General features: G+C 39.6%; 2 protein-coding genes across 3 annotated transcripts; both read left to right on the plus strand.

Annotated features, from left to right (window-relative positions):
- Nucleotides 1-22,124: 22,124 nt before the first annotated feature.
- Nucleotides 22,125-206,896, plus strand: ACER3 (alkaline ceramidase 3). Of its 2 annotated transcripts, XM_019449899.2 has the most exons (11): nucleotides 22,125-22,316; nucleotides 84,379-84,489; nucleotides 121,471-121,523; nucleotides 153,403-153,455; nucleotides 155,662-155,743; nucleotides 160,395-160,430; nucleotides 173,774-173,832; nucleotides 190,033-190,134; nucleotides 192,272-192,376; nucleotides 199,258-199,303; nucleotides 199,824-206,896. In XM_019449899.2, the coding sequence occupies exons 1-11, from the start codon at nucleotides 22,214-22,216 to the stop codon at nucleotides 199,875-199,877; spliced, it is 804 nt and encodes a 267-aa protein (XP_019305444.1). In that variant the 5' UTR covers nucleotides 22,125-22,213; the 3' UTR covers nucleotides 199,878-206,896. The 2 variants fall into 2 exon arrangements, with proteins under 2 accessions (XP_019305444.1, XP_019305446.1); XM_019449901.2 differs by lacking the exons at nucleotides 22,125-22,316; nucleotides 121,471-121,523.
- A 7,583-nt stretch (nucleotides 206,897-214,479) lies between these two features.
- B3GNT6 (UDP-GlcNAc:betaGal beta-1,3-N-acetylglucosaminyltransferase 6) lies at nucleotides 214,480-220,533 on the plus strand. Its single transcript, XM_019449903.2, is given in 3 exon segments — nucleotides 214,480-214,777; nucleotides 218,813-219,076; nucleotides 219,078-220,533. Coding segments are annotated over 2 exon segments (1,137 nt in total). The 5' UTR covers nucleotides 214,480-214,777; the 3' UTR covers nucleotides 219,951-220,533.
- Nucleotides 220,534-221,245: the final 712 nt, after the last annotated feature.

Genomic DNA, 221,245 nt, shown 5'->3' on the forward strand with positions numbered 1-221,245 from the left:
CACGGTCTACCCCTAGCTGCCCTGGCCATATCCTTTCTCTCTCCTTCTCTAATCATACGCGCGCACACACACACACACACACACACACACACACACACACACGGACACCAGACTGAATCACCGTTCCTTGGGACTTGACATCGCTGCGCCCTCGCTCAGACTCTTCCCTCTGCCTGGAGTGGCCTTTCAAAGCATCACGGGTTCCCCCTGGCTGCCCTTGCCACATCCCAAGGTCCCACTAAAATGCCGCCCCTCCGTCTGGCCTCACAGAGTTCTGCAAGCTAGGATTGTCCCTCTGGCACCTCTGTCTACGGCACTTCATGGGACTGCTCCTGGCACAGTTGGCTTCTGCGGACCTTCTGTTGTGTTCCTCTGTGTGCACGAGCCAAGCAGGCACTCCGTCCACACGGTGAACAGATGTGTGTCGGCCTCCCCCTGTAAGGGTAGGGACGGGTCTCCTCCATCTCTGTACCTCTCCTCTCTCACACGCGTACATGTTTTCTTAAACATGAAGAAGGAGTGTAATACATACTTGACAGATGAGTCACCTAGCCTGGTCCATTCTAGGGCGCAAAGGTGTCTAGAATCAGTCTCTTGTCCTCAACCCTGCCGCTGCCCTAAGTCAGGCTGAACCAGCTCTCACTTGGACCATTAGGACAGCCTCCAGCCCCCTGGCTGTCTCCCTTCTGTCCTTCTCAGCCCCACACAGACTACCAGAGTGACCTTCCTAAAAAGAAAATATCATCATGCCTTTCCCCTGCTGAAAACCTTTGATGAGCTCCCCACTGCCATGGGATAAAGCCGCCTTCCTCTTCAGCCCAATCTCCTGCTCGCGCACCTTGCTTTTCCCCCACCCCATTTCCCCATGTTCCTCCAGACCTGCTTGTAATACCATGGCAACCCTGTGCTGCTTCCGGCCTCCGTGTCTTCGCATATGCTGTTCCCTCTTCTTCAAACGACACCCCACCTCTCCTCCACATCCCCATCATGTGATAACAGCTGCCCATGCATGCCTCAAAACCCAGTTCTGCTGAAAGCTTCATCTGAGAAGAGACAGCCGATGTATGAGCACCCCCACCCCCGCACCCACCATACATTTGCCCTACAAACGCTGGGCATTCTCTGTGTGCCAGACATTCCCTCTACGTTGATGTGAACGGTGCTCGTACCCGCCTTGTTTCCTCACCTGGAGCCCTGAGCTCCAAGCTGCTCCTGGCTCTTTTCTCCAAGTGCCCCTCCTCACTGAGTGCTCACACGGTGTTCACAAATTGAGGGGTGGGGGGCCGTGACTGAGCCACACTGCGGGCACAAATGGTCTACCGGTCCATTTCTGAGGACTGAGGAAGGCAAGTGTGGAATGGAGCGGGACAACTTCCGAGGTCTGACCAAAGGCTGGCAGGGCATCTTATTTTGGAAACTTGCTGATCAATAGCAAAAAGATGCTTCCGCTTTGGCTATCCTGGGGCCCCTGCTCAGGCTTCGGTTGAGTGGTTCCCAGGGGCAAAGTCCTCAGAAAATTTCCCCGCAGCCCCCAAAATGTTGGGCCAGCGAACGGGTCATACAGGCTGTGGACAGCCCAGCACAGCGCGAAGTCAGCTCTGTTATCATAGGGGTGGCAGCTGTTCAGAGCCTCAAAGTATCCATTCTTCTTTTCCCCTTCCCTTCCCTTCCCTTCCCTTCCCTTCCCTTCCCTTCCCTTCCCTTCCCTTCCCTTCCCTTCCCTTCCCTTCCTATCCCTTCCCTTCCCTTTTCTTTTTTCATTCTTTTATTTAACAAGGTTTGCTGATGCTCGCTTTGTGCTTGGCACTGAGGACAGAGAGAGAAATGAAACTGTCCCTGCCCTGGAGAAGCACCTCGTCTGTGGAAGCAGGCAGTGTGTTTCAGGTAAGTCACCGCATGGCTAAGTCTCAAAGAGCTACTTCCTGAAGGAAGAAGGGACATGGTGCATTCGAGGAATGGCTGGAAGACAAGTGAGGAGCACCTGGTGATCAGGGGAAAGATCCCAGGTGAAACTGGACACCTCGTGCAAGGTGGAGGGAGGGGGAGGGGCGCAGCCTCGTAACTGTAGTGAGAGCTAACATCCGTGTGGCACTCACCATGTGCCAGGCGCTCTTCTAGATGTTTTGCACGTGGTAACTCCTTTAATTGTCCCAATAAGCGAGGACATTAATTCTGACTATTATCCTATGGGCCATGAAAAGCCATCGAATGGTGTCAAGCAGGGAGGATAAATCAGATTTATGCATGAGAAATTTCCCTCTGGCTCTGGTGTGGCACACTGAAGGGGGTCAGAGTGGATGCCAGGACACTAGTCAGGAGGCCTCTACAGCAGTGGTCCGGGGCAAGATGCCAGGAGCCTGGACCTGGGAGCTGGCTGTGGGGGTGGAGAGAAGTAGGCATTTCCGAGAGCTGTTAAGGGGCAGAGTTGACAGAACTGGTTAGGGCTTACTCATTCTTCAGGACTCAGCCAGGCCTCAAACAAACCTCCCCTCCTCCTCTAGGCGGGGTTAGGATCCCTCCCCCGGGGCTTGGCCACCTTGCTTCCTTCTAATAGCCCTGATCTTACTCAACACCAGACTCCAGGCCAGTTTTCCAACAAGCACATCACAGAAAGCCAGCTGCCCAAATGAGTAATTCCTCAAACCATCACTTTGCCAAATGGCTAATAAGCCAGAAGCTGATTCACAATAAGCCAAATCGTTCAAAGCTAATTCCCTAAATTTGCTTGTTTCCCTTTTTTTGTTTGTTTGCTTTTCTTGAGAGAGAGAGAGAGAGAGAGAGAGAGAGAACACGCGCGCGCGCGCGCGCACACACACACACACACACACACACACACACACACACACACACACATATTTATGAGTGGGGGAGGGGCAGAGGAAGAGCGGGCTCCATGGTTAGCGCTGAGCCTGATGCGGGCTCCATCTCAGGACCTGAGATCATGACCTGAGCCAAAACCAAGAGTTGGATGCTTAACAGCCTGAGCCACCCAGGCGCCCTGGCTTGTTTCCTTTTAAAACTATTACGTAATTTACAGCAGTTGGTATTAGATGGGGCAGGTTTAGATGGTTAACAGACACATGAAAAAATGCTCAACATCACTCATCATCAGGGAAATACAAATCAAAACCACAATGAGATATCACCTCACACCTGTCAGAATGGCTAACATCAACAACCCACGCAGCAACGGATGTTGGTGAGGATGCAAAGAAAGAGGAATCCTTTTGCACTGCTGGGGGGAATGCAAACTGGGGCAGCCATTCCGGAAAATGGTATGGAGATTTCTCAAAAAATTAAAAGTAGAACTACCCTATGATCCAGCAATTGCACTATTGGGTATTTATCCAAAGGATACAGCAGTGCTGATTTGAAGGAACACATGCACCCCAATGTTTATAGCAGGGCTGTTGACAATAGCCAAAGTATGGAAAGAGCCCACATGTCCACTGACAGATGAATGGATAAAGAAGATGTGGCATATATACACAATGGAATGTTACTCGGCAATCAAAAATAATGAAATCTTGCCATTTGCAAAAACGAGGATGGAACTAGAAGGTATTATGCTAAGCGAAATTAGTCAGAGAAAGACAAATATCATATGACTTCACTCATATGAGGAGTTTAAGATACAAAACAGATGAACATAAGGGAAGGGAAGCAGAAATAATATAAAAACAGAGAGGGAGACAAATCATTAGAGACTCTTAAATACAGAGAACAAACTGAGGGTGGCTGGAAGGGTATTGGGTGGGGGGATGGACATAACAGAGGACACTTGTTGGGATAAACACTGGGTATTCTTTGTAAGCGATGAATCACTAAATTCTATTCCTGAAAGTATTATTACACTAACTTGGATTTAAATTTTAAATTTTTTTTTAAAAGATGGGGCAGGTTTTTAAAATTTTTTGTATTAATATTAAGCAGGTAAAAAAGAATGCTTACAAAATATGCATAAGGCATTAAAAAAACAAAGATACAACAAAACTCCTGCGCCTAAAACCAATTTTTAAAAATGAATATTACTTTTACCTTGGAAACCTTAGCGCTCCTCTCTCATCCCATCACCCTCCTTCTCATGCCAGATATAATACTCCTAAATTTTCTGACTTTCTCTCTCACTTTTCTTTATAGTTATGTATTTGTATCCTCAAAGAGTATTTTCTTTAGTTTTGCATGTTTTTAAATTTTAAATAAAAGGAATTAGAGTATATGTATTTTTCTGTAACTTATGTTTTTCATTCAACATTGTATTCCCGAGATTCATTCTTGTTGACGCGCAAAGTTCTAATTCATTCGTTTTCTTGGCTGTATAGTAATCTGTTTTATGAATACATTATAATTTTATTCATTGAACTGAGGGACACACTTAAGATGGTTCCAGTGTTTTCTACTACACATAGTACTGCTAGAACATTCCTGGATATATCTCCTAGGGCACAGATGCTATAGAATTGGTCTAATTCATTCTTTACAACAATCACATGAAGTACAAATAAATGGCCTCATTTTATAAAGTACTTGAGGTTCAGAAAACTTAAATGACTGAGGATATGAATCTAATAAGAAGTGCAAGATTTTATACATTGAATCTCCCCATGTCATGAAGGGGTCTGTGAGAAGAGAAACTCAGCCTCTGACCCATTCTCTAAGCAAAGAGTTCCTCTTTGGACAATTCCTACCCCCGTTTCCCCCACCCCAATATCCCGCTCTTCCCAGCATACCACTAGCCCCTCCCTCCCAACCTCATTCCTCCCTGTCCCCTCCTCCCTATCCCTGAAACCCACCATTGTCCACTGTTCAAATTAATGTCGACCACCACTGAGTTAGAACAAAGAACTAAGGACCTTAATCTCCCACCCACCCCTTCCCGCCTTCCCTATCCCTCAGCCTCTTGCCCCCAGGCAGGAGTCTTCCCTCCCCCTCTGACCACCCATAGCTGTGCCCTACTCTGATGAACCTGATTACTGGGCCCAGGATGCAGTATGCCTCACCGAGGTAGGAGCTCTTTGAGCAAGGGTCCATCTGGGTCGTTCATGTCTGTTTTCCCAACAGCTCCAGAGAACTTCTCTAGTGGTATTTAGCACTTTCTATCTCATGTTATAAAGGACCTGTTTTATTCTCCTTAATCTCCCCAGATCTCAGCTCTGGGCCTTACACAGAGTGAGTAACAAATATTTAATGAAAGAATCCATTTTCACCCAAACCACTTCCCATGCCGTGCTTGGATTAATTTCAGTTTATGTTCACTGATCTGCTTGAAAGTACCAAATACTGTGCAAAGTCCTCCTGTTCTGGGCAAGCCAAGCCACTCCCTCCATCTCATCTCTCCAAGCTCATGCAGAGGGACGGCCTACTGTGCATCTGGTACCTTCCTGGACATAGTCTCCTTCATAGAGACTTCCTATAAGTCTGGCGCCTAATGACAAGCACTAATATTCACATAGCTCTTTCAAGTTTAAGCAGCACTGTCAGACTCATTTGATCTATCCAACCACTCAGTGAGTGTTACAGGTGTCATGATCACCATTTTGCAGAAAAGAAAACCAGGCTCCAGAGATATCACATGATTTGCCCTGGTCCACACAAAAAGTCTCCTGAATTGAATCCCATTTTTCTGAAGTGAGAGTCCTTGCTTATCCACTACAGTAAGCCATCCCTCCATGAAATCATGGAAGTTGACAAGGCAGTATGATGTAGCAGGAACGGCTGCCAGCTTCATCACTTAGGAATTGTGTGACTTTAATCAAGTCATTAACTTCCCTAATCCTGAATGTTTCATTTGCAAATGAGGCTGTGACATCTAGCTCACAAAGTAATGAATATTCAATGGAAAAAATGCGTATAAGTTGCCTCACAGGGCGCCTGGGTGGCTCAGTCCGTTGAACATCTGACTTCAGCTCAGGTCATGATCTCACGGTTCGTGAGTTCGAGACCCACATCAGTCTCACTGCTGTCACAACAGAGCCCACTTCGGATCCTCTGTCCCCCTCTCTCTCTGCCCTTCCCTCGTTCACACACTCTCTCTCAGAAATGAATAAACATTAAAAAAAATTGCCTTAGGTATGGTCAGGGCTCAATAAACCTCGGTCCCTTACCTGGCCCCACCATGCCCTTACCCCACTCCCAATCTCTGTGTTCTGTGCCCTAAAGTATTAGTCTGTGCATGCAGGGAATTGCTCACTCACAGAAGATGGGGACACTGAGTTCAGCACAAAGGACAAATGCATATTAATTTCCTCACTCCTGCATCTAGTTCTTTATTTTCCTCTGGTTGGTTGCTTGCTTTCTCTGAGACTTTTCAGAGCATACAAATTTGGGTTTGCCCCTAGCCTGATGGGGCCTGTTTTAGCTACAGAGCCTGGTCTCAGCCTTCCTCCCCCCATAGTGAACCCTTTACCCCACCCATCAGCTGCCAAGCTACAAAGGAGTTTGTGGTTCCTTGAAGCCCATGGTCACCTTCAAGGGAAATTTTTTTTACAGCTGTTTTTAATCTCAGACACTATTCCCTGCCAAACAAATGGTCTATCTGTCCGTTTCTGAAGACTTAACTAAGTGCAAATGATGCCGCAGGCCAGGTACCAGGACCCAGAGGGGGGTCCCCGAGGACCAACCAAGAGGATGCCTGGCTGTGCACAGGATAGAAATCAAGCACGAGCCAGCAGGAGGTGAAAGCAGAGTGTATTGTAGGTATAGAGAGAAGGCAGGCACAGACAGTGTCTGGGAGACTCAGAAAGGAAAGGAGGGAGCCTAGTCTTTGTTCCGGGTCTCGGGGTTTTTACTGAGGATGATAGCATGGTGTACCTGTCCTCTCAGGCATCTAGGAACCCGTCCGAACAAAGACCAGGACCCAGGTGTTATACTCCTTGGTGCCCAGGGGTGTTGGCATGGAGATGTCTAGCTCCGGTGGCGGTCTGGAATACACATATGATAGCTTCCTCTGCTCATTTTCACCTGGTCCTTCCTTACATGTTATTTATTTCTTAAAAAAATCATTAACTCCTTGTCCCTTACAAGGAGGACATAACTATTTACCTCCTGAAACATGCGTAAAGTGGGGATGTAGATCCTAGCAAAAATAGAAGCAGAGAAAGGAACAAAAACCAGGTTTTTTATCCACTCTTTCAGTTTCCCTATCTCACAGATTGATGTGGCACATAATTACTATAATGACTGAGGCTGGCAGTTACTGGGCATTTATACCTGTGCAATGGCACCAAGAGCTTTATACATATGATCTCATCTTATCTTTACAATAAAATGGTGGGATGGGATGGGTGGTTATCTTCGTTTCAAAGATGAGAAAGCAGCATTAGAAATGCTTGGTGACTTGCTCAAGAATGCACTGGTCGCAGAGCTGAGGTTCAAGACCCTGTCTGAACGCAAAGCTCGACTTCTTACCCTGCCCTAAGACTCTCCCCAGTCTCTAAATGGGAGCTGCAAACCCAGAAACAAATACTTCATTCGTTCCAAATGGCCCTTTGTTTCTGATTATAAAAATTGGTTCTGAATACAAAAGTCCTGCTGTGGCAGAGGAGGATTAAGGACTGAGATGAGAGAAGGACTTATGTTTTGAGTACTTTTTTGTACTTGGTGAATTTTTGAACCTGGGTAATTTTTTTTTTTTTTTAAATCTAACAAAGCAGTGGTAGATTAGGCCACCCAAAATGGCCACTGTGGCATGTGGATTATTTTACGCTGAAGGCAATCAAGACCCAGCAGACTAAAGAAAAGTTTTTTATCTCCCCTTAACGGCCTAAAAGAATTTAGAAAGGGGGGGCCTCTAAACAGGAACAGGGCTATTACCTGAGATCACATTTTCAACTGAGAGACTTACCTGCAGGGCAGGGCAAACGTTTGTTTACCAAACATTTGCTCTTCTCACCTTCCTGCGAATTGCTTTCCCCCATCCCCCCCTCTCAAATCCCAGATCCCTATCCTTTTCCTTAGATCGGGAAGGTATATATACAAGCCTCAATCGCGGTGGTTGCCTTTGAGTCCCATATCTTTGTGGGAATTTCTTTTTCTCCTGTTAATCTTTTTATTATGGGTGGGGTCTCAACCAAGAACCTAGAAGAATAAGGAAGAACTATTTTCCCACTCTTACATTCGTTTTAAAAGCCAATTAAAACATAGAACATTTAGAAAATAGAGCCAGGAATAAAAAAAATCATTCTTAATCCCACTTTACATAGATACTCATTTCTGGCTTTTTTTTTTTCTAAGCACACGCTAAAAATGAGATTATATTTATACACACCCTTGTGTAACCCGCTCCCCCCGCCCCCCGCCGGCCCATCATCTGCATCTTATGACGTGATACCACGTGGACCTTTTCACGTGCGTGAGTACAGATCTGTGGCACTGGTGGCGTTCAGGTGGTTTACAAGCCCTTACGCTAGGGGAAAGCCGAGTTGAACTTTTTGGAATGGGAATCTGCAGCGGCCTGTGCACACCCCTCTCAGCTCCCGCTGACGCTCCTAACGCGGAGGCGGGGACCGCGGGCTCAGCGCAGGGCATGCTGGGCCCCGACAGGGTTCGCCAGGACCGGGTGCCGCCCCGGACTGGTGTCCGCAAGTGTCCCACCAGAGCTCCCTCGGGTTGGGCTAGAGCTGGGCGGAGCGGAGGTCACGCAGCAGAGGCTCCCGGCTGGGTCCAGCTCCCGGGAGGGGGACCTCCCTCCTACTCGGACTCTAGGCTTGGTGGCACCTGCGGGCAGGCGTTCCCGCCAGCGGGGGAGTGGCAGACCCGGTCATGCCAGTGCCCGGGGCTTGCTGGATTTCAGAGCTGCGGGCGTCCGCAGGCGTGGGTCAGTCCCTGTGACGCTGTGTAAGGGGAGGCCCGCACCCCCCGCCCACCTCCAGGACAGCTAAGAGGCTTGAGGAGGGCGACCACCATCACAGATGGCGGTGAAATGACCCCAGAGATTTAGGGTGCTTCTGGACCCCAAAGTCCCTACTCTATCTGTTCTTATTGAAGCCTTTAAAAAATTATACGGCATACACAAAAATACAATAATATACCTCTATGTACTCTTTACCCATCTTAAGTCATATCTTCCTATTTTCCTGTATTTGCTTCAGCTCTTTTGTTCTTTAAGAAATGAAGTGTTAAGAACACAGTTCAATGTCTCTGTGAAACTCTCTAATTCCATTCCTATCTATGCTTCTAGGTCACTGCCATTTTGAATTTGGGGCTTATCAATTTATTAACTCAATGTGTGTGTTTAATTGCTTCTAGTACATATCTATTTAGCCACACAAAAAAGATGGTTGTTTTGCATGTTTTTTTTTTTTTTTAATGTTTAGAGAGAGAGTGAGAGAGCGTGTGTGAATGGGGGAGGAGCAGAGAGAGAGAGAGAGAGAGAAAATCCCAAGCAGGCTCCATGCTCAACACAGAGCCGGAGGCGGGGCTCAATCTAAGGACCCTGGGATCATGACCTGAGCCCAAATGGAGAGTCATTTGCTCAATTGACTGAGCCACCCAGGCACAGGGGAGGTCAGAGAGAGAGGAGGACAAAGGATCCCAAGCAGGCTTCTTGCTGACAGCAGACAGCTCAATGTGGACCTCGAACTCACAAACCCCAAGATTATGACCTGAGCCGAAGTCAGATGCTCAACTGACTGAGCCCCATTTTAAGCTCAGTATTTCACTTATTCATAAGAGCAACCTCATGAGGTTAGGACACCTATTAGCTTCATTTTTCAGATGAGGAAGCCAAGCAAACTGCTCAAACTCACAGCAGCTCCATTGCTGGATTCAAATCTCTGGTCTGCTAGGGAGCTTAGACTTGAAGCTGCGGACAATGGAGAATCACTGAAGGACAATCACTCTTATTTGTTTGTTTGCCTATCTGAGAATAGTTTTTGCTACCCTATAAATAGTAGTCATTGTTATTATGTGGATGAGGCAGGTAGAGGAGAGGAAGGACAAAGGATTGGAGCTTGAAAGGTGACCTACCTTGTGCCTGGCCCTGTGTTACACACTAGGGACATTCTGGGGACCAAGACACTTTGCTTGCGCTGAAGTTGCCTGGAGTCTGATTCAGTGTTTCTCCAGATCTGGTTCCTACGCCATCTGTCTCACAATGACCCAGGCTGCTTGCTCCACATGCAGATTCCTGGGCCCCCAAAGACTCTGATTCTGCAGGTCTCTGTAGGAACATAACAAGCAGCAATTCTGAAATTCTCATAAGTTTGAGAGTCACTGATCTAGCTGTTGAGGAAGACACATAAACAGATGACTACAATGCAGAACATTAGGAATTACAATGGCAGATCTGGGAAGAGTTTCTGGAGGAAGCCGTGAGTGATCTGACACCTGAAAGATAAGAATTAGCTAAGGGAGGGGGGGCAGCGCCTGAGTGGCTCAGTCAGTTAAGCATCCGACTTTGGCTCAGGTCATGATCTCATGGCTCATGGGTTCTAGTCCCACGTTGGGCTCTGTGCTGATAGCTTGAAGCTGGGAGCCGCTTAGTATTCTGTGTCTCCTCTCTCTCTGCCTCTTTCCTGCTCAGGCTCTGTCTCTGTCTCTGTCTCTCTCTCCAAAATAAATAAACATTAAAAAAAAAAAAAGAGGAAGAAGAATTAGCTAAGGGAACAGGAAGGGAAGGGGAGATTCAAGCTGATGGGAAGATGTCTACAAAGCCCCTCAGTGAGAAAAGTGGCTCTTCTAGGAAAGTATTTAAAAGTATTTTAATGTGACTGGAGTGTGGGAGGCAGCAGTAAGGCCTGAGAGGTGGGCAGGGGCCAGGTCAGAGAGAAACCTGCTGGTCATGTCAAGGAGTTTGGACTTTTTCCCACAGGAAAAAGTGGAAATCATTGAAATATGAGCGATTATTCAGAGGAGGGCATTGACAGTTTTGAATTTAAGAAAGCCTCTGGCAGCTGCAGTGGAAAGAATAGTAGTGGAATTAGAACAGGGCAAGAGTTTCCTCAGGGCTGCGAGGGAGGGCACAGGCAATAGTGACCTGGACAGAAACAATGGCAGTGAGAGAAGGAGAGAGGGGGACAGCCAGAAGAACCCATAGGGTGCTAAGTGATTGGATGCGGCTGGATGGTGATAGGGAGAAGTCAAGGTTTCTTTCTTTAGCAAACTGGGTCAATGGTTGTTAATTTCACGGTAGTAAGAAGCCAGTGCAAGAGGAACCAATTTGGAGGGCAGACAATGAGATCACCTGAATTTGAGACATGCTGAATTTGAGATCCTTCTGAAATATCCAAGTAGAGCTGTCCAGAAGATAGTTGGAAATGGATGCAGGTCTATGGGGTATCCTGCTAATTGCCCACTCAACATCCTCTCCCCATTCTTTTCCTAACAGAAGCCAACTTTGTTTGGGACAGTGATGTGCCTAGTTAAAACATCTGACTCTCTTGCCAGTCTTCCCAGACTCTCTATAGTTGGTCATGAGACCCAGTTCTGACCAATAAGTGGACATCACTGGGTGGAGGTTCCAGAAAAAGCTATTGTTTTCCTGATAACAATGGACAGACCCAGCTGGCCTTTTACCGTTGTCCTTCTACTTTCTTCCTGCCTAAACAGACTTCTGATGCCTAGACAAGATGCAGCCATTTTGTGACCATGAGGATCAGGCCCTTAGCGTTCTAAGGGAAGCAGAGAAGAAAAACAGAAGGAGTCTGGCACTGTGGAGCTGTTGTGTGGCCCTGAGCTGTCTACCATCTGAGGAAAATAAACCCTAATTTAGTTAAGCCCCTGGGATTGGTTTTCTGTCACTGCAGCAAAACATGATCCTAATTGATTCAGGGCTAAAGCTCTGGAGCCAGATCTGGGTTAGATAGAGATTTGGGTCAACATCTAGATGATAACTGACAGCATTTGGGTGGATACAAGAAAACCAGCACCGGAATAGTCACAAATGTAAATGTTTTCAGTTTTATTTATTTAATCTCTACACCCAACATGGGGCTCAACCTCACAACCCCAAGATCACGAGCTGCAGGGTCCTCTGACTGAGCCAGCCAGGTGCCCACTAATGTAAACGATTCTCATGAGTTGAAGGACAGAGAGGGCTCAATTTGCAGGCAATGTTGAAAGGAGAAATTCCTGTTCACAGGGCAAGTGTCTTTAGGTTACTTTTGTTTGTTGATGTTTCCATAACCACTTAACACAAAACAGTCAATTTAGGGCTATTCAGTTAATACTCAACCCCATGAAATTTATTTTGTAGCAAATTTCGAAGGGCTTACCCAAGGGCAGTGACTCGGTTCATATGTGTGGTGACTTACCTCCCAGGGTGTGGCGTGTTTGGGGCTCAGGAGCTGACTGGGTAAACCTCACTTCTCTGTTTTCCGTGAAACAAGAGCCCTTGGAATTCCTTTTGGAAAGACTAGTATGAGGACCACCCAGGACCTGTATTGTGATTTAACCTGACTGTCCTATCTTTTCCCAAGATTATTTGCCACAGCCTCCTCATTAATTAGCAAGCTGATCAGGCTAATTTTCCTGATTCCTCTCTTTTCCCCACCCTGCCTCCTACAAAAAAATCCAAAACCCAAAAATCTACCTGGAAACACGTTTGCCATGTTCCAGAGCTGACACTATTATCCACTATGCCAGATTGCTTCATAAAAGTGGGTGTTTTATTTAACCTGAGATATATCTGTGGGTTTGCTCACATGCTGGGCACTGGGAACATAGAGATACGTATGGGTGATCCTTTGTCTCCAGGAACTCATAGCTGCCTTCTGGGTATATGCTAGTCAACAGGCAATGAGGCCAAGTGAGGGAAATGCACAGGGTGCTAGGGAGCAAGGAAAAGAAAGCACTAACTCTGTCTGAAGGGTGGGGCCTGGTGTCCAGCTACAGACATGACAGTTGAGCCTTAAAGTCTGAGACTGAGAGTCAAGATTATTCTAGTGATGTTTCTGGAAGAGTAAGCTCAGCAGGTACATGCACATTTATTGTTTGATGTTTGTCATGTGTTATAAGTGAAAACAAGAAACTCCAAAATGATTTGTATTTTTAAACTCTATTTTAATAAAACATACATTTGGGGGTACCTGGGTGGCTCAGTCAGTTAGGCGTCCGACTTCAGCCTAGGTCAGAATCTCGCCATTCCTGAGTTTGAGCCTGCGTCGGGCTCTCTCGAAAATAAATAAACATTAAAAAATTAAAAAAAATAAATAAACATTAAAAAATTAAAAAAATAAACAAACATACATCTGCATATGTCTTAATAAAACACACATATGCACACATACACAGAAAAAAATGTTTGGCTCAAAATAATCACTACCGAGTGATAAAATTTCAGATGATTCATTATATATATATTATATATATATATATACACAATATGTATACAATAAAAATATAATCCACACACACACACTATATATATAGTATATAGTATATATATACTATATATAGTATATATATAGTATATATATAGTATATAGTATATGTATAGTATATATAGTATATATATAGTATATATATAGTATATAGTATATATATTATACTATATATATAGTATATACTATATATTATATGTATAGTATATATATATACACTATATATATAGTATATAGTATACACTATATATACTATATACTATATATAAACTATATAGTGTATACTATATACTATATATATAGTATATATATAGTATATATTTACTATATATATAGTATATAGTATATATGCTATATATATAGTAAATATATAGTATATATATATAGCATATATACTATATACTATATATATAGTATATATATACTATATATATAGTATATATAGTATATATAGCATATATACTATATACTATAGTGTATATATATATTGTATATATACTATATACTGTATACTATATATACTATATATACACTATATATAATAGATAGATACTATCTATACATATATATACTATATATACTATATATACTATATATATACTATATATTCTATATATATAGTATATATATAGTATATATATATACTATATAAATATACTATATAGTATATATATATACTATATAAATATACTATATAGTATATATATATACTATATATATACTATACTATGTATACTATATACATTATACTATGTATATAGTATATATATAGTATAGTATATATATACTATACTATATATATACTATATATACTATATATATATACTATATAGCATATATAGTATATAGCATATATATATATAGCATATATAGTATATATAGTGTATATATATATATATAGCATATATAGTATATAGCATATATATATATAGCATATATAGTATATATAGTATATATATATATACTATATATATAGTGTGTGTGTGGATTATATTTTTATTCAATAAAATATATAGTATTTATATATTATATATAAATATAATAAATATATAATAATATATAATATATATATATAGTGTGTGTGTGTGGATTATATTTTTATTGTATAAATACATCTTTTGTTGTGAAATATAGCTTTATTGTGGACATGTAAATTGATACACCCACTTTCAAAAACTATTTGGCATTTTCTAATAAATTTGAAAATATGCAGCCCCTTCCATTCACAGATAGTATGTTGAAGAAAGTCTTGCACATGTGTACCAAATGTGTACAAATGAGTGTTCAGGGTAGCCTTGGTTATAATAACAAAAATGGGAAGCAACATATATCCATCTCATGAAATGGATAAATACAACGTGGCATGGTTGTACAATAGAGGACATTATAAAAGAGTAAAAATGGAAAAAACTATATGCTTTATACAACAGCATAGCTGAATCTTAAAAGTATAATGTTGGGCCAAAAAAAAAAAAAGTCTCAGAAGAATACTTACTATATAAGTCTAATTTTATAAAACAAAGAAACATGCAAAAATCTATGTTCCAGGATATAGTCATGTGATAAAAGCATACAAAGGTAAAAGAATGATAAAAACAAAATACAGGAAAGTGGTTACTTCTGGAGGGAGAGAAGTAATAAGATTGGAGAAGGATACATGGGGCTTAAGGCATTGGTCAGGTTCTAGCTCTCAGGTTCTATCTTAATCAGGTTCTATCTCATTATTATTCTTAATATATTTGGTTATATATTGTTTTTATATACTATGTATTTCATAATAAAACTGTTTTTTCTCATCCATATTTTGAAATTTCCCATAGTGAACAGATACTGTTATATGAAACAGAAAGATAACAAATATAATAACATTTTAAAAATTGTTATTCTCTTGTAGCATTTCTCATCCTTGCCTTTTTATATTTTGTTCACCACATATTAATTGACAACTTACTCTGTGCCAAGCTATATGTTGGGGACACAGTGACGTTACATAGTTCCTACACTTCTGGAGCTTAGCTTACCCTTATGGGGGCTCTCTGTGTTCCCGTATCCTGTAAAATTCTCAGAGTTTGGCTTTGCTAGCAATATTCTACAAACTCATTAGCAATTTTTGTTAATGTAGCTGTTAAGCACCTGTGCTCTGAGCTAGCCACTTACATTCAAATCCTGACTCTGCTACTAACTACTTATACATATTTAGGGAAGTAACTTAACCTCTTTGTACTTTAATGTCGTTAACTATGAAATGGTGAAAGCACAGTATCTACCGCATAGGCTTATTGTAAGATATTTTTTTTGTAATTTTTTAAAACGTTTATTTATTTTTGAGAGAGAGACAGAGCATGAGCAGGGGAGTGGCAGAGAGAGAGGGAGACACAGAATCCGAAGCAGGTTCCAGGCTCTGATCTGTCAGCACAGAGCCCGACGTGGGGTTTGAACCCAGACTGTGAGATCATGACCTGAGCCGTAGTCAGATGCCTAACCCACTGAGCCACCCAGGTGCCCCTTGTTGTAAGATTTAACTCAGTTAATACAATGTAAAGAACCCAGAACAGGATCTGGCTCATTGTAGATGTTTAATAAATATCTATTGTTATTGTTGTGGTTCTTTAAATATTCCCTGAGCACCAACTCTGTTCAGGCCCCATGAGGGACTGAAGATACAGAGAAAAAATGAGACCGAGTTTGGAAGAGAGACTACCATGAAAGGTGAGAGAAACAACAGTGGAGAGAAACCAGGGCTGCAGAGCACAGATGGGCTCCCAGCCAGCCTGGGGGCAGGGGCTCTTCCCAGAAAGGCTAGGGGTTGTATCCCCAGGTTGTAGTGTGTTGCATGTAAGTGACTTTCTAGTATCTCCCACATACGGGAGCCAGGAAGTGTTGATAGGCTATCCTAAATGGGCCTCGGTATTAAGAGAGGCCAAGAGGTAACTTGTAGATCATGAAATCTCTTGATCTGTAGTGATCCTACAGACTTGGTTTCTTCGGTTTCAAATTTTCCTTTGCAGTTATGAAATGGCGCAACATATCTCGTGTGGAAAAAATGGATTAGAGCTTGGATTTCTTTTGTTGTCTTGGGAACTAGTAAAAAGAGTTTTCACTAGGAATCTACGGGTGAAAGCTCCCAAAATTTTGGTTCTCATTTGTTAGCTGAAAAGTAAATTTAGGGATTGGAAACAACCTAAGTACCCAGTAATGAGAGAAAAGTAACATGGATATATGATAATTAAGTATATTGTGGTATGTCTCTAATATTGAATACGATATAACTATTATATGTTTACAAGGATTTTTTGACAGCATGAGAAATGTTTATGGAAGAATGTGAAGTACAAAGGCAATATTAGCTCTATCATGTAAAAAAATCCATAGATAAAATGCTGGAAAGAAACATACTCACACGTTAACAATGGTTAATGCTAGTTGGTGGGATTATGAGTGATTTCCTTATATTGTACACTGTTTTAGGTGTTGTCTCAATTTTCCAAAATAGGAATGTTCTAACTAGAACACTTAGTGTATGTTTTAAAGTATACAATTCTGCAGGGCACCTGGGTGGCTCAGTCGGTTAAGCGTCCGACTTCAGCTCAGGTCATGATCTTACAGTTTGTGGGTTCACGCCCCATGTTGGGCTCTGTGCTGACAGATCAGAGCCTGGAGCCTGCTTCAGATTCTGTGTCTCCCTCTGTCTCTGCCACTCCCCTGCTCATGCTCTGTCTCTCTCTCAAAAATAAATAAACGTTTTAAAAAATTACAAAAAAAAATCTTACAATAAGCCTATGCGGTAGATATTATGCTTTCACCATTTCATAGTTAACGACATTAAAGTACAAAGAGGTTAAGTTACTTGCCTAAATATGTATAAGTAGTTAGTAGCAGAGTCAGGATTTGAATGTAAGCAGCTAGCTCAGAGCACTTTCACACACACTTTCTGTCTCTCTCTCTCTCTAAAATGTAAATAAACATTAAAAAGTTAAAAAAAGGGGCGCCTGGGTGGCTCAGTCGGTTAAGCGTCCGACTTCAGCTCAGGTCATGATCTCGCGGTCCGTCAGTTCAAGCCCCGCGTCGGGCTCTGTGCTGACCGCTCAGAGCCTGGATCCTGTTTTGGATTCTGTGTCTCCCTCTCTCTCTGACCCTCCCCCATTCATGCTCTGTGTCTCTCTGTCTCAAAAATAAATAAACGTTAAAAAAAAAAAGTTAAAAAAAATAAAGTATACAATTTTGGGGTGCCTGGTTGGCTCAGTCAGTGGAGCACACAACTCTTGTTCTTGGGGTTGTCAGTTCGAGCCCCACTTTGGGTATAAAGATTACTTAAAAGGGTAAAAAAATCTTTAAAGAAAAATAAAGTATGCTATTATATTTTAATTTTTGGCATATTCAGAGTTGTACAACCAAGGCCACGCTCTAATTTTAGAACACTTTCATCGTTCCTAAAGAAACCTTGTACCCATTAGAAGTCACTTCCTATTCCCACTCCCTGTTTCAGCCAACCACGAATTTACTTTCTATCTCTAAAGGTTTGCCTCCTCTGGATGTTTTATGCAAATGGAATCATACAATATGTACCCTTTTGGGTTTGGCTTCTTTGATGAGGTATAATGTTTTCAAGGCTCATTCATGTTGTATTATGTATCAGTATTTCATTTCTTCTTATTGCCAGTAATATTCCATGGCATGGATATCTTATATTTTAGTAATCCATTCATCAGCTCCCACTCTTTGGCTATTATGAGTAAAGCTGCTATGAGCATTCTTGTACAGGTTTTTGTGGACGGATGTTTTCAAATTTCTTGGCATATAGCTAAGAGTAGAATTGTTAGGTCATATGGTAACTCTGCTTAATATTCTGAAGAAGTGCCAAACTGTTTCCCAAAGTGCTTGTATCATTTTACATACCATCAATGTATGAGGGTTCCAATTTCTCTGCACCTTTGACAATATTTGTTCTTGTTTTACATTTTGATTACAGTCACCCTAGCATACGTGAAGTGGCAGGCCTCTCATTGTGGTTTTGATTTGTGTGTCTCTAATGGCAAACGTGAACAGCTTTTCTGTTCTGATTATTGACATTTGTTTATCTTCCTTGGAGAAATGTTTATTCATCTGCTTTGCCCATTTTTAATTGTGTTTGTTTTGTGTGTGTTTTTATTGAGTTGTAAAAGTTCTTTATATATTCTGAATACAAGTTTCTTATCCAATATATTGTTTGTAAATATTTCTTCCCATTTTGGGGCTGTCTTTTCACTTTCTTGATGGTATTACTTGCAACCAAAAGTTTTTAATTTTGATGAAGTCCAATTTATCTATTTTTTCTTTTGTTGCTTGTGCTTTTGTGATTTTTTTTAAAGTTTATTTATTTTGAGAGAGGCAGAGTCAGTGCGAGCGGGGGAGGAACTGAGAGAGAGGGAATCCCAAGCAGGCTCTGCGCTGCCAGCGTCGGGCTCAGACCCACGAAATCACAAGATCATGACCTGAGCGGAAACCAAGAGTCTGACACTTAATCGGCGAACCCACCCAGGCGCCCCTGCTTTTGTGATTGTATGTAAGAATCCACCACCTAACCTTAGGTAACAAAAAGTTACTTGTATGTAAACCAAGAGATTTATAGTTTTAACTCTTACATGTAACTCTATGATCCATTTTGAGTTAATTTTATTCAGTGGCAGGAAGGAGTCTAATATCCTTCTTTTGCGTGTGAATATCCAGTAGCCCCAGCACCATTTGTTGAAAAGACTATTCTTTCCCTATTGAATTGTCTTAACATCCTTGTTGAACATGAACTGACCAAAAATGTAAGGGGTTTATTTCTGGAATCTTCATATTATTCCAGTAATCTGCATGTTTTTCCTTATGCCAGTGTTATACTGCCTTGATTAGCATAGCTTTGCAGTGTTGAAATTGGGAGGTGTGAGTCCTCCAACTTTGATCTTTTTCAAGACAGTTTTGGCTTTTCAGGGTCCCTACATTTCCATGCATTTGCTTTTATATTTGGGAAAAACTTGTCAGCTAGACAGAGAGATAGACGTTGCTGAGGGAACTGTGAAATCCATTTTGTTTTTTGAAAGTGATATTACCGCAGTGCTTTCCTGGTCAGGGGAATTTTTCTCTCCTAAATTTTGTCCTGGTCACAGTAGAGGTTTTTTGTTTGTTTTGTTTTGTTTTGTTTTGTTTTCCACTGTTGATGAAAATGTGATGAAATATGCAGGGTATTGATTTAGTCAAGGCTTCATCTCCTGCCTTGAGTCACTTGGCTGGGTCAGTGGTTCTTTCTACATAGGGGTTCCCACAACACCCTACTTTTTGGTTTAGTCCTAGCAAAATATTATCACATTATCACACTCTATTTTTGTGGCCTCTCCCCTGTTTTTGTTGTAATCTCATCAGCGAATCACTGTTTTAAAGATTTTATTTCTAAGTAATCTCTACACCTAAAGTGGGGCTTGAACCCACAATCCCAAGATTAAGAGTCCCATGCTCTACCAACTGAGCCAGCCAGGTACTCCAGCAAATCACTTTTGAGTATGTATTTCTGCATATTCACTTTGAATATACAAATATCTGTATATTTATTCATTTATACATTACATACACATGATTATTATACATATTTAAAAACATACACAAAACAGAAATTTTAGAGGTTGAAATTGAAAAAAAATGCTTAGAAATAGAAGTTTCCCCAGGCCTCAATGGCTTTTATTTCTCTGTAGATTACCCTCTTGGATTCTTCCTATATTTACCTCAGTGTGTTCCCAGCACCCAGCCAAGGGCCAAGCTCAATGTCTGCTGTTCAAAAGAGAATTTTCAGATATCCTGCTATTTCTATTAAAACACACTGCCTCTATTCCTAGGTTCTGCACCCTGCAAGTAGAGATTTTGCATCTATCGTCTGCTACGGTCACTTTGCAGAGAGGCCATAGGCTCATTTCCCCGTTTTCTCTTTTACTTTTGATTATACCTTATCCAACTAGTTCCTTTAGAAAATACCAATTGTTCCATCCTTAACTACAATCTTCATTTCAAACTGCGTGGTCAGGCAGAGTCCTGGGTGGTAGGACCATAAAGAATGGCTAGCAAGTGGGGCACCTGGGTGGCTCAGTCGGTTAAGCACCTGACTCTCGCTTTCAGCTCAGGTCATGATCTCGCAGTTTGTGGGATCAAGCCCCCTGCGCTGACAGTGTAGATAGACCCTGCTAGGGATTCTCTCTTTCCCTGTCTCTCTCTGCCCCTCCCCTGCTTGTTTTCTCTCTCTCTCAAAATAAATAAATAAACTTAAAAAAAAAAGTAAAGAAAAAAAAGAATGGACAGCAAGGTTTCTGATCAGGATGTATCACTGGAGGATGTGGACAAAGGGCAAGGGAGCTCTTGGGGTGAAAATTAGGCAGTGCTTCAGGAAGCTAATTTAATTTAATTTAATTTTTATTTTTTTTAGAGAGAGAGAGAGAGGGAGAGAATGAGAGTAGGGAAGAGAGACAGGAGAGGCTCCATGCTCCCTCCATGCAGGGCTCAAACCCATGACCCTGATATCACAACCTGAGCTGAAATCAAGAGTCAGATACTTAACTGACTGACCCAGTTACCCCAGGAAACTAGATTTTAAAGGGCCAGTGAGAGCCAAATAGAGAAGAGTGGAAGACAGTCCAGCTGAACAGCGGAGCAAAGGCTGAGATGGAATGGACCCAGTACATTCCCAGCTAAGGAAGAGTTTGTATAGCTGAACACAAGGGGCACGGATAGTTGCATTTGTTTTTAAAGATCCCTCCAGGGGCACCTGGGTGGTTCACTGGTTAAGCATCTGACTCTTGATTTTGGCTCAGGTCATGATCTCATGGTTGTGAGATAGAGCCCCTTGTCTGGCTCTACAGTGACAGTATGGAGCCTGCTTGGGATTCTCTCTCCCTCTCCCTCTGCCCCTCCCACGCTTGCACTTGCTCTTTCTCTTTGCAAGAAAACAAAACAAACCCAAACAAACAAACAAAACCACTTAAACGACCCCTCCAGCAACTGTGTGGAGTATTACAGTCTTGAGGCTGGAAGAAGGGGAGGCTGTTGGTTGCCTGGAGGGTAAGGGCACAATTATAGGTAGACAGTAGAAACCTCTGGGTTTGGAAGCCTGAACTGAGGCAGGCAAGCTCTGCTTTAGTTGAATTCTTTTACAGGATCTGAATGCCCTCACCCTCAACCTCCCCGCCCCCGCCTTTTTTTTTTTTTTTTTTGCTCCAGGGTTGTTGCCCTTTCCCTTTGTTCCCAAGAGACACTTACTTATATCTTTATCAGAAAAGCACTGTTTATTTCCTAGGAGTCCCCGGGGCTGGGAGAGTTCTGTTTCTGGGTTCCGTTTGAGGCCTGCGGTCAAAGGAAGACGCTGAGAAAGACGCTGTGCCTCTGCACAGGTTTTATCAAGCCAGGGCTTGCCGATGGCTTCAACCCAACCCGCCTTAGTTTAATCAAACCACACACACAGACACACACATACAAAGAGATAGAGTCTCTGACACGTCCAGACAGAAAACAGCCTCAGGGATATCAGAAACCCCAAGCCTACAGCCAGGGGCGTGTCTGGGCGGGACAGGCAGCCTGGGTAACCGTCGTCCCGGTGACCTGATCACAGCCCTTTCCTGGGAAAAGGACCCCCCCCCCCGCCCCCCCCAGGGGAACCCCTGTGGCCTCGGGGTGGGCGGGGCGCCGCCTGGCGAGGGCGGCCTGGAGGCGCCGGTGGGCGGGGTCTCCCGCCGGGCACTGCCGCTGACGGAGCCGGCCCCTCCCCTAAGGGAGAGAGGGTGGGCGGAGCGTTCGGTGGGCGCGAGAGCAGGGCCCGAGCCGGCCTGGGAGCTTGCCGAGCCGAACGCGGCCAGCGGAGCGCCTGGGCGGCGGCGGCGGCGGCTGCGTGCGCGATGGCTCCGGCCGCGGACCGCGAGGGCTACTGGGGCTCCACGACGTCCACGCTGGACTGGTGCGAGGAGAACTACGCGGTGACCTGGTACATCGCCGAGTTCTGTGAGTGCGGGCGCCCGGGCCTGAGGCGGGAGGCAGGGAGGGAGGGCGCCGGTCCGAGGGGAGACGCCGCGTGAGGAAAGCGGAGGGCGGACCTGGCCGCCCAGGGAGGCACCAGGCCTGGCTGGGGAGGTGGAGTGGGGAGCCCCGGCCTGGGGGCAGGAATGGGAGCTCTGCCGAGGAGGGGAGCGGATGGGGGAATCCAGTGTGTCGGGTGAGGCGTGCGGGTGTCCGAACGGGTTGGGGAGGGTTGAGTTTGGGGATCGGAAGAGAAGTGGGGAGCCCCCCGCTGGACCTGAGGGGAGGCCTGAGGGGCAGGACTGGGGATGGGAATTCCTTTATGACGGGAGCAGTGGGGCAGGCTGGGGCGGCCCTAGAGGAGGTGGGGAGAGTGGAGGATTCTGCTCGTTAGAATGAGGGCCTGGGACACCTGCTCCTACTGTTGCTGCCACCACCTTCGGCCTTAAGGGCACAGGAGAAGGGAACAGGTCCTAACTTAGTCTCACTCCAAACGTGGAAACTCCCAGGTCTTTTCCTTCCTCTTTCTCTGTTTTCGTCGGACCTCTTCGTCACCTCCAGGGAAGGTGTCGGGCTCACAGGAGCCAGGAGCACAGGGGACCAAGTCCCTGTGCCACTCTGCCTGCTTCCTTTCCTACTACCTAAGGGTTAGAGTTCATTTGAGGACACTACTTCCACTGATTGCACCTTCTGAGGACTTGGGGAAAAATCCTTCTCCAACTGCTTGCCCCTGACAGGCACCAATTGCCCCCTAGGTAGGTAGGTAGGTAGGTGTGTGCGTGTGCGTGTGCGTGTGTGTGTGTGTGTGTATTGCCCCAGCTCTTACTCCACTAGGTAGGTAGGTATGTAGGTAGGTAGGTAGGTGTGTGTGCGCGTGTGTGTGTATTTCCCCAGCTCTTACTCCACTAAGTTAGGAGAGCACAGGAAAAATCTGCCATTTCTTTTATGCACTTTACGTGGGTTAAGTTTTGAGAGCACAGTGTTTTTTTTTTTAATTTTTTTTTTTAATGTTTATTTATTTTTGAGACAGAGAGAGACAGAGCATGAACAGGGGAGGGGCAGAGAGAGAGGGAGACACAGGATCGGAAGCAGGCTCCGGGCTCTGAGCCATCAGCCCAGAGCCCGACGCGGGGCTCGAACTCACGAACCGTGAGATCGTGACCTGAGCTGAAGTCGGACGCTCAACCGACTGAGCCACCCAGGCGCCCCGAGAGCACAATGTTTGATCCTTCTTCCGGTACCTACCTGTTTCTGGCAAAGTATAGAGAATATATATATATATTTTTTTTTTCTTTTTTTTTTTTATTATTATTATTTTTTTTTTTGGCTATTACTGCTGCCTTTTAATTGGACCCACTTTCTCAGGGCATGAAGCAACTCTTCTTAGCTAACCTTCCCATTGCTACCGCCTTTTCCCAGACATTTGTTTGGCTTTGTAGGGAAGAGGCAAGAGTTTCGTGCCAGCTGATCCCACTTGATTCTCTTCACAGTAGTTGACTAAATAAAAAAAGAAACCCGAACTCTTGTTAGTGTTCAAGATTTTAAACCATTCCTTTGAAACCATGATTTGGGCTGAGAGTCACGTTTCCTGAACTACTAAAGTAATAATAATGGAAGAATATGGGCAGAGGGATCACTTGTAGTATAATTACTTGGCAGCCCAAATGTTGGCAAGGAAGCGCTTTACCAATTTGTTGTTAGATCATGTTGGCAAGCCCACACCTGGTCCAGAGAAGGTCTGTGAGAGGAAGGGACTTAAAATCATGCTTTCTGAACTGGAAGCGTGTAACATGGAAGAACAACATGAAGACATTGCCATGGTCTTCAAACATTGGATGGGCTGTCATACAGAGCAGTTAAACTTTCTAAATTTCTCTAGAATGTGGAATTAGAGTATATGGATGGAAACTAACAGTAAGGGGAGAGATTTTGCTTCAGCCTAAGGAAACCTTTTAACTGAAGATAAGCATGGAATGGCTTGCCTGGAGGTGGAGGTCACTGGAAGTGTTGAAACAGACATTACTGAACTAACTCACATGAGTATTTCATGAGGAATTATTTAGTAAAGAAAAGGGGTTGGCTTTAGTTGACCTTTAGGCCCTTTGCATATTTATGGGTGGATATAAGTAATAATGGCTCTTAGTTTAGAACCAAAGATTAGAATCAAGAGAAAACTGACGGTTAAGTCATGTGAGCTATGAGGGTGCAAGATAGCTGTTCTGCCAGATAGCTGTGAGAAATGGGAAATGGCTTTTGGTCTTAATGTCCTCAGAGGAGGAAACTGAGAAGACTGCAGGGTGGGTTTTGACATAGGAATCAAGGGTTGCAAGAAGAGAGTAAGTGAATGTTGGCTGCCCTTTGCACATGTGCCTTGGGAGAAAATTATTTGGAGGAAGTTGAGGTCAAGTCTTTTTACCCAGGAAGCAGAGGGTATCCATCATTTTTTGGAGTAAGAGAATTTAATCTTTGAAGAATATGCAGGTTAATAATGATGTGTTTAAAATAAATACAGTCATATCATTATCATGATATTTACATTAATGATAGGAATAGTAAAGATAATGATGATAATAGCCATATGTAAGTGCTTACTGTGTACCACACTTTGCTAAGCACTTCCTCTTCTCCCTTTCAATCTTTACCTAATGTTGCAAAGAGTGGTGTAGAGATGGTGTTTAAGTTGAGGTCTGATTCTAAAGCTAAGTCATACAGAGAAAGACAGATACCATATGTTTTCACTCTTATGTGGATCCTGAGAAACTTTACAGAAGACCATAGGGGAGGGGAAGGAAAAAAAAAAAAGAGAGAGAGGGAGGGAGCCAAACCACAAGAGACTCTTAAAAACTGAGAATAAACTGATGTTTGATGGGGGGTGGGAGGGAGGGGAGGGTGGGCGATGGGCATTGAGGAGGGCATCTGTTGGGATGAGCATTGGGTGTTGTATGGAAACCAATTTGACAATAAATTTCATATTAAAAAAATAAATAAATAAAAATAAATAAAGATTAAATGAGATAAAAAAAAATAAAGCTACTATATCTTGTACTATCACACACTCATTGTTTTGTCCCTGCATGCAAGAGGTAAGGACAGGAGAAATAGAATACTGTCACAAAGGACAAATTGAATAATTATTCATGAACCCCGTCTTTCAGCACTAGGCTGTGTGTATTTGGAGTAATAAAAAGAGGAGTTTGGGGAATTGCATGTTCAGATATGGCAGCAGTTCTTAGTCACTGAAATACCAGAAAATCTTTCTTCTTAACATCACCCAAGATCATTTCAAATTCCTTTTCTGTTTTTTTTTCATTTTTTTTTTCCAAATTCCTTTTTTGTTTGAACAGATTGTAAAAGGTAGAGGTTTTCTCTTTAGTTGTGAAATAATGTGTTCCTTGATGTGCCAGAAGTTATAGGTACAGGCAGTCCTCACTCTTTATAGTTGTGTAGGACAGCACAAAGGACCTTGCAAGTTAAAACCTGGCAAAGTAGTCTTAATAATCAATGGGAAAACTTATGATTGTTTTGTCATCTTTAAAATTTTTTTGTCAAGCACTATAAACTCTCTTATTGTTGGTTATAGATATATAGAGAAATGAAAAAATAGTAAAACTAATGTTTAGTATATTATAATTTAGAACATCATCCTTTTCTCACAACCACTTTCTTCATTTATGTTGGTAAGTTTGTCTTCATTAAGTTCCTCTGGCTGCATATCTAGAGTCTCTGGGATGGCAGCAGTCAACATTGTCAGTGTCGGCGGTTTCTTCAATAATTCCATTTATGTTTGATTGGAATTTCACTTCCAACATTATCACTTTTTGTTTCTTTGCTACACTTTCATCATTATTGGCCATTTCCCTCTTTTGATTATTCATGTTTGTAAAATATCACCTACATTCATCACCAGAGACAAGGAAGCAACTCAGCTACATGCCTTGCTGTCTGTACGTGAACTGATTAACAGATGTGCAATGAATAATCACCAACAGTTTTTGCTTTGATGTCTTATCCATTGTTAGATATTTAGGCAGTTGGGGTGCCTGGGTGGCTCTGTAGTTAAGTGTCCGACTTTGGCTCAGGTCATGATCTCATGGCTCATGAGTTCGATCCCCGTGTCAGGCTGTGTGCTGACAGCTGGGAGCCTGGAGCCTGTTTCAGATATTCATTCTCTCTCTCTCTCTCTCTCTCTCTCTGCCCCTCCCCTGCTCACACTCTCTTTCTCCAGAACAAATAAACATTAAGAAAAAAAAAATTAGGGGCGCCTGGGTGGCTCAGTCGGTTGAGCGTCCGACTTCAGCTCAGGTCACGATCTCACGGTTCGTGAGTTCGAGCCCCACGTCGGGCTCTGGGCTGATGGCTCAGAGCCTGGAGCCTGCTTCCGATTCTGTGTCTCCCTCTCTCTCTGCCCCTCTCCCATTCATGCTCTGTCTCTCTCTGTCTCAAAAATAAATAAACATTAAAAAAAATTAAAAAAAAAAAAAGAAAAAAAATTAAAAAAAAAATTTAGGCAGAGAGATAATTTTCTCTCAACACTTTAAATATGTTATTCATTGTCTCCTGGCTTTTATCGTTGCTGATGAGAGGTCTACCATTAGCTTAATTTTTGTTCCTTCGCAGTTTATTTTGTCAAATCCAGCAACAGACTTTGAAAGAAGTGACTTTTCAAGTCAGTTAGGCGCTGATTGTGTTGTGCTTCCATTATTTACATAGTGATTTGTGGACTGAACACCTAGTCGTGAAGTTTGCACTATATTCAGTCACTCACGGTTAATGTACTGTGGTACCTGAAATTTGAATTGTGTTGTTGGGGAATTGGAATTATTTAACTAAACTGTGTACCTGGAATTTGTGCATATTAGAACTCTTTAAAGTGAAGATTTCCTGTGCATTTCTATTCTTTACAACATTCCTAGTGAGTAGGTATGTGGACTTCCCACTTTATTGATGCAGGAAGTTAAGTAAACTGCTCAGCATCATACAGGTATTAAGTGGCAGAAATGGTATTCAAATATGGGTCTGACAATTCTTTCTACTAACACATAGTTCTGTGGGAAGTGGAATTTCAAGCACTGGTAGTTTCATGGAAGAAATGTTACCTAAAGGGAGGTGGAAAGGAATCCTCTGTTTTAATTATGGTCTCAGAGGAGAATTACCCAGATAAACTATAGTGTATAGAATATGCAACTATATAAAGTCACCTGTTCAAGGTGGCTGATAGGCCAGTGGGGGTATAAATAGGTAAGTACTATTAGGCATTTTCTGTTTTCAAGGGAAACGCATTACTCAAAATGTACTTGAAAGAAGAATGTCCCAAATTGATGTATTATGAAGAAGGGTTTATTGGAAAGCCAAAAAAAATTATAATTTCTAATTATGGGTTTTATAGAGGTTACCTCAGTCTGAGGGGGTAACTTAGTAAGACTTTCATGAATGGGGAGAATGGGTGGTAACTTCTGGTAGGACCATCCAGCCATCTCCCTTTTGTCCTTGGGCTAGAATGATTCAATCTGGGTAGATACCATCCTTCTCGTAGCTTTGTTGTCCCCCTCCCCATCCTATTCATAGGAATTGGACAGAAGCAAAGTAGGACAACCCTCAGTTTTTATACCATTATTATGGGATTTGCTCAGATGAGTTTTTTCTTTGACACTATAGCACAAGACCAGAGAGGCTTCAACCAGCCTCTCTCCCATACACATATGCCACTCAAGGCATCTAGCTGCTAGTGGCTCATTGCTACCTTTCTTTTCCTTTCCTTTTTCCAGGCCCCCTCCCACCCATCTTCTCTGAATTGTAGCCTCAAGTAAGTGAGTGTGTGCTTCAGGCTTCTTTTGGTCCTGGAGTTCTGTGGGCTGGCAGAGGTGATACTCCTGTCACCTAAGGAAGGCAGTCATTTTCCTGAGGGTTATTGACAGGCAAGCAGCACTGCCTCACACATAGCTCAAAGTAATAAGTCAACTGAAGACTGAAGGCCAAGTGAAGGGCCAAATTCAGTGTACAAAAATATTTAGATTTAATATGTACAAGTCAAAGATTGCCAGTAAATTGTTTCCAGTGCTGTGATGGATGTATATATGTGGTGCATTGGAATACAAGGAGAAGTTACTTGTTAAGAGCTTAAGGTATAAAAGCTTTACAGTGTTAACACTCGAGGAACTGCCATACAGTTTATTTATTTATTTAAATTTGTTTAATTGTGCAAAAATGCACATAGAATAAAATTTACCATTTTAACATGTATAGCTTAGTAGTGTTAAGTACCTTCATGTTGTCTTGCAGTGAATCTCTAGAACTCTTCATTTTGCAAAACGGTAACTCTGTATCCATTAAATAACTGCCCATTCCTTCTTCCTCCCAGACCCTGGTGACCACTCTTCTACTTTCTGTCTCTGTCAATCTAGGTGTCTCATATAAAGACAGTGCTGTCTTTGTCTTTTTGTGACTGGCTTGTTTTATATCTAGCATAGTGTCTGTGTAGGTCAATCCATGTTGTAGCATTAGTTAGAATTTCCTTCTTTTTAAAGCCTGAATAAAACTCCATTATGTATATATACTACATTTTGCTTATCCATTCCTCTGTTGATAGACATATGGGTCGTTTCCACCTCTTGGCTATTGTGAATAGTGCTGCCATGAACATGGGTGTACAAATATCTCTTTGTGACCCTAAAGTGGAATTGCTGGATCATATGGTGACATAGCAGCTATTTAAACCTGTTCATTAGAAAGAAATCCTTTTATTATTTTCTTTCTTGGGTCCCATGAATTTATTATTATTATTACTTAAATTGTAATTTATTATTACTTATATGTAAGTTGTTAATGTACTTTATCTCCATCTTAATTAAATAAAGGTGCATGTAACTGCCAGAGGAGTTCTAGTCACTGTTACCACACTGTATTGATCCACGTGAGGTATGTAATGTCTTGATATAATTCTAGTCCAAAATAAAACAGCATAATATTTTCACTAAAGCCTGGTTGTGGATAAATATGATTTTTGAAATATTGAAAATAGTAGAAATAACAATAGCGAACATTATGAGACAGTTAATAGATGCAAAGCTCTATGTGTATAGGATCTCATTAGAATCCCTATTATAATCCTTATAATAGCTCTTTTATTTTTATTTATTTATTTTTTTTAATAATAGCTCTTTTAAGTGAGATTCTTGTTAGTTGTCTTATTTTACAAGTGTGGAAATTGAGGGCTCATAGAGGGGTTAAATAATTTTGTACAAAGTTGTTCACTTTGCAGGTGGCAGAGCCAGGATTTGAACTCACATAATCTGACTCTAGAGCACATTCTCCTTCCTTCCTCTCTTTTTCTTTTTTACTTTTAAAATTAGCTTTTCGTGGGGCGGCTGGGTGGCCCAGTCAGTTAAGTGTCTGATTCTGCTGTCAGCACAGAGCCCACTTCAGATCTTCTGTTCCCCTCTTTCTCTGCCCCTCCCCCCCTCAAAAATAAACATTTTTTAAAAATTAGTTTTTTGAGGCATAATTTACTTAAAATGCATCCATTTTAAGTGTATAGTTTGAAAAATTTTGACAGGTGTATATATCTATGTAACCACCATTGCAGTCAAGACGTAGATTTTCTATCACCCTAAAAAAGTTACCCAGCAGAGCACTTAGTTGTAACCATATAGTATACTGCTTGATCTCTGAGATAGGTACTGTTATAATCCTAATTTGCAGTTGAAGACATTAAAGTTTAGGAAGATTAAATAACTTGCATAACTTGCCCTCGGTCACACACTATTTTTTTTAAATGTTTATTTATTTTTGAGAGATAGAGAGACAGAGAATGAGCAGGGGAGGGACAGAGAGAGAGGGAGACACAGAATCTGAAGCAGGCTCCAGGCCTCGAGCTGTCAGCACAGAGCCCAATGCGGGGCTTGAACTCAAAAATCGTGAGATCATGGCCTGAGCCAAAGTTGGATACTCAGCTGACTGAGCCACCCACGTGCCCCTTGGTCACACACTATTAAGTGGCAGAGCCTCAGTGACCCAGGAGCCTTTTGATTCCAAAGATATGCTCTTAATACCATACTATGTTGCCTCCCTTCATTACTACTTTTTCAGACCTCAGTGGGTCCAGGGACCTCAGATTGGGAACTAGTGGTCTGATGCTTTCATTTTACTTGTAAGAAGAAAGACCTTGAGTATTGAAGTGATTTGCCTAAGATTATGTTACAAATTAGTGGTAAAACCTACGCCAGAATCCATATTCAGTAGTTTTTCAGGGAAATGGTAGCTGCTGAGGAAGATGATGTCAGTGTTGCTGATGTCCTATTGTTAATGAGTTACCAGATCATAGGACTTCCTCAGAAGGAAAAGAGCTCCCAATGGGCTAATTTTTGTGGTGAAGATACCTAACATCTATAGTATGCTTTACAGCAGTGCTTCTCAGAGGTAAATGTGCATGTTAATTACCTTGAGATCTTGTTAAAGTGCATATTCTGATTAAGTAGGTGTGGAATGTGGCCTTAGATTCTGCATTTCTTATAAGTTCTCAAGTGATTCCAGTCCTTCTGGTCTGGAGCTATACTTGGAAGAACAAGGGTTCAGGTTCACAAAGCACGTTTAATTCTTTTTTTCCTGTGGTGTGTAGGTGTTATCCCTGTTTGTATGTAAGGAAACCAAGTTCAAAAGGATAAGTGATTTGTTCAGGATCATAGGGCTGGTACTGGAACCTATGTTTCTAACTTTGAAAACCAAGCTAGGTGTTGAAACCCTCCAGCCCCCCATTCACAGTAACAAGACTGAAAACACTGCATGTGAAGGAGAGCTTGGAAGTGATTGTCCTGGGTAGTAAGCAAAATTGAACTTAAAATTGAACTTACTTTTTCATTTCAAAAAGTTTTCATTCTCATTTGCTCCTAACACTTTTGCCAAGCTCAAACCAAACCACTTTTTAGACTTAAGTCTGTAGTTAGTAGTGTTTAGTAGTACTTGAAGTCTGAGAACATTTTGAAGTCTCATCCTGACTTAGTTTTACCCATGTTGTCAAAGATACTAACTAGGAAGAATTGTCATTTGGTAGCACATGTTGGAAGAAATGATAGATTTTTATTGTTTTAATGGAACAGTAATTGGTGGGTGGGTAAATAAGAAGAACAAATACCTCAAATAGTAAATTGGGGAACTTTACTAAGCCAGAATACATAGAATAGTGAACATTTAAATGAAAATCTTGTCCAGTGCATTATTATCTTAGGTTAAAATTTTAAGTTGTTTCTTTGATTTTGGGTTCACCCTGTTCCTTTGCCAACTGTTTCCCAGTCAGTGGGGGGGAAAAAAAACCCCTGACTTGGAGGGTTTTAGGTAATGCAGAGAGCATTTTAAAAGAAGTAGGGGCATGGAGACACATTTTAGGACCCAGCAAAATGATAGAGCCCAAAAGAGACAGCAAAAGCAGTTAATGGGGACACAAAAGTCCTACATGTTTTACTGTGGGGAAAGTACATAGTATAATGACTTGGAGTCTGAATCAAGATTCCTATTTGTTGCATCGAATGTTGTGACTTTGGGCAGATCCCTTAATCCTTCTTTGTATCAGTGTATTTTCTTTTTTTTTTTTTTTTTAATTTTTTAATGTTTATTTTTGAGAGAGAGAGAGCGAGCGAGCATGAGCAGGGGAGGGGAGGAGAGAGAGAGAGGAAGAAACAGAATCCAAAGCAGGCTCCAGGCTCTGAGCTGTCAGCACAGAGTCCGACGTGGGGCTTGAACTCACAGATCATGACCTGAGCCGAAGTTGGATGCTTAACCTACTGAGCCACCCAGGCACCCCATGTATCAGTTTATTTTCTATAATATGAAAATAATGATATCCAAGAGGGCTATGAGAATTAAATGGCATGATACACTTGAAAGTGTACAGTGAGGTGAAGTGCCTAGAAAATACTAGGTGCGCAAAAAATGTTAGTTGAATTCCCTAATTCAGCTGAGCCTGGGTGGCTCAGTTGATTGACCAGCTCTTGGTTTTGACTCAAGTCATGATCTCATGGTTCATGAAATTGAACCTTGTGTGGGGCTCTGCACTGACAGTATGAAGCCTGGTTGGGATTCTCTTTCCCTCTCTCTCCCTCTCTCTCTGCCCCTTCCCTGTTTATGCTGTGTGCATGTGCTCGTTCTCTCTCAAAATAAACAAATATTAAAAAAAATATTAGTTGAATTGGGATTTAGTGAAAATAAGTTTAAAAAAAAATCATACTGTGTTATAGTTGTGGCCTCCTCATCTGTGATGGTTAATTTTTTCTGTGAACTTGGCTAGGCTTTCGTATCCATTTATTTGATCAAATACTAATCTAAGTGTTGTTATGAAGGTATTTTATAAATGTGATCAACATCGACAATCAGTTGACTTTAAGTAAAGATTACTTTCAGTAATATGGGTGGGCCTCATCCCATACGTTGAAAGGCCTTAAGAGCAAACACTGAGTTTGGGGGAGGTAGAGAAAGGTTAAACTTTTCTGGGGGGACATCTCCTCCTTGACCTAATTGACTCCTTGCTTTAGTGGGCCTTTCCTCTCTTCTCTTTTCCTCCCTTTCATCTTTCTTTCATTTGTTTGAATATATTAAGAATATACCAGAATTTTTAGATGTTTTCAGTGGGATTGCTTTTGCACATGATGTTCCCTTGTCATTTGTAGCTGCATTCTCTCAGTGGATACCTCTCTTCTATTATTATTATTATTATTATTATTGTTGTTGTTATTATTATTATTTAATCTTTATTTTAAGTAGGCTCCATGCCCATCGTGGGGCTTGAACTCACCATCCTGACATCTAGAGTTGCATGCTCTACCGACTGAGCCAGCCAGGAGCCCCAGTGGATACCTCTTTAAACCTTGATTGATTATTCCTTACACTTAGGTGCTTCTGTTTTCCTTAAAGGACTTTCTGTTGACAGAAGGATAGAGACCGAATTCTAACATGGCATGAAAACCCCTTTTTTTAAATGAATATCTTTACAACAAAGTCAGAAGAATTTTGCAGTCACTATCTGTTCAACTATTGTCTAGATTCTACTATTAATGTTTTATTATGCTTTGTTTTGTTGCATGTCTACCCAGTTGTCCATTCTTCTATCAGTTCATTTTAATTTTTGACATTATTAATTTCAAAGTAAATTGCAAACATCTTTATACTTTCCCCTAAATCCTTCAACATACATATCATCAATTAAAGTTCAATTCTTTGTTTTTTTTCTTTGGAGGTAAAACTTATATTTGAAGTAATGCGCAGATCTTAAATGTATATTTGCTGAATTTCAAGAAATTGAGACATTTGTGTAATCAAAACCTCTATTAGAATATGGAACTTTAGCATCAAGTGAGAAGGTTCTTCATGCCCCTTCCCTGTTAATTCTTACCTCCACCTTCCCCTTCTCTTCAGGGCTACCACTATTCTGATTTTTTTCCCCCACCATAGATTAGATGTGCCTGTTCTAGAACTGCATTTAAGTGGAGTCAAACAGTATTTACTGTTTAGTATAAGATTTCTTTCTTTTTTTTTTTTTTTTTTTTAAGTTCCTTTATTTATTTTGAGAGATAGAGCGTGTATGCATGCACATTGGTTGGGGAGGGGCAGAGAGAGAGAGAGAGGGAGAGAGAGGATCTCAAGCAGCCTCAGTGCTGTCAGCGCAGAGCCTGACAGGGGCTCAGTCTCAACAAACCATGAGATCATGACCTGAACCAAAATCAAGAGTCAGATGCTCAACTGATTGAGCCACCCAGGCATTCCTGTGTAAGACTTCTTTCACTCAGCATAATGTTTTTGAGATTTCACCAATGTTGCATGTATTGGTAATTCCTTTTTATTGCTGGGTAATATTCCATTGTATGAATGTACCACAGTTTATTGATTTACCTATTGATGAACACCTCGCTGTTTTAAGGTTTGATAATTATGTATAAAGCTGCTATGAACATTCTTGTACAGGTCGTCTTGTGGATATGTATTTTCATTTCTCATAGGTAAATACTGAGGGTTGGAATAACTGGGTCATAGGTGGTTGTGTGTTCAGTTTTATTAGAAACTACCAGATCTTTTCTCAAAGTGGTTGTAACGTTTTACATTCACAGCATTTCATCCACTTCCTGACTAACATTTGGTTAGTCTTCAATTTTTGCCATTCTGGTGGTTGTGTACTTTTAGCTCATTGTGGTATCCAGCTTATTCTAAACTCTTCAGTCTGTGTTCCTCCTTTTCCCAATAATTCCTGCTTTCCCTACTTACACTGTACTTTTGCCAAAACAGCCTGTTTACGTATTACATTTATACTCCTGTGCACCTTTCATTGTATGTGTTCTTCCCATGAGAGATAATAAATTGTTTTTTCTTATTTATTTATTTATTTATTTAATAAATTGTTTTTTGAAGCCATCAAGTTTGGGGGGTGGTTTGTTATTCAGCAGTAGGTAACTGAAACAGTGTCTAAAGTTGAGTTTTGAGCAATTTTGATTTCCTGTTGTGTAAACTCCGAGTATGCCAAATTACATCATGCTTTTTATTCTTAGAAGATGAAACTTTAAAAAGAATAATAAAGTTTAATATAGGCCCTCTATCTGAAGATTTCAAAGAATTTTTATAAGCATCATTTTATTTATCCCTATAATGTACTCATGAGACTCAAAAGAGGTATTTTGCCCAGTGAAAGTACATAAGTACTTCAAGGTTGAAATAATTCAATTGCAAGACTGGAAAAATCTTTGACTCATAATAGGTGTGGACTCTTTTAAAGTACTTTAACTTTTCAGAGCAAGCTGCAAGAGGAAAGACTGAATGAACTCAGAAAACAAAACAGAACTCTAAAAATTATGCATGTTAAAATCTTGATACTGTTATAAAAATTGTTTTATGATTGGAATTCATTCATTTACTCATTTATACAAAATGATAAGGAGGTATTCTAGATACGATAGTATTCCCGAAATGAAATATATGGTTTTAGGCTATTTTACCTGCTGGGTAGCAATCCCTCCTCCACCCTCCCCACCCCCCTTGTAAAGTAGACATGAGGACAGTCTGGTTTTATTGTCTGAAATCCAGTTGGTCACTGGAGTTCACTCAGTCTTGCCAATCAGATGGATGTTCTCTATTCTTTCACTATTGTAGGAATGTCCAACTTAAAGCTTGACAATTGAAGAGAATTATGACCTTGATAAAGGAGGACTGTTCTTTGGTTAAGAGCATTCATTAAATAAAAATAATAGCTCCCTCTTTGCCTTTCCCTCATTCCATATTCTTCCTTTTTCTCCAGAGGTAACTGCTATCCTTAATTTAGTGTTTATCATTTCCTACCTTTTTACCACTGTGTGTTTCTAAAGAATATACTGTTTAGGTTTGCTTGTTTTAATTTTACATAAGTGGAATTGTACTATATATATATGTATGTGTGTGTTTGTGTGTGTGTGTGTGTGTCTGTGTGTGTGTGTGTATTCTTCAACTTGCTTTTTTCACTCAATTTGTGGTCAAATGTGTATCATCCATATTCCCAAGAATCCTCTCTGTTGATAGGTTTAGCTATAGTTCATTTATTTTTACTGTTTAGAATTCCACTATATGAATATATTGATTTATCCATTCTTCAGTCATTGGATATTTTGTTGTTTTCAGGTTTTCGCTGTTAAAAATGTTATAACATTTTTGTACATCATCTGGTACACACAAATTTGAGAGTTCTTGTGTCTATTGAGTAGTATAATGGTTAGATTGTAGGGCATGCCCATATTCAACTTTTACTAGATCTGAAGTGCTCAAGCTTTTTTTGTCTCATCTCCTTTATACATTTAAAAATTGTTGAGGACCCTGAAGAGCTCTGTGAGTTAAATCCTTTGGTATTTACTGTATTAGAAGTTAAAATAAAAAGATTTAAATTTTTTATTAATGCACTTAAGATTCATGCTTGTGAGAAATGAGATTTCACCATGTTGTATCAGTTTATTCCTTTTTATTTAATTTTTTAAAAATTTTCAAAAGATTATTTTTGTTATCTCCACACCCAGTGAGATTTAACCATGTTGTTGTATCAGTAGTTTATTCCTTTTTTATTTAATTTTTAAAAACATTTTTTAAAGATTATTGTTCGGTTATCTCCACACCCAACGTGAGGCTTAAATCCACAACCCCAAGACCAAGTGTTGCATGCTGCACCAGCTGAGCCAGTCAGGCACCCCAATGGTTTGTTCCTTTTTATTGCTGAGTAGTAGTCTACTGTATGGAATATACTAGTTTGTTTATCCATTGTCCTGTTGATGGACACCAGGACTATTTCCAGTTTTTGGCTATTGTGAATAAAACTGCTGTGAACATTTTTATACAAATCTTTTCATGGATATATATTTTCTTTTCTTTTCCTTTCTTTTTAAGTTTATTTATTTACTTTGAGAGATACAGCGTGATTGAAGGAGGGGCAGAGAGAGAGAGAGAGGCCGACAGAGAATACCAAGCAGGCTCTGCACTGTCAGTAAGGAGCCCAGCCCGATGCAGGGCTTGAACTCACGAAACTATGTGTGGGTCATGACGTGAGCCAAAACCAAGAGTCCAACGCTTAACCAACTGAGCCATCCAGGTGCCCCAGCATAGACATACATTTTCATCTTTCTTGGGTAAATTCATGGGAGTGGAATTGCCAGGTCATAGAGTTGGTTTCCGTTAAAAGACTGCAGGACTTTTTTCCAAAGTGATATCTCATTTTATTATAGAAGTTTTAGGTGTTCCACATCCTCAACAACATTTGGTGTTATTCTTTTTGAAAATTTTATCCACTCTGGACTATATGTAGTGGTCTCTCATCGTGGTTTTAATGATCATTTACCTGATGAATAAAGATGTTGAGCACATTTTCATTGCCTCTTGGACATTCCTGTATCTTCTTCTGTGAAGTGCCTTTTGCCCATTTAAAAATCTGTTGTCTTTAAAATTTTTCTTTTTAAAAAAAATTTTTTTTTTAAACATTTTATTCATTTTTGAGACAGAGAGAGACAGAACATGAATGGGGGAAGGTCAGAGAGAGAGGGAGACACAGAATCCGAAACAGGCTCCAGGCTCTGAGCTGTCAGCACAGAGCCCGACGTGGGGCTCGAACTCACGGACCATGAGATCATGACCTGAGCTGAAGTCGGACGCCCAACTGACTGAGCCACCCAGGCGCCCCTAAAATTTTTCTTAATTGAAGTATAGTTAACATACAAAGTTTATTAGTTTCATGTGTGTAACATAGTGATTTCAACATTTATATATATTATGGAATGCTTGTCATGGTAAGTGTAGTTGCCATTTGTCACCATCCAAAGCTATTAGAGTATTATTCCCTAGGCTGTACTTTTTTTCATCCCCATGATTTATTTATTTTATAACTGAAACCTCTTAATCTTATTGAAATCTGGTACCTCTTAATCTTATTGAAATATTTCATCTATTCCCTCATCCCCTTCCCCTCTGGCAACTACCAGTTTGTTCTTAGTATTTATGAATCTGGTTTTGTCTGTTTTATTTTTTAGATTCCCCATATAAGTAAAATCATATGGTATTTGTATTTGTCTGACTTATTCCACTTAGCATAATACCCTCCCTGTAGGTCCATCCATGTTGTCAAAAATGGCAAGATTTCATTCTTTTTTATGGCTACGTAATATTCATTTGTGTGTGTGTGTGTGTGTGTGTGTGTGTGTGTGTGTGCATCCACATCTGTTTATCCATTCATCTTTCAATGGATACTTGGATTGCTTCCATATCTTGGCTGTTATAAATGTTGCAATAAACAGAGGGGTGCATATATCTTTTTTAATTAGTTTTTTCATTTTCTTTCTCTACCCCGAAGTAGAATTACTGAATTTTATGGCATTTTTTTTTTTTTTTTAATTTTTGGAGGAACCTCCATACTGTTTTCTGTAGTGGCTGCACCAATAGTATACAAGGGTTCTCTTTCCTCTATATCCTCACCAATGCTGTTCTTTCTGGTCTTTCTGATATTAGCGATTCTGACTGGTGTGAGGTGATAATCTCATTGTAGTTTTGATTTGCATTTCCCTTATGATGAGTGATGTTGAGCACCTTTTCATGTGTCTGTTGGCCATCTGGATATCTTCATTGGAGAAATGTCTATTCAGGTACTCTGCCCACTTTTCAATTGGATTTCTTAGAGTTTTTTTGGTGTTGAGTTGTATGAATTCTTTAACATATTTTGGATATTAACCCCTTATCAGGTATATCATTGTAAATATCTTCTCTCATTTAGTATGTTGCCTTTTCATGTTGTTGATGGTTTCCTTTGCTGTACAAAAACTATACATATTTAAAGTGTATGATTCGCCAAATTTTGACAGATGTACTCCCATGAACTCATCACCACAATCAAGATTTGAACATACTCATCCCCCAAAGTTTCCTTGTGCACCTTTGTTGTTTCATTGGTGGTTTCAGGTAGGAGAGTAAATCTGGTCATTGTTATTCTATCTTGGGTGGAAGTGTAATGTGCATTACTTTTAATTCTGTCATTTATATAGCCCATCTTGCTTGTTACTGTTCTCTATTAGAATAATCTTTCTTGCTTATATGGCAAGCTGGCTGCATTAGGCATCTTCATAAAATTGTTCTACCAGCTATGAGACTGGTACAAAGCCATGTGTACCATCAGTAAATGGTTTGCTTCTTTAAGAGATTGGACAGGAGTGCCTGGGCGACTCAGTTGTTAAGCGGCTGCCTCTTGGTTTTAGCTGAGGTCGTGATCTCATGGTTTGTGAGATCAAGCCCTGCGTCAAACTCTGCTCTGAAAATACGAAGTATGCTTGGGATTCTCTCTCTCTCCTTCTTTCTCTACCCCTCCCCTGCTTGCACCCCACCCTCCCCACACTCTCTCTCTCTCTCAAAATAAATAAATAAACTTAAAAAAGAGAGAGATTGGATAAAATATGGCCCTAATTTTTAAAAAATATGAAATTTAAACTATAGAATTTATGCTTTAAAATCTATTTTGTTTCGGGGTGCCTAGGTGGCTCACTTGGTTAAGCATCCAACTTTGGCTCAGGTCATGATCTCATGGTTCATGAGTTCAAGCCCCGAGTCAAGCTCTGTGCTGACAGCTCAGAGCCTGGAGCCTGCTTCAGATTCTATGTCTCCCTATCTCTCTCTCTGCCTCTCCTACCCCTCTCTTTTTCTTTCTCTCTCAAAAATAAATAAACATTAAAACAATTCTTTTAAAATCTATTTTGTTTCTTTTGCGTGGCATTTTTTTTCCAGGCTTTTATTGTCAGCTATTGTGTACTCTTATGTTTAAGGTGTTTATCTTGTAAATAGCAGATAGCTGTCCTCTTATTTTTGTAATTTTTTAAAAATTTTATTTTAGAGAGAGAGAGCATGGGAGAGGGGCAGAGGGAGAGAGAAAGAGAATCTTAAGCAGGATCCATACTCACCATGGAGCCCGACGTGGGGCTCAATCCCACGACCGTGGGATCATGACCTGAGCCGAAATCAAGAGTTGGACTCTCAACCAACTGAGTCACCCAGGCGCCCTTCTCTTATTTTAAAAATTCAGTCTCATTTTCTATCTCTCTGTGATTACTGATTTACCCTGATTACTGATACATTTTTATTTATTTCCACCCTTTTTAATGCTTTTTATTCTATATTCTCCTGTATTTCTTGCCTTCTTTTGGCCGTGATAGGTTTTTTTAAATTCCTTTCTCCTTTCTGCCAGATTGGAAGCTACTGGTTTGTTCTAGTTCTTTTTTACTGGTGCTTACTTAAACATTTTTTGAATACATGTTTGACTTAAAATACAAACTTTTCTTCTCCTTTTGGATAATTCAAATAAGCTACTTTAAGTTTGTATATGCTCCTCCTAAGTTACATGCTATTGTTATTTAGTATGTATTAGTCTTTGATGCATAACAAATTTCCACAAATGTAGTGGTTTAAAGCAACACAAATTTATAATCTCACATTTTCTATAGGGTAGAAGTGTGGGCCTGACTTGGTTCTTTGCTGAGTCTTACAAGGCTGCAATCAAGGTATTGGCTAGGGCTGTGGTCTCATCTGAAGCTTGAATAGAGAGGACTTCATTAGCAGAATTTGGTTCCCTGTGGTTGTAGAATTGAGGCTTCAGTTTCTTGCTGGCTTTTGGTTGGAGGATACTCTTCGCTCCTGGAGGTTGCCCTCAGTTCCTTGCTATATGGAACCTCTAAAATAGGCGAAATAAAATAAAATAGGTGACTTAACAATGTTGTGGCTTGCTTCTTCAATGCCAGCTCACTATGGAACAACTTTCTTACTGTTTTTCTGTACTAGTGGGTGGTTACTTTTCTGTTTCACTTAACTACTGAGGAGGTAGTCCCTCATGCATCTCATATAGATGATCTCAGATCCAGTTCCCATCCTCCCATGGTCCAGTGCCTCATTTCTTATTCCTATGTGAGCGCTGAAACTCTACCTCCTATGGTAATGAGAAAGGCAATTCACTGCCATACCTGTTTCTGTCTGTAGGACAGTCATAACCAGGTATCATATTAATTTTCACATTCTTCTCAATTTTTCCCTCTGGGAATTACCTTTAGTCTTTTGGGAGTTGAGCTGTGCATTGAAAAATATATTATTAAACTTTATCTAGCATATCTAGGTATTTGTAATGAGAGGATTTTTGGGTTATCTGCCATATTGCTCAAGAGCTATGTCTTCATTTTCTTTTAGCTAAAGATTTATACATTTCAAAACTGGAAACAGTATTAACTATATATACATATAAAATATGTATACTTACAGATGTATAAGATAAGAGTTTCTGATAATCAGTTTTGCCCATGTGGAATGTAGAATTGAGAAGTATAATGGAGAAAGACTTTCATAATCCGGCCTTGATGACTTTTCTGATGTAATCTCTTGCCTCTCTAAACACTTGCACTTTATACTTCAGCAGTATAATTCAGCTTTTATTTCCTCCAACACAGACTGCAGCTTCATAGTTTCCTGTGTTTGCATACATTATTCTTTCTGTCCAGAACGTCCTGTTTATCTCTCTCATTTCTCTTTACTTGGTTAATTCAGCCTTTTTTTCTTTACATTCATTTTTTTCTCTTAAGCATTTTTAATTATTATATTTTTCATTTTTAAAGGTTCTGTTGTTTCCTTTTCACATCTGCCTGACAACTTTTGATAATTTTTTTCTTTGGTTATTTTTTATTGCTTTCTTTTATTTCTTTAAACATCAAACATATTTAATGTCCTATATCCTTAAATTTCAGTGTCTTTCATCTTTGCTTGTCTGTTTCTGTTGCTTGTTGTTTCACTGTTCTTCCTTTATGGTTGCATGTTTCCTTATGTTTTCTTGTGATTTTTTTTTTTTTTCCTTTGAGGGAGAGTGCAAGTGAGCGAGGGGCAGAGAGAGAGAGACAGAGAGAGAGAGGGAGAGAGAGAGAAAAAGAGAAAGAGAAGCAGGGCTCACCCAGGGCTCGTGTTTTACCTGAAGCGTGGCCCATGTTCACCTGGAGCAGGGCATGAGCTCACCCAAAATGGGGCTTATGCTCACCTGAAGCGGGCTCGTGCTCACCCAATATGGGACTCGAACTTACAAACTGTGAGAACTCATGAACTGAGCTGAAGTCAGGTGCTTAACGACTGAGCCACCCAGGTGCCCTGTGTTCTTGTGACTTTTGACCATGAGTTCATTTTTTTGCAGACTTGGGAAATCTTTGAGGCCATGTTAGATTGTAAAGTCTATGAAAGGAGGGCCCTTGTTCATTGCTGTATCATAGGGCTTCTTACAATGTTTACTACATGAGTATTTCACTAAATATTGAATGAATGATGTGTGTACATTTCCCATAGTATTGTAATTATTTATATATATGCCTATATTCTCCACTATATTGATAATGCCTTAAGTTAAAAATCTTTTTAGCTTTAACTCCGTATCCATAGCACTTAGCACAGTATCTAATATAGATTAAGTTCTCAGTAAATGTTAAACCAGTGAGAAGTTGCTTGACATAATTCTGACCATTGTAATCTATAAGAATAAAAAAGATTTATTTTTGCCTGGTTATCATTTTGAAGCCATTATCTAGTGGAGGCACTAGAGAAATGATGAATCAATTCAGGTAACCAGTAGTATGCCTTCATCATGATTGATTAAAACAGAACCTTTTTCCAGACTGAACTACAAAGTCAGAACTTTTTTTCTTTTAAGTTTATTTATTTGAGTAATCTCTACCCCTAACATGGGGCTTGAACTCATGACCCCAAGATCAAGGGTTGCATGCTTTTCCAACTGAGCCAGCCTGGTGCCCCTAAAACCAGAACTTTTAAAGTCCGGTGTCACTGAAGGCTGATTGCATCATCATCATTCACTGATTTCAAGGCATTGTGAATATACAAAGTGTTCAACAAATATTTACTAAATACCTACTATAGGTATATTACTTTGCAATGATGTATGTTCCCAATTTATGTGCTAGGTAAGGTATAAATTTTAAAATGCAAAAAGGTGACTAGCACAAAAGATAAATGATTCATTTCAGCAGTGAACAAATTGTCTTAAGACAGTATCCTTTCTTTAACCATATGGATCATGAATGAATAAATTCTATAGAGGTTGAGGTAAGTCTAGTATAGTTGCCAGAATTACATGGTTTGCTTGTCTCTTAAGAATTATTAGTATATGGGAATGCAACTCTGGAAAACAGTTTGGAGGTTCCTCATAAAACTAAAAATAGAACTACCCTACGACCCAGCAACTGCACTACTAGGCATTTATCCATGGGATACAGGTGTGCTGTTTCAAAGGGACACATGCACCCCCATGTTTATAGCAGCACTATCGACGGTAGCCAAAGTATGGAAAGAGCCCAAATGTCCATCAGTGGATGAATGCTAAAGAAGAAGTGGTGTATCTATACAATGGAGTATTACTCAGCAATCAAAAAGAATGAAATTTTACCATTTGCAACTACGTGGATGGAACTGGAGGGTATTATGCTAAGTCAGTCAGAGAAAGACAAAAATCATATGACTTCCCTCATATGAGGACTTTAAGAGACAAAACAGATGAACATAAGGGAAGGGAAACAAAAATATAAAAACAGGGAGGGGGACAAAACAGAAGAGACTCATAAATGTGGGGAACAAACTGAGGGTTGCTGGAGGGGTTGTGGGAGGGGGGTTGGGCTAAATGGGTAAGGGGCACTAAGGAATCTACTCCTGAAATCATTGTTGCACTATATGCTAACTAATTTGGATGTAAATTTTAAAAAATAAAATAAAAAAAAAAGAATTATTAGTATAGACCAACACTCATGATTGTGTCTCTCTCTCTTTTTTTTTAATGTTTATTTTTGAGAGAGACACAGAATGCGAGTGGGTTAGGGGCAGAGAGAGAGGGAGACAGAGAATCGGAAGCAGGCTCCAAGCTGTCAGCACAGGGCCCGACGCGGGGCACGAACTCACAGGCTGTGGGATCATGACCTGAGCTGAAGTTGGACACCCAACAAACTGAGCCACCAAGGTGCCCCAGTTGTATCTCTTTTATTCTCTTTCTTTTTCCATGATGTGGTGGTAGGAATACAGCTTGTTAAAGAGAAATGAGATTGAATCTAGATATTCCCACTTGGGAGCTATATGACACTGGGCAGATTCCTTAATCTTGCTATAGCTCAATTTGCTGATATGTAAAATAAGAATAAGACCTAGATCACAAAGTGATATTTTATTTTAGAAAGATTATGTAAATAATGCCACTAGTAGGTTCCAGGCGTATAAACTCAATAGATGTTAGTACTCTCCTGCTTTATATTTTTTCTTTTATTATCTAATTTGTGTGATTTTTTTTCACAGTTTCATGCTCTTTTTTTAAATAAAATAAAAATCAGCTTTAAAAATAAAAAGTTAGTGTTTAGATTAAAGGTTATGGAAAAGACCGTGGAAATATTCCAGTTATATGTGTGTGTGGGTGTAACAGTTGCTGTTCTAGTTGGATCACAGAGAAACTTTTGTTTGCTACATGGGACACTTGTCTTGGCTGACCTATCTCATTTTCTCTGCTTTTCTTTAAAGCAGTTTTTTTTAGACCTTTTAGGAGCTGACACTTGGGCAGTGAGTATCCTGAAAAAAGTCTTCCAGTGGAACTTGGCCCATAGTTATTTGGATAGAATTAGAACGGTTCATTTGAGAGATTTGGGAATTTAAAAAATGTTTTAAAAACTTGTATTTTATAATCTTTAATTTTTTCCTCACTGCTTAAAAATTTGATTTAAATTAAACACTATGTAAGGCTTTAAGTTAAATGAAATACATTCATAAACTTATATTTTACTTAATATGTTCTATTGGAACAAGTAGTTGCTTATACTGTTAAAGAATGAAATACTGCTAAACATTAACAACTAATTATATATTTTCAAAAACAATTCCACAACTCATAGCTTTTCATGTTTAGAAAATACGTGTCTCAATAATTTGTTTTCATTATTCATATTGATCTGGAAGCTGATTAAAATAAATGAATTTTTTTAAAAGTTTATATATTTTGAGAGAGAGAGAGCATGAACAAGTGTGCAAGCAGGGGAGGGACAGTGAGAGGGAGAGCGAATCCCAAGCAGGCTTGTACTGTCAACGCAAAGCCTGATGCTGGGCTTGATCCCATGCACCGTGAAATCAAGCCAAAATCAAGAGTCGGATGTTGAACTGATTGAGCCATCCAGGCGCCCAAGAAATGGATTATTTTTAATTTCATTTTCCAGAAAACTGCTTGAAATTACCAGGATGTTAAAGATAAGTAATTTAATAAATATTTAAGAAACATATTTATAACCATCAATTAGAAAGAGAATAAAGTTACTAAGATATTTAAATTACTTTATTTTACTTTAAAATTTCAATTGTTAATTATTATGATAAAATGAGAAAACATTTTACTTAATTATTTTTATTTTGTGGATTTTTTTTAAACAAAATGAAATAGGACATTTCTATCCAAATCAGTGTAAGAATAAAAGAAATAGTTTATAAAGTAGAAAAAATCAGGTTATTAGTACCCTTGCATTTGAATCCTATCTGTCTTCTACAGGCTGTGTGATCTTGTATATATTAGGGCAGATTACTTAATTTTGATTTCATTTTATTTAGCTGTGAAGTTTGATTAAAAAAATATCTTACAGATTTGTTTTGAGGATCAAGTTAGACAAAGTAATGACCTTATGCAATCTAAAGTACCATATAAAATATTTGTTAATGACTTCCTTAAGAATTCAGGATATCAGGGGCACCTGGGTGGCTCAGTCGGTTAAGCGTCCAACTTCGGCTCAGGTCATGATCTCACGGTCTGTGAGTTCGAGCCCCGCGTCAGGCTCTGTGCTGACAGCTCAGAGCCTGGAGCCTGTTTCAGATTCTGTGTCTCCCTCTCTCTCTGACCCTCCCCCATTCATACTCTATCTCTGTCTCAAAAATAAATAAACATTAAAAAAAAAAAAGAATTCAGGATATCAGATTAAGCAGTTAAATTCAAACTTTCTTTTCATCTATGAACTGAAAAAGCATTCATTTTTCTCTTTTAAAATGTCTCATTTTTTGCTATAATTAAGCTCCACCTAACACAGTATCTAAGGCCTATAATAGGTGCTCATATAATTGTGGAGTGAAGGAATGAATATGTTCAACCTCTTGTTATCTTGGGAGGCAGCCTATTTTAATTCACAGACCTATACCCTTAGGCTTGAGTCCCGTTCTGCCCCTTACTGGTTGAGCAAATGTGGATAAGTCATTTAGTCTTTTGACTCTGAGTTTCTCTAGTCTACTCCTTAACAGGGTTACTTTGGGAATCTATTGTTAGTGTATGTGAAAGTATTTATAAACTAAAAAGTAGTATAAAATTTAGAAATTTTTATTTTATTAAGATTGACAGGGATATGAGCTGAGTCATATGGCTTATTTTTACATTCATGGAAGTGTACAGAAAATAGTATTGCAAAGATTTCACAAATTTGGGTGTTCAAAAGGACTCATGTCTCCATAGAGCACATTCACCTAAGGTTTTTTATTTAAACGTAAAGGATCTTGTTTAGTAAGAGAAAGAGCGGACAAGCGTTAAGGATGTGGGGGACATTACGGGGAAACTCTAGGATTCTAATTTGTACATAGGTCTATTTCATCCCTGGATGAAACCACCAAGATTTGTGTGATAAATCTTGGGTTGAGGAGAACTCAAGGCTGAAGTTCCCAGTGGGGTATTTTTATGTTGCTCTGGTTGTGTAGTCAAGCCAGGCTGGCTAACCAGTTCTATCGTGTGAAAACCTATTAGTAAACAAACACCAAGGGAGTTTTGGACTTTATTTATTTATTTAGAAATGTTTATTTGTTGAGGGGGAGGAGGGGCAGAGAGAATGGGAGAGAGAGAATCCCAAGCAGGCTCCACACTCAGCGCAGAGCTGGACAAGGGGTTTGATCTCACGACTGCAAGATCATGACTGAAGCTGATATCAAGAGTCAGATGCTCAACCAACTGAGCCACCCAGGCACCCTGAGTTTTGAACTTTAAACAGCACATCATAAGGGTGCCTGGGTGGCTCAGTCGTTGAGTGTCCCATCATGGTCTCGCAGTTCATGAGTTCGAGCCCCGTATAGGGCTCTGTGCTAACAAACAGCTCAGAGCCTGGAGCCTGCTTCAGATTCTGTGTCTCCCTCTCTCTCTCCCTCTCTTTCTCCCCATCCCCTGCTCATGCTCTGTTTCTGTCTGTCTCTCTCAAAAAAAAAAATGTTAAAAAAAATTTTTTTAAACAACAACACATCCTAAATCTAATTGACCTTATCTTGTTCAAGAGCCAGACATTCAGATGTCCCCAGAGATGAAGATCAAGTTTTCTCAGTCTAGCTGTAAATTGACCCTACCCTACACAATTTTATTTATTTATGTATTAAAAAAAATTTTTTTTGTAATGTGTATTTATTTCTGAGGCAGAGAGAGACAGCATGAGTGGGGAAGGGGCAGAGAGAGAGGGAGACACAGAATCCAAAGCAGGCTCCAAGCTCCTAGCTGTCAGCACTGAGCCCGACGTGGGGCTTGAACTCACAAACCGTGAGATCATGACCTGAGCCGAAGTCAGTCGCTCAACCGACTGAGCCACCCAGGCACCCCTACACAATTACATTTAGAGCACCTACTGTGCACAATATATATACTATGCCTTTGAAATACCAAGAGGATTAAGGCATCATCCTTGACAACTAGAAAGATCAGAGATTAGTGAAGAAAAAAATAGAAAGTCAACAAAAGTGATATTGGCAGCTGGAGTAATAAGCCACTAACTCTGTCCAGGTGTCTAGGTGGTTTCCTGCTTGCTTATTTAAGGCTTCACTGAGGAAGTAACAATTTAGATGGCTTTGCATGGTGGGAAGAATTTTGCCAATTTCTAGTGCAAGTGCCTGGCCAAGTAGGCATTCAGAATATTTGATATATTTAATTATAATATTTATGCAACTATAGTAAGGGATAGTATATTCAAATCCATATATGATGAAAGTACAAAGCTTGTCTGGAGAACAGATGATCTAATGTGGCTATGCAAAGAATTCATGGTGATAATAGCAAAGTGATTTAGGAACAAATTATTAAAGCTCTTGGGGTACCTGGCTGGTTCAGTCACAAGAGCATGCAACTCTTGATCTCAGGGTCATGAGTTTGAGCCCCACCTTGGGTGTAGAGATTACTAAAAAAATAAATAAACTTAAAAAAATTAAAAAGCTCTTAGATGACATCTTAGTTTCAATTTTATCAAATAACAGGATATCCTATAGACCAGCAGTTCTTCAACAGTTTGGTTTTGAAACCCCTTACACTCTGCAAACTTAATTGGGGTCATCATAGAACTTTTTCCTTTTTAATTAATTTATTTTTTAATGTTTATTTATTTTTGAGAGAGAGAGAGAGTGCGAGCAGGGGAGGGGCAGAGAGAGAGGGAGACAGAATCTGAAGCAGGCTCCAGGCTCTCAGCTGTCAGCATAGAGCCTGACACGGGGCTCGAACTCATGAACTGTGAGATCATGACCTGAACTGAAGTCAGACGCTTAACCGACTGAGCCACCCAGGCATCCCTAGAACTTTAAAAGAATTTTTTTTTTTTACTGCTTATTTATTTTTGAGGGAGGGAGAGAGAGAGACAGAGAGGGAGAGAGAGAGACAGAGAGGGAGAGAGAATGTGAGCGGGGGGAAGGGCAGAGAGTGAGGGAGACACAGAATCTGAAGCAGTCTCCAGGCTTTGAGCTGTCAACACAGAACCTGATGTGGGACTGGAACTCATGAACCATGAGATCATGACTTGAGCAGAAGTCGGACATTTACCGACTGAGCCACCCAGCTGCCCCTAGAACTTTTTAATATAAGTTATACCTACCAATATTTCCATATTAGAAATAAACATAATTGGTTCACTTTTCTAACCATAGCTGCAAGCTGTTTTTTTTTTAATTAATGAATTAATTAATTTTTAAAATTCTGTGAATGTATAGTTCAGGTATCTGCCAGAGACTTGGATAGAGCTCATACATTGAATATTTGGATTCCTCTTTTCTGGCACCTTCCCATCTGAGTTTTTCCCCTTACCTTCAGGTGGCAGTGGTTGCCCTGGATTCTCTCTCTCTCTCCCTCTCTCTCTGTTCCTACCCTATTTGTGCTCTCTCTCTCTTATACTTAAAAAAAAAAATTGTTAATTGAAACTGGCTTTTTTTTTTAAATATTGTGAATGTATGGTGATGGGGAAGAATATGATGACTGTAGTGTTGTTTGGTTGCTACTGCCTTGATTTGTGCAAAGATGCCAGCATTTGTTCCTGCAATTGCTTTTGTACCATCAGTGTGTGAAAAGTAAGGGAGGTGATTCATTTTCAGAAATAGCAAATAAAAGCTGTGCTGTCTAATTAACAATAGATTGACAGTCTATTGGAAATATGTATGAACCTCCCCCACCCCCAAAGGAGTGCCAAACCCTTAGACACTTCACTTCCTGGTTCTGGTTCTTCTCCTCTCCTTTTCTCAGTCTTATTTCTGCAGGCCTTGCAATGAGCATGCGCCAAAGAACAAAGGGAGGAGGGGCTGAACATCTCTGTGTCACCTCAGGGAATGTACATTTGTTCCACTCAGACTACTTTTTGCCTTACATGGGCATAGGTGAAGTCCTGGTATGGCTGTAACTTCTGTAGTACTCAGCCAATGAGGAATCTGGAGAGGGGCTTGCATGCTAGGAGATAAATTGTCTGCTGTAACTGCCCTGAGTGTGCCTGTCCAGCAGACACATGCTTTTGTAAGAACATTTATTAAAACCTTGCTTCACTGTGCTCCGAGTCTCTGCATCCCTCCTTTGATTGGGTCGGTGGGTTTATTTCTAACAAATTTGGGGGCTCATCTGGGATTCACCTTGACCCACCGGGTCCAGGTCCTCCTGTAGGAGGGGAGATGCATCCCACCTCAGTTTAGGTGGCCTTTCTGTGGAAGGGCCACTGGTCACTGTGTTGTGGGATCCGTGGAGCTCAACGCTTTTTACCTTTGGGGACAAAAGAAGTGAAAAGATAGGCACTCTGGTGACCCTATAACTGTGCACTGACCAAGGTAGGAAAATTGGACTATAAGTACTGCCTTGGCGGTTGGGAAATCCTCAGAGGCTGAGTGTGTGTGACTGAGATGTATCCTAGATATGAAGCGAATGCTGAGTCTCAATCCATGGTTCTCTTCTCCCAAGAGGAAAACAGATGGAGACAGATGAAGTGGGTTCTGGAGAGTGCAAGAAACCTCCATTAAGGGTGGTTGAGTGCCCCAGGGAAACTCAGGAGCAGGAACTAGCCTGGTTGAGGATGGGGAGCAAAAATTCTAGGGGTAAGGGAAGAAACACCCAGAAAGAGGCGGGTTCTCTTCAGATTGTCCCAGATAGTAGGCTGGGGTGAATGTTAGAGTACTGGGAAGATGCTCCTTGTCTACTGGTTTGTATCTGAATCTCAGGAGGGAACTGGAACAATGTAAAAAGGACATGGAGAGCTTCCCTCTTCCTTCTGGGGGCTCAGGAAAGGGTTCTCAGCAATTCCCATTAAGGGAGGTCCCTTTGGGACAGGGAGAAATTGGCTTTGTCAATGCCCCCCTTACCATACAAGGTGGGGAATTTCAAGAAGGAAATAAACCACTGTTGGAAGATCCACTGGGCTTGGCAGATCAGGTTGATCAGTTTTTAGGACCTAATATTCTTGGGCTGAGCTGATGCCTATCATGAATATCTTATTTACTAGAGAGGAAAGAGAAATGATCAGAAGGGCTGCAGTGTCTATTTGGGAGAGAGAGCACCCACCCAGCCAGGGTGTTCAGCTGGCTGAACAAAAGTTTCCCAACATAGACCCTGATTGGGACAATAATGATCCTGGGAGCAGGGTTAGGATGCAGGACTTAAGAGAGCTAATAATCAAAGGGATCAGGGAATCAGCTCCAAGATAACAGAATGTTACCAAGGCTTTTGAGATACAGCAAGAGAAGGAGAAAACCCCAACTGTTTTCTTACAGAGGCTTAGGGATCAGATGAGGAAATATTCAGGCCTACATCCATAGGACCTAGTGGGGTTTTGTCACTAGAAGTTGGCCTGATATTGCCAGAAAGTTACAGAAGATGGATGGATGGAATGAGAAGCAGATAGAAGAATTGCTCAGGGAAGCACAAAAGATATTTGTAAAGAGGGATGAGGAGACACAAAAACAGAAGGAAAAGATTATGGTAACTACTGTGGAGAAGATGATTGAAAGGAAAGGGAGAAATAGAGGAACTGGGGTGGGGGGAAATGGTGAGGAAAACAAAGGCAAGAGAAATGTAGCTGAAATAAATTTCCTTACAGCTTGCAGCCCATGGATAGACACCTGAAACATGCAGAGCTGTGACCTTCCTGGAGAAACTCATGGCTGCCTTAATGCCTTAATGTTTTTGTTTTATTACCTAGGTTTACTAAAGGTCAAATAAGTTCATGTTATCTCTGTTGCAATTTGTTAGCAAAAAGACCCTTAAAATGATGGCTCGTTCTATCTCAAAAGTTTTCGTGGGTGGATAATTGTTAAGATAGCTTACTTTAAAGTTTTGCTTGCACAATAAATGAGATTAAATTCATTGGATACCTAATGAGATAAAATGCTAAAGCATTGATTACTAAATATTGATTTATGCTTTTAACTTCTTATTGCAGAGAAACTAAGGCTATTTGAGTCTGTTTGTAAACATACTTTGTGCTTAATAGATTCATAAATTTGCCATCTAAAGAATAATGATGTAACAGTTCACAATTTGTACCTACTTAGTTTTCACTGGAGAATAAGGTTTTTAAGAGTTAAAATGCTGCTAAATGCAGTTAAGGCTGATGGAAATAAGGAAAACAACTGTGTGTGTAAAAGTAGATATGTAAAAAAATACATTAGAAAACTGGAAATACATTTTTGTTAAAGGTAAAAGAAAATAATTTTGTCCTAAGTGAGACTGGTTGGTTAGAGAGGGATGGCTTAGGGCAAAATCTAAATGTAAAGGCAAGTTGTAGAAAGTTTGTGAAGGGAAATCTATGGAAAGGAATTTTATGTGTGGCCAGATGGACTAAGGTTAAAACGAATGGATTTTGGGGCGCCTGGGTGGCTCAGTCGGTTGAGCATCCGACTTCGGCTCAGGTCACAATCTCGTGGTCCGTGAGTTCGAGCCCCGCGTTGGGCTCTGGGCTGATGGCTCGGAGCCTGGAGCCTGCTTCCGATTCTGTGTCTCCCTCTCTCTCTGCCTCTCCCCCGTTCATGCTCTGTCTCTCTCTGTCTCAAAAATAAATAAACGTTAAAAAAAAAAAAAAAAAGAATGGATTTTAAAAGCAGTGGTATAAGATTAAAATTCTCCTTGATTTTCTGTTAAAAAGACAAAGTTTTCTTGGATTGTTGGTCTGATTTTGATATAAAAAACAAAAGGTAAACAAAGTAATTTTTTTTTTTTGTATTTTTTTTTTTGCCTAAAAAGATGCAAAGAACTATGATTTTAACCAAAAGGGCAGAACGGTGTGCCCTTTTGAGTTGTTTTGCTCAAGCCTTGGTTGAAATTGCCCCTCCTTTGATCCAAAGGCTCGGGATACAATGGCGATGTCCTCGCTACTGTACTGTTTCTACAAGGCGGAGGAATGGATGCCTGTGCCGTAGGAGCGATGGATGACTATGATATATGAAGGGCTTTTACTCGGATACATAGCAACCATTTTGCTACACTTAGCCCAGTGTATGCTGACTTGTACTGATCTAGATACTTTACAATGGTCACCCACATGTCTGGAACATATTTATGTGGGCATTGCTAAAAAAAAAAACTGGGGAATAGACCCCAACTTTGGTCCTTTTAGCTCCCCTCAGCGGCTGAGTTTATCCTTAGAAAAATGGTTTTTGCCAGCCCTTTAAAATACATTTGTAAGAGGAACAGTTTTATTATAATTGATATGTAAATTACCGTTGGGCCAAAATAAAATTAATGCTTCCCTTGACAACCAAAGGAATCTTGCTTGGTCACAGTCAACACCCCCAAAGTCCCGCAGATGGGAAGCGAAGGGGTAGGAGAAACAGGGAAGACCCGTCAGCTCTCAGAGGTAGGGTCAACCCTGAGTAAGAATGACTACTCCCAGCACCTGGAGAAACTGACAAGGAGTTTGGCTTCCAGTTGCATAGCCAGCCAAAACAAGGGACCAGGAGGAGATAAGGTTTCTCCAGGCCAACTATAAAGGATGCCTTTTCCTCTTTTTCCTATAAACGGACATTTCCTCAACCAAGGCCAATACTCCTTTGGGATGTATTCTGAAGAATTGAGATTGTTTTGATCCACAAACCCTAAAGAAAAAGCGACTCATTTTCTTTTGCACTGAGGCTTGGCCCTAATACAAATTGGAGGAGGAAACCAGGCCACCAGAAGGAAATATCAATTATAATACTATCCTACAATTGGACTTGTTTTGCAAATGTGAGGGGAAATGGGAAGAAGTCCCATTCATGGGACAATGTTCAGTGTTTTTGGGCCTTAAGAAAAAATTGACATAGGGGTGCCTGAGTGGCTCAGTCAGTTAAGCATCCAACTTTGCTCAGGTCATGATCTCACAGTTCGTGAGTTTGAGCCCTGCTTCAGGCTGTGTGCTGACAGCTGAGCCTGGAACCTGCTTCAGATTCTGTGTCTTTCTCTGCCCCTCTCCCACTTGTACCCTCCCCCTGCCTCAGAAATAATAAATTAATAAATTTGAATAAACTTAAAAAAAAGAAAAAAATCAAGATATATGTAAGCGCTGTAAGGTTGATCCTAGCTTACTGACAACCCTTTCCAAAGTCTAGCAATCAGGAAGGGAAACAATTCAGGGCCTCTTGCCTGTATCCAAAGCAGACCTAGAGAAGGAGGAAGAGAAGTCTTCCATGTCCACCCCCTCCCCCTTGGGTCCTTGATCTACATATCCAGACTTAAAAAAACGTGCACTTCTGTTCCCTGCTGCCCACCTTATCCAGGCCTGCCCCATAATGTAACACGCAGTTTCCCCTGCAAGAAGCTAGAGTGCTGGAAGGAGAAACACAGGGAGGCACCACCATAATAAGATTACAAGTATCTTTCTCATTGCAAGATTTAAGACAGGTAAAAGAATATCTAGGTAAATTTTCTGATGATCCAGATAAGTACATAGAGGCTTCTCAGAATATTAGGTATGTTTTTGAGTTGACCTGGAAAGATATAATGCTTTTGTTGAATCAGACTCTTAATGAGACAGAGAAGCATGGTGTTCTGTCAGCGGCTGAGAGATATGGGGATGAATAACTCCTTAATTATCATGGGACTGGAGGTCCTATTGGGAACTCCCAGTTCCCTACTGGGGGTTCAGGCAGTTCTGTCCCAAGATCCTATTTGGGACCATGATAATCCCATTGGGGAATGGTATCGGTGCTACTTTCAAGCTGGTGTTTTGGAGAAATTAAGGAGGTCTAAGATTAAACTCTTAAATTATGCTAAATTATCCACTATTTTACAGACACAGGACAAGAGCCTGTTGGCCTTCCTGGAAAGGTTAAGGTTAAATGTACAGCTATGTCCCCTTACACACCTCGAAGCTGAGACAATTCTAAAGGACAAATTTGTCAGTCAGCCCCAGGTATTCGAAGGAAGCCGCAGAAATTTGGCTGTTGGCCTGGAAAGGACCCTGGAGGAACTCTTACAAGCTGCCAAACATGTATATTACAACCAAGATCAAGAGGAGAATAAGGAACAGGAAAGGAGGCTTAAGAAAAAAAATCTTAGGCCTTAGCTGCAGCCTTATGTACTATGTCAGATCAGATTTCCTGACGTCCTGGTACCAAAGTGCCATTTATGTGGCCATTCAGGGCACTGGAAATGAGAATGTCCCCAGAGGGGACAACTGAAGTCGAAACCCCGTAAGCCATGTCCTTTGTGTGGAGACAATCACTGGAAATCTGAATGCCCTTGGGTATCTCTATCTTCGAGGGCTCAGATGACCAGTGTCCCTGAAAGGGACTGATGGGCCTTGGGCTCTTACAATGGCTCCCCTAAACCAACTACCTATATTGGAAACCCAGAGCCTCAGGTAACTCTGGATATAGAAGGAAAACTGATTAATTTCCTTCTTGACATGAGAGCCACCTTTTCTGTCCTCCTTTCCACTCCTAGCCAACTGTCCAAATGCAGCATAACTATTAGAGGCATCTCCAGAAAACTTATGACTGAATTTTTCTCTCAGCCACTAGGGTGCATATGGGGAAACTTGATTTTTTCTTTTTCTTTTTTTGTTAATTCCAGAGAGTCCGACTCCATTGCTAGAAAGAGAGATTATGACTAAATTAGGGACTATAGTGCTACTAGCTTCAGGACAGATAACAATTACCTATTATAGTAATCTGGGTATTGAAGAATAATCTTCCCTTGAGATAAAATTAAATATGCCTCATGGAGTTGTTCCTATGGAAACTGGATGGCCAAAGGAAGATTTGAGGATTCAGAACCAAAAACTAGTTCATGTGCTTCATTATTCTTTTTTTTTTTTTTAAGTATATGAAGTTTATTGTCAAATTGGTTTCCATACAACACCCCGTACTCATCCCAAAAGGTGCCCTCCTCAATACCCATCCCCCACCCTCCCCTCCCTCCCACCCCCCATCAACCCTCAGTTTGTTCTCAGTTTTTAAGAGTCTCTTATGCTTTGGCTCTCTTCCACTCTAACCTCTTTTTTTTTTTTTTTTTTCCTTCCCCTCCCCCATGGGTTTCTGTTAAGTTTCTCAGGATCCACATAAGAGTGAAAACATATGGTATCTGTCTTTCTCTGTATGGCTTATTTCACTTAGCATCACACTCTCCAGTTTCATCCATGTTGTTACAAAGGGCCATATTTCATTCTTTCTCATTGCCACGTAGTACTCCATTGTGTATATAAACCACAATTTCTTTATCCATTCATCAGTTGATGGACATTTAGGTTCTTTCCATACATGTGCTTCATTATTCTAACCAACAATATCACAATATCCAAATAAATATGGAAGAGGGAGGAAAAACTATAGCTAAATTAAAAAAAAAAAAAAAAGTGACCAGACATGTCAGAGACTTTTTGGATGGCTACAAGGTGTTTTTTCTTCCTATGGTATGACCTCCTCCCTAGGAGGCATTGCATTCGGGGTATTTAAAAAAATTTTTTTTTTAAATGTTTTATTTATTTTTGAGAGAGAGAGAGACAACAGGGGAGGGTCAGAGAGAGGGGGAGACACAGAATCTGAAGCAGGCTCCAGGCTCTGAGCTGTCAGCACAGAACTGGACGCGGGGCTTGAACTCAAGAACTGTGAGATCATGACCTGAGCTGAAGTCGTACGCTCAACTGACTGAGCCACCCAGGTGCCCTTGCATTTGGAATATTAATACTTATTGGTCTAATTAGTTCTTTTTGTATGTCATTGTAGAAGGCATTGCATATGCCAGAAAAACAAGACATCCAAGAAAATTTTGCTAGCCCAGATGTTCCAAATGCCCTCCCATTATTTTGGACCTCTGGATTGACCTGTGAACCTGTCCTGACTACCGTTCTCCTGTCATTATCCCCTTTCAGCAGGAAGCAATTAAGATGGGTTGTCATCCCAATTCCTAATGGCAGTTAGGAGTCATGTGTTCAGGGAATATGATAGGAAAATAGGATTCAATAGGCAGAGACGGAAAGGTTAGGACCTGAGGTCCCTGTGTGGGAAAAAAAAAAACACATATTTTGGAACAATTCTGGGAGTGTCTGACCACAGCAAACCCCCTTGCCAAGAGGAACCTTGGGCATAAGTTTCCTCTTAAGAATGTAACAGACACCACCTACTGCCCTTCAGGTGTCCCTCAGGAATTTGACAAAAGACCGAACTAAAAGTAAGTAGTAGACCTTAGAATGTATGACCCACAAGGAATATATGGCCCTCGACCACCCCGCATACAATGGAATCAAGCCAATCAGGAATGGACAGTTCCGCACTGAGAGCTATCAAGCCAATAAGGGTAGGACCTGAGAGGGAACAACGGGGAAGAGAAATGGGGGCTGACCAGAGCCTTATAAAACAAATGTCTGTGCCTTATGCCCCAAATAAACTATTATTATTGGAAGATAAACCTGACTCTGAGGAGGAGAGCCACCACTTGCTGAACATGTTTGAGTGAGACCTCAAAAATAAAGGAAATATAAATGAAAATAGAATCAACTTAAAAAAGAAGAATGATTGTGGGAAGTAAAGGAGATGATTCATTTTCAGAAATAGCAAATAAAAGCTGTGCTGTCTAATTAACAATAGGTTTACAACCTATTGGAAATATATACCATCCCCCCCTCCCCACCCAATGGAGTCCAAAACCTTTAGATACTTCACTTCCTGGTTCTTCTTCCTCTCTCTGTTTCACGGGCTTATTTTCCCAGGCTTTGTAATGAGCATGCTCCAAAGAACAAAGGGAGGAGGGGCTGAAAGTCTGCATCACCTCAGGGAATGTACATTTGTTCCAGTCAAATGTACTGGAAAGTACAGAAATGTACTTTCTGCCTTATATGGGTATAGGTGAGGTCCTGGTAAGGCTGTAATCTCTGTAGTACTCGTCCAGTGAGGAATCAGGGGAGGGGCTTGCATGCTAGGAGATAAATTGTCTGCTGTAACTGCCCTGAGTGTACCTGTCCATCAGACATGCACTTTTGCAAGAATGTTGGTTAAAACTTCACTGTGCTCCAAGTCTCTGCATCACTCCTTTGATTGGGTCAATGGGCTTATTTCTAACAAGTACAAATGTCCATGCAGTTAATAAGGTAATGAATTCTTAGAATTATGAAAATAATTAACCTCCACAAACCACAGTTTGAGAAATGTCGCTCTAGCCTACTAAAAAAGATTTGTCCACTCGTACATAGTCTTTATCATTTCACTTTTTGGAGGCTGCTTCTTTGCAGAGGGGTTTTAATAGAATATATTTTGGCAGGAAGTAAGAAGATATAATTATTTGTTGCAGAAAATGGGCCCTACCCTGTGCACAGACATATTTAAAATCCTCATGGGTAGGGTGTCTGGGTGGCTCAGTCAGTTAAGTGGCTGATTCCGCTCAGGTCGTGATCTCCACAGCTTGTGAGTTTGAGTCCCATCTTGAGCTCTGTACTGACAGCTCGGATCCTGGAGCCTTCTTTAGATTCTATGTCTCCCTGTCTTGCTGTCCCTCCCTCACTCATACTCTGTCTCTCTCAAAAATAATGAATAAACATTAAAAATAAAATAAAATCCTTATGGGTGACCTCCCTACCACTGCTAAATAGTTTTATGTACTTCCTCTTTTATTTATTTTTCAACAATTAAATCTTATGAATTCTTTATGTTCTAGGCAGCAGGGAAGATTTAAATTCTGAGAACTCAGGACAAGATTTCAAGGAGGCATACAGCATAGGGAATATAGTCAATAATATTGTAATATATTTATCATGGTAAGCATTCCATAATGTATAAAACTTTTGAATCACTGTGTTATACACCTGAAACTAACTTAACATCATATATTGACTGTACTTCAAAATTAAAAAAAAAAAAGATTTTAAAGAGGAAGCACTATTTGTTAAAGAATATACAGATTCCTAGGGAAAAATTAGTTCATTTTTTGATCTTCTGGTAATATTAAAAACAACAGTATTAATATAGCAGCTCATTTATTGGCACTTACTATCTGCCAACCACCATCCTGAGCACCTTATTGTAATGAAAAATCTGTTTTGGAAATATTCATGGTAGTGGCCCTGCATATTTAAAGTTATTTTCTTCTTTCTTCTATGGAAAGGAAGTGGGTAACTTTCTTAACACTTTTGACATTTTATTTTTCAGCAAAGTAATAAATACACATTTATATGCTTTTGGTTGCCTTTTGCATAACCAATTGGGAATAACAATTAAGAATATATTCATTCATCATAGAAAACTCTTGAATTAGTCATTCATGCCTTCTCTTCCCTCTTTCCCATTTTGCAGCCATCTTAGTTCAATCCCTCATCATCATTTATTTGGATTATTGCAGTAATATCTTATTTGTCCCCTCCCTAGTACATCTATTCTATCAAGCTTATCTTTAAGTTACTTCAGTTAAGATTACTTACTTAAAGTTACTCGTTTCTATCATTCCTCTTCATCACTTGCTCAACATTTGCTGTCTGGAATAGAGTTCAAACTTTGCGTAATTTGGTGAGGACATCATAGACACGTTATCCATGCTTATCTTAGTTCCAGTTTATCAAAGTAGCTGTGTCTCTTGACACAACTTGCCCCCTAGACATAATAAAAGTTACTTGTCATGGTTTCCTAGGTACACCATGTTCTTTCTTGCTTCTGCACATTTGTGTGTTATCTCTGCCTTGAAAATTGTTCTCTACAGTTGCCTAATTCCTATTCACCCTTTAAGGCACTCTCAGATACTATCTCTTCTGGGAAGTTTTCATCAATTATGCGAAGCTAAGGGTTAATGAATTGATACCATTTTCTGTGAAAGTCCATTCTGGTATGTTGTATATATGTATTTATTATTTTGAGAGAGAGTGAACGTGAGTGGGGGGCTCGCAGAGAGAGAGAGAGGGAGAGAGAGAATCCCAAGCAGGCTCCGTGCTGCTTAACCAACTGAGTCACCCAGACACCCCATGTATTTTTTTTTAATTGATGTTATGTTCATATGGATTTTCTTTGCGGAAACAGCTTTTCATGTTTTTATTAGAAAGTAATTAATTTCTTATTGTAGAACATTTTGAATCAGCCAGCAAACATTGACTGATTGCTTTCCATATGCCAAGCACAATGTTAAGCCTGGGAGAAAGAGTGGTAAAATTTTCATGAAGTGCGTAGTTTAGACTTGGTGAAGTACTTAAATAAATGGTTCAACTCTTTAAAATGTTGTGAAGAGAAATATAGAAAATACACAGAAGCAGAAAAAGAAAATGAAAAGCACCAGTAATCACTCTGCCATAGAACTGTATTACAAAATGAAATGTAAACGTCAGACCTGGCCCATGCAGGCCCATGAGGCACAATCGAACTGCATAGGCGGTGGCTTAGATTCCGTGGTACCAACTCCTGCATCTCGACCTCACCCTCAACACCCACACCTGTGGCCTCGTGGAAAGTTTCTTATAACCAATTAATTTGTTTGCTGTATGTCCTCCACACTTTCTTTTTCCCTCTTTCTATATGCACACACACATATTTTTTTAAGTAAAAATATGACTGTTCCTTATGTAATATTTTGTGGCTTTATTTTTCTCAGTGAATATGATGAATACTTCCATGTCTTTGAAAAGTTATTTAGAAGATAAAATTTATTTTTATTCTCTGAGCCTACTTTAAATTAAAATAAAATATATTGAACCTATGTTTATTTCTCTATCAAAAGTAAAAAAAATATTTGTTGACTCCCCTCATGTAGAAGAATACATTGAATATGCATTGTTCTTTTATTTTTTCTTACTTTACTCTTTTTTTTTTTTAAACCTCATAAAAGTGAAGTGGCCCTGAAATACGGCAGTGATAGTGAGAATGAATATAAGGGAACTCTATTCTAGTAAACATTCCCATCTGTTGCTCATTGCTCTGCTGCCTCCCATGATCACTCAGGACTCTTTTCCGTCTCTTTCCTCTTTTCCTTTTCTTCTTCCCCGACTAGGAAGACTGTTCTATATGCATATAAAGCAATGAGCAAGATGCTTATATAAATGTCTGTAAAGAAAGATGTTCACTGAAATATCGTTTAATAAAAAAACAAAAACCTAGAATGTCCAGTGGTATGGGAATAGATAAATAAAATTTGGTATATTCCAATGAAAGCATACTATATACCAGTTGAAAGAAATGAACTAGTGTAATTATCTAATGGAACTCTCAATTGTAATTTTTATTTATAGAAACTTTTTACAGAATAATATATACACAGTTATCCCATTTAGATAAAAATAAAACAAAACTATGTTTATGGATATACATATATGTAAAATAATTTTTAAGTGAATTACAATTATGCATCCAAATTAACACTAGCCATTATCTCTGGAAATGTGTGAAGAGGAATTGGACTGGAGAGATAGGTGACTTTGATTGTATCGGTAATAGTTCATTTATTTTATTAAAATAAAAGGTGTGGGAGTGCCTGGTTGGCTCAATTGGAAGAGCATCCAACTCTTGATCTGAATTTCTTTTTCTTTCGTTTTTGTCAACTGTTCCTACAGGAGGAGTGGATCAGTGTAATCAGTCAATAACTGGGATGTTAGACAGCCAGTTTAATATCCCAGTTATTTAAAGCTTCTCCGACCACTTTAAAGATACCCTCCTCTCCCACAATGGTGATATATTCTAAGGTACAAATTCAGGAAGTAAACATTCTTTATGACAGATTGGGCCAAATATCAGTTCTTAGGAGAAATACCAATATACTCTGTCTGGCAACTTTTGTATTGTTACATGGTTATTATTTCTGCACTTGAAAGTGTTCTGTAAATTACAACTCATTGGACACCATATCAAAGAGTTTATTGTGAAACCTGTGTTATTTAGCTAATTTTTTTTCTTCCAAATTTTTCTTTAAATTCTAGTTAACATATAGTGTGACACTAGTTTCAGGTATAGAATTTAGTGATTCAGCACTTCGATACGACACCTGGTGCTCATCACAAATGCCCTCCTTAATCCCCATCACCTGTTCCACCCATCTCCCCCCCCACCTCCCCCCCCACCCCCAACCACCTCCTCTCTGGTAACCATCAGTTTGTTCTCTATAATTAAGAGACTGTTTCTTGGTTTTCCCATGTTCATTTGTTTTGCTTCTTAAATTCCACATGTGAGTGAAATCCTATGGTGTTTGTCTTTCTCCAACTGACTTCTTTGACTTAGCATTAGACTCTGTATTTCCACTCCACATCATTGCAAATGGCACGATTTCATTCTTTGTATGGCTGAGTAATGTTCCATTGTATATATATACTACATCTTCTTTCTATATTCATCAATTGATTGACATTTGGGCTCTTTGCATAATTTGGCTATTGTTGATAATGCTGGTATATGAACATTGGGATGCATGTGTCCTTTCAAATTAGTATTTTTGTATCCTTTGGGTAAATACCTAGTAGTACAATTGCTAGGTCTTAGGGTAATTCTGTTTTTGAGCAGCCTCCATGCTGTTTTCCACAGTGGTTGCACCTGTTTGCATTCCCAGCAGCAGTGTAAGAGGGTTCCCTTTTCTCTGCATCCTTACCAACACTTGTTGTTTCCTGTGTTGTTAATAGAGAATTTTTTTTTTGTTTTGTTTTTTAACGTTTATTTATTTTTGAGACAGAGAGAGACAGAGCATGAACAGGGGAGGGGCAGAGAGAGAGGGAGACACAGAATCTGAAACAGGCTCCAGGCTCTGAGCTGTCAGCACAGAGCCTGACGCGGGGCTCGAACTCATGGACTGTGAGATCATGACCTGAGCCGAAGTCAGACACTCAACCGACCAAGCCACCCAGGCGCCCCGCGAATTTGTTTTTAGTGGACATGCTCTTGGTGCATTTATATCTCTGTTTCTTTGTTTGCCTCTTTTATATTTTTGGGAGCAAAGACAACTGTTAAACTCATGTAGACATTGTATAAGGCACATGTAGGTGACTTTCTTGTATGCTTTTGTTTTCACCTTGAATTTTAACTGTTCAGATTTATAAGGCTATTATTTATTTATTTATTTATTTAATTTTATTTTGAGAGAGAGAGAGAGTAGGGTAGGGGCAGAGAGAATCCCAAGCAGATTCCATGCCTGACGTGGGTCTCGATTCCACGACTGTGAAATCATGACCTGAGCTGAAATCAAGAGTCAGGTGTTTAAGTGACTGAGCCACCCGGGCACCGCTGGGCATACACTGTTTTTCTATTCATAAAAAAAAAAAATGGCTATTTTTAGAGCTGGAAGGTCATTTTATAGTTCCTAAGATTACTCTCTACAGTCTCTGCTACCATATGGTGTTTAATATCTGCTACTATCTGCCCATCTGCCTTTTTCTTCTTTCTCTATAAAACAGCTTTCTCTGCTTCATTATATACTTGGCCTAAATACGGATGGCTTGGCTTTAGCTTTACACCACCTTCCGGTATGCGTGCTTAAAAGTGTGTCATTTTTATTTGCATCCTGATTTTCCAGACAATGTCTGGAATTAGTGTGAGATTTGTTGAGGGGGTAAGGGAACGGGGAAGATCTTATAACTTGCCACCTCCTCCAGCAGGAGCTAAGGAGCCAACTCTAAAAGGAAGCTGGGCAATTTCTCTAAGAGGAGATTTCTACTCCTGGAAATTCATCCTGTGAACTTAGTAAAATGAATAAACAAGTATGTTCAAGGATGTTGTATTGGCTTGAATAGTGTCTCCCCAAAATTCATGTCTACCTGGAACCACAGAATGTGACCTATTTCCTTTTGGAAATAGGGTCTTTGTAGATACAATTTAAAGATCTTGAGATGAAGTCATGCTGGATTTAGGGTGGGTCCTAAGTCCAATGACTGATATCTTTATAAGAAGAAGAAAACAGGGGTGCCTGCATTACTCAGTTGCTTAAGCATCTGACTCTTGATCTTGACTCAGGTTGTGATCTCATGGTTCATGAGTTCAAGCCCCGCGTTGAGCTCTGTGCTGATAACACCCCGCCTGCTTGGGATTCTGTCTCTCCTTCTCTCTGCTCCTTAACTGCTTGCACTCTGTTGTTCTCTCAAAATGAGTCAATCAGTCAATCAATCAGTCAATCACATGGAGACACACAGAGAAGGCAGTGTGAAGATGGAGGCTGAGATTGGAGTGATGTGTTTACAAGCCAAGGAACACCAAGGATTGCTAGTAACAACCACAAGGGGAGAGAGGCATGGACAGTTTTTCCCCCAGAGCCTCCAGTCCTACTGATACCTTGATATTCTGACTTCTGTCATCCTGAACGGTGAAAGAATAAATCTTTGTTGTTTTAGGTCATCCAGTTTGTGGTCATGTATTATGGTAGCCCTAGAAAACTACGTTTTTTTTTTTACAGTTTTTTTTTTTTTTTTTTACAGATGTTTACAGTACTTTTTTTCAATGTAAAAACCTAGAAATAACTGTCTACCAATTAGGGATTGATTATGTAAATTATATCCAGACAATGTAATACTATTTGATCATTAAAAAAATGATAGATCTCTATTTCTGGATTAAAGAAAGCAGTGATACATCATTAAAGAAAAAGAAAGTTATGGAATCCAGATCACTCATCTTTGGAGAGGGATCCCTGGGAGTCTTGATCAGAGTAACTGGAGGCAGTAGGGCAGTGAGAAAAAAAAAATTGTTTCCTTTGTGTCTACTATATGAGAGAATGAGCTATTTAAGAAACTTTTTTTTTTTTTTTTGTGGCATGTTTTAGGCAATTTAAGTTTTTTATGCCACTGTAAAAAACATTGAAAATAAATCATAAAAATGTGGGATGATGTCCTTGGTGAGATTTTAATAATAATAAAGTCTGTATTTTTGTTAAAGTTAATTTAGTATAAAATTTTAAATGTGTTTTACAGGACTTGTGTGTTCATGGTTTTTAACTGATGCATTTCAGCTCTAAGTAAGTGAAGAGTGAGTGAAAAATTGTAGTGAGATTAATATTGAGTAAAGGATAAATCTGATACATGAGATTAATTTGTGAGTCAAGAATTACTCCCATTACATCATAATTGAACTACATCTAAAATTATGTCTATTAGTTGTTTTTTTTAATGTTTATTTTTGAGAGAGAAACAGAGTACAAGTGGGGGAAGGACAGAGAGCGAAGGAGACACAGAATCCAAAGCAGGCTCCAGGCTCCGAACTGTCAGCACAGAGCCCGATGCAGGGCTGGAACTCATGAACTGTGAGATCATGACCTGAGCCAAAGTCGGAAGTTTAACTGACTGAGACACCCAGGTCCACCCCCCCCCCCCCCCCCCGTTTTTTAACGTCTGTTAGCCTTTTAATACCTTTACTTTTTTGTAAATTTGGCACTAGTTTAATCTGCATGAGAGCAGAATCTGTTGTTTTCTTTTGTATTCCCTCATAGTGCTTTTCATAATAGATGCTTAGTAAATACTTGTTTTCAAATGAGTGAATGAATGTAAGCCTGCTGCTCTCAAGAAATTTAACTTAAGGAAATAGACATAAATACTTACATTTTGATTTAGTGAAGAGAGAGCTATCTGTGCTAAGTGCCAGATGAAGGGTTAGAACAGTAAGTGCTGGGAGTGATCATTTTCAGTAGGGTGATTAAGCAAAACTTACTTTATTGAATTGAGCCCTGAAAAGAAGGTTTCAGTGAAAATGGAGAGGAAGTAGGAATTATCAAAATAATTATTTTCTGATTTTGTAATTTCAAAATGCTTCTTCATCCTGAACATGGTTAGGAAACTTCCCCTTTTTTGACCTTTTTGTATCAATTTGAAATCTTCATTTAACCAAATACTTCTGCAGGGAGTTCAAGACGGTCTTACTTCCCTTGTTCTTCTTCATGTCTTCTCCATCATTCTTATCTGTTAATTGTTTATTCTCAGCTCTCATCTTTGAGCCTTCTTCAAAGAGGCATTATATATAGATAATATTTTTGCTAGGAGTCTTTCCCCTTCCCTGTAACCTCCATATTATTAGACTATGGCTTATCTGAGCCATAAATGATGTGGAGCTCCCAAGTTCTTCTGTTATCTCTTTACTACTATGTACTTGGCCTTTCTTCCCAAACCTAAAATGTACTTCCTCTTTAACTTATATGAACACCTTCATTGTTATAATAAATGGTTTAAAAATATTTTGGGTATAGGGGCAGCTGGGTGGCTCAGTGGGTAGAGTATCCATCTCTTGATTTTGGCTCAGGTCATGATTTCAGGGTCTTGGGATCAAGCCCTGCATTGGCTTCTGTGCTGAGTATGGAGCCTGCTTAGGATTCTCTCTCTGTCTTTCTCTCCTCCATCCCCTTCTGCTCCTCCCCTGCTCGCACATGTGTATGTACTCTTTTTCAAAAAAATAAAATTAAAAACATACATTTTTGTATAACTTACATGCAGAAAAGTGAAAATAGAAAGTATGTTTTAATTTTTTTAAATGTTTTATTTATTTTTGAGAGAGAGAGTGTGAGAGGGAGAGGGGCAGAGAGAGAGGGAGACACATAATCTGAAGCAGGCTCTAGGCTCTGAGCTGTCAGCACAGAGCGGGATGCAGGGCTTGAACCCACAAACAGTGAGATCATGACCTGAGCTGAAGTCAGAAGCCTAACTGACTCAGCCACCCAGGTACCCCAAGCAAGTATGTCTTAAAACATAATATGTAAAATGAGTTTTCATAAATAATTTTTGGAAGCTACTATATTCACTCTAAAGAAAACAGAATGACTCTTGTATTAGTAGTGATATAAATACTTTCAGGAATTAGCTCAAATGCTAGCTGCATACTGAAGCTCCTCTTGGGTTCCCTCCCTTCCCCTGGGTATGTTGTTGGGTGCTTGTTGGTCCTGCCATTATCCCTTCCTAGTTGTTTCCCTGTCTCTCTTTCCTACTGAATTGTCTACATGCATTCTCAGGACAGGAACCAAGGTTATTCACCTGCTAACCTTTCTTCCCATTTCCCATCTCAGTTGCCTTGCCCATAGGAAATACTTAATAAATGTTTGTCAAGTTGAACTGAATTTGTGCTTATTATTTTTTAAAAAGTAAGACATACCTAAATTGATTTCCTGTTTTTATGCTGATATCTGTCTTAAAAGATACTATACTGAGGAGTACCTAATACTATAATATTTATATGATTTTTTTTTTTTTTTTTTTTTTTTTTTTTTAACTCTGAGTGAACCAGCATATACTGCAACTTTCTTTGTTATTGGTCTGGGTTGGAAGACAGACTTTCTTCCTTGTGACTGCTGTTCTGAGCTCAGATCTAAGTACCAAGACAATTCCCAGGCAGCACTTAATTCTTAACATAGCAAGATTGTGGAAGTTCTGCATAATGTTCAGTGGATCTTTGTCATATGAGAAATGATTTTGGGGGGTCATATTTATTGTTTTCATCATACTTATTTAAATAATTTAAATATTTTGGGGTTTCCCCCTCATTTTACAGGTCAGGAAACTAAGTCTTAAGCATAAATAAGTTTCCTAAGTTAACACAGCTAGAGAGTGGTAGTAGGTATGAATAAAATGTTGCCTGATATAAACTGAGGAAATTAAATTAGGTGATCTTCCTGTCTTCTTTCAGCTCTAGAGTCTCTGAAGTTCTGGGAAACTTTGACATTATTTGAACATTTGGATAAGCAGTAAAATACTTGACAAAATGAACTTGCTTTGGGGAAAGTGCCAGGTTGCTTTCAGGCTCAAACCAGTTACAATTCTCACTCATCTAGTATATTAGCTAACTGTGCAAGAGGGTTCCTCACGGTGGCAGTGAACCAATATAGATAATTTTTTCAGCTTTACCAGGTTTTAATGGTTCTGTTTTTTTATCTTTAGTTCTGGGTGGTGGTTATACACTTATAAATACAACGGAGCTCTCAATTGTTTGCCCAGTTGCCCCAGGGCTCTATGTATTTGGCCAAATTACGGAGAACTGTTGAGACTGTCCTGCACACTGGCTCCACCTACTGTCATCCCGAGGCAAACGTCTTCATACTATTTCTTTACTCAGAGTTGTTTCAAATTTACTTTTGGGGAGAATAAAAAGAAATTGTGTTTGGGGATATAAAAATATCATAGTTTCAGATTTAAAAAAATTCCTTAAGTCTATTTTCAAGCAGGATTCTATGAAAAAAAAATTTTGCTTTAATGTTTCGGTATACTTATTGTGTAGTATGTGAATGAATCTCTGGTTTTTATTCCTGGGAAAAAAAAAAACTTTGAATTTTCTGGGAGCACCCCAAACCCAATTAAACTCTAAGTGGAAGTAATTTAGCTTTTATTTTCTGTTATTCATTTATATTAGTAATAGTTTAATTGAAATTTAAAAAACCAATATAACCACATTGTAGAAAATATAGAAAAAAAAAGAGAGAAAATCATTTTACCATCTTAAAAAAACCATTCTTATCATTTTGGTATTTGGGGAACCCTCACTAACCATAGTTATGCCCAGGCCTGATGGATGAAAACATAGTTTTAATTGTGTTAGTTGTCAGCTTATTACCTGTCAGCCCCAGATTCGTCATTCATTGCATGCTCTGTGAAAATGGAACTGGGCCCTTTCAGTGTTTCTTTTGACAGCTGGCAGAACGTTAAACTTTGTCAGTAGAGGGCACTGGAAAGACAATTGCAAGAGGGAAGGGTTTCCCTTCCTGGTTCTGGTGTGCTGGCTTGGCTTCTCCAGTGCCTAGCTCTTGCAGTGCAAGTGGCTTAACTAGCATCTGTCTCTTACAGTGCATGAAGCTTCCCCTAGTGCCCAGATCCTAAAGCTGGGTCAGTTTTTACTCTAGTCAGTAGCTCCCCCACTCGATGTGATCAGCTTCCCTGGCCTCCTAGAAGGGCATATGAAGAACAAGTTCTGAAGGGTGGATTTTCAGAAAGCTCTGCAGGTGTGGTACCACAGGAAACTTTTCTGCTGTTCTATGAGCTATGGCCATGCCTTCCTTCTCCCACAAGGTCTAGATTTCAGCCCTGGCTGGGACCTCTTCTTTTATTGTTCTATCTCTGTCTTAGGGATAGTGGACTGTTCCTTATATCTGCTATTCCTACAGTCTGTAGACTTCTCTTTACTTGTGGGGGTGGGGGTGGGGAGAGGGACAGAGGGTGAGAGAAAGAGAGAGAATGAATCTCAAGCAGGCTCCATGCCCAGTGTGGAGCCTGACATGGGGTTTGATCCCACAACCATGAGAGCATGACCTAAGCCAAAACCAAGAGTCTGACACTTAACCGACTGAGGTGCCTCCTTTTACTTCTTACTGGCTATCTTTCGTTACTCCATTTCTCTCATAGTTAATGATTCTTTATCATAAACCTTTCTTGTTCAAATTACTCTGAGTTTGGTTAGGGTTCCCTTAAACACCAAAATGATAAAAATGGATGTCTTAAGATGGTAAAATAATGGATTTTTTTCTCTTCTTTTCCTTATATATTTTCTACAATGTGGCTATATTATTTTTAAAATTTTAAATTAAAATGTTAATGTAAATGAATTATAGAAAATAAAGGCTAAATTACTTCTACTTAGAATTTGATTGGTCTTGGACTTACACCATTTTTTAACCAAAAATTTTTCAGTTCATGATCATTTTATGTGCGTTCTTTTTGGTCAGTAAAGTTAAATTAGCTAACATTTATATATCTCTTTATTTACAAAACAATTTCATACCTATTAGTCTTTAAATCAGCTTTTTGAAAACAACCTTTTATTCTTCTTGACTTTATAGTCTTAGCTTGACTTTGTAGCCTTAGCTTCTTGATATTATAGTTTTTTTGCCTTTGAGGTTAATTCTTTTTGTGTCCTGTTTAAAAACTCATTGGCGCTCCAAGGTCATCAAGATGTTTTGCTGTGTTTCCTTCTACAAGTTACATTGTTGTACCTATCATGTTTAGATCAGCAGTACATCTTGAATCTATTTTTGTATAAGAAGTGTGAGTTTGCGGTCCAAGTTTGTTTTCCTCCCATGTGAGTATCTAGTCGATCCAGAAGAGAGCATTTTTTTCTGTTACTACACTGCAGGGCCATGTTTGTCATAATCAGGTGACTATACAAGTTTGCTCTTGGGATCTTTTCTGTTCTATTTGTCTATTCTTGCTAATAGGCCATGATATCTAGTAGTGTAAATACTCTAATTTTGTTGTTACTTAAGATTGTCTGGGTTGTTCTTGGCATTTTAAATTTTCATATAAAGTTTGAAATCAGTTTCTCAATTTGTACCCAGAAAACCTGCCTAGAGTTTTATTAATATTTTGTCTTACACCTTTTTTGTTAGATTTTGTATCTAAGTATGTGACATGTTTTGATGCTATTAAAAATTACAGGTGTAGCACTACAGCCTGCAGTTACAGATTCAAGCTGTCAGTCTGACTCAGGAGTCAATAATGTCTTTATTATGTTTTATTAGCTGTGTAGAGAGAGTGGGTATAGCATTTTTTTCTGATTTCAATACCTATTATCTACCAAAATACATAGATTTAAGTATAATGCAGTAATCCTTCAGGAGTCTAGGCAAGAAAGCAAGTCTTCTACAAGGGAAACATTTAGGCTAGCTTCAAACTTCTCCATAGTAATGTTCAATCTTGAAGACAACAGCACAATACTTAGAAACTTCTGAAGGAAAGAGAGATCCCAACATAGCTAAGTCATCTTTTGAGAATAAACGCAGAGCACAATGTTCTCAAGGACTCAAGATGTCAGGGAGTACAACACGTATAACCCCCTGAAAAACTATGTGAAGATGGGTGATGAAATCTAAACAAGTAGAACTTGTTTAAAAAAAATAAAGGCAAGGGGGGTGTATGCCTGGGTGGCTCAGTCGGTTAAGCGTCCAACTTTAGCTCAGTCACGATCTCACGATTTGTGGGTTTGAGCCCCGCATCGGAGTCTGTGCTGACAGCTCGGAGCCTTGGAGCCTGCTTCAGATTCTGTGTCTACTTTTCTCTCTGCCTCTCCCCTGCTCTGTCTCTCTCTCAAAAAAACAAAAAAATAAATTAAATAAATAAACATTAAAAATAAATAAATAAAGGCAAGGGGTGCCAGGTTGGCTCAGTCGGTTGAGCGTTTGACTTCAGCTCGAGCGTCTGACTTCAGCTCGGGTCGTGATCTCATTGTTCATGGATTTGAGCCCTGCCTCAGGCTCTCTGCTGAAAGTTCAGTCTGGAGGCTGCTTCAGAATCTGTGTCTTCCTCTCTCTCTGCCCCTCCCCCGCTCATGCTCTGTCTCTCTCAAAAATAAAAAAAAAAAAACAACATTAAAAAAAAAAAGGCAAAATGGGAAGAACAGCCATGGGGAAAAAACTAGTAAAGGTACTATATCCATTAAATGGAGAACTGAGGCTAAAAACAAGGATGACCATAGAATTACCATATGATGCAGGAATTCCTCTCCTAGGTATCTATCCAAGAGAATTGAAAACATGTCCACCCAAAAAATTGTATATGAATGTTCATAGCACATTATAATAGCCAAAGAATGGAAATAATCCAAATGACCACTTGATGAATATATAAACAAGATGTGGCATATCCATTCAATGGACTATTTGGCAATAAAAAAGAATGAAGTTATAGACACATGCATGCGACAACATAGATAAGCCTTAAAAACATTATGCTAAGTGAGAGAAGCTAGATACAAAAGACTACATATTGTATAGTTTCATTTATATGAAATGTCCAAAATAGCCAAATCCACAGACCTAGAAAGTGACTAGTGGTTTCCAGGGACTGTGGGAAGGAGAGATGGGGAGTTGACTGCTAATGGGTGTGGGTTTCATTTTGAGCTGATGAAAATGTTCTAAAATTAGTGATGATTGCACAACTCTGTAAATGTATTAAAACTACTGAATTGTACAGAAAAGGGTAAGTTTTGTGATATGTGAATTATATCTTGATAAAGCTGTTATTTAAAAAAGCACAAGAATGGAAAATGTGGCTTACAGAGCTAAACGTAATCCTTGACAATGTGAAATATATGGTCTTTGACAATGTGGAAATGACTAATAAAAGTAAGTAAATAGGGGAAGAGAGGCGGGAGGAAATTTAGGAGTGTAAGTTTCATAGCAAGGATGCATTTGCTATTAAAAACATGTAAAATTCAGTTTCACTTCTTTTGTTACAATATGGTATTTTTATACTTTTAAAAAAGAGTATGTCTAATGCTCTCTTCTTCTTCTTCTTCTTTTTTTAAGTTTATTTATTTATTTTGAGAGAGAGAGCCAGGGGCAGACAGAGAGAGAGGGAGAGAGAATCTCAAGCAGGCTCTGTGCTGACAGAGCAGAGCCCGACATGGGGCTTGAACTCACGAACTGTGAGATCATGACCTGAGCCCAAACCAAAAATCAGATCCTTAACTGACGGAGCCACCCTGGCACCCCTGTCTTTTCTTAATTCATCCATTCTTTCATCTCTCTCCATATGTAAAGCTTAGCAAAACAAGCTGCTGTCTGCTATAACCATTGTTAAATCAAAAGAGAAGAAACATGTACTTTTATGAATAATGCCAGAGGATAAAGGAAAAATTATAGTCTGGTTTCACTGAGCATACATGCATGCATTTATTCATTCTGTCAGATTTTCTGGAGTGCCTGCTCTGTCCTTGGTATTGTGCTAAGGGAGAAGCATACAAGTGTAAGACATGGCCCCTGCCCAAAATAAGGCAGCTTATTACACTTTTTTTTGGACAGCTCTAATTTTAGAATGTTTTGCCTTATATTGAGTGGAAATCTGCTTCTCTGTAACTTCATTGATTTTAATTGTTATATTTTACAACTGCACTACACCTCATTCACCTGTAATTTAGCAGTCCTTCAGGTATTTAAAGACCAGAATCATGCCTTTCTCATATGACATGTTTTATTAATTAAGTAAATGATTCCTTTATTTTAGTTTCTTCTCTCAGTATTTAAGATCTGTTTGTTTAAAGTAGGGTGCCACAAATAGGTAAACAGTCCAAAGAGATGCTGAATTAAAGCAGAGAGAAGGATGACCACTATCCAGCTCTTTCCATTTTTACCTCTAAATCTTGCTTTGAGATAGTATATTCAGATTTTCCCCAAGAATAGTCTACTGTCATTTTTCTGCCTTTGGATCTTTCTCTCACAGTTGTCCTTATTCTGTCTCTCACACTAGCCTATATTTAAGGTTTGTGTTCCTCATTCTAATTTGTGAAACTTTGCGTTGACCTTTAATTGAGTTTCCTATAGTTTGTAGGACTCTCTCCTACCCCCTGCCTTCCAGGTTATTCGAAATGTGTTTCTGACCTCCGTAGTATTGACATCTCAGCAAAATTTAATACTATCTGTACTTTTGGGTGTATTTCAATTCCTTTATCTCAGCCATCAGTAAAGATTCTTGTTAGTTTGAATGCTAGGGCCCTTCTGAATGGCACGGTATTCAACATGTTCTGCAGGTTTACTTAAAGCTATTGGTAACTACTGTTTAAATATGTAACCATCAATTTTTCTGGCTCCCCACCTTATATTTTCCACCTGGCAAATTACTTTGCTATTTGTACAATTGGGAATTTACTTAAAACATTAAAAAAGTTTTTTTTAATGTTTACTTATTTGTTTTGAGAGAGAGCATGAGTGGGGCAGAGAGAGAGGGAGAGAGAATCCCAAGTGGATTCCACACTGCCAGCGCAGAGCCTAATGCAGGGCTTGAACTCACCACTGTGAGATCGTGACCTGAGCCAAAACCAAGAGTTGGACGCTTAACCGACTGAGGCACCCAGGTGTCCCCATTAAAAAAAAAAATTTTTTTAATGTTTATTTTGAGAAAGATAAAGCACAAGCAGGGAGGGGGCATAAAACATTTTTAATAGAATATTCTCTGATATAATTTTTAAAACATCAATAAGGACCTTTGTGCAAACATTGTGCTTGTGCATTTAAAGGGAAGAACATTTAGGGGCAGCAGGGTGGCTCTGTTGGTTGAGCATCCAACTCTTGATTTTGGCTCAGGTCATGATCCCACGGTCACAGCCCTGTGTTGGGGTCTTTGCTGAGCATGAAGCCTGCTTAAGATTCTCTCTGTCTCTGTCTGTCTGTCTCTCTCTGTCTCTCTCTCTCTCTCTCTCTCTGTCTCTCTCTCTCTCTCTCGGCACTTGGATGTCTCAGTGGTTGAGCATCTGACTTCAGCTCAGGTCTTCATCTCGCTGTTTGTGAGTTTGAGCCCCGCATCAGGCTCCCTGCTGTCAGCACAGAGCCTGCTTAAAGATCCTTTGTCCCCCTCTCTCTGCCCCTTCCCTGCTTGCTCTCTCTCTCTCTCTCTCTGTCTCTCTCTGTCTATCTCTCTCAAAAATAAATAAACTTAAAAAAAGATTCTCTCTCTCTCCCTCTGCCTGTCTCCCCTGCTCATGCACTGGAGCTCCCTCTCTCTCTCTCTCTTAAAAAAGAAAAAAGGAGGGGGTGTCTGAGTGGCTCAGTTGGTCAGGCCTCAGACTTCACTCAGCTCAGGGTCATGATCTCACAGTTTGTGAGTTGGAGCCCTGCATTGGACTCTGTGCTGACAGCTCAGAGCCTGGAGCCTCTTTGGATTCTGTGTCTCCCTCTCTCTTGGCCCCTCCCTACTTGTGCTCTCTCTCTTTCTCTCCCTCTCTCAAAAATAAACATTAGAAAAAAGGGGGGTGGGTGGGAACGTTGGCTGTAAGGACAGATAGACCTGGAATAAAATCTTGGTGCTGCCATTTGTTTATTGCGAGAATTTGGGTAAATTGTATAATCTCTTAGCCTGACTTTATTGTTCGTTTAATGAGGTAACAATGTTTCACAAGGTTGTTGTGAGAGGCAAGTTAGCATGTGTGTACTGTGAAGTCCAGTACCTGATACTTTAATAGGCTCAGTAGACTTCAGTTCCTTTCTCTCCTTTCAGGTTCCAGCTCAAATCTTACCACATCTATGAAATTCTCTCCATCTGTTTCATTCCCTTTCCCAAAAGTTTCTTTAATTTTTTAAATAAAGTTTATTTATTTATTTTGAGAGAGACAGAGAGCATGCTTGTGAGCAGGGGAGGGGCAGAAAGAGAGGGAGGCAGAGAATCCCGAGCAGGCTCTGCACTGTCAGCACAGAGCCCACTCTGGGGCTCGAATCCACAGAGCGAGATCATGATCTGAGCTGAAACCAAGAGTCTGGATGTTTAATCGACTGAGCCACCCAGGCACCCTGAATTAGTTTTTATTTTATCAAAATAATAAATTAAAAATATAAAAATACAGTACATTAAAAAATAGATTAAAATCTAGGTCATGCTAAAAAAGGCTTGTAAAAAACCAGAAAGCAGTACCTTTCCCTAACTCTTTTTTCTCTATGCTCTAATTTTACTCCCTAGAGGCAGAACAACAAAAAACAGTTTTATCAGGTATAGTTGACATACAACAGAGTGTGCCTACTTAAGGTGTGCAAACTAAGTTTTGACATATGTATACACATAAGAAACCATCACCACAATCAAGATAATGAACATACCCATCACCTCCAGGTTTTCTCATGTCCCTTTGTAAGTCTTCCCTTTCCCACTGTTCCCTCTACCTCTGCTCTACCACATAACCACTGATCTTCTTTCTAGTTTGTATTTTCTAGACTTTTATATAAACTGTTTTAATTTTTGTTTGCTAATTCTAACATATGTATGAGTTCCGGATTGGTTTCCCTGGATTATTTTTCTCAGTATGAGTTGTGTTTTTTCTTTATATGCTTGGTAATCTTTGATTGGATGCCAGATATTGTGTTTAATTTTACCTTGTTGGGTGCTGGATATTTTTTGTATTATCAGAAATAGTTTTGAATTTTGTTCTAGGATTCAGTTAAGTTACTTGGAAATAGTTAGATTTGGTGGAGGCGGGGTGGGGGGGGGGATTTTCCACCAGTTATATTGAGATATAATTGAAAAGAGTTGACCCTTGAATAATAGTGAGTTAAGGGATTCCAACCCACCCATGCAGTTGAAAAGCTATGTATAACTTTTTACTCCCCCAAATAGAACTACTAATAGCTTACTGTTGACCAGAAGCCTTACCAATAAGATAAGTTGATTAATATATTTTTGTATGTTTTATGTATTATATACTGTATTTTTACAATACAGTAAGCTAGAGAAAAGAAAATGTCATAAGAAAATCATAAGGGGGTGCCTGGGTGGCTCAGTCAGTTGAGCTTCCAACTTCGGCTCAGGTCATGGTTTCACGGTTTGGGAGTTTGAGCCCCACATTGGGCTCTCGTCAGCATGGAGCCTGCTTCAGATCCTCTGTCCCACTCTCTCTCTGCCCCTCCCCCGCTTGCTCTCTCTCTCTCTCTCTCTCTCTCTCTCTCTCTCTCTCTCTCTCTCTTTATAAATAAACATTAAAAAATAATCAAAAAATCATAAGGAAAACAAAATGTATTTACAGTAGTGTGTTATATTTATCGGACCCATACAGTTCTTTTTTTTTTTTTTTTTTAATTTTGTTCTACTCTCAGTGACTCTTTTTTTTTTTTTTTTTTTAATGTTTATTTAGCTTTGAGACAGAGAGAGACACAGCATGAACGGGGGAGGGTCAGAGAGAGAGAGGGAGACACAGAATCGGAAGCAGGCTCCAGGCTCTGAGCTGTCAGCACAGAGCCCGACGCGGGGCTCGAACTCATGGACCATGAGATCATGACCTGAGCCGAAGTCGGACGCTTAACCGACTGAGCCACCCAGGTGCCCCTGGACCCATACAGTTCATATCTGTGTGGTTCAAGGGTTAACTGTGTAATGTTATATAATTTTGATACGTACAGTGGGTTGATTTGATAAGCTTATGTATTGTAAAGTGATTACCACCATAGCATTAGGTAATACCTGCATCTTACCACATAATTACCATTTTTGTGTGTGTGTGGTGAAAACATTTAAGATCTACTTTCTTAGCAACTTTTAAGTGTATAATACAGTATTATTAGCTGTAATCACCATGCTGTACATTAAATCTCCAAAACTTGTCAATCCTATAACTGGAAGTTTGTACTCTGGCTAATTTCTCCACCCTCCATGCACCCCACCCTCAGCCCATGGTAACTACCACACTGTTCTGTTTCTCTGAGTTTGGCTTTTTTAGATTCCACATTTCCATGACATCATATAGTTTGGTATCAGGGTCATGCTGGATTCATGAACACATGATCGGAAGTATTCCTCGCTCTTCTATTTTTTTGGAACAGTTTGAGTTTTGGTGTCAATTCTTTAGATGCTTAGTAGAAGTCACCAATGAAACTACTTGTCCTCAGCTTTTCTGTGTTGGGAAGTTTTTTATTTTTTTATTTTGAAATTTTAATTTAATTTTGTTATTATTTTTTAAAGTCATGTCTACACCCAGTGTGGGGCTCAAACTCATGACCCCAAGATCAAGTCACATGCTCTGCTGACTGAGCCAGCTAGGTACCCCTGGAAGGTTTTTGATTACTGATGCAATATCCTTACTTGTTATTGTTTCATTACGATTTTGTTTCTTCCTGATTTAGTCTTCATGGATTGTATATATCTAGGAGTTTATCTATTTCTTCTAGGTTTTCCAGTTTGTTAGCATACAATTGTTTATAGTTGTCTCTCATGATCCTTTTTATTTTTGTAGTATTAGTTGTAATGTTCTCTTTTACTTCTAATTTTATTTGAATTATCTTTTTTTCCTGAGTTAATCTAGCTTAAAGGTTTGTCCATTTTTATCTTAAAAAAAAAAGCAACAAACAGCTCTTTGTTCCATTAATCTAATTTATTTCCATTCTGATCTTTATTTCTTTTCCTAATTTTGGGCTTAGTTTGTTCTTTTCTAGTTCTTTGAGGTGTAAAGTTAGGTTGATTGAGATCTTTTTTTTTTCCTTAACACAGGCATTTATTGCTGTAAACTTCCCTCTTGGAACTATTTTAGCTGTATTCCATAAGTTTGACCTATTGTGTTTTCATTTTCATTTATTTCAAGATTTATTTATTTATTTATTTATTTATTTATTATGTTTGTTTATTTTTGAGAGAGAGAGAGAGTGTGCGCACGTGCGCAAGAGGGAGAGGGGCAGAGAGAGAGGAAGACACAGAATCTGAAGCAGGCTCCAGGCTGTGAGTTGTCAGCACAAAGCCCAACGTGGGGCTTGAACCCACGAACCGAAAGATCATGACCTGAGCTGAAGTTGGATACCTAACCAACTGAGCCACACAGGCGCCCCTACCTCAAGATATTTTTTAATTTACCTTTTGATTTCTTCTTTGCTCCATTGGTTGTTCAGGGGTCTGTTGTTTAATTTCTACATATTTGTGAATTTATAGTTTTTCTCCATGTTATTGATTTCTAGTTTTAGACCACTGCGGTCAGAAAAGATACTTTGTATTATTTCAGTTTTAAAATTTTTGCTAAAATTTGTTTTGTGACCTATCATATGATCTGTCATAGAGAATGTATGTTCTGCTGCTCTTGGATGGAATGTTCTGTATATATGTCTGTTGGGTCCATTTGGTGTCAGGTGTAGTTTAAGTCCAACTTTCCTGTATTATTTTTCCATCTGGATGAACAATTCATTGTTGAAAGTGGGGTATTGAAGTCCCCTACTATTAATTATATTATTTCTCCCTTAGGATCTGTTAGTGTTTGCTTAATATATTTAGGTGCTCTGATGTTGGCTGTATACATATTTACAATTATTATATCCTCTTGATGAATTAAGCCTCTGTTATTACATAATGATCTTTGTTTTTCGTTACAGTTTTTGGCTTAATATCTATTTTGTCTAAGTTAGCTACCTTTGCTCTCTTTTGGTTTCCCTTGCATGGAATATCTTTTTCCATACCTTTACTTTGAGCATATGCATGTCTTTAAACCTGAAAAGAATGTTTTGTAGCCAGCATATACTTGGGTCTTGATTTTTTTTTTTTAATCCATGCAGCCATTGTATGCCTTTTAATTGCAGAATTGAATCCATTTACATTTAGAGTAATTATTTATTGATAGTCAGGACTTAACTAATGCCGTCTGGTTTTCTGGCTGTTTTGTAGTTTCCCTATTCCTTTGTTCCTCTTTTGCTGCCTTTATGAATTGATGATTTTCAATAGTTGTATGCTTTGATTCCCGTCCCCTTATCTTTTGTGATCTACTGTAGGTTTTTGCTTTATGGTTACCCTGAGGCTTACATAAGACAACTTATAGCAGTCTTTTTTATGTTGATAACAACTTCACTCACTAAACCTCTACCCTTTTATTCCCCTCCATGTAGGTTTTTAATATAATTTACCTGTTTTTTATTGTCTATTCACTAATAAATTGTTGTAGCTAGTTTTTTTTAAATTAAGTTTTTAATTTTAATTCCAGTACTGTTTACATACAGTGTTATATTAGTTTCAGGTGTACCATAATAGTGATTCAACAACTACTCAGTGCTCATTACGATAAGTGTGCTCTTAATCCCCATTCCCTATTTAACCTGGCCCCTACCCACCTTTCCTCTGGTAACCATCAGTTTGTTCTCTACAGTTAGCAGTCTGTTTCTTGGTTTGTCTTTCTCTTTTTTTTCCCCCCTTTGTTCAAATTCCACATATGAGCGAAATCATATGGTATTTTGACTTATTTTGCTTAGCATTATACTTTCTAGATCCAGCCATGTTATTGCACATGGCAAGATTTTATTCTTTTTTATGGCTGAAAAATATCCCATTGTGTGTGGTGTGTATATATATACATATATATATATATATATATATACACACACACACATACATATATATGTATATATATGTATATGTATATATGTATATATATACACACACACACCACACACACCTTCTTTACCCATTCGTCTCTGGGTGGACACTTGAACTGCTTCAATAGTTTGGTAATTGTAAATAATGTTGCAATAAACATAGGGTGCATATTGTCCGTTTGAATTAGTGTTTTCGTATTCTTTGGGAAAATACCCAGTAGTGTGATTACTGGGTTGTAGGGTAGTTTTATTTTTAACTTTTTGAGGAGCCTGCATGCTGTTTTCCACAGTGGCTGTACCAGTTTGCCAGTACACAAGGGTATCTTTTCCTCCACATCCTTGTCAACACCTGTTGTTTCTTGTGTTGATTTTAGCCATTCTGACAGGTGTGAGGCAATCCATCATTGTGGTTTTTATTTGCATTTCCCTGATGATGAGTGATGGTGAGCATCTTTTCATGTGTCTGTTGGCCATCTGTATGTCTTTTTTGGAGAAATGACTGTTTGTATTTTCTGCCCATTTTTTAATTGGATTATTTGTTTTTAGGTGTCAGTTCTTTATATATTTTGGATACTAACTCTATTGTATATGTCATTTGCAGCTTTAGTTCTTTTTAATACTTTTGCCCTTTTAACTTTTTAAGTGATAGGCTTACATGTTTAATATACCATCATATTACAGTATTAGAGTATTCAGAGTTAGACCATATACTTACCTTCACCAGTATGCTGTATATTTATATATATAGTTGTGTTACTAATTACCATTATTTCATTTCAGCTTGAAGATCTTTCTTGATTTTTGATGTTTGAATTTAGCAATGAATTTCCCCTTAGCCCTGTTGTATCCAATTAATTAATTAATTTTGGTATGTTGTGTTTATTTTAATTCATCTCCAAGTATTTTCTACTTTCTCTTGTGATTTCTTCTTTGACCCATTGATTGTTTAAGAATATGGTATTTATGGGGGCGCCTGGGTGGCTCAGTCGGTTAAGTGTCCAACTTTGCCTCAGGTCATGAGCTCATGGTTCATGAGTTGGAGACTGGCATCGTGCTCTCTGGTCAGCGCAAAGCCCACTTCAGATAATCTGCCCTGCCCCTCCCTGCTCACGTTTTCTCTCTCTCTCTCTCAAAAATAAACTTAAAAAAAAAAAAAGAATATGTTTATCAAGAGAGTATGGTACTGGCACAAAAATGGACACATAGGTCAATGGAACAGAATAGAGAACCCAGAAATAAACCCACACTTATATGGTCAATTAATCTCCAACAAAGGAGGCAAGAGTATACAATGGGGAGAACACAGCGTCTTCATGGTGCTGGAAAAACTGTATAGCTACATGCAAAAGAATGAAACTGGAACACTTTTTTTTTTTTTTTTTTTATTTTAGGGAGAGAGAGGGTGCAAGTGAGTGAGGGGCAGAGCAAGAGAGGAAGAGAGAATCCCATGAGGGGTAGAGAGAGGGAGAGAGAGAGAAGCAGGGCTCACCCGAAGTGGGGCTCATACTCACCCATTATGGGGCGTCGTCTTACCCGAAGTGGTGCTTGGGCTCACCTGATGTAGGACTTGAGCTCATGAACCATGAGATCATGAGCTAAGCCGGTGTCAGATGCTTAACTGACTGAGCCGCTCAGACGCGAGAAACCGGAACACTTTCTTACAACATATACAAAAATAAACTGAGAATGGACTAAAGACCTAATGTAAGACCTGAAATCATACAACTCCCAGAAGAAAACATAGTAATCATTTCTTTGACTTTAGCCTTAGCAACATTTTTCTGGATATGTCTCCTCAAGCAAGTGAAACAAAAGGAAAAATAAACTGTTGGGGCTACATCAAAATGAAAAGCTTTTCACAGTGAAGGAAAGAAACCATTAACAAAATGAAAAGGCAAGAGTGACTAGAATTAAAAAGACTAGAAAAAAAGTGTTGGCGAGGATGTGGAGAAAAGGGAATGCTCATGCATTGTTAGTGAAAATGTAAATTGATGCAACCTGGAAAACAATATGGAGATTCCTCGAAAAGTTGGAAATATCGGGGCACCTGGCTGGCTTTGTTGGTAGAGCATGCAACTCTTGATTTCAGAGTTGTGAGTTCAAGTCCCATGTTGGGTGTAAAGATTATACTTAAAAAAATACCCCCAAAGTTCAAAAAATATATTAAATAGGTTAGAAATATCATATGGTCCATTAATTCCACTGCTGGGTATTTATTTACCCAAAGAAAATGAGAACACTAATTTGAAAAGTTATATTCACTTCTTTGTTTATTGCAGCATAGTTACAAAAAGCTGAGATATGGAAGTAGCCCAAGTGTCCATCCATAGATGAATGGATAAAGAAGATATGGCATATATATGGAATATTGCTCAGCCATAAAAAAAAGAATGTGATCTTGCCATTTGTCACAACATGGATAGGCCTAGATGGTATTATGCTAAATGGAATAAATCAAAGAAACACAAACAACATGATTTCACTTGTATATGGTATCTAAAAAACAAACAGCAAAAACAGTTCCATAAATACAGAGAATAAATTATGGTTGCCAGGAAGGATGGGCAAATGGATGAAGTGGGAGATACTGACTTCCAATTTTGGAATGAATAAGTCACAGGGATGAAAATTAGGGCATAGGAAATAGTATCGTAATTAGCATTGTATGGTGACATTGGTAGGTACACTTGTGGTGAGCACAGCATAATATATCGACTAGTCAAGTCACTATGCTATATACCTGCAATTGATGGAGCATTATGTGTCAACTGTAATTTAAAAAGGAGCTGACATGTTAACTTCGTTTTTATATTTATCTTTGCATTTTAACATTTAAAATAAAAAGTGAAAACAGTCCTCATAAAACATTTGGATTAATTTAGGTTTATCATTCATGTAACAGCATTAAATTTAAGAAAGAGGTGTAATGACTCAAAGACAGGCATTTGTCTTTCAGTTTCAGTTTCCACTGTATATTCACAGAGAAAAGGCTGTTAGCATTTTTAATTCAAATGAAATAAGGTGCACTAAGGACATCTTTTGCATCAGTTAGGATTAGGTTTGGCTGTGAGTAACAGATATGTGATAATTAATGCTTTAAACAAGATGTAGATTTATTTCAGTCTGAAAAGCAGTTCGGGGCTGGGGTGGCAGCTCCATGGTATCAGGGGCGCAAGCTTCTCTTATTTTGTTGCTCAGCCATGCTTAGTGTAGGGGGCCGGGGCAGGCTGCCCAAGATGGGCCATTTGGCATAAAGATTATTTTAAGTTAAAATTAATTGAAACCCAGCAGAAGCAGGAAAAGCTCTCTGCCTCCCTGCAACTGCTAAATTTACAATGGAAAGGAGAGCCTGTAACAGGAAGAGAACTATTAACAGAGACTACCTTTTACCTAAGGAATTCACCTGCATAATAGGGCGACCTTGTTTTCCCATACATCTCCTTTCACCTTCTTGCTTATGGTCTTTATCCCCTTTGTATCCTTAACTGATCCCCTTTTCTTAACTGATGTAAGTTTCCTGTTGCCTCATTGTCTTTGGAATTTCATGTCTGTGTGGATTCCCCATACATACACCTACTAAGTTTGATTTCCTCCTGATAATCTGTCTCATGGTCAATTTGACTCCATGTCCAGCCAGAGGACCATAGGGCAGAGGAAGGTCTTCCTCCCCCAAATTGGGTTAGATCCCTACTGTCCCCTCAGAGACCAAGATGGCTTTAGCCATTGCATCCACATTCCCTGTAGCAGAAAAGGGAAGGAGGTGACAAGAAGGGTGTAATCTCCATTTTTCTTGAAAGTACCATACCAGACTTCCACTTACTTAACTTACTTACTTACTTACTTACTTACTTACTTACTTACTTACTGCAAAGAGGTCTTGGAAATGTCGTTTTCTTAGCTAAGTGGCAATGTATCCAGCTTAAAAATTGAGAGAGAGAGCAGGGGAGGGGCAGAGAGAGAAGGTGACCGAGAATCCCAAGCAGGCTCTGCGCTGTCAGTACAGAGCCCAACTCAGGGTTCAAACTCAAGAACCATGAGATCATGACCTGAGCCAAAATCAAGAGTCAGATGCTTTAACTGAGCCACCCATGCATCCTGTCTTTCTGTCTGTTATTTATTTCTAACTTCATTCTGTTGTGGTTGGGAGAGATACATACTTTGTATGTTATCTTTTTCAAGTCTGTTAGAATGTATGGCCTAACATATGCTCTATCTTGGAAAATGTTCCATGTGTACTTGAGAAAAATGTATATGCTATATGGTAGAGTGTTCTATATATGTCGATTTGCAAAAGATACGAACAAAAATCAGATGATGATCCATTGCTTTTCATATTTTACTAGAAACATAGAAACTAGAAGTTAAAAATATTACCATAAAGTGAGATTTTAAAAAGATCTATAAAATGCAAACCTCAATTCATTGCTATTTGATTCAACAGATAAAAGTAACACAATTCTATATTTTACCTTTTCATCGCTCTATCTGTGGACCACTCTCTCAGTTGCAAATGGCTACCTTCAACTCATTTTTTGCTGTATCTTTGAGCAAACTATTTTGAGATAGTTTTCTTTTTTACCTTTAGAATTTAGAAATTCCTTTAGTGGGTGTTCTGATTGAAAAATCTTCGTTTCATTTGTCAAAAATTATCTTTATTTTTTTTTTTAAAGATTTTATGTTATTATAATGTTTTTAAGTTTATTTTTTGAAAGCGAGAGAGAGGGGGAGAGAGAGAATCCCAAGCACACTGTCAGTGCAGACCCGGACATGGGGCTCAAATTCACCAACCGTGAGATCATGACCTGGGCTGAAACCAAAGAGCCAGCCACTTAACTGACTGAGCCACCCAGATGCCCCAAAAGATTTTATTTTTTTAAGTAATCTATACCCAGCGTGGGGCTTAAAGTCACAACCATGGGATCAAGAGTAGTATGCTTTACTGACTGAGCCAGCCAGCTACCCCAAAAGTTATCTTTATTTCACTCAGATTCTTACATAAAATTTTCATTCAATAGATAATTATTTTCCCTTGGTACTTTGTAAATATCTTTCCACCATCTTTCTGAAAAGTCACCTATTTAATTTTTATTAAGGGCCAAGTGCATGAGTTTTTATTTAAAGGGGTATTAACTAATATAATTATTTTCTTGTGTTTTTCTCCTGTAGGGAATACAGTGAGTAACCTGATTATGATTATACCTCCAATTTTTGGTGCAATTCAGAGTGTTAGAGATGGACTGGAAAAGCGGTACATTGCTTCTTATTTAGCACTCACAGGTATGTGTAACACTTCATATAAAAAACGATGTACAGTAATCAGATGGGCTATTTTTCTCATTCATACCTAAATTGGTTCTTAATTTTATGTTATTACACAACTTGAACATAATCTGAAACTTCTGATTTAAAACTCCGGTAAATTGAACTGCATTTTTTATTAAAACCCAACTACATTTTTTTTAAGTTTATTTATTTATTTTGAGAGAGAGACAGAACATGAGCAGGGGAGGGACAAAGAGGGAGACAGAGAATCCTAAGCAGACTCCATGCTGTCAGCACAGAACCTGACACTGGGCTTGAACCTACGAGATCATGACCTGAGCTGATATCAAGAGTTGGACGCTTAACTGAGCCACCCAGGTGCCCCAAATTGAACTGCATTTTGAATAGTTTTTTAAAAATTAAATTATTTCAAGCATACAGAATAGAGATAACAAATATACCCATGATATCTTACCACCCAGCTTTGTCAGGTCTTAGTACTTTGCAGTATTTGTTTCAGATCTTTTTATTTATTAAATAAACTACCATGGATGAAATTGAAGCTATATTTGTATTCCTGCCTGATTTTATTCCCCTCACCCTCCCAGAGTTAACCTCTATACTTAATTTGATTATAATTTTCACACTTGGCTTTGTATTTATACTACATATATATGTACACTTAAAAGTATGTATAGCATGGTTTGCATATTTTCAAACATTTTATAAAGGGTATTGTACTTACTGCAACTTACTCATATTTCTCTACTTGTCTGTGAGTCAGGGACTGTCCCTTAGTTATCTTTGTGTCCCTGTTGACTGGCAGTTTAGTGGTCCTCAATAAGTGTTGAATAGATGGATAAATGAACTTTACCAGAATGTAAGATCAGAAAATCTGTCATGTTCTTGCATTATCATCATAAAGACAAAAATAAGAAAGAAAGTTGATTTCTGGTTTATTTCTTTTATATAACCTTCTAAACACAATTTCGTTTGTTTTAGCCCAAAGTAGGTATTATTTATACATAGGCAGAAAGGACTTCTAATTAGTACAAAACTATAAGATAGAATGTATCCTACCAGATTTTACCATAATTAGATTGAATATGAGAGACTTTAATATCTGAATCTGTTTCTTATATGCTTGATGTTTTAAGAAAGTTACTTGGTTTAAGAAAGTTACTTCAGACGGAAGACTTGTCCACAAACTTAGCTCTTTGCTTTACTTCCTGAGATGTGTTAAGAATGTTTATAAAATATGGGGCTCCTGGTTGGCTCAGTTGGTTAAGCATCTGACTCTTGATTTTGGCTCAGGTCATGATCTCATGGTTATGAGATCAAGCCTGCCTAGGCTGTCAGCACAGAGCCTGTTTGGGATTCTCTGTCTCTGCCCTTCCTCCAATCATGTGCAGGTACTGTCTCTTTCAAAATAAAAAAATAAACTAAAAAGAAAAAAAAGAGAATGTTGAGGCACCTGGGTGGCTCAGTCAGTTAAGCGTCCAACTTCGGCTGAGGTCATGATCTGACGGTTTGTGGATTTGAGCCCCACAGCAGGCTTTGTGCTGACAGCTCAGAGCATGGAGCCTGCTTTGGATTCTGTCTGTCTGTCTGTCTGTCTCTCTCTCTCTCTCTCTCTCTCTCTCTCTCTCTCTGCCCTTCCCCTGCTTGTGCTGTCTCTCTCCAAAATAAATAAACATTTAAAAAATAAAAAATAAATAGAAAATTAAGAAAAGAATGTTTATAAAATACTGACAAATCACAATCAGTAATAACAATAAGAATAAAAAGATTCAAGGGACTTCCAGGTTCCCCTGGGACAATGGTGGCCTCCTAAATTAGAATTTGTCCACTTATCCTCCCAGAAGACCATACAAATTAAAAAGGAAAATAAAACCGCACTTAATCCATACTTTCAGCTCTACTGTGAGAGAACGAATACTATGAACTTCAAATCATTTTTAAATTAAGAAAAAACCTCACCAGATTCCAACAGAAGTATCTTTTGATGTTTTAGACTTGGGGTTTGAAAAACTGCATGGAAAAGAGGAGAGGGGTTGAGAGCCTGAGTCTGCAAAACAAAACAAAACAAAACAAACAGCAAGTGGAAGCTTCACAGTAAATCCAAAATTTCTGAAAGCAGTCTAGGGTCTGGAAATCACAGTACCAGTTAAAGGTAAAGGACTTGAAAGTGTGTAAGACCTAGGGTGGCATTTTTAGAAAGGTACCACTTCTGGTAAAGAGATAAATAGAGAGGGGGAGGGATCAGTGAAGGGAAAGAAGGAAGCTAGAGGGAGGAATTAAGATTCTATAGAAACAAAAGAAATATTAAACCTCAGACCTGCCCCCCTCAACTGCCCTGCCCTCAAATAAGTATATGAAAAAAGACACTGAACCTTACTATTCTGACAGAAGGGGGCAGTCTTGAACTAGGAATTTCTTAAGCCACCCAAACTTTACTCTTTCCACAAAATGGGCCAAAAGAAGCAGTCCATACAAAATTACTGTAAAAAGAAAAGAGAAAATGAGAATCAAAAATTTTTTGGCTTATGTACATTCTTCCCCCACAACTGATTACAAAGCAGAAAGAAACTGTAGCATAAAACTCCAAAATGAATTAAGTAGTCTCAAACAAATGAATCAAAAATTTTAAAAACTAGTAACATTCTCTTCTCCCAAAAGAAATAAAATTAGAATTGATTAAACTTAGGAAAGGAAAGGTATTAAAGCTGACTTACAATGTGTTGAATATTTAATAAGGGCTATTTAAGAAGGCCAAGAAATAAGCAAAATAATGAAAATGAGATAAAGAAAAAGTGTCAGAGAGGGGCACCTGGGTGGCTCAGTTGGTTGAGTGTTCGACTTTGACTCAGGTCATGATCTCATGGTTGACAAGTTTGAGCCCATGTCAGGCTCTGTGCAGACAACTCAGAGCCTGGAGCCTGCTTCCGATTCCATGTCTCCCTCTCTCTCTGCCCCTCCCTGACTCATCCTCTGTCTCTGTGTCAAAAACAAATATAAATATAAACATTCAGAAAAAAAGAAAAAGTGTCAGAGAGAAAGTGATTGAAATGGAATAGACTCAGCAAAGATCTCAAACATATAATTGGATTCCCTGGAGAAGAAAAACAAAACAGTGAAACAACTTATATTTAAAACTATAACTGAAGAAACTTTTTAGAAATAAGAAAGAAATGAACCTGCATATTAAAAGGACCATTTTTACCTCTTAAAACTGACTTGCAATGGTTAATTCTGAAACATAGCCTCAGTAAAACTACTGGATTTTAAAAATAAAAAAAAATTCTTAAAACGCTAGTGAAAAAGACCAGGTTACTGACTTAGGCAAATAAATCAGGCTGGCATTAGACTTCATCAGCAACATACAAAGGCACCAGTGGAACAGCATTTTTAATGTAAGGCATGGATTTTATATTACAATCAAGTTTATTTTTTAGGTATCCAGGTTATAGAAAGATAATTTTAAATATGCAAGTACTCTCACCTCTATACAGGACTCCTTCTTGATGAATCCATGAGCACTGCATGAATTTAGTAGCTATTGTCCACATGTGGCAATTTAAATGTAAATTAATTCAAATTAAATAAAATGTAAAATTCAGTTCCTCTGTCACACCAACCACATTTTGAGTGCTCATTATATGTGGCTTGTGTCTACCCTATTGGGCAATGCAGATATAGAATGTCTCTATCATCACAGAAAGTTCTGCTGACTGCATTGTACTAGAGAATGATGTTCATCCAACTAAGAGAGAACACTGGGAAAATGTTAGCAAAATGTGTAATGATGAGCCTTTTATATATTTAATATATCTGTCAGTGCACAGCTGGATGTGGGGCTCAAACTCACAAACTGTGAGATCATGACCTGAACCAAAAATCAAGAGTCAGACACTTAACCTACTGAGCCACCCAGGTGCCCTGAGAGTGCAGTTTTTTAATGAGAGATGGAAAGGGCAAAGTAGAATAAGTTTGTTGACTATTGCCTAGGTGGCAAGTTGAGTATTAAGGAATATGATTTAAAAGTAACAAATCAGATTGTAAAAGGTCAAGTAAGAAAAGAAAGGGGGACAGAGGGTACTATAAAATATGCATAAGTACAAAAGAAACACTAGAACAACAACAAAAAAAGCTCTTTCCTACATACCGAAATAATTTAATTTTTTAATTTTTTTTATTTTGAGAGAGAGAGAGCGCGCATGCACATGTGTGAGCGGAAGAGGAGCAGAGAGAGCCAGGAGAGAGAGAATCCCAAGCAGACTCCACACTGTCAGAGTAGAGCCTGATTTGGGACTCGAACTCACAAACAGTGAAATCATGACCTGAACTGAAACCAGGAGTTGGATGCTTAATTAACTGAGCCACCCAGGAGCCCCCGAAAGAATTTTTTTTTTTAATTTTTAATTTTATTTATTTATTTATTTATTTTAAATTTACATCCAAATTAGTTACCATATAGTGCAGCAATGATTTCAGGAGTAGACTCCTTAGTGCCCCTTACCCATTTAGCCTGTCCCCCTTCCCACAACCCCTCCAGTAACCCTATTTGTTCTCCATATTTATGAGTCTCTTCTGTTTTGTCCGCCTCCCTGTTTTTATATTATTTTTGTTTCCCTTCACTTATGTTCATCTGTTTTGTCTCTTAAAGTACTCATATGAGTGAAATCATATGATATTTGTCTTTCTCTGACTGACTGATTTCACTTAGCTTAATACCCTCCAGTTCCATCCATGTAGCTGCAAATGGCAAAATTTCATTTTTGTTGATTGCCAAGTAATACTCGATTTTTTATATATACCACATCTTCTTTATCCATTCATCCATCGATGGACATTTGGGCTCTTTCCATACTTTGGCTATTGTTGAGAGTGCTGCTATAGACTTTGGGGTGCATGTGTCCCTTTGAAACAGCACACCTGTATCCTGTGGATAAATACCTAGTATTGCATTGCTGGGTTGTAGGGTAGTTCTGTTTTTAGTTTTTTGAGGAACCTCCATACTGGTTTCCACAGTGTCTGCACCAGCTTGCATTCCCACCAACAATGCAAAAGACATCCTCTTTCTCCGCATCCTCACCAACATCTGTTGTTGCCTGACTTGTTAATGTTAGCCATTCTGACAGGTGTGAGGTGGTATCTCATTGTGGTTTTGATTTGTATTTCCCTGGTGATGAGTGAAGTTGAGCATTTTTTCATGTGTCGGTTTGTCATCTGGATGTCTTTGGAGAAATGTCTATTCATGTCTCTTGCCCATTTCTTCACTGGATTCTTTGTTTTTTGGGAGTTGAGTTTCATAAATTCTTTATAGATTTTGGATACTAACTCTTTATCTTATATGTCATTTGCAAATATCTTCTCCCATTCTGTCAGTTGCCTTTTAGTTTTCCTGATTGTTTCCTTCGCTATGCAGAAGCTTTTTATTTTGATGAGGTTCATTTTTGCTTTTGTTTCCCTTGCCTCCAGAGACATGTTGAGTAAGAAGTTGCTGCAGCCAAGATCAAAGAGGTTTTTGCCTGCTTTCTCCTTGAGGATTTTGATGGCTTCCTGCTTTATGTTTAGGTCTTTCATCCATTTTGAGTTTATTTTGTGTATGGTGTAAGAAAGTGGTCCAGGTTCATTCTTCTGCATTTCGCTGTCCAGTTTTCCCACTTGCTGAAGAGACTGTCTTTATTCCATTGGATATTCTTTCCTGCTTTGTCAAAGATTAGTTGGCCATACGTTTGTGGGTCCATTTCTGGGTTCTCTATTCTGTTCCATTGATCTGAGTGTCTGTTCTTGTGCCAGTACCATACTGTCTTGATGATTACAGCTTTGTAGTATAGCTTGAAGTCTGGGATTGTGATGCCTCCTGCTTTGGTTTCCTTTTTCAAGATCGCTTTGGCTATTAGGGGTCTTTTCTGGTTCCATACAAATTTTAGGATTATTTCTTCTAGCTCTGTGAAGAAGGCTGGTGTTATTTGGATAGAGATTGCATTGAATATGTAGATTGCTTTGGGTAGTATTGACATTTTAACAATATTTGTTCTTCCTATCCAGGAGCATGGAATCTTTTTCCAGTTTTTAATGTCTTCTTCAATTTCTTTCATAAGCTTTCTATAGTTTTCAGTGTATAGATTTTTCACCTCTTTGGTTAGACTTATTCGTAGGTATTTTATGTTTTTTGGTGCAATTGTCAATGGGATCGATTCCTTGATTTCTCTTTCTGTTGCTTCTTTGTGTATAGTAGGCAACTGACTTCTGTGCATTGATTTTATATCCTGTAACTTTGCTGAATTCATGAATCAGTTCTAGCAGTTTTTTGGTGGAATCTTTTGGGTTTTCCATATAGAGTATCATGTCATCTGTGAAGAGCGAGAGTTTGACCTCCTTCTGGCCAATTTGGATGCCTTTTATTTCTTTGTGTTGTCTGATTGCAGAGGCTAAGACTTCCAATACTATGTTGAATAACAGTGGTGAGAGTGGACATCCCTGTCTTGTTCCTGACCTTAGGGGGAAAGCTCTCAGTTTTTCCCCATTGAGGATGATATTAGTGTTGGGTCTTTTGTGTTTGGCTTTTATGATCTGGAGGTCTGAGCCTTCTTATCCCTACTTTCTTGAGGGTTTTTATCAAGAAAGGATGCTGTATTTTGTCAAACACTTCCTCTGCATCTATTGAGAGGATCATGTGGTTCTTGTCCTTTCTTTTATTGATGTGATAAATGACGTTAATTGTTTTGCGGATATTGAACTAGCCCTGCATCCCAGATATAAATCCCACTTGGTTGTGGTGAGTAATTTTTTTAATGTATTGTTGGATCCGGTTGGCTAATATCTTGTTGAGGATTTTTGCATCCACGTTCATCAGGGAAATTGGTCTGTAGCTCTCCCTTTTAGTGGGGTCTCTGGTTTTCGTATCAAGGTAATGCTGGCTTCATAGAATGAGTTTGGAAGTTTTCCTTCCATTTCTGTTTTTTGGAACAGCTTCAAGAGAATAGGTGTTAATTCTTCCTTAAATGTTTGGTAGCATTACCCTGGAAAGCCATCTGGCCCTGGACTCTTGTTTTTTGGCATATTTTTGATTACTAATTCTATTTCCTTACTGGTTATGGGTCTGTTCAAATTTTCTATTTCTTCCTGTTTCAGTTTTGGTAGTGTATATGTTTCTGGAATTTGTCCATTTCTTCCAGATTGCTCATTTTATTGGCGTATAATTGCTCATAATATTCTCTTATTATTGTTTCTATTTCTGCTCTGTTGGTTGTGATCTCTCCTCTGCATTCTTGATTTTATTTATTTGGGTCCTTTTCTTTTTGATCAAAGTGGCTAGTGGTTTATCAATTTTGTTAATTCTTTCGAAGAACTAGCTTCTGGTTTCATTGATCTGTTCTACTGTTTTTTGTTTGTTTCGATAGCATTAATTTCTGCTCTAATCTTTATTATTTCCTGTGTTATTCTCGTTTTGGGTTTTATTTGCTGTTCTTTTTCCAGCTCCTTAAGACGTAAGGTTAGGTTGTGTATCTGAGATCTTTCTTCCTTCTTTAGGAAGGCCTGGATTGCTGTATACTTTCCTCTTATGAACACCTTTGCTGCGTCCCAGAGGTTTTGGGTTGTGTTATCATTTTCACTGGCTTCCATATAGTTTTTAATTTCCTCTTTAACTTCTTGGTTAGCCCATTCTTTCTTTAGTAGGATGTTCTTCAGTCTCCAAGTATTATTTACCTTTCCAAATTTTTTCTTGTGGTTGATTTTTGAGTTTCATAGCGTTGTGGTCTGAAAATATGCACAGTATGATCTCGATCTTTTTTTTTTTTAATTTTTTTCAAACTTTATTTATTTTTGAGACAGAGAGAGACAGAGCATGAACGGGGGAGGGTCAGAGAGAGGGAGACACAGAATCTGAAACAGGCTCCAGGCTCTGAGCTGTCAGCACAGAGCCCGACGCGGGGCTCGAACCCACAGACCACGAGTTCACGACCTGAGCTGAAGTCGGACGCTTAACCGACTGAGCCACCCAGGCGCCCCTGATCTTGATCTTTTTACACTTACTTAGGGCTGATTTGTGTCCCAGTATATGGTTTATTCTGGAGAATGTTCCATGTGCACTGGAGAAGAATGTATATTCTGCTGCTTTAGGATGAAATTGTTCTGAATGTATCTGTTAAGTCCATCTGGTCCAGTGTGTCATTCAAAGCCATTGTTTCCTTGTTGATTTTTTGATTAGATGATCTGTCCATTGTTGTAAGTGGGGTGTTGAAGTCCCCTACTATTGTGGTATTACTATCGATGAGTTTCTTTATGTTTGTGATTAATTGATTTATATATTTGGGTACTCTCACATTTGGCGCATAAATGTTTACAGTTCTTAGATCTTCTTGGTGGATAGACCCCTTAATTATGATATAACGCCCTTCTTCATCTGTTGTTACAATCTTTATTTTAAAGTCTAGATTGTCTGATACAAGTATGGATACTCTGGCTTTCTTTTGGTGACCATTAGCATGATAGATGGTTCTCCATCCCCTCACTTTCAATCTGAAGGTATCTTTAGGTCTAAAGTGGGTCTCTTGTAAACAGCATATAGATGGATCTTTTTTTCTTAACCATTCTTTTACCCTATGTCTTATGATAGGAGCACTGAGTCCATTGATGTTTAGAGTGAATACTGAAAGATATGATATTATTGCCATTATGTTACTTGTAGTGTTGGAGTTTCTGGTGGTGTTCTCTGGTTCTTCCTAATCTTTGTTGCTTTTGGTATTTACATATATATATATATATATATATATATATATATATATATATATACACATATATATACACACACACACACATATATATACAATGTGTATATGTATATACACACACATATATATATATATACGTATGTATGTATGTATGTATGTATTCATCTTTTCTCCCCTCAGAGAGTCCCCCTTAAAATTCTTGCAGGGCTGGTTTAGTGGTCACGAACTCCTTTAATTTTTGTTTGTCTGGGAAACTTTCTGTCTCTCCTCCTATTTTGAATGACAGCCTTGCTGGATAAAGAATTCTTGGCTGCATATTTTTCTGATTCAGCACATTGAATATATCCTGCCACTTCTTTCTGGCCTGCCAAGTTTCTGTGGATAGGTCTGCTGCAAACCTGATCTATCTTCCCTTGTAGGTTAAGGACTTTTTTTCCCTTGCTGCTTTCATGATTCTCTCCTTGCTTTAGTATTTTGTGGATTTGACTATGATATGCCTTGTTGATGGTCGGTTTTTGTTGAATCTAATGGGAGTCCTTTGTGCTTCCTGGATTTTGATGTCTGTGTCTTTCCCCAGCTTAGGAAAGTTTTCTGCTATGATTTGTTCACATAACCCTTCTATCCCTATGTCTCTCTCTTCCTCTTCTGGGACCCCTGTGATTCTGATGATGTTTCTTTTTAATGAGTCACTGATTTCTTTAATTCTTAAATTGTGTTCTTTTGCCTTAATCTCCCACTTTTTTTCTGCTTCATTAGTCTCCATAAGTTTGTCCTCTGAATCACTGATTGTTCTGCCTCATCTGTCCTTGCTGCTGCGGCATCCATCCGTGATTGCAGCTCAGTTATAGCATTTTTTTTGTTCATCCTGACTAGTTTTTACTTCTTTTATCTCTGCAGAAGGGGATTCTAATCTCTTTTTGACTCCAGCTAGTATTCTTATTATCATGATTCTAAATTCTGGTTCAGACATCTTGCTTGTTATCTGTGTTGGTTAAGTCCCCGGCTGTTGTTTCTTCCTGCTCTTTCTTTTGGGGTAAATTCCTTCGTTTCATCATTTTGAAGGGAGAAAAGTTATTAATGAGGTAGAAAAACTTAAAATTAAAAAATATTAAAATTAAAAATTAAACACACACACACAAAATCGAATAAATGATGCTAGATCCTAGGTGTGTTTTGGTCTGCATGTTGAAAGTGGTTTGATAGATTAGAGAGAAAAGAGGGGGAAAAAAAACAAAGGTAATCGTTTGAGAATTTGAAAAAATGAATACACTGAAGTAGACTAAAATGAAATGATGGAAGTAAAATAGAATTTGAAAAAATTTTCACATAATTAAAGAATATAATAGAGAAAAGTAAAGAAAAATATTTTTAATAAAAATTGAAAATAAAAATGAATTTTTTCTTTCTGTATTCAAGAAAAAGAAAAGAAACGAAAAAGAGAAAAAAGAAAAAAAAGGAAATTGTTTGGAAATTTGAAAAAGTGAATACACTGAAGTAGACTGAAAGAAAATGATGGAAGCAAAATAGAATTTGAAAAAATTTACACAAAAGTAAAAAATTAAAAAAAATTAAAACTATTTTTAATAAAAATTGAAAATAAAAATGAATTTTTTCTCTTTCTGTATTGAAGATAAAGAAAAGAAGTTAAAAAGAGAAAAAAAAAGGAAAGGAAGAAAATTGAATAGATTCACTTGCTAATGGATTGAAATACGACTGAAATTACTTAGTTCTCCCCTAGAAGTCAGACTATGAGCACTTTATAGTCCATAAACTAAGCAGGCAGTGAGACTTCTGTTCTTGAAGAGCAAGGTTGGCCCAGTTGGCGGGGCTGTGTAGCGGCTCCATTCTCCACTAGATGGCGCTGCTAGCCTACTGGGGTGGAGTGTTGTGGCGCTTGTAGGTGCATATGTGCACGCGTGGGAGCAATGTAAATGGCATCACACAGCTACCCAGTCTCTAGTATCAGAACTCTGTTCTCCCCGATCAGCAATCGTGCACCCTTCCTTTGTTTTCAGCTTTCGTCCACTCCCTGCATTTTCACTATCCGTGACCAAGTCCCAGGTAGTACCTCTCTCCAGAGTTTTGTCTCAGATGCAGCTGTTTTCCTTGGCTCCTTACTTCTGAGGGACTGCGGCTTTGACCCGTTCCACCCCTCTGTGGAGGGTCTCACCAAGCAATGGCCGAATACCCGCCACACCCAGGAAAGCTTGTGAGACCATGCTGCTGCCGGTGCCGAGAGACTGTGGCCAGTGTAGTGGCAGCATTTCAGGGATTATGGAGAATCACAACACATCTGGCACCAGGCTTCACCCTTAACGACCTTGTTCCAGCACCAGCGAATGTGGCCATTCTCTGGGGTCTGCTGGGACCAGGTGGCCTCAACAGTCTCTACCAAATGTCCTTCCAGTAGTGGAACTGCTTTTCCCTGTGTGGCTCACGAACCTTCCGGACCCCACTCTGCTCCTGGGGGTTCACCCTTCCCACCAGAGCACCACCAAGTATTGAGCAACGGAGTTACAGACTCTGCACTCCCCTTGTTTACAGTGTTAATGGAATTTAAACCCTCTCCTTTCTCCTTTCTCCCTTTTTAGTTTAGTCCCTGTGGCTGTTTCCAATTTTCCACTTTCTGTCCAGCTGCTTTTGGGGAAGGGTGCTTTTCCTGTATTCTCCCCCCACCCCAATCCCGTCTCCATCCTCTCTCTGCCCTCAAAAGCAGCTCCCTGTCCGCCTCAGCTTCTCTCTCCCCAAGTTCAACTCTCCGCACTGTGTATCTGCTGAATTCTGTGGTTCAGGTTGTACAAATTGTTGTGTTAATCTTCAGATCAGTTCTCTAGATGTGCAGGATGGTTTAGTATTGGTGTAGCTGTATTTCATGGAGATGAGACACACAAAAAACTTCTGTGCTGTTCCACCATCTTGGCTCTGTCCTGAAGAATTTTTTTTAAAAGGGGGAGGAAAAAAGAAAAGTGAAATATTAAGATGTCAAAAGGCAAGAAAAAAGACTGCAAAGTAAAGCTGATGAAAGTTCAAGGGAGGAAATTATAAAGACATAAACAGAAATTAACAAGACAGAGAACAGAAAAACATAGTACTAATTAATGTAGGAAAATTTGTGTTTTTTTAAAGAAAAAGTCTGCTAGCTAACTTAAGAATGAAAAAACAAACATAAACATACATAATAAGTGGCAAAGGGAAATAGCCATTGAAACAAAGGAATTAAAATTTAAAACCTCAGTGTAAATAAATTTAGAATTGGATAATGTACTAAGAAAGTAGGTTGCCAACCCAAAAACAAATAATCCAATGAAGAAATGGGCAAATGACATGAATAGGCACTTCGCCAAAGAAGACATCCAGATGGCAAAGCGACACATAAGAAAATGCTCAACATCACTCATCATCAGGGAAATACAAATAAAAACCACAATGAGATACCACCTCACACCTGTCAAAATGGCTAACATTAACAACTCAGGCAACAAAAGATATTGGCAAGGATGCGGAGAAATAGGATCTCTTGTGCGCTGCTGGTGGGAGTGCCAACTTGTACAACCACTCTGGTAAACAGTATGGACTTTCCTCAAAAAATTAAAAATAGAACTACCCTACAACCCAGCAATTGTACTACTAGGTATTTATCCAAAGGATACAGGTATGCTGTTTTGAAGGGGCACGTGCACCCCAATGTTTATAGCAGCACTATCAACAATAGCCAAAGTATGGAAAGACCCCAAATGTCCATCAATGGATGAATGGATAAAGAAAATGTGTTGATATATATATATATATATATATATATATATATATATATATAGTGGATATATATATATATATATATATATAGTGTATGTATATATATATAGTGGATATATATATATATATATATATATATAGTGGATATATATATATATATATATATAGTGGAGTATTACTCAGCAGTCAAAAAGAATGAAATCTTGCCTTTTGCAGCTATGTGGATGGACCTAGAGGGTATTATGCTAAGTGAAATTAGTCAGAGAAAGACAAATATCATATGACTTCACTCATATGAGGACTTTAAGAGACAAAACAGATGAACATAAGGGAAGGGAAGAAAATAGAATATAAAAACAGAGAGGGGGACAAAACATAAGAGACTGTTAAATATAGTGAACAGAGGATTGTTGGAGGGGTTGTGGGAGGTGGGATGGGCTAAATGAGTAAGGGGCATTAAGGAAACTACTCTTGAAATTGTTACACCATATATATGCTAACTAACTTGGATGTAAATTAAAAATAATTAAATTATTAATAATTAAAAAGAAAAGAAAATAGGTAACCAAAATTGACCCCAGGAAAGACAAAGCTTTGAACAGACCAATTTCTATGTAAAAAATAGAGTAAGTTATCAAGGAACTCCTCCACAGAATAATATGACACCCAGGTAATTTCACAGAGTTCTATTAAAACTACAAAGACCTGATAGTTCCAGTATTATGTAAATTTTTCCAAAGCATGCATAATGAAGGAAAATTTCCAAATCCTTTTTATGAAGCAAACAACATTGTTATGTAAACCTGATAAAAATGCCAAAAAAAAAGAACTAATACAAATATCAATGCAGATGTCATAAATTATTAGGAAATAGAAAGGAGTGAACTACTAATGCATGTAACAACATGGAGGAACCTCAGAAACATTTGGCAAGTGAAAGAAACTAAAAAACACAAAAGAACACAGATTATATGCTTCTGTTTATGAAATCATGTGATTTGTAAATTATTATAAATTATATAAATTCTTTATAAATTATATGATTCTATTATGAAATTTCTAGAAAGGACAAAATCATGGAAATACAAAGGAAATCATTAGTTACCTGGGGTTTAGGGTGGGAGTGGATGTTGACTGCAGATGGGCATAACAACTTCTTTGGGTGTTGCAGTTGCCACAAAATTGGATTGTGGTGATGGTTGCACAACTTTTTTTTTTTTTTTTAAGTTTATTTATTTACTTTGAGAGAAAGAGAAAGTACAAGCAGGGGGAGGCCAGGGAAAGGAAGAGAGAATCCTAAGCAGCTCCACACTGACAGCGCAAAGCCCGATGCAGAGCTCCAACTCACAAACTGTGAGATCATGACTTGAGCAGAGACCAAGAGTCAGATGCTTAACTGACTGAGCCACCCAGGTGCCCCCACAACTCTTTAAATTTACAAAAACTCGGGGCGTCTGGGTGGTTCAGTCAGTTAAGCATCCAACTTGGGCTCAATTCATGATCTCTCGGTTCATGTGTTCAAGCCCTGCATTGGCCTCTCTGCTGTCAGCGCGGAGCCTGCTACAGAGCCTTGGTCTGCCTCTCTTTATGCGCCCCCCCCCCATCTCAAAACACTAAATAAGCATAAAATTTTTACAAAGATAAATTTAGTTTGGCCAACTAATCTTTGACAAAGCAGGAAAGAATATCCAATGGAATAAAGGCAGTCTCTTCAGCAAATTGGAAAATTTGACAGCAACATGCAGAAGAATGAACCTGGACCACTTTCTTACACAATACACAAAATAAACTCAAAATGGGTGAAAGACCTAAACATAAGACAGGAAGCCATCAAAATCCCCAAGGAGAAAGCAGGCAAAGACCTCTTTGACCTTGCCTGTAGCAACTTCTTACTCAACACATCTCTGGAGGCAAGGGAAACAAAAGCAAAAATGAACTATTGGGACCTCATCAAGATAAAAAGCTTCTGCACGGCAAAGAAAACAGCAAAACTAAAAGACATCTGATGGAATGGGAGAAAATATTTGAAAATGACATATCAGATAAAGGGCTAGTCTTCAAAACCTATAAAGAACTTATCAAACTCACTGCCCAAAAAACAAATAATCCAGTGAAGAAATGGGCAAAAGACATGAATGGACACTTTTCTAAAGAAGACATTCGGATGGCTAACAGATATATGAAAAAATGCTCAGTATCACTCATCATCAGGGAAATACAAATCAAAACCACAACAAGATACCACCTCACACCTGTCAGAATGGCTAAAATTAACAACTCAGGCAATGACAGATGCTGGTGAGGATGTGGAGAAAGAGGAACCCTTTTGCATTGCTGGTGGGTATGCCGACTGGTGCAGTCACTCTGGAAACAGTATAGAAGTTCCTCAAAAAATCAAAAATAGAACGACCCTACAATCCAGCAATTGCATTATTAGGTATTTATCCAAGGGATACAGGTGTGCTGTTTCAAAGGGACACATGCACTGCAATGTTTATATCAGCACTATTGACAATAGCCAAAGTATAGAAAGAGCCCAAATGTCTGTCGACAAATGGATAAAGAAGATGTGGTATACACACACACACACACACACACACACACAATGGAGTGTAATTCGGCAATCAAAAAGAATGAAATCTTGCCATTTGCAACAACGTGGATGGAACTAGAGTGTATTATGCTAAGCGAAATTAGAGAAAGACAAATATGATATGACTTCACTCATATGTGGAATTTAAGGTACAAAACAAATGAACAGAAGGGAACGGAAGCAAAAAGAATATAAAAACAGGGATGGAACAAAACATAAGAGACTCTTAAATATAGAGAACAAACTGAGGGTTGTTGGAGGGGTTGTGGGTAGACGGATGGGCTAAATGGGCAAGGGACATTAAGGAGGACACTTGTTGGGATAAATATAGGGGATGAATCACTGGATTCTACTCCTGAAATCATTATTGCACTATATGCTAACTAACTTGGATGTGAATTAAAAAAATAATAAAATAGGAAGGAAGGAAGGAAGGAAGGAAGGAAGGAAGGAAGGAAGGAAGGAAGGAAGAACAAATAAAGAAGGAGAAAGAAGAAAGAAAGAAATTCATTGAGTAGCGCCTGCATAGCTCATTTGGTTAAGCATCCGACTCTGGATCTGGGTCAGGTCATAATCTCTCAGTTCGTCAGTGTGAGCCCCGCATTGGCCTCTGTACTGCCCATGTGGAGTCTGTCCCATGTGGAGCCCTCTCTCTCCTTCTGTCTCTGCCCCTCCCCCCCCCAGAATGAATGAATGAATGAATAAAAATAAACTTACAAAAACTCAAAAAGTCATACATGTACAATGAGTGAATTTAATGGTATATATCAATACTTGCTTTAAAACTAAACACGAATGGACACAGGAAATGGAGTAATGTGCATACTATGTGAGAGAAGGAGGGACACGTTGAGTGTTTACATCTCAGAGGTGGGGCTGAAGGAAGAAAAGCAGTAGAGGAGAATATAGATACAGAAAACTTGAAATCAGCAATAGTGTGTAGAGTAGCAGTATCTCCTTTCTGGTGGAGTATAGCTACTTTTCCTGTTGTACCTGGTGTTTAGGATCCAGGCAGCCACTCTTAATTGTTTTGTTTTTAACTTTTTTAATGCTTATTATTATTATTTTTTTGAGAGAGAGAGTGTGAGCAGGGAGGGGCAGAGAGAGAGAGAGAGAGAGAGAGAGAGAATGCGAAGCAGGCTCTAGGCTCTGAGCTGTCAGCACAGAGCCCAATGTGGGGCTCAAACTCATGAACCGCAAGATCATGACCTGAGCCAAAGTCAGACACTTAACTGACTAAGCCACACAGGTGCCCCATTCCTAATTGTTGAAGATTAATGAATCCTATTTGTCACCCTGAGTTTATAGATATGATGTTTTGAGTAACTGTTCCACATACTGTGGTAATCTCTCTTCTGATATTCCTGTGATTATATGGAGGTACATATTTTCTAAATTATTTTTTCCTGTAATCTTTTTCCAACTGAAAAAGGTTTAGGGGTGATTAAAGGAGATAAAAATAGAGCACAATAGAGGCAATATAATGAAATTTTTGGGACTCTGTCTCTTGATGGAAGGCATCCTTATGAAATTTATTCTCTAAAGGTTAGAGAAAGCCCTTACGCTCAATTTTTAAAGCAATTTCTTTCAATTATACCACTGATATAGATTAATAAGTCCTTATTCAATTCCTTAGAACCAGAAGTATTTCTGAATCCAGATTGCTTTTGGATTTTAGAAAATTAATAGGTTGTATATACTGCAGTCTACCTACGAAGCCCACCAAGGCTTGGGGCAGCACTTCATAGGTGAACTATTCATATTGCTGCGTAACATGAATAGTCACACTAACTGGGCTAAACATTTATTATAAATAGCCTTATGTCCAGTCAGGTCAGATTTTACTGTCAAGTCAATTTGTGCCAAACGTGATGAACAAAACAACTTTTAGTTTTAAGAACTTTTCTTTTTTTGAGTTATTAAGCAAGATATTTAAGTTTATTTGACCCTCTTTTTTCTTATTCATTATTAAAAAAAATTTTTTTAATGTTTATTTTTTTTTGAGAGACAGAGGAGGCCACAGAATCTGAAGCAGGCTCCAGGCTCTGAGCTGACAGCACAGAGCCCAACGTGAGGCTCAAACTCACAAAAAGTGAGATCATGACCTGAGCCGAAGTCAGACACTTGACTGACTGAGCTACCCAGGCGCCCCCCTATTTCTTATTTTAAAAAGTAGTAGATAGTAAATAGAATCTGACCCTATAGTAGGAAAATAACAACCCATTACAACTGGAGTTTGTTACCCAGGGCTCAAGATCATTGAAATTTAGAGGAGATCCATTAATAGAATTTATTATAGTAGCAAATTCAAGAAGAGAAACCATGTGATTATCTTCATAAATGCTGAAAAAGCCTTTGTCAAAATTCAGTACCCATTTCTGGCTAGAAATAAAACTCAAGACTCAGTTGGTTAAGCGTCCGACTTCGGCTCAGGTCATGATCTCGTGGCTTGAGAGTTTGAGCCCTGCGTCGGGCTCTGGGCTGATAGCTCAGAGCCTGGAGCCTGTTTCAGATTTTGTGTCTCCCTCTCTCTTCTCCTCCCCTGTTCACGCTCTGTCTCTGTCTCTCTCAAAAATAAATAAATATTTTTAAAAAATTTAAAAAAAAAACTCAAGAAAATAAGAATTGATGGATGCTGTCTTAACATGGTAATATACATACCTCTGTTCTAAAGCCAGCATTTTTACTCAGTGTGGAAGCACTAGAGATATTAATCAATGCATTTCTACCAGAGAAAATGATTAAGTGCCTACGTATTGGGAAAGAAGGAAAACTATTTCTGTTTACAGACATCATAGTGTTTCTGAAAACTCTAGCCTAGAGAATCAGTTTTCACACTGACTCCAACAAGAAAACTATTTGGTGAGGTATCAGATTTAAAATTATAAAAAGCGGTATCCATGGGGCACCTGGCTGTCTCAGTTGGTTCACCATCTGACTCATGATTTTGGCTCAGGTCATGATTCCAGGGTCGTGGGATTGCTTCTCTCTGTCTGCCCCTCTCCCCTCACTCGTGTGCTCTCTATTAAAAAACAAAAAACAAAAAAAGGCAATAGCCTTCATATATACATACATTATCCCATTAGATATAATAGTAAAGAAGACCCCATTTAAAATATCCCCCAAAATAAAATATCTAGGAATAAATTTAATAAGAAATATGTAAAATCTGTGTGAAAAAACTTTAAAATGCTTTTGATGCCGGGGCGCCTGGGTGGCGCAGTCGGTTAAGCGTCCGACTTCAGCCAGGTCATGATCTCGCGGTCCGTGAGTTCGAGCCCCGCGTCAGGCTCTGGGCTGATGGCTCGGAGCCTGGAGCCTGTTTCCGATTCTGTGTCTCCCTCTCTCTCTGCCCCTCCCCCGTTCATGCTCTGTCTCTCTCTGTCCCGAAAATAAATAAAAAAACGTTGAAGAAAAAAAAAAAATTTTTTTTTAAATGCTTTTGATGCCATGAAAGTAAATCTGAACAAATAAAAAGTTGTTTCTGGATAGACAACTTAAAGATGTCTGTTATGTTTAGATTAATTTATTGAAATAAATAATACTAATAGAAATACTAGTAAGTTGTTTCCTGGTATAAGAATAAGACAGATGGATACTAAAGTTCATATGACAGTATAAACATGCAAAGATACCCAGGAAATCTTTGAAAAAGAATAGGTAAAGGATATACTGGTCCTCCTGTATATTATACTATAAAACCTGCATTGGTAAATAGTATATTGTACTTGTATTCCAATAGATAGTAAAATAGAATTTTTTTTATAAGTCCTAAATAGACCGAAGTCTGTGTTACATTTTGGTATATGATAAAGATTACATTTCTGATTGCTGGGACAAAGATGAATATTTTAATAAATGGTATTTAGAGAAACATAGAATAGATGTCTGTATACCTTGTTTCATACATAAGAGTAAGCTCTAAATTGATCAGAGACCTAATTATAAAAACTAAAATCTTGTAAGTACTTGAAGAAAACACGTGTGAATTCTTCTGTATCCAGCGTGTGAGGAAACAATGATTTAACATCCAGATATAATAAAATAAAATGTCCAATTAATTAGAAACTTCGGCTTGGAAAAAAAATACTATAAGCAAAGTCCAGAGAAAAGACCAGTTGGTGAAAATATTTATGATGCATGCTATAGGTAGAGTTTTAATATCCCTAATGCAAAAATGACTTTTAAATATTGAGGATAGAAAGGAGCAAAAGTCCAGTAGAAATAAGTGGTCAGAGACAGACAGAAAATTCTCCAAAAAAGATGAAAAATAACCAACATATTTAAGAAAAGGTACTCAGTTCATTCATAATAAAAGAAATGCAAATGAGAACTATACCAATGTATTATTTCTCATTTGTCAGACTGGCAAAAAGTGAAATACTGAACAACACACTTTTGGCAAGACTGTGGGAGAAATCGGCACTCTTCATACATTGCGGGTGAGAATAAAACACTTTTGTAGGTGAATTTGGCAATTTCTAACAAAATTATATATGCAGTTATCCTTTGACTCAACATTCACATTTTAAAGAATTTTCTGTGAAGATATATCCCCAGTAATTCACAATTAAATGGACATATGGATATTTATTACAACTTAAAACATAAGCTTTAAACATAAAGCCCATAAAGGATTTAAAAGATGCAGAGTGTCGGGGTGGATGGGTGGCTCAGTCGGTTAAGTGCCCGACCTTGGCTCAGGTCATGATCACACAGTTCATGGGTTCGAGCCCTGCGTTGGGCTTTGTGCTGACAGCTCAGAGCCTGGAGCCTGCTTCGGATTCTGTGTCTCCCTCTGTCTCTGCCCCTTCCCCCACTCTGTCTCTGTCTCTGTCTCTGTCTCTGTCTCTGTCTCTGTCTCTGTCTCTCTCTCAAATAAACATTAAAAAAAAAGAATGAAAGATACAGAGTGTAAAAGTATATACTTAAAAGGATAGAGGAGGGGAAACATATCTTGAGTATACCTTTTTGTATTTTTATTTTTGGAACCATATTATGATTCCATATACTCAAAAAATATAATTATATCAAGCAGAACAGGAGTAGTAGAAATTAGGGAGAAGGACCCTGACATTGAATATAAAGAAAAATGAATTGCAGAAGATAACATCCGATAATTGTTATCCAAAATATAAAAGAACTCTTTGTATACAAAATGTAAATGTAAAACTCAACAGTAGGAAACAATTGGTTAAAAAATGGACCAAGGACCTTAACAGACACCTCACCAAAAAACTTATTCAGATGGAAAATAATATGAAAAGATGCCCCACATCATATGTCATCAGAAAAATGCAAATTAAAATAACAGTAAGACCCTATTAAACATGTTAATATGGCCAAAATCCAGAACACTGACCAAAGATCGTTGAGGATGTGGAACAACACAAACTCTCATTCATTGCTGCTAGGAATGCACAATGGTACAGCCACTTTGGAAGACAGTTTGGTGGTTTCTTACAAAACTCAGCATAATCTCACCATATGTCAGCTGTCATGCTTTTTGATATTTACTCAAAAGACCTGAAAACTTAGGTCCACCCAAAAATCACACAGATGTTTAATTCAGCTTTATTTATAATGCCAATACTTGGAAGCAAACAAGAAGTCCTTTATTAGGTAAATGGATAAACTGTGGTACCTCTAGACAATGAAATACGATTCGGTGCTATAAAGAAGTGAACTATCAAACTACAAAAAACAGTAAGGAACCTGAAATGCCCACTAGTGAAAGAAACCAGTCTGAAAAGGCTAAATACTGTATGATTCCAACTCTCTGATGTTTTGGAAAAGGCAAAACTATGGAGACAGTAAAAAGATCATTGGTTGCCAGAAGCTGGGGGGAGGGAGATGTGAATAGGCAGAACAGAGATGATTTTTGGCACAGTGAAACTATTCTAGATCTCTGTGATACTGTACTATTCTGTATCTCTATGACACTGTAATGGTGGGTACATGTCATAAATTGGTTCAAACCTGTAGAATGTACAATACCGAGAGTGAGCTATAATGTAAACTATGGACTTTGGGTGATAATGTTGTATTAATGTAGATTCATTTGTTGTAACAAATGCACCTCTAGGGATGTTGATAATGGGGGAGGCTATGCATGGCAATGGGGAGTTAGTTATTATATAAGAAATATCTGTACCTTCTGTTAAATTTTTCTGTGAAATGAAAACTTCTATAAAAAACTACAGTCAAGGGGTGCCTGAGTGGCTCAGTTGGTTAAGCATCCAACTTCAGCTCAGGTCATGATCTCACTGTTCATTAGTTCGAGCCCCACATCAGGGTCTGTGCTGACAGCTCGGAGCCTAGAGCCTGCTTATGATTCTGTGTGTGTGTCTCTGTCTCTTGCCCCTCCCCCACTTGCACTTTGTCTCTCTCTCTCTCAAAAATAAATAAACATTAAAATAAAAATAAAATAAAGTCGAAAGAAGAAAAAAAGGTACCGTACCATTTATCAAATGAAGAACATAACCACATAGGAGAAAAGTGAAGTATTAATCCAGTTAACTTTGAATGTTATTTTCATTAAATGTCCCCAGTTTGAAAACAGAAGGAAATTCAATGAAATCTTGAACCTTAGTGCTAACTTTATTTATTTATTTATTTGTTTGTTTGTTTGTTTGTTTGTTTATTAATTATTTGTAGTGGTATGAATATAGCAATTCTGAAGTTCTTTTTGTATGGCTTTCAGGATTAAGCAAATGAGGAAATACATTGAAATGTATTGTTGGGAGGTGAGGGTTCTCATGTTGAAGAAAGATATAAATTTGGATGGGGGAAAATAAGGAAGAACTCTGTGGTATTGGATTGGAGTTAGAGGTAACAGCATAATTAAAACAAACAAAAAGATTTCCCGTGTTTTATCTTAGGAAAGGGCCTGGAAGCAATGAGTCTTATGTAGCAGCGAACACATCTAGTGTTGAGCCTTTGGTTTCTAAAAATCCTTCCTCACTGAAAGAATGTGAAGACTTATTGGGGAAATGACTGACTTCTGGGGATGAGGCACTGAGACTACAAGATGAGTCTGGAACATTTTGTCATGCCAAAAAGTAGAAAGTGTCCAAAAAATGAGGGGATAATGTCAAATAACACAGAAGGCAGTTGGTCAAACCAGGACAATTTGAACTTCCAAATGAAAAATGACAGAATTGTGTTACAATACATGATGTAAAAAAAGAATCCACAAGTTTGTACTGATACTCACAAGCAAACAAATGGTATGAGAAGGGAAGGCTTTTTTTTTTTTTTTTTAAGAGTAGAATTGCCAAGACAAGAAACAGACTTTTTTTTTCTTAATTTTTTATATGTTATTTATTTTTGAGAGAGAGACAGAGTGCGAGCAGAGGATGGTCAGAGAGAGAGAGGGAGACACAGAATCTGAAGCAGGCTCCAGGCTCTGAGCTGTTGGCACAGAGCCTGACGCGGGGCTCGAACTCATGAACCACAAGGTCATGGCTTGAGCCAAAGTTGAAGTTGAAAGCTTTACCAACTGAGCCACCCAAGCACCTCAAGAAACAGACTCTTAACTACAGAGAACAAGCTGGTGGTTACCGGAGGGAAGGGGACGGGGGAGGGAGGAAAACGGGTGAAATAGGTGATAGGGATTAAGGAAGGCATTTGTGGTGAGTGCCAGGTGTTGTATGAAGTGTTGAATCACTAAATTGTACGCCTAAAACTAATACTACACTGTATTAACTAACTGGAATGTAAATAAAAATTTTTAAAAAGTGGAATTGCCAACTAATAACTATAAACAGAATGATAGATTTGGGTTCTTTTTAATCCATCTATTTTCTTGCAACCATCATAGTAATGATTGATTAAGAGTCATCAGTGAATGCTAAAAATACTGGATGAAAGTGGAAAACATAATTACACAGCCTGAAAGTATCTTCTGACAGATTACTCATTAATTACAAATGGAAAAACACAAATGTAGCAGATATCACCTTATTCAAGTAATCAAAGTTAACATCACTGGGGCGCCTGGGTGGGTCAGTCAATTGAGAGTCTGACTTCAGCTCAGGTCATGATCTCGTCATTTGTGAATTTGAGCCCCATCTCGGGCTCTGTGCTGACAGCTCGGAGCCCGGAGCCTGGTTTGGATTCTGTGTCTACCTCTCTCTCTTCCTCTCCCCTGCTCATGCTCTCTCTTTCTCTCTCTCAAAAATAAAATAAAATACTAAAAAAAATTTTTTTAAGTTAACATTAATAATGATACAGACTAACAATTGGTTTTTCCTGGTGTGATGCACTGAAAAGGAAACATCACTTATACAATATCTCTGCCAAAGGTGCATAACCTTAATCAAATGATGAGGAAACAATCAATCAATCAATCAATAATTCAAACAAATTAAGGGGTATTCTATGGAACAGTTCACCTGTTTGCTTCAAAAATTGTTAAAAGTAGTGAAAGATAAAGATTGAAGAAGTGTTCCAGGTTAACAGATAAGTGCAATATGGGATTTGCAGCACGCAGAGAAGTCTAAAGGGCAGCACTGGGCAAATCAGTGAAATTTGAATAAGGACTGTATATTAGTAATATTGCGTTCATATAAGTTTACTGAATTTGATCAGTGCATTGTGATTATGTAAGAACGTTCCTGTTTGGAGATACCTGGTAAAGAATTTAGGGGTAAAGGTCATAGTCTCATCAACTTACTCTCAAACGTTTCAACAAAGTAACACTAATGTGTGTATTACTTTATTTTACGTACATTTTTTATGTAAATAGAAAGATGGCAAAATGTTAGTGAATCTATGTTAAGGTTATATAGGAGTTCATTGTAATATTTTTATAAATTCTGTAATATCTTGAAGTATTTTCAAAATAAGGGTTTACTTTTTTATTTTATTTATTTTGAGAGAGAGAGCGTGCACTAGCTGGCTTAACAGCTGGGGATTGGGGGAGAGAGAGAGAGAGAGAGTGAGAGAGAGAGAGAGAGAGAGAGAGAGAGAGAGAGAGAGAACCCCAAGGAGGTTCTACCCTCAGCACAGATCCTGACATGGGACTTGATCCCATGACCCTGGCATCATGACCTGAGCCGAAACCAAGAGTAGGATGCTCAACTGAGCCACCCAGGTGCCCTAAGTGTTTACTTTTTAAATAGACTTATTGAGCACTAATTGTCTGCATGCCAGAATACCAAGCAGTTTAACAGTAAACAATAGATTTGGAATAAATAAATATAGGAACAAAAATGGACAGTAATTACAGGAAAGATGTGTTTGCTGATCTAACAGTCTCTTCTCTGTATTACTCCTATACCTCATTCTTCCTTTTGTGATTGCAAGCATATCACTGTACATATTAGCTGTCATAATCTGTTTTTTAAGTGTCTGTTCCTTCTGAACTTCCTGAAAGCAGGGCTGAGTCTTACTCTTCTGGATTTCTGGCATTCAGCAATCCCTGATGCAAACTAAACACGTGAGAATGTTTGATGAATGAATCAATGCTTTCTTTTACACAACTTGAACATCAGACATTTTTGCTAAGACTTCTTTTCGCATATATATTTGTTTGAATTTTTTACTGAGATAAGTCTCCCCCCTAAAAATATGTGTGTATGTGTGTTTATCACACACACACACACACACACACACACACACACACACACACAGAATAAACTTTATCTGGAAACAGAGATTTGATTAACAAATCCAAGGACATTTAGTAAATACATCAACAAGATTTTCAGTATTTTAATTTTGTGATAAAAAAATCCTTAATAACTACTTGAGATGCACTTAATTTTTGGAGTTGAGGGAGATTTTAAGAAATAATTGGGAACTTTCGTGTTGTGTTGAGGCATATTAGGGACAGACTGTTAGTTATTTATGAGGTATATTGTGTTCTGGCTAGGAACCTAAATCCACTAAGAATTTAGTCATTTTCCAATTCATGCAACAAATGTTTACTGAGAATCTATTATATACTAGGTATCATTCTTCAGTCATTGTTATTTGGAGCTTATGGTTTAGCAGCAGAGACAGGTATTAAATAATTTTATAATTGAGTATGTACTGAGGGATATGTTCAGTGTTAGGAAGAAGAGATACCAAGTACAATGAGGAAGAATTAAAGAAGTTAAAGAGTTAAAAATGTTATTTTTTTTTCCCATCCTGTGTCCCTGAGCAATTGCCAGTTCTTCTGATAAGCCTGATTTCAACTGAATTTACCATCCCAGTTATAGCTGCTTTGGAACCACCCAAGTCCCTTTGTCTAAAAATCTTTCTCTTTTGGGTTATTTTTCTACTGTATTGTTCTCTATGTATACAGTTTATGAAAGGAAGAGATGTTGATAACATCAATAGGAGAATCAAAGGTGTTGCCTCTGATTATCTTTCTAATAAGTCTATTAGAAAAGTAGAAATGCTATTAAATTGAAGGGAGAATAGGAACATAATATTTGTTTTAAGTAAATATTTTTGAAATATTTTTGAAACCAGCAAAATTATTTATATAGAGAGATGAGTTTAATACTCCTTGTCTCATAATAAAACTAGGAGAGTAAATTGAAAAGTAAAGACAAGTTATTTGAAGCTAAATTCTGCCTGCCTGGTTACTATTTAATGTTTGATGTTAGGACTTTCAGAATTTTCCAAGCTTCATGTGACTATGGTTTAGTCATTAATTTTTATGAGGCCATAAAATTTGCTGTTAACATTGGTGGAGCTTGAAGAGACAACAATAATTATCATTTATAAGGCATTTATAATGTACCAGACTCTGTGGTAAGTATATTAATTTATATTATGTCATTTAAAATTCTCCACAACCTATGAGGAACTCTTTAACCTCATTTTATAAGTGAGTATTTGAGAAGTAATTTGACCAAGGTCACAAAATTAGTAAATGATGAGCAATACCTTGAACTCTGATCTCTATGCTTTAAATCATTATGCCATAAACCAGTAATTTAAAACTGTTCATAATCTAAAATAGAACCATTCCAAAAGAAACCTTTTTCACAAGATTTAATTTTCTTTCATGAGATTTAATTTTTCTCTTTACCCCCAAACTTACAAAATTTGTTTGTAGTTGTACAGATGTATTTGTTGTGAGTTTATCTAAATAAGTAGGTAATTGTCAACAACAAAAAAAATGAGTTGTAATGTAGTCAAAACATATATAAAGATCTTTATTATCTCTTTCTAAGTCTAGTGCTGAAATGAAAGTTATTGAAGTAGAAATGTCACAGAGACAGAAAGTCATTTCCTCGTGAAAAGGACCATTGAAAATTTTTTGCATGGAATAGCCTTAAGTTTAGTTACGATCTTACCTAGAGTCTGCCACTGCCAGGCTAAATCAAAGTCCTCTGAAATGATCTTAAGAACATCATGCCTTTTGTTCTAGGGCAAGTGAGTGGACTATAAACTAGACTAATAACCTTTTAGATTATAGCAATTACAGTTTGTAATGAAACAGACATAAAATCAATGTGCTGTGGAAAAGACCTTTAGAAATCATTTTATAACCTGCTTATAACTTATTTATTGGTAATAAATAAGTTTTAGCTTCAGTTTTTCAGACATTGCCAGAAACATCAATGATCTTTTTTTCTAATCTATTGAAAAAGTAATGTGATAGTAAGATCGCCCAACAGAAAAGGTGTTTTCATGTTTTGGTTAATATTTCTTAATCTTTGTGCATATGCAAGTGTGGTTTTTATATGACTATACTTTGAATGAACATGTTCAGCCTAGTAGCCAAAACCCAGGGACAGGCTCAACCACAGATTCCTAAGTCGCCTGGGTAGTCCGTGGACAGGAAGTAAGGAAATGAGACGGCCAGGAAAGGTGCCTGGTAGAAAGTAAAAGTGGGCCAGTAGAAAGCATGGTAAGAAATAGCCTAAGGTGGAAAGCAGGCCGCTGTAATGGCTCTTCACCTGGTTCCTATGGCCTCAGTTGTGACTTATTTTAAATGTTTTAGGCTGGGGCCAGAATAAGATGATAATTGAATGATAGTTATGTTCTAAGAAAATAAATATTAAGAAATTATAACATCTAGTCTCATTTCTGTTATCATGTCCATTATTATTGCTTGCTGTAGCTCCATTCTGTTGAACATACCTTAACCTCCCTAGGCAGTCCAGATATTCCCCTGTGTTGTCTATAGATACCTTTAAACAGAATTACTTTGGTTCTCCCTTTAATTACCATATTATCTCTATCCATTATTATCATGTTATTTTGTATTCTTCCTTTTCCTCGACCTGTGGAATATTTGTTTGTTTCTTAACCTGCCTGGAGGCATGGATAGATGTTCCAGTTCCAGAAACAGTATGAATAGTACTAAAATCACTTACGTGGGAGTATTTGATGGGCAAAGTATATTTGGAGCACAGCAGACAAGAGGTTTCCACCTCCCAATTCTTCCTTTTTAAAAATTGAGGTATATTTCATATGTAGTAAAATGTGCAGATCGTAAGTGTACATATAGCTCAATGAGATTTTACCCATGTGACCACCACTCACATCAAGATACAGAACATTTTAGTTAGGCCAGAAAGTTTCCTTGTGCCCTTTTTCAGTCAACACTCTCCCAAAGGTAACTACTATTCTGACTTCTAGTTCCATATTTTAATTTATGTGTTCTTGAACTTTATGGAAATGGAGTCACAGAATATGTCCTCTGGCATCTGTATTCTTTCACTTGATGTAATGTTTTTGAGATTCATCTGTGTTTAATATCAGTAGTTCATTCACTTTGTATTGATATGTAATATCCTGTTGTGTGAATATAATATAATTCATTTGCCCATTTTTCTGTTAAGGGCATTTGGATTATTTTTGGTTTGGGACTTTTGTGAATAAAGATTCTGTGGATATTGAATATGTCTTTTGATGGATACGTGCACTCATTTCTTTTAGATATGCCTAGGTGTAGAATTACTAGGTCATAGGGTAGTCTGCATTTAAACTTAATTAGAAACTGCCAATTTTTTATTTTTATTTTAAAATATTTATTCTTGAGAGAGAGTGAGAGAGCACAAGTGGGAGAGGAGCAGAGAGAAAGAGAGGGAGATACAGAATCCAAAGCAGGCTCCAGGTTCTGAACTGTCAGCCCAGAGCCCAAAGCAGGGCTTGAAACCATGAACCGTGAGATCGTGACCTGAACCTGACTGAGCCACCCAGGCACCCTGTCAAAACAATTTTTTAAATGGTTAGACCATTTTATACTCACACCAGCTGTATGTGAGATTCCAGTTCTTCCACATTGTTGCCCATGCTTATTAGTCTTTTTAATTTTAGTCATTCTGGTTTGGTGTGTAGTGATATCTCATTGAAGTTTTAATTAGATTTCTTCATTGAATAATGATAATGAGCACTTGTCAAAAACTTTTTGGCCTGTTGGATAGCATCTTTTGTAATGACTCTACAAGACTCTACAAGTCTTTTGCCCATTTTAAAATTGGGTTGTCTTTTTCTTACTGATTTTTGTATTGCATTTTCTGGTTATGAATCCTTTGTCAGATAATGTATTGTGAATATGTACTCCCAGTTTGTAACTTAAGCCTTTTTACTTTTTCTAATAGTCTTTAGAGGAGCCAAAGTTCTTAGGCAAGAGTTTAAAAAAAATTTTTTTTTTAACATTTATTTATTATTGAGAGACAGAGCATGAGCATGGGGGGCAGGGGCAGAGAGAGAGGAGGAGACACAGAATCCGAAACAGGCTCCAGGCTCTGAGCTGTCAGCACAGAGCCCGATGCGGGGCTTGAACCCACAAACCGGGGGATCATGACCTGAGCCAAAGTCAGATGCTTAACCAACTGAGCCACCCAGGTGCCCCACTTAGGCAAGAGTTTTTAAAGGCACTTCAGATACCAGTTTATTAACTAATATACTAGCCACTGTTAGTAATCGTGTTGTTTTATTTTTTTAATGTTTATTTATTTTGAGAGACAGAACAGAGCATGTGAGCGGGGGACAGGCAGAGAGAAAGGAAGAGAGAATCCCAGGCAGGCTCCGTGTTGTCAGTGCAGAGCCCTACATGGCGGGGCTCGAACTCACGAACTATGAGATCATGACCTGAGTCAAAATCGAGTCAGACACCTAGCTGACTGAGCTACCTAGGCACCCCAATCATATGGTTTTCTATTGCTACTATAACAAAGCACCACAAATTAAGTAGCTTAAAACAATAAAATAAATTTATTATCTTATAGTTCTATAGATTAGAATTCTGACACAAGTCTCACTGAGCTAAAATCAAGGTTGGCAGGTCTCTGTTTTTTTTTTTTTTTCTGGGGGCTCTAAGAGAGAGTCAGTTTTCTCGTCTTTTCCAATTTACATGGCTCATCGTCCCTTTCTAGCGTTCTGTAGCCTTCCTGGGCACATGGCCACTTTCCTATATCTTCAAAGCTAGAAACTTGACATCTCTGAGCATTTTTCCGTAGTCCCATCTCCCAAAGTTTCCTGCTTTTGAGGACTCAGGCGATTAGGTTGGGCATACTATAATAATCTAGGATAATCTCCTCAATGCAAGGTCCTTAATTTAATCACATTTGCAAGATCATCTTTGGCATTTAAAGTAAAGTGACATATTCATTCATCGGTTTTGGGATTGAGATGCAGACATCTTTGGGAGCCATTATTCTGCCTACCATTCTGATGTAGTTACTACTGTCGGCCATGAATTGCTAAACTAATGTAGTAGCCCATCAGCATCCTCATTGATGCTGAGTGGGACAGGAGAAAGGAGTCCAAAATAATACACTGATAAGGCTAAATAGATAGGATATTCTGGTTCCTGTATGTATATGTGGTACTATAATAAGGCTATATACTAGGTAAGTATTAAATTAGAAAAGGGAATGTGATCAGTTCCCCTTAGGGTAGGTGGGAAACAATTAGAAAAGCTCTTATTAAATACCTTAAATGACTTCTCATCAGTTTAGACATAAAGTACAAACTTCTTAGGACACCTCTCCAAAGCTCATTCTTTTAATCACTACATTCTACTACCTCTCTAATACAGTAGTGCATTTTGTTTCTAATGTGAATGCTAACTTCACCAGGAAAGTACAAACATGCATACCCTGTAATTGTAGCTGGCATTGTTTTGACACCACCAATAACACCAAAGTCTCTAACCTGAGTTCATAATTTTAAGATAATCACACCTTACACCATTAATGCCTTTGATACTTTATAATAATATGCCCTTCTCCTTTTTCATTTATCCGGGGTCCCTTATACATTTTGGTAAATCATGATAGGCTTTAAAAGGAGCTCAGTTGTTCGTGGACCTTTAACTTTCTGCCATGGTAAATAAGCTAACCTACTTCAGAAATCTAATGACTGCATTCTCTATGTACATGAATTTTTAAAAAAAATTTTTAAGTTTTTAAATTTATTTTGAGAAAGAGAGTGAGAGAGGGGGAAGGACAGAGAGAAAAAAGGAAAGAGAGAGAATCCCAAGCAGGCTCCACACTGTCAGCTCAGAGCCCAATGCAGGACTCGAACCCACAAACTGTGAGATCATGACCTGAGCCAAAACCAAGACTCTTAACCAACTGAGCCACTCAGGTGCCCTTACATGAATTTTTTTAATAGCTTGAGTTAGGGATTAGAAAATAAAATTTATTGATGCCTACTATATGTCGGGTATATGCGAGGTAATCCTCATAGCAACCTTTCAATGATAAACATTGTTATCTTTATTTTACAGTTTAGATATCTGGGTCTCAAAGAGACTTAAGCAACTTGCCAAAATAGATAAGTAATAAGTGATAGACTTGGGATTGTAGTTTAGATCTGATTCCAAAGCCTTTATACACTCTTTCCATGGTATGGTCAGTCAAATGGATCAAAATAAATGGGTATTGGAACATATCTGTATTCTGCTGTAACCTTGAAAAACTTTGACTGGTAGCCTGCCAGAATATTTAAATCAAGAGGTTCTAACTCAGTGAAATTCTATTACATGCTTGAGAGACTTGAAACTGTACTGAAGTGCTGTGAATATGAACATCTAATTAGAAGATGGTACATTGACCTTTTTATTCCAATTCCATTACTATTTGACTGCCTCGGTTTTCACTTTAGCCATGGCCATGTGGGGAAACTTGTCCCTGTTGCTTGTTTTTTGGAACGTTCTAGATAATTCCTATAAATGTGAATTTTATTTTAACTTTGATGCCTCAGACTTTTAAGGGAAACATTGTGATGAAATGTTGGCTAACAATCACCCTTACATTAATTGTCTCATTCTCCATGGGATTGAGTCAATTTACATGTCAAGAGCAAAAAAAAAAAAAAAAAATGTTTAGATTCCTTTTAAAGAATCTCCAGAATTTCTAATTTGTATAATTTAAGGATCAATGAATGTTGTTTTGTTTTCGCACATTTCACATTTGTTCCTTTGGCTTGGGCAACTCAACCTCTCTATTCTTGAATTTCTTATTTGTGCTAGTTGGGATACTATTCAGAAAATATACACCTATTGACAAATTGTAGCATGTTAGTGGTGAGAACTGGTTAACTGTGCTAAAACTTTGCCAGGGTTCTCCAGCCGGGCATGCCACTTTTAATTCAACCATTTTCTCTTTAAAAGAGATAACTGTTTGAAAATCTGTATGCTTTGGCAGGTTGGTGCTAATCTGGATTCTCTGCCTTTACTGGCCTCATCTTCTACAACTGTCAGGGGTGTACTTGATACTTTATATCAAACGACTTTGCTGTTTTCAGAACCACCTGTATTGTTACATGTCTGCCTTTAACCCTCTGTTGTCTGGCAAATTCAGCATGTCTGTCCTTCAGGACTTGGCATAGTATCATTTCCTCTAGAAAGCCTGCCTTTTAAGCTTTCCTCAGTCCCTGATAGAATTGGAGGACCCTTTTCTGTGCTCCCACTGAATACAATGCATATCTGTACCACAGCACTTAATACACCATATAGTAATTGTCTGTTTGCTTTCTCTCCCTTAGTGTTCTGTAGTAGTTAAGGGGGGAAAGTGGCAAAACACGAATTTGGAGGCATTTAGGCAAGAGCCAGATCATGCAGGGCCAGAGTAGAGCATCTGGATTTTATGCTAAAAGCCAGTGGAGGGTTTTTAGTAGGAATGTGACATGATGCTGTTTATGCTTTTAAAAGATCATCCTGGATGCTTTGTGGAGAATGGTTTTTTTTTGTTTTGTTTTGTTTTTTTTAACATTTATTATTGAGAGACAGAGACAGAACATGAGCATGGGAGGGGCAGAGAGAGGGCAGACACAGAATCTTAAGCAGGCTCCAGGCTCTGAGCTGTCAGCACAGAGCCCGACGTGGGGCTTGAACTCACAAACTGCGAGATCCTGACCTGAGCTGAAGTCGGATGCTTAACCAACTAAGTCCTCCAGGTGCCCTGAGAATGGTTTTGTAGACAGTAAAAGTGCAAGCTGGGAAACTAGTTAACAGACTGTTGCAGTGGTCCAAGTGAGAGATGATAGTGGTTTACACTGGGACAGCACCAGTGGACACTGGAGAGAAGTGGATGACTTGGGATGTATTTTGGAGAGAGTGCCAATGTGGGGGTTAAAAAAGATTTTCAGTTGACTTCTAGGTTTCTAGTTTATGCAACTGTGTAGAGAGAATATCTTGCATTCCGTTTTGATTTTGTTGAGTTTTTAAATGCCTGTGAGACATTAAATGCAGAGTCAGGTAGATGTTAAAATATGTGAGATTGGAGTTCAGGGGAGGGGGTTAGGCATCATTGTCAAAAGTTGGTATTTAAAGCTGTGGGAACTGATGGGATCACCTGAGGGAATGAACGTAGAAAGAGAAGATGGCTGAAGATGAATATAAATACCACAAATTCATCACCCAAAGGCAGAATCTGGCATGTAGACGTGTTTTGATTGGGTTAAATTTAAAATTTAGCCATTTTAAAATTAGTTGCCCAGGGGCATCTGGGTGGCTTAGTCGATTAAGCACCTGACTTCACCTCAGGTCATGATCTCACTGCTTGTGAGTTCAAGTCTCGCATTGGGCTCTGTGCTGACAGCTCAGAGCCTGGAGTCTGTTTCGGATTCTGTGTCTCCCTCTCTCTCTGCCCCTCCCCTGCTTGTGTTCTGTCTCTCTCTCAAAAATAAATAAACGTTAAAAAAATTATTTTAAATAAAATTAGTTGTCCATATTTGAAAATTGAGAGAGTTCCCATAGAAATCCAGATCTTTGCCTTCTCGTGAATAATTAGAAGATACAGCATCACTGAGCCTGTATTTCTTCATGGGAGCTGTCAGCTCAGGCTGTTCTCTTCAGACTGGTCTATACATTTGACCACAATCTCTACTGTTCCTTATTGTTCTTCACTTAGCTGTTTTACTTAAATGCCTCTCTGGGCATTTGAGTTTACAGCCCCTGATTTAGACCTGAAGGATAGAAGGAGCCAACAAAGGAACCTAGGAAGAAGCAGTCATGAGATAAAAACCAGGAGAATAGGGCATTACAGAAAACTAGAGAGGAAAGTATTTCAGTTACTAACTGCCAGTAAGAGATTAAGATGACGACAGAAAAGCGCTGTTTTAGTGGTGTGAAGAGGTTTGAGGAATCGATGGGGAATAGAGGTAAGGAAATGGAGGCAGTTCTTTTGAAAACTCAGGGAAGTGAAGAAGCATAGGTAATGGGGTGGAAAGGTGGCTTTGGAGATACTATGAGAGAATGTGTAACAATCCCTTAGAGAAGTAGATGTTAAAGAGACAGGAGAGAAAGGTGGTAATAAGTTGAAGATTTAAGAGAACAGATGATATCTTAGAGCACAAGAGCCTGGTTGGCCTTTACTAGAAGGAGACATGCTGCTTCAGGGAAGGAAGGAGAGCATTGGTCCTGAGGGGGTAATAACAGTATGGAATACTGTTAGATAAAATGAGAATCTTCAGGGTTCACACAGAACCAGAGAATTACCTTAGGCTGAAGATTTAGACTAAATATAGACTTAGATTTATAGATTTATATATTTAGACTAAATCATGCACTTTGGAATTTAATCTGTTAAAATCTGATAGTTTTTTTTTTTAATTTTTTTAATGTTTATTTATTTTTGAGAGAGAGAGAGACAGACACAGAGTGTGAATGAGGGAGGGACAGAGAGAGGGAGACACAGAATTTCAAGCAGTCTCCAGGCTCTGAACTATCAGCACAGAGCCGACATGGGTCCTCTCCCTCTCCTGTTGGCATGCAGGCGGATAAGAGAGTGAGGTCCTGGCTTTTCCTCTTCTTAGGAAGACACTAGTACCATCAAGGGGACCTTACCCTCCTGACCTCTTCTCAACTTAATTACCTTCTAAAGTCTCCACACCCAAAGGCTCCACATTTGGGGTTAAAGCTTCAACATATAAATTTGGGAGGTGGGGACACAGACATGCAATTTGTAACAAGTTCCATCAACTGGTGAATGGATGAATAAAATGTAGTGTGTTCACAGAATAGAATATTATTCATCCATGAAAGAAATAAATTATTGATATATGCTATAATGTGAATGAACCTTGAAAATATGCTCAGTGAAAGAAACCAGATGTAAAAGGCTACATACTGTATGATTCTATTTATATGAAAAGTCCAGAAGAGGCAAATCTATAGGGACAGAAAATACATTAGTGATTATCTAGGACTGAGGAGTGGGGAGAGGTGAGGAGAAATAGGGAGTGACTACTGATAGGAGATTTCTCTTTGGGATGATAAAACTATTCTAAAATTAGGTGATGATGGTTGCACAGTCTGAACATTTAAAAACAGTTGAATTGTGCATTTTAAATTAATTTTATAGTATATGAGTTATATCTTGATAAAGCTGATAAGCTTTAGCAAAAATTAGTTTGCTTTAAGGTGGCAAAATAGAAAATATTGTGTCGAGAAAGGTGATGCTGTTCTATTACATTTCTTTGCTTTCTCAGTAGATTGTTGAAAGGAAGTAAATTGTAGAGATCTCTGAAAATCAGGCTCTTAATGCTATATGATAAACAGTACAAGAGAACATTTGAGGTTTGGACAAAAAAAATTCTTGACCAAATCATGATTAAGTAGCCAATCCACCTTTCAAAATGAATAGTCAACCCTCTACATTAAAAAAAAATGTTTTTAATGTTTGTTTATTTTTGGGAGAGAGAGACGGAGCACGAATGGGGCAGGGGCAGAGGGAGAGAGAGGGAGACACAGAATCCTAAGCAGGCTCCTGGCTCTGAGCTGTCAGCACAGAACCCGACTCGGGACTCAAACTCACGAATCACGAGATCATGACCTGAGCTGAAGTCAGACACTTAACCGACTGAACCACCCAGGTGCCTCATCCCTCTGCATTTCATTTTTATTCTTAGTATATTGTATGCCTTTATCTCACAGTTTGTGGGTTCCCCACCCCCCTTCCATTAATTTATCCACCTTTGCACCTTCTAATTTCTCCCTTGGTAAAAAGACCTCAACTGTTCTACTTCCTCATTTCTTTAGAATGAGTACAGTAATTGTTTATTTCTGTCATTTCATTTTGAATATTAAAAAATATGTGATAACATATTTAGTGACTTTTTTTAAAACAATGGTAACAGAACCTGAAATTTTTCTCAAGTGGCTTTGTACAATTTTGTGACACCCCCATTTACCATGTTTGTTGACCATCTTAACCACCCTTAAGGCTCTTAACCATCCTTAAGGCTAACTCCCCTGGTTTCTTTTCTCTGTCTTCCTTTGTAAGTGCCCTTCTTCTGTGCTCTCGTGGTATTCTGCATATCTCTTTATTATATCTCCATCTACTGGCATTTTAGCTGCCTGTCTCTTCCATTAGACTATATGCTTCATTAAGGTCAATGACTGAATCTTATCTTTGTAACTGTAACTGAATTTGGCAAATAGGAGGTGCTCAGTAAGTGCTTGTGGAATTGTTTGATATATCACAGTAGAAACTTTTTTATCAGGTTTGATAGGGGCTTGTATTTGGTCAGCTAATTTTTAAAACTTCAAAGCATAGAATTATTGAAAAGATAATATAAACACCTACCTTAAAATTTTATTTTAATTCAAACATATAATTGTATAATCTTTGACAATTATTTGATATACAGTGTGGCCTTTCAATATGGGATCCTGATTAATAGTTCTCCTTAGACTTTCTTGGATTAAAAACAAAAATTTTTAAAAACCCTAAAATGAACAGTTTATTTAAAATAGAGGCACTTGGAAAGAACTTTGAGATGTAAATACAATCTTTAAATTTTTACTGTTTTTCTCAATCTAACATATCTTACCCACGCTTAATTCAACAGCAGTTTTTATTAGCAACTCTCTTTTACTGAGTCCATTTTAAGCATTTTAAATAGTTTCTGGAGAAACAACGGCTTTCTTTGGAATCATATTTCTGATAACTACATACAGTGGCATTAGCAGGTTTGGTAACAAACATAACTGTCTGACTCTTAGTATACAATTCAGCTATTTGGCTGGGCTGGAAGTGCTAGGAAGTACTAAAGAGTAGCTAACTAGCTGTAAACACTAAAGCTTATCTTAAGAGGTAGACAGTCTCTCCTTTGCTGTCCTGCCTGCCCGCCCCTCCCTTGTGGTGTATTCAGTAAATTTCTATATACATTCAAAAAAAAAAAAAAGCAAAAAAGCTTATCCTGAGCATTGGGTAGTATATTTTATAGAAAGAATGGAGAATATTGATTAATCCAATAAGTCCACTTAATAGAGGGAATTTATGAGAACTTGTACTGTACTTGGGTTTTTTTTTTTTCTATATCAAAATTTCATCAATTATAGAGCTTATGCAGAGTCTACTATATCCTGCCATAAGATTTCATAAACTTTGTTCTTAAAACTCAGTGCTTTGCAATGTCTTATTACCTTCTCAAGCCACTCTGGCTACCCCCAAAGAATTTCATGCTAATCTTTTTTTTTTTATTTGTTTGTTTTAATTTCAGTGGTAGGAATGGGATCCTGGTGCTTCCACATGACTCTGAAATATGAAATGCAGGTCAGTAATGACAAAATTAACTAAATGCTTATTTGTCTTCACCCAGACACTTCACATTTCAGGGAAGAATACATTACTAGAGGATGCTGTTGAGACAAGCGACTAAAGGAAAAAAAAGAGATTAAATATCTCTTTTTACTTCAGGCCAGAGGATCCAAATTGACTAAGTGGAATAAAGAGGCGAGCAAATAAATTATTCATAGAGAAAACAAGTGAGAGCAGTATAGCGTTGACTACCTCTGTGCAGGCATGAAGTGTTAGAGAAGGATTGCAGAGTACAGACCCCTGGGTGCATTTTAAAAAGACAGTCAGTTCACCAAGGTAGTATATTCTTAGATGCCTTAGATGCATTTCCTCATGTCTGTCTTACAGCATCCATTTGAATGGATGGTTCCTCTAGCTAGCAAAGTGTTAGGGCTATGCAGGGATTTTACTGTCCTTGCTCTAAGGAGGCTATATATCTAGTCATAAATCTTTTGGCCTCTTTTTTTTTTTTTAATGTTTGTTTATTTTTGAGAGAGAGATAGAGTGCAAGAGGGGGAGGGGAAGAGAGATAGGGAGACACAGAATCCAAAGCAGGCTTCAGGCTCCGAGCTGTCAGCACAGAGCCTGATGTGGGGCTTGAACTCAGGAACCCCGAGATCATGACCCGAGCCGAAGTCAGACGCCTAACTGACTGAGCCACCCAGGTGCCCCAATCTTTTGAGCTCTTTATTCCTCATTAATAACCTAGAAACTTCTGGAACAGCACTGCCCAGTAGAAATATCACATGAGGATATATGTAATTTAAAATTTTCTGGGAGCCACATTAAGAAAAGCCATGTTAAAAAGAAATAGTTGAAATTAATTTTAATAATACATTCATTTAACCCAATATATTCAAATATTATTTCAACATATAATCAGTATAAAAATGTATTAATGAAATGTTTCTTATGTTGAAATAAGGTGTATATCTCAGTTTGGATTAGGTTCATTCAAGCACTCAGTAGCCAGATAAGGCTGGTGGCTGCTGGATTGGACAGTGCTATTCCAGAAGGATTTGTGACTACAACAGTCTATGAATTATTAATTACATCTATATTAAATGTACAAGAATTAATTTTTTAGGATTGATTCTGATATTCAACACGTATTTATAGTAAGGTGTTCTGTGTGCAGATTGTGCTTGCTCTGGAGAATACACAATTGAATAAGACACTGATCTGACTTAATTGAGCATAGAACATACTTCTCACACTTTCTAGCAGAAAAACAGACTTACAAACAATGCCATAATATGAAAATTATTTTTAAAAAGAAGTACAAATCTGTGGCATCACAGTAGAGTTTGGAAGAATGTATAAAAGTCAAAGACATTTAAACAAAATTTGAAAGATTTAGTTAAAACTTTCTAGGTACTGAAAGGATGAAATGACATACCAGACTTCCATTGTGCCATGGAGAGGCGGGGAGTCATTTCATTGTTTGATATATGTGACAACAGTGATAAAACGAGCACTTAAAATGTGTTTCGAGAATGGCGAAAAATGGCAGGAATGTTGTTCAAAATATTTAACAGCTATAGGGTAAGAGTTCCAACAGTGAGAATGGTGATACCAGTGAGCAACAGCTGAAATATAGACCCTGAAAATAAGGCTTCGTGTTTGATCGTACTAAAAAATAATTGGAATTTTTCCAGCTCTAGCTATCATGAAGTGCTTTCATATAGAGTATCTTAAATAGTTATTACCATGTTTTATAAATTCCAGTACTAGAACTGAAAGAGGCTAATTGATTTGACCAAAATCACCCATAGTTTATAAATGATGTATCTCCTATATATTTATATATACACACACATATATTTCTATATACACATATATACATCCATTCTCTAGGTCTGCCGGCATGGGAGCAGAAGAGCATACCTAACATTCAGATCTGGTTTCTAAAAACCATTCTCCATTTAAAAGGAACGGTGCTGGGGTGGCTGGCTGGCTTAGTTGGTGGAGCACGTGACTCTTGATGTCAGGGTCGTGGATTCGAGCCCCATGTTGGGAATAGGGTTTACTTTAAAAAATAATAATAAAAAATAAAATCTTTAAAAAAATAATAAAAGGAACTGGGGCTGTTCAGAGGGCCGAGGCAGAAAAAAAGGACATTATGAACCTAGAACATCTTTTTATGCTAGAAAGAATGGAAAAGCTAAAAGAATGATGGGCACATGTCAGAAGAACACTGGAAACCCACTTAAAGGGGTTCCCATGGACCAAATTTGGGACAATTTGAGCATCAAAATAAATATTGATAGTAACAGTTTATAATAGTTACCAAACCCATTGAGCATATAACCCATTGAACAAAATGGGAAATTATGAAGTCATACTAAAATAATAAGCTATATATAATTGAAACAATAAGTGATCATAAGTAAATGAATAAGTTAAAAATTTTGATGCTGAATTTACATAGTTTTGAAGTACTTTACCATAAAATAATTATAAAGGGAAAAAGTAACTTTACAGTGAAGGAGCAGTGAACAACCTTAGTCAAATAGAGTGAATATCTTCAGTGATGGGACAAATCAAAATTGTGTGCCACCTGACAAGATATAGTGGCAAGAACATAGCATCACTTCTCTGATATTCTTGCCAAAGATGCATGATCTGAATCTAGTCATATGGAAACATCAGGCAAAATCAAATTGAGTGACATTCTATAAAATAACTGGCATGTAATCTTCAAAAGTATCCATGGTCATAAAATTAAAAGACTGAAGAACTGTTTGAAATTGAAGAACACCAAAAAGACATGACCACTACATATAGTGTCTGATTCTGGACTGGATGGTGTGTGTGTGTGTGTGTGTGTGTGTGTGTGTTTACATTTATGATATTGGGACACTTAGAAAAACTTGGATGAAGTCTGAGGATTACGTGGTAGTAATAAATTAATGTTAATTTCCTGATTTTGTTGATAGTATTGTGGAGATGTAGATGAATCTTTTTTTTTAAAGATTTAATGCACATTCCATAAAGTTCACCATTTTAAAGTAAATAAGTTAATTGCTTTAAGTATACTCACAAAATTGTGATGCCATCACCACTAATTCCAAACACTTTCATCATCCCAAAGAGAAACCCCATGCCCATTAGCCATCTCTTCTCATTACTCTCTGTCTCTGTAGATTGGCCTATTCTGGACATGTCATTGCAATGGATCATACAGTGTGTGACCTTTCATGTCTGGCTTCTTTGACTTAGGGTGAATAATACTACATTATATGGGTATACCACATTTTGTTTCTCATTTGTCAATGAATGAACTTTGGGCTGTTTCCACTTTTTGGGTTTTATACATAATGCTGCTGTGAACATTTGTGTGCAAGATTTTGTGCGGATATGTGTTTTCAATTCTCTTAGATATTTATTTATTAGAAATGGAATTGCTATGGGGTGCCTGGGTGGCTCGGTCTGTTGAGCGTCCGGCTTCGGCTCAGGTCATGATCTCACGGTTTGTGAGTTCGAGCCCCGTGTCGGGCTCTGTGCTGGCAGCTCAGAGCCTGGAGCCTGCTTCTGATTCTGTGTCTCCCTCTCTCTCTGCCCCTCCCCCACTCATGCTCTGTCTCTCTCGGTCTCAGAAATAAATAAACATAAAAAAAAAAAAGAAATGGAATTGCTAGGTCACATGGTAATTCTGTTTTTAACTTTTTGAAGAGCTACTAGACTCTTTTTCAAAGTGGCTGTGCCCTTTTACGTTCCCACCAGCAATTTCTCCATATTCGTCCTTCCTTTTGAGTATAGCCACCCTGCTGGTTATGAAATGATATCTCATTGTGGTTTTGATTTGCATTTTCCAGTGATGTTGAAAGTTTTTCATGTGCTTATTACCCATTTGTATATCTTCACAGGAAAAATATCTATTCAGATCCTTTACCCATTCTTAAATTGTGTTATTTGCCTTCTTATCATTGAGTTTTAAGAGTACATATCTTGGGTATTAGACCCTTATTGAATACATAGTTTGTGAATATCTTCTTCCATTCTGTGGGTTGTTTTTTCATTTTCTTAATAGCATCCTTTGAAGCAAACAGGTTTTGATTTTTTTCTTAGGTTGCCTGTGCTTTTAATATCGTATCTAAGAAACCATTGCTTAATCCAAGGTCATGAAGGTCTTTGGTCCATTTTTTTTTAAATTCCAGTATAATTAACATAAAATATTATATTAGTTGCAGGTGTACAGTATAGTGATTGAACAATTCTGTATGGTATTCATTGCTCATCATGACAAATGTACTCTTAATCCCCTTCACCTATTTCACCCAATACTCACTCACCTCCCTCTGGCAACCACCAGTTTGTTTTCTATATTTAAGAATCTCTTTTTGTTTGTCTCATTTTTTCTTTGTTTTGTTTCTTAAATATACACATGAGTAAAATCATATGGTATTTTTCTTTGATTGATTTCACTTAGCATTATACCCTCTAGATCCATCCATGTTGTTGCAAATGGCAAGATTTCATTTTCTTTTATTTTATTTTATTTTATTTTTTATTTTTTAATATATGAAATTTACTGTCAAATTGGTTTCCATACAACACCCAGTGCTCATCCCAAAAGGTGCCCTCCTCAATACCCATCACCCACCCTGCCCTCCCTCCGACCCCCCCATCAACCCTCAGTTTGTTCTCAGTTTTTAACAGTCTCTTATGCTTTGGCTCTCTCCCACTCTAACCTCTTTTTTTTTTTTTTTCCTTCCCCTCCCCCATGGGTTTCTATTATGTTTCTCAGGATCCACATAAGAGTGAAACCATATGGTATCTGTCTTTCTCTGTATGGCTTATTTCACTTAGCATCACACTCTCCAGTTCCATCCATGTTGCTACAAAAGGCCATATTTCATTTTTTCTCATTGCCACGTAGTATTCCATTGTGTATATAAACCACAATTTCTTTATCCATTCATCAGTTGATGGACATTTAGGCTCTTTCCATAATTTGGCTATTGTTGAGAGTGCCGCTATAAACATTGGGGTACAGGTGCCCCTATGCATCAGTACTCCTGTATCCCTTGGATAAATTCCTAGCAGTGCTATTGCTGGGTCATAGGGTAGGTCTATTTTTAATTTTCTGAGGAACCTCCACACTGCTTTCCAGAGCGGCTGCACCAATTTGCATTCCCACCAACAGTGCAAGAGGGTTCCTGTTTCTCCACATCCTCTCCAGCATCTATAGTCTCCTGATTTCTTCATTTTGGCCACTCTGACTGGCGTGAGGTGGTATCTGAGTGTGGTTTTGATTTGTATTTCCCTGATAAGGAGCGACGTTGAACATCTTTTCATGTGCCTGTTGGCCATCCGGATGTCTTCTTTAGAGAAGTGTCTATTCATGTTTTCTGCCCATTTCTTCACTGGGTTATTTGTTTTTCGGGTGTGGAGTTTGATGAGCTCTTTATAGATTTTGGATACTAGCCCTTTGTCCGATGTGTCATTTGCAAATATCTTTTCCCATTCCGTTGGTTGCCTTTTAGTTTTGTTGGTTGTTTCCTTTGCTGTGCAGAAGCTTTTTATCTTCATAAGGTCCCAGTAATTCACTTTTGCTTTTAATTCCCTTGCCTTTGGGGATGTGCCGAGTAAGAGATTGCTACGGCTGAGGTCAGAGAGGTCTTTTCCTGCTTTCTCCTCTAAGGTTTTGATGGTTTCCTGTCTCACATTCAGGTCCTTTATCCATTTTGAGTTTATTTTTGTGAATGGTGTGAGAAAGTGGTCTAGTTTCAACCTTCTGCATGTTGCTGTCCAGTTCTCCCAGCACCATTTGTTAAAGAGACTGTCTTTTTTCCATTGGATGTTCTTTCCTGCTTTGTCAAAGATGAGTTGGCCATACGTTTGTGGGTCTAGTTCTGGGGTTTCTACTCTATTCCATTGGTCTATGTGTCTGTTTTTATGCCAATACCATGCTGTCTTGATGATGACAGCTTTGTAGTAGAGGCTAAAGTCTGGGATTGTGATGCCTCCTGCTTTGGTCTTCTTCTTCAAAATTACTTTGGCTATTCGGGGCCTTTTGTGGTTCCATATGAATTTTAGGATTGCTTGTTCTAGTTTCGAGAAGAATGCTGGTGCAATTTTGATTGGGATTGCATTGAATGTGTAGATAGCTTTGGGTAGTATTGACATTTTGACAATATTCTTCCAATCCATGAGCAGGGAATGTCTTTCCATTTCTTTATATCTTCTTCAATTACCTGCATAAGCTTTCTATAGTTTTCAGCATACAGATCTTTTACATCTTTGGATAGATTTATTCCTAGGTATTTTATGCTTCTTGGTGCAATTGTGAATGGGATCAGTTTCTTCATTTGTCTTTCTGTTGCTTCATTGTTAGTGTATAAGAATGCAACTGATTTCTGCACATTGATTTTGTATCCTGCAACTTTGCTGAATTCATGTATCAGTTCTAGCAGACTTTTGGTGGAGTCTATCGGATTTTCCATGTATAATATCATGTCATCTGCAAAAAGCGAAAGCTTGACTTCATCTTTGCCAATTTTGATGCCTTTGATTTCCTTTTGTTGTCTGATTGCTGATGCTAGAACTTCCAGCACTATATTAAACAGCAGCGGTGACAGTGGGCATCCCTGTCGTGTTCCTGATCTCAGGGAAAAAGCTCTCAGTTTTTCCCCGTTGAGGATGATGTTAGCTGTGGGCTTTTCATAAATGGCCTTTATGATCTTTAAGTATGTTCCTTCTATCCCGACTTTCTCAAGGGTTTTTATTAAGAAAGGGTGCTGGATTTTGTCAAAGGCCTTTTCTGCATCGATTGACAGGATCATATGGTTCTTCTCTTTTTTTTTGTTAATGTGATGTATCACGTTGATCGATTTGCGAATGTTGAACCAGCCCTGCATCCCAGGAATGAATCCCACTTGATCATGGTGAATAATTCTTTTTATATGCTGTTGAATTCGATTTGCTAGTATCTTATTAAGAATTTTTGCATCCATATTCATCAGGGATATTGGCCTATAGTTCTCTTTTTTTACTGGGTCTCTGTCTGGTTTAGGAATCAAAGTAATACTGGCTTCATAGAATGAGTCTGGAAGTTTTCCTTCCCTTTCTATTTCTTGGAATAGCTTGAGAAGGATAGGTATTATCTCTGCTTTAAATGTCTGGTAGAACACCCCTGGGAAGCCATCTGGTCCTGGACTCTTTATTTGTTGGGAGATTTTTGATAACCGATTCAATTTCTTCGCTGGTTATGGGTCTGTTCAAGCTTTCTATTTCCTCCTGATTGAGTTTTGGAAGAGTGTGGGTGTTTAGAAATTTGTCCATTTCTTCCAGGTTGTCCAATTTGCTGGCATATAATTTTTCATAGTATTCCCTGATAATTGTTTGTATCTCTGAGGGATTGGTTGTAATAATTCCATTTTCATTCATGATTTTATCTATTTGGGTCATCTCCCTTTTCTTTTTGAGAAGCCTGGCTAGAGGTTTGTCAATTTTGTTTATTTTTTCAAAAAACCAACTCTTGGTTTCGTTGATCTGCTCTACAGTTTTTTTAGATTCTATATTGTTTATTTCTGCTCTGATCTTTATTATTTCTCTTCTTCTGCTGGGTTTAGGCTGCCTTTGCTGTTCTGCTTCTATTTCCTTTAGGTGTGCTGTTAGATTTTGTATTTGGGATTTTTCTTGTTTCTTGAGATAGGCCTCGACTGCAATGTATTTTCCTCTCAGGACTGCCTTCGCTGCATCCCAAAGCATTTGGATTGTTGTATTTTCATTTTCGTTTGTTTCCATATATGTTTTAATTTCTTCTCTAATTGCCTGGTTGACCCACTCATTCGTTAGTAGGGTGTTCTTTAACCTCCATGCTTTTGGAGGTTTTCCAGACTTTTTCCTGTGGTTGATTTCAAGCTTCATAGCATTGTGGTCTGAAAGTATGCATGGTATAATTTCAATTCTTGTAAACTTATGAAGGGCTGTTTTGTGACCCAGTATATGATCTATCTTGGAGAATGTTCCATGTGCACTCGAGAAGAAAGTATATTCTGTTGCTTTGGGATGCAGAGTTCTAAATATATCTGTCAAGTCCATCTGATCCAATGTATCATTCAGGGCCCTTGTTTCTTTATTGACTGTGTGTCTAGATGATCTATCCATTTCTGTAAGTGGGGTGTTAAAGTCCCCTGCAATGACCACATTCTTATCTATAAGGTTGCTTATGTTTATGAGTAATTGTTTTATATATCTGGGGGCTCGGGTATTTGGCGCATAGACATTTATAATAGTTAGCTCTTCCTGGTGGATAGACCCTGTGATTATTATATAATGCCCTTCTTCATCTCTTGTTACAGCCTTTAATTTAAAGTCTAGTTTGTCTGATATAAGTATGGCTACTCCAGCTTTCTTTTGGCTTCCAGGAGCATGATAAATAGTTCTCCATCCCCTCACTCTCAATCTAAAGGTGTCCTCAGATCTAAAATGAGTCTCTTGTAGACAGCAAATAGATGGGTCTTGTTTTTTTATCCATTCTGATACCCTATGTCTTTTGGTTGGCGCATTTAATCCATTTACATTCAGTGTTATTATAGAAAGATATGGGTTTAGAGTCATTGTGATGTCTGTATGTTTTATGCTTGTAGTGATGTCTCTGGTACTTTGTCTCACAGGATCCCCCTTAGGATCTCTTGTAGGGCTGGTTTCGTGGTGACAAATTCCTTCAGTTTTTGTTTGTTTGGGAAGACCTTTATCTCTCCTTCTATTCTAAATGACAGACTTGCTGGATAAAGGATTCTCGGCTGCATATTTTTTCTGTTTAGCACACTGTAGATATCGTGCCAAGCCTTTCTGGCCTGCCAAGTTTCAAAGGAGAGATCAGTCACGAGTCTTATAGGTCTCCCTTTATATGTGAGGGCACGTTTATCCCTTGCTGCTTTCAGAATTTTCTCTTTATCCTTGTATTTTGCCAGTTTCACTATGATATGTCGTGCAGAAGATCGATTCAAGTTACGTCTGAAGGGAGTTCTCTGTGCCTCTTGGATTTCAATGCCTTTTTCCTTCCCCAGTTCAGGGAAGTTCTCAGCTATAATTTGTTCAAGTACCCCTTCAGCACCTTTCCGTCTCTCTTCCTCCTCTGGGATACCAATTATGCGTATATTATTTTTTTTTTAGTGTATCACTTAGTTCTCTAATTTTCCCCTCATACTCCTGGATTTTTTTATCTCTCTTTCTTTCAGCTTCCTCTTTCTCCATAACTTTATCTTCTAGTTCACCTATTCTCTCCTCTGCCTCTTCAAGCCGAGCCATCGTGGATTCCATTTTGTTTTGCATTTCGTTTAAAGCGTTTTTCAACTCCTCGTGACTGTTCCTTAGTCCCTCGATCTTTGTGGCAAGAGATTCTCTGCTGTCCTGTATACTGTTTTCAAGCCCAGCGATTAATTTTATGACTATTATTCTAAATTCACTTTCTGTTATATTATTTAAATCCTTTTTGATCAGTTCATTAGCTGTTGTTATTTCCTGGAGATTCTTCTGAGGGGAATTCTTCCGTTTGGTCATTTTGGAGAGTCCCTTGCGTGGTGAGGACCTGCAGTGCACTTCCCCTGTGCTGTGGTGTATAACTGGAGTTAGTGGGCGGGGCCGCAGTCCGACCGATGTCTGCCCCCAGCCCACTGCTGGGGCCACAGTCAGACTTGTGTGTGCCTTCTCTTCCCCTCTCCTAGGGGCGGGATTCACTGTGGGGTGGCGTGTCCCGTCTGGGCTACTTGCACACTGCCAGGCTTGTGTTGCTGGGGATCTGGCGTATTAGCTGGGGTGGGTAGGCAAGGTGCACGGGGGGTGGAGGGGCAGGCTTAGCTCGCTTCTCCTTAGGTGATCCACTTCAGGAGGAGCCCTGTGGCAGCGGGAGGGAGTCAGATCCGCTGCCGGAGGTTTGGCTCCGCAGAAGCACAGAGTTGGGTGTTTGCGCGGAGCGAGCAAGTTCTCTGGCAGGAACTGGTTCCCTTTGGGATTTTGGCTGGGGGATGGGCGGGGGAGATGGCGCTGGCGCCTTTGTTCCCCGCCAAGCTGAGCTCTGCCGTCCGGGGGCTCAGCAGCTCTCCCTCCCTTTGTCCTCCAGCCTTCCCGCTTTCCGAGCAGAGCTGTTAACTTATGACCTCCCAGACGCTAAGTCGTGCTTGCTGTCGGAACACAGTCTGTCCGGCCCCTCCGCTTTTGCCAGCCAGACTCGGGGGCTCTGCTTGGCCGGCGAGCCGCCCCTCCGCCCCGGCTCCCTCCCGCCAGTCCGTGGAGCGCGCACCGCCTCGCCGCCCTTCCTACCCTCTTCCGTGGGCCTCTAGTCTGCGCTTGACTCCGGAGACTCCCTTCTGCTACTCCTCTGGCGGTTTTCTGGGTTCTTTAGGCAGGTGTAGGTGGAATCTAAGTGATCGGCAGGACGCGCTGTGAGCCCCGCGTCCTCCTACGCCGCCATCTTCCGGAACCTCCTCATTTTCTTTTATGACTGAGTAACATTCCACTGTACGTATTTACCACATCTTACTACCATTCATCTATGGATGGATACTTGGATTGCTTCCATATCTTGGTTATTGTAAATAATGCCACAATAAACATAGGGGTGTGTTGCATCCACACGACTCCTGAAACAGAATGCTACAGGCACCAGTGACAGTCACAACAAAGTTTATTACAATGAGAGGCAAGGCCGACCGATCGGGACCAACACTCTTGATAAGAGTGCGGCCCCGAACAGCCGGGGTACAGAGTTTTTATAACCGATCACATCGTTTTATCATCACCTGGGAACAGAACAAAGAAACAATTTCCAGATGAGTTAGAAACAGTTGCCTAATGAGGTGTTTACTTTAGACTTTCTGCCTCTAAGTTGCAACCAGTGGATCTCCTTGACCCTGCCTCTGATGCTCTTTTCTTTGAACTTTTGCTTCCTTAATTGGTGAAGCCTAATTTACAAGAGTATGAGGCATAATTTATAAGAGTAAAGCAAGGCTGTTATCTCTTAACCTTCAATGTCAACACAAAGCTGTTATTTTTCAAGCTAAGCATTAGCCCTACACTACAATTTAACCCTTACATTTCCCCCTTTTCTTGTCAGTGAATCAATCCCTTGATTCATCATTAGGAACTAAGGGGATATAATTGGACCTGATCATCATAATTTTTATTTCACTAACTCGCTTCTTGACATATTGTACTAACCAATTGATAATGCACGGGCCAATAGTTAACCCGAGAAGTAACAATAGCAGTGGCCCAGCTACGGCTGTAAGCAATGATGTGAGCCAGGGGGACCAAGAGAATAAACTCTGATACCAATTATTGCTGGCTTCCCTGGCACGTTCCCTGGCCCTAAGATTATCCCTGACCAAACTGAGAGTGTCTCGGATTACTCCGGAATTGTTCGCATAAAAACAGCATGTTTCTCCGAGGGCCACGCAGAGGCCCCCCTCCTTCATGAAGAGTAAATCAAGCCCTCTTCTGTTTTGTAATACAACCTCAGCTAAAGAGTCTACTTGGTGTTCTAGCCGAGAAATTGAAGTTTCCAAGTAGCCTAGGTCTCGGTCCACTTGCTTGCTTACAGTTTTGAAATTTTGGTCCCCCACAATGAGTCCAGCAGTTCCAATAGCTGTGGATCCTGCAATTCCCAGTCCCACTAGGAGTGGAATGAGGACTGGTGCTGCCCTTTTTACCCTGGAATGTCCTTCAAATAGACGTAAGTGTTCTCTCCCTGCTTCTCCGCTATATAGGTATATTTGTGGGAGAATATGAACTAGGATACAAATCTCTTGGGTGCCGACCCCAAAGTATGCGGCTGCAATGCAGGGGGTAATTCCTGATGAGCAAGCAAACCAGGCTCCAGTAAGGGCTCGGTATGCTATATTTTGGGCGCTATCAGTATCTGAACTACTTGGAATATACACTTCTGCACAAGAGTTTTTGTAAGGGGAGTTCTGCCAATTATATTCTTGGGACACTATACACCAACCCTGCCCTTGGAGGTCTCCTAGGGTTAAAATTGGTCGTGAACCCCAAGGGCACAATGTCGTGCTTGGATTTAGCAATTTCACAACATGCTTTTCTATGTCTTGTCCAATGCTAGCATTTGTAGCCACTCCCACATAATATGGAGGTTTAGGGTTTAAGCACAGCCAACAATCTTGTACAATCTCGGTGTGAGATGAATTTAGCCAAGCATACATAGAATCTACTACATCTAGCCAATGCGTCTCAGGGGAGAACGGGTTCTGGATATGACCTGTAGTTGGTAATTCCAACTTTGTGGGGGCACCCGATTGCGGGGTAGGTTGGGAAGGGACAGTCGGAAAGAGTGGGGGGTGTAAAATCATATCCTTGTTTGGCCCTACCGGATTGGGTGGAGTTTTTCTTTTAACCCGTTGTATAGTAAAGGAAATGCCCTTGTCAACTCCTGGAGCATACATCCTGAGACCCCAAGTGTGTCCAGTGTCCCAGGAAGAGGAAAAGGTACTGGAACTAGAAACCTTTTTTAAACATATTTTTGTTGGGTTACATTTTCCTTGAGTCTTACATTTGGGATCTGGAGTTCTAAGGAGGGTGATTAAGGGATCATGGCCCTGTCCTGCCAGCCAGGGGGCCAGCGTTTCACAACCCCATTTTGCACAATGGTATTGGCCTTTTCCTTCACATTCGACCTTTCTATTTGCAGGGCAACTGTATAACCCTGGTATGTTAGCCAATTTTTGTTCTTGATCCCTGTGTCCACATCCATAGGTAACCATATAGGGGTTTTCGGGGACCGGAGGAGCGAAGCCCATTGGCTGTTTATAATTAGTAACTAGAGTCCCCCATGAGTCCCCCACCAAGTCGCATAAATCAAAGAAAAAACAAGGCACAGTGGAAGAGGTATTAGATGCTATCACCTTTCCCATGACAGTGTCCCTGAGTTCCCATTGGTATGGCCAAAAAGATAGGGGATGCAATTCCATACAGTCCCCCACACTTATCACCATACAAACCCAGAAAATTATTATTCCCGCATCAGTCTTAGCTTTAAAGGATCTTCTGGATGCCTTTGAACTTTCCATTGCTCTTTGTTATCTGGTTCTGCATCAGTCTGGGTTGTTCCCGCCTTCACGCAGTTTTTCTTAACCTGAGAGTGATGAATCCAGGTTCGGACACCATCTACCTTCACGGCCGTGGGTGTAGTCAGAATCACGGTGTGTGGTCCTTTCCAGCGCGGCTCCAGGGTTTTAGGATCGTGCCTTTTGACCCAGACTAAGTCTCCTGGTTGAAAGGGGTGGGGAAGAACAGGAGGATGAGTGAAGGCTTCTCTCAAGGCCCTGGTTATTTCCTTCTGTACATGTTGCAGGGCCATGAGCGAAGCCAGCAAATGGTCCTGTTCCAACTGTTCCATTACATCATCTCCTAGCCTCGGCAGGATAGGTGGAGGTCTGCCGAATAAAATTTCATAAGGGGAAAATCCCTTGACAAATGGAGTACAACACGCTCGCAAAAGGGCAAAAGGCAGGACATCAACCCAATTTTCGCCTGTCTCAAGGGACAATTTGGTTAAGGTCTCTTTTAGGGTCCTATTCATCCTTTCTACTTGACCCGAGCTCTGGGGTCTATATGCACAGTGTAATTTCCAATCTATTCCCAATGCCTGGGCCAGACCCTGGGACACCTGCGCCGTGAAGGCCGGGCCATTGTCCGATCCTATGCTCAGAGGCAGCCCGAATCTAGGGATTATTTCATTTAATAATTTCTTAACTGTCGCCTGAGCCGTTTCTGATTTAGTGGGGAATGCCTCGACCCACCCGGAGAAGGTGTCTACAAAAACAAGCAAATATTTATATCCGTATTTCCCTGGTTTAATCTCAGTAAAATCTACTTCCCAAAAGCGGCCTGGCTCAATTCCTCTATCTCTTTTAGCTTCTGAAACCTTCCTATTTGCACCCTGATTTACTTGGGCACAGCTTACACATCTTTCAACCACCTCTTCAATCTCTTTTCCCAGCCCTTGCGCCCTGAACTTTCTCCGCACTAATTCCGCCATCTTCGTTTTTCCCAGATGAGTCCCTTGGTGGAGCTGACCCACCATGCGCCGCCCGAGTGCCGTGGGTAAGAGGATCTTACCTTCAGGATCCTGAAACCACTTTTGTCCCGGCATCTTACTTCCCCCTTTTCTGGAAATCCACTCCAAATCTTTAGGAGTGTAACTGGGCTCCAGTGGAAGCAGGGGCTCTGTCAAGATTGGTAGCTCCAAGGCACTTTCACTTTTAGTTAGGGCAGCTTCTCGGGCTGCTGCATCAGCCAGGCGGTTTCCGACTGCCTCTAGGGAGTTGCCTTTTTGATGTCCCAGGCAGTGAATGATTGCCAGCCTCGCAGGTTCCCAGATGGCTGCTAGAAGATCTAAAATTTCAGCTTTATTTTTGATGGCCTTGCCTTCTGCTGTGAGGAGACCATGCTCTTGATAAATGGATCCGTGTACATGCGCGGTTGCAAAAGCATAGCGGCTGTCCGTATAAATGTTAACTGACTTGTTTCTTCCAAGTTTTAGGGCTTTTGTTAGTGCGATGAGCTCTGCGCGTTGGGCTGAAGTTCCTGGGGGAAGGGTCTGTTGCCATAAAACTTCACGGTCTGTCGTCACCGCAGCACCGGCATACCTTTGCCCTTGAAACACAAAACTACTGCCGTCTGAAAACATGCTGATATCAGGGTCATGTAAAGGAATGTCCGTAAGATCAGAGCGGAGGGACGAGATCGTTGCCAAGGTTTCTGGGCAAGAGTGTAGAGGGGGATTCTGTCCTTCAGGCAGCAAAGTGGCTGGGTTTAAGGTTGTGGGAGCACAAAAACGTATTCGGGGCTGGTCAAGTAGCAATGCTTGATATTGGGTAATCCGAGCATTTGACAGCCATCGCTCTGGGGGAGCCCGCAGTAAAGTTTCCACTTCATGGGGCCCCGTGACAGACAATGCTTGCCCTAAGGTTAGTTTGTCTGCATCTTTAACTAGAAGCGCAGTGGCAGCAATTTGTCGAATGCATGGGGGCCACCCGGAAGCAACTGGATCCAGCCGTTTTGATAAATAAGCCACTGGTCGGCGCCAAGGTCCTAGGCGCTGTGTCAGAACTCCCTTGGCTACCCCCCCTTTTTCGGCTACAAACAAATGGAATGGCTTGGTGGGATCTGGCAGGGCCAAGGCTGGTGGGGTCATGAGAGCATCTCGTAAAGCTTGGAAGGCTTTGGTTTGAGTCTCTCCCCACATGAAGGATTCTGGAGACCCTTTGAGGGTGGCATACAAAGGGGCTGCCAGTTCAGCAAAGCCAGGTATCCATAGTCTGCAGTAGCCTGCCGCCCCAAGGAACTCGCGGACTTGTTTGCGAGTTTTAGGCTGAGGAATATCGAGTATGGCCCGAATTCTTTGTTCACCAAGGTAGCGCTTACCTTTTTTAAGGTTGTAACCTAGATAGGTCACTGCAGTACGACAGACCTGTGCTTTTCTGGCTGACACTCGGTACCCCAGTTTTTGTAGAAGACTCAAGAGTCCTTTGGTGGCATTCAGGCATTCTAAATGAGAAGGGGCCGCCAGCAAGATATCATCAACATATTGCAATAGAGTTACCTGTGGGTTGGAAATCCGAAATGGCTCTAAATCTTGGTGCAGGGCTTCATTAAAAAGAGTAGGAGAATTTTTAAATCCCTGGGGGAGTCGCGTCCAGGTGAGCTGTCCGGCTTTTCCCTCTTCAGGATCAGTCCATTCAAATGCAAATAGTGGCTGGCTTTGTGGGGCCAGCGGGATGGCAAAGAAGGCATCTTTTAAGTCCAGAACTGTATAATACACCTGAGAAGGGGGAAGCAGACTAAGGAGAGTATAAGGGTTGGGTACAGTGGGATGAATGTCCATTACCCTGGCGTTTACTGCTCTTAGGTCTTGAACTGGCCGGAAATCGGATGAATTAGGCTTCCGGACAGGAAGAAGCGGAGTATTCCATGGCGACTTGCATGGGATCAAAATGCCAGAGTCGCGCAAATGCTTGATGTGAATAGCGATTCCCCGCCTAGCCTCCCGGGACATGGGATATTGTTTTAGTCTTACCGGAAGTGCGAATGCCTTAAGTTCCACTATTATGGGAGCTTGATGAATTGCCAGCCCAGGTGGATTAGTTTCAGCCCATACCTGGGGAAAATCCGCCTGGAGGCTTTTAAGGAGGGGATCGACTGCATGAACATTTTCATTAGGCACTGGAGTGAGCAGGCCCTCTTCCCCAAGTGGCACAGTCACCATTACCGTTGTTGGGCCATCCTGGCCGACTTTAATATGCATACCCCCTTCAGTGAATTTCAAAGAAGCCGTTAGTTTATGCAGTAGGTCTCTACCTAGTAATCCAGGGTAGGGGCATTCAGGCATGATTAGGAAAGAATGTGTAACAGTTTTACGGCCTAAATCTACTTGTCGTTCAGTGGTCCATTTACAAGTCTGGGACCCAGTTGCTCCTTGCACCAGGGTTGCCCCTTGCCTGGTGGGGCCAGGATCTTGTTTTAAAACTGAAAAGGTTGCCCCAGTGTCCACCAAGAAGGTCTTAGGTTGGCCCCCTATATTAACAGTAACCAACGGCTCAGAAGGGGCCACCGAGCCGTGGCCCCGTCAGTCGAAATCGACTCCCATCACAGATACCTGGGGTGGCCCAGTTTTGCGTTGGGCTAAGTTGGGGCAATCCTTTTTCCAGTGTCCCTCTTGTTTGCAATATGCACACTGATTTTTTCCCAGTGACACTTTAACCCTTTGTTTATCTTTTTTCTTTTGTTCAGACCAGAATTCTTTGGGCGCTCTGGGTCCTCTTCCCTCACGGGCATCCAGGACGGCTGCCACCACCCTGCTTAATTTTTTTGTCTGTCTTTCTTCCTGAGAATCCCTATTGTTGAAAACCTTTTGGGCTATTTCAACTAACTCAGATAAATTTTTTTCCTTCAAACCCATCTAATTTTTGTAACTTTTTCCGAATGTCTGGGGCTGCCTGTGAGACAAAAGCCAGATTTAATGCCCTTCTATTTTCAGGTGCCTCAGGGTCAATAGGGGTAAAGGTGCGGTACGCCTCCATGAGCCTTTCTAAGAAGGCCGAGGGGCTTTCCCCAGCTCCCTGAATTACTTCTGTTACCTTAGACATGTTTGTGGGCCGGCGGGCGGCCGCTCGGAGACCTCCCAGTAGAGTCTGGCGAAATAGGGTTAATGATTGCCTACCGTGAGGGGTGTTTGGGTCCCAATTCTCAGGATGCGAGGAAGGAAAAACTTCCTCCAGCACAGCAGGATCCACGGTGGGTTGCCCATTTGGCCCCATCACTAATTTCTGGGCCTCACGACGGATCTTATCTCGCTCCTCAGTGGTGAAGAGAACCTGCAAGAGCTGCTGGCAGTCATCCCAGGTTGGCTGATGGGTCACAAATATAGTTTCAAGAAGAGAAATTAATGTTTGGGGTTTCTCTGAGAACGAGGGGTTTTGAAGCTTCCAATTATAAAGGTCGCTAGTGGAGAAGGGTACATAAGTCATAAAGGGTCGGACTTCACCCTGCAGGGGTGGCCCTGGATGAAGGGGTAGGGCAGTGGGAGGGGGATGAAAGGGAGTCCCTGACCGGGTATGAGATGGGCTCAGGGAAGTGTCCTGACTCGGGCTTGCCTCCTGATCTGAAGCATCCTGACTTGTATTTTTTGAGCGAGAACTATAGGGCGGCGGGCGGTAAGTTTCTTCTTCTTCCTCTGGTGCAGGTGATAGAGGGGGCAGCCGCTTAGTCCCGTCAAGATTCTTATTTTGAGCTTCAGATGGGCTGCCTTTGAGTGGTAAAGCCTGTACTTTAGGGAGGCAAGGGGAAAGGGGAAGGAGAAGTTTTAACCAATCTGGAGGGTTTTCGATGAGGGTCCTCCATGCCCCAATATATGGGATTTGGTCTTCGTGCCTAGAAAAGACAATATCATGAACCTTATATATCAATGTAAGGTCAAAGGTCCCCTGTGGAGGCCATTCCACCTGAAAGCTGGTCCATTCCACCTCGCAGAGAGTTCGAAGGACTGACTTCTTAACGTGGAGGCCGAAAACTGAGGCAGCTCTCCTATAGTCCTGGAAATGGGTTAGTATGAGGCTCAGAGGGGTGGGGGTACTCTGATTTTGACCCATGACAAAGATAGGCAGAACTGACAAGGACGCACAGACAGTCAACAGGAAGAAGACAATTAAGACACGAAGAAAACACAAATTTGAGATCTCTTAGGCCAGTAGGCCGTGGCAGCCACCTGAAAATAGGATCCTTCTTGACAAAAACCAAACCAAATGGGGTCCACCAGCGTCCCGGTAGGATCCCTGACTCTGGGTCTATAGCCGCGTCCAGCAGACCCTCCTGAGTCATCCAAATGGCGCGCCCCAAGAATTCCTTACCTCTCCCAATCCCGAGCTTCTTCCCAGGGGTCGGCGGAGCAATCCGCAGAAAGGGCCCTGTTTCAGACCTTTAACTTTCTGGCGGAACAATCCGAGGAAAGGGCCCTGTTTCAGACCTTTAACTTTCCCGCGGAACAATCCAAGAAAGGGCCCTGTTTCAGACCTTTAACTTTCCCGGCCAATGCACCAAATGTTGCATCCACACGACTCCTGAAACAGAATGCTACAGGCACCAGTGACAGTCACAACAAAGTTTATTACAATGAGAGGCAAGGCCGACCGATCGGGACCAACACTCTTGATAAGAGTGCGGCCCCGAACAGCCGGGGTACAGAGTTTTTATAACCGATCACATCGTTTTATCATCACCTGGGAACAGAACAAAGAAACAATTTCCAGATGAGTTAGAAACAGTTGCCTAATGAGGTGTTTACTTTAGACTTTCTGCCTCTAAGTTGCAACCAGTGGATCTCCTTGACCCTGCCTCTGATGCTCTTTTCTTTGAACTTTTGCTTCCTTAATTGGTGAAGCCTAATTTACAAGAGTATGAGGCGTAATTTATAAGAGTAAAGCAAGGCTGTTATCTCTTAACCTTCAATGTCAACACAAAGCTGTTATTTTTCAAGCTAAGCATTAGCCCTACACTACAATTTAACCCTTACAGGTGCATATATCTTTTCAAATTAATGTGTTTTTTTTTCCTTTGGGTCAATACCCAGCAGTGGAACTACTGGATCATATGGTAATTCTGTTTTTAATTTTTTTGAGAAGCCTCCATACTGTTTTCCAAAGCAGCTGTACCAGTTTGTATTCCCACCAACAGTGCACAAGGGTTCCTTTTTCTCCACATCCTCACCAACACTTGTTTCTTGTGTTTTTGACTTTAGCCATTCTGACAGATATGAGATGATATCTCATTGTGGTTTTGATTTGCATTTACCTGATGATGAGTAATGTTGAGCATCTCTTCATGTGTCTGTTAGCCATCTGTATATCTTCTTTGGAGAAATGTCTGTTCATGTCCACTGCCCATTTTCTAATTGGATTGTTGTTTTGGTGTTGAGTTAATATACTTTTGATACTAACCCTTTACCAGATATATCATTTGCAAATATCTTCTCCCATCCAGTAGGTTATCTTTTAGTTTTGTTGGTTGTTTCCTTAGCTGTGCAGAAGCTTTTTGTTTTGATGAAGTCCCAATAGTTTATTTTTGCTTTTGTTTCCCTTGCCTTAGGGGACATATCTAGAAAAATGTTGCTATGGCCGATACCGCCTGTGTTCTCTTCTAGGATTTTTATGGTTTCAGGTTCCACATTCAGTTGTTTAATCCATTTTGAGTTTATTTTTGTGTATGGTGTAGGAAGTGGTCCAGTTTTGTGGGTTTTTTTGTTTTGTTTTGTTTTTTTGCATGTAGTTGTCCAGTTTTCCCAGCACCAGTTGGAAGAGATTGTCTTTTTCCCCATTGTAGATTCTTGTCTCCTTTGTCATAGATTAATTGACTGTATGATCCTGGGTTTATTTCTGGGCTCTCTATTCTGTACCATTGCTCTATGTGTCTTTTTTGGGGGTGGGGGCAGTACCATACTGTTTTGATTACTACAGCTTCATAGCATATCTTGAAATCTGGAATTGTGATGCCTCCAGTTTTGTTCTTTTTTTTTTTTTTTTTTTTCAAGATTGCTTTGGCCATTCAGGGTCTTTTGTGGTTCCATACAAATTTCAGGATTATTTGTTCTAGTTCTGTGAAAACTGCTATTGCTATTTTGATAGAGATAGAGATCACTTTGGGTGATCTTTGGGTAGTATGGGTAGTATGGACATTTTAATAGCATTTGTTCTCCTGATTCTTTAATCCGTTTTAAGTTCATTTTTTTTATATGGTGTGAGGTCAAGGTCTAGCTTCATTCTTTTGCACGTGGATATCCAGTTGCCCTAGAATCATTTGTTGAAAAGACTATTCTTTTGACATTGGATTTTCTTGGCACCCCTGCCTAAAATCAAACAATCATAAATGTATGAATTTATTTCTTGACTCTCAGTTTAACTCTCAGTTCTGTTCCATTGGTCTATGTCTGTACTTGTACTAGTATCACACAGCCTTGATTACTATAGATTTGTAAATTTTGAAATCAGGAGCTGTGAGTCCTCCAGATTTGTTGTTGTTCTTCTTTCTCTTTGGGGAGAGAGAGAGACCATGCACGTGCACAAGTGCACAAGTGCACGGGCAGGGGGTGAAGGGCGGAGGGGGAGAGAGAGAATCTTAAGCAGGCTCCATGCTCAGCATGTAGCCTGACACAAGGCTTGATCCCATAACCCCGGGATCACAACCCAAGCCAAACTCAAGAGTTGGATGCTCAACTAACTGAGCCACCCAGGTGCCCCTGTTCTTGTTTTTAAAAACTGTTTAAACTATTCTGGGTCCCTTGCATTTCCATGTGAATTTTAGGATCAGATTATCAATTTCTGCAAAAATTAGCTGGGACTTTGAAAGGGATTCCATTGAATCCACAGATCACTTTGGAGAGTATTGCTTTCTTTAATAGTGTCTTCTAATCCTTGAACATAGGATGTCTTCCCATTTAGTTAAGTCTTTAATTTCTTTCAGTGATATTTTATAGTTAGTGTGTAAGTCTTGACTTCTTTGTTAAATGTATTCATTCATAAGTAATGTATTTTTTGATGCTATTGTAAATAGAATTTTCTTAATTTCATTTTTATTTCTCATGCTAATTTATAGAAATAACAATGATTTTTGCATATTCTTGTATCCCGCAGCACTGCTGAACTTTTTTTTTTTTACCTACCTAGTAGTTTTTTGTGTATGCATATGTGGATTTGTTAGGGTTTCCTGAATACAAGATCGTGTCATATACAAATATAGTTTTATATCTTACTTATCGATTGGATGCCTTTTACTTATTTTTCTTGCCTAATTTCCCTGAATAGAACTTCTAGTACACTGTTGAATAGAAGTGGAAAGAGCAGACATCCTTGTTTTGCTCCTGATCTTAGGAAGAAAGCTTTTAGTTTTTCATCATTAGTTATAATGTTGGCTGGGGTTTTGTGTGAATGCTCTTTATTAGGCTGAGGGAGTTCCCATTCTATTCCTAGTTTGCTGAGTGTTTTTATCATGAAAAGATGTTGGCATTTTCAAATATTTTTTTTCTGAATCTCTTGAGATGACCATGTGGTTTTTCTCCTTTATTATATTAGTATAGTCTAGTACATTGATTGATTCTCCTGTGTTGAACCAATCTTGCATTCCTGTGATAAATTTCATTTGGTCAAGGCATATAATCCAAGCGAATATCTTTGTAAGAAACATACACTAAAGTACTTGGGAGTAATGGAACCTCATGTCAGCAACTTATTCAAATGGTTCAGAGAGAGTAAAGTTCTTTGTACTTCCCTTCAAACTTTTCTGTACCCTGAAGTTGTTTTAATTTTTTTTTTAAAGAAAAACATTGTACATGTTCTTTGACCCAGTAATTGTACTCCTACATATACGTATACATCCTAAAAAGTAATCAAAGATAGGGAAAAGATGTTTTACAAGCGTGTTACACATGTGACAGTGTTACACATGATACAGTTTTTAAATGATCTAAATATTTAACAAAAAGGAGACTGTTACATATACTATGATATAACTATGTGTTGAAGTGTACTATAGCCATTTAAAATAATATTTTGATGGGCGCCTGGCTGGCTCAGTCCGTAGAGCATGTGACTCTTGATCTCAGGGTGTGAGTTCAAGTACATTGGGCATAAAGGTTACTTAAAAAAAATAAAATAAAGAAAAAATGATCTCTGTTTGAGTGTCTTTTTTTTTTAATGTTTCTTCATTTATTTTGAGGGAGAGAGAGCGTGGGCACGCGGGGTTTGGGGCAGAGAGAAAGAGGGAGAGAGAATCCTATGCAGTCTCCACGCTGTCAGCCCAGAGCCCCTGTGGGGCTCAATCTCACAAACTGTGAGATCATGACCTGAGCTGAAATCAAGAGTCAGATGCTTAACCAACTGAGCCACACAGGTGCCCCTCTGATTGAATATCTTTAAAAATTAAATAAATAATATTTTGAAGACCAGTAAAATGGGAAACTGTCATAAAGACAAAACTTTGTGTAATGTAAAATCAATCTTATAAACAATAGAAAAAAGACTGGAAGGAAGTACATTTTGCTTTATTTCTTTTCCCTTTTTACAAAGTTTGTAATCTGTGGCCCAAAATTACAGTAACTCCCACCCACCCATATAAATATTCTCAATATTGCCCCTTGCTTCCTGAGCAGTATTCAACCCAGATCAAGCTAAGTTATCTGCATATCCTGTGCCTGAACTGAGTAACTAAACATTGCTCATAGAAATTATATCCCTTTGTTAAATTATCTCACTTTTAAATTATTTTTTTTTAATGTTTATTCATTTTTGAGAGAGAGAGAGACAGAGCGTGAGCAGGGGAGGGGCAGAGAGAGAGGGAGACACAGAATCCAAAGCAGGCTCCAGGCTCTGAGCTGTCAGCACAGAGCCTGACACGGGGCTCGAACTCACAGACCGTCAGATTACGACCTGAGCCAAAGTCAGTGCTTAAGCGAGTGAGCCACCCAGCCACCCCCTCACTTTTAAATTATTGAACGAAAACTCAAATAGCCACTCAGTGCCATAAGACAGTACCATTACATTTCCCTGACAATTTCCATTTCTGTTCTTCAGAACTGTTATTTCATACTTGTCCCTCTTTCTTTTTTGGATTTCTTTTTATATCTTTTTTGCCTCGTTTCCCCTTCTCCTCACTAATATCTTCAGTATTTCACCAAAAATATAGAAGAAATCAGTAAGAAACATCCTCATGTTTCTACCACGATCATCTTCCTCCTGTTTTTGTGGGAGAAATGTTCCAACTCCTATCAAAGGCCAGTCTCCCCTCCCACCTCCTCAAAGACTCATACCTGCAGTTATAAACTCCATCCCAGTCTCTGGCTCCACCATGGTCTTTAGAAAGTCACTACACTGGTTCACTGCTATCTGCATACAAACATACTCAAATAACTCCCATCTTTTAAAAATTACTCTTCCCTTGACCCTGTGTCCAGCCCCAGCTGTTGAATCATGTTTTGGCTCCCTTTCACATCAAAACCACTCGAGTGTCTTTGCTCTCTCTACACTTACCTCCCTCTGTTTTGCTCTCATTACAGTTAGGTATTTTCTTCCCTTCATTTCACAGAAACTGCTGTTGTCAAGGTCACCAGTCACCTTCATCTTGCCAAATCCAGTAGATACATTTCTATCTTATCATTTGACCTCTCCATAGCATTCTACACGATATTTGCTTTTTTCTTTGTGAAATACTTCTCTTGACTTTCCAGTTTTCCTTTATGTAAAAGGAAACTCCCTTATTCTTTTTCCTTACCTCACTGGACATCATGTAAGCTATCACCATCTTATTTCTTGGCTACTGCAGTAGTCAACAGTTGCCCCTACAACCATCCAAGGTAGTCTTTAACATTTTAGATCATACCATTCTTCTGCTTAAAGCTCTCCAAGGCATCCCTTTGCACTTCAGGTGAAATTTCAGTTCTCTACTATGGCCTGCATGATCTGGCCCTGGTCTAGTTCTCTAACTTCAGTTTTTACTGTTCCTCTGCATTGTTTACTGCACTCCAGCCATACTGGCCTTACTGTTCTTCAGACACTGCCTCATGGCCTTTGTGATTGCTGTTTCCTCTGCTGCAAAACTTTTCTCTCATATCTTTGCATGTCTGCTTCCTTCTGGCTCCTCAGTGCAAATGTTACCTACTCAGATATGCCTTTTATAACCACTTTATGTAGAGCAGTCCTTTCCACAAGTGACATTTACTTTATTCTTTTCATAGCACTTATCACCATTTGAATTTACCTTATTTGTAGTCTTCAACTAGAATGTAAACTTCTTGACAGCAGAGATTTCACTTATCTTAAATTCCACTGGACTTTAGCATATAGACTAGTGCTGGCACATGGCATGTGCCCAATAAATATGTAAATGGAAGGGAAGAAGGGAATGAGGAAGGAAGGAAGGAAGGAAGGAAGGATGGAAAGAAAGAAGGAAGGACATTTAACCACATGAGTGAATAACTAAAGAGATGCACTGAAGTATTAAATAGTAGTTATCCATGGATTATGTATGGGATCATAGAGAATTATATTTCATTTCTGTGTTTTCCAGATTTCCTATAATGAGCATAAAATACTTTTGCAATAAAGAAAATACATGTTTATGCTTGTTTTAAAAGAAAAGAGACTTTAAAAGACTCCAAAGGTGCTTTGGAGGAATAGTAATGATAATAAGCCAATCTGAATACCCTTCATCCTAAAGCAGACTACCTCCTGTTCTTGGAAGGGGGGGTGGAGGTATTTAATTCAGTTTTGAGTTTTATTTATGTGGCGGATTATTGTGTTTTCCAAAGATGTTAACACCAGTATATCTCATCTCACCCGCTGTTATTACAATGTGACATCGACTGTCTTCAAGAGGTAGGATCTCTGATCCTTGACCTTGAATCTGGGCAGGACTGTGCTATATGACTTCCAAGGGTGAGTCACAAAAGGCGACGAACTTCTTCCTCATCCTCCTGGGATGCTTACCCTGGGAACCCAGCACCTTATGGTAAAGAAGCCAGTCAGCCGTGTGGAAAGGCCATGTATAGATGTTGCTGCCACAGCCTCACCTGAAGTCCCCAGACTGCAGCCAGCATCAACTGCCCAAAATTTGAGTGTGTGAATCTTTAGATGATTCCAGCCCTCAGCCTTTGAGCTGTCCCAGCTGACATTGAGTGAAGGAGAGATGAACTTCTCCCTCCCAGGTCGGCTCAAAATGCATACTAATCAGCAAAGTAAATATTAGTATTTTAAGCCACTGAGTTTTAAGGTGGTTTGCTATACAGTAACAGGTAGCCAGAACAATTTACAAAACATACCTAGTCTAATTCCATGCATACAGCAACCTCTGACATTCCCTTAAGCACATGTTTTCTAAGAACTAGATAAGTTTTAAAATCTCTAGGATCATTCCTGCTGTCCATTCATGCTATTCCTAAAACAGTAACCCTGGAAGGTAGCGTGTGTCTATCACATATATAAAGAAACAACTGGGGCGCCTGGGTGGCTCAGTTGGTTAAGCGTTCGGCTTCGGCTCAGGTCATGATCTCACAGTTAGTGGGTTTGAGCCCCACGTTGGGCTCTGTGCTGACAGGTCAGAGCCTGGAACCTGCTTCAGATTCTGTGTCTCCCTCTCTCTCTCTGCCCCTCCCCCGCTCACATTTTATCTCTCTCTCTCTCTCAAAAATAAACAAACATTTAAAAAATGTAATAAAAACAAAGAAACAAACAGCTGCATGAATGTGCTGAGACAAGGTGAGACTAAGAATCTGAGCGAAGGAAGAAGTAGGCTGTCCTACTGTGTGCTGAATAGATCATGACAATATTCAATTCTGAGGACTGACCTGGCTTGTGTTCAAATGCAAGATACCAGAATGGTGAAAGAACTAAAAATATAGGGGCGCCTGGGTGGCTCAGTTGGTTAATGTGTAACTCTTGATATTGGCTCAGGTCATGATCTCATGGTTGTGAGATTATGCTGACAGCGTAGAGCCTGCTTGGGATTCTCTCTCTCTGCCCCTCCCCTATTTGTGCCCCCCCCCCACCTTCTCTTTCTCCCTCTCTCTTAATAAATAAATAGAATTTAAAAAAATAGAACTAAAAATCTAGTCCTGATGCTTGAGGAGAAGGAACTGAGCATATTTAGCCTGAAGAAGAGAAGACATGCCCAGTTCCTCCAACTCAGCTGTACATAGCAGATTCTCTCAGTTCTCTGCATTTTTCATGTCTGGCCCTGTTGCACTTCCTTCTCTCCCATGGACAATTCCTGTTCGTCCTTTAAAGTCTCAGCCAAAGCAGCAGCTCCTCTAGGAGGTCTTCCACGGCCCCAGGGTAGGATATGTACCCTTCATATGTTCTTTCACAGCACTCTGTGCTTCTCTGTTACTTCCCTTATCTGTTGTCTCATAAATATATTTATGTGTTTTTCTTTTCTATCATAATGTGAGTTACCCAAGAGCAGGAACTGTCTCTGTTGACCTTGGTATATCCCCTACATAAATGTTTTATGAATCAGTGTTTGAAGGGTTGACATATTGAAGAGGATTAGATTTATTCTTTGTGGTTCTAGTGGGGTTAAAGATAAAGAGACACCTTGGTCAACATAGAGAAAAATTTCTGAGCCAGTAGATGATAAGAGCTGCCTTCGGAGATCTTGACTTCTCTGTCCTTATGCCCAAGCATAAGCTGGACAAACACTTTCATTAGTTCAAAAATTGGTACCTGGGCAACAGATATGCATAGGTAAAAATGATATAGTCCTTTCCTCAAGGAATCTGTGGTCTAGTAGTGAAGGTAATATGCTAGTGAGTGCAGTGGTAAAGGGGCATACAGGATGCTATGGAAATGGAAAGAGAAATTTTTTAGGGGAAGTAGGTCAGCAAAGGGGTTTCACGCAAATGACTCAGACACGTTTGAGTTGCATGTTCAAGGATGGGTAGGAATTTGCCAGGCCATCTAGAACCCACAGAGTTGAGTTTGTCTGGCATCTCGGGGCACTGCAATTAATACACTGTAGCCATGGATGGAGTGGGAATATGTGGTAATGATGGCCATAGTGCTACCAGTGACAATAGGTAACATTTGTTACATTATTGAGCACCTGCTCTGGGCAGCCTTGAACTAAATGGTAAGAGATGTGTTTTGGGAAACTAACCAGAGGCCAAATCTAAGCCTCTTGAACTTTATCCCCTATAAGCCATTAATAGATTTGGAGCAGAGGTGGGACACACTTTGATTTGCGTATCAACTTAATTGTTGGTAAGATTGTTACCAAGGTAACAGCATTGGAATGGACCAGATAGCCTTTGAACCTGAGATTGTAGATTCTGTGCTTTATCATTGCTATAATACTACTTTATCAACTTTGGGGACCGATTGGACAGATGCCTTATTTCTTGCCCCTTTTGTTCTACAAAGATGTGGTTTTATGTGCTTGCCTATCTGTGCAGAAATGATACATGACCCAATTCCCCAATGATTTAGGAAGGAAGAATCATCGGTATTAAAGGGCTTTTTTAAACAGCGTCCCTATCTCTCTAATTTAAATACAAAATGATTGTGAATATTCCTTGAAGATTCCCTGTCTTGTCTCCTTTCAGGATAAATTTGGCTTAACTATGGTAGGCCATCATTTTTTATGCACAGTCACTGAAGCAACATAAGAAATGATAGTGTTGTACTTCACTCATATGTGGAATTTAAGATACAAAACAGATGAACACAAGGGAAGGGAAGCAAAAGTAATATAAAAACAGGGAGGGGGACAAAACATAAGAGACTGTTAAATATAAAGAACAAACAGTTGCTGAAGGGGTTGTGGGCAAGGGGATGGGCTAAATGGGTAAGGGGCATTAAGGAAGACACTTGTTGGGATGAACACTGGGTGTTATACATGGGGGATGAATCAGTGGAATTTATTCCTGAAATCGTTATTTCAGGCTATTTCAGGCTACTATAGGCTAACTAACTTGGATGTAAATTAAAAAATTAAAATTAAAAAAAAGAAATGATAGGGTTGCCACTGAGCTGACCCTGGTGGTCAATGAACAATTTCACCAGCTTGTTATAGCTGTAAGAGAAATTGGAGGCCTAGTCTCTACTTCTGCCTACACTGGGCACAAGCAGATATTGACAGTTCTGTCTTACTGTCTTAAGAACAATTTGGAGCTTGGATGGTATTTTCTTTAGATTTATTATTGCCAGGTGGCTCTTGGGCTCCAGTTCCAATTCTACTACCACTTTGCTGGCTGTTTGAGCATAGATATGCCACTTAATTTTGCTGAGCTTTTGTTTCTTCATCTATCTAATGGATTTAATAATAACCTATAGGAGTATTGTGAGGATCAGTTGATTGGCATTTGTGAAAGTGTCATCATAGGATCTGGTAAATAAGTATTTCATAAGTAATAGTTTCCTTCCTTTTTCTTTAGCTAGTCAGAGTGCCTGAAACCACCATTATGGATTCATTGTTAGTGATTCATTCCTTTGAGTACTATTATGTGTGCCTCAGTGAAGGGTAATATTGTAAGCTATGACTAACTCCTTTCTCATGATTAATGTGTCACATACTTTCGGCGACTAGCCAAAAGCAATGCATTTGGGACTGGGTTTGAGAAAAACATTAGAGGAGTAGAGACACTAGTAGAGGACTTCAAATGAAAAGTGCAAAGTACCAAAGAATAATTTAGAATCATAGAATTTTAATATTAGAAGAGATTTTTAGGTATTCTCTACTGAGCATATATGATTGATAGTGGAAAAAAATAGATGCTAGTATAAAAAAAGTATTCATCTTTTTCTCATAAGTAAAAAAAAATAAATTTCTCATACTTATCCTAGAAAACAAAACCAAAGAAATGTTTGTTCATCTATAATTTTCCTTATAATACAAAAACAAAAATAGCTTACATGCTATTGTAAATAATACATGTTCTGGTTATAAATATTACCCTTCTTTCTCCTTTGCTCCCTATCTCAATGAATGGAAATGCCTTCCACTGAAAGCCCAAGCTAAAAACCTGTGATTCATCTTTAATTTCTTCTGCTTTCTCACTACTGGAAACACTGAAAGCTCTTGATTCAACTTCCAGAGTAGCTCTCAAATACGTCTACCTCTAGCTGTCTGCACAGCCACGATCTTAATCCATCATCCCCAGTCCCCATTTCTGTAACTGTTTCCTAATTGGTGTCCCTGCCTCCCCCATCCATTTGTCATACCAGAAGACAAATACTGTTCCTACAAACAAAACTAATTGTTTCCATTCTTTGAGCAGTGTTTGCTAGGCTTTGTACAAGTGTCAGAAATGAGATGTGTAAAATACAGTCCCTGGTCTCCAGAAGGCGTGTCACTTTTTAAACATCTTTAATACTTGCCATAAGTCAGGCTCACAGGCTGTGATCTGGCCTCTGCCTACCTCTTCAGACTCCTCTTCAGACACACACCCTGCTATCCTGGAACTCTGTGTTCTTTACCCGTCATAATTTTGCTACTTATGGCTTTGAAATAGGACTTTCATATTTGTGCTACCCAGATTTTAAAATCCATGCCCTAATCACCACAGCCACGTACCAGATAGCTCCTAGCCCCTAGAGCCTGCTGAAATTATTCAAATTAGCCAATGCTAAGCCTGCTTACCCTCCCTTACTTTGCCTTTCTCTGGGAAACCACAATAAGGGTTGTCACCTATGCTTTCCCCTTGCTCGTTGTGCCTCCTGACTGATGGTGGCGCTTTCCCTTGTTGCCCTGCTTGGCATGGCATGCCCCCTCTTAGGAACTGTGAATAACAAACTGTCTTTTCCGTGGCAGTCATCTCCTGATCTGTTGGCCTCACCATATCTGAAAAATAATAAAACCTATATTTTAAACACACTACCACCACCACTATAGAGTGAATTGTGTCCCCTCATATATTGAATCTCTAGAACCGTGTGTGACAATATTTGGAGATGGGACCTTAAGATGGTCATTAGGTTTAGATGAGGTTATGAGGATGGGGTTTTCCTGATGGGATTAGTGTCCTTCTAAGAAGAGACCAGAGAACTTGCTCTCTGTTGCCCTTTCCCATGTGAGGTTACAGAGAAGGCAGCCATCTGCAAGTCAAGAAGAGAACTTTCACCAAGTACCAAATCTGCCAGTATCATCATCTTGGACCTCCCAACCTCCAGAGCTGTGAGGAATAAATTCTGTTGTTTTAGCTACCCAGTCTAAGGTATTGCTATAACAGCCCAAGCTCATGAAGACAGCCACTTAGTTTAAATCTTTTCAGTGGCTGGGGCGTCTCGGTGGCTCAGTCAGTTAAGTGTCCGACTTCAGCTCAGGTCATGATCTCACTGTGTATGAGTTCAAGCCCTGTGTCGGGCTCTGTGCTGACAGCTCAGAGCCTGGAGCCTGCTTTGGATTCTGTGTCTCCCTCTCTACTCACACTCTGTTTATCTCTCTCTCTCTCTCTCTCTCAAAAAATAAACATTAAAAAAAAAAAATCCCTTTCAGCCTAAAACACTTGCCTGATCTATTTGCTGCTTATCTCTCCAGCCTCATTTCATATCCTTTCTCTTCATCATTAATTAAGCTTCAATCGCAATGAACATTTTTCATTTCTTGAAATCCCTTTCCCACAACAGGACCTTTGCACATTATATTTCCACTGCTTACGGGTTCTCCTCTTTCCCTCAGTCCCTCTTCATCTTACTCATATCTGCGTATTTTCTAGGTCTCAGGTTATGTATCACTCCTGTAAGGAAAATCTTTATGACTCTTATGGTTGTCAAAACGGAATCTTTATATTTAATCACATGTTTTTCATTCCCTCCACCTCACTAGAATGTGAATCCCTCAAAGGCATTGACTATGTCTTGTTTTCATTATATGCTCAACAACTAAATTCTATAGGATTGGTTTAAGGATTAGAAACAACCTATCTGCAACATTTAGCTTAGTGTGTAGCTTGTAGTTTAATACGTAATAGTTATAATTATTATTGCTAATAATAATATTTTTCAGAAACATAGGTTACTTAGATTAACCGAATGACTTTCCCAGCCATTAATATCCCTTCTTAATGTATATTAGTGGACATTTTATCCATCTTAGAAGTGTTCTAGGAAAAGGGAAAATGCAAAAGAACATTGTTAGGACCCACACCCCTATAGATGATAGACATCTGTCTTTCCTGGAAGTATGATAACATAGTTTGTGGTACTGAACTGATCTGAGCTGCCTAGTGAGTCAGGCATCCTATTTAGGTGTGTACATTAGGATAGATGGATGGATAAGCTTGTTTGTTCAGCAACAACAAACCAACCCCCATAAGCAGAGGGCAGAGAAAGGCAGAAGAAAGAGGCAGGCCACTCCAGGTTGGTAGTTGGCAGTTTTAATAGGCAGAGAGTACTTACATACGAGGCTTGTCTTGGGTGGCAGTAATGGGTCTCCCCACCTGCCCACCGAATCTTAAACATTCATAAAGAGGCCTTAGTTAGGTTCAGTAAGGTATACCTTGCAGGTGTTTTCAACAGCACATCACTATCTCAAGGGTACCACATCATTGTCTAAGTCTATGTCCTTGGAACTGCCTCTGGGAGCAAGAAAAGCAGAAGTCCTATTCCAAGGATGGGTGGAGGTGAAGAGCCCCCAATTGCCCAGGTCCAGTTCACAGGTCAACCAACGGTCACTTCCTTTCAATGGCCTTCCCCAACACTCGGAGTAAATAAGATGTTAAATATATGAAAGAATTAGTAAAAGATATTAGATAATAAGAGGTGACTATCATAATCATTCTGACGTTTTATTTTTATTTGCATAATAATTGCACCTCTACAATATTCAAGTGCTCTTTCTTTGTTTCTTATAGCTATTGGATGAACTCCCAATGATTTACAGCTGTTGTATATTTGTGTACTGCATGTAAGTACTTAACGTTTAAAATTCAGTTGTTTGATATATTTTAAAATTCATATTCACTTCATACTGAATTAAGTAATATAGTTAACCCTGTTATATTACTGGGAGGTTGTAATAGTGTAAAAGGTTCTAACTTCTGTGATCTTCATGTAAAGTATAATATCTGGGAAGTTATAATAATGTTGTTTATTAATTTTATGATCTCATAAAAGTTTAGATAGACTCTTACTTAAATTTGACTTGCATAGTCTGCCTTTCCTTGAGTTATGAGTGTATACAAATTTATTTTTTTTTAATTTTTTTAGTGTTTATTTATTTTTGAGAGAGAGAGAGAGAAACAGAGTGTGGGCAGGGAAGGAAGAGAGAGAGAGGGGGAGACAGAGAATCGATCCGAAGCAAGCTCCAGGCTCTGAGCTGTCAGCACAGAGCCCGACGCAGGGCCTGAACTCACAAACCACAAGATCATGACCTGAGCCGAAGTTGGACATTTAACCGGCTGAGCCACCCAGGCGCCCGTACAAATTTATTTTTATTTAAAAATTTTTTAAGTTTATTAGAGAGCACGGGGGAGGGGCAGAGAGAGAGGGAGAGAGAGAGAATCCTAAGCAGGCTTCATGCTGAGAGTATGGAACTCCATCTCATGGACCCGTGAGATCATGACCTGAGCCAAAATCAAGAGTCAGACGCATAACCAACTGAGCCACCCAGGCACCCTGAATGTATACAAATTAGGTAAAAATTTTATATAATGTGCCATAAAAATAATATTTATGTCCTTTGTACCTGTAATTGTGCTAGGCAGTGTAAAAGCCATCTCTAATTCTCTCAGTTGTGCAAGGTAAATTGGTATTATCCTCATTTTATAGATGATGAAGTAAAGCACAGATTTAGTAACTTTTCTAAGGACATAAGCCGAGCTTCTGCTTAGGTGACTTGCCTAAGCTGTGTAGTGGTAAGTGTCAGAGTTGGAAATTGAACTACAAGTTTAATAACCTTGCCTTCTAAGTATGCCTTCAGTTCCCTAGCACTAGTACTTAAAACTTCTCTAAAGCCTTACGTGATGTGTTATCTGGTTCTTTTCGATGTGATCGTCATTGCTAGCTCAAGAATATTTTCTTCTAAAGATATCTAAAAATCAGAATCATTTGAGAAAATATATTATTAAAAAGAGCTCATCTGAATTTTTTTCTGTAAAGGGACAGATAGTAATTATTTTAGGTTTTGTGGGCCTGTGGTCTCTGTTGATCTTCATCTCTACTTGTGTAGTGTTGAAGCTACAGGCACCCTGATAATAGGTAGACAAATGCTTGTGACTGTGTTATTTACCCAAAAAGAGCTTGAGCCTTTGGGCGGTAGTTTGCTGCTCCTGATCTAGAAAAACACCTTCAGGTGAGCTTTTTTTAATAAGTCATCAAGTAACAGAACTTAAAGGTAAAAGAGATCTTAGAAATAATGTGGCCCAGGGCTGCCTGGGTGGCTCAGTTGATTAAGTGAGCCTAGTGATTAGATACATGAGAAAAAGATTTTATCCCTGCACACGAGTTGTTCACAATCTGGTTGAGGAGACTGGTAAAAGAAACCATTATAATACAGTGATATTTTCTGTAATAGCGTGCCTTAGTCAGAATGGCTCACAAGATTTAGAAACCTACCCAAGCCGGCTTGAGCTCAGAGAGATTTATCTTTTTTAGGGACATGAGGAAATAGATGAAACATAATAGCAGGAAGTATAGCCTGGCTACAACTCAAGGGCAGATTCTGTCTCCCGCTCTTCTCCCCATTCCTTCTTCACATGGTCTCAAGTCTTTGAATCTGCTTTATTTTTCTCTCCATGCAGATCACTTCTCTGCTCATTCATCTTCTTGTTCATTCAATTTAGCTGCCCAAATACCAGCATCAGATTTTCAATCCATAAGCCTTTATACTTGGATTCTGTACACTTAATTGTTTCAGTCTCTGGCTCCCAAGCTCCCAAGTTTTCAGGAGAGAGCCTCTCATTGTTCCAATTTAAGCCAGGTGCCTACTCCTGATTCACCCAGCGTCTTGGCGGAAGTGCAAATAGGCAGTGCAAATTCTCTAAGATGAGAGTTTGGGAGGAAATGGGGGCATCGCTGGATCCAGAGATGTGTATACAAGCGTTAAAACAGCATTCTATTTGTTTTCCTAGTTACATATTCTAAAACAAGTTTCTTTCTCTATTTTTTTAAAGGTTTGAATGTTTCAAGATGAAGAACTCTGTAAACTACCATCTGCTTTTTATCTTAGTTCTTTTCAGTTTAATAGTAACCACAGTAAGTCATATTTTGTTTCTAAGAGATTAAGCATGTGAACCAGCCATGTGCGGAGTTTGGCACATTTTACTTCTAGTGTTTGCTTCATGCTGTTCAAACTGAAATGTTTCTGCACAAAACTCACAGATACTGTTTCTTTATCTCCTGTTTAGGTGTTATTTCTCAACAAAAAGTTGAAACAACTTTTTAAAAATCGGTTTGTTTGTTTGTTTATTTATTTGAAGGGAGAAAAAGTCAAAGGGCAAATATTTAGTAGCAATGGGGAAAGAATTAACTTTTTTTCATGGATGGACATAGTACCTCCCATTTGTTAAAAGAAAGTGATTGATTCTGCTCTGTTGGGCCTACTGTGACTACTTTAATGGTTAACCTTTTCCTGATAATGAGTTCATGGTCACTTCTCATCCTATCCTAGTGCTTTTTTCCCTCAAGTAAAGTGCATTTTGTATTAAGAGATAATTCATTTCAACAAATGCGAATTGCAAACCTATCATATCAAGCAGTAGAAAATACAAAGACAGCGAAGAAGCAGTTGCTATGCTTAAGGAATACATTCAAGTAGAGAAATCAAAGATGTAAGCACAGAATTGCATCAAAAGATGATGATTACAATAATGATGGTAAGAACTAGTTAAATGATGAGAAGACACATGAATGAAAATTACTTGGGTTTGTCAAGGAAAGCTCCTTTTACCTGGCTTTTAACTGATGGTTAAGAGTTTGCCAGGCCCCTGGGGCAAGAATGTGATGAAGTATTTCTAAACAGACTGTTACATCGTCCCTAGGCATAGAACCTTGGAACATAATAAACTATCATTTTTAAGCGCTTACTATGTGCCAGATACTACACTGAGTACTTCATTTTCTGATTAAATCATTACTACCAGCAGAAACAGGAGAGATTTAATATGGCTAGAGTATATGTTAAGTGGTGATGAGTGAATGAGTCTAGTTAATGAGATAAATGTCAGATTATAAAGACCCTTGTATACACTGGGATTTTTATCTTCAAGGTAATTTGAAGCCATTAACTGATCCATAGCTGAGGAAGAACATGGTTAGTTAGAAAGATGACTGATTTTAGGGGATGGATTAGAGGAATATGAGGCTAGACTCAGGGACTTTTGCATTTGCTTAGGCAAAATATGAGACTCCGACTGAAGTAAAATAGGTGTGGGGATGAAAAGAAGCTGTCACAGGGGCACCTGGCTGGCTCAGTCAGTAAAGCTGCGTGACTCTTGATCTCTGGATTGTCGGTTTGAGCCCTACATTGGGTGTAGAGATTACTTAAAAAAATAAAATCTTAAAAAAGAAAGATGCTGTCATAAATAACAATCCATAAGACTTGTGACCCACTAAGTAGAGGGTGTGGGTATGGGGTAAAAAGAAGGAATTGTCTAGAATGATGCCTCTGTTTACAGCCTGGCCATCGTGGTACATAACAGGTTCTTAACCAAGATGGAAAACTTCAAGGAAGAGCAGATTTTGCAGGAAAGATAATGAGTAGGTTTGTGTCACAGAGTAGAAGTAGATAAATTCAATTTGGAATGTGTTGAGATTGAGATGCCTGATGTTAATGACACCTGAGGCTTATTAACAGGTAGACTGAGCTAAAGATGTGGGTTTGAGAATTGTCAGGGTATGGGAGGTACTAGAAATGCGAGGACAGATGAACTGGCACAGATAGCATGAACCATTAAAATTACCAAAGATGCAACCCTATGGAACGCTTTTTTTTTTTTTGACAGAGATAAACAAGAGTATACATTTATGGTACTTTACCCTAAAAGTTCTAAAAGTTACAGTTGATTTGTCTATTTGACATTCACATCCTGTCACTATGCAAACTTTCATAACGCCTAAGGATTTCAATGAGTCAACACTTTAAAAATAAAAGTTTTATACATTCAAGGTGTACAGCATGATGATTTGATATGCATAGTGAAATGATTACTATAGGCAAACTAATTAACATAGCTTCTCACATAGTTGCCGTGTGTGTGTGTGTGTGTGTGTGTGTGAGAGAGAGAGAGAGAGAGAGAGAGAGAGAGAGAGAGAGAGAGAGAAGACCACCTGAAATCTGTTTTCTTAGCAAAGTGCCAGTATTCAGCCCAGTATTAGGTATAATCACCATGCTGTACATGGGAACACTGACATTTGAGAGTCAGGTAGAAGAAATGGAGCCAGCAAAGGAAACTGAGAACAAGTAGTCAGAAACATAGGCAAACTAGAGAGCCTAATATCACAAAGTATGAAGAGATTTCCAGAAGGAGTAACAGTATTAGTTGCCACTGAGAGGTTGAGTAAAATAAGATTGAAGTTTGACCCATAAAAATTTCAATTAAAAGACCAAGTAACCATAATAAGCATACTGTCAGCAATAGATTGATGGAGGCAGAAGTTAGATTATCAGTGAGCTGAGAAGGTGAATAGAAGGTTGAAAGAACAGATACACTATTTTCTTATGCTTCTACACTGCCCTGCACTGTCCTTGCATAAACTACATACTCCTTGATTGTGAGAAAATCCTAGTGTTTCAGAGATGAAAGGAAATCTTTTTATTGTAAAAAAGAAGAGAACAAAGTCCAGAGAGTGTTAATGACTTACTTGTCTGGCCAGCCAAGTTCATACGGAAAATTGGTGGCAGAGTTAAGACTGGACCACTTTCTTTTTTTTTTTTTTTTAATTTCTTTTTAATGTTTATTTATTTTTGAGAGAGAGAGAGAGACAGAGCACGAGCAGGGGAGGAGCAGAGAGAAAGGGAGACACAGAATCTGAAACAGGCTCCAGGCTCTGAGCCGTCAGCACAGAGCCCGATGTGGGGCTCGAAGTCACAAACTGTGAGATCATGACCTGAGCCGAAGCCGGACGCTCAACCGACTGAACCACCCAGGTGCCCCAAGACTGGACCACTTTCTAAGTTCGGTGGTTGGAAATACAGGCTTGGGAGTCGGTTAGATCTAAATTTGAACCAACATTTAACTGGGAACCTTGGGCAAGTCACTTGGCAAGTCACAGGCCAAACTTGGGCATTAGTTTTCCTTGTCTGTTCGATGAAGATAATAATAGCATACATTTCATATAGGAAAATTAATACTTGGCACATAGTAAGGACTCCATAATTTTTTTGCCTTAAAAAAAAGTCTTAAAGGGCATGCCCTTTTGCATTTCATTTATTAATAACAATGAGAATATGAAGCTATACAAAGGAAAATTAATATTTTGACAACACATTTCAGAGATAAAAAGCATTCTTCCTTACTGAGTTTAGAGTTACAGATAGATAGTGTCTCATACACATCTTCCTACTAAAGCTGTATGGGTGCTTAAAAGAAATAATCTGCTGTTATTGTAGTGAGGGTAGGAACTTCCTACAGGAATAAGAAATTTTGTAGCCAAATTGTAAAATTACATAAAATTTTGTGAGATCAGCACTATATTAAATGAGGATATAGAGATATCTGCCAAAGAGATATCTGTCAAAGAGATTATTGCCTTGTAGGGGAGAGCAACAAACCAACAAATTACATGATGTTTATACATGGTCAGTGAGGGCCTGAAGGAGGGTGAGTGGCAGCTTCTGCTGAGTGGAGAAGGACCCAGAAAAGACTTCAAGAAAGAGGGATGGTTTGAGCTGAATCTTGGAAGATGAAAGTTTGCGAGCAGGGGAGGATTTCTGAACGAAGTAAAGAGCAGCATGTTTAAAGATCTGGAAGTATTGAAGTAGCACATTTGGGGAAGCTGTACTTTTTGGAGCCTAGGATGAAATAGGGACAAGAGGAGAGCAATGAAGCCGAACAGAAAGTCAGGAGTGAGATCATGGAAGGCTTTGAAATTTGGACTTGTCTTGGAAGTGATGGGAATCGTTCCAGGATTATGATTTGAATTTTGATTACTCTTTACCATGTCATTTTAAAGGCATACTCCTACAGGGCAGTAAATGCATGCTGAATCTTAAACAGGCATTGCACTTAATCACCCACATGACACTGGAACCTAAAACTAGGGTTTGTGTAACTGGGAATGCATCTAGGTGGACGGGTTAGAGGCTTTGGAAGTAAAAGAAAGTACAAGAAATTTGTCATAAATGTATTCAGTTATTGAGCGTGCATTATATGCTGAACACTTTCACGTCTTTTAGCTTATTGTTCCCCACCACTGTTATTCCTATTACCCAGATAAGGAAAAAATGAGTCTTTTGGTTAAGTGAGTCCTTGCTCGAGGTATGTAGCAAGTCAGTGGCAGAGTCTGAAATTGAGCTCCTGTCTTTAACTCCAGTGTTCTTTCTGTTGTAGAAAAAACTGTATTATAGGCATTGTCAGTAGACCCTCTTCAGCCCTTATGAGTAAACTGTGTGCATCTTTGCCCTTCCTTGATGCTGATGCAGAGGCCAAGAAGCCAGAGTAATCCAAAACAGCCTTGAAACATTTAGTTTACCGTGGTCAAACTAGCACTGGGGGAGACCCGCCAGTAGCTACTATCCCTTCTGTGGCATGCCACCTAATCTGACTGGTTTTACATGGCTGGAGTCCGATCTAAGTAACAGGACTAGGAGGCAGGGAGGTTTGGGATTTGCAGAATTACTGGAATAGGTTTTCTTCCCCCTCAGTAACGCACTTCATTCACATGTGTTTCTTTTAATATTTTGTAGGTTTACCTTAAGGTGAAGGAGCCTGTATTCCATCAGGTAAATTAAAAAACTATTAACACTTAATTGTTTAACAGTACTTGCCTGCATTTCATTTCCTTTTCTGGTAAATTATATGCAGATATAATTTCTGAAAATAAAGTGGTAGATGTCCTATGAAAGTATTTAAAACAAACTCAAGTGCCTATAGGATACCAATGCCCAGACCCAGCTGGCTATTGGTAGTCAGTAACACAGGTGCAGTGTTCCTTATAAGCAGAAAAAAACCAGAGAGGATTTATACACATACACATACAAAGTCCTTTTTATGACACTATTTTCTAGAAAAGACAGACTGAAAATTCCTTGAATATTTTCCCCCTAATGCCTATTTTAATGAGTTTTTTGAGGTGGGAGGTTAATTTACATTGAGAAAAGCAAACACAGGAAACTTTGCTATAAGAAATAATGATTTAAGTGCATCCCATAGTGGAACCAGAGTAAAATCAAGTAGTAGACCCTAAATAAAGAGAGCTCTTGTTAATTGAGTGCTACCATGTGCCTGGCACTATGCCCATTACTGCACAGACTCTAATCTTTCCAGCAGTTCTACGAATTAGGGATTATTATTCACATTTTAAGGGAAGTGAGCTCAGAGATATTAAGAATTTGCCCAACAGTTACACAGTTACTAAGGGACAGAGCCAGGATTGTGACCTAGATTTGTTTGACTCTTGTCACCATTCTTTTAAAAAGCCAGCAAACAAACAAACAATACATAAATAAGGACACATTATCAGAAGCCTTGTAATTTTAGAATATTTTGTGCTTATGTAAAAAGTAAGTATTCCTGTAACTTTTTAAACTTCAACTAGATAATAATCATCTAACTGAAATCTGTTTTTTGAAACAAATTCCAAAACCACATTATTTTTCTACAGACAAGCTGCAAGTAGGTGTTATAAGAGAGGACATCTTCACTTTCCTGTTTGTTTGAGCTTAAAGTAGGTCATTATGGAATTACCTCTTTATTTAGAAAGATTTATTGGCACAGCGTAAAGAATGAAGTTTATTTATAAGAAGACTTCGGCTTTTGTAAATTTCTTATTTGTCTTTATAAGAAAGAAAAAACATAGCCACAAAAAAATAAAATTCAGAAATTTGAGGTTAATTTTTGTAAGTTTATGACCATCCATTTTCCATTTTGTGTTTTAGATCTATTTTATACTATGGTTATGTAATAAAAGTATCAAACTATTTGTCTAACTTCCCATGCTGCAACTTTCATGTGTTCTTTTCCCAGTAATAAATTTTTTTCTCTGTGGATAGTGGTATGTATGGATGTATGCTGATAGGGAGGGAGGCGGGATGAAAGCTTATAGTTCTGTGTTTTATCTTAGTCCTTCTCAGGAGAGAAGTAAAGAAATAGAGGAATGCTAGGGTGAAATGGAGAAGTAGTCTGAAGGCAGAAGGCATTCTTTCAACAGATGTCTACTGTGTACCTTCTCAGTGCCAAATACTGAGCTGGAAGTTGGAAATAGAGAAGCAATAGAACAAAAATTTGAAGATAAAGTCAGGCGGACCTGGATTTAAATCTGGTCTCTCCAATTACTAGCTGTATACACTGGACAAGTTACTTAACTTCTTTGAGCTTTGGTTTCCTCATTATTCCACAAATACTTTTTAAGTGCCTTCAATATGCCAGGTATGGTACTAGGTATAAGAGATACACTATTGAAGAAAATAATAAGGTCCCTGCTCTTAAGAGCTCATTATAGTGTGTCTCTAAAATTGGTATAATAATTTCCTAAGGTTGTCTGAGGATTAAATGAGCTAATACAAGGGTGCTCAGTTGGTAGAACATGCGACTCTTGATCTCTGGGTTGTAACTGAGCACTGTGAGGGGTGTAGAGATTACTTAAAAATAAAATCTTTTTAAAAATAAATCAATAAAAAAATGAGATAATGTATATCTCCTACCATGGGAAGTACTCAGTAAATGTTAATTAATATTAATAAACCAAAGCAAATGAGACAGGGTCGCTGGTCTCAAGGAACTCGCTGGTCAGGAAGATAGACTTGTAAAAAAATATTTATAGGGGCCTGGGTGGCTCAGTTGGTTAAGCGTCTGACTTCAGCTCAGGTCATGATCTCACGGTTTATGGGTTTGAGACTCGTGTTGGGCTCTAGGCTGACAGCTCAGAACCTGGAACCTGCTTCAGATTCAGTACCCCCTCTCTCTCTGCCCCTCCCCTGCTTGCACTCTGTCTTTCTCTGTCTCTCAAAACTAAACAAATGCTAAAAAAAAATTTTTTAACATTTATAGTATATACATCTCATAATGTGTAAAAGCAGTGCTAACCAGGGTGCAATCTGTCTGCTTGGGTGACTCAGAATAAGGCTGTAAAATACATCTGTTACATATAGCTGAATTATTTCTTCCTCTTATATTGAAAAGCAAGATAGGGGAGATGGCCCACTATATTTCCTGCTGTTGGTAAAGCTTTATTTGAACAGGCCTTTGTCCCAAAGTCTAATCTAGAATATCCTATGCTGACCTGTTAAGTAATTAGAATTGATTTTCTTCTTTTTACGTGAGCTCTGCACTCAACGTGGGACTTGAACTCACAACCCTGAGATCAAGAGTCACATGCTTCTACCAAATCACCCAGCCAGGCACCCCAGAATTGATATTTTTTATTTATACTTAATGGCTTAAAAAAATCTATCCCTGATTAGTTTCTTGGTGTCATTCTTAAGAAAAGAGAACTGCTTTTTCTGAGAAACTCTGTTTGTCAAAATTTGTAGAGTATCACTCATTCTTTCATATCACTGTTAATATGTACAGAGACTTAGAAAAATGGTTTTGAAATTTGTAATTGGAAAAATTGTTTTGGAATTTGTGACAAAATTTACAGTAAGTCTCAAGATCTTAAAAATAAATGGAAAAAGAGGGAAGAGAGTAATGTTATCTAATCTAAAGGAGCTCTGGCTTGAGTGTTTGGAATCTCGATTTCTTACCACTTTGATGGCTTGAAGTTTGGAATCTTGTATTTTTTTTTAATGTTTGTTTATTTTTGAGAGAGAGAGACAAAGTGCAAGCAGGGGAGGGTCAGAGACAGAGAGAGGAAGACACAAAATCTGAAGCAGGATCCAGGCTCCAGCTGTCAGCACAGAGCCCGACGTGGGGTTCAAACCCACGAACCATGAAATCATGACCTTAGCCTAAGTCAGACACTTAACCGACTGAGTCAGGAATCTGACTCACCCAGGAATCTCAGATTTCTTAACACTTTTGTTATCCATGGACAAATTTCTTGTTGTGCCTATTCTTCAGTGTCTCACCTATAAAATGTTTAAGATAAGGCGAGGGATTATTTCACAAGGATAATATAAAAATAATATACAAGGAAAAGTATAAGGCAATATAATATGACACTAAAAACACATATGAAGAAGTAAGATGACACAGGAAAGTTTCTGTCTATGATAATCACAGAAAGCTTCTAAAAGGAGGTATTTGAGTAGGGCCTAGAGAGATATGTGGGGTATACAATTAGAAGGAAAGAGTTAATAAACACTGTAAAAGTATCTGTCACAGCCAGGATGGTTATCTTGCTAACCAGATTAGCTTCCTTGAGGGAGAGAATACTGATAACAATTCTACTTACTGATTTAAATCCAAAGTGATCCAGACATCTCCAAAAGAGAGCCAAATGCTATTTATTTAATTTGATGGCCTTGCAAAGGGTAATAATAAAATCATATGCCTGCCACATTCAGTAGAAATATTAATATATCTTAAGAAAACATTAAAAAAGTATACATGAAAATAGATTAAAAGAACTTTTAAGTTAGTAAACCTTCTTTAAGCTAATTGATAAATCAGTAATTGAATATCTCAGATGAGATCTCCTCTGTTATCTCAAAGAGTACTATTGCTTAAAATCTTCCTGCCAAAGTAGATGTCTCCTAGAGATTATTTCTAGACTTGACATGTTAGTATTTTACTACCCTCCCTTCTGATTTGACCCTCAAGGTTTTTAATTTTTTTTTTTTAACGTTTATTTATTTTTGAGACAGAGAGAGACAGAGCATGAACGGAGGGAGGGTCAGAGAGAGGGAGACACAGAATCTGAAACAGGCTCCAGGCTCTGAGCTGTCAGCACAGAGCCCGACGGGGGGCTCGAACTCACGGACCGCAAGATCATGACCCGAGCCGAAGTCGGCCACTCAACCGATTGAGCCACCCAGGAGCCCCAGACCCTCAAGGTTTTTAAGAAACAACACACTATATAAACAGTTTGAAAAACAGGGACTTAAGCAGATAACTCAAGCAAATAACTATTATTTACATTTTATTCTGTTATGTTTGTGCCATTTTATTACAAATTAGGAATGTAAGGAAATTCCAATGTAAGCACACTTGGAAAAGAAGCAAAAGAAGCTGACATTTTTGAGCATCTGCTTTGTGCTGAGTATTATATATTCTTTCATACAGTTTATATAGACTTAACTACTATTATCTTAGTAAATATCAACAAACCTGTACAGAAATTACCATCTTCATTTTATAGGTGAGGTAACCAAGAGTCAGAAAAGTTAAATGATTTGTCCAGTGTTTCTCACCTAGTTACTAGCAGAGCTGGAAATTGAACCCAGGTCTTTTTTATTCCAAAGCCCATATTCCTTCCGTGGTATGATGATGACCCTATAGCAGATTACTTTGGAATTCAATTTATTATCATAAAGATCCATTTTTTAAAAGAATAAAAATAATTTTAGGTGAAAATTACAAGGAGCAAACAAGTATGTATTCTATTTGTTTTTTTTTTTTTTACTTAAAAATAACTAATATTAGAATATGCATAGAAAAAAGTTGTGAAGGTCCTGTGTCTATCTCTAGCTGCAAGAAAGACTGAGAAATCAAGCTTATATAGCTGGACATATTGTCGACTGGATAAAATGTCTTCTGTAAAGACCAAAAAAAAAAAAGAATGGATACTGAGTAGGTACTAGCAAGGTCTGCCACAGATCCTAGGAGAAAGTCAGAATGTATGGGATAGACATGCTTGTGGAAAGAAGAAAATTAATCTGGAAAAGCCCTCTTGCACTGCAAGAGTATAGTCTCTTCCTTATTCATTATTTGATGTCTTTAACATACTCTGAACAATCCATTGACTTCTGTATAGTGATGATTCATAAATCTGTTTCTTCAGCTCAGATACTTTCTTCTAAGATTTAGACCCAGATATCTAACTTCTGCTAGAGATCTCTACATGAATATATCACTGATACATCAGACTCTGAACCTATCTAGAAATGAAATCACCATTTTTCTCTCCAGTATTTCTTCTCTTCTTGTGGTCCCTAACCCAAGGAGCAGTTTCACCATGGACCCTAACTGCTAAAGTCATAAACCAGGCCATCATTGACTTTCCCAACTCTTCCTAACTTCCATATCAAATTGATTATCAGTCTAAGCCCTAAATAGCTCTTTAATCTGTCCATTTCTCTCCCATTCCCACTGATAGTACCTTGGTTCAGGTCCCATTACTCACCTAGGTTACTGTAGTACCTTGTCATTGGTTTGTTTTCTATCAGTCTTGTCTCCCTTTAATTCATTCTCCACCCAGCAAGAGGGATATCTTTCTAATACACAAGTGATCATGTTGCACTATTGCTGAAACTTCCATTGACTTCCCTTTACTTTTAAGATAAAGTTCAACTCTTTAACATGACCTGAAAAGCCAGTTTAAACCTCTGCTTACCTTTCTGACTTCATTTTTCCCACTCTTCACTCCAACAGCATATTCTAGACATCCTTACTTTCTTCTAGTCCCCAAAATATAAGCTATGCCCGTTACTTTCCTCCAGCTTCTCTTAATAATATTTTGGTTATTATTGGGGCACCTGGGTGGCTCAGTCGGTTGAGCGTCCGACTTCAGCTCAGGTCATGATCTCACGGCCCGGGAGTTCGAACCCCGCATCGGGCTCCGTGCTAACAACTCAGAGCCTGGAGCCTGCTTCAGATTCTGTGTCTCCCTCTCTCTTTCCCCCCTCCCCCACTCATGCTCTGTCTCTGTCTCAAAAATAAATAAACTATTAAATAATATTTTGCTTATTATTAATTATGCTTCTACTAATGCTTCAATTATAAAATGAAAAATCATATCCTCCATAAAAGTCTTTTTGATCTGCCTAAGTCTAGATTAGGTGGCTTTTGTATGTACTTACAAAATACTCTGTATAGCTCTTGTCACAGAGTTAAATACTATATTTTTAATTGCCTGATTACTTATCTCTTTTCACACTAGATTGTGTGAGAGTATTTGCTGTGAGGGCAGGGATTGATGCCTTTGTGGTTCACCATTAGAGCACCATGGCTGCAGTTACAGATTCAAGCTGGCAGACAGCCTCTAATCGGCTTTAATTTAATGCTGTGTTTATTTAGCTGTATAGAGGGATACAAGGTGGAAAATATAGCAAATATAACATTTTCATCTCATCAAGAGATCCAGAGCTACTTATATACAGATTCTTTTTGACCTTTCATCCACCTAAGTTATGCACAGCTGCCAGGGATGAGAGCTAAGTGTAGTGGAGGGCACTGTAACACATGGAAGCTACAGCCCCTTTTGCTTACCATCCTTTTTTTTTAATTTAAAAAATTTTTCCTTCTTTCTTTCTTTCTTTCTTTCTTTCTTTCTTTCTTTCTTTCTTTCTTTCTTTCTTTTTAGAGCTCAAGCAGGGTAGAGGGGAGGAGGGAGGGAGAGAGAGAGAGAGAGAAAGAGAATCTTTTTTTTTTAATTTTTTAAATATATGAAGTTTATTGTCAAATTCGTTTCCATACAACACCCAGTGCTCATCCCAAAAGGTGCCCTCCTCAATACCCATCCCCCACTCTCCCCTCCCTCCCACCTCCCATCAACCCTCAGTTTGTTCTCAGTTTTTAAGAGTCTCTTATGCTTTGGCTCTCTTCCACTCTAACCTCTTTTTTTTTTTTCCTTCTCCTCCCCCATGGGTTTCTGTTAAGTTTCTCAGGATCCACATAAGAGTGAAACCATATGGTATCTGTCTTTCTCTGTATGGCTTATTTCACTTAGCATAACACTCTCCAGTTCCATCCATGTTGCTACAAAGGGCCATATTTCATTGAGAGAAAGAGAATCTTAAGCAGGCTCCACGCTCAGTGCAGAGCCCCACACAGGGCTCAGTCCCACCACCCTGAGATCATGACCTGAGCCAAAATCAAGAGTTGGACCTGGCACCCTTCCTACCATTCTTTATGATGAGCACCTTTCATACCGTTCTCATGCAGACCCCAAGCCTCCAACCTAGGTGCAATCCTTCACAACTGAAGCAAACATAACATTTTCATTTATCTTAACTGTTGTATTCAAGGATGGAAGACTGAGGTCATTCTCAACCAGGCCTACAGCAGTCAATGCTTGATATTAACCCTTTACTCCACACCGTTATATCCCCATGGTCTAGTACAATGCTCAATAAATATTTGTTGTCGTCTACTATTGTAGAGAGACCATAAGTAATAGGCAGAAGTCATAGCAAGGCCTTATAAAAGAGTCCACCTGAAACATCAAGATGTGGAAGGGTTGAAAGTGAAAGTATGGAAAAGTATGTGCCATACAAACACTAAGCATAATTGTGTTATATATATGTGGTATAGTTTTGTTATCAGACAAAACAGACTTTAAGGAAAAAGCACTTCTATTAAGAAGAGATTACTAATATTAAAAATATTCATCAGAAAATTATGATAATTTAAAATGTGTATCTCTAATACATATAATTCTCAAGTATATAATGCAAAAATTGACAGAACTAAAAGAAAAATAGACAAATCTATAATCTTAGGTGATTTTAATGCATACCTTTCATTAAATGATAGAGGATATAAAAGATTTAAAAACATGATTAAGAAACTTGATCCATAACCCAAATGTAAACTACTGCATCCAACAGTTGGAAAAACACATTTTTTCAAGTCTTTAGAGAACATTTACAAAAATTGACCATATACTTGCCCACATAGCATCTTAAATTTCAAAGGATTAGAATGAGAATATATGGAGAACAAACGGAGGGTTACTAGAGGGGTTGTGGGAGGGGGGATGGGCTAAATAGGTAAGGAGCATTAAGGAATCTACTCCTGAAATCACTGTTGCACTATATGCTAACTTGGATGTAAATTAAAAAAAATTTTTTTGACTATAATGCAACTATGTCAAATATAAGTAATACAATTTTAAATAACACATGGATCAGAGAAAATCATAGAAATCGGAAAATATTTTGAACTGAATCATAATGAAAGAAAATACATACTAAAACTTGTAGGACTTGGCAAAATTAATACTTGTAGAGAAATATCTAGCCTTAAAACATATATACCAAAAAAGAAAAGGAAAAAAAGCCAACAAGGGGAGTTTTGGCATATATTTCAAGAAACTGGGAAAGATAAAAAGCAAAAATGAATACAACAGAAAACAAATATACCATAGATAAAATCAGCAAAGCCATAAGTTGCTTCTTCAAAAAACAAGTAAAATGAACATATCCTTGGTGAATTTGACTAATGAGGGAAAAGACAAGCACAAATAATATCAGAAATGAAAGGGGGATATCACATAAAAATCCACAGGCATTAAAAAGTTAAGAATATTATGAGGAGCTTTATGCCAATAAATTTCAAATTGTATTTTTTTTTTAGGTAGACAGATTCCTAGAAGTGTAACCTGCAGAAATTTAATAAAGAATAGAAAATCTGGGGGCACCTGTGTAGTTCAGTCAGTTAAGCATCCAGCTCTTGATTTCAGCAGGTCATAATCTCATGGTTCATGGATTCAAGGCACATGTTGGCCTCTGCACTGACAATGTGGAGCCTGCTTGGGATTCTCTCCCTCCCTCTCTCTCTCTCTCTCTGCCCCTCCCATGCTCACTCACTCTCTCTCTCTCTCTCTCAAAATAAGTAAGCTTTAAAAAAAAAGAATCTTTCCAACCTTTAAAGAAAAAAGAATAGAAAATCTGAATTGTCCTATAACCATTAAAAGTAATTGAATCAGTAGTCAGAAATCTACCCACAAATATAACTTCACTAGAATGTTCTACCACACAGTGAAAGAAGAAATAATTCCAATGTTAAACAGATTCTCGTAGAGAACAGAAAAGGAGAACTACTCTCCAACTTATGTATGAGGCTAGCAAAACTTTAATACCAAGAACAGTATAAAAGAGTTAAAATTAATTAGGTAGAGGTCCTAAGCAAAATATTTGCAAACCAAATCCAAAAAAAAAAAGATAAAACATCATGCCTAAGTTGTATGTATCCCAGGAAGATAAAGTTGGGTAGACTATTAACCAGTATCAGAAAATCATATTCAAAGATTAAATGAGAAAAATTATATAATTATTTCAAGAGATGCAGAAAAAGTATTTGATAAAATATTAATTTATTTTAAAAACCCTTAGAGCAAATCAGACATACCAAAGATCTTTTTAATCTGATAAAGAGTATTTTAAAAAAAATTTAAGCCTACCACCAATATTACACTTAGTGATGAACTATTGAAATTTTTCCCTTTGAGATCAAGTGTGAGATGGCAGTGCTTGTTATCAGTAGTTCTATACATATTGTACTGTAGGGTTTAGTAGGATGAAAAAAAATATTCACAACTGATACACAAATGTATACATAGAAAATCTAAAGAATCTACAGATAAATTATTAGAATTTGAAGAGATTTGAAAAAGCAAAGTCACATGATACAAAAACAGTATACAAAAAATGTTTGTTTATATGTATATAAAACAGCCTTTCACATATGAGTGAAATCATATGGTATTTGTCTTTCTCTGACTTATTTCACCTGGCATAATACTCTCTAACACCATCCGTGTCATCGCAAATGGCAAGATTTCATTCTTTTTTGTGGCTGAGTAATATTCCATTTTATGTATGTGTGTGTGTGTGTGTATACACATACATATCACATTTACTTTATCACTATATTTTAAAAATTTAACTACAGTATGTCTTGCTGTTGGCCTGCTTTTGTTGATTTTGGTGGGAGTTCTCTGTGCCTCCTGGATGTCTGTTTCCTTCCCCAGATAGGGAAGTTTTTTGCTGTTTGCAAATAAACCTTCTTCCCCCTTTTCTCTCTCTCCCTCTGAGACTCCTATAGTAGGAATGTTACTATGTTTGGAGTCACTGAGTTTTCTAGGTCTACTCTCATGATCATTCTGCTTTCTCTTTTTTGTTCAGCTTCAATATTTAACATAATTCTATCCTGTCTCACTTGTTCATTCCTCTGCTTCTTCCGTCCTTGTGGTCATTACATCCAGTTGGTTTTGAATCTTAGATACTGCATTTTTCATTTCTGCCTGATTGTTTTTTAGCTCTTTTATCTCTGCAGTAAGGGTCTCCCTAATGTCTTCCATACTTTTCTCAAGCCCAGTGAGTATTCTATGATTCTTGCTTTAAATTCTGCAGAATGTTAATTTTGTCTGTTTCGATTAGAGCTCTGGCTGTGACCTTTTCTTGTTCTTTCTTTTGGAATGAATTCCTCCATCGTGGCATTTTCTCTAGGTCTTTGTCTTCTGTATGGTATAAATCCTGTTATGTTTCCTGCGTCTTTGAGTAATAGCTTTATGAAGAAGAGATCATGTAATGTGCAGGGCCTGGCACTTCAGGAAGTGTCTCTGGTGTGTGTTGCGTCCACTCTGCTACTGTGTTTTGGCTGGTCTGTCCCTCAGGTCAGTTGTCTGTAGAGGCTTTCCTTGCCTGCAATGGACAGTGTTCAGTCCTTGACCAGAGTGTGGTGAGTTTTAACTAGGTGTGTTCTGTTCTGCTTGTTAAATGAGACCTGATGCTATTTCCACCAGAACAGAAGCTTTGCAGAATGCTGTAGTCAGTAGATGTGCGCGTGGGAGTTTGTGCTGGTCTTCCAGGAAGCAGCTTGCTGCACTGTTCCTTAAGCACACCTGCCAAGAAGAGCATTACCAGTGGATCACAGAGGGGTGGGACCTGATATAAGCATTAGGCAGCTAGTGTTGGTGCTGTGCTGTTTACTAAAGTTGGTTTATGCTAAGGAGCGGGGGAAAGAAATGGTGTGAGCCACCTCCTTGGTCCCCAGGGAGGGAAGGCCACCCTTGCTGCTTTCAGAGAAGCCCTCCCAGAAGAATGAATAATTAACCCTTGTCTGTCCTGTGTGTTTTTAGATCGCCATTTTCACACTGTCTGTCTCCAGGTTGCTTGCCTGCCTGGAACAGCACAGTGTCCATTGTGCTCTGTCGTAGCCAAGCCTGCTGCCTTTCAAAACTCCAAACTTTAGGAATCTGGTGTGGCAGGGACTCATGCTGGTCTTCTGGGTGAGGGTCGCATTACACTGGGACCAGTGCAGGTTTGTCCCAGAAGGGCAGCTGCGCCAGAGCCAGGAGCAAAGCAACTAAACACCCATTGTCCAGGTTAGCCACCCACAGCAAGTGTCTCTGCACCTATGATGAGGGGTAGGGGAGCGAAATGGTGCCATCTGGCTCTTTGTCCCCAGAGAGGCAATGCCACCTCTCACAGATACGCTCCAAGAAAAGGGAACAGTCACCTCCCCATGTGCCCCAGGTGATCCTCAGATCACGCTTTCTGCCCAGGAGCACTTGCCTGCCTTCACTACAGGAGCAAGACAGTACCCTCGGGTCCCTATCCTAGACAAGCCCACAGATCTCCAAAACTCTAGTCTTTGAGCCCTGCTTATTAAAAAAACTCACAAAAATCAGCCCCTCTAGTTTTTCCATCCAGTAGCTTTGGGAAAGTATTCTTGTGTGCATTCCTGTGCTCTCCTCTCTATCTCATCTTTCTCTGCAACCAGGGCTCCCTCCCCTCTGCAGCACCCATGATCCATTTCTCCCCCAAACCACATCTCTGCACGCCCTACCTTCCTGTGGCCTTTTCTCTCTCTCTAGTTATACAGTTTATCTGTCCACAGGTCTATTTCTTGGGTATTGAGAATGTTTGATAGTTATCTAGCTATGCTGGAGGGACGAGGCAAGCCTAGGGTCCTCCTACTACACTGTCCTTCTAGCTCCCACTCCGTATACCACATCTTTATCCATTCATCAGTCAGTGGTTACTTGGGCTGTTTCCATAATTTTGCTGTGGGAGATAATGCTGTTATTAACATTAGGGTCCATGTATCCCTTTGAATTAGTATTTTTGTATTCTTTGGGTAAATACCTAGTGGTGCAATTGCTGGATCATAGAATAGTTCTATTTTTAGCTTTTTGAGGAACCTCCATGCTGTTTTCCAAAGGGGCTGCACCAGTTGCATTCCCACCAACAGTGCACGAAAGTTCCCTTTGTTGTTTCTTTCTCCACCACATTTGTTGTTTCTTTCTCACCACCACCTGTTGTTTCTTGTAGTGTTGAGTTTAGCCATTCTGAAAGGTGTGAGGTGATATCTCATTATAGTTTTGATTTGTATTTCCCTGATGACAAATGATGTTGAGCATCTTTTTATGTGTCTGTTGGCCATCTATATGCTTCTTTGGAGAAAGGTCTATTCATACTCTCTGCCCATTTTTAAATTGGATTATTGGGTTTCGGGGTGTGGAGTTTTATAAGTATTTTTATATATGTTGGATACTAACCCTTTATCAGATAATCCTACAATTTGTGTGGAACCGCAAAAGACCCTGAATAGCCAAAAGCAACCTTGAAGAAGAAAAGCAAAGCTAGAGGCATTACAATTCTGGACTTCAAGTTACCTTACAAAGCTGTAGCAATCAAAACAATATGCTACTGGCACAAAAAAGACACATAGATCGGTGGAACAGAATAGAAAACTAAGAAATAAACCCACAACTATATGGTCAATTAATCTTTGATAAAGCAGGAAAGAATATCCAGTGGGAAAAAGACAGTCTCTTCAACAAATGGTGTTAAGGAAACTGGACAGCCACATGCAAAAGAAGGAAACTGGACCATTTTCTCACACCCTACACAAAAATAAATTCAAAATGGATTAAAGACCTAAATGTGAGACTTGAAACCATAAAAATCCTAGAGGAGAGCACAGGCAGTAACCTTTTTGATATCCGTGGTAGCACCTTCTTTCTAGATATGTTTTTGGAGGCAAGAGAAGCAAATGCAAAAATAGACTATTGGGACTTCATCAAAATAAAAAGCTTCTGCACAGCAAAGGAAACTGTCAGCAACACTGAAAGGCAACCTTTGGAATGGGAGAAGATACCTGCTAAAATTCTGTTCTTTAAATGTAACAAATGATAGTAAATGTTTTATTTTATTGAGGGCTATTTTTGTAGGCAAAATATACTTCCTTTGCCAAAGAATAGTGATTTTACTGACTTCATTTTTCTTTTCTTATTCAGGTTATGTATGGAATGTTGGTCTTCACATTAGTACTTCGATCTATTTATATTGTTACATGGTAAGTAATTTGGACCATAAATCTATAGGCTAAATTGAAATGAGACATAAAATGCAACACCAGCAGGGATATTAATAGAAAACTATAAACCAACATTTATTGTGGCATAAGGTAAGGAATACTAGTTCTTTACGCAAGTTGTTAACAGGCATTATGTAAAAACAAATGTTCCAAAATTAATTTGAGGAAAGCTGTGTATGATGGCTTCCTTTTGAATTTTATAACGTACCTTAGTATATTGCCTTGAGAAGTCCTACAGTAAAAACAAAAACTGTTTTTGTGCTTCTCAGACTAGTTGACTCAGAACCCTTTTTACAAAACACTATTCAAGGAATGCTGTTAATGTCACAAAGAATCAGTATTCCAGAAAGATGGTTTAGGAAATAGCATAATCTTTACAGAGTTTATGAAGATTAAATAATATTCATGTGAGTACCTCCCATGGGGCATGGCCATACAGCAGCAGGTGCTCGATAAATAATATGATTTATGGGTTTATTCTAGTTTTTTCTTTTTTAATTAAGCTTTTTGTTTTGAGGTAATTGTAGAATTAACATGCATTATAAGAAATAATAGAGACCTCCTATACCCTTTACCAATTTTCTCCAATAATAATGTCTTGCAAAACTGTATAGTACAGTATTACAACCAGGATTTGACATTGACAAAGTCAAGATACAGAACAGTTCCATCATCACAAGGATCCCTGTGTTGTCCTTGTTTAGTCATACCCACTTCTGTCTCACCCCACCCTCCCATCACTTGTCCTTAACCCCTGGCAACCACTAATCTGTCCTTCATTTCCAGATTTTTTTTAAATTTCAAGAATATTACACAAATGGAACCATATAGTATGTGTAACCTTTGGGATTAGTCTTTTGCACTCAGCATAATTCACTGGAGATCAGTATAAGTTGTTGAGTGTATCAGTAGTTCATTCCTGTAGTATTCCGCGCTATGGATGTACCACGGTTTAACCATTGACCTGTTAAATGACATCTGGATTGTTTCTAGTTTTTGACTATAAGGAATAAAGCTGCTGCAAACATTTGTATATAGGTTTTTGTATGAATATAAATTTTCACTTCTCTGGAATAAATGCCCAGAGGGGAATTGCTAGGTTGTGTCATGGTTATATGTTTAGTTTTTCTCAAAATTGCCATACTGTTTTCCAGGGTGGGTCTATCATTTTATATTCCCACCAGTAGTGTATGAGTAACCCAGTTTCTCTGCATTCTTGCCAACATTTCGTGTTGTCACTTTTTAATTTTAGCTATTCTTATAGGTAATCTCTCATTGTAGTTTTAATTCCCATTTTCTAATATCTACAGATGAGCATATTTTCATGTGTTTATTTGCCATCTGTATATCCTCTTTGTTGAAATGTTTGTTTGTCTTTGCCCATTTTCTGTTGGTATTCTCTTTTTTTTTCAGTTGAGTTTTAAGAGTTCTTTGTATATTTTAGATAGTAATCCTTCATCAAATACTTAGCTCACAAATATTTTCTCCCTATTTCCTTGTCTTTCCATACTCTTTTTAGAGTCTTTCACAGAGCAAAAAAGTTTTTAATTTTGATGAAGTCCAATTTATCAATTTTTATTTTATGGATCGTACTTTTGATGTCAAATATAGGAACTCAGTCCCTAACCCTAGACTTATTCTGGTTTTTTTCCTAAAATTTTTGTATAGTTTTATATTTTACATTTGAGTTCATAATTTATTTTTAGTTAATTTTTATGTAAGATATGAGGCTTAGGCTGAGGTCCATTTTTTTACCTATGGATGTCCAACTGCCCCTAGGAACACTGATTGAAAAGGCTATCTGAAATTTCTCCACTGAACTGCTTTTACTCTTTTCTCAAAGATGATTTGTATGTATTTGTATGGATCTATTTCTGTGTTTTTATTCTGTTACATTGATCTGTGTGTCTTACTTCCACCAGTGCGACACTCTTGATTAGTGTAACTATAAAACAACTCTTCCAGTCATGTAGACTGATTCCTCTTACTGCTTTTTAAAATTGTTTTAGCTGTTTAGGTTCCTTTGTCTTTCCATATAAACTTTACCATAATATTGTCTATATTTAAAATTTTGTTGGGATTTTTATAGGAATTGCGTTAAACTTGCACATCAATTTACAAAGAATTCACATCTTTTAATCATGTTGAGTCTTCCAATCTATAAACATAGCACGCCTCTCCATTTATTTGGATCATCTTTGATTTTTTTTTTTTTTTTTTTTTTTGGCCAGCATTTTGGAGTTTCCATTTTTTGAGCAATTGTAAATGGTATTTTATTTTTAAATTTTTGTATTTACCTGTTAATTGTTGTTATATAGAAATAAGATATTATGTTTATCTTGTATTCTGCCATCTTGCTGAACTTAATAGTTCTAGAAGACTTTTGTAGATTCCTTGAGATTACCAATTGATTTGATCATATGATTTTTTTCCTGTAGTCTGTTAGTGTGGTGTTAATACATTGATTACTTTTCAAATACTGAACAAGCTTTGTAATCTGAATGAACCACACTTAGTCACGGTGTAAAATTGTTTTCATATGTTGTCAAATGATACTTGTTAATATTTTCTTAAGGATTCTTACATTTATAGTTATGAAGGATATTAGTTTATAGTTTTATTTACTGTTTCACAGTTATGAAAACCAGAAGTCAGAAATCAAGGTGTCAGTATGACCATGATTCCTCTGAAACCTGTAGGGGAATCCATCCCTAATTCTTCTTAGCTTCAGGTGGTTTGTTGGCAATCTTTAGCATTCCTACACATTTATTCACATAATTTCAGTCTTTGCATTTGTAATGACATGAGGTTCTCCTTGTATTTCTGTGTCTTTACATGGCCATTTTCATACAAGAACATCATTCATAGTGGATTAGGAGCCCACTCTACTCCAGTATAATCTCGTCTTAACTAATTATATCTGCAGTGACCCTATTTCCAAATAAGGTCACAAAACGAGGTACTGGGGCTTAGGACTTCAACATATCTTTTTTGAGGGGGAAAAATTAAAAAGCAATTTTTTTAATGTTTCTTTATTTTTGAGAGAGAGAGAGAGAGAGAGAGAGAGAGAGAGAGACAGGGAGGGGCAGAGAGAGAGGAAGACACAGAATCCGAAGCAGGCTCCAGGCTCCAAGCTGTCAGAACAGAAACCAACATGGGGTTCGAACCCAGAAACATTGAGATCATGACCTGAGCCAAAGTTGGATGCTTAACCAGCTGAGCCACCCAGGCACCCCAAGGGGGACAAATTTAACCCACAACTGTACTTTTCCCTGCTCAACTTAAAATATGCATTTTGCATGCACTTATAACCACATCAGACAGTATTACAATTTTTGCCCCACCATGAAACATACTAGGAGGAGAAACAAAAAGGAGAAGAAAAATGTATTTACTCATATTTTTACTCTTTACATTTCTCTTTCTTCTTTTCTAACATGCTAAGATTCCCTCTGTCATCATTTCCTTTCTTTTTTTTATTTAAATTTTTTTCATGTTTATTTATTATTTTGAGAGATAGAGCACAAGCTGAGGTGGGGCAGAGAGAGAGAAGGAGAGAGAATCCCAAGGAGGCTCTACGCTGTCAGCACAGAGCCCAGCATGGGGCTCTGTCTCATGAACTGTGAGATCATGAGCTGAGCCAAAATCAAGAGCCAGACACTTAACCAGTCCATCCACCCAGCCACACCTCATCATTTCCTTTCTGTTTAGAAAACTTCTTTAAGGTCCCAAAGTCTCTAACCTTCATCTGAGAATGTGTCTTGATTTCTGTTTCATTCCTAAAGGATATTTTTGCTGGATATAGAATTCTAGGTTGACAGTTCTCTTTCAGAACTTGAAAAATGTTGTGTCACTTCATTCTGGCCCTCAGGTTTCCTGAGGAGAAATCCTGTCATTCAAATTCATTTTCTCCTATAGTATAGGTAAGGTATTCTTCTCTGTCACTCTTTTCAAGATTTTTTCTTGTCTTTAGTTTTTAGAAGTTTGTCTATAGTATGTTTTGATATGAATTTCTTTGGGTTTAACATGTTTGAGGATAGCTCAGCTTCGAGTCTGTGGCTTCATAATGCTGGTTTTTGTTGTTGGGGGAAGTAGTCTTTTTGTCTAAATTTGAAAGTTTTCAGCCATTATTTCATCAAGTACTTTTTCAGCCCTGCCTTCTTTCTTCTCCCCTTCCAGGACACCAATAACATGAATGTCAAATCTGCTGTTTTAGTCCCAACTTCTTATGGCCTGATGAGAAAGGAAGTCTAGACTCCCCATTCAGTCTTTGCAGCATGGATGGGGTTGAGGCTACAGTTTTTTTGTGGTGTTTGACTATAGAATATTAGTTTTTGTGTAAGTTTTCTGTCTTGCTAGGCTGTCTCTTTCCTAGTCATTTGGCTAGACAGAGCAGGTTTTTGTTGGAGCTGTTTTGTCTGTATCTAGTGGCATTTCTGGGTTGCTAGCATCTTTAGTTCCCACTTTGGGATATATGAGGCAAAAAGAAAACACATGGAATGTATTGTAATGTAACTCAGGTCCCAGTCTCTAACCAGTTGGCCTTCTTTCCACCTTTCAGAGTCTTCTTGTGCTTGTTTTTATATAATGTTCAGGATTTTTAATTATACTTACTGGGAAGAACAGGGAAAAGTGTACCTGTTTAATCTTCCCAGAAGCAGAAATCCCTAATTTATTCTGCTTTTAATCTAGGCACCTTAGGGAACTGTAAAGAAGCATAAAATACAGTCCTTGCCTTAAATCAAGTCTAATAGATAGGATACCAATACTTTTAGAAACACAAATGACAGGGGGAGCCTGGGTGGCTCAGTCGGTTGGGCGTCCGACTTCAGCTCAGGTCACGATCTCGCGGTCCGTGAGTTCGAGCCCCGCGTCGGGTTCTGGGCTGATGGTTCAGAGCCTGGAGCCTGCTTCCGATTCTGTGTCTCCCTCTCTCTCTGCCCCTCCCCCGTTCATGCTCTGTCTCTCTCTGTCTCAAAAATAAATAAAACGTTAAAAAAAAATTAAAAAAAAAAAAAAGAAAGAAACACAAATGACAGACCTGTAAAAAGTGTGTAACAGTGGAAGTCCTAGGAGATAAAACATCTTTTCTTCTATCTGCCTTGCCACAGCTTCTTTCTTATATTTCTATTTGGTTATTATTCCATTTAATACTGTTCATTGTTTACATATGTGTCTTGCCTATCTAGATTATAAGTTTCTTCAGCTCTTAGTTGAAACTCAGGATAGTGCTTATCAGTAAAGATTTTTTTAAACCAGGTTGAGGGGCACCGGGGTGGTTCAGTTGGTTAAGCATCCAACTTTGGCTCAGGTCATGACATCACAGTTCGTGGGTTCAAGCCCCGCATCAGACTCTGTGCTGACAGCTGGGAGCCTGAAGCCTCCTTCGTATTCTGTGTCTCCCTCTCTCTTTGCCCCTCCCCTGCTCATGCTCTGTCTCTCTCAACGATAAAATAAACATTAAAAAAAATGTTAATTAGGTTGAAACTCTAGAACTTGTTTTGTTTTGTTTTACTATGTCTGAAAAGATATATCTGAAAATCTTCTGTAACAAAACATCTAGAAATTCTGGATATAGCACAACAAACATCCTTTTAAATGCATAACTGAGCTCAAAAAAAAAAAAAAAATGTAAAGAAAGTTCCAAAGCATCAAATCCAAAGAAGGACCTGAAAACTAAATTGACAAATGAGTTCTAAGATCATGAGCAGTGACAAGGCACCTTGTCCTTCAGCCTCAGTTTTACATAGGAAAAATGACTACCCTGAGAATTTGTAGTCACTCTTCTTCCTTCACACAGGTTTGGGATTTAAATACATATTTTCTTTATTGTCGGGAAACCTCAAGGTGTAAAATTACCTTAAATTGGTCCAGCATTCCTAGAGCCCCAGTATGTATGAGAGAAGCAAAAGTAAATCATCTTTTAAAAAAATGTACTTTCATATATAGGCCCTTGAAGATTTCTGTAGATTGGATGGAGATCAAACTAGTGTGCACAATCAATTCCAAAACCAGAAGAGGAAATAAGCTACCATAAGCAAAAGTCAGGAGAAACAGAAATCAGTAGAAATAAGCCTCCCAAATCAGACACTGAAATATAAAGTAACTATGTAGAAAATATTTAATGAAATGAAGGAGAAAATGAAAATGTGACCAAGGAATAGGAGATTATCAAAAGTGAAATTCCAGATTTGAAAAAGAATCAAAGAATTTCTTTTTTCTTAAATGTTTGTTTGTTTGTTTTTGAGAAAGAGAGCATGTGTGTGTATGCATAGGGGAGGGGCACAGAGAGAGGGAGCAAGAGAATACCAAGTAGGCTCCATGCTCTGTGCAGAGGCCAATGTCGGGCTCCATCCCATGACCCTGGGATCATGACCTGAGCTGAAATCAAGAGTTGGATGCTCAACCAACTAAGCCATCCAGGAACCCCTAGAATTAAAGAACTTCTAACATTGAAAAAAATACTGAAATAAACTCAACAGATAAGTAAAAGTAGATTAGACGCAGATGAAGAGAGAATTAATTAAATTGGAAGACAAGTCTAAAGAAATAAAACATTACAAAGAAATAATACTTCTTTTTGTAGTTCCAAGGGAAAAAATGGCAAAAATGGAAACAGAAGAGATATTCAAAGAGATAATAGGTGCATATTTTCTTGAAATGATAGAAGACATGATTCCTTAGTTTCAAGGACAATAATTCCCTAGCAGGACAAATTAAATCTTACTCAGGTTTCTCAGGTATGGCAGATGTGGTAGATTAGCTCATTCACTATCATTCCAGCCTTCATCAAGAATTCATTCCTATAATATAAATGAAAAGCTAAAAGTTATATTTCCCATATTTGTTTTGCAGGTAAGTTTCCAGATACATTCAGGTTCTACCAATCACATGTATTCACATGAGATTGAAATCAAAACCAAGTTAACTTGTGCGGGAGAGAAGTGGTAGTATGTAAGGCATCCATTTACTGTTGTGGATCAAGGGTATGCATCATGGCCCTAGAAACAGGTATGATGACAGCTTCCTGATCTATGAATTATAGCTAAGGTTACAGTATGATGCTGGGTGCAAAGTCCTCCCAATTCTCTAGCTTCCTAAATGTGAAAAAGAAAAAAAGTTCCTTTGGCAAGATAATTCTGTGGTAGTGTTCAAAGTTTAGAGTCTAAACCTTACTCATTCAGCATTTCGGTTGGAATTGAATATTAAATTCTTTTCTGCTTTAAATAGAGATAGTATCTGCAGTTGAATCCTGATTGTTGCCTATAGAAAAACCATACTAAAATTGCTGAAATCCAAAGACAAAGATCTTAACATATCCAGAGATAAAAGGCATATTACTAACAAAGGAATAGTCAGCAGACTTACCAACAGCCAAAACAATGGAAGCCAAACACAGACTATTATCTTCAAAGTGCTAAGAGAAATTAATTATCAGCTTCGAATTATATATGCAGATATCTTTCAAAAACAGAGGTAACATAAAGACATTTTGAAACAAACAAAAATGGAGAAAGTTTACCACTATATCTCACTGAAAGATGTTCCCCTGTAAGAATCTCTTTAGCTGTTGGAGAAAAAGTGATAAACCTGTGGGATTATCTGAACAAAATATTGTGACTCTTTAATATCTAATTGAGAGATTTTTAAATGAAAATAAGTGGTGGACCAAATAACATGAGATTGAGGATAATCTTAGTTACATAGTTGCTAAGGTCTTTTTTACTTGGGAAGAAGGTACATACAGTGATTAATTTTAGATTTTACATGTGCATTTTTGGTAAACATTAGAAACAGTGATTTTAGTCTAAAAATATTTAATCTAAAAAATTTAATCACTAAAAATAGTGATTTTATAGTGACTTGAGAACATGAGGGAGTAAATGGAATGATATAAACTGAATCCAAAAAAAATCAGGAAAAGAAGGGTAAAAATGGAAGCAGGGAGGAGTCAGAACAAATACAAAGCAGAAAATAAAGGGTAGAAAAAATTCAAAATATATCAGTAGTCACTTATCAGTGATTTATCAGTCACTTATCAGTCAATATAAATGGACAAAGCTAAGCAACGAAAAAGACTCAAGCAGGGGAAAGAAATCCAGCTATGTGCTACTCATGAGAAGCATGATTAAAACATAAATACACAGTACGTGGCACAGCCACCACAAAAAATACATAGCTTAAAAGTTGCATCTCTTGGGGCGCCTGGGTGGCTCACTCGGTTAAGCATCTGACTCTTGGTTTCGGCTCAGGTCATGACCTCACGGTTTAGGAGTTCAAGCCCTTAGTCAGGCTCCACACTGACAGCATGGAGCCTGCTTGAGATTCTCTCTCCCTCTCTCTGTTCCTCCTCCACATGTTCTCACTCTCTCTCTCTCTCTCTCTCTCTCTCTCTCTCTCCCTCCCCCTCCCTCCCTCTCTCTCTCTCTCTCTCTCAAAATAAATAAGTAAACTTAAAAAAAAAAAAAATTGCAGCTCTTTCTCAGCAGGTACCAGTTCTAAATAAGAATGAACTAGGGGCCAAAATGTAAAACCAAAAAAGAAGCAGCTATGTGTGGTTAGTAATTTCTAGTTTAAACTGTAACTGAACACTGTAGCTTCATATGTCTTATTTCATATTATACTTCTCCCATTACTGATAGTTTTGACTTTAATAAAAGACATCCCATAGTTTTTAGTGTCACAAAATGAGAATTTTTCAACAGTATGTTCTAGAAAGTAATATACTAACTGGAGTGAATGTTTGTATCTATTAAGAAGTAGCCTTAACCCTTTCTCTCATGCCTTAACTGTCAAGTGATTAAAACTCTTAAAAGCATAGTATTAGAGTCAGCATGCTGGACTGACAGGTAAACGCTGAAGCGGTTAGAGCTGGTACTGATGCTGTCAGTCTTTAGCACTATCCGCTTAGCTGTGTTTATGCTACAAAAGTGCAACATTAGACACTAGCCAGCTAGTACTGCTACCTCATGTAACTCCAAAGAGGAAAACAGGATTTGATTAAGTGCACACGTCTTCTTTAAGTTACTCCTGTTGTCCTTGGCTTGGATACAGTGACGTGCAGACTTGTGTGGCCACTGTCTTTAATTACTTTGACTAATACCGTGAATGGACAGCCACACATTCCCTCTTCACCTGACCAGCAATGGCCCTTCAACTGCAGTAGGAAAAAAGAAAAAAACAAAAAACCGTTTTGTGTGAAAATTGGTGACAACTGGCACTTAAGATCAGAAAAAGAGTTGCTTATACCTGATGCTTTAAGATGCTGTCTGCCCAAAGCTCTGAAAGACTTTAAGATGAAAGCAGTCATCCTTACTACAATACTACTGAGTTTTTGTAGAATTTACATTTGATAGTAAAACCTACCTGTTTAATCTTAAAAAAAAAAACCCCACATAAATACTAATTTTAAAAGAAAGGGATATAAAAACAATATGTGCCACACAAATACTGACTAAAAGAAAGTTGGACTAGCCATTTTAATAACAAAAAAAATTAAGGCATTATTTAAAACAAATGTGTTTGCTACATTGTTATTAAAAGATTCACCTTACCAGAAAAAAAAAAAGGCAGTTCTAACTCTTCTATGGAAAATTTTAAGCAAAGATTGACAGAATTACAAAGAAAAATGTATCAGTGTTCCATCATGCTGAGTTATTTTAACACAGTACCTCTATTAAAAAGGATATAGACAAAATTTGAGTAATACAATAACAAGTTGGTTTAATATGTTTAACAGTTAGAGAGTGCTTGGTCTTCTCAAGCATGCACAGAGTGGTTATTAAATCTACCAGACACTAGTTTTAAAACAAGGTTCAACAAACTTTAAAGAATTATTACCATATATAACATGTTCTCCAACTATAGTACAGACAGGATTAGCCAAATAGCCCATATATTTGTAAATTTAAAACCACATTTGTAAATACAAGTAAAAAATAGAAATCATAGTAGAAATATCGTAGTTCATATAAAGTAATCACAGTGAAAGTACTACAAATCAAAGTAAGATATAGCTAAAGTGGTTCTTAGAGGGAAATGCATAGCCTTAGATGAAATAGGCTGAAGAATAATGAACTAAGCATACAACTTCAATAATTAGAAAGTGGATCAATAGAATCAATCCACATAGAAATGAAAAATGGGACTAATGAAGGGCAGAAACTAATGAAAAGAGGAGTGCCTGGGTGGCTTAATCAGTTAAGCATCCGACTTCAGCTCAGGTCATTATCTTGCAGCTCATGTGTCCGAGCACCGTGTTGGGCTCTGTGCTGACAGCTCAGAGCCTGGAGCCTGCTTCGGATTCTGTGTCTCCCTCTCTGACCCCTCCCTGGCATGCTCACTCTGTCTCTCTCTCTCTCAAAAATAAAAAAGAAACATAAAAAATTTTTAAATAATGAAAAGGAAACAGATATAATATTAAAGATTAACGTCTTCAATTTAATTTTGCTCCCTTCTGAAACCCTGCTAAGATTCCAACGAAGGAATTTATTTATAAAGCATAAATCCACAAGAAGACTTAATAAAATTTTAGAAGCTGGAAAGTAGATGGATTACTGCTAACTGCCTTAAGTAACCCACGAAAGCTGAATTTTAAAGAACCTCCAGTTTACACCAGAATTTTCTAAAATATCAAACATTAGCAGCAACAGACAGTTTGGAAAAGGAGCTAGAAGAGATGTCTAAAATAAAGAAGACTGGTTAAGGCTTTAAGAAGCTGTGAAATGCTTACATCCCCTCACCTACTCCATACCGCTGAACAATTGCAGAAGCCTATAGGTTTATTCTCTGGGAAGGGTGAACAATATCTCTAGATTGGGTTTTGCAGACACAATTGAGCATGTGAATACCATGGTGAAATCAGGGAAATCGGGTGACCTTATGCAATCTGAATGTTGTATGTAAAAACCTCTAAGCAGAAAATTGGAAGAATTTTCTTTTAGGGAATATGAGGAGCCTAAAAGACCTAAACATTCTGATATTGGGGGTTCGCTAATAATTGGTCCAGCAAAATAACCCTACAATGAAGGTTACTAGACTAAGGGCCTCAAACATATGTTTAGAGCTTGTGGTCACCTTTTTAGTTTCCCATTCTTCAAAATGAGACGGTGCCAGACATATGATAAATGCAACCAATATGAAACGTAGAGGTCAAAACAATAAGGAAAGAAAAGCAACTTAGAAGAAAACAACTTATGCGTGAAGAAGAAAACTTCAAAAATAACAAAACAACAAATACCATTATTCATATTCCTAGAAATATACTACATCTATGACTCAAGAGTAGGATGCAATAAAAAAGGAACATTCAAAGAATCTGCCCCCCGCCCCAAAAGAAGATACTAAAAATATAGTACAATGATAAACTGAAGTGAATGGTTTGAAAGATACAGTCAAAGAAGCTACTGGAATTCCTTCTCCATTGTGACTGCATTATGGTCCATCATCCCTCATCCACCAGCAAGAATCTACCACAGGAAAGGCTTACTAAACCCATGGTATGGTCCAGAGTAAACAGGACAGCATGAGATCTCAGGGCCCTTGGGCCCAATCACCACCACTGCTGTGGAGAAACAGTGAAGTGTTTCCTCAAGTCTGTGGGCTTCCTGGCAGAAAGGGCAGAAGCAAAGACAGATGGACACACAGACACACACACACACACACACACACACACGTGGGTGCCATTAGGCTGATGAGAAAGAAATGGAGAAGAGATTCGGTAGAAATATTACTGGGCTGGATAGAAGGGCCAACATAGAAAAAGGGGAGAGGACAGTGCAGATAAAATGGAAGGGAGGGAATCATCACCAAAATTATTCAAGAAAAGATCCTATACATGAAAGACATGAATGATTGCATTGGAAAAACCCAGTGGCTGTTCACAATGGGTGGAAATAAATCCATGCCAGTTTCAGAATTCTAAGACAAAGAAGATTCCACAAATTTATAGAGTTAGAAGGCATATAATACTTACAAAGGATCATGAATCAGAATGGTTTAGGACTCATCAAAACAAAAGTGGCAGCTGGAATTACAGAATTCTAACCTAGGATCTTGTAGTCAGCCAAACTACCAATGAAATGTGATGACAAAATACATCTTCTTATATTTGAATTCTCAAAAGAAATAGCCTATAAACGATTACTCAGAAGCCTACTGAAGGATGAATTTGACCAAAGTGAGAGAGTAAACCAAAAAGGAGGAAGACATGAAATTCAAGATGGGAAATCCAGCATCGAGAGAGGTAAAGGCAATTCCCAAGGTGAAGAGGAAGGGAAGGGATTTCTTAGATGATAGCCATATGCTAGTCAGGAAGGCAGTCCAGAATGAAGCACTGTAACTCCAGATACAGATGTGTTGCGAGCCTTCTGTATTATACATTCTTGTGCCTGATGATAATGGGTAGTTTGTCCCCAGAATCTTATCTGTACTTAGTTTATAGGGACTATGTGCTGATGAAATTCTTGCTCTCTCCTGTGTACCCTGCTACCTGGATAACCAAAGACGTTCATTTCACCCCACAGAAGAATTTTGCTTTGAACTACTGCTGAGAGCTGAAGATTGGCCCTGGTAAGTAAGCTTAGAAGGAGAAAATGGAGAGTACTCTACTCCCACTGGTCATATTCTGTCACATCTCAGCTCCTTACCCACACTGATACGCTGTCAGATGCCTTCACTGTGTTGAACCCTGTTAACTGGGACTCATTCTTGCCTCCCCTAAATGGGGTTATGATAAACTCTTTGAAAAGCTGAAGACGTCATCTTCTCAGAGATGTTCATCAAACAATGACAATAATACTTTTTCCATGCACAGCCAGGTTTATGCTTTCCTGATGGTTTTAAATTATTTTTTCATTGATTTATATACAAATACTTATAGTTAAAATAAAATATTTGAGAAAATCTATTCTTGTCATTCACCATATTAAAAAATAAAGGAGAAAAATATGTGAAGATAGCAATAGATTTAGAAAAAGCATTCTATAAAATTCAACACCTATTTACAATCTAAAAACAAAATAAATCCCTTTATAAATGACTAATAGAAGGGAACTTCTTAACCTGTAAACTCTACAGCATCTAACACATTTAGGCATGAAATGTTAAAAGAAATTTCTCTTCAAAATGAAGACTAAAACAGGAGTATATATTATCACCACTTCTATTCAACATTTTACTGGTTGAAGCCCTGTCCAACATAGTATTTGCAAATGACATGATCGTGTACAGAAAATGTCATAGGACACGTACCAAAAAACTGGAAGCAGTAAGTTGGAATTCAACAAGGTCATGAAATTCAGATGAATATTCAAAAATCATATTTCTATGTACTAGCAGTGGAACAATTGAGAAGTGAAATTTCAAAAGTACAATTTCCAATAGCATCAAAAAGCATCAGATGTTTAGGAACTAAATTTAGCAACAGTATGCAAGACCTGCGTATGGGAAACTACAGTGAACAGTTTTTTGCTGAGAGAAATTAAATAAGATCTAAATAAATGGAGAGATGCATCATTTTCATGGATTAGAAAACTCAATATTATTAAGATGTCTGTTCTCCCCAGCTGATCTATAGGTTTAATCAATCATAATCAAAATCTCTACAGGATTTTTGGTAAAAATTGAGAATCTGATTCTGAAATTTGCATGGGAATGCAAAGAATCTAGAAGAACCAAAACAGTTTTAAAAAAGAACAAAGTTAGAGGACTTACACTTCTTGATTTGCTCTGTGTTACACTAATCAAGACAATGTGGTATTGGTGATAAGAATAAAATACAGATCAATAAAACATCCAAATATAGACCACTCATCAATACTGACCTGATGTTAAGTAAACATCCAAAGGTAATTCTTTTGGAGAAAGGATAATCTTTTCAATAAATTGTGTTGAAACAACTGTATATTCTCATTTTAAAAAGTGAACTTAAGGGCACCTGGGTGGCTCAGTTGGGTAAGCATCCTACTTCGGCTCAGGTCATGGTCTCACAGTACATGGGTTTGAGCCCCACCTCAGGCTCTGTGCTGACAGCTCAGAGTCTGGAGCCTGCTTCAGATTCTGTCTCCCTCTCTCTTACTCTCTGCCCCCCCCCCCCCCCGCTTGTGTTCTCTCTCTTTGAAAAATAAACATTTAATAAATAAATGAATTTAAACTCATGCCATTATAAAAATTTCTAGAATTGAATCATATCCCTAAATATTAAAGCTAAAATTATAAAACTTCCAGAAGAACGTGTAGAAGTTTTTGCAGCCTTTGGTTAGGTGAAGTTATTATATAGGACACAAAAAGCTATAATGAAAAAATTTGTAAGTTGAACTTTATCAAAATAACAAATTTTTATTCTTCAAAAGACATTGTTAAGAAAATGAGAGGCAGGGGTGCCTGGGTGGCTCAGTCGGTTAAACATCTTAATCTTGATTTTTGCTCAGGTCATGATCTCATGGTTTGTGAGTTTGAGCCCCATTTCAGGCTCTGAGCTGACAGGGTGGAGCCTGCTTGGGATTCTCTCTCTCCCTCTCTCTCTTTCTCTGCCCCTTGCCTATGCGCGCACATTCGCTCGCTCTCTCTCCCTCTCTCTCAAGATAAATAAACTTAGAATAATAATAATAAAATAAAATGAAAGGCAAATCACAAACTTGGAGAAAATACAACATACATATATCCAACAAAGGACTTAATGTCTAGAATATATAAAGAAGTGTTGCAATTAAAAAAAGAACTCTTAGAACTCAAGAAAGCAAATATTTTTTTTAAATAGGCAAAGATTCAACAAACACTGTATTGAAGAAGATAATATGGATGGCAAATAGCATATAAGATGTTCAATAACATTAGTCATTAGGGAAATGCAAATCAAAACCACGATGAGATACCACTAACACCTACAAAGAACAACTAAAAGGAAACAAACAAAAACCGATGTTATACCAAGTGTTGGTGAGGATGTAGAACTAAAAACATACACTGCTGGTGGGAATGTAAAATGATACACACTTAGGAAAACAGTGTAACAGTGTCTTAAAAAGTGTAACATTCACCTGCCATTCAGTACAGGTGTTCCTCTCCTAGCTTTTTACCGAAGAGAAATGAAAACATGTTCATACAAAAACTTACTTGTCAATGTTCGTAGCTATTTTATTATAGAAAAAAACTGGAAACAACATAAATGTCCACCAACATTCGGACAGACAAACAAATTGTGGCTTATCCATACAATGGAATACTACTCAGCGATAAAAGGAAATGAAGTAGTGATACACATAACAACATGGATGAATTTCAAAATAATTATGCCAAGTGAAAGAAGCCATACAGTGAAGATCTACTGTATTATTCCCTTTACATAACATTCTAAAATGTGCAAACTATGCTTTTGGAGATGGTGGATATGTTTATTATCTTGATTGTAGTGTAACTTTCATGGATATATACAGATGTACTGATCAAACGTACACTTGAAATATATTCAGTTTAACGTAAACCAGTGATACCTCATTGAAGCTGTAAAAAATATATAAGCTATTGTTCTTGTTTTGGGTAACTCACCAAGCTTCAGTTTTCTCATCATTAATGTGCAAAGAATAATACCTGCTTCACAGGGTTTATTTGAAGATTTTATTCATATGCTTGTGTATCTAATTTACTATGGTGCCTACCTGACACATAGCAAGTAACTCAGCCAATGTTAATTCTGTTCCAGCATCCCCCTGCCTCTTCCAGAGGACTGATACAGTCCGTCAGATTACTTTCTTGAAGCACATAGCAATCAAATGGCACATTCTTTCTCATTTTTTTAATAGCTAAATCTAGTCTGCAAATGTATTAGAGAATTTAATAGATGGGTTTGCTTTTAATACTAACAAAAACCTTTCCTTCTCGGGGCACCTAGGTGGCTCAGTTGGCTGAGTGTCCAACTTTGGTTCAGGTCATAATCTCATGGTTCGTGGGTTCAAGCCCCACATAGGGCTCGCTGCTGTCAGCGCAGAGCCTGCTTCTGATCTTCCGTCTCCCCCTCTCTCTGCCCCTCCCCCGCTTGTGCTCTCTCACTATCAAAAATAAACATTAGAAAACCCCCCAAAAACAAAAAACCTTTCCTTCTCGTGAAAGTGATGGCTTCAAGCTCTGATGATGACAGGAGTTGACAACATTTCATTTTGCTTTCCCTTTTTTTCCCCACAGGGTTTATCCATGGCTCAGAGGACTAGGTTATACATCCTTGGGCATATTTTTATTGGGATTTCTGTTATGGAACATAGATAACATATTTTGTGATTCACTGAGGTAAGATGTGCATCTTTTTCAATCTTTGAGAAATATTTTTAGAAACAGTCTATAAGCAGAGAATTTCATAGGCATATAGAATTATTAGTGCCACTAAGCGAATTTTTGCCATCGTTGAATTTAAAAAGTATGTACAGCACAATAAAGTTAAATTCTGAGAACACTTTTTTAATTAACCTAAAAATTTGGACCCAAGACTATTTCGTAACATCTGTAGGGATTTTTTTGTGTGCACATCACAGAGCTATAGAGTTAATCAGATGTTAATTAGGCCTTTGAAATCTGCCTAATCTGTGTTGAAGAAATAAGAATGATTTGTAAGAAGCATGGGATATATATGTGTATAATTTTGTACCTTAATATACTTAATGTTCTTTTCTAAGGCAAGCATTCCTTTTACCATCTTGTCAGCTATTTGTATTGACTAAAGTTTGAATTTTGGGTCTCTGGATCCTAGTCTGTCATTAAGATACTATATTTCTGGGCCTCAGTTTCCATAAAGTTAACATGTTAAATAGGTTTAAAGTAGCGGGTCCTTCCAATTCAAAATTCTGTGCCCTAAAGTTTTGCATAAACACATATATTGAATAGCACCAGGGAGAGGCAATTAGCAAAATTCAGACTGTGAGAAATCTATAGGATGAATACCTGGTTTCTGCAGCATCAGTTGCAGAGGGGGTAAAAAAGGGAGGAGAGACATATAGATTAAAAGAGACCTAAGAGATTTACGGTATCAACCAAATACAATGGTTGACTTGTTTTGAATCTTGATTTAAGCAGACAAACTGTAAAAAAAAAAAAAAAAAAAAAAAAAATTCTAAACTTACAAGACAATTGGAAGTTTGATCAGTAATTGAATATTTGGTGATATTAAGAGATTATTGTTAATATTTTATATGTGAAAATAGTATTATGGTTAAGTTTTAAAGAGCTTTTAATCTTTTAGAGACACATAGTAAAATATTTAGAGTTAAAATACAATATCTGGGATTTGCTTCAAAATATAGAAGGGGAGAAGCAGATGAGAGTTTAGATGATTGGCTGTTAGTTACAATTATTGAAGCTGGATAATGGGTACATTATTACTTTGCCTATTGTTGCACATGTTTGAAATTTTCCATAAAATAATAAAAATAATAAAAAGTTAAATAAGTAAATTTAGATTTTAAATGTATATAAATAAACAAGTAATATACCTAGCTTAGAAAACTAAGGTCTGAGTGAGTAGTTCTGAATCAGTAATATACATCAGAAGCCCTATTAGAGCATTTACACTGCTGAGATAAGTCATCATCTTCTGGGTGAAAGCCACCAAGAAATAAAGTAAGTTCTTAGAGATGGTAATTGTCTCAAAAATTTATGGGCTATCTAGAAAAATAGTTTGGTGTTTAACATTGATTTTCTCCCTTCTAATAATGAGAATGTTAATATGGTACACACTTAATCAAAAGAGCTAGAATCTGAGACTCAGCTGTGCCACTTGGCTGAGTGATTTAGGCAACTTGGTCTCTGAATTTTAGTTCCTCATCTGTAAAGCAAAGCTAAGAATATCTACCTCAATGTCTCACCTAAGTAGTGAAATAATATTTACAAAAGCACTTCATAGACTGTACAGTGTTCATCTAAGATGACGGTTGTATGTAGGCCAAGGAAAAGCATGTATCTGGTTTCTTGACTGAATAGCTAAGTAGACTAATGTTTCCCAAATTGTGTTCCAGGAAACACTAGTTTCATAAAATGTTAGTAAGATACTACATTACGAAAGGGTTCTGTGCATTAGTTCATTACCTGAAAAAAAATGAAAATAAACTCTTACAGTTATGATAGGACTTCTCAAAGCCTTTATTCTGTTAATATATACTGCAGTTTCCAAGAGGGCAATAAACTGTGTACCATTTCCCACATTTTTTTTGAACACAGCATCATTTCTTCATGGAACTTCTGCTAGGAATGCTGTTCCTCAAAACACACTTTGGAAAACAATATGGCAGACTACAGCAGACTTAAGGAAATTAAATAATTGCCATGTTTGAGAGTCATATTTCAAAATGTTCGTAGGCTGTCAGCATTAGTTGCTAACTATTAAAAAAAAAAAAAAGATAATAACATGGTGATTTCTTCCCTCCTCTTTTCACAGGAACTTTCGAAAGAAGATGCCACCTATCATAAGTGTTGCCACACAGTTTCATGCATGGTGGCATATTTTAACTGGCCTTGGTTCTTATCTTCACATCCTTTTCAGGTAGGAAATAGAGACTGTTTTAGCATAGTGTTGAAGTATTTATTCTCTTACTCTTCAAAAAGAATGGTGTAGATATAAAAAGACAAAATCAGGAACTTATGTTCCAGCTTTGCCTCTGCCACTGGGTGACCTTAGGCAAGTCCCTTCCTCTCTCTCAAGCTTAGTTTTCTCATCCTTAAATTAAATTTTTTTTTTCATGTTTATTTACATATTTTGAGGGAGATAGAGCATGGCGCATGGGCAAGCGAGAAAGGAGCAGAGAGTGGGGTCAAGAGACTCCCACGCAGGCTCCACACTGTCAACACAGAGCCTGACGCAGGGCCGGATCTCATGAACCGTGAGGTCATGACCTGAGCCAAAATGAAGAGTCAGACGCTTAACCAACTGAGCCACCCAGGCGCTCCAAGTTTTCTTATCCTTAAAAGTGAGATAGTTGTACTATCACCTTGACATATGATCTACATTTTAGAGCAAGTAGGATATAAACATTTCCATTTCATGTCGATCAACATATCTTTGTTCATAGAGAACAAACTTAGAGGGGAAAAAGCAGCCAGATCCCCTGAGTAGGAGCCTGGGAAAGTATGAGTATCAGAAGTCCCCAGCTTAATTTGTCTCCTTCCCTGAAATAAGTTGGTTGCCATTTCTCTTCCCCTGCTCCCCTATCAAATGATTGTTGGAGGTCAATCATTTATAACAAAAATGAAGTTAAAATTCTCTCTGATCACCCTATTCAAATAATACCTCCATATCACTCTGTCTCCCCTTACCAGGCCTCATTGTTCTTCAAGCATTTATAAGCAGTTATATATATTTACTTGTTTGCCTCCCCCAGCTAGACGTTAAGTTCCTTGAGAGCAGAGACTTTATCTTACTCACTGCTACCCTCTCAAATGCTTAGAACAATACCTTTCAGATAGCAAGCACTCAGTATATATTGTTAAATAATTGAATGAATGAGTGTATACCTGTTGGTCTCTTTACTGGGGGTCAGACTATGTTTAGACTATTGGTCTCTTTACTGGGGGCCAGACTATGTTATTTAGGTATCCTGAATTATCTAAAATATAACTACTAGTAATATCCACCTAGGTGGCTTAGTCAGTTAAGCATCTGACTTCTGCTCAGGTCATGGTCTCGTGGTCCATGAGTTCAACCCCCCTGTCGGGCTCTGTGCTGGCAGCTCAGAGCTTGGAGCCTGCTTTCAATTCTATGTCTCCCTCTCTCTGCCCCTCCCCCGCTCACACACACATGCACATGCTTGCTGTCTCTCTCTCTCTCTCTCAAAAACAAACATTAAAAAAATGTTTTTTTAACGTAACTACCTGTGAATTATAGAAAAGGAACTTCTGGGCAGCTAAATAAGAATCATTGAATTAATGCTGTGAAGAGCTCAAGGTTATTAATCATGGAAGAGCTCTTAAACTTTGGCCGTAAGTATACTTATTTTACATTTTGCCACTTGTTACTACATTGATTATTTGGATTCTCAGCCCGTAGCACATTAAAAATATTCAATTTAAAATGGAAGGGATAGGAAATGTATGGTAAATCGATAGGTGCTAGAAAAAGAGAAACAAGAATAACTGTAGAATGAGCCTGAGAATTAAAACTTAGCACCTTAACACTGCCCTTGGGACTACCCAAGGACATTACTGCGGTGTAATATAGTACAGTAGTAAATTTCTATAATAAATACTCAAGAGGAGGTGAAAGCATACTTATCATATTGTTTTTTCCTTTTACACCTTCCCCTTTCCACCTCCCTTTCACTTTCTCCTTCTCTACTCCTGGTATGGAAAACCAGGGTAATGAGGGGGAAGAAGTGCTGTGCAGAGATGGCAGCATTCAGTGTCCGAGGAATGAGGAATGAGGAAATGAGGAAATAAGGAATGAGGAATGAGGAAAAGGGGTCGGTTGTAGCAGCCTGCTGAGCTTCCAAGAAAACATGGTGGTGACGGGGAAGTGGCAGCTGTGTGGGGCAAGGAAGCAGAGTGATGAGGGGAGGCTGGAGTTAGGAAATGGGTTACACTGGACAAGTAAATCAATTAATTAAACATTAAGTAAATATATTGAGGATAACAAAAGCCTGATTTCTCCACTCTCTCAGAAGGGATTTACAAATACTGAAAGAGGGAAAGCTAGAAAGAACCTTGAGGGGGTTAGATTGGAATTAAAAGTATTAGTATGAACTCAGGAGTATGTGACACACACATGTTCACACAGATATGGAACAAGTTGGATGTGTATGTGTTGTATAGATCATAAATATATATGTATACATATGTTTACACATACATGCATTGCCTAGCTCTGTGAACCCTGTGAAGGCCGAAAGGCAAGCAAGCTTTGGCCTGTTAAACCTGAGTTAGTTTGAATGTTAAAATTAAATAGCAAGAGTTTCAAGTTACACCCACCGAATAAAATGAGAATCTGTGAGTACATACGAATATGAATGAACGAGAAGGGAAAGCTCTTCTTTACAAAAAAATGCTAACTAACAAATGTAGAAGGAACAACAGACACGAACGATCACCATTTGGCAACTATCTTAGGGATAGTTGATAGGTATAAGTTATCAATGGATGCTCTGGCTGACAAGTGGGAGTAGGATGAGGAACACATATTTGTGTAATTTAGAATATCTCCCCATGAAATACTAATACAAAGGGGAAAATGGTTACTTTACAGTGAAGAAAATTGGTAGCAGCCACCTTGACCATGCATTTAAGTTAACATCACCCATGATGGAGCAAGTCATTAGAGTATGTCTCCTGATACAAGGCCCTGAAATGAGCTCAGATCATTTCTGTAGTGTTCCTGCCAAAAAACCCTGGCTTGGGTCTGGGTATGAGGAAATATTGCTGGGCCTATGATGCAGGTCCTTCTACAGAATGAAAGTCTTATACTTTGTAAGGACTGTCAAGTTTGTGAGACAAAGAAAGACTGAAGAACTGTTCTAGCTATAAAAAGATTTTTAAGACATGAAAACTAAATGCAATTCCTGTTTGTGTATAGCAACCTGGATCAGAAAGGAAGAAAGAAATTATTGGGACAATCAGCAAAATTGGAATGAATTCTTGAGTTGGATGTTAGCCTTGTATTAATGTTAATTTCCTGACTGGAAGGGTTGTATTGTAATTTAGGAGACCGTCCTTGTTTTATGGTGTACACATTAGAATATTTAGGTGATGGGCATCATGTCATACAGTGACTCTATAGGATATGTTTATACACTTGATCATAGGTGCATTTGTGTGTGTGTGTAAAACAAATGTGGTTAAATGATAGCAATTGGGTCATCTGGGAGAAGGGGATACAGGAATTCTTCAGACCAATCTTGCAACTTTCCTAGATGTTTGAAGCTATTTTTAAATTTAAAAAATTAAAAAAGAGGAAGGCCTCCAGATCATGGTTTTGTTTTGTTTTGAGATATTTGTAGTATAAATAAGCCAAGAGAAAACTGATCATCTAACTGGTAATCAAAAAAATGCCTTCTAAAACAGTAGGTTATCCATTTTTGTGAATAAAAATACATATATGGACTAAATATACATATATGCTTATAAATGCTTACTGTCTTTGTAAGGGTATGTTAACCAGTAGGTACCAGCAGTTATCTCTGGGCTGCAGGTCACAGCTAGGAGACAGACCCTCTTTTTCCTGTTTACTCTTTAGTACTGTTCAGATTTTTCACCAAATGATTGTATTACCTTTTTAAAACAATCATTTAGTGGTGCCCAGGTGGCTCTGTTGGTTAAGCATCCGACTTCAGCTCAGGTCATGATCTCACAGATCGTGAGTTCGAGCCCCACATCAGGCTCTATGCCGACAGCTCAGAGCCCGGAGCCTGCTTAGGATTCTGTGTCTCCCTCTCTCTCTGCTCCTCCCCCCCCCCCCACCTTGTGCACAGTCTCTCTCAAAAATAAATAAACATTAAAAAGTTTTTTAAAAGAAAAAATAATAATTTAAAAATAAAGCAATGATATATATATACATATATATGCATATATGTGTGTGTATATATATATGTGTGTGTGTGTGTGTGTGTATATATATATATATATATAATGTTTATTGTATATTTGAGAGAGAAAGAGACGAAAGAGACAGACAGAACGTGAGCAGGGGAGGGGCAGAGAGAGAGGGAGACACAGAATCCAAAATAGGCTCCAGACTCTGAGCTGTCAGCACAGACCCCAGCGCAGGGCTCAAACTCATGACCCGTGAGATCATGACCTGAGCTGAAGTCGGACGCTTAACCGACTGAGCCACCCGGGCACCCCAACAATTAAGATATTTTTTATATCTATTAAGTGAGCTCTATAGTATTTTGAAATTCCCTTCTGTATTCTTTAGTTGCAGTGAAATGGCATGATCATGTATTACTTGTCAGTGTAAACTGATGTAACCCATTTGGAAAGGAATTCAACACTGTATGTGTTTGTGAAAATAAAATATTTGTATTATATTTTTTATCCCAGGTATTCTATTCCTTAGAACTTATCCTAAAGAAATAACCCAGAAAAATGAAAATGTGTGTGTAAACCCAAATATGTTTATCACAGTGTTACTTAATTAGCAAAGCAACAATAATAGTAGAAGAAAAATAAAACACACTATCCAATAAGGTAGAATTTTAAAGTAAATTATAGTATATCTTTTATTCATCTATTTAAAATTATAAATATGAGGGGCGCCTGGGTGGCTCAGTTGGTTAAGCGGCCGACTTCGGCTCAGGTCATGATCTCACAGCCCGTGAGTTTGAGCCCCACGTTGGGCTCTGTGCTGACAGCTCAGAGCCTGGAGCCTGTTTCGGATTCTGTCTCTCTCTCTCTCTCTCTGACCCTCCCCCGTTCATGCTCTGTCTCTCTCTGTCTCAAAAATAAATAAACGTTAAAAAAAAATAATAATAATAAAAATTAAAAAATAAATAAATAAATAAATAAACATTAAAAAATTTTTTTTTAATTATAAATATGAAAATTCTATAGCAACATAGAAAGATATTAGGATTACTTGGATTTTTAAGTGAAACAAACTAAAATCATATATAGGTAATTATTAACCCTGTGTAAAAGTTAATTTGTGTGGGGACAAAGGTTAAAGTAAATACAGAAAAAAAGTAAGCATTTTGACTGTATTTGGTGGCAGGTTTTGACTTTTTTTTTGTTTTGTTTTACATTAATGTTAAAATGTTTTACTTTGACTTTTTTTTACGTTTATTTATTTATTTTGAGAGAGAGAGAGAGAGCAGGGGAGGGCAGGGGCAGAGAGAGGGAGAGAGAAAGAATTTTAAGCAGGCTCCATGCTGTCAGTGTAGAGCCAAATGCGGAGCTCGAACTCACAAACCAAGAGATCATGACCTGAGCCGAAATCAAGAGTTGGATGTTTAACCAACTGAGCCACCCAGGCATCCCTACTTTGATTTTTTTTTTTTTAAAGAGGCAGGGAAGATAGAATATGTTTTAGACATATTTCATCCTAAATAACTAAAAATAAGTTTGGATATTTATTTTTGAGAGAGAGAGAGAGAGAGCGCACACAGGCAGAGGAAGGGGAGAGAGGGAGAGAGGGAGACACAGAATCCGAAGCAGGCTCCAGGCTCTGAGCTGTCAGCACAGAGCCCGACGCGGGGCTCGAACTCACGGAGCCATGAGATCATCACCTGAGCCGAAGTCAGACACTTGACCAGCTGAGCCACCCAGGTGCCCCAAGACTGTATACAGCAAGTAAATAACGTGGCTCAACATTGTTACACAGTTATAAAGTGATGGAGCAATGATTTGAGCTCAGATATTTTTACTTCACTGTGTCAACTCTTTGAAATAAACACGTGTACAGTAGTCTTAAAGGGCACATGTGTTATATTATTACATTCTCAAATCATCCCTCTGAAATATTATTTGCATGCTTCATTCAATGACATAGCCATAGAATCAAAATTTCCATAACTGAGGCTTAAATATCCAAACTTCTTGGGGCACCGGGGTGGCTCAGTCCGTTGAGCACAACCACTCTTGATTTCGGCGCAGGTCATGATCCCAGGGTTGTGGGATTAAGTTCCGCATTGGGCTCCACACTGAGCATGGAACCTGCTTAAGATTCTCTCTCTCCTCCTTTGACCCTCTCCCCACTCATGCTCTCTCTACAAAAATTTAAAATTTAAAAAAAAAAAGTCCAATCTCATTTTCAGCTGTTACTTATTTTAGATATTTCAAAAAAATTTTTTAATGTTTATTTATTTTTGCGAGAGACAGAGCATGAGCTGGGGAGGGACAGAGAGAGAGAGACACAGAATCCGAAGCAGGCTCCAGGCTCTGAAATGACAGCACAGAGTCCAACATGGGGCTCGAACTCATGGACTGCAAGATCATGACCTGAGCTGATGTCCAATGCTTAACTGACTGAGCCACACAGGCACCCCCAGATGTTACTTATTTTAAAGGCTACTATGAGGAAGGCTTTCTGTTACCTTCCTGATTATTTCATACCTGTATTGTAATCCTCTTAGAGCTGATATAACCACTTCCAAAATATTCTAAGAATACTCTCCTTTAATCCTGGCTACCGTATATCTTCAGAGATGAAGCTGGCAATTATATGAATCATCAAGCATGAGCTGAATGCTCCCTGCTAAACTACAAACATCTTGAGGTCACAGTCTGAGAGTGATCATTTCCCTGTCTTCCTTAGTATCTTGCCAAGTGTTCTGCATAGAGTAGGTGCTCGAAAAAATGGTTGCTAAATGAACAAAGAATCTACCAATGTTGCTTTTTCTTTGTATGTACAGAGGCACTATGGTTAAATTTGTCAGTAAGCCAGTTTGCATGAATTAAAAATTAATCTGAAGAGCTTTTCCCCCTCCCCTTTTCTTTCAGTTTGTATACAAGAACTCTTTACCTGAAATACAGGCCAAAAGTGAAGGTATGCTCCCTTCCTAGGAGTGTGTGTGCATGCGTACATGCATGTTGGGGCAGGGGAGGGTATTGGGAGGATGGGACAGAGATGGGAGAAGCGAGTGGGTGGAAAGGTAGTAGAGAGAGTACAGGCTTTGGAACCAGATGCCCTTGAATCTTAGGTCTTCCACGTACTGCTCTATGACCTTGGGCACGTCTGTTCTCTCTAAGCCTTAGTTTTTTTCAACAATAAAATGGAGCTGTTAATAGCTACATTACAGAGTGTTTTAAAGATCTGAGATGATTTCAGTGCCCTGCTCCATGCCTGACAAAGTAGAAACTTCAGCCATTAAATAAGTTAAATAAAAATCATTTCTGAGATCTGGTGCAACTGGGAAAAGAATATGCTGAACTCAGGCTACTCAGGACAGTTGGTAGCAAACCTATGAAACACTGAAGCACTGTAGTATTAGCACATAGGTTCTTTTTTCAGGGGTAACATGGAACAGTTACTTTCTTTCATTTTGTCCTAACTTGTTTCCAAACAGTTTCTCTTCGGAATCTGGCCAGTGATCCTGTTCGAGCCTCTCAGGAAGCACTGATGAATTATTCCAGGAAAACAAAAAAAGCATCTACCACAGGCCTGGCCAAATGAATAAGGAAATCCTTAAAGATCTACACGTCCAAATATATCATGACCATCACAGCAAAGGAGTGACTTTCTAACTAATGCTGCCAGTCACACAGAGAATAAGGAATAGTCTTGTTGGATGTTGAGCTCGCGTCTTTATCTCATTTGTCCCTTCTCCTCCTCACCCTCACCCTAAGATGTTTAAAAAGAAACAGACATGACGTGTGTATATATAGTTGAATGCTGGAAAAATGAGGCTTTTCTTAACAGGTTAACAGTTTGTGCTGATCATAGGAAATTTAACCTTTTTCCCTTTTTTGACAAGGGTTGCATGTAAATTATACTTTGCTTAATATTTGATTAAACGATCAAAACAGTCAGCTAAGTATTGGCAAAACCCCATACCCAGATGGCCAGCTGTGGAGCCGGCCGTGTCAACCTTGATTTGTGTTCTTGTCGTAGTAACCTCATGAATGGTTTTCCAAGGTGAAAAAGAGCTATCTGTGGGATTCTGGTAGTTCCTCACGGTCTGCCCTTGTGCTAGTCAGCATGTCATAAGCAAGCTCCAACTGGCCACTCGGTTCCCTACTTGCCATACCCCAGATTTGCAGTGGGTTCTGGGGTGTCTGTGTGTGGCCACCGCCAATCAGAGTTGAGTGGGTCACCTTGTAGAGTTTGCGAAGACCACTAGGACACCTGTGGGATGTTGTGCCTCCAGGCTGTTAGTTAAAGGTGGTTTCTCTGTTTTGTTTGATCTTCGCAGATCTTTAAGTTGTCACTGGTTTTATGGCTAGGCAAACATGATTGGTGGTCTGGCCTGCCAATATTCCACCCTCTTGACAGAATGTGTTTGAAGTTACCAGTGAATGTTGTTTGTTACACTCTTTTTAAACTATGCCATGTTTTCCAGTTTTCAGAGGGGCCTTGGTTATGCCCAGGGAAATGTATCAGGTTAACTAGAGCTAAAAGGATCAGGATCCTATTTACATAAAGCTTATTAGAATGCCTGCCCCTTCATTTGTTGAAGGAAATAGATACAAGAGTTGAGAATGGCTCTCACTTACTTGAACGAACTCCCCAAAATTAAAATACTAAAAAATGGCAGTGAAATATCATCACAAAGCAGCTAGTTCTGATTTGGGTTCAAATGTATAGCAAATTGAATTACATTTCACAAACATAACACCAATCTGGAGTAAAACCTTATTTGACCCCTTTGCCTGAGGTATCACCGTATTGGTAGCTCTGTACCACTTGGCATTTTTGCGACTTTATTATAAAACCCAGATTGTTTTTACCGCGTGGTGACATTGACCCAGATTAAATCCTGAAGCTACAGCTTCAAAAGGAAAATAATTTTTTTCTTCTGCAAAGGTATAAAAACACTCCTGTCATTTTTCCAGTATCCAGTAAGTCGCCTTTGTACAAATTTAAAACCAGTACGGATTTTGTTGTTCTTCTTCACCTTCTGGCCTTAGTTTTAGTCCAAGCACTATTTTCCTTACCAAAGCATGCCAACACACCATTAGGCATAAACTTCTGCCTACTTTTATGATCCTCCAGCAAGAAAAGCACTTGCCAAAATAAATCTAAAGAACTTTGGTTGTGCCTTAAGAAAACCTAAAACTAAGCAGTTCTAATACACAGCCCGTAAGACTGTTCTTTCGCCATAAGATTCTGACTTCTGGCTACATTTCATGTGCAGCTACCTAGGCTATCAGCCATCTTACATTTTTCAAATAGGTTCATTTGTTTCACACCATTGTCTTTTGTACTTTTCACTCAAGCTACACTTCTGTGTAAAGAACCTATGTATGGCAACAAAGGCACAGCCTTCTTGATAGCGCAGCCAGGCGCAGGGAGACTGAGGCTGTGCATATCACAGACAAGGTGTGGAGAGCCCCCACTGATACCGAAGCCCTTTCCAGCAGTTTGCTGAACGAACACTTCAGCCACCACCCCCTGTAGTCACTTGCTGAATGAAGTTGTCCAGCACCTCCATGGAGAAGCACGGGCACCACTGGGTGACTTGTAATGCTGTGGCCACTTGTTCAGAGACCCTTGTTTCTGCTGTGAAAACAGCTGGCATGGAAGCAGAAAGCATTTTAGAAGTGTTGAGCAGAAAGCAGAGACTGAATCCAGGCTCTAACTCTCCCAAGTTAGCCTGTGCCTCACATACGGCTCTCTTTCTAGCAGCCTAAGTATTAGCACACTCAAGACCTCTTTTCTGTGCCATAGCAAGTATTATGGAAATACTGCTGACCTTCAGGGTATTGCTAAATCAACTTTATTTGAATGGCTTTATTTTTCCCTTCTAGGATTCCAGGTAGGCATTGTAGGGTTGGGTTCCCTTTACTTCCTTGGCAGACTTCCTGAACTAGAGTATACAAAAACCGATTTCCTGCTGAGCAAACATATCTGATGTGAAAGGTGCTCCTCTGTGAGCCCTGTAGCAAATTACATTTTAGAAAATACTAGTATCTTATGAGGATATGAAAGCAGCAGTTGGCCTGTGTATCTTAATATCCTGCCATTTTCACTCCAGAAAATTGAAAGCAATTTGACTTTTTTTCAAGGAAAAACTAAATGAAAGGTGGTTGTCCTAATCTGGTTGGTCACTCCACCCACCCCTCCCCACTGTGGTGCTTTCATGAAACATTGCCAACACCTGAAGTGATCTCTTTTATCTTTGCGATATTGTATAAATTGATGATTGGGGATAAATTGATGACAAACATTTGTTTTTGATTAATTTACAAATGAGAACCTCAAGTAGTGTATTTGGTTTAGTAGAATCAGATAAAATATTATGGTTTACCCTAAATGCACAGTTTCCAGGACCATTAAACTAGCCTTTCCTTACACTAAGAATGTTATACTGATGAAGTTTTGGGGTGATGGTGGGGTAGTCTAGAGCCGACAAGAAAGAATTCTTGAAGATGCCTTTGGTGCAAAGGTGATTTTATTAAAACAAGGGGACAGGACCCATGGGCAGGAAGAGCTTCATGGGGTCATAATAGGTAACTCATTACATACCCTCAGGTTGGGAGGGGGTCAGGGATAAAGTAAGCCTCTACGGAATTTTGGAAGCAAGGTTTCCAGGATCTTGAGGGGCTAGCTGTTGCTAGGGAAATGCCACTTATTACCACTTAATAAACCCTCAGTCATGAGACCCTTTAAATGTATATCGAAGGCCCATAAACTTGGAGTATGATCTCCAGCGTATATCTTGGGAGAGTTGAGATAAAGGAAGTTGACTTATAGGATCCTCGAGGTTGGGATAATATTAAGCCAAGGTTCTCTTTTGCCCCCAGCAAAGTGTCATCCTTGAGGTAGCTGAGTTAGAGGGAGGTCACTCTGCTGGTCTCAAGGACTTGTCAGTGGGCTGTAGGCAGTAAGGGAATTTAATTTTTCATTTGCCTTCATTTACCATGGCAAGCATTTAAACCCCTTTCCTTTGTTCTTGGGTAGCCAGGAGTATCCGAGGACTATCACACATTCCACCTGGTCGGGGGAGGGGGGTGGTGTGCCAGCCTGTATTTTGCCCTCAGCTTGCCTCGTGCTCCCCCATCAATAGTAAAGATAAAGAGGTCAGAGTCAAAATCAAGAGACCAAAAACTTTGCATGAAAACCTTTAAATGCCAAAAAAAAAAAACCCAAAAAACTATATTCTATTTAAGATTTGATTTTTAATAATCTCTACACCCAACATGAGGCTCAAACATACAACCCCAAGATCAAGAGTCACATGCTCTACTGACTGAGCCAACCAGGCGCTCCAAAACTAAGTTCTATTTTAATGCCTACTCCTTCAGAATTTAGCCAGTGCCGCTTAAAGTGTAATAATTTAGTTTTAAGGTTTTCTTATGAGTCATATGGGTTCCATATTACTTTGCTCTTGAAAAAAAAAAGAATCATGTGTTGCAAAGTTTAATAGTTTTAACTCTCAGTTGCACGTTTACATGGCAAAAGAAATTATTATAACCCTGTGGTTTATGATGTGCTACTGGATAAATATTTATATAAAACTGATGTTTCAAAGAGAGTCAGTTATAATTGGAACTTGCAAACTGTATGGCAATTTGCAGATCTACCTCTGTTTTACATTTTGCCTCTTATCGGTGCCATAATGTAATTAGTTTGATTGCATGAGTTTGTCTTGTTTTTCAGTGTCTAAAATTACAGCTTACTGTGCTGTAAACATTTGAAAATAATGACTAAAATTTGGCTAAAAGTAGTTAAACGCCTTTGTAGCGAGGGCTATAAAATGAAAAAAAAATAGTCATGGCCCATCTGAATGGAAAACTTCGATGCTGTTTTTTAAACTGTTGCACTTCAAGAATAAGGAAACTGTTAAATGTCTAATTGTAGTTGCTAGATGAGAAATTGCCAGTTTTGCTGGGGTTCCTGTGAGCATGCTGCTGGACTTAACAATGTCTCCTGTTGGGGAGGAAAAATCTCTCCTTTACCCTCTTAGATTCAGTAGTTGAGGGCCTGTGAATTAAACTGACAAATGAGAGATGAGCAAGAGAAAATGTAGATTTTTATTCACATGACACAGAGCATTCAGAGAAAGGTGGGGCCGGAGGCAGGATTTGGGGCTTATATACACCGTCTTAATAAGGGGAGGGGAGGGAAAGAGAGGGCACTGAGGGGAAAACAAATGATGTTCAGAATGGATAAATGGGCCCTTAGGAGAATAGATGGGAGATTGGATAGTTTTGTGACAATGTCTGCTCATTTGTGATGCCAGAGTCAAAACTACAACAGTTGAGTTCTTTGGGGGAGGTTCTGCTTTTAGGCAGATAAAAAGGGAGTTCAGGGAAAAAAGCCTCTTCCTATATCTGTTGATTCTCAAATGCCGTTAACACAAAATAATTGTTATGCCACAGTGGTATGTCCCCCCCCCCCCCCCCATCTAAGACTTCCTTTATTTCCCCTAAGACTTCCCAAGATGTTTCAAGGACCAGAAGCTGAGATGGTGGCTGTGGAGAGAAGATTCAGGTTAGAAGTTGGGAGGTAGGAGATGTGCAAAGGGAAAGAAGGCATAGATTCATGGAGAAAGAAAAGGGAAAACAAAAATTAGTAGTTGGAGCAGATTATAAACTCAGTTTGAGTGCAGAGGACAGGCAGTCAAAATGATTTCTAAACACTGGTCTTGAAGTGTCTTTAAAAGGCAGAGTCAGAATGGTAGTGGCAGTCTCACAGTCATGGGTATTTCCTGGAGCTCAGACGACCGTGTTCTGGTGAACTTCCTGAGTGGCCCAAACCGTTGTGATAAATCCTTTGAAGTTCCCTTCAGCTTGCAGGGCTTAAGGAAATGGGCACCTATCGGTGCCGAATCAGGAGGGTGGAAGAAAATTGGAAAAGTTATTTACTGACAAAATACACAAGGTGGCATGATCCAGCTTACAAAGAGGTGAAAATAGCTCAAAGAGAATGAACAGGACTAGAATCTGATAATCCACAATGGTGGGTTATAGTTTTCCATTGAAACCTAAAATTACCCCCATTTTCATCAAAGATAATCAAGGTAAGACTGTTTTTGTTTGTAGCAAGTCTAGTCTTATCAAATTTGACCTGGTTGTAAGTGTAGCAAGAGTAGTAATTGACGTCATAGTCCTTTTTAAGTTTGTTTGGCTGGAACTTTTATTAGGGATCTCAGATTGGACTTTTAAAAGCCTCAAAGCTAGGGGTGCCTGGCTCAGGTTATCTCACAGTCTTCAGTTCAGGTTGTCTCACAGTTCGTGGGTTCGAGCCCTGCGTCAGGCTTGGTGCTAACAGCTCAGAGCCTGGAGCCTGCTTCGGGTTGTGTCCCCCTCTCTCTCTGCCCCTCCCCTGCTCATGCTCTGTCTCTCAAAAATAAAATAAACAAAAAAATAAAAGCCTCAAGGCTGGGAGAACTCACCATCAGACTTCACTACAGATTTGGGTGAATTCCTTCTCAAGATCCCCAAAATATCCTAAATTTCTGGGCCTGCCAGGAAGTATCCTTCCTTACTCACCTGGAAGGCTGGGAATCCTGTAAGCCAGGCAGGTTGTCCAGGAAGGCTTTATAAGCTCTGGCTCCTTAAAGTCCACCTTAGTTCTTAAAACTGGTCATCTCTGATTCTAAGCACACCATTCTCAAATATAACATTCCAGTCAAAGCCTAATATAACCAGTGTTTCAAATTGTCTCGTTATAAAGAGAACAAATTCTTACTGAACATTCAAATACTGCCATGAAAATAACATTCAGTAAGAGTTTCCAAACTCTGGATGGATGAGGCAGGGAGAAAAGATAAATGTTTGTTTTTGTTTACAAAGACATAATCGACTGAACTGCTGTGTGTTATATAGCTCATTTAACAGAAAGGGTTTCTGAAACCAAAAAAAAATGAAAAACATTAAAGAACCAGCAATATTCTAAGCAAAGGTCACAGAAGAAATCATAATCATTCTTTATCAGTGTACTCAGTCTCACGTGCTAACTTCAGGTGTTTCTTGATTTGGGATTAGCAGTTTTATGAATCCACAAGCTTTTCTATTTGTTCTAGAAACCATTTGTCCAGGGATATGATCTTAAAATTACCTAAACAATGACATCAGAAGCCTGTACCCCCAAGTACCTATTGTAGTCTCTACCATGGGTCCGTGAGACAGTCTTTTTTTGTAAAACAATATCTGTGAGTGACAAAAGGCTTTAAATGGCCATGGTTAAAGATTTGATAAAGAGTTCTTTATAATGTAGTTGACAAGGAAATGTAGCTGTCCCTGTAACATTCACTTTAGATAACTGGAGGTGTGACTAATCGCTTTCTACCAAGACATGGACAGCTAGGACGTTGACAAATTTCCAACAATCCAAGAAACTTTTTACTTTTAGGAGGGAATTTCAACATCTAGTTTTGCATTCATATACTATTGGGCTCATTTCTTAAAAAAAAAAAAAAAAATTAAAAATAAATGCATTCAATCAGCCAGTTTACCCACATGAATAAGATATTCCCCTCTTTTTTTTTTCTTTTTCTCTCCTCCACTCCTGCCCCCTTCTGTAGACCCTTTACAGCTTTCTATGCCCATGCGGGATTTTGTCCTTTCCTCTTCCTTCCTCATTCTGGAACAGCCTTTTTACAACCTCTGTGCAACTACTGTAGGATAAAATTGCTTTCCTTTTTTTCTTAACAAAACACATCTTTCATACCTTTCAGGCCTTTCGAGATGCGTCCCTTCTTTATTGTTTCTAGTACTCTCACTTACATATATTGATTAGCATTCTTAGCCCCTAATAACCTTAATTTCCAGTGAAAATGAGGAAGTTGACAGTTGTGAACTACCACATATCAGCATTCTGTAAATTAGCACATTTATGAATGTACCACTTCAACTTCCAGAGGTAGCTGCTTCTTTATAATACAATTTATTTTTTTTTTAAGTTTTTATTTTATTTATTTTGAGAGTGAGAGCAGGAAAGGGGCAGAGAGAGGGAGAGAGAGAATCCCAAGCAGGCTCTGCACTGTCAGCACAGAGCCTGACATGGGGCTCGAGCCCATGAACTGTGAGATCATGAAATCAAGAGTCGGATGCTCAACCAACTGAGCCACCCAGGTGACACTCTATGGTACAGTTTCTTAATGTGGTGAAAGAACATGTTTATTAACAGGTCCAAAACATCTTTGGTCTTTCCGTAAAAATAAGTCAAAGGTAGATAAACTTATGTTTTGTACTTAACGTTTTAGGATCTAAACTCAGAAGCAGACAACTGCTTCACTTGAATTCAAACTGAAGACACAACTCTGGCTTGGGAGCACAAACTTTGACGTTAGATACTAAACCCTTGACACCCTTGAGGGGAAAGTGGAAACTGTGAGGGATAGCCAGTCTCATCAAGCAACAATTCTTTCCCTGGCAGGCGATCAGAGCTGCTAAGAAGACCGATCACTGAGGAAATGAAGCAGTATTGTTAGCTACAGGATTTCTGCCGTTGTAGACGCACCACTTGGCCATTTGCAATACCGACCCCATTTTTAATTCACTGTAAATAGTGAATTGAATTATTTCACAGTAATGAATTCATTCACATTAAATGTGAATGTTATTTCACAAGGCCTTCATTTATCATTAAATCCAGCAAATGACTGCTTGTTTTGATTGGCAGAAAATGATCACGAGAATATTTCCTACTACAAAACCCTAAAAACTCAAAAAATTCAACCACCGGTCTGCAGGTGGCCTAAAATCGCCCCCCTCTATTTAGCCCAGCCAGCAGCTATTGGTATTCTAGCACCAATCACAGGTCACGCTTCGCTCACGGTTCCTTTTCAACCCTTCTCAACAAGACCTGCTTCATTGCTTTAGAGTGCAACGTTGATACTTGAACTAGATTTCGTCACTGGTAATTTGAATATTCACAAAATTATCATAGAAGAAGCTTTATTTGAGACTTCTGGTAAAGTCAGATCTGCAGAACATCGCTTTTGCATTGAGTTGGCCCAAGTAACTAAGGTTGCAGCAGAGCACATTTATTAGACAAATCTTTAAGCACATAAATATGGTTCACTGCAGATAGTCATCCTGAGATCATCTGCACCTAAAACAAAATGTTTTATGAGACCATTTTGCTCTAGACCAGGGATTGGCAAACTATAGCCCACAGACCCATCCAGTCTGCGGTTGTATGGCCTGCAAGGTAAGAATGATTTTTACATTTTAACGGTGTTATTTAAACATACAAAAAGAAAAAGAATAAGCAACAGAGAGGTGTGTGGCCTGCAATGCCTCGAATATTCACGATCTGGTTCTGGGATTTTGCCCTCTTCTCTAGGCCTTCAGCAAACGAACTCCATAACGGAAGTACAGTACTTCCCTCCACACTTCTCTGCAAGATGACTGGTGTATTTGTCAGCAGGAAAATATGTTCTGCACTTAAGACCTCTCTCACTTCTTTGTTGAATGTAGTAATAGCATTTGTGTTTAAATATTGACACTATAACACCATTTCTTCATATCAGTTTTACTAGATTGTCAACAGCCTGCTGCAAAGTGCCTAAACCTTTGGGGAAAAAATTACGTGATTTTGTTTTCTTTATGAAGGAAATTCCATTCCATACTGTAATATCCAACGATGCTACGTGCATAGTCATGGGTACTTCTTTTTTTTTTTTCTTTCTAAAAGAAAAAGTTCAAAGTTCTTTCCACAATTAGTCCTTGTTTCTTTTTGCCTTTTCTTTTTAGAGCTAAATTATTTAATAGCAATTAACAAGTGAGTCTATTTTAATAGGTATTGCCAATTTCTGTTTAATGTACTGATCAGCCATTGTTTACTGTCCAGCATTTCCATACTTGTAATATTTCTGAGTCATTAATGTGACCAACAGATAAACTGTTCAAGCTAATGTAAAGGTTCCTGGTTTCATTTTGGTGCAAATGTCTGTTCTAATAGCAATTATTTAATAAACATAGGTTGTACTGAGTCTATACAAGGAACTAACCATTTTCAGGTGATCTCAGATCTGCTTATTCACTTTCTCCATTTGATTTGCCTGTGCCGCAATCATTTTTCTAGACGATAGTAGAACTATGTATTTTTATCTAATCTGCTATAATCTAGGCTATATTTCATTAATTACCTCTCTATAGGTGAAAGTATTAAAAATAATACTGTTTTGAATAAGACTTCTGGTAATATTTTATCCCTGGTTTATATTAATATACACCATTTATATAAAGGTAGGGCCACCACGTTGTACAGTTTGTGCACTGCACAAGGCACACACTTGAAGGAGGGGGGTTAGTGGAAGCTGAAACCTAACCTGTGCTCAGCTTGTCATGGTATGTGCCTTGGTAGGATTGTATCTTGGGACACCTTTTTCCGATTTCTAGGTGAAATGATCTGTACAGGCTAGCAGCAGTCCTGTTCGTGGGAAGGATCTTTATCACTAGTTTTGAACTATATTGAAGTACCTTTCTACTCCAAGCCTGGGTGATTTGCAAAGCAAAAGCTAGTAACTTTTCAATAAAGCATTTATGATCTATAAATGCACAGCATTCTCAACTTTAGGAGCTCTAGAGTAAACACGTGAACCTTCCAGCTTCACACAACAAGGAGGAACAGGTCAGGAACAGAAAAAAACGTACTACGTGAGCCATCGTATGCCTATGGCTTCTGTCTTTGGCAGTGGCTAAAGTGCCATCTGCAAGATGTAAAACGTAACTAGAATTTCCCACATCTCGCTTACTATTACAAACAATAACTTTTCAAATATTAGTTTTCCTAGCCAGACTGGCTAGAACGGGTAGTTTGAATCACTCCTGACCATCTGGTAGATTCTCCAACTAGTTCCTCCCTTGTGTGTCAAAAGGGACAGCCTTACCTGAATCAACAAGGATGGAACAGGCACACAAGAGAATTTACAAAGTGATTTGGACTCTGCTTTGTAAAAGGGATGCCTGAAAAGGGGTTGAGATTGCTTTTATTCCACCTCAGAACAGTACAAGCCTTTCCTTTTTTTTTCTTTTTTCTTTTTTTTTTTTTTTAAGAGAGAGAGTGAGCGGGGGAAGAGGGGCAGAGGGAGAGAAAGAGAGAATCTTAAGCAGGGCTTGATCCCATGACCCCTCCATCATGACCTGAGCTGAAATCAAAAATCACTTAACCAATGGAGCAACCCAGGTAGCCCAGTGCACAACTTTCTAAAGCCACCCTGCCATACATAACCTCTACACAGGCATTCACCATTTGAGTGACTTTTTATTGAGCTGACTGGGGTGGGTTTGTTTCCCTTGCTTTGTTTTTTCCCAGCTTTCTCTCGTGCTTCAGCCCTGGACTAGAACACAGAATAGGTCTACCTAAGTGCTAGAGAGATCAGGACCTATCTCACCTGGTAGGGCAGCCTAGTCCCAAAATAGGGCTGATTCTCAAATGTGGAGAAAGCATAAAAAGAGAAAGAGGTTTCATTTCTGGAACCTTGCTTTGTGGGAACCAAAGGGCACTGTGCCATCCACTCCACAAACTTTGGAATGCTGTGTCCATGTTAGGTGCTAGGAGCGCGTGGAGAATAAATCCTGCCCTAGGCAGCTATACTCTAGTGCCCAAGAGTGTCCCGGAGGGAGGGAACAGAGAGCTTTGGGAGTATGCACTAGGGAACTGGAGTAAGGAACACGTCCCTGAGGAGGAACAATATGTTAAGACTGAAGGGTAAGAGGAGTTAGGAAAGGAAAGACAGGCTGATCACAGCAGGGAGCAGGAGGTGAGTGTCTGGAGAGGTGAGCAGGAATTAAGTCACACACGGCTTTCAAAGCTGCGTTGAGAACCTGAATTTGGAAAGCACCTGAAAGGGTGGAGAATGGACTTAAAGCCAGGGTGAGCACAGGGATACCAGATAGAAAACACGGTGGTCCCAATGGTAGGTAGTGGTGAAGAGCGGCACTGGGCACAGGTATGGAAGAGCAGATACAACTGAGTTCTATGGGAAGCGGCAGGATTGGGTGAGTTATCGAGTAAGTCTGGGACCGAGAGGCAGTAAAATGCTGTGGACCTGGAGCTCAGCTGAGTGATCTGAGCTGAAGACAACTTTGGGAATCAAAGGCACACGTGATCTTTGAAGGCATGAGAGTGAGATCACGGAAGGAGAAAAAGAGGATCTCAGACTGAGTCCTAGAAACCAAACTGTTTAGGGGTTAGGTAGAGGGATTAGGAAGGACAGGGGCACCTCTCCAACCAAAGAGAACCACTACTCACTTGGAAGGGAATCCGGGGGTGAGAGCCCAAGTTCTAGTTCCTCAGGACGCCAGAGGCCGGGCTGGTGCAGCTGTGGCTGCTGGCAGGGCTAGCTGCGTGCTCCATGTGGCATGCGGGGTAGAGGGCAGGGGCAGTCCTGACCCAACCCTGCACTGAGGCAGCAGGCTCCCAGGGGAGCCCACTGGCATTAGTCCTGACAGGGTGCAGTTACATTCTTCATGTCCTTGGTGGTGTCTAAAGTCCTGGCGTGGGCTCCCAGGCCCCCACCGAAAAGGTGTCTGCCTGCCCGTAGGCAAGTCACTTAACTTTCAACACTGGAGTCTATAGCTGTAAAACGTAGGGTTTTGTCTGAAGGGTTAAGCACCATGGTGTAGTATGAATTAATTATAATGGGCTTTCTGAATAGGATCCTTCCTTGTAAGAGTGCCTGGCCTGGGCCTGCCAGGGGTACCTCAAAACTCGTGGACGACCTTGAGGAGTCAACCTCTCTTCTGGATCCCGCTCCCACGACCAGCTCAACCTGGAACAAGGGGCCATCCAGCTTTCCTCCCCTTCCTGGTTGTCAGGTACCAGGCTGTGCTCACACAACCTGTTTGTCTTGGAGGTGGGGACAGTTTCCTCTGCCTTATCCCACCCGTTTTTCAGGCTAGGGTGTGGCCCAGCAAGTACCAGACTGGGACTTCTTGTGCTGGATTAAAACACCCACCTTTCGTTGTAAAGAAGAGGGCTGGAAAGGAGTTAAGGCTGTTTTAATTTTTTTTTTAATCTTTATTTTTGAGAGAGAAAGACAGAACATGAGTGGGGGAGGGGCAGAGAGAGAAGGAGACACAGAATCCAAAGCAGGTTCTAGGCTCTGAGCTGTCAGCACAGAGCCCCACCCGGGGCTCGCACCCACAGAGCGTGAGATCATGACCTGAGTCGAAGTCGGACGCTTAAGCGACAGAGCCACCCAGGCACCCCTAGGCTCTTTTACTTCTTTCTCTGAACAGTTCACACCTTTCTGAAGCCACCCTGCCACCCACATCCACTAGATACCTCTCACTAGGCTCCTCGCTGGCCACTCCAGAACCTTCCTAGAGAGCTTATTGTTGCCTGCCCTAAAGTCTGTTCATTTTACTCCAGTAAACCTGCCCCCCCATTTAACTTTTCTCCTCATTTTAATTCATTCCTAAACTTCCCCCAAAGGCATTTCTGCTGGGGGGAAAAGATGAATTTTTAGGGGGCTTGAAGAAAATGAGTTAACAAAATTATGTCATTCTGCTCACCTGGATGGCCGGCTGCTCCATGCCAGGCCCTGGACCCTTGGCCATGAGGGGGACAGGAGTTGCTCAGTGTGTGGAGAAATACAGTCGGCCCCTCTCTAGGGTTGTGCCCTTGACCTCGTGTGCCCCAGATTTAACTGGTGCTCCCATCCTCTTTCAGACTTCACCTGCCAGCAACTTTCCAGGGAGTCTGGACTCCCCTCCTCCTTCAGTCTACTCTCACCATCCCCACTGAAACCTACACCCGAGCCCCCAGCTTCCTCCCACCACTCACTTCCCCCTCATCCTTGTTCCCTCACCCTTCTATCATCCAGCCACTCCCCCCCCCCCCCCCCCCCCCCGCCGACCCAGGGCCCTCTAAATTAGCAGGAAGGACAAGGAGCCTGAGAGGTGAACTCTCACAGAATATCCAATAAAGCACCAATCTACAAAGACATCCCCTGCCCAATCGAGGCGGGGCCACGCCTCGCTGTCCTGTGGATCACCATCTGCCTCCGGGGTCCCTGCCTCCAGCCTTGCCCTCTCCAACAACTGTGCCACCATATGGGCTGCTGTAATGGACTCCGGAAAGCAGAGACTTGCCAAAACTTTCAAAGGATCAAGATAAAACGCCAGGTACGGTGTTCAAAGCCTTTCTCAGGCTACTTCTATCTCTGTATCTTCAACTCTCAATATTTACCCCTCCACACACATTAAGCCTGGAATGTTCCCCCAGACAAGTCCCGTTTGTTCCCACCTCTGCACGTCACCTCAGGGTGCCTGCTGGGAAAACTTTCCATCTCAAAACCCACGTGGTAGCTTAAAGGCGGCCATAAATTTTTGGAGCTCCTCCTCATCCCTTGTGTCTGGGCTGGCCCTGTGACTTGCTTTGACCAGCAGAATGTGGAGGAAGTAACATGATGCACATTCTGAAGCCCAGGCCTCCAAGGTCTGGTCGCCTCTGCCTCTGCCATCTTGGAACCCCGAGACCACCGTGCCGTGAGGCAGCCCAGGATGAAAAAGCACAAGGAGAGCGAGGCCCAGCTGTCCCAGTTGAGCACTGCCCCTAGCTTACCAGTTAACTGAACAGAGCCACGTGAGAGAGCCCAGGCAGGTCCTGCGCAAGAGCCTCCCAGGAAACCCACGGAATCCTGAAAAACATACATGCTGGTTGTTTCAAGCCATTACGTTTGGGGATGGTTTGCTACGCAGCAATAAATAACTGATAGAATCCAGTTCTGCTGTGAACTCTTCTTGGCTCACTCAGGTTCCCTTCTCCAAGTCTCCTCTCTGTGTTTTGTATGCACCACATCCCTTTATAACTATGCAATATCTGGCTCTCCCAAGAGACGGTGAGCTCTTGAGGACCAAGTCCAAGGCCGATTCACCTCTCTCCTGACCACTCACAGTGATAATGGGATGAAGCCCTTGACCATCTGCCCAATTCAGCACGCTCGGATGTCATTAATGTGTTTAGAAAATATGCCCGTACGGACATTTTACATACAATTCACTCAACAAAGACTTTAGAGCGTATCGTATGTTAACAGAACAGATCCCAGGCCCTGGAGTTGCCCTCCGTCCAGCAGGGAACACTGATCATCACAATACAGCATTATTTCAGTCAGGTATTTGCTGGAGCGTGCAGGGCAGCCGTGGGTGGAGTCAAGAAAACCAGAAGAGATGGCATTTAGCTTCATGGCAAAAGGTAAGCAGTCACTGTAGGAAGGAAGCTTATAGCTGTCCCCTACTTCACCCTCCCTCCAAGGAGGAGGAAGGAGGTCATGGATTGGTCAGATTCAAGAACACTGAACTGAGCCACAGTCCCGGGGGTCGGGCCTCCGCATGTGAAAGAAGGAGGTTAAAGTCTGGGGACGGCTCCTGTGTATTTCTTCTCTCTGAGATACTCAAGGTAAGAGGGGGGCTTGGGCTGCTTCCCATCAGCAAGGAGGTGCATTTTCTCCCCTCCTCACACCCCTCCCCCTAGAGGGTGAAGCAAGAACCAGAGGGAGGAAGGGGCAGGGGAAGGAACCAGGACAAAGCTTCCGAGTAAGGGCTCCACGCCTGATTGCCTACCATATCCGCTGTGCATATATTCCCCAGGAATACCTTAAGGTGGTTGGGGGCTGGTGGATGACCCAGGAATCCGTGTTCCATTCAGCCGTCTCGGCATCAAACCAGAGGAGGGAATAACCAACAGGAACTTTGCCTGTTCCAGGGAAAATAAAGAGAATCCCAGGCAGAGTGAATAGCATTGCAAAGGAAAGCAAACGTACGTGTAGAGCAATAAACAGAGAAAGAAGGGCAGTGAGAGGGTCACAGAGGAACTTCAGATAATCCTACGCTGCTCAGTAAACTTTCTTGTGTTAGTTAATTGCTAATATTACTATAGTCCCCATTTTATTGCACACCGTGTGTAAGTCAAAGTGCCTTATACAGATCAACTCATTTCATCCCCTGAGGCACCGAGATAAATTAACTTGCCCACGTTCCCACAAATGAGGAACCTGGGGTTCTTTTTTTTTTTTTTTTAATTTTTTTTAATGTTTATTTATTTTTGAGACAGAGAGAGACAGAGCATGAACAGGGGAGGGGCAGAGAGAGAGGGAGACACAGAATCCGAAACAGGCTCCAGGCTCCGAGCTGTCAGCCCAGAGCCCGACGCGGAGCTCGAACCCACGGACCGTGAGATCATGACCTGAGCCGAAGTCGGACGCTTAACTGACCGAGCCACCCAGGCGCCCCGGAACCTGGGGTTCTAAAGGGATACCTAAGTGGCAGGTGTGTCCTCTTTTACCACCTTTGCCACTCAGCAGCCATGGTAACAAGGACACACGTTCTACTGAGCTGGTCGTACCAGGTTTCCTGCACGAGGTGGTACTTGAGCTGAGTCCTGAGAGACAGGGGATTGGGGCCAGCAGATCTGAGAGAGAGCCTGAGGCGTGAGCACCCCAGGAGACCTGGAAGAGCGCATTGAGAAAAGGGGGGAAATCCAGCAAAAAGAACGACAGGGGACACCCAAAGTTTCACAGCGGCCACATCCAAGAACAGGGTGTGGCAAACCAGCGCCACCCACAGGATTAGACCACAGCCCACCCTGCTCGTTACTCATATGGAAAAGTAGCCAGGATTCAGCTTCCTGGATGAGCATTATCAAAGTAAATGCAAGTTTCCTTGACACAAGAATTACTTTTTCTTTCGCGAAATGGTTCTGGGCGGAGAGAAAAAAGATGGGGAGTGCTTTTCCAATTTTGTTTTTAACTAGCGTTTGTATGGCCCTTCGGCGTCAGTAATATTATTTTCTCGCTCGCTGTGTCGCCGAGAGACGGGTGTTAACTTCCTCAGTTTTTCAGTTGAGGAAACGACCTCTCACAAAGGCACACAGCTAGTGGAAGCAGCCGGCTCAAGCCCAGCTCCTCAGGCTCCAAAGTCTATTCTCATTCGTTCTTTTATTCTTTTGTTCACTGGAAAGAAAAACGTGTCGCCTGCCACAAATGTGCCAGGAACAGGATAAGCCACTGAGCGTATCGCGATGACAAAATGGACTTGGGCCATCTCACTGTCTCTCCCGTCTCAGGGCATCAAACACTGAAGCAGGAATTCAGTAGGAGCTACAGGATCCTACATCTAGTATTTCCAATGGGATCAGTGATGACACCCACACTTTTGCAGGGTTCTCTCACTTTTTTGGGTAGTTATTGGTACCTCCATTATTTCACCGAACACCTGCTTTGTGCCCATCTCGCGCTAGGCATGGTGCGTGGACTATATAAGACACAAACGCTAGAGCACAATTCAATCCGGTAACACCTATGACGTGCAAATGACTCAGTCTGAAGATATTTGTCGAGCACAGGCTTTGGCAAAGTATCCGTTCGACAAAGATTGACTGGCACCCCTGATAATCATAATAGGTAACCTTTGCTGAACACCTACCATGTGCCGAGTAGCATGCCAAATTCTTTATACACATTACCATTTAATCATCATGGTGAACAACACAGATGTCATACCTGCCCTCAAGATGCTTACAGACTAGGGAGGAAGATACACTTTTTTTTTTTTTTTTTGAAAGAGAGGCAGAGAGAGCAAGTAGGGGAGAGGGACTCTATCTCACGACCGTGAGATGATGACCTGAGCTGACATCAAGAGTTGGACGCTCAACCAACTAGACCACCCGGGCACCCCAAAAGAAGATACACTTTAAAACAAATAATGTTCTGGTTTCCTTTGAGCGACGTTAAGGCCTAGCCAAGGACATTCCTATTCAATGGACCCAGAGGCTGAGGAGGCTGAGCAGGTGTTACGTAGGCAAAGGAGGGGGGGGGGGGGGTCCATCCAGGCAGGGGAGCTCCAAGGTAGAAAGAGATAGAAAGAGCTTTTCCAGGCTAAGGCTGTGACTTGGCTGATGGCCAGGGCAGGTGGCTGACAGAAAGCTGAAGAAAAGAGCGTGAGGAGTGGCATGAAATCCGCACGTTCACAGATACCCCCAGCTACTGTGGAGGAAGGATCTGCTGAGAGCGAGAAAGCGTGTGGACAGAACGAGCAGGAGGCTACGTCACTTGAGCAGCAGATGCTACTTCGGGTTAGCCTGTTGATGGTGGGAATGGAAGTGGACAGGCTGATGAAACACTTAGGCGTTAAAATCAAACAGGCTTGGGTGGAGGGATGAAGAAAAGGAAGGTGTCGGTCACGGTTTGGGGCCTGAACAAAAACCACAGTGGGTTGTGGCACTCTGGAGCAATCCTGGGGACAAAGATGAGAGCTGAGGTTGCACCCAGGGTGGCCGTGGACCACCACACAGAGGTGCTTGGTAACAGGTGGCTGGTTGGACATATGGCACAGGAGCTTGGACGTCCTAAAGCAAAGGAGACGTCTAGGACAGGACCCCGGGGACCTCCCACTCTTAAAGGTGGAAAGAGGAGGAAATGACCAAAGGGAATTGAAAGACGTGGCGAAAGAAGGAGACAGAAAGCCAGAAGGGAGTGGCATCTCTTAAACAGAGACAAGTGTGTTTCAAGGACAGGAGCCCATGTGACAGGATTTAGCAGGGAGTAAATACAAAAAAGGCTACTGTGATCTGGGATTTGTCTTGAGGGGTTCTTCATGAAAGCAGGGCTTGAGGTGCCCCTGGGCAGGCGGGGGGAGTTAGATACACAGAAAAGAGGGCCTGACCTGGCATATTCAGGGAACAGAAGATAATACCAGCATGAAGAAAAAAAAGGAGTGGGGTCAGAGGATGCCAACAAGGTTATAATATCGCTGACTGGCCACTTTATGCTCATTTAATGCTCCCAACGACCCTGCACAGTAGGAATCTACTAACCCTTTCTTACAGAGAACACTCAGTCCTAGAGATCTGAAGTGACGTGTTCAAGAGGACACATTAAGTGGTGATGCCAGAATTTGACGTGTGTCTGAGTCCATTGCTGTCACCTCAGGCTTCCTTGACTAAGGTGGCAAAGGAGGAAATAAATCAGAGAGGGGCAGGGCTGACAGGGACAGAGAGGAGGGAATAAGGGTGGAGAGATTTGGATGCAGAAACTCCAGGGTATGGAGTCTGGATATAAGTTGAGGGTGGGGAGAGTCCGGACTTCTGGCTGGAGTAACTGAGTGGACGGTGATGCCATTTACTGAGGTAGGGAAGCAGGATAGGAATTCACAGGACGATGAAGATTTTGGCTTTGACGCGAGTTCGCTGATCCTGGGTGAATTCCGCCGGAGGGGGGATGTCAGGAGACAATGAGATTCTGAAGGTCAGAACACTCCAGACTGTGGGAGACGTGAGATGCTTTGGGGTAATCTTGAATTGTGGTTTGCCCCTTAACCTTGTAGCAGCAAAGTTGAGAAGGGGCTGGTTCTGGGAGAGACGTGATGGGGCAAGGGTGCCCTTCTGCTGACGCCGAAGATGACTCCTGGCTCACCTCTGACTCGGTTTCCCCCACAGATGGCTTTTCCCTGCCGCAGGTCCATGAATCCTAAGACTCTGACCTTCTTTCTGGTGGGTGTGAGTTTCTTGGCCCTGCACCTATGGTTCCTCCAAGCCTCCAGGTCCCCGCAGGAGAACATGTGGGACGGATCCGTCGAGGCCACCCCCGCTGCTCCTGTGGCCGCGCAGCCGTGGCTGTTCAGCCCGTGTGTGGCCAACGACTCGGCCAACGCCACGGACGACTTCGAGCAGCTGCCGCAGCGCATCCAAGACTTCCTGCGGGTACCGCCACTGCCGCCACTTTCCCCTGCTCTGGGACGCGCCCGCCAAGTGCGCGGGCCGGCGCGGGGTCTATCTGCTGCTGGCGGTCAAGTCGTCGCCCGCCAACTACGAGCGGCGCGAGCTCATCCGCCGCACCTGGGGGCAGGAGCGCCTGTACGGCGGGCGGCAGGTGCGGCGCCTCTTCCTGCTGGGCACGAGCCCGCCCCAGGACGCCGAGCGCGCCGAGCGGCTGCAGGCGCTGGTGGGGCTGGAGGCGCGCGAGCACGGCGACGTGCTGCAGTGGGCCTTCGCGGACACCTTCCTCAACCTCACGCTCAAGCACGTGCACCTGCTCGACTGGCTGGCGGTGCGCTGCCCGCACGCGCGCTTCCTGCTCAGCGGCGACGACGACGTCTTCGTGCACACGGCCAACGTGCTCGGCTTCCTGGAGGCGCAGCGGCCCGACCGCCACCTCTTCGTCGGGCAGCTCATGGACGGCTCGGTGCCCATACGCGACAGCCGGAGCAAGTACTTCGTGCCGCCGCAGCTCTTCCCCGGGCAGGCCTACCCGGTGTACTGCAGCGGCGGCGGCTTCCTCCTGTCCAGCCGCACGGTCGGGGCCCTGCGCGCGGCCGCCCTCGACACCCCGCTCTTCCCCATCGATGACGCCTACATGGGCATGTGTCTGAAGCGCGCGGGCCTGGCGCCCAGCGGCCACGAGGGCATCCGGCCCTTCGGCGTGCAGCTGCCCGGCGCCCGGCAGCCCTCCTTCGATCCCTGCCTGTTCCGCCAGCTGCTGCTCGTGCACCGCTTCGCGCCCTACGAGATGCTGCTCATGTGGAAGGCGCTGCACAACCCCGGGCTGAACTGTGGCCCGGATCACAGGGTCTCCTGAGGACGGGTGGGGCGTACTGGGGGAGGGTGAGCAGCCCCCGCACGTGATGCGTCCCGTGCTGAGAGCGCATCTTTCCTGCTCTGGATACCTTCTATCCCACCCAGCTCGGTGCACCCAAAGCCCAGCTGCACACTGGAATCACCTGGGGGGGGGGGGGGGGCGGGGGTTGCAAAAGCCTGGCTCCTGGCCCCACCTCCAGAATCTCTGATTGTGTTGGTGCCGGGTGTCCCCGGATACCTAGGTATTTTTTAAGTTCCTCGGGTGATTCGAGTGTGCAGCTAGGAATGAAGCCCGCTGGGCAAGGGATGTCAGTTTCCCCTCCAAACGCGGCTCCACTGCCCCCTCTAGGAGCCTGCCGGGGCCAGCTCCTGCCCTGAGTCCATGTGGGCAGTGGAACAAGGGAGGGGTAAGGAGCCGGGGTCCGATGTCTCCTCTTGGGTACAATACACGAGTTGTCCCTTCCATCGGTTCCTCCACAAGTGAGTAGACACGCGGCTCAGTGAGGACAGTGACTGATCCAGGGCCACGTGGTCATTCCCAGTCAACACACCATTGTGGTCCCCTCCACATCCACCGACCACAGCTGATGCACACCAGCGCCACCAGCCCTCACGCCCAGAGGGCAGAGACAGGCTCCCTGCCGGTGTCTGGGCCTGAGGGTTGGTCAGCCTTGGGGAACCAAGCTGGGGGGTTCAGGGTGGCGTCAGCGTGGGGGTCAGCAATGGTGAAACCATGCAAGACAGTGATAGGGAAATCTGGACACTGTTTGGGAAGCCCGTGGAGGGCGACGTACAGAACTGTGTTGGGGGTGGGAGATCAGATTAGTAGCCTTGAGGGACAATGGTTAGGGAGTGTGCGGAGGTGACCGGAGTCGTGAATATCAGTTAGGAGGCCGAGGGGTCAGTGATCGGGACTCTGTGATCTCCAGGAGCTTTCAGTCATCCTGGCAAAGTAGGAGGATCAAGAAAACGGCCTAAGGGTGAGGCAGAAATGTGTATCAAGGTCCCAGCTGTGGGAGACGGACAAGAGGGTATGACTTCAAGAAGGAAGGAGCCCACATAGGAAGTCAGGAGGCTGACCAAACGCCCTCCCTGCCCTTAGGACAAGGTCCGTTCCTCCCCACCGGCAGACTCATCCGGGCGGGACCACTCACGCTGTCCTTTCTTGGGCTCCCTCCTCCCTCTGCGCTTCTGCACAAGCTCTGATCCCTTTACGGGAAGTGTCTTTGAACCACCACCGTCCCTGTCTCTTGCGTCATGCAGGATGCCTGCGGGGGAGGCTGCCAGCTGCCTGCC

Source organism: Panthera pardus, unplaced genomic scaffold, assembly GCF_024362965.1.
Source record: "Panthera pardus isolate Hobbes unplaced genomic scaffold, ASM2436296v1 HiC_scaffold_12, whole genome shotgun sequence".
Classification (NCBI taxonomy): domain Eukaryota; kingdom Metazoa; phylum Chordata; class Mammalia; order Carnivora; family Felidae; genus Panthera; species Panthera pardus.

Bases quoted from the DNA above. Each gene is read 5' to 3' on its own strand.
- ACER3 (XM_019449899.2), top strand. From the start codon at position 22,214: ATGGCTCCGGCCGCGGACCGCGAGGGCTACTGGGGCTCCACGACGTCC. The intron at 190,135-192,271 runs GTAAGATGTGCA...CTCTTTTCACAG, and splicing joins ATATTTTGTGATTCACTGAG to GAACTTTCGAAAGAAGATGC. The intron at 192,377-199,257 runs GTAGGAAATAGA...CTTTTCTTTCAG, and splicing joins TATCTTCACATCCTTTTCAG to TTTGTATACAAGAACTCTTT.